General features: G+C 44.2%; 8 protein-coding genes across 14 annotated transcripts; 4 read left to right on the top strand and 4 right to left on the bottom strand.

The window, feature by feature from the left end:
- The first annotated feature begins 87,740 nt into the window (after nucleotides 1-87,740).
- LOC130872039 (60S ribosomal protein L37-like) lies at nucleotides 87,741-88,034 on the top strand. Its single transcript, XM_057765837.1, has one exon. It carries the CDS (start codon nucleotides 87,741-87,743, stop codon nucleotides 88,032-88,034), a length of 294 nt encoding a protein of 97 aa, XP_057621820.1.
- Nucleotides 88,035-90,478: 2,444 nt separating this feature from the next.
- Nucleotides 90,479-129,469, top strand: Eif2ak1 (eukaryotic translation initiation factor 2 alpha kinase 1). The gene is made up of 15 exons (XM_057763658.1): nucleotides 90,479-90,670; nucleotides 94,452-94,607; nucleotides 97,919-98,052; nucleotides 100,519-100,556; nucleotides 101,888-101,987; nucleotides 103,562-103,642; nucleotides 105,716-105,815; nucleotides 108,546-108,603; nucleotides 109,788-110,112; nucleotides 112,396-112,507; nucleotides 114,355-114,455; nucleotides 123,843-123,957; nucleotides 124,157-124,239; nucleotides 126,065-126,298; nucleotides 128,567-129,469. The coding sequence occupies exons 1-15, from the start codon at nucleotides 90,565-90,567 to the stop codon at nucleotides 128,669-128,671; spliced, it is 1,848 nt and encodes a 615-aa protein (XP_057619641.1). The 5' UTR covers nucleotides 90,479-90,564; the 3' UTR covers nucleotides 128,672-129,469.
- Ankrd61 (ankyrin repeat domain 61) lies at nucleotides 116,403-121,033 on the bottom strand. The gene is made up of 3 exons (XM_057763660.1): nucleotides 120,768-121,033; nucleotides 119,079-119,176; nucleotides 116,403-117,348 (listed from the first exon to the last, which is right to left on the bottom strand). The coding sequence occupies exons 1-3, from the start codon at nucleotides 120,981-120,983 to the stop codon at nucleotides 116,403-116,405; spliced, it is 1,260 nt and encodes a 419-aa protein (XP_057619643.1). The 5' UTR covers nucleotides 120,984-121,033.
- Nucleotides 129,470-129,478: 9 nt separating the features above from the next.
- On the bottom strand, nucleotides 129,479-138,751 carry Aimp2 (aminoacyl tRNA synthetase complex interacting multifunctional protein 2). Of its 2 annotated transcripts, none has more exons than XM_057763661.1 (4): nucleotides 138,509-138,751; nucleotides 133,100-133,306; nucleotides 131,118-131,349; nucleotides 129,479-129,983 (listed from the first exon to the last, which is right to left on the bottom strand). In XM_057763661.1, exons 1-4 carry the CDS (start codon nucleotides 138,641-138,643, stop codon nucleotides 129,595-129,597), a joined length of 963 nt encoding a protein of 320 aa, XP_057619644.1. In that variant the 5' UTR covers nucleotides 138,644-138,751; the 3' UTR covers nucleotides 129,479-129,594. The 2 variants fall into 2 exon arrangements, with proteins under 2 accessions (XP_057619644.1, XP_057619645.1); XM_057763662.1 differs by having other exon boundaries at nucleotides 138,629-138,744.
- A 126-nt stretch (nucleotides 138,752-138,877) lies between these two features.
- Nucleotides 138,878-163,609, top strand: Pms2 (PMS1 homolog 2, mismatch repair system component). 3 transcript variants are annotated; one of them, XM_057763655.1, is made up of 15 exons: nucleotides 138,880-139,010; nucleotides 140,914-141,053; nucleotides 142,340-142,426; nucleotides 142,582-142,684; nucleotides 143,618-143,801; nucleotides 146,142-146,309; nucleotides 147,144-147,241; nucleotides 148,649-148,748; nucleotides 151,183-151,267; nucleotides 152,731-152,886; nucleotides 154,354-155,194; nucleotides 156,615-156,782; nucleotides 157,498-157,598; nucleotides 157,755-157,924; nucleotides 162,005-163,609. In XM_057763655.1, exons 1-15 carry the CDS (start codon nucleotides 138,988-138,990, stop codon nucleotides 162,146-162,148), a joined length of 2,568 nt encoding a protein of 855 aa, XP_057619638.1. In that variant the 5' UTR covers nucleotides 138,880-138,987; the 3' UTR covers nucleotides 162,149-163,609. The 3 variants fall into 3 exon arrangements, with proteins under 3 accessions (XP_057619639.1, XP_057619638.1, XP_057619640.1); XM_057763656.1 differs by lacking the exons at nucleotides 157,755-157,924; nucleotides 162,005-163,609 and having other exon boundaries at nucleotides 138,878-139,010; nucleotides 157,453-157,552; XM_057763657.1 differs by lacking the exons at nucleotides 138,880-139,010; nucleotides 140,914-141,053; nucleotides 142,340-142,426; ... (3 more) ...; nucleotides 147,144-147,241; nucleotides 148,649-148,748 and adding an exon at nucleotides 150,251-150,384.
- On the top strand, nucleotides 162,008-214,354 carry Rsph10b (radial spoke head 10 homolog B). Of its 4 annotated transcripts, XM_057763652.1 has the most exons (21): nucleotides 162,008-162,062; nucleotides 168,482-168,826; nucleotides 170,982-171,057; nucleotides 176,439-176,507; nucleotides 178,949-179,122; nucleotides 181,465-181,550; nucleotides 183,364-183,484; nucleotides 184,270-184,446; nucleotides 185,198-185,372; nucleotides 186,481-186,602; nucleotides 187,496-187,685; nucleotides 188,353-188,467; nucleotides 190,389-190,468; nucleotides 190,672-190,820; nucleotides 192,827-192,934; nucleotides 193,474-193,617; nucleotides 199,842-199,961; nucleotides 202,736-202,832; nucleotides 206,322-206,520; nucleotides 209,511-209,690; nucleotides 214,103-214,354. In XM_057763652.1, the coding sequence occupies exons 2-20, from the start codon at nucleotides 168,579-168,581 to the stop codon at nucleotides 209,686-209,688; spliced, it is 2,628 nt and encodes an 875-aa protein (XP_057619635.1). In that variant the 5' UTR covers nucleotides 162,008-162,062; nucleotides 168,482-168,578; the 3' UTR covers nucleotides 209,689-209,690; nucleotides 214,103-214,354. The 4 variants fall into 4 exon arrangements, with proteins under 4 accessions (XP_057619635.1, XP_057619633.1, XP_057619634.1 ...); XM_057763650.1 differs by lacking the exon at nucleotides 214,103-214,354 and having other exon boundaries at nucleotides 209,511-209,985; XM_057763651.1 differs by lacking the exons at nucleotides 162,008-162,062; nucleotides 214,103-214,354 and adding an exon at nucleotides 162,105-162,158 and having other exon boundaries at nucleotides 209,511-209,985.
- Ccz1 (CCZ1 homolog, vacuolar protein trafficking and biogenesis associated) lies at nucleotides 211,743-235,015 on the bottom strand. The gene is made up of 15 exons (XM_057763659.1): nucleotides 234,845-235,015; nucleotides 233,807-233,904; nucleotides 233,612-233,705; nucleotides 232,183-232,260; nucleotides 231,769-231,816; nucleotides 230,512-230,595; nucleotides 227,717-227,892; nucleotides 225,744-225,825; nucleotides 222,537-222,598; nucleotides 222,155-222,266; nucleotides 216,102-216,135; nucleotides 215,357-215,474; nucleotides 214,140-214,298; nucleotides 213,671-213,798; nucleotides 211,743-212,071 (listed from the first exon to the last, which is right to left on the bottom strand). Exons 1-15 carry the CDS (start codon nucleotides 234,956-234,958, stop codon nucleotides 212,016-212,018), a joined length of 1,443 nt encoding a protein of 480 aa, XP_057619642.1. The 5' UTR covers nucleotides 234,959-235,015; the 3' UTR covers nucleotides 211,743-212,015.
- Nucleotides 235,016-241,230: 6,215 nt separating this feature from the next.
- On the bottom strand, nucleotides 241,231-246,838 carry LOC130872092 (oncomodulin). The gene is made up of 4 exons (XM_057765898.1): nucleotides 246,778-246,838; nucleotides 245,578-245,710; nucleotides 245,002-245,111; nucleotides 241,231-241,256 (listed from the first exon to the last, which is right to left on the bottom strand). The coding sequence occupies exons 1-4, from the start codon at nucleotides 246,836-246,838 to the stop codon at nucleotides 241,231-241,233; spliced, it is 330 nt and encodes a 109-aa protein (XP_057621881.1).
- Nucleotides 246,839-266,420: the final 19,582 nt, after the last annotated feature.

Below are 266,420 nucleotides of genomic sequence, written 5' to 3'. Positions count from 1 at the left end.
ATTGTTTTTAGAGGCAGGGTCTCATTCTGTAAACTGGACTTAAACTCAACAATTTCCTCCTCAACCTGCAAGTGCTGGGATTAAGGATTTAACTGAAGGGGAAAGGAGAGAAAAGGGCCCAAGAGTCTCAAGAGACATTCAACTCTAATTTCATTTTACATAAAGTTTGATACCCTTCATTCAGATCACTTTAACAATTTGAGCATAAACTTTTTCATGTATGTGGTGTGTGTGTGTGTGAGATTGTGTATACTCAATGTATGTGGAGACCAGGAGTCAACATATTTGTGTAGTGTGTGTATGCACCCAGATGTGTGTGAAACACTTTCAGGCGTGTGCACTACAGGACTCCAACTGTTGACTTCGGATGTCTTCCTCAGTAGCTCTGTATGTTGTGTATGTGCATGTCTGCATGCAGGCGGACTCCCCCATGTGTGTATATGTGGAGGACTGGTTAACCTGCTATCTTTATATACTGCACACTTCCTTTTTTGAGAAAGCTTTTACTGAACCAAGAGCTTGGCTAGATGGCATCCATCAAGCCCTTGAGAACCACGTCCTCTGTCAGCTGTGTTGTGCCCCCTCCCCACTCCCGGGCACTGTGAGGACATCCCAGCAGCTGTAGCGGATACACTGTTCCGGCTGTGGCACTTCGGGTTGCCTGCGCTGGTCTTGCACTGCAGTCCTAAAGCAAGACAGAGCTGAGTGAACTCTAGAAGCTCCTACCATCATTTTACCTAGCTAAGAGAACTGCTTCCTTGTCATTCTTGCCATATGCCTCATTCCTAGCTATATAAGTAGGCTATGTCCTGATCATTTCTCTTCTGAAGCAGACATTTTTTTGAAAAATGATATCATGTAGTTCTGATTGTCCCCAAACTGGCTATGTAGCTGACTTAGTACCGACCTCCTACAGCCACCTCAGGAGAACTGAGATTACTGGGATGTGCCATCCTGTCTGGCATCAGTGTATCTGTGTGTGGATGTGTTTGTTGGCACGTGTATATGATGAGGGCATGCACATGTGTATGTGTCTGCATGTACATTCCAGAGAACTTTAGATACCACTAGTCAGATGGCATTGACATTTTTTGAGACAGTGGCTTTCACTGGCCAGGAACATGCCAAGAAGATTAGACTGGCAGACCAGAAAGACACAGGGACCTGCCTGATTTTACCACCCCAGACCTAGGAAAACAAGTCCACGCCACCATGCCTGGCAGTTTCCCATGAATTCTGGCCATCTATCTTAGGTCTTTATGCTTGTAACAACTTTACTGAAGGATCCATGGGCATTCCAGTGAAATGGCTCTGTAGGAAAAGGTGCTTGCTGCCAAGCTTCAGTGCCTGAGATCAATTCCTGGGACTAACATAGTGGAAGGAGAAAACTAATTTCCTCAAGTTGTCCTGTAGTCTCCACCCTAAGCATGTGTGCAGCCCCCAACAGGAAATAAAGGTAAAAATATTTCAATAAAGGATTACATGCACTGATACGTTTGCTGGGTCAGGGTTTCATATTGTGGCCCAGGCTAGTCAAGAACTCAAATTCCTCCTACCCAGCCCCATGAGTGCTAGGTATGCAAGTATGAAGCACTTGACATAATTAACATTTTGTTTCTTATGATGTTTGACATTACCCAAAGCTTGCAGACTTGGGAAGACTCCCCTCCTACAGTAGTTGACTGTTGAAAGACAGTATATATATCAGGAGGACATCTTCCATTCACAAAGTAAGCTGGCTGAAACTCTAATCATACACTTCCTTACTTCCCATTTGCTCTCAAACATGTATGTTGCCTCCGCAAAGTCATGAAAAACAAGTAATAGGCAATAACTTCTAAAATCCCACCAAAATTACTATCACTTGCCACCAATGCTAACTTACCTAACTCTTTTTGGGTTGCATTTCATCAAAAATGCCAATAGAGATTCTTCCTCAGGCTCTCCCTTAATTCCACTTGTGTTATTGTAGTTGACAGTTCAGATTAGTCCTGGAGTACCCTTTGTTTCCCAGGCTCAATTCAAACCTGGGTACCCTGAGTATTGGGATTACAAGCCCACACTGCACACTGCTTTTTGTCATTCTGATCCAACCTGGGTTCTGCCTGAATCTGCCTGACCTGGATTACGGCCCTCCTTAGGTGGAGTTTCTGTTAAGTATATTCCTTCCAGATCTCCTTCAGATCGCCTCCTGGAGCTGTAATGTCTTCACCATCCCACCTCTGACACCTGCATTAGTGTGCTACAGGTGGCTAGAAAGGTGGCAGTGGAGGTATAGGACAGCAGAGAAACCAAGTGTCTAACTTACCTCAAGAATCAGAAGAAGGAAAGTAGAGGACTTGAGGAAATCTCAACTGTGCAGATTCAACTGGTGGGCCAGCGATAGATTTGACCCTGAGGGTCAGAGGTCTTGGGACCTGAAGGTGTTTAGACCTAAGGGCTGGCCTCACATATGAGTCTCCTAGAAGCAAAGATGTGGGCTTGTCATTAGGAAGGTAAGTGTCTTTGCCCCTAAGTCTGATGACCTGAATTCCACCCTTAGGAGCAACAGAGTGAGAGGAAAGAACTGCTTTAGGCTGTCCATTAGCCTCCAAGCATGTGGGTGTGCAAACACACACCGTAAATGTAATACCAACATTTGTAAAGAAAAGATACTAGGACTATGGAATAAGCTTAGAGGGTTGAGTGATTCCTTAGGATGCAGGAACCATAAGTCCCCCCTCAAAAAAACAAAGGGTCAAAGATAGCTCGGGAATATATAGCTGGCATTCCTGAAAGTAGAAAGCGCTACTTCTGGAGTTCAATGTCATTCTGAGCAACACAGTGAGTGCATGGCTATCCTACATGGTTGCATGAGAACACAACGCAGTGTTAAAGGTTCTGCCTCAGAGTCTCTGCTCATTCAATGTTTTTTTTTTTTCAAGACAGGGTTTTTCTGTGTAGTCCTGGCTGTTCTGTAACTTGCTCTGTAGACCAAGTTGGGCTTGAACTCACAGAGATCCACCTGTTTCTGCCTCCCAAGTACTGGGATTAAAGATGTGTAACACTATCATCTGATAGCTTGCCCATTCATTTTTAAGTATTTCCCCCTTCTGTGTTTTGTGTGTGTGTGTGTGTGTGTGTGTGTGTGTGTGTAGGGAATACATGCCATTGTATGCATGTGGAGGCCAATGAGCAACCCTGATATTGTCTGTCCCTTACCTTTCATCTTTAAAAAAAGCAGACTTAATTTTATGTGTATGTGTGTTCTGCCTGCATGTACATAAGTGTACTGTGTACATTCCTGATACCCATGAAGACCAGAAGACAGCACCAGATCACCTGGAACTGGAGTTCCAGATGGTTGTGAACTGCCTTGTAGGTGCTGAGAATTGAACCCAGGTCCTCTGGAAGAGCATTGCGTGGTTTTTTTTTTTTCCACTGAGTCATTCTAATGGCCTCACCTTTCACCTTTTTTGAGGCACAGTCTCTTCTCATCTACTGTACATGCTGAGCTAACTGCCCCACAAGCCTCCAGATTGTTCTCTGCCTGCCTTCTTACCACAGCCTGCTGTCATATTCTTCCACCTGAGCTTTGGCAAGAGTTCTTAGGAGTAAAACTCAGGTCCTCATGATTGTTGGGTATGGTTTTTTTACCCATAAATTCATCTTCCCAACTCTTCAAGTTCCCCATTTTTGATAGTTCAGGCTAATCTGGAACATCCTGTGTTTCCTAAGATGACCTCCAACAGTAAATATCCTGCCTGAGGCTGCTGAGTCTTGGAATTACAGACCCCTGATGCCACTTGCTGCTCTGGAGCGTCATTCTTGTCTATGCCACTTCAGCTAACCTGGGAACTCAGCTTGACCCTGCTCTTGGTATGGGGCAATGCCCTCTCTGGGTGGGATTGGTGACTGTATGAGCATATTCCTAACAAGTCTCCTTCCAGTGCCCTCCTGGGCTGTATGAATAAACCTAGATCATCTCCGACAATTACACCCTTAGTATTCAGCAGGTGTCTGGGAAAGGGAACATGGAAGCATGCAAGAGTAGATCAGTCAAATGTCAAACTTACCTCAAGAATTAGAAGTAATATGGCGACAAGGAATTCTCAACTGGGGAGGAGACTTGACCCCTAGGGTCAGAGGTCTTGGAACCTGGTGATCTTGGTCCCTATAGATTGACCGCACCAATAAGCCTTCTAGGAGCAAAGAGAGGATATTAAGAGTTGGCAAGATGGCTCAGAAATAAGAGTTTCCTGCTAGACTAGATTACTCAAGCTTGATCTGCAGGATCCAAGTGGGTCTTCCATAGTGAAAGGGGAAACAAATGTTCTCTGCCATCCTAAACTATATAGTACACACACACACACACACACACACACACAAGATAGATAGATAGATAGATAGATAGATAGATAGATAGATAGATAGATAGATAGATAGAGCAATAAAAACATTTTAACAAAAGTAATTGGGACTAGAGAGATGGTTCAACGGTTAAGAGCACTGGCTGCTCTTCCAGAGGACCCAGGTTCAATTCCCAGCACCCACATGGCAGCTCACAACTGCCTGTAGCTTTAGCTCCCTGTGAGCTGACACCTTTACACCAATGCACATAAAATAGAGTTAAAATAAATTATTAAAAAAGAAATGATTTTTGTATCGTCAAATAAATTCACTGAGCAGAATACTAGCATAGCATACAGGAAACCATGCGTTTCCTCCTCACCATCCACCTTTTTAGCTGCAGAGTTTCTTCTCCTCTGTCTGCACCAGGAACACTGTCTCCTGTGTCTGCCAGCTTTCTTGTTAGAGGATATCTCCCATCTATGGGCCATGTGTTCTTGGGACTCAAGTCAGGCCTTAGAACTCGTTTGACAACCACTATGCACTAGACCAACTCTACTGCTGCCCCTGTTTCTGATAGCCCAGCAAGCCTGAAAAACACTTTTTTCCACGTTGACCTCTAACTGGCTACTTGGGCCTCATGAGTGTGGGGCTTTCCTCCATAATCACCACATGCCGCTCTTGTTTTTGTCTTCTGCCACTTGATCTGAACTGGAAACCCTCATGTGCCTGTCTGGCGAATGGAAACCTCCTCTCTGGGTGGGATCAGTGCCTCTATAACCGCCTTCCTTCCAGGTCTCCTTTAGGTCACCTGCTGAGGCTATAGAGTCTTTATCACCCCAGCCCTAATGCTGCAAGTGTCTAAGAAAGGTGGTGGTGGGGGAACATAAGACAGAAGATAAGCCAAGTGTCTAACTCACCTCAAGAAGTAAGGAGTGTAACTTGGGAGACTTGGAGAATTCTGCACCTGCAGAGGAGCTCCAAAAGGTGGGGGATGGACAATGGACTTGACCCAGAGGGTCAGAGGTCCTGGGACCTGATAACCTTGGTTTCCTTGGTATAGATATACCAATGAATCTCCTAAGAGCAGAGGAGTGAATTTGTTATTAGGAAAGCTTATCAGTGGCTAGCAAGGTCTCACAGCAGACAAAGGCTTTTATCTGACCAATAAAGTTCAATCCCTGGGTCCGAAATGGTGGAGGGAAAGAACTGACTGCTCTAAGTCATACTCTAACCTCCATAGGTATGCCATGGAGGACTTCTAATAAATAAATGTAATTATTTTTTAAATAACAAGAAAAAAGACATTTAGACCTGGAAATAAAATCAGCTTGTTGAGGTAGCCAAGGGCAGAAGGAGGCATGAGTTCACTCATAGCACCCAATAAGTGATCTGTGGTACCTCTCTATGGCCACTTTCCTTCCAGGTCTCCTTTGGGTCACCTGCTGAGGCTATAGAGTCTTTATCATCCCAGCTCTAACTTCCACATCTACTAACACACTGCAGGTGTCTAGGAAAGGTGTGGGAGGAACATAAGGCAGAAGATAAGTGTCTAACTCACCTCAAGAAGTAAGGGATTTAACTTGGGAGACTTGGAGAATTCTGCACCTGCAGAGGAGCTCCAAAAGGTGGGGGATGGACAATGGACTTGACCCAGAGGGTCAGAGGTCCTGGGACCTGAGACCCTAGGTCTCTTTGTCCAGGCAGAACAGTGAGCCTCCTAGGAGTAAAGATGTGAGTTTGTCATTAAGAATGTCCATGAGTGGCTGGCAGGATATTGCAGCAGTTAAAGGTTTTTGCCCCAAGACTGATGATCAGAGTTCAATACCTGGGGCCCAAATGGTGGAGGGAACTGACTGCCTTAAATTCCCTAGATTTCCTTATGAACACCATGGAGAACTTGTGATGACAAACACAGTATATAAATGAATGACATGTGGACTTGGAGATAAGCAAGCATGGATCCAGCCATGAGTTCCATGCCCAGCATCAAATAAATGTCACATGGTGGCTCAGGCCTATAATACTAGCTTCCTAATTGTGGAGATACCTGTAGCACAAGTTTAAAGTCATCCTCAATGACATACTGAGTCATTGACTACATGGCTACATGAGACTAGAAAATGCCATCAAACACTCTCCATAACAATTAAGAAATACTATTAAAGGCCCTGCCTTAGAATATCAGGTAGTTTTCCTTCAAGTGTGTGTATATCCCACACACATAACACATATGAGTCAGGGTGATATGTGACATGGCACACATGTACAACACAGGTCATTCTTAGGTGGGTTTCTTCAGTGTCCACCTTTTTGAGGTAGGCTTTTAATCTCTGGCGCATAGGCCAATCTATCCGCCCCACCAAATTCTAGAGAGTTGGTCGTATCTACTGCCATCTTACCATAGGGATGCTACCCATTGGTCTTCTACATGTCCTGGGACTCAACCCCAGGTTCATGCTCACTAGCAAGCACATTATCTATTTAGCCATCTCTCCAGCATTCCCTCTTCTTTTCAGAGTCCTCTGTTGCCAGAGTTGACCTCAACCTCTTAAATCTCCCCATGTAAGCCCCTGAGTGTTGGTATTTGCTGTGGGACAATGGTCTTTCATCCTGTCACTTGTATTATTTTTAATAAAATGCTGGTTGGCCAGTAGCCAGGCAGGAAGTATAGCGGGGTGATGAGAATTCTTGGAAAAGGGAAGTTTCAGTCTGCAGTTGTGACCCAGATGCAGAGGAAGCAAGATGTGACTGCCTTGCCCAGTAAGGTACTGAGCCACATGGCTAACATAGACAAGAATAAAGCCCAATAAGGTACTGAGCCACATGGCTAACATAGACAGGAATAATGGGCTAATAAAAGTTATAAGAGTTGATAAGAAGCCTGAGATAATGGGCCAATCCGTTTAATTGTTAATTAATTAATAATTAATGTAGACCTCTGTGTGATTTCCTTGGGACTGAATGACTGCAGAACTGGGTGGGACAGAAACCTCGGTCAATAGTATTAGAGGCCCACACCATCACATGCTCTTTGGATACTTCTTGTCTTATGCCACTTGATCCAATCTGGAAATTCCCTGTGGTCCTGCCTAGCATGCAGCAAACCCACTTCCAGGTGGTACTGACTGTGTAACCATCTTCCTTCAAGACGACCTTCTTGTTACCTCCTGAGGCTGTCTGTTCTTCATGATACTTCCTTATACACCTGGATCCTTAATACACTACTGATGTCTAGGAAAGGTGCTGGGTGGGTATAGGATAGAGGATAATCTAAGAACATCTAACTCACCTCAAGAAATAGAGAAAGTAGTATGGGGGAGGCTTGGGAATTTTCCTGTAGGGAAGCTCCAGTGGGTTGGGGGCAGGAAGTGGACTTGACCTCAAGGGTCAGAGGTCCTGGGACCTGCTGACCTAGGTCCCTACTGGACAAACACACCAGTAAGCCTCCTAAGAGAAGAGAAGAAGTTTTTTCATTAAGAAAAGATCTTGGGTCCTACATGTTATTTTAGCAGATAAAAACTCTCAAGTTAAGCTTGGGTCCCCAGCTTAACTATATGAGTTTGATCTTCAAGATTTACACAGTAGAAGGTTGTCCTGTACCATGCCTGTGTACATAGTAGCATGTACACAGAGAATAAATTCAATAAAAAGGCTTTTAATTAAAGAAATGACATTAAGAGCGGGGGAAAAACTTAGGTGGTGGAACATTATCTTATGATGGAGGAAGGTCATTGGCTAATAAAGAAACTGCCTTGGCCCATCTGATAGGGCAGAATTTAGATAGGTGGAGTAAACAGAACAGAATGCTGGGAGGAAGAGGAAGTGAGCTCAGATGCAAGGCAGCTCCTCTGAGAGACAGACGCCATGCTCTCCTCTCCAGAGCAGATGCGATGAAGCTCTGACCCAGGATGGACGTAGGCTAGAATCTTCCCGGTAAGCGCACCTTGGGGTGCTACACACATGAACAGAAATGGGCCAAGCAGTGTTTAAATGAATAGAGTTTGTGTGTCGTTATTTTGGGGCATAAGCTAGCCAGGCAGCCATGAGCCGGGCTGTGGGAAGAGGCCCGCAGCTCCTACTACAATCTTAGAGTACAGGAAGCCATAAATCCTCACCCCAACATTAAATGAAGGGTACAAACTAGATTAAACCCATCACCCTAGCATTCCTAAAGGTGGAGGAACCTGGCTCTGGAATAAATGTCACTCTAGTGATATACTGAGACTCTGGCCATCCTACACGGCTACATGAGACTAGGAAAATCCATTAAATACTCTCCATAAGAATCTGAGGTGTGTGTGTGTGGTATGAGGGTGCTGTGCCATTGCACACGTGTAGGACACATCATCCTCGGGTGTTGGTCCTCACTATCCACCTTGTTGGAGGTACATGACTCTAGACAGTTTCCTATACTTCTGCCTGCCCTCTTACCACGGGGGAACTGGGAGGGCAGACGTGTGCTCTGCACAGGGCTTTCCCGTTTTCTTGGGACCCAAAGCCAGGTTCATGCTTAGTGGCAAGCACTTTGCCCATTAAGCCACTTGCCCAATGCTCCTTCTTCCTGGTTTTTGAGAATCCAGGTTACCATGGAACTTCCTGTTTTTTCCTAAGCTATCTTCAACCTAATAATTCTCCTGCCTGAGTGTTCAGGTGGAAGTTCACAGATTTCTCTTAGTTCTCATTTTTCTCTTCTGCCACTTCATCCCACCTGAGATTTCCTCTATCTCTGCCCTGTTTGAGTGAGATCTGTCATTGTGTAACCATCTTCCTTACAGGTGTCCTTTATGTCCACTCCTGTGACTGTAAATCTTTATTATCTCACGGCCGATATCTACATTCTTAATCCACCATTGGTTTCTAGGAAAGGAATTGAGAGGGTATGGGATAGAAGATAAGCAGTGTGTCTAACTTACCTCAGGAAATATGGAAGTAACTTGGGAGGCTTGATCTTCAAGATTCCTCCTCCTGCAGCAGATCTTCTCTTGGTGGTGGTGGTGGGGGGCTGGTAATGGACCTGACCTCAAGGGTCAGAAGTCCTGGGACCTGCTGACCTAGGTCCCTACTACTGGCTTGGCACACCAATGAGCCTCCTTGGGACAAAAATGTGAGATTATTATTGAGAAAGTTATCCCCAAATTATTGTATTTGAGATATAGTGAGATGGCTCAGAAGAGAGTCTTTTGCCACAGTGATCCACTTAGTGGATCACCCAGACCCTTGAGCCCTGGCTGGTGGTGGTGGGGAGAACTGACAACTAAAAATTGTTCTCAGATCTGCCCAGGTGAGTCATGGTGTGTGCCTGGGTACACATACATAGTATAATACAAAACTGTTTTTAAAGAAAGACAGACTATTAGGACTGGGGGATAAACTCAGTTGGTGCAGTGATAGCTTAGCCCAACACTGTACATAGTAGCTCAGGCCTGCAATCCTAGCATCCCAAAGGTGAAGGCAGCTGGAGATGGGGTTCAAGGGTCATCTATGGCCACAGAGTGGGTTCCTAACCACCCTACATGGCTAAGCAAGACTATAAAATGCCATTTATAGGCTTTCTCTCAGAACCTATGTTTATTCTTTTTAATCTTTGTGCTGGTGTTAAGTCAGGCGGGTGGACACCATGACATGAGTATGGAGCCCACAAGAACTCCCCATCCTGTTAGTAAATGCTAAGTCTCTTGTTTTCTACTGTGTTTACTGGACGAACTGGACTACAAGCTTCCAGAGAGTCTATTTCTGCCCGACACCCTGCCATGGAGGCTGGGAGTGGACTGCTCCTCAGCTTTCACACCACCTCTGGGGACTCAAACTCAGGCCCTCATGTTTGTTTAGCAAGTATTCTACCATCAAACCATCTCTTAAACCCTCCTGTCTCACATGTGTAAAGACTCAAAGAGCCTGGAATGTTCTTAATTTCCCAGGCTGACTTCTAACAGAAAATCTCTTCCCCTAGATCAGACTGTTTAGATTACAACCCCACACCAAGATATGTTGCTGTTTGCTTTGATTCTTGTCTTATGTGAACTCATGCAACCTGGGACTTCCCTGTGACATTGCAACCCCTCTCTGGGTGGTATCTGAAACTATAGAATAATGTTCCAAGCTTCCTCCAAGGCTCCTGCTGGAAGAACTTTATCACACCATCTCCAATACCTTTGTACATTTCAAAGTTTCTAGGAAAGGGGGCTGCAGGGATAGGAGATATGCCAAGTGTCTAACTCACCTCAAGAAATAGGGGGAATAGTGTGAGAAGCTGGGAGAAGTCTCCTGCTGTGGGGGAATGCCAATAGGTATGAGAGGGGTAATGGACCTGACCCAGAGGGTCAGAGGTCCTGAGACCTGAACACCGAAGTCCTTACTGACTTGTTACACCAATCAGCCTCCTAAGAAAAAGATGCAAGACTGTCATTAAGAAAGTATATTGGAGGAGGCTGGGGAGATAATTTGGGAATTGGGAGTACCAGTTTCAGTCTCAGCACCCAATACAGTGGATCACACCTGTTTGTAACACCATTTCCAAAGGATCTGATGCCCTATTCTGAATTGCACAGGGACCATGCATACATGTGGTGAAAAGACAGACATGCAGGCAAAACATTCATAAAATAACACATACACACAGAGATACACAAACACACACACATATATTATATATAAGATTATCACATTTTATATATATATATATAATTATATATGTATATATAATTTTTGGGTGTCATCTAGGTGCTCAGCCCACAGAGGACCTGGCCTACATCTCTAACAACTATTTCCATTCCGGAACCCACATGATGAAAGAAAATAAACATTTCTTTGATGGATGGAAAACTCATCTTACCCAGTTGTGTTAAGAAGGCATGATATACAATGAATGCATAAAAAATTAAGAAAACAGAGACCTTAGAACTAGAAAATGAACTCAGTTGACAGAGTGCTAACTTGGACCACAAGAAGTCATGAATTGGTAGTCAAAATGAGAAAATGGGAATACAATATTCAGACATACACACTTATCATTGAAGAAATGGCAGATTATTGTGCTTATGAGGTCACAATGTAAACATGTTGATTCTACATGACTACTTGAACAACGAAAGATCATGAAAGGATCTATACTGAAATATACATATAGTTTAATAATTTCTGAGGTTTGCAACCCACTATGAGCACTGATGGGGAAGCTGCAGAAACATGTAGATGTGGTTGTGTGTATGAAGTGAAAGAAACAGAAAGATAGACAGCACACAGAGACACAATAAGAAAGATATGAAAAAGAGATGGGCAATTTATGATGGACATGAAACTATGAAGCCCCGTTAAAGGCTCTCCTTCAGAAAGTCCTCCTGTTCTGCTCCATGTCATTCTCTGTACCTGCCTGTGTGTCTCCTGAAGAGTGGACATGCACACACTCGCCTGTGAGCAGGCGCACCATGTCTCATGCGTGCAATTGGAGGACACCAGGCATCATAGGATGTGGTCCCAGTCCTCCCCCTTTTTGATCCGGTGCCTTCTCTCCATTCTGCTTTCCCAGCCTGCTGCCCTATGAGCTTCCAGACTGCTTGTACCATCTCTGCAGCCCTGGTGGCCACAGACACACACATGCTACTCCCTCAATTTTGCCTGTGTTGCTGGGCCTCAATCTCAGATCCTCACTCTGCAGGGCCAATGCCTTCCCCAATAAGCCATCTCCTCAGCACTCCCTGTCTTCCACTGCCTAGGTTCCAGGTCAGCCTGGGACATCTTATGTTTCTCAGGCTAATATATTAACAATAAAACTCAGTGAGCCTCTTGAGTCTTGGCAATTCATGCCCCCACCGCTTCAATGCAAGATATTTTGGCCCTCATTCTTGTCCTCCACTCCTCATGATCCATCCACGTCATCTCCCCACTCTCTAGCACAGGAAGCAGTCCTTCTATGTGTGGGATCTGGGAATGTAGAGCCATCCTCCTGCCCGGTATGCCCGGGCAGGTCCTGGGTAGTAAGGTCTCTACCATGCTACCTACAAAATCAGCAACTGTGGTACCCTACAGGTCAAGACATGAGTCAGGGGTGGGAACCAGGCACAGGTGATAATTCAAGCGTCCCACTCACCTCAAGAAATAGGGGAATAACTTGGGAGGCTTGTAGAAGTCTCCTCCTGCAAGGGAGCTCCAGTGGGTGCGGGGCCGGTAATGGACCTGACCCAAAGGGTCAGGGGTCCTAGGACCTGACGGCCTAGGGTCCTTGCTGGCCAGGCACACCGATGAGCCTCCTAGGAGAAAGGTGCAGGATTGTCATCAAGAGAACATATCTGGCAAGTGACCGTCTGATTCATGGTATTAATCTAGCTGCACGATGTTTCTATTTGTATGTTCATTACAACAGAGAGGCAGAGTATGTTTCAGAAGCTATTGAGAGACAGCAAGAGGGCTTGGAGGATGAAGGTGTTGGCTGCCAAGCCTGAGGACGACGACTCAGATTGGGAGAAGGGAACTGAAACATACACCTTGTCTTCTGACCTGGCCAAGTGCCCCGTGTCGTGCCAATGAGGACGCGAGTGCACACATGCACACACATCCCGCCCATACATACACAAACACACACTCAAAAATAAAGTTAAAGCCGGGCGGTGGTGGCGCACGCCTTTAATCCCAGCTCTTGGGAGGCAGAGGCAGGCGGATCTCTGTGAGTTCGAGACCAGCCTGGTCTACAGAGCTAGTTCCAGGACAGGCTCCAAAGTCACAGAGAAACCCTGTCTTGAAAAACCAAAAAATAAATAAATAAATAAATAAATAAATAAATAAATAAAGTTAAGATTGGATTTTGCACCAAGCAATAGACTGGATCCGTTGAACACAGTCCTGGCATACATGAAGCCATGAAACCTCTGGGGTGCTTTCCTCTACCACACACACACACACACACACACACGAAAAAAAAAAGGCACAAGGTAGGTTAGGCCTCAAACCCCAGAGATTTCCAATGTCAGAGGCAGCTGGATCGGGGACCCTATAGATTCTTGGAGACATTGCGAGCACTTGGACTTCCTAACTGTCTACAGCCCATTGCAGGCACTTCTTTAGAATCGCTGCTCCTTCTCATTCATTTTAGCATTTTTGTGTGCCTTAATGAGAGAGAGATGAGATAGCGCGCGGGGGGTGGGGGTGCGACAGGGGGGGGTGTTGGGAAGGGAGTGAGGGAGAGAGAGAGGGAGTGAGGGAGAGACAGACAGACAGAGAGCGAGAGAGAGAGGAGAGATACAGAGACGCACTGTGTGCAGCACATTCTCCTGTCCTTTGCAGAGGCCACAGAACACGGAAGTGTTGGTCCTGGGGGCAGGATCTCAAGTCACCCTCAGCACAGGGCTGAGTACTAACTGGTCCAGGAACATCAAGGTTGTCGCCTATCTCTGCCTAACATCTCACCACGGGCATGACAGGATCCCGGTGTGTTTGCCTGCAGTTCTGACATGTGTTCTTGGGACCCAACACAGGTCCTCATGTTCCCTTTCACTGGGAAAGCATCCTGCCATCTCCTCTGAGCTCTCCCTATTGCTCTTTTGTTTGTGCAGGGTCCCCTGGACCATCCTATCTCTCCCAGGTGATTAGCAACTATGTAAGGTCTCCCATGGGTCTCCTGAGTACTGAGTTTACACACTCACTGAGTTTTTTTTTTTTTTTTTTTTTTTTGGTTTTTCGAGACAGGGTTTCTCTGTGGTTTTGGAGCCTGTCCTGGAACTAGCTCTTGTAGACCAGGCTGGTCTCGAACTCACAGAGATCCACCTGCCTCTGCCTCCCAAGTGCTGGGATTAAAGGCGTGCGCCACCACCGCCCGGCCACACTCACTGAGTTTACACTCACACTCAGGCTACTTTTTCTTCTTTTGCCACTTGATCCCACAAGAGGCCCCCATGTTCATCCCCTCTCTAGGTGGATACGGGAAAATATGAGCATCGTACATCCAAGGCTGCATCAGGTTCCCACCCTGGAACGTCAGGTCTTTAACTTTCCGCATCCTACACCTTCACCCTCAGCACCCTGCAGGTATCTCAGGCAGAGCCGAGAAGGCTGCAGGACAGAAGATAAGCCAAGACTCTAACTCACCTCAAGAAATAGGGGGAGTAACTTGGGACGCTTGGAGAATTCTCCGGCAGGGGAGCTCCAATGGGTGTGGGGAAGCCCGAAGTGGACCTGACCCAGAGGGTCAGCGGTCCTGGGACCTGATGTCCTAGGTCCCTACCGGTCCCGTAGACCAGTGGTCGTCGCAGGAGCAATGTTAAGTGGCTGCTAGCCAGGGAAGGGGTGTGCGTCCTATAAACAAAAATCAATGACTCTTGTCATAAATTGTTATTAGCGTTTTCCTAGGGTTTCTCTGGATAAATGCTTTTCCTGCCTTCCTAGGACTGGAATGAACAATTGGGAATCTTTGGACACTCTTCATAAGAGAGAACTGACAACCACAACTTGTCCTCAGTCCCACCCTCTTCTGTGATTGTATACAGTTCCTGGGTGCACAATTCACACAACCCATGTGATACAAATATGTTTAATAAAAGCATGTGTATGGTAAATAGGAAATAAATGTCGTTGGCCGAGTGCTAGCCTAGCATGTTAGGAAGCCATGATGAGTTCCATCCTTAGCACAAAAATCCAAATTCAGGCCTGTGGTCCTGGCACTCCCCAAGCTGGAGGTAGCAGACAGAGCAGTTTCAAGTCCTCCTGGGTGACACAGTGCTTCCCTGGCCATCCTACGTGTTTTTGTGACACCATGGAGTGCCTGCCGTTAAAGGCTCTCCTTCAGAAAGTCCTCCTGTTCTGCTCCATGTCATTCTCTGTACCTGCCTGTGTGTCTCCTGAAGAGTGGACACGCACACACTCGCCTGTGAGCAAGCGCACCATGTCTCATGCGTGCAATTGGAGGACACCAGGCATCATAGGATGTGGTCCCAGTCCTCCCCCTTTTTGATCCAGTGCCTTTTCTCCATTCTGCTCTCCCAGCCTGCTGCCCTATGAGCTTCCAGACTGCTTGTACCATCTCTGCAGCCCTGGTGGCCACAGAAACACACAGAGCCTGACCCATGCTACTCCCTCAATTTTGCCTGTGTTGTTGGGACTCAGTCTCAGATCCTCACTCTGCAGGGCCAATGCCTTCCCCAATAAGCCATCTCCTCAGCACTCCCTGTCTTCCACTGCCCAGGTTCCAGGTCAGCCTGGGACATTTTACACAAACAGCCAAATCATCACTCTCTTCGCCTTGGCATCTCATGCTCCCATCCCCTTCAGCACATGACATTTCCTCCTTCATTCTTGTTTTCCTCTTCTCTTGGTCCATCCCTTGTCTTCTTCCCCTTGTCTAGCACCTGATGCTGTTCCTCTATGTGTGGGATGCATAGAACCATCTTTCTTCCAGGTATCTTCTGAATCTTCCTGGGTCTGTGAGATCTCTACCATCCTTCTTCCAACAACTGTAACTGTGGTACCTTTGAGGTATTTAGTCATGATTCGGCGTGGGAGGACAGGGCACCAATGGCAATTCAAGTATCCTACTTACCGTTACGGATAGGAGGAATGACTTTGGAGGCTTGTGGATGTCTCCTCCTGCAAGGGATCTCCAATAGGTGGGTGGCCAGTAATGGACTTGGCCCAGAGGGCCAGAGGTCCTAGGACCTGATGGCCGAGGTCCTTACTGGCCATGCACACCGATGAGCCTCCTATGTGAAACATTCATGGTCATTGTCAATGAATTGAATTTACCAGAATAATGGATCAGTGGGTGTATTATTTTACTGTTCTTCTTTTCTCTTGGTTTTTATCATCTTGACCCTTATTATGCTATGTTGACACTTGTCCATTTTTGTGACTTTCCCAGCTCATTTGTTGTGTATTAGCATTCCTTTCCTGCCCTAGAGCACACACAATTATTGCAATATTGTTCCTCCTTCAGAACAGATGTCCCAAGTAGAATAAAGTCTGTGTATTTAGTGCTTGCTTACCACATTGGAAAACATTTATTCCTCTCTACTCATGCACATATGCGACATGTAGCCCAGGTGTTTAAGCCTATCACTTCCAAAGATGGAGACAGTTTGATCACTAATTCAATGTCATTTTGTTTGTGTCTTGAGTTTAGTAATTTGTCATGGGCGCAAGCGCCCATAAAATGCCATTCAATGTTGTCCATTGAAGTCTGAGGTCATTTTCATATACTTTTGTGAAGTTTTAATATGTCACAGTACCACTAACAGATGCCTCAGAACATCCACTGGTGTTGGTCCTCACTGATAAACTTTTCTGAATCAGGTCTCTTTTCTAGTTTTCACTTTAGGCTAGCTGCAGTCAGGGATTGCAGATTATCTCCCTTCCCTATGTTTCACCATACAAGTGCTAGTATACCGCACTCTCTCAGCTCTTACATGTGGTTTGGGGACTTAATTAAACTCTAGTGCTCAAGCTTGTTGTAAAAGGACTTTATATGCTTTAAGCCATCTCACCCATTTTCTCCATCCCCTCTGTTTGAAAATCCAGCCAAGCCTGGAACATTCTCTATTTTCCAGGCTGTCCTGAAATTTGTACAACTTCTGCCTGTAGCCATTGAGTGTCAAAATTCTAAACCCACATTACCACACACTACCTTTGTACCCTTTCAATTCAACCTTGGACTTCCCTGCCTTTCAGGTACCTTTTCTTTGGGTTGTTGAGTGACTCCATAACTGTCTCCCAAGTGTTCTTCACCTCCTCCCCTGCAGCTCTGAGGTCTTTCCTTCCCACTTCTTGACATGTACACGCTAAGCATACTTTCCAATGTCTACGAAAGATCATTAGGGCACCTAGGACACATGTTAAGCCCAGTGTGTAACTCACCTCGAGATGTAGATGATAGTGACTCAGGAAGCTCTGAAGAAAACCACTGCAGGGGAGAGTTTTTTGGTGTGGGTCCAGTAATGGACTTGACCACGAGGGTCAGAGGTCCTGGGACCTGATGTTATTGGTCCCTACTGTCCACACACAACAACAAGCCTCCTAGAGACAAATATTTGAAAATTTAATAAGTATCTTAAATCTGTCACATCACCCATTGTTTAAAAATTATAATTTTTGTGCATATGCATATCTATGTGTGCACACATGCCACAGTACATATCCAGAGGTCAGAAACAACTGGCAACAGTTGGTCCTCTCCTCTTACCACTTGGGGCTCGGGAATCAAATTCAGGCCATCAGGCTTTGCAGCACGAATCTGAGACACAGGTCTGCTCCTGCCACCCAGTTTGTGTAGTGTTTGCTTACTGTGGATGAACCCTTGGCTTCTTCTATCTCTTTCCTGTGTATGTTACATGTGTCCCTATGCATACACTCATTTTAATGCATAATGTGGCCAGAGTAGAACACTGCATGTCATCCTTTATTTCTCTATACCTTATTTTTTAAAGAGACCCTCTCACCAAATCTGAAGCTCACTATTTTGTTTATTCCTGATTTTGCTCCACTTTGCTTTATTTCCAGGCATGAGGACCCATGCCTGTCTTCTGCATGGGCACTGGAGATTTGCTCTCATGTCCTCTTTCTTATACTATAAATTCTTTCATTAAATGAACCATTTCCCCAGCCACCACCCTTGGTTTACTAGCATCGCATGAATATTTTGTGCATGGGCCCATTTCTTTCCAGCACTCTTGGCATTATTAACAGGTGTGTCTGATTTCCAAGCCTATTTTCAGCTCATGTGTTTTCTGCTTCCCCTTTAAGTTCTGTAATTCTTTAAGTCATATACTCCTTACAACAGGATTATGCTTTAGATGTCCTTGTGCTTTTCATTCTATGGCTTCTGGGTTAAGCTAGTTGATTACAGTATAACACTGAGCATCAGTCTCTGTGCCTGGGACCAAAAGATTTTCTCACTTGATGGAACTGCCTGTGTAAAAGTAGATGTAAGAATGTAGGGGGCCTCTGTTGGTAGCTTGTTTCAGGTGTCATTGGACAAAAATTACATATTAATGAAAATATATTTATAATTCTTTATGGGTTTTGCACACATGTAAATGGAGTTCTTGGGAGATGACATGAGAAGGTGAAGAGTTCAAGGCTGTTATCCCCTATAGGCCAGCCTGCACTACATGACACCCTATCTAGACAAAAACCAAATAGAGAATGGTATCTCTGTTGAATAGAGAGCTGCCAGTAAAGCAAGCCCTTACTGTTGACAAGATATACTGCCCTCATGGCAGTTCTGATCCTGTTAACACTACAGCCATTTTGAAGATACTCCAGCAGGTCCAGAAGACCACTACAGGCATCGCTAAAGACCTGTGATAGTTACAAACCATCTAAACAGCCTGCAAAGTCCTTAGAAAGCAGCACTCCCATACAAGACAGGTTGAAGTAAACTCTAGATGACCCCGAAGACATTTTTACCAGGGCTAGAGGAGGATGTCACTGTCCTCTCCATCTCCCAGGACTTTGATACAAACTCAATCCATCATTTGCATTACGGTCTATGTCACAATCACTACAATAGCCTTGCCAAACACACACTCTTAGATCTATAAAATAACCTGTTGGGCTAAGCTTTTTCAGATAGTGTTTCATGTAGCCCAGGATGGCCCTGATTGTGTAGTTGATGGCCTCCCCCTTCATCCATCTTTACCCCCCATGTGTTCAGATCACAAACACGAATACCTCACTAGGCTTGGCTAATGTTTAGAAGTAGGCTGCTACCATCCTTTCACTCCATAATTTTGCAACAGGCCCATAAATCTTTTGCAATCATTTAATTTTTATAATAAGTATGGCAGTCCCGAGGTGATAGTATGAAGACTATTAACTATGGGTTAGGGTCAGGGCCTAGAACCACAAGCTTATGACTCTCGAGACAGAGAGATAGCTCATAATAGTTTGAATTTGGGGATCCAGATCAACTAGCCAACAGCATACCAGTGGCCTGTCACCTACTTATCATTTCATTTTTTTCCCCTTTCCTCCTCTCTCCTTTCCTCTCTCCCTCTTTCTGAAAATGTAACCCAGGCTCTCATCAAATGGGCTATATATCTCAGAATATCTACAACTCTTGACTCAATTGCTTTCAATTCCTAATGACATGGGCCACGATACCAGACTCCCTACTCCTTATGTTGGACTAAGACAAAAGAATCAAACTCAGGTGGTTCTTAAATATATATTACATGGATGTGTAGTGTTCAGGAATATAAACTAGGAGGGCATTCTGGACACAGCGCTTACTTTTGGGCTGAGCAGAAAGACTAAAAAAAGGTGTCATAGTCAAAGGGAGTTGGGCTTTCTTAAAGAGTCTGCAAGGGCGGCAGGAGTATGGTCGCCAGATCTAATGCTACCCTTGGTTGCCGCCCAAAACGACACCACTAAAATATTCCAGGCAATTTTTTTGCCCATATGAGACCAAACCAGTCTTCCCTGCCGGAAGTGGAAGGGGCGGAGCCGGTGGAAGTTCTATTTCCACCAGACGCAATAGTCCAATGCGGAACTTCCGCCCTGGGAGGGGACACTTCCGGTTACCGTGCCCAGCCCCCATCCTACGGGTGCCGAGTTAGGGTGCGCAATCTCAGTGCGCCTGCGAGCCGTCCCTGCATCCCGCGCACACTGGGCGTTACTAACGGACAACTGCCTCTGGGAGCTCAGATACAGGGATGCTTCGGGAATTGTGGACCCTCTTGCCCGTTATTGACTAATCCCCTCGGACCCAGACCCTGGAGATGGTGAAGGGACCGGGATGTGAATCTAGGTAGCTGCAGCTGCGGTTCTAGCTAAGGAAGCGCGAAACGTGTTGGAGAATGTTTCCAGCTCACCTCAGTTTTTTTTAAAAAAACAAACCAAAACAAAAAAACCTATCCGGAACGGACGCACAGACAGATTCGCTGACTTGACAGCCGAGTAATATTGATCTAAAAGAAAAAAAAAAAAAGACAATTGGTGCACGTTAATTTGAACCAAATCTCCTAGGAGCCAAGACTAGAGGATCAGAGCTCACCAAAGGAGATCACAACACGGGGTACGAGTTCCTGAGAACCAGCTGTAAATACGCCAGCGTATTTAATGTCACTTGGAACCTGCAAGTTAGGTAACATCCAGATCTCCTTCCCAAATGAAGGATCGTGGCACAGGTTAAGTAAAACTTAATACTTATTCACCAACGTGTGCTTGTGTGTGTGCGTGAATAAAATAAACTTTTCTAAACCCTGACCCAAACTGACATTATTTGAGGACGCACTATTATAATGGTACTAAAAGTACAGGTTTTTTTTTTTTTACATCCCCCTCATTTATATCTGAGACAAGCTCCTGCTATGAACAGGCCCTACATTTGTGCTGCTCCCGGCTTTGCCTCACAACGCTGGAGTTACAGGGCTGTGACACCATGCTCAGCTTCCTTTGTGGTGGTGATGTCCTTTAGCCCAGCTAGCTTTAAACTTGTATGTAGCGGGAGTTGGCCTTGAAACCCCTAATCTTTCATCCTATTTAAGTGCTGGGAATGCTGGGAGTACAGAGTTGTGCTAACATGCCTGGCTAAGTTTTCATGTTTAAGCTTTGCTGGAAACTTTGTGTAGTTACATGAAAAAAAAAAAAGTTTAGGGTTTTTTTTTTCTTTTTTACAACAAGCTTGTAATAATATGACCTTCGTCCCTTGTACTGACATTAAGACCTCGAGCCTGAAAGGATACAAACTGGAAAAACCCACTCCTTCTGGCAGGTAACTGGGAATCACTATGTAAGATGTCTTAGATGACTCAAGGAATAGCAAGAGTCGGTTTCAGTGAGGATCTCTTAGTTATTCCCCTTTGGGAAAATGATGAAGGCAAGCCAGGTGTGGTACACTTGTGTAGTCCCAGCACATGGAAGACTGAGGCAGAATGAACACTGACTTAGGGTGGACTGCACTGTGTATTCTAGTCCAGTCTGGGCTATAGAGTAATACCTTGTGTCAGAAAATTGAAAGGAAGAAAAATATTTTTTAAAAAGCCACAGTAGGAGAGGTGGGGATGTAGCTCAATGGTACATTGGTTGCCTAGGTTAGGCAAAGGCCCTGGGCTGGACCCCCAGCATCACCAAATCAAAAGGAGAAGGAGAGAGTAAAAGTAGGTGTGCTCACCTGCCAAGTCAAGCTGAATCTGAGCTAACTGTCACTGTGAAGGTAAGGATCTACCTAGTGAGGGTTCTAATCCTGATGACATCAGTGTTGCTTGGTAGCAAGTAAACAAAATTTTTACTGGCCAATCCTCCTCATGCCCACATGATGCTTGAAATATAGTTTAACTTATTTTATTTTTCCTGTGCCATAAATTACCCCTACACAGTTATTTACCCAGAGTCTCTAAAAGTTTAAAAATCCGCGTGATCTCTTCCCTTAAAAGAGAGGAGAGGGACAAGATATCTACCACTGTGTCATTCGAACCCATCTTAAAGTCACATAGTAGTCATTCTGTGACAGGGATCACACAGACCAATCTGAACAGAGGGAGAGGGGACTTGGCAATGGTGTGACAGCCAGAAGTGATATTGGTAGGAACCATCTTGAAGGCTAGCTACCGCCATCCCCCACACTCTGATTTGAAAGCACACCCACACTCCTCTCATGCTTTTTGGCTATCTGTATCTTTGCAGAACTGGCCGATAATTTCATTAGCACTTTCATTGACTGGGTTGTTTGAATTAATTGTATATATCGTAAATATAAATCCCAAGTCAGTTGTGCAGCCAGCAAAGATTTTCTCCCATTCTGCAGGCTGTCTTGGTTCAGTTACTGTTTTTGGCATATAGAAGCTGTTTAGTTTTCTGCAATCATGTTAATTGTTAGCAGTATTTCTGAGTGACTGAAGTTCTTTTCAGAAAGACCTGCCCATGTCTTATGTGCATCCTACTTGATAGTTTCAGAATTAGTCTTGTATTAGGCTGTGTGGTTCACTCTGGGCAGGGAGATGAGATACAGATGTAGTCTCATTTGTCGACATGGGCAGAACCTGTTTCCCCAACACTGTTGAAAGAGGCTATCTTTTCCCCAGGGTATATTCAGGCATCTTGTTCAAAAATCACGTTACTGACTGTAGGTTTAAATGCAGGTCTCTATTCTAGTCCGTTACGCAGGCGTCTGTTTAATAATTGAAGGGCCAGCTAAAAAGAAGCCTCTTCAGTTGGGTTGCCCGCTGTGTTTGCACCTCTGCCTCTTTTTAATGGTATTTCTATAGACTAGTTAATTGTAGGCAGGGGGCATGGTGGTGGTATTATTTGAATACATAGTTCAGGGTGGCTAAACTTGAAATTCTAGCTTGATGCCATGCCTCAAGTCTGAAATCCCAGTACTTAGAAGGCTGAGGCAGAAGGAATTCATATAGCGTTGAGGCCACAGCCTATGGCTTACATAGTAACTTTTAGCCAGTCTGGGCTATGGCTATAAGACATTACCTTGATATAACAGATAAACAAAACAATAGAAAAATTAATGAACTCATGATTTTCTTGACTCAGCCTTCCACATGCTAGTATTACAGGCAGACACTAAACTACATACCCAACTAACTTTTTTTTTTGCTTTTCCCTCTTTATTTTTTTAATTAATTTATTTTTTTATTGAGCTATACATTTTTCTCTGCTCTCCTCTCTTCCTCTTCCCTCCCCTTCAACCCTCTCCCATGTTCCCCTTGCTCCCAATTTACTCAGGAGATCTTGTCTTTTTTTACTTCCCATGTAGATTAGATCCATGTATGTCTCTCTTAGTTGTCTAGGTTCTCTGGGATTGTGATTTGTAGGCTGGTTTTCTTTGCTTTATGTTTAAAACCCACTTATGAGTGAGTACATGTGATAATTGGGTCTGGGTTACCTCACTCAAAATGTTTTCTAGCTCCATCCATTTTCCTGCAAATTTTAAGACATTATTTTTTTCTGCTGTGTAGTACTCTATTGTGTAAATGTACCACATTTTTCTTATCCATTCTTCGGTCGAGGGGGCATTTAGGTTGTTTTCAGGTTCTGGCTATAACAAACAATGTTGCTATGAACATAGTTGAGCACAAGTCCTTGTGGTATGATTGAGCATCCTTTGGGTATATACCCCAAAGTGGTATTGCACCCAACTAACTTTTATTAACATCACTCCCTCTCCCCTCTTTTTTAGGTATCCTTGGATGGTCTGGAACTCATCGCATCGAACAGCCTGGCTTTGGACTCATTGGCAGTCATATTGCCTCAGTTTCCAGACTGCTGGGATTCTAGGCATGTGCCACCATGTACGGCTCTGTTCTGTATTTTGAGACAGGGGCTCACTTTCTAACCCAGCTGAGTTGCAGCAAGCCTACTGCCTGGCGTGGGTTTTCAGGTGGACAGAACCACACCCAACTTACTTTCTGAATCTTAGGATGTTTTGGCATCCCCCAAAGCTTGAAAGCTTTGGGGGAGACTTATGCTTTTAGGGTAGGTCATTGTTTGGGGCCACAAAAAAACAAAACAACAACAAAAAAAAACCCAAAAAACAAAAAAACCTCTCTCTACCAGGGGCGTAGCTATCCTGAACAAACCAACCAATCCTGAGGCTGTGCTCCCAACAACTTTCTGATTTAAGTCTCACACCCAAACCAATTTTTCTCTTCCCCTAACTCACCCAGGGTCAGGTGTCAGGCAACCAGATACCACTCCTGTACCCAAAGTCACTGAACTGTTCGTTTGCCAATGCTGAGCAATTTGTTGTGCCCAGTTGTGCCTTTTCCTCAGCAACGCCAGCAAAGACTTGACCTCGTACTTTCTCCACATTCTACTTTGTTGTTGTAAGAGCCCAGGTTATTCTGCACCTTTCTAGGTAGCCTACTGACCTTGAACTTGTGATTCTCCTGCGACAGGCTCCTGAGCACTTGAGAGCACTGTGTATTCTCCCCATTAACTTGTGCTCTACTATTTAGTACAAACTGAGTATTTCCCCTTGGCCCCACCTAGCCATGGGCCAATCCCTCTCTGGGTGGGATCTGTGACTGTTTTCTTCCAGGTTTCCTTCTATCCCCTCCTGGGGTTGTAAGATCTTTACTAACCCACCTTCAGCTTCTGCATCCTTCATAAGGACAGTTGTCTCAGAAAGGGGCTGTGGGCATAGGAAAGGTGATAAGCCAAAATGTCTTAACTCGCCTTGAGAAATAGAAACTCAGAGACTATTGGGTATTCTCCTCTTTCCGTGGAGATCCTCTTGGTGGGGGACGGGCAACATGACTACAAGAGTCAGAGGTCCTGGGACCTGATGACTTGGTCACTACCTGTCACACCAACACACCTCCTAGAGACAAAGATGAGGGTTATTAAGAAAGGGTACTAGGGGCCAGAAAGATGGCTCAGCAGGCAAACCCTGATAACCCAAGTTCTATCCCTAGGACCCACATGTTAGAACAAGCTGACTCCTCCATGTTGTCCTCTGATCTCCACATGTGCACTGAGGCCTGCATGCCTACATACCTTCAACATTTAAAGAAAGGTCATTAGGGCTGAGGAACAAACACAGTTGGCAGAGTGCTACCCTAATGTGCAGGACGCTGTGGTTTCCCTCTGCCAAACTACAGAAAGGGTGGCTGGGAGCTCAGTGCTGTACTCCTGCATGCCAGAAAACTGGGTAGCTGAATCAGGAGTTACTGTCTTCTCTGGGAGCATAGTGAATCCTCTGCCATCCTGTATAGCTACATGAGACCATGAAATGCCATTAGAGGCATCTTAGAATTTCTGCTCATTTTCATTCTTTTTAATCTCTGTGTATTGTGTATAAATGGGGGCAACACATGACATGGTGCATGAGTGCAGGACATAGGACCTCCCTGGGCATTAAATCTTGCCTTTTACCTTTGCCTGAGGCAGGGTCTCTTGTTCTCCTTTGCATATGCCAGGCTGTCTGCCCTCTTACCATAAAAGCTGGGAATACTGTTGTACACTATTCTATTTGCTGGGATTAGAGGCCCACATCACCATCTGCTGGGTTTGACCTTCATTATCTTCTGCTACTTTATCCAATCTTGGACTTCCCATTGACCTGCCTGTCATGAATTAACCCTTCTCTGTGTGGGGTCTGTGACTGTATAACCATCTCCCTTCCAAGTCGGCTTCAGGTCCTCTTGGGATTATGAAGTCTTTTACCATTCCACTCCAACACCTGCATCTTTAGTATACTCTGCAGGTGTAGAGGAAAAGGGCTGTTGGGGCACAGGACAGATAACAAGCCAGGTATCTAATACACTTCAAGAGATAGAGGGATGAGACTTGGGACTTCTCTCTGGAGGGAGATCTTAATGGTGAAAGGCAGTGAAGGGAAATGACCCAACACCTGTTTCCCAGCTCCTGGGGAGGCGGAGGCAGGAGGAGCAGGTCATCCTGTGCTACACTGCAAGGCTGAGGTCAGCCAGGGCTACCTGAGTCCCAGTCTCAGAAAAGTTTAAAGAAAAATCAACAAAACAGAGGGGATGGCAAAGGGGTGCTCAGGATGGTATCAGAACCCAGATCTTCTGGCTGCTGTCCCTCCCCGCAAGATCAGGCCACACCCCCAGCAGAAACCAGCTGTGACCTGACAGCTCACAGAGAGTTTGGTTCTCTCTGTCCCCATTGCAGCTAGAAGTGCAACCCCTCTGATGCCCAGACAACCTTACATGGAGGAGAATAATACCTCTTATCCCATTATTTTTTGCGTTGAACTGTCTGTTTCCCGTCAGGGTTCCCATCATGCTGTAGATGGTGGCTCTTTCCTATGCTCTCCCAATTCAATCCCCATCATGGCGGCTTCTGTCCATGAGCCTGTGGCTCGTCTAGTAAAGCTCTAAAGGTGAATCACTTCAGCTTCCTTTCCCGTGATCTTGTCTTTATCTGTTATTTACAGCAGGTAGCTTGTCTCTTAGGAGTTGCTAGAGGCAATTCATAGCTCTCTGAAAAAATACTTTTAGAGCCAGCCATAGTGGCCTTGCCTATCATATTAGCACTTAGGAGTTGGAGCCAGAAGGATCAAGACTTCAGGGTGATCCTCAGCTATAGGCCAGCCTGGGCCACATGATCCCTGAAGACAAAAGGTGGTCTTTTGAGTGGGGGACTGTTAGCCAAGCGACCCTTTCACAGTGACTGCACTGTCCGCATCACAATCCCGCTGTTTTATCCTTTCTAAACACTGCAAAGAGCCAGCAGTTTTGGAGGACCACCACAGCCATGGCTAAAGACTAGCACAGACAGCCTGCACTGACCTGGAAATCAGCACTCCTAAGCAAGAGAGCTGAGTAGAGGCTACATGACCCTCCCTGCAGCTACTTTTATCCCAGCCAGAAAGGGAGTAATTGATTCCAATAGCTAACCTTCTGAAGGCTTGTGATTGGTGTAACCACAATCCTTAATTTGAGTGACACATTGTGTCATTGATATCATACTGCTGCCATACACTATACCCTGTGTAAATAATTAGGCTGCAAGCTCAATTTTTTTTTAAGTTTTGAGACAAGGTCTGGACTCAAGCTGGTATGTAATCAGATATCTAGATATCTCTGTATAGTTATTTAATTACTTTTATGTGCATTGATGTTTCGCCTGCATATATGACTGTGCAAGGTATCAGATCCCCTGGAACTGGAGTTACAGACAGTTGTGAGATGCCATTTGGGTACTGGGTATTGAGCCCAGGTCCTCTGGAGGAGCATCCAGTACTCTTAACCACTGAGCCTTCTCTCCAATTCCTAGGGTTGTATTTTGAACTACTGATTGTCCTGCTTTAACCTCTAGACTGAGACTGGGTGAATGCCACCCTGTTTGCTTTTGGTTGGTTTATTTGAAATTTATTTATATTTCACTTTGTATCCCAGGCTGCCCTGGAACTCACACATAGGAGGGACTTAGAATGTGTATGTATACTGTCACCCTTGACTTTCTATATCTTAGGATGTTTCTACATCTTCCAAAGCTTTCAGGTTTGAATGGTGTCCCTACCCCTGTTAGGGTCACTGAGTCTTGGGAACAGGAACAGAAAGCTCTCTACTGGGAGCCTGGCTTTCAACTATAAACCAATTCAGAGGCTATAATGGAACAACTAACTTCCTATGTAACCTAAAACAGTGGGTTCACAACTTGGTGTATTCAGGGCTACTAAAGCCCTGCCAGCATAGGAATGAGGTTTAACAAATGTTAAATACTAGTCTTTCTACCAAATATTGTAAAATCTTTTTATATCCTCCACCTTTTAAAAGTTTTATGCAAATGTTTTAATCCCTCCATAACTAGGTAAAAACCTTTGTTACACAAAGTGACTTAAGTGGTAGACCTCTTCTAGTTTTCCCTCATTTCATTTGCTCTAATTCTTTTCATCAAGCCAATCAAAAAAAAAAAATCCTGTGATGTCAGATCCCAGCCAATGGGGAAAAGTTACAGGTCACCACCTACCTTAAAATAAAAGCCAAATGTACTTCCTGACCAATGTGCTTACATTTCTGAGCACACCCTTTTGATCAAGAGAGAAGTTTTGCCTTACAGAGATGCGTTGGCTTTTTTGGAGTCTTTCTTTGTTCAACCCTGAGAATATTTTTAATGATTTGGGGCTTGTTAGGCTTTCAAATCCATATAGGGGAGTGTTCAGATACCTTCCATTTGAAGGGATGTGTCCCCTGTCACATTGTGATGACAGCTGGGTTTGTTGATTGTTGATGTTCCTTCATAGAAAAAGAAAATAAGAGTGGTCACTGGACCCTCTCCTGAGTAGCCAGTCTCTCCTCCCAGCTAGCTATATGTAATTCTGTCCAAATCTTATGTTGCCTCGTGGTTTGGTCGGATGAACTAGAGTATATAGGCTAGGAAAAACTAGGGACACAGAGGCTCCACCTATGCATCTATAGTGAAGCTGTAATATATACTGGGTGAAAAATTCAAGGGGAATAAACGTTGCTTAGTGGCCCATGCCCCTAAAGGAAAATCTCACAACAAATGATAAATGTATTTGTTAATGTGATTATGTCTTATGGTATTAAGAAAGGAAACCGGTAAGAAAAAAATATAGAAGGATACAGAAATTAAAACATTTGGTTTAGAAAAGATTTGTGTGTGAACAATAAGATGGCTGAATGTTTCAAAATGTAAAAGAAAACTAGAAAGCATATTCACATTATGAGGCTCTGAGTAAGTTATTTAAAGTCTATAAAAGATGAGACATAGAGATGGTATGTATGATATTCAAGTCAGAGCCCAGTACACTAATGTTAAACCTCTGCTAAAATGAATGGAGCTATCAATCTGCTCTTGATAACAATTACAAGAACTGGTTAAAATGTTTCTCTGTCAAAGTTTATTTTGAAGTGTTTGGGTTTTGCCCAAATTTTATCTAAATACTTAACAGGAATTAAAAGTGCCAGACTGGTGTACCTGACCTCTGACTGTTAATGAAAATGGCCCCTATAGGGGCATAGGGATGGCACTATTTGGAGGTGTGGCCTTCTTGGAGGAAGGTGTATCACTAAGGGTGGGTTTTAAGGTTTCAGAAGCTCAAGCCAGGCCCAGCGTCTCACTCTCTTCTCCTGCTGCCTGCCGATCTGAACTTCGAACTCTCAGCTACCTCTTCAGCACCACATCTACATGCACACCACCATGTTTCCCGCCATGATGACAATGGACCAAATCTCTGAACTGTAAGCCAGCCCCAATTAAACGTTTTCCTTATTAAGAGCTGTTGTGGTTATAGTGTCTCTTCACAGCAATAGAAACCCTAAGACAGTGTTCGGTATCTGTACTTAGAGGCCTATGCTGAAGTGGCAAGAGGAATTTTTTTGTTCTGTTTTGTTTTGTTTTGTTTTGAGATATGGTTTCTCTGTATAACAGTTCTGGCTGTCCTGGAACTTGCTCTATAGACCAGGCTGGCCTTAAACTCAGAGATTCCCCTACCTCTGCCTCCTGAGTGCTAGGATTAAAGCTGTGCACCCTCACCTGGGGAGAGGAATTTAAAAGGAGAATATCTTCCCCGAGTCCTCCAAAGTCAGTTGGGTCCCAGGGGACTACTCAAATGTTCTATAACAGTGGGAAGTCACCAGTTGTCTTGTTCAGGAGGCCATGGAGACCCCACCTAGTTAAGCAAGACTTGCCTCTATCTATCTATCTATCTATCTATCTATCTATCTATCTATCTATCTATCTATCTATCTATTTATTGTCATGTAGGCCACAGGCAAAATGAAGGCTAGTGGAGCCAGAGATTGATTCCTCTCAAACCCAAGTGATCCTCAACTGGCCTTCACAATAAAACCAAACGATTAATTTTGGTCATCTATATGATTTTAAACACCCTGACCAAAAAAAAAAAAAAAAAAATACAACCTCAAACTAAGATGATCAGTATGTGGGTATTTTGTTGTTGTTGCTTGTTTTGTTTTTTGACAGTCCAAAGGATCACATTCCACAGACTCTGGACATAAATCCACAAGAGATCTTATTTAGATAACTATTTCTAACTAAGAATGTTCTTCTTGATAAGAAAACGCAACCCAGATGTAAGACTTTAGATCTTGCCTCAGTTCACAGCTGCAGTGCCTATCTGCAGCCAAGAGAGCAGGCCACTACTGTTTTAAGATAATAATCAAAGGGCGGCTAAGTTTCTCTGTTATTCCTAAGCGTTCTTGTGGATGGATTCTGATGTGGACATTTAAGATCCTGTGTTCCGACTTCCCCTAGTGCTTCACCTAAGACTTGAAAAGCAAATGATTCCCACCTTTCTGTCTTCATCATAACTCCCCTGGCACCAGGCAAGTACTTCTTTTCCTTTCCTTCTTTTCTTCCCTCCCCACACCTGGCTGTTATCCTGGGGTTACCTCTTGGAGGAAGAGGGGGATGATAAAAGCAGGAGGTAAGATTTGACTGGGCAGTTTACTGTGTGTGTGTGGAGGGGGGAAGGGATGACAAAGAAGAGTAACCAGTTTATCTTTTGGCTAAAAGCCAGAAAGTTTCTTGGAACTCTTGGCAGTCTCACCCTTGCCAGAGGCCAAAGATGCCAAAAATCTTATCTGGTTCATAAATGATTCTAGGATTACCTATGTGTGTGTTGGGGGGAGGGTGGTGTTAAAATTGGCAATGGAAGCCCGTTAAGAGAAAACTAACCCAGCACGGTGTAACTTTTTATACCATCACTTAGGGAGGCAGAAGCTGGTGCATCTCTGAATTTGAGGTCAGCCTGGTCTATATAGCAAATTCTAGGACAGTCAGGACTAGAAATCCTGCCTCAAAAAACCAAAATCAAACAAAACAACAACATAAATATAATAATGAAGAAAAAGAAAAAAAGGAAGAAACTCATTTTGGTGGAGAAGAGTTGGACCAGACCAATCTTCCGGACTAGGGAGCACCCCTAACAATATGGTGATATCTCATATGTACTCTAACAAATAAAGCTTGCCTGAAGATCAGAGGGTGGAGCTAGCCACTAGTTAACCACAGAGGTCTGGATATGTGTACAGACAGGAAGTGATATGGCTGGGTGGAGAGAAGAATATGAGGCTGGAGGAGACATGAGGTCTACCCTTTTTGGCTGAGGAGTTAGCAAGGTAAGAGTTGGCTGTGGCTTGCTCCTTTCTCTCTCTGATCTTTCAGCATTTGACCCAATATTTAGCTCTGAGTTTTTTTTTTTAATTAAAACCAATTAGAACTCATGCAAAAATAGTGCCCAACTTTATGGCATGAATTCACAAAAAAGCTGCTTGCCTGTGGCTTTGCAATCACTGGCACATGCCAGAGCCGCATGCAGGGGCTCCTGCAGGAGTCACTGTCCTGCCAGTTAGGTTTTCTTTTCTTTTTTCAAGTCTCCGAGCAAGTTTGGGGTTTTCCTGTTGTAGCTTCTCTACAACAATCTCCAACTGCACCCAAAATCGAAAAGTGCCTGTGCTTCTAATGCCACAGGACTTACCTGCCCTAGACTAGCTTGCTCTGTCTTCAGGCCACTCTTGCCTGTTATAATTATCTTCCACACAATCCCACATGCATTTTTCAGACAGACAGCTCCTTCTCACACATAGGTTGTGCGCGTCCCCTGAACCCCCCTCTCGAGCTGTTGCCCCAGTAGGTAGCTGCCTTGACACCTGTCTAAGGCTTCTGCTGTTGTTGCAGCTGCCATGGCTACACACTGCAGCTGCAGCTGTCCTCAGCCTGGCTGTGCACTGCCTGCATTCTCCGCAAAGCCTTGCTGTGTGGCAGCAGCCTCACACTCCACCATCGGCAGATTAGGTGAGACAATTGGGAATTGTTAAGGGGGGATTAGTTTAAAAAAGAGTGTTTTCCCCCACGTTAAAAAATGAGAAAGAGGCTGGGCGGTAGTGGTACACATCTTTAGTCCTAGCACTTGGGAGGCAGAGGCAGGTGGATCTCTGTGAGTTTGAAGCCAGCCTGGTCTACAAGAGCTAGTTCCAGGACAGGCACCAAAGCTATAGAGAAACCCTGTCTCGAAAAATTTTTTAAAAAAGGAAACACTGTTATGATGGAGAGAGTTATGTCTCTATATGATTCACAATGGATGGTTTAAAATTTGAAAAATTAAATAAAGGGATAATCAGTTTAACCAGGATTGACATAATGTTATCATTTTGATAATCTTTACTGTTGGTTTGATAATTCTTGTTTTATCTCTAAAAAAGTTGGTTGATATGAGTTCCAAGACACAGGCCTTAGAAAAACGTATTAAAACAGATCATAGAGATACTCAGATCCAGACAGAGGAATTTAATGGAGACACCTGTCTTATCCAAGCATCATCAGTAATTAGGACAGAATTGGAGAAGTAGAAAAGAAAATTTAGTCATTTACTAAAGTCATATAGGGCCCAAAGGAAACCTTCAAAGATTTCATAAAAAGATTGACATCAGCAGTAAATAGAATGATACCAATCAGAAGCTAGACAAATAATAATTGAATCTCTGACTTGAAAATACTAATGCACAATGTAAATGGGTAATTACAACGTTAAAGGCAAGATCAGCACCCTTGGAGGAATGGATCCGAGATACATTTAAAACTGAATCTCATGACCATGATGATGCTTGGATAGGACAGGTGATTTCCAGAGATTTGCAGAAAAACTGAAATCTCAACTGTTTCAATTTCAGTAAACACAGTCCCTAAAAAGAGATTGTAAACAGGGCATTCCTAGAAACAATGTTTTTTCTAACCATAATCCAAACAGGATGCCCCTCCCTTCTGGATTAAATAGAAGGTGTGGCAAAGGCAGGCATTGGACTAATGAATGCAGGTCAATAAGAGACTCAAGGTAACTCTTTGCTGTTGAGAAACTCCTTGAGAGGCCTCTCGTAGGCCCCCATGCCAAATTTGTTTGAGTTTCCTGTAACCATGGAGGAAACTCCTTCCCAGAGCAATTAAAGAACCGAGCGCCTGTTGTAAGAAACCACGCTGCTCTGGATGATAGAAAGCTACAGAAGAGAGGACAAAAAATTCAGGAGAAACCATAAAGCAAATATTTTGGCAAACTTCTATAAATGAACAAAGACTAAAATTAAAAATATGAATAAATGACATTGTCATTGAAGGTCTGGTAAACACAGGTGTGTATGTAACAATAATTACTCCAGAATCTTGGCATCCAATTTGGTCTCTTCAGGAGGTAAATGTTCAGCTTTTAGGGGTTGGAACTCTATCTCAGGTAAAACAGAGTGCAAGATGGGTGGAATGTATAGGGCCAGAGGACAAGGAGAAATATAAAAGCCATATGTGACTAACATAGCAATCCATTTGTGGGAATGTGATTTGTTAAGCAATGGAATACTCAGATTAACATCCCCTCACAAATTAATGTATGTCTCTGGAAAAATATTAGAAGGTATTATAAAGAACAGTTATCAACCATCCAGGTTGTTCAAGAACAGGGCACAAAAGCTGCTGATCTTTCAAAGGCACCAACAGCTTTACCTTTAAAATGGTTGACAGACAAATCTGTATGGGTTAAGCAATGGCCTTAAACAATATAGAAACTGCAGGTGTTAGAACAACTGGTACAGAAACAGCTAAATACTCAGCATATTGAGAATCAATCCTTGGAGTTCTTCTGTATTTGTTGCAAAAAAAAAAAAAAAAAAAAAACCAAAAAACAAAAAACCTGGAAAATGGAGAATGGTAACAGATCTAAGAACTGTTAATAAGATAATTCAGCCAACTGGGCTCCCTACAGTTTGGAATTCCTTTGCCTTCTTTATTACTTAAAGGATGACCTCTTATTTTACAATTTAAAAGATTGTTTCTTCACTATACCTTTACAAGAAAAAGACAGAGAAGAATTTGCCTTCACAGTGCCTACTTATAATAATTCTTAGCCTGCTAAGAGTTAGCAATGGAAGATTCTCCCACAGAGAATGTTAAATAGCCCCATCCTGTGCCAGTATTTTGTATGTCAGTCATTGGAAATGATATGTAAGCAATATCCTCAATCTATAGCTTACCATTACATGGGTGACCTCTTATTAGCTGATTCAAATGTAGATCCTTTAGAAAGACTGTTTGAAGAAGTAAAGAAAAATTTGCCATGTTGGGAAGTACAAATTTCTCTTGGGAAAAATACAAAGAGGAGATTCTTTTTGATTATTTAGGCTATAAAATAGGTTTACAAAAAAAATTAGACCTCAAAAATTGCAAATTAGGAGAGATTGATTGCAGACTCTTAGGACTTTCAAAGATTGCTAGGAGATATTTCCTATCTATGGCCCACTTGATGAACTGAGAAATTTGATCCAAACCTTAGATGGTGACAAAGACTTTAAAAGTCCCAAGAAATTATCAGCTGAACCTGAGAGATAATTGCCTTTTGTGGAAGAGAAATTACAGAATGCATATTTGGATGGATGGATCCAAAGCTTAACTGCATTCTGGTCATATTGCCATCTAAATATCTCCCTACAGGAATTTTAATGCAGAGGGAAGATATTATCTTATAAAGGATCTTTTTACCACATCAAAACTGACTAAAAAATTTAAACTTATGTGGAAAAGGTCTCTGGGTTAATTCTAAATTAAGACATCATCAATTAGAAAGAATAAATTCAGCAGAAATAGTACCTTTTAATAATGATGAAATTGATAGATTATAGCCAGAACATGAACCTTGGCAATGAGCTTGCAGTAATTTTGGGGGGAGAGATTAACAACATTAATATCCCAAAAGCAAGATAATTGAATTTATAAAGTGAACTAAATGAATCCTTCCTCACAATGTACAGGGAACACACCAATATCTGAAGCCCCTATATTCTATACTGATGCAAATAAATCAGGAAAGTCAGGTTACAAATCAGAAAATTTATGTAAAGTGTATTAGAGCCCTTATGATTCTGTCCAGAAGTCATAATTATATGCTATTCTCATAGTATTGATGGATTTTTATGGACCCTATTAACATAGTACTGATTTGAAATATGCAGAAAGAGTTGTTTTGCATATTGAGACTACTGAATTTATACTAGATGATATAGAATTAACTTTACTATTTATTCAGTTATGAGAAATAATCAGGAATAGGAATCATCCCATATACATAAACACACATCTAATCCCATATGGGTCTGCCAGGTCCTCTAGCACAAAGTAATGAAGAAATTAATCAACTATTGATTGGAAATGTGCTAGAGGCTTCAGAATTTCATTTAAAAAATCCTGTCAACAGCAAAGTTATAAAAAAACGACTTTTTCATCACATTGCAACAAGCCAAGGAAATTATCAGGAAATGTTCTTTATACAACCAAACACTACCACCTGCAAAAAGTAACCCAAAGGGTATTGAAAAGAATAAAATCTGGCAGATTGATGTGTTCCATTTTATAGAATTTGGAAAACTAAAGTATGTACACCACACCATTAATATCTATGCAGATTTTCAATGGGCAATCGCTTTGAGTTCATAAAAGGTTGATTTGGTAAATACTATCTGCTAGAAGTTATGGCCATCATGGGTGTACCTGTACAAATTAAGATTGACAATGCTCTAGCATATATCTCTAGTAAAATGAAACTCTTTTTTGCTTATTGCAATATAAATTATATTATAGGTATACCACACAATCCTAAAGGGCAAGCAGTTATATAAAGATCAAATCGAGCTCTAAAGGATATGCTAAATAAATAGATATGCTCAATAAACTGAACAGGGTAATAAAGACTCCCAGAAAGATACTGCATAATGCTTTATTAACTTCGAACTTTCTAAATGCTAATGAGAAAAAAAAAAAAACAGCTTCGGAGAGATGTTGAGTAATAGAAAACACAACAGAATTAAATCAGAAAATATATACTTTAAAGATGTGTTGACTTCAGAATGGAAACCAGGACATGCGATATGTTGGGAAAGGGTTTTGCATTTGTTTCCATAGGAGAAGAAAAGTTATGAATACCTTCAAAATTATTAAAGGTCTGATTTGAACAAGAGAAACCTATTGACTAGAAGAGATGATAGCTCATCAAGCAGATGACTGTTCAATCTAAAATAACTTTAAAAGTAACAAGTTCTTTTTTTTTTTCTTTTTTTGGTTTTTCGAGACAGGGTTTCTCTGTGGTTTTGGAGCCTGTCCTGGAACTAGCTCTGTAGACCAGGCTGGTCTCGAACTCACAGAGATCCGCCTGCCTCTGCCTCCGAAGTGCTGGGATTAAAGGCGTGCGCCACCACCGCCCAGCTCTAAAAGTAACAAGTTCTTTTTATTTGATTAGATATAACTTGCCTAAAGGGAACCTCCCCAAAAATAGGGTTGGAGAAGGGCTTTATTTTTTGTCTTTTCTGGAGAATAGAGGCATTCAGCTAAGGAATCTGAAGACTACTGGACAAATGAGACATCTGAAGAAAAAGGACAAATCATTCAGAAAAAAAATGTCTCAAGAAAAAGAGTAAATTGGCCTATTGGTATATTACATTTCCAACAGGATAAAATTTCATAAATCTTTCCAAATATTTGTTTCTTCTTTTCTCTGTAGACATATAATGCAAATGTTCTTTTTGTAGTCCCAGTCAAATTAAAAATTAAAGCTAGCTTTGGCATTGGAGTGTGACTCTCTTCTTCTCTAAACCCAAGGATGCTTATTAAAGTAAAATCCAAAATCTCTGTCTCATGTCAGAAGAACCACCTGATATGGGACAGAGAAAAAACAAATACTTAAGGACTACTTTATTGACACTAATTGCATAATCCTCTCATTTTATTTTGAGCCTTTACAGCTTTTCTTGTTCATTTGTTCCTGGCTGCCCTGACCCAAAATAACCACACAGAAATTGTATTATTTGTAATACTGTTTGGCCAATAGCTTAAGCATATTGCTACCTAGCTTTTATATCTTAAAACCCATTTCTTTTAATTTGTGTATTGACACGTGGCTGTGGCTTACTGGGCAAAGGTCTGGCATCTGTCTTCTCCTGCAGCTACATGGCCTCTCACTGACTCCGCCTTCTTTCTCCCAGAATTCAGTTTAGTTTTCACGCCTAGCTCACTCTGCCCTATCACAGGCCAAAACAGCTTCTTTATTCATTAAACAATATAAGCAACACATAAGGACTTCTCACATCATCGTGGGGTATAAATATTATCTCAAAATTTGTAAGATTAATATATAATTTTAAACTTTTTGTCATGATATTAATGGTCATATAGAATACTCATTGTAGAATAAGGCATCACCTAGCTTCCTATACATGATTCCAGGTTTGAGTCTCTATCAGGTAACTAGAAATTAGGTTTTTGTCCTCCGGACGTACATAGAAAATATTGATCCTTTAACCTCTTTGAGATCTGCTGAATATGACATTTAAAATGTTTAAGTTTTCTGCAGTAAACCAAGACCATACCTAATTTTGAGGTGGCTAGCTGAGTTGGTCCAGCCTCACAGACTACTCTAGACAGACTTGAGACAAGCCCTGCCCTTTCCCATTACACAGAGACTGGAAAACAAATGATACTGCTACCTCTCCCAGGATTTGAAAATTAAACCAAATTTTTCTTTTCAGAATCCCCTAAAGATGCTGTCACCCATAGACAGCAAGAAATAAATTTAAGAACATGATACCCACGTTCCTAAGAGGTGGGGTGGGTGGTTTTTGTCTTTCAATGGGTTATGGATATTTATCATTGTTTTGTAGGGTTGGTTACAAGTTGTTACTGGCAATGGTCAGGAAAAAACGAACAAAGAAGATTAGATTCAGAGTTCTTGTTTTGAAAAGGAAAAAGGGGGTATATAGATACAATAGGATATAAAGGTAGGTTTGAGTCTACTCTGAAAAGAAAAAGGAGGGATATAAAAATGGGGTTAAAAAGGTAGATTATTGAATCTACTTTTAAACAAAAGAAGCTCCTTGTTTTAAATATTTCATATAAATATAGATCTTTATATATTGATACAAATTTGAAATTAATTTGTTAGACTATACTGTACATACATTTCTAATCTTGTCCAAGGTATTGCACCTAGACAACTCTTTAACAATGTAATGCAAATTTCTTGTCCTTGAAAGTTTTTTTTGCTAAATAATTAGGATATAAAGGAATGCAAGTTAGTATTAGGCATTACAATCAAACTTGTAATCGTATTAGGTATTTTTCAAGGTCAAACATATATATATATATATACATATAGATCATCTTCAAACACTTCAGAGATCTATAGATTATGGCATTTAAGATGTTTTAATTACATAGGTTCTTTTTATGACAATGAGACAAATCTGATCCTGGCAGCATGAATCTACTTTGGAGAAGATGATGGGCATTGAAGAAACTCCACATGGAGTTTACTTTCTGTGTGGCAAAAGTAATCAACTGGGCAAGAAAGTGCCCTTGCCTTGACTGTTGACAGTATGTTGTCTTAATTGGACAAGCAGGACACCAAAGAAAGTGACTGCCAAACTTTGCCAAGACAAGGAGGGAAGCCCTTCAGAATATCCTGCTTCACAGAAAAGTCTTTCAGATATGCTAAGCATGTAGGCCAAAGATGAATGCCCCAATGTTGCAGAGGAACCTTGGGTGACAATCCAGGAAGCCCGCTGTTTCTGTCATTTCTCACATTTTGGGGAAGTTGCTTGCTTGCACTTCCTGCTTACTCAAGTAATACTATTTCCTTCTTGGGTCTCTGATGGAACTGAAGACTTTATAGTTTTTCTTTTTTTCCAGATGCAGAAAAGAAATTCACTAAAGAGGTGTAAAGTGTATGAGGTGGAGAGACATTAAAAGATAGTTTGGTAATGCAAGTTAGAATAGAAAGTGTAGTAGGTATATCCTTTTGGACCCATCAGGATAGGATAGATATGGAATATTTTCTCTGAATTTTACAATTGGTAATGAATTAGACATTGTTGATGTATTTACTGCCTGTATATATTATATGTAGTTTAGTTTTTCTTATAATCTTTTTTTTTAGACAAAGAAGGGGAAATGTGGTGATATCTTCTTTGTACTCTAACAAATAAAGCTTGTCTGAAAATCAGAAGGTGGAGCTAGCCACTAGTTAGCCATAGAGGTCTGGATGTCTGTACTGACAGACAGGAAGTGATACTGCTGGGCAAAGAGAGAAATATAAAGTGGGAAGAGACATGAGGGTAGCCCTTTTGGGCTGAGGCATTAGCAAGGTAAGAGCTGGCTGTGGCTTGTTCATTTATCTCTGATCTTTCAGCATTTGCCCCCATATCTAGTTCCAGTTTTTTTTTGATTGATTTTTATTGAGCTCTACATTTTTCTCTGCTCCCCTCCCTGCCTCTCTCCTCCCCCTTCAACCCCCCCAAGGTACCCATGCTCCCAATTTACTCAGGAGATCTTGCCTTTTTCTACTTTCTACTTCCCATGTAGATTAGATCCATGTATGTCTCTCTTAGTGTCCTCATTGTTGTCTAAATTCTCTGGGATTGTGGTTTGTAGGCTGGCTTTCTTTGCTTTATGTTTAAAAACCAGCTATGAGTGAGTACATGTGATAATTGTCTTTCTGTGTCTGGGTTACCTCACTCAAAATAATGTTTTCTAGCTCCATCCATTTTCCTGCAAAATTCAAGATGTCGGGTTTTTTTCTGCTGTGTAGTACTCCATTGTGTAAATGTACCACATTTTCCTTATCCAGTCTTCGATCGAGGGGCATTTAGGTTGTTTCCAGGTTCTGGCCCAACAAAGCTGCTATGAACATAGTTGAGTACATGTTCTTGTGGCACTATTGAGCATCCTTTGGATATATACCCAAAAGTGGTATTACTGGGTCTTGAAGAAAGTTGTTTCCTAACTATCTGAGAAATCACCACACTGACATCCAAAGGGGTTGTACCAGCTTGCATTCCCACCAGCAATGCAGAAGTGTTCCCTTTTCCCCACAACCAATCCAGCATAAGTTGCCATCAGTGTTTTTGATTTTGGCCATTCTTACAGGTATAAGATGGAATCTCAGAGTTGTTTTGATTTGCATTTCTCTGATGACTAAGGATGTTGAACATTTCCTTAAGTGTCTTTCAGCCATTTTAGATTCCTCTTTTGGGAGTTCTTTGTTTAGATCTGTACTCCATTTTTTATTGAATTATGTGTTCAAGGATGTTGAACATTTCCTTAAGTGTCTTTCAGCCATTTTAGATTCCTCTTTTGGGAGTTCTTTGTTTAGGTCTGTACTCCATTTTTTATTTAATTATGTGTTCTTTTGGTGTGAAATTTCTTGAGTTCTTTGTATATTTTGAACATCAGACCTCTCTGTCTAATGTGGGGTTAGTGAAGATCTTTTCCTATTCTGTAGGCCATCGTTTTGTCTTGTTGACCATGTCCTTTGCTTTACAGAAGCTGTTCAGTTTTAGGAAGTCCCATTTATTAATTGTTTCTCTCAGTGTCTGTGCTGCTGGGGTTCTATTTAGGAAGTGGTTCCCTGTGCCAATGTGATCAAGTGTACTTCCCACTTTCTCTTCTATAAGGTTCAGTGTGGCTGGCTTTATGTTGAGGTTTTTGATCCATTTGGACTTGAGTTTTGTGCATGATGATAGATACGAATCTATTTGCATTCTTCTACATGTTGATATCCAGTTATGCCAGTACCACTCGTTAAATATGCTTTCTTTTCTTTTTCATTTGATATTTTTTGCTTCTTTGTCAAAAATCAGGTTTTCAAAGATGTGTGGATTGATATCCAGGTCTTTAATTCAGTTCCATTGGTTCTCCTGTCTGTTCCTATGCCAATACCAAGCTGTTTTCGGTACCGTAGCTCTGTAGTAGAGTTTGAAGTCAGTGATTGTGATGCCTCCAGAAGTTCTTTTATTGTACAGGATTGTTTTGGCTATCCTGGGTTTTTTGTTTTTTCCATATGAAGTTGAGTACCATTCTTTCGAGGTCTTTGAAGAATTTTGCTGGGATTTTGATGGGCATTGCATTGAATCTGTAGATTGCCATTTTTACTATGTTAATTCTGCCTACCCAGGAGCATGGGAGATCTCTCCACTTTCTGGTGTCTTCTTCAAATTCTTCATTCAAAGATTTAAAGTTCTTGTCATACAAGTCTTCCACTTGTTTGGTTAGAGTTACTCTGAGATATTTTATGCTATTTGTGGTTATTGTGAAGGGTGTTGATTCTCTGATTTCTTCCCCAGCCCTTTTATCATATGTAAACAGGAGGGCTACTGATTTTTTGCATTAATCTTGTATCCTGCTATATTACTGAAAGTGTTTATGAGTTGTAGAAGTTCCTTGGTAGAATTTTTGGGATCGCTTATGTAAACTATCATATCATCAGCAAACAGTGAGAGTTTGACTTCTTCTTTTCCAATTTGTATCCCCTTGATCTGCTTTTGGTGTCTTCTTGCTCTAGCTAGGACCTCAAGAACTATATTGAATAGATATGGAGAGAGTGGACAACCTTGTCTTGTTCCTGATTTCAGTGGAATCACTGGGAGTTCTCTCCATTTAGTCTGATGTTGGCTGTTGGCTTGATGTATATTGCCTTAATTATATTTAGGTATGTTCCTTGTATCCCTGCTCTCTCCAAGACCTTTATCATGAAGGGATGTTGTATTTTGTGAAAAGCTTTTTCGGTATCTAATGAGATGATCATGTGGTTTTTATTTTTCAGCTTGTTTATATGGTGGATTAGGTTGGCAGATTTTCGTATGTTGAACCATCCCTGCATCTGTGGGATGAAGCCGACTTGATCATGGTGGATGATGGTTCTGATGTGTTCTTGGATTTGATTTGCCAGTATTTTATTTACTATTTTTGCATTAATGTTCATGAGTGAGATTGGTCTGTAATTCTCTTTCTTAGCAATGTCTTTCTGTGATCTGGGTATCAGGGTAATTGTAGCCTCATAAAAAGAGTCTGGCAATGTTCCTTCTGTTTCTATTGTGTGGAATAATTTGAGGAGTATTGGTATTAGTTCTTCTTTGAAAGTCTTGTAGAATTCTGAGCTGAAATAATCTGATCCTGGGCTTTTTTTTTTTTTTTTGGTTGGGAGACTTTTGATGACTGTTTCTATTTCTTCAGCAGTTATAGGTCTGTTTAATTTGCTTATATGGTCTTGATTTAATTTTGGTAAGTGATATTTATCCAGAAAGTTGTCCATTTCCTTTAAATTTTCCAAATTTGTGGAGTACAGATTTTTGAAATATGACCTGATGATTCTCTGTATTTCCTCTGTGTCTGTTGTTATGTCCCCCCTTTCATTTCTGATTTTGTTAATTTGGATATTCTCTCTCTGTCTTTTGGTTGGTTTGGATAAAGGTTTGTCTATTTTGTTGATTTTCTTGAAGAACCAACTCTTTGTCTCATTGATTCTTTATATTGTTCTCTTTATTTCTATTTTGTTTATTTCAGCTCTCACTTTGATAATTTCCAGCCGTCTAGTTCTCCTAGGTGAGTTTGCTTCTTTGCTCCAGATATTTATTATTAAAATCAATTAGAAATTGTGCCACAGAGAGGGGATGATAGAAACAGGAGGTGAGATTTGGCTAAGCAGTTTAGTGGGGAAAAACAAAAGTAACCAGTTTATCTTTTGGCTAAAAGTCAGAAAGTTTCTTGAAACTTTTGGCAGCTTCATCCTTGCCAGAGACCAAAGATGCCAAAAATCTTATCTGGTTTCTAAATGACTCTAGGATTACCTCTGTGAGTGTGTGTGTTTGTGTACTGGGGGGGTGATAGTGTTAAAATTGGCAATTAAGACCTGTTAAGAGAAAACTGGCCTGGCCTGTCACTTGGGGAGGCAGAAGCCAATGCATCTCTGAACTTGAGGCCAGCCTGTATAGCAAATTCTAGGACGGTCAGGACTACAAAGAAAAATGCTGCCTCAAAAACAAAACAAAACAAAAACAAGCAAAACAACAAAACCCCACAATAATAATGAAGAAAAAGGAAGAAACTCCTTCTGGTCAAGAGAAGAGTTGGGCCAGACCAATCTTCTGGACTAGGGTGCATCCCTACCAATGTGGGCTCACCTTTAACCACGCTAAATAATTCCTTGACTAGGGACCTAATTCTGAGGCTATTGAATCAGCTGCTACTAAACAGGCATTCCGCCTGAAGAGTTTCTCACTCCAAGACAGGATGAAAAGCAAGCCAACACCTTCGTAATGACTTTGAAGAATGAGTACAAACAAAAGGGCTTTGCAAGAAACAGTAAATACCAGACTCTTCTATCAAACACTGTAAAACTTGGGTTATGACAAAGAATTCAAATCTTTTTATCTCCCCCCACCGTGTAAGACGTTTATGGAAATATCTATTCCCCCCACACACCTGGTAAACCTTTGTAGTGGGACAGAGCCTTGCTATGGTCTCAGGACTTTGTTGAGCAAAGCTGCAGACCCCTTCCCCATTTCCCTCTTTCCTTTGCCCTGATCCTTCTAAAACAAGTCAATTGCAAAAGTGTTGGGTCAGACTGCAGCCAATGATGAAATGACACTGTCCCTTGCATTAGAATAAAAGCCAAGTGCCTGCACCCTCTGGTCTCCCACTTGCTGCTCTTCTGCATGCACCCTCTTGACCAAGAGTAAAGTTTTCCTTACTGAGCCTTGTGTGTCAATGGGAGTATTTCTAAACAGAGGAAAAGCTTTCTGTCTCTTGAAGGCAGCCGCACTCACAGTCTCTAAAATTAGTATACACTCTTCAGACAAAGGGTGAGAAATTTATATTTGTGAGGCCTATTTGGGGCAGGCACATTCCTGAGTATATTCAATTTGAGACACATTTCTGGTCATGCTCATTTAGGATCATAGTACAAAGCAAAAAGATGGCAGAAAGGAATGCCCCCAAATGCTGTAAGTGGAGGCCGATTATTCTCTGGGTTTATTTGGTCCACAGCAATTTGCTGGTTATGTCATCAGCCACCATCTGGTGGCTTGAAAGCAAAGCACAGGCCAGCCAGACTTCTGGAAGAGGTATCTAGGCCTCTTCCCCTCACAGACCCATCCTGACTCAGGGTCTCTCCCAGGTTTAAGGTTGTCTAGTGGTCTGCATCCATAGTGACAGCCAGATTTGTATTTTGAAGGCTCTTTTGTTTGCTGCCAACCTGCTCAAACTGTTCAGTGAAAACAACCCCACACAACACCCATTCTCAGGCTTTTATGGCCTAAAGGAAGAGCATCTTTGAAAAGAGAGAAAAAAAAAAGAAAAGTCTCCAGATCCCTATTTGGCTACTAACACATTTGCTATTGGAGATATTTTACTCCTCATTCTGAGAGGGTTTATGGGCAGAAATCATCCATGAACCTTTCAGGTTCCTACATGCCAGAGTATGTATGTCCTGGGATTACTGGAGACAGTATAACCACTTACTTGAGTTCCTTTCAGAGCTTTTCTGCTGCACTTCAAGGCACATGCAGTTAGGACATAAACCTTGAATAAAAGCGGTAATATAATGTCCTTAATTTTACTGTCCAGAAACTACAGATTTAATGCCCTGGGGAACTCAGGAGAGCATTCAAAATTATGTTCTCCTGGTACCTGGGTGGGTTTCAGCTTCAGCAGAATAATATAAACACAGGAGGTATCTGATGCAACTTGAACCAACCCCAGCTGGGACTGCTTTAGTGAAGGAATTTATTCCTCTGGTGGGCAGAAATGACCCATGAGGTTCCATTTTCTATTTGTTTAGGTTTTTTTTTAAAGCTTGTGTTCATGAACTCCTACCCCTGCCTAAGACAGAAGTGTTCCACCAAGACCGCCCAGAGAATGTCTTCCTGGTACTCATATCAATAGTCAGAGGGCTCTCTTTTAACTCTTGAGAAGAATTTTAGCTCTCTTGGTTCAATTTTTTGTTTCTTGAAGCTGGTAGAAAAGGTACAGCCAGGTTTTCTGGTAGACAAGTTCCCCTGATCTTTCATCCATCCAGGCAACCTGTGATGTGGGAGGTCCTTCTGTATATGTGTTGCTTTTATTGGTTGATGAATAAAGCCATTTTGGCCAATGGCTTAGAGTAAAGTCAGGCAGAAAATTCAAACAGATATAGAAAGTAGGCAGAATCAAGCAGACACCAGCCAGACATCAAGGAAACAAGACATGTAGAAAATGAGGTAATGCCATGGCCACGTGGCAATACATAGACTAATAAAAATGGGGTCATAAGATGTAAGAGCTAGCTAAAAATGTGCTTCAGCCAATGACCAAACAGTGTTATAATTAATATAGTTTCTGTGTGATTATTTGGGTCTGGGCAGCCAGGAAACTAAAGTACAGTCTATTTACAAACCTGGGCTCTCCCAGATCCTCACAAGCAAATATATCCTGCTTGAATACATATGATTCTTGACTATGTGGAAGTCTGAATTTTGAAGCAAAGATTTCTGGATTGGGTCAGACACTTGTCAATAAATGATAGAGTCTGAACTTGCAGTCAATGTTCTTCAAGGTCCACGGTTATTTTGCGAAACTTTAAAGATTCATAGTGGAGGGAATGTGAACCCTGTGCCCCAAAGATTAAGACTGCCATGAGCCAAACACAAGAGGAAGATAAAATTATTCATCTGACCAGCTTTATCCAAATAGTTCAGGGAGAACTGGAGAGATGGCTCAATGATTAAGAGCACTTGCTGCACTTGAGGAAGACCCAGGTGTGGTTCCAACCACGCACCACTACAGTTCCAAGGAAGCTGACCATCTCTTCTGGGTTCCATGAGCACCAGCTATATTCATGGTACACATACATCAGGCAAAACACATATAAAAATTTTTTAAAAAATGCTCCCAGGAGACAGGATGCTACTTTTCCTTTATACAGAATCCAGTTGAACTATTTTGTGATGGGGTCATATTTTAAACAGTCTATTATTCACGGTAACCTTAAGAGGGTCTGGACAATTTACCACAGTAGGAAATATAATAAAAGTAAGCTCTTCCATGGAGGTGGCCTCAAGAAGAGGCCAGGTATGGAATGTATGGGGTCTGGGTGAATCCCTCTTACTATGCGACCCCAGAGAGCTTATCTCTCACAGTATAGCACCAGAATGACCTTGAGTTGAGACAGACTGGAGATGTCATATCCAACAGTCTGTGGATGTCCTTCCACTGCCAGGGGCTGGAAATTTTTTACCACTGAGTGAGCTTTCCATGTAGACACAAAGGTATAGAAGAGCACGATGCAAAAGTGAATCATATTGCTCAGTCTCCAGGGAGAGACAAGTGCTATATGCTGTCTTGCCTTGCTTCCCATGGCATTCAAATCCCTTTGTATTATATGGATAGGTATGTCCCCAAGCTTCCATTGTAACATACAGTATATCAGCAGATAGGAAACGGAGATGATAAGGATGAAAAGACTAATGGAAAACTTCTCCTTTTTTGTTGTCTTTATATATATATAAATGCTCTAGCTGCATGTATGCCTTTATGAAGGGGGCACCAAAATAGGGCATCAGACCCCACTATAGAAGGTTGTAAGCGTGGTTGCTGGGACTTCTGGAAGCTCAGGACTCTCAGAAGAGCAGACAGTGCTTTTAACCCCTGAGCCATCTCTCTGGCCCAAAACTTCCCCCTTCTAAGGACAATTTACTGCCCGAAATAGGATCTCTTCCATGTTTAATTTCTTTACTGCCAGTATTGAGATCTCTCTTTCCAAATCACACTGAGACATGAATTACGAAGGCATATCTGGAGTCTCTATGCAACTGTCACTCTCCCCTTTTGTAACTCTGGGGCCTGAGTAAGTGTTGTTATTTGAGATTAAAGTTCAAGAAGTAGGGGTAGAAAGTGGCAGGGAGGAGAAGGGGGAGGGGCAAAAGGAGCGGGAAGAACAGGACAGAACCAGTTGGCCATGGATTATAGAACTGTTCACATCTATAAATCCCTCTCTCAGCATCTGGCAGGGGCTCCCTCGGAAGGGTTTTCTGCTTGAATATACCTGATCTATAAATTCTCAGTCACTGTGATTTAAGACTTTTGTGACACTGGTAACAGTAACTGGAATGAAAGGCTGACAGGGCTGTAGAGTCAGAGGGGGTGGGGGAAGATTCCCATCGGCTGAGTCTGGGACTGTAACATTCAGACACTTATTAACCAGTGCTGGCCCTTTGTTTTCAGAATGCTAGAGACTGGTATGGAGCTCAAACACAGAGGCTGCCCATAAGTTAGATTTAGTCTGTTTAATTATCAAGTTGCAGCAACTGCAGTCAAGTATGGCAGTAAGGCACCATATCCAACTGCTTAGAGAAATAAGCTACAGCTCCTCATAAGGCTCCAGCATGTGCATTAGTACACTTGTTGCAAGCACTTGCCTTTCACGGACTTAATGACTTAATCCAGAGATGCTCATCAGTAGCTTCCTTAGTGTTTTTAATGGCTTGATCACACTGTCCATCTCACTTAAGTAATTCTCCTGTCCTTACAGCTTGTTACATAGGACTTTGCAATTAATGAAAAGAAACTGGAGTCTAAATATAGCAGAAACCTGCCATGCCTACGAATCTCCACCTTTGCTTCTGGGCTCTCGGAGCTGCTAGCTGGCAAACAGCCAGGTTCTGGGGAGGGGCAACGCTGTCCTTGGGAGATTCTAAGACACAACTGCTGTTCTGTCTCTTTAGACAACTGGGCCTGTTCCTTGAAAATGTTACAACCCTTTTCAGCCAAGTTATTCAAAACATGGACTGGAGATATACTCAGTGGTAAAAAGTACTTCCTGCTCTTTATTCAGAGAACCCAGATTCTTCTGCACTGTACGTGTGTGTGTGTGTGTGTGTGTGTGTGTATGAGTCAAAATACCCATACACATAAAGTAAAAATAAATATCAAATTAAAAATCATTACCTTAAAAAAATCATTACCTTAAACCATTATCTGAAGCTTTCTTAGTTTCGCAATCACTAGATCATCAACATCCTGTAAGACAGTCCCATTCTCTAAACTTAATGCTAAATATTTTTCCAAAATTTGGGTGTTGGGAGGGTTCTTTTTTTTAAAGCACTTTTTAAAAAAAACTTTATTAACTTTATTTCATGCACATTGGTATAACGATGTCAGATTCTCTGGAACTGGAGTTACAGACAGCTGCAAGCTGCCATGTGGGTGCTGGGAATTGAACCTGGGTCCTCTGGAGGAACAGTCACTGCGCTTAACCACTGAGCCATCTCACCAGCCCGTTGGGAGGGTTCTTAAATCATGTGAATGTCCTGCTCCCCAAAATGTAAAACAAAAATCCTTTAAATCAGTGATTTTCAACATGGGTGGCAACCCATTTGGTGGCTGAATGATCCTTTCATGGGGTTGCATATCAGACACCCTGTACATCAGATATTTATATTATAATTCTTAACAGTAGCAAAATTAGAGTTAAGTAACAACAAATCTGGAAGTGATGACACCTGCCTTTAATCCCAGCACTCAAGAGACAGAGGTAGGCGGAGCTCTATGAGTTCAAGGCCAGCCTGGTCTACAGAGAGGGTTCCAGGACAGCTAGGGCTGTTACACAGGGAAACCTGTCTCGAAAAAAAACAAACAAAAGAAGTAACAACAAAAAATAGTTTTATGGTTGGGGATCACCATAACATAGGAAATACATTAAAGGATCGCAGCTTCTGAATAAAATTTCCTTGCATACATAAGTGTGTGTGTATGTGTGTGTTCCAGATTTTGGATTAAGATGTCAAAGACTTGGACTCAGCCAGTTTGGATAGTGACTCCTTTAACATCTGGCAACTCAGCCAGGAGGTAGGATTACAAATCCTCTCCTGTCTCACCACTTTCAGTCCCCCTCACTTTCTAGCTCTTTCCCGCCTGACTTTGATGGCTGAAATGGCTGGCTGAACTAATCCGTTGGATCTGTGAGCCATTAGGCCACAACCTCCCCACCAAGAACAGGGTGCAGCTGCAGCTGAACACCCTCTTCTAGTTGCTTCACCTGGGAGAATCGAAAGTGAGAACAAAAGCGGGTGCTGGTGGTAGCTGTCTCCCTAGCTGAGGCTTGGAAGAGACCCACAGCAAGCCAGATGAGCTCAGTGGTTTAAAGAAGAAGCCACATCACAAAGTAGGTTCCCCAGGGCTGGAGAGATAGCACAGTGGTTAAAGGCACTGGCTGGCCTTCCAGAGGTCCTGAGTTCAATTCCCAGCACCCACATGGTGGCTCACAGTCATCTGTAAGGCAATCTGATGCCTTCCTTTAATGTGCATGAGGATGAGCATTCATGTACATAAAATACATAAATAAAATTTAAAAAGCAAAATAGGTTCCCCAACATCTTTCTAGCACTGTTTCTGCTCTCCGGAATAGAACCAAACTTTGCTGAATTTCTAAAGTGTTTATTCTCTATTCTCCTTTTTGGTCTTGCTTTTTTTTTTGGGTCTCATGTATATTTAGGTTATCGAGTGTTATATTTCTGCCAGGGCTGACCAAGTTATGGAAAAGCCTTGACTTCATCTAGAGGGATAATCCCGCCATGTCCTGTTCTTCCTGGAGTTCAGGTACTAAGAGCATCATTGATTATTTCTGTTTGTTAGCTTTGTTTGACTTAGGATTACTCAAGGCCGGAGGAAAGAAACACAAAATGAGGGTGGCGATACTAGATTAGAGGGTGGCGTTTTTTACGCGATCCAGCCAGTGGGTAAGCCCTTCTCAATAGGCACCTTCTCTAAACCACATTTGCTTGGCTAATCCTTTCATCTTTAAAACTGTCTGTGCTATCAATAAACAGTCACAAGTTGGATAGTTAAAAGCCACCAGCATGTCTGACACTAAAAAGCACCCAAGACAGGATAATCAGGTCAAGGAACTAGGCAAATTAGGACTTTCTGGAGCAAGACAAATTCACACACCCATCAGGTCAGTGCATGGCCTCCAAGTAAGGGGTATGTGAGGAGCTTGGTAGGAGCCCCAGGCCTTTGAGGAACTACCTCCCTCTCTGACCCAGGAGAGGACTGGCAGGTCATCCTCCTCTGGAGGATTTCAAACACTGGGAAGGTGTTTCCTATTTTGATCAAAGGTTTAACTTCATTCCACTTAATCCACATTTCTGTTTGAGGCCCTCGTTCTATTTACTCTAAAGCATCATGCATAGGCAATGTCATCCAATTTTCTTCTCTCTTGCAAAATTTCTCTAAGTAGTTGTAATTTAGAGACCTATTTTCAGGACATTTATGGTATCCCAGATTGTACTGTGGCCATGGTGTGGTACATGGAACGACCATCTGGTTCCTACTCATTGGCAAGTATCTCTCACTGGTGAATGGGAGGGACAGTGAGTGGACTCTCCCCCAGCACAAAAACCCAATTTCTCATACTAGTTATAGCTGAAAGAGGCTGAGAAAGGAAGGAGGTGGGCAAGCAGAAAAGGGCTGGGGTACAAGTTCTACAATTTTTTACATAGGCAAACATTTTGAATGACTATGTGGAACACTGGAACTCTGAATCACATGCCTAGGTTTTCTGGAAAACACAAAAATGCATACACACATCAAATAAACAGACCTATGCCACATGCACACACCTTTCTTTTCATGTTACTGCAAATTTGCCTTGTGGGAACGCTCTCAATCTGTCATAAGTAGCTTGTTGGCAGCGAAGACAGAGGCTTTCTAGGTGCAGGCATTTCTGACCAGCCTCCAGTTGGAACTGAGATACCCTCAGTCTCCCAACCTCTCAGACTTCAGGGCCAAGATGCAATCTCGTGCCTGTGGCCACCGCTTTACATGCTTCTCCAATCCACCAGTCCTTCTCCACTGTGTCATGAAATCCAAGCAGCTGGTTCAAGGGTCCAGCATCACTCACCAGTCCAGGAAGATTTCTGAAGGAAGACTAGAGTGTTCACCACATTTCCCTTGGCCACTGTGGCTATGCAGTGGCCACAAGTCAAGTCCTCAATAAGGTGTTCCCTTTACCAGCTTGGATCTGATCTCTGTCATTCTATGTAGGGCGGTATTGGATTTAGGCAGGTGTCCCAAACTAGCATAAGGGTCCAAGACAGTGGGAGGATGGGATGAGAAATAAAGAAGACAAAAGCAATATCTGGGACTAGGAGGTCTTGCATAAGCTGATGACTATGTCAAGCAAGTATATTAAGAAGTACAGCATCATAAATAAATAAACCAAAAAAATAAAAAAAAGAAGAAGTACAGCATCATATATACTCTTTGCAGGGTGGGGGGAATGACCAAGGTCAGCAGAGAGCTAAGTCAGACAATGTTGACAAAGAGAACACAGGGTACCTAAGACATACCCGCCTGAGAACTAACACCCACAACCTACGGGGAAGAGTCAGGTCCCCAGAAGCCAGAAACCTTGACTCTGAGGCAATGGCTCTAGTCCTAGACCAACCTTGCCAAGTCAGCTCCTGGACAAAGACACAGAAGGAATATTCCCTTTATCCTTTCTTCAGAGCCTCTGAGGAAGTCTTGAGTTGGTCTGGCTCCCCACAGGCAGGCCCTTTTTGTTCACTGCATGTCTTACCGGAAGTTGAGAAACAACAGCTAGCAAAGGAAAGATCCCATCTGGGGGTCAATTTGTAACCAAGTACAGGGGGGTCATGACTCGGTGAGTGCAAAGCCAGCAAAGCACAGCGAACACACAAGATCGAGGAAGGGTGTTTATTGCCGGCAGGAGGACACAGGAGGAAGGCACATTTTTCAAGAATGGCACACTCTTGAGGCAAGATGAGGAGCTTAGGAAGCTTACACATATTCATGTGGAGAGGACACTTAGGGATGGGTACATTCCTGAGCATGCCCAGTGTTCACATGAAGTCAGTTCAAGAAGAAAAAAAAATCACAGAATGGGGGCTGGACAGATGGCTCAGAGGTTAAGAGCACTGGCTGCTCTTCCAGAGGTCCTGAGTTCAATTCCCAGCAACCACATGGTGGCTCACAACCATCTGTAATGAGATCTGGCGCCCTCTTCTGGCGTGCGGGCATACATGGAGGCAGAATGTTGTATACATAATAAATAAATCTTTAAAAAAAAAATCACAGAACGCCCCTAAAACATTACAATGATGTAAAAGCAGTAGGAAGGGCAATTTTTTGGATCTATTCATCTTGCCATGCCCTCCCCCCCCCATCTTAACAGGAGCAGGAACTTGCTGGTCACTCCTGGCTTACATCATCAGTTGGCAACAACTGCTGTTAGGAGAGAAAAAGCAATGCCCAATCCATGCAGACTTTCAAAAGAGGTCATTTGGAGGTTCTGGAAGAAAACTCCCTTTTCCTCAGGTTCCTCCCCCTCGGCTTTGTGGTCTCTTAGCAACCCGAGGCACTCTGGAGTGAATGCCAGATTTGCTTGCTTTTCAAGGCTGTCCTGTTTATTTCTAACCATGGAATTTAAAAACCAAACAACAAACAGCCCTGGAGCACTCTATGCAAGCGCTCTGAGGACTTGGAGCAGCCTGACTGCAGAGTCCTGCCTTCAGCAGCTACTAACCACCTTTCGCACTTGGAGCAGCCTGACTGCAGAGTCCTGCCTTCAGCAGCTACTAACAACCTTTCGCACTCGGGGCAGCCTGACTGCAGAGTCCCGCCTTCAGCAGCTACTAACCACCTTTCGCACTCGGGGCAGCCTGACTGCAGAGTCCCGCCTTCAGCAGCTACTAACCACCTTTCGCACTCGGGGCAGCACTTTCATCTCCCGACATCACCACAGTCGAGGAGGCAAACTCGACCAAATTATTCCTGTTGGCCAATGCTAGTCAGCATGCTCCACCCTTATAGCTTTTCCTCCATACGGCCATAAAAGCTCCACCTCAGTCTCCCCTCACATCTGACTTTGCTTTTCTTGGGAGCTCGGGCTACCATGGAATTTGACTATTTAGCCCAGAAAGACCTTAATCTCGTGATTATCTGACCTCAGCCTCCTGAATGCTGAGATTAAGGTGAATTCTTCCACAGCCAATTTTCTATCCTCATTCTTGTTTTCTGATACTTAATCCAAATCTAGTTCTTCCTCTTGGTGCTCTGTCTTGTATGCAGGGATCTCTACTCTGGGTGGGATCTGTGATTGTGTAACTGTCTTCTAATCAAGCCATATTCTGTGCCTGCAAGGTTGTTGCTATGCAACCTCCAACATCTGAATCCTTAGTACATGCAGCTATCAAAGAAAAGGGTAGAAAGAGAATAGGACAGAAGCTAAGCCAAGTGTCTCACTCTCCTCTGCAAAGTCTTGACGAGGAGAGAGAAAATTAAGCACTAGTGGAAAATCTTCCTGTTTAGGAAGAGCCTACTGGAGAAGGGCCAGGGATGGAGATGGCCACGAGAGTAGGAGGACCTCTGATGGCAATGACTCCAGTCACAACTGGCAGTCTAAGTGAGCCTCCTAAGAGTAAAGATGAGGGATTTTAGGATATTAGGATATTATCCCCAAAGGCTATTAGAGCCTGCGTGGTAACTCAGCCAGTGGAATATCATGCATGAAGCCCTGGGCTACCTGAAATGTATCAGACCTCCAAAAGATATGATAAAAATAAATGAGTAAAACAAGGACAAGAGCTCAGGAGTTCGGCAGGCAGCCAGTTTCTAACAACTATGAGAACAACCACAGCTCCCAGAAATGTCTGTCGAGAGTCAGTCACGGTATGGTTGGCTCAGCACATGTTTAGTAAAGGCGAAAGGATTGGACCTTCAAGGTAACCCTTTGCTATAGACCTTCCTGGGCTACATGAAACCAGTTATTCAGGCAAGAAAAGTAGGGGACTGTCACCCAAGCTGACTTTCCTGTGCTACAGATTCAAAGGCCCTGCTAGTGTGGACTCTGTTATAGTCACTGTGATTATAATCACTGTGAGGACACTCCAACAGCTGCAGAGGACCATGCCACCACATCTGAAGACCTGTTTCCTAAGTCAGATGGACCCAGAGAGCTCTAGATTACACTGTAGCCATTTCACACAGACCAGAGTGGCAGTGCAGCAAAAATCTTGTGATTCACACAAACATGGTCCTTCCTTCGCACCATGGATTCTGTAATGATAGGTACAATACTGTTGACTCACACTGAGTCCTGGGTAAAGAAGCAGGCTACCCAAAGGTACCCTGAGCTGCTGATCCTTCTGCCTCAACATCTAGAGTGCTAGGGCTATAGGTATGTGCCACCATGTCAGGCTTTGTTTGGTGTGAGACAGACCTCCCTCCGTAGCCTAGGCCGCTGGGAACTCAGAGCAATCTGTGTGCCTCTGCTTCCAAGTGCTGACATTACAGTCTGTATCTTGGGATATTCTGACACCATCCAAACCTCACAGTCTTGAAACAGATTCTCTACCTTGGACAGTTCATTCCTAGAGATGACAAGGAGCTCTCTACCAGGGACATGGCTTTTAGCCACAAACCAACCACTTCACTTGATTCTCATAGTCAGTCTAGTGTTTCTCTTCTCATAAGTAAGAAAAAGCCCATTGGCAGGTACCAGACAACTGAACACCATGTCTATAACAAAATCCCAAACCCACAGAATTATTCCAGTTGTCCAGTGTAAGCTGCCTATCCTGCTTTTCCCTTGAGAATGCCAATTAAGGCTCTGCCTCATGCTCTCACTCATTCAACTTTATTTTTGGAGACTAGGCTAGCTTGTAACTTACTATGTAGCCCAGAGTGACTTTGTCTCATGATTCTCATGCCTCAGCCTTCTGAAGCTGGAATTGCAGGCACACATCAGCATGCCTAGCTTGCTTCCCTTGTACTTGTCTTCATTCAGTTAATCTAAACCTGCTGCCTCCCATTATCCCTGCCTGACTGCCATTCTCTTCATCCCTGGGATGGCTCTGTAGATGGACTCCTCTCCCTTCAAAGTCTCATTCTGGTCCTCTCCATTGCTTGTAAAGTCTTTTCCATCCTACCTTCAACATCTGCATCCTTAGTACACTGCAGGTGTCTAGGATAGGGATTCAAAGAGCACAGGTCAGAACAGTCAAATGTCAAACTCACCTTATGAAGCCTTGGTGAGGACAGAAAATTAGCCACACAGAAGAAATCTCCTTGGTTGATGAGATCCTTACAGTGAAAGGCTGGAGGTAGAGGTCCTTTGCCATGAATGATCACTACAAATAAGCCTCCTGGGAACAAAGAAGAGAAATGGTCATCAGGAAAGGGTATCAGGGCTGGAGATGCAATTCAGTTGGTAGAGTACTTGCTGGGGATGCAGGAAGCAACTGAGTTAGATCCTCAACACCAAGGGTATTAAGTGACCCACATATATAATTGCACCCTTGAGAAGGTGGAAAAGGGAAGGTCAGGAGTTGAAGGTCATCTGTGTCACATTTCAAGTCCAAGGCCATCTAAGGCTACATGAGACAGCCTCAAAAACATAAACATAATCAACTTTAAAAGGGAAGGTGGAGAGAGTGCTGAGAGTAACCTGTCTCTAAATTATTAGAGACAAATCTGTGGTACTCATGGTGCCAGGAGCTGTCGTCCCAGAACTTGGTAGGTGGAGCCCTGAAGTTCAGGACTTTAAGGTGATCCTATGGGCCAGCCAAGTCTACATGACACCAAGTTTCAAAAAACGACCTTTAAAACAACTGTTAGCATAAGAAAATGTTAGTTGTGTTGAGCGAGGAGCTGTCAGACAAACTTTCCTTTCCTTTCCCTTTACTAGCAACAGGCTGCGCAGCTATTTGTGTACCGAAAACAGCTTGGTATTGACATAGGAACAGACAGGAGAACCAATGGAACTGAATTAAAGACCTGGATATCAATCCACACATCTTTGAAAACCTGATTTTTGACAAAGAAGCAAAAAATATCAAATGAAAAAAAAAAAGAAAGCATATTTAACGAGTGGTACTGGCATAACTGGATATCAACATGTAGAAGAATGCAAATAGATTCGTATCTATCATCATGCACAAAACTCAAGTCCAAATGGATCAAAAACCTCAACATAAAGCCAGCCACACTGAACCTTATAGAAGAGAAAGTGGGAAGTACACTTGATCACATTGGCACAGGGAACCACTTCCTAAATAGAACCCCAGCAGCACAGACACTGAGAGAAACAATTAATAAATGGGACTTCCTAAAACTGAACAGCTTCTGTAAAGCAAAGGACATGGTCAACAAGACAAAACGATGGCCTACAGAATAGGAAAAGATCTTCATTAACCCCACATCAGACAGAGAGGTCTGATGTTCAAAATATACAAAGAACTCAAGAAATTTCACACATAAAGAACACATAATTCAATAAAAAATGGAGTACAGACCTAAACAAAGAACTCCCAAAAGAGGAATCTAAAATGGCTGAAAGACACTTAAGGAAATGTTCAACATCCTTAGTCATCAGAGAAATGCAAATCAAAACAACTCTGAGATTCCATCTTATACCTGTAAGAATGGCCAAGATCAAAAACACTGATGACAACTTATGCTGGAGAGCTTGTGGGGGAAAGGGAACACTCCTGCATTGCTGGTGGGAATGCAAGCTGGTACAACCCCTTTTGATGTCAGTGTGGCGATTTCTCAGAAAATTAGGAAACAACCTTCCTCAAGACCCAGTAATACCACTTTTGGGTATATATCCAAAGGATGCTCAGTCGTGCCACAAGGACATGTGCTCAACTATGTTCATAGCAGCTTTGTTGGTCAAAGCCAGAACCTGGAAGCAACCTAAATGCCCCTCAATTGAAGACTGGATAAGGAAAATGTGGTACATTTACACAATGGAGTACTACACAGCAGAAAAAAATAACATCTTGAATTTTGCAGGAAAATGGATGGAGCTAGAAAACATTATTTTGAGTGAGGTAACCCAGACACAGAAAGACAATTATCACATGTACTCACTCATAGGTGGTTTTTAAACATAAAGCAAAGAAAGCCAGCCTACAAACCACAATCCCAGAGAATTTAGACAACAATGCGGACACTAAGAGAGACATACATGGATCTAATCTACATGGGAAGTAGAAAGTAGAAAAAGACAAGATCTCCTGCGTAAAATGGGAGCATGGGGACCTTGGGAGAGGGTTGAAGGGGGGAGGGGAGAGGCAGGGAGGGAAGCAGAGAAAAATGTAGAGCTCAATAAATATAAAAAAAAAGACAAAAAAAATTGCCAAACAAACCTTAACCCAAAGTAATCCTGTTGAGCTGGGAAGTGTCAGTCAACAACCCTTCACTGACCCCAGCCAGCTGCCCTCACTGGCCCTCACCCCAGCCCTGTCGTTTGGACACAGTCCTAGTTAGTTTTCATCAACTGACACAATCTAGAGCCATCTGGGAAGAGGGAACATAAACTGAAGAAGGATCTAGATCAAACTGGCCTGTGGCCACAGCTGAGACTGTCTGGATTGACAGTTGAGGTGGGAAGGCCCAGGCCATGTGGGCGGCATTGAACCTGGCAGGTGGGCCTGGCCAGGCTCTAGGTAAGAAAGCTAGCTGAGCAAGAACAAGCCAGTAAGCAGTTTTCCTGTGTGGTTTCTGCTTCAGCTCCTGCTGAGTTCCTGCCCCGACTTCCCTCTGGGGTGGACTGCAGTCTGCAAGTGTAAACCAAGTAAATGCTTCTCCCCGAGTTGCTTTTGGTCAGTGTTTCAACAGAGCAACAGCAAACCAGCTAGAACAGCAGGATGCTTTAGTCACCAGGAGGACACTCCAGCAGCTCCAGGGCAGCACTGCTCACCTTTAAGAAGCCCTGATTACTGACTAAAAACACAGAAGAAATCTTCCCGGCTGGGGAGACCCAATGAAAGGTGATGGAGGGAAATGACCATTAGGGTTGGAGGTCCTCTGACCTGAATGGCCTTGGTCAGCACTGCAAGCCTCCTAAGGGGAAAAGGATTGGAATTAAGAAAGGATGGCAGGAGGTTGAGGATGACTCAGTAGCTAATAGTACTGGCTGCTGTCCCTGAGGACCTAGGTTCAATCCCCAGCACCCAAATGGCACTTTACAACTCCTAGTAACTCTAGTTCCGGGAGATTTAACACCCTCTTCTGGCACTTGTAGACATCAGGCATGCACACGGTGTACAGACATGTATGTAGGCGAAACACTCGTTCACAAATAAAATTTTAAAGTACAAAACAATATATATACATGTGCATGTGTGCATATTATAGATTTACATGTATATTATAGACATATACATATATAAATTGCATAAACTGAACACCCCCTGTCCTTCCAATTAGTTCTGTCAAGTGAAGCAATCCCCTCACTGGCACGCTGTACTGCTCTCACCACAGCTAGGGACACTACATATACTGTTAGGTCCCTCCAGCAGCTGCAGAGGACCATAACCATGTCTGAAGACCTGTTTTCCTATGACTGCTCTAAGACAGGCTTCAGCGGCCTTGGAAAGCAGCTGTTCCTAAGCAAGACAGCACTGGTGTAGTCTGGGAGACCCTGCAGCCATCTCCCATCTTAAAGCCTGTGGTCGGCGCAAACACAAGCTTCCATCTGCATGAAGCACTTGTCATTACTGATGCAGTATACTTGTGCCACAAGCCCTCCTGGGTAAATGAGTAGACCCTGGGCTAACTGGGCTTATTTGTTGTTGTTGTTGTTTGGTTTTGACTTTTTGAGAGTGTCTTATGTAGGCAGGATGACCCCAAGCTGGGATAACCAAAATGCCCTTGGAATTCTGATCTCCTTCAGTGTTGGGATTAATGGCATGTGACATCATACCTGTAGCACGAGGTTAAAGCTGAAGATCAGAGAAGCAGAGGCAGAGCAGTAAGCCACTAGAGAGACCTTTTTTACCTCTACCATGTTCAGACCGAAGGGGTGAGCCTCAGACTGTCTAGATTGCTCTGTGTCTCCATCAAACCTCAGACTCCGCACTCCACTGAGCTCCTGTCTCTTCCCCTTTATACTCCTCTCTCCTCCCAGTCATATCACTTCTGTCTCCACCTCCCTAGTGCTGGGATTAAAGGCATGTGACTCCCAAACACTGGGATTAAAGGTGTGTGCCAACACTACCTGGCCTCCAGTGAGTTAGCTTTGCACTCTGATCTTCAGGCAAGCTTTATTTATTATAATAGCACTACACATGCCAGACTTTGTTTTATTTGAGACAGGATCTCACATTGCAGTCCAGGCTCATCTGGAACCCACACCAATTTGCCTGCCTGTGGTGCAGGGCTTCTGGGTGTGTATTACCACATCTGCCATGATCTCTGCTTTAGGTTATTTTGACATCATCTAAAAATTGAAGGCTTAGGACAGATGCCCCATTTCCACAATAGATGATTCATTAAGCCAACAAAGATCTCTATGAAGCACACACCTTTAATCCTAGCACTCAAAAGGTAGAGGCCAGTGGACCTCTATGAGTGTGAGACCAACCAGGTCTACAGAGCTAGTTCCAGGAGAGGCTCCAAAGCTACAGAGAAACCCCGTCTCAAAAACAAAACAAAACAAAACAAACAAACAAAAAAAGATCTCTATAAGGGGCATGGCTTTTATTTGCCAGAGGGAGATCTCTATGAGTTCGAGTCATTCTAGTCTACATGGTAAGTTCCAAGCCAGTCAGAGCTATATAGTGAGACCCTGTATCAAACATACACACACACACACACACACACACACACACACACACACACACACATTCCAAACAATTCAATGCTGATTTTATCCTCCCAACAACTTTATTTAAGCGTCACACTCAAGACAGTATTTATCATTTCCTACATCACCCATTGTATTTGTCAGGCAAGTAGATACCGTTCCTACAACCAAAACCCACCAAATTCTTCCAAGTGACTGATGCTAAGAAACACATTCTTCCCTGGCTTGCTTTTCCTTCAGAAATGTCAATTAAGACCTTGTTCTAGGCTCTTCTCTCATTCCACACTGCATTCTTTGAAAGCCCAAAGCTAGTTTGCAACACACTATTTGTTCTCATTCTGCTGACCTTCCCTGTTACCTGGTACCCTGTCCCTTTAAGAGACAAGATCTGCCCACTTCCAATCTTCCCCATCCCTCTTCCCAGGAGGCAAGCTGACCTCTCTACCTCCTCTCTCTGTCCATCTTTCTTCTGAAGAGGTAACTATGGCCTCTCCCTCCCCCCTCCTTCCCTCCCTCCCTCCCGCCTTCCCTCCCTCTTTCTCTTCCTTCCATAATCCCCTTACTCTTATACCCTTTCCAATACCCACTCTATAAACTCTATACCCAAGCTCTCTCCTGTGGCAGATCTGTGTCTCCCACCTGCCAGGGGACCTGCCAGGGTTGTGCTGCCACGAATCTTTCACTGTTTACCCAAGAATGACCTCAAACTCATGATTCTCCTGCCTCAGCCACCTGGGTAGCAAGATTACACATCTACACCAAGCTCTCTCCCCAGTTCTCTTCTTATCACTTGGTGAAAACCTCATGCTCCTACCTGGCATGTGGCCCCCTCTCTGGGTGAGATCTGTGACTGTATAACCATCTTCCTTCCAAGCCTCACTCTGGTCTCTCCTGTGTCTGGAAGGTCTTCTCCATCCCACCTCCATCATCTGCATCCTAGTATGCTGCAGGCATCTATGGGAGAGGCTGGGAGAGAGGAGACAGAAGATGAGCGTGTCTAACTCACTTAGGTGAAGAGCAGAAAGAGACGGAATGTTAAACATAAGGAAGGCTTCCTGATTCCTGATAAGGGTAGTGAAGAGGAAGGGCCTCTGACCTGAATGTAGAGCTCTCTCTATTGGCACTGCTATTAAAAAGCTACCTCCTAGCCTGGCGGTGGGGTTACACACCTTTAATCTCAGCACTCAAAAGGCAGAGGCAGATGGATTTCTGAGTTCAAGGACAGCCTGATCTTCAGAGGGAGTTCCAGACCAGGCAGGATTATGTAGTGAAACGGTCTTGAAAAAACAAAACAACACAATAACAACAAACAAAAAAGTTACCTCCTAGGAGCAAAGACTAGGGATTACCATTAAGAAAGGATATTAGGGGTGAGAATGTACCTCAGCTGGTTGTGTGCTTGTCTAGTATGCTCAAAACCCAGAATATTAATCCCTGTATCCAAGCATGGTGACACAGGCCTGTAATCCCAGCACTTGGGGAGGTGGCGGTAGAGGTGAGGTAATATACATAGGGAGAGTTTAGCCAAGGAAACTCGGACTGTGCCCACATCCCTTTCCAAATAATGCACCTGGTAGCTGGGCCTCTACCTTCTCAGGATGTATCTGTGTTTACTCTGTTGTTTGTTTGTTCGTTTGTTTTCTGAGACATGATTTCTCTATGTAGCTCTGGCTGTCCTGGAACTCACTCTGTAGACAAGGTTGACCTCTAATTCACAGAGATCCACCTGCTTTTGACTCCTGAATGCTGGGATTAAAGGTGTGTGCCATCACACTTGGCTGCTTTATTTTTTAAATATTTATTCACTTATGCATGTGAGTCGCTGTGTGTGTCACAGGGTGCATGCGGAAGTCAGAGGACATCTTGCAGTGTTTTGTTCTCTTCTTTTTATTCAGTGGATTCCAGGGATAAAACACAGGTTAGCAGGCTTTATTGCCAGCACTTTAGGCTGAGTTGTCTTAAGCCCGTATATCTGCTGATCTCAACAATGAAAATTACTCCTGTTAGCCACTCCCCTGTTTCTATTCAAACATGCTCAGGCAGAGATGTATCTGAGAAGGAGAAACAGGGGTGGACTGTTTTCCACCCAAGGCCTGGACTGGCTTAAGGTTCATATGCAGGAAGGAAAATTGTGTGTTCATGGTGAACGTTTAGGGTAAAACCCTATTTACCACCTTAAGCCTTGCGTGTCATGTGATTAAAGCAGAAGGGTCATGAGAAGTGTAAGGAGTAGAGTGACATCCTGAGTGGACGCGTACTGTTGACATGGACATGGCCTTTGCTGGGCGAGACTCAAAGGGACGGCATAGCTTTCCTCCAGAGTCTAAGTGCAAATGTTGACAGTGTGTGCAGACAATACCTACCATAGCTTCTTACCCAGATATCTGTGGCCTGAAGCTGCTCCTCTAGACACTGCCCCTATCCAGTTGTGTGCAGTAACCCAGCTCCTTGTTTATCTGAACATAAAAACCCCACCTCCCTGTTCAACCATATATAATGACTCTCACATCCTCTTCAACTATATATAGTAAACACTGAATTTCTGGGGTGCTGTGGTTTCTCCATTAGAGAGCCCAGTCCACCTAAATCCAGCTTTTCTGTGTGTCTGTGTATCTGGTGGCCCCAATCAGGCCCATCCCTGGAGCTGTACCGGACATGGCAAAAGGAGCATACCCAATATATAAAAGATTATATAACTTCAAACTGCCAATCAAAATAGGAGACCCACAGCCAGGCACAGTGGCTCATGCCTTTAATTCCAGCACTTAAGAGGCAGACAGAGATAGGCTGATCTCTGTGAGTTCAAGGCCTATGCACACAGCACAGTGTGGTCTCCCTAGCAAGTTTTAGGCCAGTGAGACTCTGTCTTAGAGAAAAGGAGGGAGGGAGGCAAGGAGGGAGGAAGGGAGGGAAAGAGGGGGAGAGAGAAGAAGGAGGAGGAGGAGGACAACCACCTTTGCCATGTCCCTAGTAACGAGCCCTTTTTTTCCCCTACTTTTTTCTAAAGTTCATAAAAAGAGCAACCAGTGGCCTTGAGTACTCTAAATCAAGGAGCTCTCTGCCTGACTTCCTATCTTTACTACCACTGTGCCTCTAAATAAAGTTACCTCGTCATCTTGCAGTCAGGAGGTCAGTGTGCACGTCTGTAATTCTTTGACTAGGACGCCAACACCACAAACAATACATGGTCCAGACAATGGCTCTGAGGCATGTGGCCCCTCTCTGGGTGAGATCTGTGACTGTATAACCATCTTCCTTCCAAGCCTCACTCTGGTCCCTCCTTCTTCCAGAATGTCTTCTCTATCCCGCCTCCATCACCTACATCCTTAGTGCACTGCAGGTATTAGGAAAGAGACTGAGAAAGAAGAGGACACAAGACAAGCCCTTGGCAATGCCGTTTCTATACAAACATGTCTGGAGATGTATCCAGACAGAGGCAAGCCCAGCCAGGGCTGGTTTGGGGTACATGCACAGTAACACAAACTGAGTCCACTGGGTGAACGTTAAAGAGAAAACTATGTATTACCTATGCATAATAGAGTATACATATGATTAAAATCATGCGTTGTGGACAAGGGCAGGCACAATAAATTAAAAATTTATATAACCAAAATCTGCCAATCAAAATAGAGAACCACCTTGCTCTCTGGCAACCATCTCTCCTCCTAAAGCCCATAAAAGGAAGTGCCAAAGAACAGCTGGTGCCTTTGGGTACTCTAACCCACTTCTCTCTTGCACCATGTTGAATATGTACTGTTACTTTGCTTCCAAATAGTCTCTTAGTCAATTCACAGTCTGCACTTTTTCACTTCTCTGAACAAGAAACCAAGAGCCTGGATGCACCTGGTTCCGATACTGACCTCCTCATAGAAACAGAAGAATGAGGAGTATATGCTCATTCTGGTCTAAGTCGAGGTTACTCAGGGCAAATGAGACATATATGAAAATCAAACAAAGTGTAGGAATGAGTGAAGAAGTACCCAGTGGGTAGTTTGTCTCTGTTATTAGTGAAGATCCAGTTCCCTCAAAAATGTCTGTTTAGAGCCGTCATGGTGTAGTATGGCTGTCACCCCAGCACTTGGAGGTGGAGGATCAGAACTCCAAGGCAACCTCGGCTACAGGCCAGCCAGGCAATATAACACCCTATCTCAAGAAACTAACCCCCAAATGAACAGCACCAGAAGAGACCATTCTACAGAGTGTGGAACTCAGTCAACAATCCTTTACTGGCAACCAGCTGCAATCCCTCATGGCAGCCCCACCCTTAGGGACCCTGTAATCACTGGGGAACATGACAGCAGGCAGGCACAGTGGGCCACTACAACATGGCTAAAGATGACCTGTGACAGCTGTGACCATGCCAGGCTGCCTTCACTGGCCATGGAAAGCAGTGCTTCTAAGGAGGACAGGGCCAAGTGAACTCTGATCACTGCGGACCTGTTTCTGCCAAGACCAGGGCTAGCACTTGCCCTGGCAACTAAGCAGCTCTTGTGGTTGGTACAAACACAGCCTTTTGTAAATGAAAGCCCATTCCTTATGAAACACATCCTCCTGGCTAAGGAAGCGGCTGCTTTGCTTTTTTTTTTTTTTTTAGCTTTTTGAGTTCCTGTCTCCTTGGACCCGGCTGGTATCTTACTGATGATGTAGCTGAGGTAACACTGTAGTCCTGAGTGCTCATCTCCAGCTTCCCAAATGCAGGGTTTTCTTGAACGTGCCACAATGCCAAGCTTTGTTTTGTATTTTTTTTTCCCAAAAGGGTGTCTTGATTTGTAGCACAGGCTAGCCCAAACATCACAATTTTCTTGCCTCCACTTTCTAACTGCTGGGATTGCAGGACTGCAATCACACACAACTTACAATGTCTTAGGATACTATTGACATATTCTAAAGTATTCTGGCTTGGGAGAAACTCCTCAACTCTAGACTAGCCAATTTTGGGGGAAACAGAGTTTTCTAGCAGGAGTATGGCTTTCATCTACAAGCAAACCAATCCTGTTTATACTCCCAACAACTCCTTACCTAGCTCTCACATGCGAGGTGGTACTCTCTCCACCCGCACTACCCAGGGTCCGGCACTGGACAGTTAGAATCACACCTACACTCAACCCAGCCGGATCACTCCAGTCCCCAGTGCTAAGGAACTTACACTTTCCTGGTTTGCTTTTCCAATTAAGTCTCTGTCTCGGGCTCTCCCCCAATTATACCCCTCTATTTGAGAGCTCAGGTTAGACTAGAACTTCCTATAGAGCCAGGGTGACTGGGAACTCTTGATTCTCCTGTCTCAGCCTCCTGTGTGCTGGGACTACAGGTGTGCATTTCCACTCAAGATTGCTTCATTCTTCTCTTCTCCTGTTTGAGCCAAAGCTGGGACTTTCCCTTGGTCATGCCTGGCATTCAGAAACTTCCATGCTGGATGGAATACAAGTCTTCCTTCCAAGCCTCAACCTGGCACCCTCCAGACACTTTAAGGGCTAATAACAATTAATACTGACGGCCAATGTCTTGGAGACACGTTCTAGGCATGCTTATGAGGAATTATTAGATTAGCATAACAGAAGTGACTCCTCTGACATGTGGTGACACCATTCCATGGAATGAGGTCCTAAAGTAAATAAGGAACAACCCGCACTGAGCATGAGCATTCATTAGTGTTTCCTGACTGCAGACACAATGTGACTAGCTGTCTCAAACCCTTGTTACTATGATTTCCCCACCATGATGGACTTCCCTTGAGTTATGAGCCAAAATAAGCCCTCCCTCATTTAAGGTACTTCTTGTCACCTATTTTTTTTTCCAGAGCAATGAGGCTGAAACTAATACAAAAAATTGTACCAGGAGTGGGGATGCTGCTGTAATAAACCTGACCATGTGGTTCAACTGGTTTGTGGAAAGGACCTGGGACAGTTTGTATCTGTGGGCCACAGAGGCATGGACTACAGCAAGCATTCTGGTGGCAGCCTATAAAGCAAAAACGCTAACAGAAACACAGACAAGGGGGAGGAGAAGGACTCTACAGGAGCTGGGCTGAGGGGAATTTGTGTGGTGTTGTGGTAAAGAATCTGTGTGCAATCTGCTCTTGTCCTGAGAACTTCTATGAGGCCAAATTTGAAGATGGATTAATTTGTTTGGCAGAAGAAATCTCAAGACAGGCTAGCATTCAGGCGACAGTATGGCCACTGTTAGCTACTCTCATCCAGGTCTTCAGTGAAAAGTGAAGAAGCAAGATATTAAAAATGTGCTGTTTGGAAAGGAAAAGAGTGTGAGAAAACCTAACCTCCTGGACAAGGTATGGCTAAAAGGGACTGTGACTGACTGTTATGGAGATTATACCATTAAAGAGAGACCAAGTGAACCTGGTTTACAGAGTGAGTTCCAGGACAGCCAAGGGTACACAGACAAACCCTGTCTCAAAAAAATAAGACAGAGATAGAATGAGAGAGAGAGAGAGAGAGAGAGAGAGAGAGAGAGAGAGAGAGAGAGAGAGAGAGAACAAGTTCTTTGTACTAGGAAAACCAAAGCACTGTCCTGAGGCTAGAAAGCAACAGTTGGAGGTTCCCTTGTGAAATTGCAATCCATCTGAGAGAAGAGCGCCCAAGCTGAAGCGCACACTGTGATCAGCCAGGTCCCCTACTCCTAAAAAGCAGATACCTGGGGAAGTGTTTCCCCAAGGTCAAACTGCAGAAGCTGATGCTAGTGCCATCCTAGAGGACAAAGCTCCATCATGAGCTTGCAGAAGTTGATAGCATCATTCATGTGTTACTGGTTTTACAGGCATGAAATATGCAAAACTGAAGGACACATTAGGTTTTGTATCAGTTCTAGAGAGTCACTGAAGCCAGGCAATGTATGGCAGGATAGGATTCCTTTAAGGTAGTGGTTCTCAGATTTCCTGATGCTTTGACCCTTTAATATAGTTAAATACTGTATTAAAGTATTTATGTAACCCCCACCATAAAATTATTATTGTTGTTGCATCATAAATATCATAACTGTAATTTTGCTACTGTTATGAAGAACCATAATGTAAATATCTGTATTTTCTGATGGTCTGATGGAGGAAGGTCATTGGTTAAATAATAAAGAAACTGCTTGGCCCTCATAGGTTAGAACATAGGTGGGTGGAGTAAACAGAACAGAATGCTGGGAGGAAGAGGAAGTGAGCTCAGATGCAGGGCAGCTCCTCTCAGAGGCAGACGCCATGCAGCCAGCCGCCAGGTCAGACATGCTGAATCTTTTCCGGTAAGACTGGTGCTACACAGATTATTCGAGATGGGTTGATCGGGATATGAGAATTAGCCAGTAAGGGCTAGAGCTAATGGGCCAAGCAGTGTTTATATGAATACAGTTTGTGTGCTGTTATTTCGGGGCATGAGCTAGCCAGGCGGCCAGGAGCAGGGCTGTGGGAAGAGGCCCGCAGCTCCCACACAATGGTCTTAGGTGACCTCTGTGAAAGGTTTGTTAGACCTCTAAATGGGTCAGGACCCACAGGCTGAGAGCCACTGCCTTAAAAGACCTTTAGAAGTCATTGTGTGGGAGGGAGAGATGGCCCAGTGGTTAAGAGCACTGGCTTGCCTTCTAGGGCACCCACATGGCCGCTCACAACTGTCTGTAACTCCAGGTCCAGGACCCAGCACCCTCACACAGACACACGTGCAGGCAAAACGCACATGAAAGAAAGAAATAACGGAAGAGAGAAAGAAAGAGAGAGAGAGAGAGAGAGAGAGAGAGAGAGAGAGAGAGAGAGAGAGAGGCAGGCAGGCAGACCATTGTGTGGCACTGTGAAGCCAGAACATGAGAGAGGGTTTGATGCTGGAGGAAGAGCTTGAGGGAGTGGGGCTGCCTCAGTCTTTTGGAACTCAGATGATTCCGTCACAGTCCTGAGGCCAGACACAGAGCTAGAGGGGTTGGAGTTTCTCCTCCTATGTTTTCATCTTTCTTTGGTTGATCATTCATTGCTACATCCTGATTCTTCACTTAAAAAGGGAATGTCACTCTTTACCTTTATAGAACTGAACTAACTTTTGTTTTCTTGTGTGTGTGTGTATGTTGTTGGGGGAATATTTTCAGGTGTGTGACTTTTGTTTACACTGCCTTTGTTTAATTCTGTGAAGCTGTGTTTCTGTGCCTTTCTAAAACACCTGAGGGTCCTAATAAAGAGATGAATTGTCAATAGTGAGGCAGGAGCAAGGGTAGGCAGGGCTGATAGGCAGAGAGTATAAATAGAAGAACTCTGAGCAGAGGAGAATGAAGAGCAAGAGAACAAGGAGAGGAGGACATCAGGGGCCAGCCCAGCCAGGCACAGAGTAAGAAGTAAAGAAAGGTATACAAACTCAGGATCTCAGCATGCATGGCCAGCACTTTACTCAAAAAGTTGCTGCCAGACCCCAGCGTTTGTTTTATGCCATAGGCACACATATTTGGTCCTGACTTGGTCCCCAGTGGGTTGTGCTGTTTGGGAGAGGTTATAGAACTTCCTAGGGGAAGTGTGTAACTGGGGGAGAGCTTTGAGAGTCTGGCCATTTGTCACAGTGTCCCTCCCATTCTGGACTCTCCCTTTGTAACCATAAGCCCCAAACACTCTTTCCTCCATAAGTTGCTTTTGGTCATGCATGGTATCACTGCAATGTAAAAGTTTTTTTGTGCTTTTGAGGCACGGTTTCTCTGCAGCTTTGGAGCCTGTCCTGGAACTAGATCTTGTAGACCAGGCTGGCTTGAACTTACAGAGATCCACCTCCTCTGCCTCCCAAGTGCCAGGATCAAAGGTGTGCTCCACAACCGCTTGACTTTGCAACAGAAAAGTAATTTACTGCAAGATGTTGAGTTGACAAGGAACTGAGTTGTGATGGTCAAGACCGTCAGATTGACAGTATCTACAATCATTTCGGAGACAAGCCATTCAGCTTGCGTGGGAGGGATTATCTAGATCAGGTTAACCACTCTAAAGGGGGGAGACTGACCTTAGCTGTGGGTGGCACCATTCAATGGACTGGGGTCCTCGGGTGAATAGAAATGAGAAAGTGAACTGAGCGTCACCATTCACCTCCCCTTCCTCACGGTGGACGAAATGTACCAGCTGTCTCAAGCTCCTGACATCATAAACTGCCCGCCACAGCAAACTGCATCCTGGAACTGTGGTTCAAAACAAACCACTGTTGTGTCAAGTTGGTTCTTGTTGGTATTTTGTCATGGAAATGAGAAAATTAACCAATATGGCATCCTACCTCCAACATGGGCGTTCTTCATATACTTTGGGTATCTAGGAAAGGGGCTGGTTGAATATGTGACGGAAGATAAGCCAAATGTCTGACTCACCTTGATGAAGAGTGGAAGACAGAAAATTAAATCCTCTCACCACTGAGCATTTCTTCCTGTTTGGGGAGACTCTTCTGGTGTGAGGCTAATGAATGGACATGACCACTAGGGTTGAAGGTCTTGGTCAGCATTGCCCGGGCAAAACAGCCACCTAAGAGCAAAGATGAGGCGCTGTCACTATGAAAGAGTACTGATGGCAGAAACCAGAGAGCAGTTAGCACGTTGCAAGCCAGTCCTCCACATGATTAAGCTATTTTAAGTCGACTATATGCACGTCGATACTAGGGAGTAGGTGTGAATTGGTTAGCTTTATGTCAGCTTGACACAGGCCAGAGATATTTGGGAACAAAGACTCTCCATTGAGAAAATGCTTCTATAAGATTTGCCTGTAGCAAGTCTATGGTGCATTTTCTTAAGTAAATGATTGATGCGGGGGTGGGGGACACCTAACTGGGCAGGTGGTCTTGTGTCGTGTCAGAAAGCAGGCTGACAAGCCATGGAAAGCCAGCCCATAAGCAGTCATTCTTCCATGGCTTCTACTTCAGTCTTGCCCTGCTTGACTTCCTGTCCTGACTTCTCTCAGTAATGGACTATTACCTGGAACCATAAGATGAAATAAATCTTTTCCTCTGCTTTTGGTCATGGTATTTTACTGCAGCAACAGAAAGCCTTAACTTAGACATGGTGCAGTTAGAACGGCAGATTTAGAGTGTACTGGTTAAGTACATTGTTACATTGGTGTCAGAGTACATGCTCATCAAGGTCGTACGGCTGGAGGGTTTCTCTAAGCAGACTGAAAAGCATGTGGAAAAGCAAGTTCAAAAGCGAAGAAGTGAGCTAGGGATACAGCTGAATTGGTTGCCTATAATGCATGAGTTCCGGGTTCAATCTTGTGCTGGCTAGCTTTATGTCAACTTGGCATGGCTAGAGTCGTCTGAGAGGAAGGAAGCTCATTTGAGAAAATGCCTTCTTAAGATTGAGCTGAAGACAAGCCTGTAGGGCATTTTCTTAATTAGTGGTTGATGGATGGGAGCCAAATCCATTGTGAGTGGTGCCACTTCTGGGCTGGTGATCTGGGTGCTACAAGAAAGCAGGTTGAGTAAGCCGTGAAGGCAAGTCAGTAAGCAGCACCCCTCCATGGCCTCGGCATCAACCCCTGCCTCTAGGTTTCTGCCCTGCTTGAGTTCCTTCCCTGACATACTTTGATTATGGACTGTGATGTGAAACTACAAGCTGAAAAAAATCCTATCTTCTCTAACTTGCTTTTGATCATGGTGTTTTATAATAGCAATAGAAACCCTAAAATGAATCCCCAGGCCAAAAATTCTAAATGTAGTGGCCTATGCCTGTAATCCCACCACTTGAGGAGATGAGGCAGAAGAATTGGGAGTTTTGAGTGCAAAGTTACATAAAGACCTGTCTTGAAATAAAAATAAAAATTAGGGCACTGGAGAAATGGCTCAGTGGTTAAGAGCACTGACTGCTCTTCCAGAGTACCCAAGTTCAATTCTCAGCACCCACATGGCAGCTCACAACCATCTGTAACTCCAGTTTTAGGGATTTCAACAGCTGCACCAGGCATACTCATGATGCACAGATTTACATGCAGGCAAAACAAAGTGCATTAAATAAATAAATATTAAAAACAAATAAGTTGGGCGGTGGTGGCACATGCCTTTAATCCTAGCAGTCAGGAGGCAGAGGCAGGCAGATCTCTGAGCTCAAGGCCATCCTAGTCTACAGAGTGAGTTCCAAGATAGCCAGAGATACACAGAGAAACCCTGTCTTGAACAACCCAAATAAATAAATAAATGAATAAAAAATAAATCACCATGTTAAGCATTTATAAAAACATCCATAGACTGATTTTCTTATTTAAAAATAAATAAAAATTTAGGGAAATGTGAAGATGGGCTTAAAGAGTAAACAGAAAAATTTATATTGCTCTGAAAACTACTTGTTTAGGGTTAGTCTTAAAATCACATGCCTGTATCCCTAACCACTGAGAGGTGGAGGCAGGAGAACCAGGACTTGAAGGTCATCTTTGGCTACAAGTCAGCTTTAGCTCTATGAAACTATGTGTCAAAATCAACCATAAAATATGATAAAAATAAAAAAACAAAAAGCAAACAACAAGCATTCACTACTAAAAGTTCTCTCTGTGGAGAGTCAAGCGGTCCTTTTACTGCCACCAGTCTACACTGTCCTCATCATAGTCCTGCTGTTCTGGACATGTACAAACACAGAGAGGACACTAGCAAATGCCAAGGACCACAGCCAGAGTTACAGACCTGTTCCCATGCTGACCACTTCAGCCGGGATGCACTGGCCGAGGACCATAGCCAGAGTTACAGACCTGTTCCCATGCTGACCACTTCAGCCGGGATGTACTGGCCGAGGACCACAACCATGGTTACAGACCTGTTCCCATGCTGACCATCGGCCTTGGAAAGCATCTCCCCTAAACAAGACAGGACTGGTGAGATCTAGATGACTCTTCAGCCATTCTCACCTAGGCCAAAGCAGGAGGGAAGCCTTGGACTGGTACAAACACAATGACATATTTGCGTGCAGATTTATGTTATGATTTGTGTAACATTCTTGGGACACTACACATTCTTCTACAGTCTAAATAATAAAGCCAGGTGATGGTGGCACACGCCTTGATCCCAGCACTCAGGAGGCAGAGGCAGAAGGATCTCTGTGAGTTCAAGATCAGCCTGGTTACATATCGAGTTTCAGGACAACCAGGGCTCTGTTGCACAGAAACTCTGTCTTGAAAAACCAAACCAAAAATAAATAAATAAATAAATAAATAAATAAATAAGTAAATAAATAAGTAAATAAATAAATGAGAGCAGTTGGCATTTGGGGGAATTGAGCCTCATATTATCCTGGTTGAACCCCCAGAAATCTCCTCCTGTCCAGGTGCTGGGATTACATGTATGTGCTAACATGATCAGATTTAGTTTTCTGGAGACAAAGCCCAAGCTGCCTAGAAATTCATAGCAATCCTTCTGCACGGGACCACAGAATACTAGCCTTAAAGACATACACCACTACATTTGACATTCTATTTGTATCTTCAGTTGTATGGCATGTTCTAAAGCTTGCAGGCCTGGGAGATACTCTCCCTCCTAAGGGAGGTGTCTTTGGGGGCTAGTAAAGAGCTCTCTTCCAAGGAAATGCTTCTTATCTAACCAACCCATCCTGAAAACACATACCCCCAAACTACCTCATTTTATTCTATTTTATTATTTTTTTTACATTTTTTATTGATATTTATTGAGCTCTACATTTTTCTCTGCTCCCCTCCCTGCCTCTCTCCTCCTCCTTTCAATCCTCCCCCAAGGTCCCCATGCTCCCATTTTACTCAGGAGATCTTGTCTTTTTCTACTTTCTACTTCCCATGTAGATTAGATCTACATGAGTCTCTCTTAGAGTCCTCACTGTTGTCTAAGTTCTCTGGGATTGTGGTTTGTAGGCTGGCTTTCTTTGCTTTATGTTTAAGAACCACCTATGAGTGAGTACATGTGATAACTGTCTTTCTGTGTCTGGGTTACCTCACTCAAAATACCTCATTTTATTCTTACATTTGAACCAGTATTTTTCTTCCCCCAAACTATCCAGTACCAAATGCCAAACAATTAGACATGTCTCCTACAACAGAACCCAACCTCAATTATTTCAATTTTCCAAGGCTATGCAGCTTATCTACCCTCAGAAATGACAATAAAGGTTCTGCCTCAGAACTCCCCATCACCCCACTTCTTGTGAGAGCCTAGGTTAACTTGAAATTTATACAACCCAGGCTGAACTTCACTTAAGATTCTCTCGCCTCCTCCTCCTGGGCAAAGGGCCCCACACCACCCCACGTAGCCCTTATTTTACTTTTGACACCAATATGCATCGATTTCCTTCCAATTGAAATATTTTATACCAGAAAGAAGCTGCTTAAATCTCAGGAAGTTCTAAACGGAGGTTACAGCTCAGGAAGTAACTTGTGAGTCTCAGAAAGTCCCCGAAACTGAACAGACGCACAGCTGCCACCACTGTCTCCCCACCCCATCCCCAAGGTCATATAAGCAGTATGACTGCTGAGGGGACTCCCACCAGATGAGGGCTCAGGAAGAGGCTCTTTGACTTTGCAGAGAGTTCCAGAGTTCCAGCTTTCCTGAGTCAACTATGTAAGAATGGGCTTTTGATAATACAGCTTGTCTTTGAGTTATCCCTGCTCCTGTAAGTAATCCCTCACCTATACTCCTATAAGTAACCCCAATAAACTCATTGGTTCACCAAGTTGGACTTAGATGATATTATTACTTTGTTATTTATTAGACTTATAGTTCCCTATTAGATGAAGGGATGTTTATGTAGAATTAAGTAACACCCCCTTTATCCAACCTTGGCCTTACTCTTTGTCCTGCCTGACATGTAACACCCTCTTCTCTGGGTGGAATTTTGGACATTGTAGCCATTTTCATTCCAAATCTCGTTCTGTTACTCTCCCGTGGATATAAATTCTCTACCATTCACATCTTTAGTGATCTGAGGGTTATCAAGGAAATGAGCTGGGAAGGACTCAGATGATGAAAAAAAAGCCAGGTGTTTTAACTCCCATCAAGAAGCATGACAAAAACTCAAAGGCCATGGGGTCTTTTCTCTGAAGGAAGATCCTAAGAGTGAAAGGTAATGAGGGGAAATGACCCCTAAGGTCAGAGGTCCTCTGACAAGAACAACCTCAGTCAGCACAGGTAGCACAGCTCAGCCTCCTAAAAGCAAAGCTGTATAACTGTCCTTAGAAAAGATGTGAGGGGGACCCGGAGATGACTCAGAGGTGGAGTGCTTGCTGCTCTTCCAGAAGGTACCAAGTTTACTTCCCACCATCAAAATTAGAAGGTTTACAATTCCTGCTGCAGAGGACCAGTGTCCTCTTCTGGCCTCTGCAAGCATCCACACATACAGGGCAAACACAAAGATATGCATGCACATGTATGTTCATGTGCATACGCACATTTTTAAAAAAAAGACATGAAGGCCAGGGGTATAACTCAGGGCACAGTACTCATCTAGTCTGTCTAAAGCCATGGGTTTGATACTTTAAATCAACCAAATAAACTAAGTATGGTAGCTCATGCCTGTTTCCCAGCTCCTGGGGAGGCGGAGGCAGGAGGAGCAGGGTCATCCTGTGCTACACTGCAAGGCTGAGGTCAGCCAGGGCTACCTGAGTCCCAGTCTCAGAAAAGTTTAAAGAAAAATCAACAAAACAGAGGGGATGGCAAAGGGGTGCTCAGGATGGTATCAGAACCCAGATCTTCTGGCTGCTGTCCCTCCCCGCAAGATCAGGCCACGCCCCCAGCAGAGACCAGCTGTGACCTGACAGCTCACAGAGAGTTTGGTTCTCTCTGTCTCCATTGCAGCTAGAAGCCTAACCCCTCTGATGACCAGACAGCCTTGAATTATAATTTTACTTTTATCTAGTACCTTCCTGTCTTACGACTCATGCCACATAGACTAGGTCACACGATGTGGAATTTATCACACATACACCCTCCCCGAAAACCTGTAAGACTCCACATTAATCTCTGGAACTGAACTGTCTGTCTTTCGCCCTTCAGGGTCCCCATCATGCTATACACGGTGGCTCCCCTTATGCTCTTGCATCTTAGGGTGCCATCATAGCTGCCTCTGTCGATGATCCAGTAAATCTCTATGAAGGGTGATTCACTTTGGCTTCCATCTCCTGTGACACTGTCTTTATCTGTTATTATTTACAACAGGTAGCTGTGTCTAAGAGTTACTAGAGGCAATTCACAGCTCTCTGAAAAATGCTATTCTAATTTGGCAATGCCTAATTCATTCTGCCCTGGTTTGCTTTTGCTCAGTATTCTTTTCTTTTCTTTCATCTTTTAAGAATCTAGATTAACCTGGAATTTATGGTATTCTCCAGGCTGAACTGGATTCATGATTCTCCTCACTCCAAGCTCCTAAGTGTTGGGATTAGAGGCTCTCACTGCCACAAGCAGCTTTCTCATCTTTCTTTGTCTCGTTCCTGTTTTCTGCCACTTAATCCAACCCTCCGGTGCTCTTTTGGCTCTGCCTGACAAACAACAACTGTCTCTCTGGTTCTGTGTCCATATAACCATCTTTTTTGCGAGATGCAGTCTGGTGTCCAGCTGGGCCTGTGAAGTCTTTATCATCTCATCTCCAACGTCTACACTCTGAAAACACTGCAGGAATCAAGGAAAGGGAAGGGAAGCTAGTAAGACAGAAGATAACCCCTGTGTCTAACCTACCTTACTGAAGACTTAATGAGTAGAGAAAAGTAAACACTCCCAAGAAATCTCCTTGGTAGGGGAGATCCTAAAGGTGATCAGCTTCCATTCGCCAATGCTAATGAAGGGGTGTGGCCACGAGGGTTGCAGGTCCTCTTATCCAAGTGACCTAGTTCGGTATAGCCAACAAAGCATAAACCTAGGAGCAAAGAGGAGGGATTGTAACTGAGAAAGGTCATTAATGATGGGTGACATTTAACAGGTATGTCACAAGCCATCTCCTGATATTTTAAATTAAGCATTTATAAGATTAAGATATTTTAAATTAAGTATTTATAAGCCTGAGGAGTGGCTATTAGGCTTTCTGATTATTCCTTACAGGTCAAGTCCATTGCTCACAATGAGTGAGGGATCACACGTTCGTTAGAGGTCTGTGGCTGGTGGGATTTTCTATGTGGATTGAAAAGGGCTGAGAAAGACAGATGTAAAATGGAATTAGTGGGTTAGTGATGTACTTGAGTTTAGAGTGGTTATCTAGAAAGGTCCAATTCCTGGATTCTATCCTTAATACCACATAAGTTGGGCATAGTAGTGCACTCCGCACTGGGGAGACAAAGGCAGGAAGACCAGAAGGTCGAGCTTATTCTTGGCACATAGAGCATTGATGGTCAGTTACTGGAGACGCTGGAAAACATTTTAAATGAGGCTCCTCAGAGAGCATCTTGTCTCTGTTGTTAGAAGCCATGGCTACCTGAAAAAGTCTCTAGCCATTCATGTGTCAAACGTCTGTAATTCCAGCATTTCTGAGATGGAATGAAGAGAATCAGGAGTGCAATGTCGTCCTAAGTTATGGGCCTGCCTGGGTTACATGCATGAGACCCTACAACAAAAGATAAGCCAACCAAAATTAATTTCTTAATAAAGTGTATTTGAGTGCAAGCTGCCCTCATGGCAAGCCTATATTTTCATAGTTTACAATGACGGAGTGGACATTCCAGCATCTGCAGAGGACCACAGGACCTTGCTGAAGATCTATCCAGACAGCCCGCACCGTGGGGAAAGCAGGCCCGGGAAAGCAGCACTGCTAAGACAAAGAAGATGATGACATGTAGCCATTTTCATCCAGGCCAGAAGGGAGCCGTTCATCCAGCTAACCCTGCTGGAGATTTGTGACTGACAGTCGCGAGACTTCATTCCCATGGAGAACTTTGTAACAACAGTTGCAATGCCCTTGGCTCACCTCCACCCATTCCATCAGTGTCCTCTCCCCGCTTAAGTTTTTGAGACAGGCTGCAGTTTAGCACAAGCTGGTCCCAAACAGACTGTGTAAAATCACCAGAAACTCCTAATCCTTCTGTTTTTATCCACAAGTGCCATGACGACGGTGTGAGCCGGCACCCCAGGCTTGGAACACTTTTGGAGCCCCTGGTCTACTACTTGGTGTTGCAAAATTGGGCCCACAAAAAAACTTCTCCCAAATAATTTTTTTTTTTTTGCTTGTTTGTTTGCCTGTTCTTTCTTTTTATAAGTAGAGCAGGCTTAGCTTATAAATCAAAGAAGAGCTAGCACGGTTACGGCCTGGAGCAACAAGACCTTAGTTCTCTACACTTTGAGGTACAAGCCTTTGACACATGAGTGTTGATTTCAGTCCCCACTAGAAGAGCCATTCCCTACCCTACCTCACCCCACCCCCGCTCACGATTTTTTTCTCTTCCCTTGCCTCCTCCTCTTCTTCCTTTTCTCAAAAAAAAAAAAAAAAAAAAAAAAAGGCTTTTTGAGAAAAGACATGTCATAGACTCCAGGCAGGCACTAAAGTGTCGTCCAAGGTGGCCTTGAGCTCCTCCTTTCTTTATTGTAAGTATTGGGCCCGCGCCACCCTTTTGGGCTCCTTACTTACGATTTCTGAGTAGGGCAAAAGGATCACAAACGGTTAATTATTATTAAATATATACTACATAAACATGTATGGATTGGACAAAACCTAGTAGATAACGCTTACTTCTGGGGTATGGCAGAAGGCCAAGATGGAAGTCATGGTCAAAAAAGGAGGCTAGACTTTCTTGAGGACAGCCTGGAAGGGCTGCAGGAGCTGAGGCCCGACTCCATCGTTGCTTGGGGCCACCCCAAGAAAACCCTACTAGAAAGCTGGCCCCTAAATTTGGGCCAATACCGCTCTACCTAACCTCCCCCCATGCTGAGCCTGCAGCAAAACTGCCACGTGGGGGGAGGAGCGCGTGTGGCTGTTAGGGGATTTCCACGCGGCAAGAGACACTTCCGGTTATGACGTCCATCTGGGGAGTACGGGTGCCGAGTAGGGCTTTGTTGCCCAGGCCCGGACACTACATTAGATTTAGGAAATCAAAGAGAATGGTGAAGTCCTGACCTCGTTCCCAGACTCCCTATGTTCCTAAATCCTGAGAAACCTGTTGGCGAATGTATGCCCAGACCCCACCCCTTCTTCCTACTCTTTGAACAGAAAATCCGTATCTGACAGAAGAGGCTTTCACATGGCAGAGTAAAGGAAGCTAGAAGGGAAGATGCTGAAAGATGACATCAGTGCTTATCAGCTAACAACCAAGCTGCTTAAAGCCAAGATAAACAAAGTATCAGAGCTCGGGCCAAGGAAAGATGTGCGTTCAGTAACTCGAGGGAAAGCTGGAGATAGATATATCATTTACTTAATATAACTTGAATCTTGTAATTTAGGTAACATCAGAATCTTCTTTATAAATTAAGGAGATATTATATATGATATATAATAAAACATTAGGAAATTACTAAACCAACATCATTTGAGGACACACTGTTATAAACTGTACTTCAATGATTACACAAATAAAATTCATCTATAAAGGGGGAATATTTGGGGATTATGGGAATGTGAGCATAAAAGTAAAGCTTTCCCAGGAAATCCAGCCTTGAATTTGCAAAATATCTGAGGATGACTTTGAACTTTTGATTCTTTTGCCTCTATTTCAGAAGTTTCAAGTTCACAGGCAGATACCTCTACATCAAGTTTATGTGTTCTCGAGGGGCTGGGAATTGAACCTAGGACTTCTTGCATGCAACTGGGCTACATCCCCCAGTCCCTCAGTTACATTTTAATTAGCAGTCTTCTGATTGCCAATGGTGTTGAACAGTTTTCCCTGTTTGCTCGTCATTTGTACTTCATAGTTTGAGCACCAGATGCAGTCCTGTTTGTCAGTTGTTGGCATAATGAATGGATAGGGCCCTTTTGGAAAGTCCTAGGCAAATGCCTGGATTTTGAGGTCTCCCCTACAATATTAACCTCCTCTTATAATAGTTTCAGGGTTTAAGCCATACATAGGTTTTTTTCCCCCTTTTTTAAAAAAGTCCATTTTGAGTTGCTTTTCATACAGGTGAGAGATAGGGATCTGCTTTCGTTTTTCTACTTCTACCAGTTTTCTCGACACCGTTTGTTGAAAGAGGTAGAGCTAGGAGGCTCAAGACTTCAAGGTTGTCTTTGGCTGCCTAGAAAACTTGTGGCTAACTTGGAGTACCTAAGACTGTCTAAAAAATAAGTATCATAAGGTAAATAAAATCAAGACAAAACAATAAAGTCCAATCACATAATACTAAGACTATGGAGAATATTGAAAACAAAGACCATACCAGTATTTCCGCACCCCAAGTCAACCGCTGATGTTGGATGTTACTGGTGGTTCTACTACGAGTTATGTAGTGAATAACACACTACCACAGGCTGAGCACACCTTAACAAAAAGAAATTTATTTTAGTTCACAGTTGAAGTTTAAGTTACAGGAACAACATTTGGGGCCTTTGTGCTGGCAGAGTTCCAAGGCTCCACAGCCATCATAATGGTGAGAGTCAGGAACAGGAGCAAGACAGCGGAACTGTCTTTTGAAGCAATCTCCTGAAAAAAAAAAATCAAAAACTGCATTAGTCCATTAATTGCATAAGTGGTTTAATCCATTCACAAGGGTAGATAATTAATCTCCTCTTAAAGATTTCACCAAGTCTCATCTTATAATCTCATAACAAGGATTAAATTTCAGCATGCATTTCATAAGGGGAAAACCATACCAATTACTTTTATTATAGAACTGACGATCACAGATGGAGCTGGATTCCAGCTGGATGCAAGCCTTTTAGAAATCACTCTCCTTACACCCTCTCGAGAGATAATTACTGTGAAGTCTGGGACTGTAGCTCAGTGTGCAGAGGGCTTGCTTAGCACGCATGAAACCCTGAGTTCAGTCTTTGGCACTACATGAAATTGAGCTTGTTGGTACAGTCCTGTCATCTCGGCACTTGGGAAGTGAAGGCAGGAATATCAGAAGTTCAAAGGTCATCTTCAGCTATGTACTGAGATCTAGGGCACCCTGGGATACACTGGATCATAGACTGTCTCCGCAGGGGGGAAAAAAAAAGATAATCACTCTTATCGTGTGTGTATATATGTGTGCTCCGGTGTGAATGTGTGTGTATAGGACGGAGAACACCTGTGGGTGTTGCTTCTCAGGCACTGTTCACCTTAGTAGATTAAATTACGCTTTGCTTGTTTGTTTGTTTGTGTGCACATGTGCATGATATGGCGCACGTGTGGAGTTCACAGGACAACTCGCTGACGTCACTTCTTTCTTCCCACTGTGTGGGTCCCAGGGATTGAACACAGGATATCAGGCTTGGAAGCAAGTACTTTGACCTGCTAAACCAGCCACACTTCGCTTTATGAGTCCCTCATTGGCCTGGAACTCACCAAGTAGGCTATTCTCATTGTGAAATAAGCCCCAGGAATCCCTTTCACCACAATGCTGAGGTTTTAAGTATGTTCTACCATGTCCAGCTTTTAAAAATGGGTTCTGTGACATGCAAACACAGATCCTTGGGTACTGAACTCAGGTCTTTGTACATGGAAGGCAGGAACTTCTCCAATTGAGTTATCTACCTAGCGCGGGAAATCACTCTTTTAAAGTCAGGAGCTGGGCATGTTGGTACTCCCTTGTAATTCCAGCACTCAGAATTCTGAGGTCTGAGGATTGAAATTTCAAGACCAGTCTGGGTTACATACTGAGTTTTGGGCCAATGTGGAATATATTAAAATCATTTCTCGATGATGATGATGACGACAATGATGATGATGATGATAATGGTGGTGGTGGTGGCGGTGCAAGTGGGGCAGAGCTCAGTGGTAGAGTTCATGGAACTCTGGGCTTAGTCCTTAGCATTGTGAAAAATAAAGTGAGAAGCTGGGCATAACAGCGGTGCATTCCTGTAATCCTAGTACTTGAGAGGTGAAGGCAGGAGGATCAGGAGTTCAAGGCCAGCCTGGGCTACGTTGGGAATTCAAGACTTGCTGCAGTTACAAAAGATTTTTGTCTCAAAAAACCAAAATAATAATAGTAGTAGTAGTAATAATAATGTCAGTAACATTTCCATGTTATTTTAACATTTTAATAAGACTATATGTGCATAAATAACACAATTTTGGCATATGTAAAAATTTGCATATGTGACACCATGCTGTTCTTTCTAAAGCTAAATTTGGAGTCAAACTGCTTGGATTTCAATTAAGTCTGCTAAGGATCTGTCTCTTTGCAGGGTGATGAAAATGTCTAAAATTATCCATGTTAGTTTCACATTTCTCTGAATATACTAAATTCATTTTACAAGAGCGAATCATATAATATACATTTAATAACAAATTATATAATATATATTATAACATACATATGTAATATATTGTAAAATACACAAATTATATATATCATATAATATATAAATTATACCTTAACAAAACTATTATCAAATAGATGCAAGTTTTTAGATCCCCAGAACCCACATAAATGTTGGGTGTGCATGGTGGGCCAGATGTAATTTCTGTCCCAGAAGGCAGAGATGCTATTCTCAGCATGCTAGCTAGTTTGACTTTCCATATCAGGGAGCTTCAGGTTTGATTGAGAGCCCTGCTTCAGTGAATAAGAGGAAGGGAAATCAAGGATGATTCCTACAACAACCTCAGGGCTTTACAAACATGTGCACACATGTGCACGCTCCTCCCCAAATAGGCATACATGCAAATAAACACACACACACACACCACAAAAAAGGGAAAAATGGAAAATCCTAGTTGTACAATGTAGAAGTCATAAGTCCTTGGGCTGAGTATTTGGCCCTATGTTCTTTTTTTTTTTTTTTTTTTTTTTGGATTTTTGAGACAGGGTTTCTCTGTAGCCTTTTGGTTCCTGTCCTGGAACTAGCTCTTCTAGACCAGGCTGGCCTCGAACTCACAGAGATCCACCTGCCTCTGCCTCCCAAGTGCTGGGATTAAAGGCGTTCACCACCACCGCCCGGCTTGGCCCTATGTTCTTGACTATAAAATAAGATAATCACACTATCTCTATAGCATGTTTGTTATGAGGAATCAATGAGTAAAAACACTTAGGGCAAGACGAGGGAGTGGGTTGACATCACAGTGCTCAATAAACATGAACAATGAACATAGTTCCTGTCTTAATGTTTGTATTGCTGTAAGAGACACCATGACCACAGCAACTCTTTATTTTTTTATTGATTATATACATTTTTCTCTGCTTTCCCCTTCCTTTCTCCTCCCCTTCTACCCTCTCCCATGGTCCCCATGCTCCCAATTTACTCAGGAGATCTTGTCTTTTTCTACTTCCCGTGTAGATTAGATTCATGTGTGTCTCTCTTAGGGTCCTCATTGTTGTCTAGGTTCTCTGGGATTGTGAGTTGTAGGCTGGATTTTCTTTGCTTTATGTCTAAAAGCTACTTATGAGTGATTACATATTATAATTGTCTTTCTGGATCTGGGTTACCTCACTCAATATGATATTTTTTAGATCCATCCATTTATTATTTTTTCCTGCTGTGTAGTACTCCTTTGTGTAAGTACCACATTTGCCTTATCCATTCTTCAGTCAAGGGGCATTTAGGTTGTTTCCAGGTTCTGGCTATGGCAAACAATGCTGCTATGAACATAGTTGAGCACATGCCCTTGTGGTACGATTGAGTATTCTTTGGGTATATACCCAAAAGTGGTATTGCTGGGTCTTGAGGAAGGTTGTTTCCTAATTTTCTGAGAAATTTCCATACTGACATCCAAAGGGGTTGTACCAATTTGCACTCCCACCAGCAATGCAGAGTATTCCCTTTACCCCACAATCTCTTCAGCCTAAGTTGTCATCAGTGTTTTTGATCTTGGCCATTCTTACAGGTGTAAGATGGAATCTCAGAGTTGTTTTGATTTGCATTTCTCTGATGACTAAGGATGTTGAGTATTTCCTTAAGTGTCTTTCAGCCATTTTAGATTCCTCTGTTGAGAGTTCTCTGTTTAGGTCTGTACTCCATTTTTTTATTGGATTATTTGTTCTACTGATGAGCAATTATTTGAGTTCATTGTGTATTTTGGAAATCAGACCTCTGTTTGATGTGGGGTTGGTGAAGATCTTTTCCCATTCTGTAGGCTGTTGTTTTGTCTTGTTGACTGTATCCTTTGCTTTACAGAAGCTTTTCAGTCTCAGGAGGTCCCATTTATTAATATTTCTCTCAGTGTCTGTGCTGCTGGGGTTATACTTAGGAAGTGGTCTCCTGTGCCAATGTGTTCAAGTGTACTTCCCACTTTCTCTTCTATAAGATTCAGTGTGGGCTGGGCGATGGTGGCGCGCGGCTTTAATCTCAGCACTCGGGAGGCAGAGGCAGGCGGATCTCTGAGTTCGGGCCAACCTGGTGTAGACAGTGAGTTCCATGACAGCCAGGGTTACTCAGAGAAACCCTGTCTCGAGCCCCTACACACACACACACACACACACACACACACACACACACGGAGGGAGGGAAGGAGGGAGGGGGAGGGAAGGGGAGGGGAAGGGAGGGGGAATTAAAACCTTGTTAAAGAAGCAAGTAGCTAGCCGGGCGATGGTGGCGCACGCCTTTAATCCCAGCACTCGGGAGGCAGAGGCAGGCGGATCTCTGTGAGTTCGAGACCAGCCTGGTCTACAGAGCTAGTTCCAGGACAGGCTCCAAAGCCACAGAGAAACCCTGTCTTGAAAAACCAAAAAAAAAAAAAAAAGATTCAGTGTGGCTGGCTTTATGTTGAGGTCTTTGATCCATTTGGACTTGAGTTTTGTGCATAGTGATTGATACACTCTATTTTCATTCTTCTACATGTTGATATCCAGTTATGCCAGCACCATTTGTTAAATATGCTTTCTTTTTTCATTTTATATTTTTGCCTCTTTGTCAAAAATAGGGTGTTCATAGGTGTGTGGATCAATATTCGGGTCTTCGATTCGGTTCCATTGGTCCTCCTGTCTGTTCTTATGCCAATTCCAGGCTGTTTTTGTTACTGCAGCTCTGTAGTAGAGTTTGAAGTCAGGGATTGTGGTGCCTCCAGAAGTTATTTTATTGTATAGGATTGTTTTGGCTATCCTGGGTTTTTTGCTTTTCCATATGAAACTGAGTACCATTCTTTCAAGGTCTGTGAAAAATTTTCCACAGCAACTCTTATAGAGGAAACCATTTAATTGGGTGGCTTACAGTTTCAAAAGTTCAGTCCATTATCGTCATGGTGGGACATAGCTGTATACATGCGGACATGGTACTAGAGAAGGAGCTGAGAGTCCTACATCTTGATCCACAGGCAACAGGAAGTGAATTGAGTGTCACATTGAGAAAAGCTTGAGCAAAGGAGACCTCAAAGCCCACCCCTACAGTGATACACTTCTTCCAACAAGACCACACCTACTCCAACAAAGCCACACCTAATAATGCCACTCCCTATCAGCTTATGTGGTCAGTTATATTCAAACCACATTTGCATTGTGTTTAGGGTTTTCCCTGTACTGATTCAACATCCCTGATGATATATCCGGACTCGATACCTCTAATTGCTCAGTAATATTCATTTACATTCATGGTCTTTGTCCCTTCTGTGATGGACATTGTCTTGGTTTCTTTTTCTGCTGTGATAAAATACTCTCAACGAAAGCAACTTAAATGTGAAAGAATTTTTTTTTTCTGGCTCACAGTTTTGAGGTAGAGTCCATCATGGCAGTGACATCATAACAGCAGGAGTTTGAGATCGTTTGGCCACCTGCATCCACAGCCAAAAAGCAAAGATCAGGTTCAGTGAGATGGCTCAGTGTAAAAGAGTGGCTGGTAGGCAAACCTCACAGCCTGAGTTCAAGTCCCAGCATTCACACGGTAAAAGGGAGAACCAACTCAGAGAGAACTGACTCCCACAAACTGTCCTCAGACATGCTCTCTGGGGTCTATGCTCACATGTATATAGGCATGCGAACACACACATGAGACCCCAGTTTCGATCCTTGGCACTGAGAACAATAAAAGAATGTGTTGCAGCAGAGAGCAATGAACACCTGCACTCAGCTCACTTTCTTCTTGTCGTATAGTCCAGCAATCCAGCCCAGAGAAAATGGTGCCACTCACAGACTCACGACACGACTAATCTAGATAATCCCTTAAGGACAGTCTCAGAGGCTAACTTTAATCCAGACAATCCCTTGCATGTGTACCTGGAGGTATAACTCTGAGATGATTCTAGATCCCATCAAGTTGACAACATTAATCATTACAGATATTGGCCCTTAAAATTTTTTATTATAATACCAACAATAAATATTGTTACTAAACACAATTAACTGCATACCCTTGGGTACCTGTATTTTCTTTTCTTTTCTCTTTCTTTCTTTCCTTCTTTTTTTGTTTTTGGAGACAGGATTTCTCTGCAGCTTTGGAGCCTGTCCTGGAACTCACTCTGCTCACTCTGTAGGCCAGGCTGGCCTTGAACTCTCACAGAGGTCCACCTGCCTCTGCCTCCTGAGTGCTGGTATTTTAGACATGTGCCACCACCACCTGGCGTGGGCACCTGTATTTGTGGGGTACGTTCTGAGACAAGCTCTCTTGTAGCTGACTATGACCTGCCTCCATCTCTGATGTGTTGGGATGATGGGCATGTGCCACCATGACTGGGGTGATATCGTAATGTATCACCTAAGTAAATTTGGAGGCAGACAACATGAGTCCTATGAAATTTATATATCTGGAGACAAAGATTCAATAATGGACACAGAGATGGAGGAATCAGTAAAATAGAAAACCCCCCAGAGGAATGTGTTGTCATGGAAACAAAGAGAGAAACATGCCTTATCAATTTTGCGGTGGCCTCATGGAGGCTCAATTACACTGATGTGCTGTGACTGCTCTTCTGTTTTTCCTTCGTTGCTTGTATATTAAAAACTACACTTTGGAGACAAGTGAGATCACTCAGCCAATAATGGCTCTTCTGAACAAACCTAACAAGATGAGTTTGATTTCAAGAATCATGGTGGGAAGAGAAACTAGACTAAACAAAATCATTTTCCTCCGCATGTGTGCTGCGGCACTCCCCCCTTCCCCCCACGTACATCATGCACGGTCACAAAAATAATAAGAAAATAGATTGGAGCTGGAGGGATGGCTCAGTGGTTAAAAACGCTGACTACTCTTCCAGAGGACCTGAGTTTGGTTCTTGGCATCCACATGGCAGCTCATAACCATCTGTAACTCCAGTCCCAGGAGGACGCAGTGCTTTCTTCTGACCTCTGTAAGAACCTGGCATGCAAACGGTGCATGCATAGACATACATGCAAGCGAAACACTCATACACATAATAAAAATTGAAAAAGAATTATACTTTGATGAATTTCTTCACAGATCTATCTTAGTCTGCCAGTATGATGTTCTCCTGTGGCTAGACCCCTGTGAACAGGTGAAATGGAAACTCTGAGGAGCATGTAGTGTGAGCTGCATCTTCTAGAGACTCTGCTTCGGTTTGCATGCTCGCTTGAAAGAGTTAACCTTTTACTAATGCTGGACATGTCTACTGATGGTGAAGAGGTAGCATGGGCCAGATATTGCGCACCACACCAACATTTTCAAATTTGAAAAGGAGGGGCAAGTTTTCCTCAGTCCTGGGGATGGAGCACAGTGCTTTGTACATGCTAGACAAGGGCTCTACTGCTGAGATCTACAAGCCTGCCTCATGTCCATAACAATGTGTGTGTGTTTGACATGTACACACATGCTCATCCATCCATGGAGTTGCTTATAGAGGTTAGAAGCTGATGTTGGAATGTCTTCCTTAATCAAACTCCATCTTATTCTTTGAGCCAGGGTTTCTCACTGAATCTCAAGCTTGCCTTTTCAGCTAGATTGGCAGGCCAGCGATTCCCCAGGATCTATCTTCCTGTCTCCTTCTCATCCCCACAGCATTGGGGTTAGAGTCCCTGTCATAACTAACTTCATCTGTAAACCTGAACAAACTTAGAGTCACCTGGGAAGAGGGACCACAACTGAAACATTTCTTAGAGTAGACCACTCTCTGGCCACATCTGTAAGGAATATATATATATATTCCTTACAGATATATATTTTATATGATATAAAAATGGTAGCTGAAGCCGGGCGGTGGTGGCGCATGCCTTTAATCCCAGCACTCGGGAGGCAGAGGCAGGCGGATCTCTGTGAGTTCGAAGCCAGCCTGGTCTACAAGAGCTAGTTCCAGGACAGGCTCCAAACCCACAGAGAAACCTTGTCTCGAAAAACCAAAACAAACAAACAAACAAAAAAAAACAGCAAAAAAAAAAAAAAGGTAGCTGAAGCTGTCCATGGCGGCACATCCTTTATCACTACTCCAGAGGCAGAAGCAGGTACATCTCTATGATTTCAAGATCAGCCTGGTCTGCAAAGTGAGTTCCAGAACAGCCCAGACTACAGAATGAGACAAAAATAAAAATATATAAAAATTAAAGAATACTATCTGAGTAAATCAGAGGGAGCATGCTGGATATTTTTGTGTTAACTTGGCACAAGCTAAAGTCATCTCAGAGAAGGGAACCTCAGTTAAGAAAATGCCTCCACCGAGCACACGCCTTTAATCCCAGCACTCGGGAGGCAGAGACAGGCAGATCTCTTTGAGTTCGAGGCCAGCCTGGTCTACAGAAGCTAGTTCCATGACAGGCTCTAAAGCTACAGAGAAACCCTGTCTCAAAAAACAAAACAACAACAACAACAAAAAATCAGGATTTGATTTTCTAATAAGAAAATGCCCTGCAGGCTTTTCTTATTAGTGGTTTATGGGGAGAGTCCAGTCCATTGTTGGTGGTGCCATCTCTAGGCTGCTGCTCCTGGGTTCTATAAGAAAGCAAGCTGGGTGGTAGTGGTGCGCGCCTTTAATCCCAGCACTCAGGAGAGAGAGGCAGGCAGATTTCTGTGAGTTCAAGGCCAGCCTGGTCTACAGAGTAAGTTCCAAGGCAGCTATGACTGTTACACAGAGAAACACTGTCTCAAAAATCAAAAAAAAAAAAAAAAAAAAAAAAGGAAAGAAAAGAAAAAAAAGGAAAGAAAAAGCAGATTGAGTAAGCCATGAGGAACAAGCCAATAAACAGCATGACCTCTGTGTCAGCTTCCACCTCCACGTTCCTTTTCTGTGTGAGTTTTTGTCCTGACTTCCTTCAGTGATGAACAGTGATATGGAAGTGTAAGCCACATAAACCCTGTCCTCCCCTCCTTGCTAAGACATGAGGCAAACCAGCAAGCAGCTTTTCTTTATGGTTTCTGATCAAGTTCCTGCCTAGGCTTCCCTTCATGATGGACTGAAACCAGTAAGAAAATTAACCCTTTCCTCTCCAAGTTGCTTTTAGTCACTGTGTTTATCACAGAGAAGTGACCAGCATGCCTGGCTGGTGCTGGTACGGTGCTGAGGATCTGAACTTGGGTCTTCAAGCTTGCACACAAGCACGTTATTCCCTGGGCCATCTCACCAGACTCTATACCAATGTTGGTGGTTTTTTTTTCCCTACAGACCATATCACTGTATGGATATTCATAATTTAGTCATCCAAATATACTGTCCTATTGGCTTTTAAATAAAAAACAATTGAGCTCTTCCGGTCTCTTTGGCCTTGGCGGCAGAAGCAAGATGACGAAAGGAACGTCATCCTTTGGAAAGCGTCGCAACAAGACGCACACGTTGTGCCGCCGTTGTGGCTCTAAGGCCTACCACCTTCAGAAGTCTACCTGTGGCAAATGTGGCTACCCGGCCAAGCGCAAGAGAAAGTATAACTGGAGTGCCAAGGCTAAGAGGTGTAACACTACCGGGACTGGGCGGATGCGGCACCTAAAAATTGTCTACCGAAGATTCAGACATGGATTCCATGAAGGGACAACCCCTAAACCCAAGAGGGCAGCTGTTGCAGCATCCAGTTCATCGTGAGGATTTCAATCTGTCATAAAATAAATGTTCTGGTTTTCAAAAAAAAAAAAAAAAAAACCAATTGAGACAGTGTTGTGTAGGCCTGCTTGCTCTCTAAACTTACTACGTAGCCCAGGATGGCCTTGAACTCCTTATCTTCCTGGTTCCCCTCTCAGGTCCTGAGGTCACAGGCCTGTAACACCATAATAGCTTAACCTTTTACTTGGGAAACATTCCTGAAAGGGGAATTGCTGAGTTATAAGTAGAAAACAAAACAAAACAAAACAAAACAAAACAAAACAAAACAAAACGCTGTGGCTACATTTAGCTAAATTACCCTCCAGGAAGGCTGTTCTTTTCCCACTCCTGGGAGAGGCTGTCTGTATAGCACACACAGTATGACTCTGTATAGAACATACGTTAAAAGAAAAATGTCAACTCTCCCACTTTTTCACACCACACTAAAGTTGAGGTCCAAAATGAGATAATAATGCCAGCTGAAGTATCTACCTTGGGAGCTCCTGCGAGGTATCTTCAACAGCACTGCATTGGCCACCAAAGCAGGGATATTACCAGACGACAAAGATGGTACACCTTAAAACTGTTTGTATGTTTGTACGTGGTATATTCATGTGTGCATGTTCACGAACATGAAGGTCATAGGTTGCCATCAGTTCTCCTATAGTACTCACCACCTTATTGTCTCCTTAAATTTATATGTGCCCACAGAGGCCCACAGGGTTTCGATCCCCTGGAGCTGGAGTTACAGGTGGTGTGAGCTGCTAGACATGGATGCTGGAAACCAAACTCAGGATCTCTGGAAGAACAAGTGCTCCCAATCACTGAGCCTTCTTCATCTTAGTTTTTTGAGACAGGGTCTCTCACTGAACCTGGAGCTTCTGATTAGTCTAGAATAGCTGGTCAGCAATCCCCTAGGCTACACCTGTCTCTGCCCTTGACAAGTTCTGGTGTAACAAGCACGGCTGTTCCCAGTGGCTTCTGTGGGGGGCCGGGGTCTGAACTCAGGTCTTTGTGCTTGAGTGACAAGCAATCTTACCTCCTAAGACCCAGGGCAGATTTCTGAATCTGAACTTCAAACCATGAGTCATCTAGGGTGGTTGTGGTGGGGGTTCACAAGGAATAAAAAACAACTCTGGTTTGATAACAATTGTAAAGTTGTCTCAAAAGCCAGAGGAATTTCCTTGAGATTAGATTCTCTTTGGAATCTGGCCAGCATTTCCCATTTTGCTATGGTCTGCAATGGATCAAAGTAAATTCAGCTCTAGTTGAGCCAGGTCATGTAGATGAGTTTATTTTCATTATTTAGTTCAGCCTGGCCTCAAACTCACTACCTACTAGACTTGCACTCTTGATCCTCTTGCCTCCACCTCTCCTCTCAAGTGTTCAAATGTAGGAATTCAAAGGATAAACCATTATGGTGGGTGTTATTCTTTTTTTAGATTATAAGTCATTGAATATACAATAGATTATCACTTCTAAAATTAGATTCTTTTTTTTTTTTTTTTTTGGTTTTTCGAGACAGGGTTTCTCTGTGGCTTTGGAGCCTGTCCTGGAACTAGCTCTTGTAGACCGGACCAGGCTGGTCTCGAACTCACAGAGATTCACCTGCCTCTGCCTCCCAAGTGCTGGGATTAAAGGCGTGCGCCACCACCGCCCGGCTAAAATTAGATTCTTTTAGGTGGCTGATTTCTCAAAATTAACCTACAAAGGTAGATGCTGGAGATATGGTTTAGCAACTAAGAGCTCCTGCAGAGGACTTCGGTTCAATGTACAGCACAACATAGCAGATACCAACCCTCTGCAACTCCAGTCCCAGGGAATCCGATGTCCTCTTCTGGCCTCCACAGGCACCAGGCACACACGAAGACAAAGTGACAAAGTTAGTTTAGTAGACCAAAATCGATTTTTTTTTTTTAAAAAAATACTGCTTCTTCCTCACCATTTTCCCAGTCTCTTCTGCCGCCCCCACCCACCCCCCGGTTTCTTTCCTCTGTCCGTTTACCCTGCTCTTTTCTCAACAACTCTTTTTACCCTCTCTTGGTCCCCTTTAGCCACACTTACTCCCATTATGTCCATTACAGACTAGGAGGATCTGCACCTGAGTGAAAAATATGCGGTCTTTGTTTTTCCGAGTTTGGATCACATCGCTTACTACACTTTCTAGATCAAAGCTGCAGGCGCGATTTTGGGGAGCTTACGGAAGTCTACAGAATAACTTGGGAGGGTCAGAGGAGGACAAAGAACTGTCCACCTGAGTCAGGCAGTAAAGGCTTCCTGTACCGGTGCCGCGCCTCGCAAGCCCACCCCTGCTTGTCACGCCCACTCGGGGCGCGCCCGCACTGCATCAGCCAATCATGTCATTTCCGTAAACTGGGGGCGGGGTAAGGATAACCCTCCCCTAACAGAGGTTCGCCGGTCTCGAGACAGGACTTCCGTCTGTTCTAGGGTTACTTCCGGCTCGGGGGAGGTAATCGCGGCGGACAGCGTCAGCGGAGAAGCAGAGGGCGGCTGCTGTCCGCTGGCGGCGGCGATGGCGGGGGGTGGCGAGAGCGACGCAGACGAAGACGCGGCGGGGACGGTGGGCGCGCCCCCTGCCATCGACTTCCCCGCGGAGGTCTCGGACCCCAAGTATGATGGTGAGACGGGGATGGCTCGCGCAGTTCCAGGGCTCGCTGTCCGCCTGGGTTCCCCCGCGCTAGTGGTCCCCGAGAGCCACCTGAGGCCCCAGGCCGCCTCGGTGTTCAAACTCGGGCCCAGACCTGGAGGGCACCGGGAGGCTGCGGACGGGCTGTCAAGGGTTAGGTCAATATTTATTCCAAGAGCGACTACGATCTGCCCGCTTGTGGGCATTTATAGTCCTTGGCCTCCGTTCTGCGCCACTGTCCAGAGGCCGCTTTTCACTTCCACGCCTTGACTTGTTTTTTTCGCCGCTGACTGTAATCTTTGTTCACTGCTAGTGGGAGACTGCTTCGCGGAAAGCTAATGATTTCTCCTAGCGAGGCAGTGTGGAAACACTTAAATTTTCTTGAGACTTTTAACACACGTAAATTATGTAACCTAAAGTAAGCGGTGTTAAAAACATCCACGTAGGTCAAAGTTCTAGTATTCTACGAAGAGTGCAGAGGGTTGCTACCAGTTGCTTTGGCAGTGTTAAAAAGTTGTGCTCTCGATAGTGGATACAGTGAGTAGTGTGCATACTTGCAGTTCAAACACTTAGAAGGTGAGGAAGGTAAGGCTGGAGGATCAGGAGTTGAAGGCCAGCCTGAGCTTCATGTTGAGTTCCAGGCCACACTGAGTCTTTAACAAAAAAGAATGATTGCAGTGGAGCAGGGACTGTTGCTCAGTGACAGAGGGGTGTTTTAGGAGGAGTGAGATTCTGGGTTCATCTTCCAGCATTCGAGGAGGTTTTAACTGTATACTATCTCATAGAATAATTGCAAAGATTTACATATTCGGCTGAAGCTTGAAATAAATATGTTGTAGTGGAGTTAAAGGTGTAAACCAAATGCAGGTTTCCCCATTTTCATTCTTAAATACTTCCTGTAATTGACCACAATGAGAAACGAAAACAGTGCTGGTGACTCGGGTAGGCTTTATAGAGGACAGTTTGTAAGGTAACTTTTTAAATGGATATGCAGATTTTTCCCACACACCAAGTGGTATTTATTGTAACTCAGCAAAGAAAGCATATGTCATGGGACAGGTCCCAGCCATAAACATGCAAGTCTGTCTTTTCTGTGACATGGTGATAAGGGTTTCTGCAAACCAGAGATTATTCTGGAAGGGAGTGATCTTGGACATGCTTTAGAACTTTTTTTTCTTTCTTCTGTTAATAATATTGTGCTGCTTACATATTGTCATTTTTTTCTAAAGAGGCTTAGAGTGCCCAGACACAGTTAATTTTTTAAAAATATGTAAAGGTCTGTGGAACATGCAGTATCACCTTGAATAGGTGTAAGGCCAGTAGTTAAATGGCATTTCACAGGTAGGTAGTCTGGACGATTTGAAGAGGTCACACTGCTGGTTAATGGGAGAGTCAGAAAATTCAAAACCTCAATGTATCTTTGGCAGTTCATTGTAGGAATTCTTTTTTTTTTTTTTTTTTTTTTTTTTTTTTGGTTTTTCGAGACAGGGTTTCTCTGTGGTTTTGGAGCCTGTCCTGGAACTAGCTCTTGTAGACCAGGCTGGTCTCGAACTCACAGAGATCCGCCTGCCTCTGCCTCCCGAGTGCTGGGATTAAAGGCGTGCGCCACCACCGCCCGGCTCATTGTAGGAATTCTAGAGCCAACAACAGTCTTGGACCTAGTTACTTTAGGTGCTGTGTATGGGGCAGAAGTGTTAATGAGACTGTTTTCCAAGTCGTTTTCTTTCAGGCGTCACCAGTTTTTCAAAAGTATTCTCTTGGATTAATCTTTCAAGCTGGTTTACCCACGTGCTTGTGCGCGCGCACGCACGCACGCGCGCGCACACACACACACTTTTTTTAACTGGGGATTGAATGTAGGGTCTTGAACAAGCCAGTCAAGTGCTCTGCCACTGAGTTACCCTCCCAGCCAGCCCTCTGTCATTAAGTTGCCTATTGAATTCACTGCTGCCCGGTCTGGTTTTGAACTTGCCTTAGCCTCCCAAGAAGCTGGCCTTAAAGGACTGTACCACCGGGCTTGGCCCTGTGTGGAGCATGTTTTCCTGAGATTGAATCTGATTATCTCTTTCTTGTATGTTTACCGACATCCTGTTGGCAAATGTCTGGAACTCTTAATTCAGCTGCACCTGCATCTGACTTCCTGTTACTTTTGAGAACTTGGAGTCATTTTCTGTTTTAGTTGTTTGCTCTTCTACTTGGGACTGAGACCAGGAAGTTGGAACTTTTTTTTTAAGTTGGAACTTTTTGGCCTTTTTCCCCCCCACTAAGTCTATCTGTTGTTTATTGGCCTTTTAAAAATTATTTTTAACGGCGTATATGCGTGTGAATCTGTGCGGGTATGTGCATGTGCGTGCAGGTGCCTGCAGAGGCCAGAGGCATGGACTCCTTCTGGAGCCGGACTGACAAGCAGTTCCAAGTCTCCTGATGTGCGTGCTGGCAACCAAATCCTGTTTTCTTTTTAACTGCCAAGTCATCATATTAGCCTATATAGGCCTTTTAAAAGTTGTCATTTTCTTAAATTATTTTATAGTATTTTACTAGCATTAGAGTTTAATGTATCCTAAGCTGGCCTCTAACTTGCTAGGCAGCCAAAGATAACCTTAAACTTTATGCGCCTCTTGCCTCGACCTCCCCATTGCTGGAATCACAGGTACATAAGTGTGATTGTGTTTAGTTTTATGTAGTGCTGGGGGCTGAACCCAGGGCTTCGTGTATGCTAGGCGAGCACTCTATCAACTAAGCCAGAACCTCAGCCATTTCTTAAGTTCTTTGTGTATGATGTATGTATTTTTGGTTTTGTTTTTTAGTTTTTCAAGACCGGGTTTCTCTGTGTGGATCTGGCAGTCCTGGAACTCACTCTGTAGATCAGGTTGGCCTTGAACTCACAGAGATTCGCCTGCCTCTTCCTCCCAAGTGCTAGATTAAAGACATACGCCACCACTGCCAGGCCTCTTAAGTTCTTAAAAATTGACTTGGTTATTTTTTTTTTTCATATTCAAAAGCAGAATTTTTATCTAGGCTGGTTGTGTAGCTCAAGCAGTAAGAGCACTTCATATCATGTTTTCAGCCCGAGAGCTAATCAGTCATTCTTATCCCCAAAAATAGACCTGACAAATTAGACTTTCTCATTGCAGAAAAGAGGAAATAATAAGTACAAAGAAACCCGAAGGTCATGGTGGCACTAACTAATCCAGCACTGGAGACAGAGACAGGAGGACTGCTCTAAGTTTGAGGCTACTCTGATCCTCCAGCTTTCAGCGTCAACTCAAATTCACCTCCAGAAAAATCTTACGTCTTTTTGTTGTTGTTTAAGTATCTATATGTATGTGGTGTGTGCATTTGTGTGCATCCTTGTTCAGTTGTGTGTGGACGCAAGTGTCTCCCTCTTCGCTTTCCATGCTTCACTGAAGTGTGTGCTCCCTCACTGAACCTGGAACTTGCACATTTGGCTAGTCTAGCTAGCTGGGTTTCCTCAGGGGACCCCTGTGTCCTATCTGAGGCACTGGGATTGCAGGGGGGGTTGCTGTACCTGCTTGACTTAATGTGGGTGCTGGGGACCCAAACTCCGGACCTGACACTTACACAGTAGGCACATTATCCACTAAGCCATCTCCCCAGCCCCAGGAAACCTTTCCTAACCTGACTCACCGCAATTACGCTTTGACTCTGTTATCTCCCTTGGGTTACTTCATTCTGTTGTCTTAATTAAAGCATGCTATTTGTCATTATGAGACACACTTACCAGTAATGTTTCCCCCTTCTTTTATTTTTAGAATCTGATGTCCCAGCAGAACTCCAAGTGTTAAAAGAACCCCTCCAGCCCACGTTCCCTTTCGTAGTGGCAAACCAGCTACTGCTCGTCTCCTTGCTGGAACACTTGAGCCACGTTCATGAGCCAAACCCGCTTCATTCACAACAGGTGTTTAAATGTGAGTAAGACTACATGGGTGTTGTTAAGTAAAGCTTGTAAAAACTGCCTTTAGCTGTGTTTCTGAGAAGCAGCTGATATATAAATAGTGGGTGCAAAATAAGTGTGAATGATTCCCCATTCCTTAAATTCATTTTAACTTTCCTTTGCGTAATTCCTTGTAAATATAAAATTGCATGTGATCCAATACATTAAAAAATGGTTTTGCAGCAATAATATGATATTCATCTCATTCTTTAGCCTCAGATGCTAACAGAGTATCAGAGGCTGACCTTGAACTCCTCCTCCCTCCACCTCCCAAGTACTGGAGTACCAACAGTGTGCTACCACACCTAATTTATATGATTCAACCCAGGGCTTCTTGTATACAGGCAGAGAATCTACCACCAACCCCAGACACTGCCTCAGTCCCTGACTAGGAAACTGGAGGAGTTCCATACCACATTCTTGAAAATGTTGAATTTTGTTTTTCCTGTTTAGGATATTTGTATTTTAGAAATGTGAGCTCCAAAGTTTGCAGAATTATATGTTATGGTCCGGTTTTGTGTTATTGATCAAGACCAGCTTCTTTATCCTCAGCTGTAGATTCAGGTTCCTTCCTACTGAGAAATCCTTCCCAAGTTTTAGACGTCCTCACTAAAGATAGATGTCTTCGAAAGTGGCGCACGCCTTTAATCCCATTACTCGGGAGGCAGAGGCAGGCAGATCTCTGAGTTTGAGACCAGCGTGGTCTACAAGAGCTAGTTCAGGACAGACTCCAAAACTACAGAGAAACCCTGTCTTGAAAAACCAGAAAAAAAATGTTTTAGTAGTTAAGGATATAATGTCATTTAAATAAAGAAATGGACATGAAGAATGAGTAAAATATTTGCTAACAAATCTTTCTTGATGTGTTTGATTATGAGGTTTGTATGTGAGTGCGGGTACATGTGTGTTACTGATTTCATGTGGAGGTCAGGGTGGCTTTCAGCAGTCGGTTCTTTCCTTCCACTGGGGATCAAGCCGAGTTTGACAGGTGTGCATGGGCAGAGCCCTCATGGCAGTATCTTCTATCTTGAATAAAGAGATCTCATACTGGGGCTTGTAAGCAGCTTTGTGTGTGGAGGATGAGGCTTACAAAGGGATGCTCCTAGCTCCAAAGTACTGCACTGCTGTGTTAGGTTCATGGCTTTGAAAAGTTAGAAATTTACTATGAGAATCTTAACTTATAAAAAGTAAATCTGTGTAGCATGAATAATAAAAACCCAGAGACAGATATTGGGGTTCAACCTAAAGATCAGAGAAGCAAAGCAGACGAGCCACTAGAGAGCTCTTACTGCTGTGAAATCATCGGGCTGAAAGAGAAGCCAGTTCCTGTCTCAGCTATCCTTACATTCCTCTCTAGTGTTGGGATTAAAGGTGTGCACTACCACCGCCTGGCCTCTGGCTAACTAGAGTGACTGCTAGGATTAAAGGTGTGTGCAACCGCTGCCTGGCCTATGCGGCTGACTAGTGTGGCTAGCTTTGCACTGACCTTCAGGCAAGCTTTATTTATTAAAATACAAATTAAATATCACTACAAATTTGTGTGCACAGAATTTTTGTTGCTGTTTTTCTTCTCTACACAAGGATCTTACTCAGGGTATTGTGCATTCAAAGCTGGTGCGATACCACTTAACTACACCCCCAGCCTGATGTTAGTGTAGTTTTGAATGCCATCTATTGAGCCTTTTTAGGTGACTGAAATTTGAAACATGTATATTTTAGCTAGGTGTGGTAGTACATACCTGTAATCTGAGCATTTGGGAGGTAGAAGAGGGAGGGTTATGAGTTCAAGGGTCAAGACTCTCCTTTATTACATAACACGTTTGAGGTAAGACTGAGCTATATGAGACACTCTCTCACTGGGGAGAGGTGCTATTTAATTTTTTCTTTAAAAAAGACCCTAGTGTAATTTAGTAGTATATTTGTTAGTTTGCAAAATTTTCCAAGAAAATGTTTTTGATGAGGGTTCATTGCCAGGAAGATCCTCTACAGTTACCTGTATTCCTTTCTGGTTTGTTTTCTTCTGATGGTGTTGGGCATCAAACCTAAGGCTTCATAATGGTTAGCTTTTACTACTGAGGTACATCCTCAACCCTATCTGTTTCTCTTTTTATCTCCTCTTCCTCTTCCTTACTCCTTTCTTCTCCTCCCTCCCTCTTCTCTCTATCTTCTGTCTGCTGCTTCTCTTTTCCCTCTCTCCTCCCTTTCTCCTCTCTTTCCTCTCCTTCTGTTCCCTCTTCTTTTCTCTCGCCTTTCTCCCTGTCCCTTCCTCCCTCTTTTTTCTTTCCTTTTAAAAATAAAATTATTTTAATAAGTTTAGGGTTTTGCCTACATATGTGTCTGTGCGACATGTGGGTGCCTAGTGCCTGCCTGCAGAGGCCAGAGGATGTGCTGGAATCGAACTGAAGTCCTATGGAAAAGCAACCAGCACTCTGAACCACTGAGCCATCTCTAGTCCTCTTTCTCCTCCTCCTCTTCTTCCTTCTTTTCTTTCCTTCTCCTTCTCGTCAATTCCTTCTCCTCCTTTTTCTTTTCTTTTTTTAATTTTTTTTTTTTTTTTTTTTTTTTTTTGGTTTGTCCAAACAGAGTCTCTCTTTGGCTGCTGTCCTAGAACTTGCTCTGTAGACCAGGCTGGCCTTGAACTCACAGAGATCAGTCTGCTTCTGCTTCCCAAATGCTGGGGTTAAAGGCATGCTTTTTTTATATATATATATAGTCTCATTGTGTATCCTTGGCTGGCCTGGAACTCACTGTGCAGATATGTAGACCAGGATGGCTTCATACCTCATACTCACAGAGATCCACCTTCCTCTGCCTCTTGATTGATAGGGTCAAAGATGTTCGCCAGCACACCCTTCCTACCCTTTCTTCTTTGTGCCTCTCCCTGGCTTCTCCCCATTTTTCTTGTTCTCTCCCTCTTCCCCTGTTCCCTCTCCATCTTGACTTCTTTTTTTCCCCTCTCCCTCCTGTTCCATTTCTGGTGTGGTGTGAGACACCACACTTGGTCCTGTCTGTATTTATGTACAAATTAAGGACATCTCTAGAGAAGCAACTTTTTTCTAAGGTACCTGGTGCACAGTCTGTATATCTATCTGCAATGTCCCCGTTCCCCTTTGAAACAGGGTCTCGTTTAGCCCAGGCTAGCCTCAGACTTTCTGGGTACTGATAGGTGACTGTGGGCTGCAGATCCTCCTTTCTTACCAACCTGCATGCTAGAGTCATAGGTTTGTCCACCTTGCCCTGCCTGCTGTCAGTTTTTCTAATAAGAACTTATCATTTTTTTTATAGTACTCTGCCAGACTTTTATCAAGATGGGGCTGCTGTCTTCATTTACCTGCAGTGATGAGTTTAGCTCTCTGAGATTACACCACAATCAAGCCATCACTCATTTAATGAGGTCTGCCAAAGAGAGAGTCCGGCAGGTAAGCCCTCCCACATGTGCTTTGTGTGTGACAAGTCAACTTGAGTCTTCGAAGAACCATATGTGGGGGCTGATGAGATGGCTCAGCTGTTAAGAACACTTGCACACGGGGCTGGAGAGATGGCTCAGTGGTTAAGAGCATTGCCTGCTCTTCCAAAGATTCTGAGTTCATTTCCCAGCAACCACATGGTGGCTCACAACCATCTGTAATGAGGTCTGGTGTCCTCTTCTGGCCTGCAGACATACACACAGACAGAATATTGTATACATAATAAATAAATAAACATAAAAAAAAAAAGAACACTTGCACAGGACCCAGGTTTGGTTTTTAGCATCTCCATGGTTCACTACCACTGGTAACTCTGTGGAGTGACCACCATGGGCACCAGGCACCAAATAAGGCAAGTACATGTAGGCAAAAACACTCATATGCGTAAAACACATTAGAGAAGGAAGGAATGAAAGAAGGAAAGAAAGAACACTGTGCTTTGTAGGGTGTGTGGCTCAGTGGCAGGGCATTTGCCTATTGTGCCTAGTGCTGTGTTGTATTTCCAGGGCTAAAAACAAAACAAAACAAAAAGCAGTAGAGAAAGAGAACTATATGTGAGATATATAGTTATAGTTATATATATATTGGGGGGGGGTTCAAGACAGGGTTTCCTGTATAGTCTTGGCTGTCCTGGAACTCGCTCTGTAGACCAGGCTGGCCTCAAATTCACAGAGATCCACCTGCCTCTGCCTCCTGAGTGCTGGAATTAAAGGTGTGCGCCACCACTACCCAGTTAGAACTGTATTTTTTAAAGCATTGCTTAATTTTAATTATATGAGTTGGTTCTTAAAAATAGAAACTTGGGCCGGGCGGTGGTGGCGCACGCCTTTAATCCCAGCACTCAGGAGGCAGAGGCAGGCGGATCTCTGTGAGTTCGAGGCCAGCCTGGTCTAGAAGAGCTAGTTCCAGGACAGGAACCAAAAAGCTACGGAGAAACCCTGTCTCGGAAAAAAAAAAAAAAAAAAAAAAAAATTAAAAAAATAGAAACTTGGTCACGTTGACAGTATTAGTTCTTATTACTAATATTTACTATGCTAAACCGTTTTATGGGCGCTGGGGGGGAAATGGAAGAAAACAGCCAAAACCTAAAACCTCATGAAGTATATGTTCTGATGCAGGGGGCAGTAACAATAGGCAAAATCAAAACAAATGTGGATGGCACATAGGTAGTGAAGACGATCAGGGAGTGCTGAATCATGTGACTGCCAGGTACAACAGCCATGGCAGTCCTGCCTGGGAAAGTGGTCAAGCCCAGAGCTGAGAGACAGTTACCTGCAGGCGGGAGGAGGAGGCTTTCAGACAGAGGCACATGTTAGCAAGTACCCTTGCTGGGTGTGTGCTGGGGGTAGTATGCTGCTCGGTTCTGCAAGGCCTCCTTGCATCTAGGTGGAGCAGGTAAAGGGAGGAGTGGAAGAGGCATGGGGAGGGACTGTGGGGGTGTGGGATTGTTCCCTCCCCTCTCTTTCCTCACTGAATCCACTACAAGGGGCAACAGGCGGGGCAGTAGCAGCAGTACTATTGCCTGCTACTGTTTCCTTCTTTACTGTTGGACAGAATCTCACCCTGTAGCCCAGACAGTTTTAGAACTCTGTGTAGCCCATGCTGGCCTCAAACTCTCCACACTTCTGCTCGAAGCCTCCTAAGTGATGGGATTACAAATATGAGTCATCATGGCCAGCTTGGAGTAGGATCTCGAGACCATTTGAATGGACAGAGGAGTGGACACCGGAAACATTGCAGGATTTTAAGCAGAAGAACATTTCAACATGTTCACACCTGCTACTATGATGAAGTAGATGGAGAGGCTCAAGGGCAGGGAGGCAGGCGCAAGGATATGGGCAAAAAGATGGGGTGGCTGCAAATGGGGTGGTAGCTGTGGGGATGAGAATAGTAAATTTCTATATAGATTTTTGAAGTGAGTCGGTTTTTACTCATGGAGCTCCTTACAAAAAAGTTCTCAGCTCTGAAATATTTTTAACCATAAACTGTTAAGTAATACTAAAATGTTTTCAAGCTGGACATGTGGCTCAGTCCTGTAATCCCAGGACTCAGGCAGAGGCAAGAGGATTGCTGCAAGTTTAAGACTAGCTTGGTTTACATGGTGACTTCTAGGCTAGCCACGACTACCTCAGTACCCTGTATCAGAAACAACAAAAAAGCAATGAAAGGTTATTCTTATCCTGATGGCTCTCACTTGTAATTCAAGCACCCAACAGATTGTGGTGAGAAGATTCAGTCCAAGGCCACGTTTTGCTGTATAGTAAACCAGTTTCACAAAAAAACGTAGTAAATAAGTAAAATGTTAGACCATGGTCTTGTTTGAGGTATGTGAGCATTTGGATTATTGTGATGTTGAATTTGATTCCTTGCTTGTCAGATGTTTCAAATGGTTCTTAGAGATCATTGTTTTGGTTTTAGGATCCTTGTGAAGATAAATCTTACATGAAGAAAATCAGGTATGTATCCAATACTTTCCCACAAAATAAACTAAATTAAAAGAAATCAAAATATTTTATAAATATTATTTCTTGCTGGGCGCTGCACACACCTTTAATCCCAGCACTCAGGAGGCCGAGGCACGAGGCTCTCTGAGCTCACAGGCAGCCTGATCAGCCAGGGTAAATTCTAGGACAGTTATGACCACACAGAGAAACCCTGTCTACAAAAACAATAGAAAACAAACAAAATACTTATTTATTCTTTCTTTTTTGAGACATATTCTTGCTGTATAGTCTAATTTGGCCTGGAAGTTAACACACATCCCCCTGCTGCTCTGTCCAGAGCACACTGGACTTCAGGCGTGTCCATCCACCGTGCCTGTCTGCTCTAGGAGCCCTGTTTCTTCCTCCCCATTGCTGAAATTGCAGGTGGGCCGCCATGCCCTGTAGGTGTCTGTTTGGGTGCTGGGGTCTGCACTGAAGTCTTCATGCTTGCAGGAAGCAGATGCTTTTCCCATGGAGACATTACCACACCCCAGTTCTTTTTGAGACATAGTCTCTTTGCACCCCAAGCTGTCTGCATACTCAGGTCCTCCTGCTGGGATTATAGGCAGATCTGGGCCAGCCATGTCCAGCAAACCCCACTGTTAATTAGACTACTGATACTTCTTTTAGGAGGACACCATTGGCCTTTTACTTTATTAATGAAATTTTAAAAATCTGTAAGGAGCCTGTATCGTTTAAGAATCTAAGATTGGGAGTTGTGTGGCGGCGTACAACCGTAATCCCAGCACATGGCAAACAGAAGTGGGAGGCTTGCCATGTGTTGAAGGCCAGCCTTGAACAACATAGTGAGTTCCAGGAAGTCGGACTCCAGAGTAAGACTTTGTCTCCAGTTCCCAGCAACCCCAAAAAACGTGCAAACAAGAAATTTAAGTAAAACTATCTGGTAACGGCTGTAGCCTCGGCACTTCAAGGGTAAAGGTCGCAGGTTCAGAAACCTAAGGGGCAGCTTTGGCCACTGAAGACCCTGCCTCTCAACAAGAAAGAAAATGCTCACTAATTACTCACAGCGATCGCTTCTGTCCTGTTTCTGCTGTGTCTAAAGCCTTGCTGCCGATTGCTGCTGGGATGCTGATTACTAAACGCAGTGAGCCCTCTTGCTGTTCTTATTACACCCTTAATTCACCTAGCCATTTTCTTCCCATGGGAAATTAGAAATGTCCTTTTAGCTGCTTCTGTCTACCTTGCAGTTTACTGATCAATGAGTCCCAGCAGGTTGGCAAAACAGTGTGCACGGTTGATGAACACATCTTCATATTGATGCTCTGTTTGTACTTACCTTTTAGATCCAGGGAGATAGCTTTTGAAGCACAGACCTCACGCTACTTAAACGAATTTGAAGAGCTTGCCATCTTAGGAAAAGGAGGATATGGAAGAGTGTACAAGGTTTGTTTTATTTTGGTTTTTTTGCTGTTAGCTCATTTTAACCTATTATGCAGTAAGTTGTGTATTTTGAGAAGTTATTTTCAATATTATGATTAGAAGTTCACATAGATTCCTAAACCCATGTGTTATCATTTCCGTTTATCATTTATCATTTGCCGGCAGTTAATAGGGACACTGAAAACCAACCCATCTGGAGCCATCCTCACCGCAGGAGATCTGTCCCAGCCGTTGTCTGTCGTCTGGGCACACTCTCCCCTGTCTTAGCTGGGGTTTCTGTGGCTGCAACGAAACACCACGGCCAAAGAGCAAGTTGGGGAGGGAAGGGCTGATTTATTTGGCTCACACTTCAGCACTGCTGTTCATCACCGAAGGAGGCAGGCCTGATGCAGAGGCCGTGGAGGGAGCTGCTTGCTGGCTTGCTTCCCATGGCTTGCTCAGCCCACCTTGTAGAACTCAGGACCAGCAGCCCAGGGATGGCACCACCCACAATGGTCTGGGCCCTCCCGCATTGATCACTAAAAGAGAAAATACCTTACTATTGGATCTCATTGGGCATTTCCTCAGCTGAGATTCCTTCCTCTCTGATGACTCTAGCTTGTGTCAAGTTAACACACAAAACCACCCAATACATATAACAACATCAAAGAACAAACTTAATAAAAATATATTTTAAGAATATTTTTAATTTAGTGTTTTCAACCCATAGGTTAAAGATTATTCAGCAGAATGATAAGGAATTGGCTTTACTCAAATTAGAAGTTGAAACTTGAAAACAATGTGCTGAGCCTGGTGGTGGTGGCACACACCTTTAATCTCAGCTCTTGTGAGGAAGAGGCAGGCAGATCTCTGTGAGTTCGAGGCCAGCCTGCTCCATAGAGCGAGTTCCAGGACAGTCAGAGCTAAAAAAACAAAAACCAGCCGGGCGATGGTGGCGCACGCCTTTAATCCCAGCAGTCGGGAGGCAGAGGCAGGCGGATCTCTGTGAGTTCGAGACCAGCCTGGTCTACAGAGCTAGTTCCACGACAGGCTCCAAAGCCACAGAGAAACCCTGTCTCGAAGAACCAAAAAAAAAAAAAAAAAAAAAGAAGCTGTGCTACCGCAGACACACCACAGTTGGTAGCGCTCTTGCCTGGTATGCTCAAATCCCTGGGCCTGACCACCAGCACCACACAAACCCACAGTGTTGTATGCCAGGACACGCAACAGGAGGATCAGAAGTTCAGAGTCATCCTTGGCTACATATGAGCTTGAGGCCAGCCTGGGCTACCTGAGACCTGGGCTCAGAAAGAATGAAAAAGTTTGCGTTACTGAAAACATGCTACTCTTCCATCTGGGACTGTGCGTACAGCTGTGCTAGTGTTCCACATCTTAGGCAGCAGCCTGGGCTTGGACAGTTTAGTTTGCCAAGGTCCTGCTCCAGAAGACTAGGGCTGATTCCCCCTTGTGGGAAGAATGGCTTAAGCCTTGTTTGATCTTTGGTGGTTTGGGTTATCAAAGTTCACATGATGTAAATTCCTTTATTCGCTTGGATTTGTGATGGAATTTAATACTTTTTCTTTCTTCTGGCTCTTTAGGTCCGGAACAAACTAGATGGTCAGCATTATGCAATTAAGAAAATCCTGATTAACAGTGCAACAAAAACAGACTGTATGAAGGTGCGATTTTGGACGAGTGTGTGCAGGTTCACATGCAGTTTGTGTGTGAGGGTGCCAGTGCCATGCGTGCTTGTGAGTGATGGTCCTTAGGCAATTTCCAGACAAGGTCTCCCACTATACTGCAGCTGCTCACTTAAGTGAGCAGGATTGGTGGGCCAGTGAACCCAGGGATCCTCATCTCAACCTCCTCAGGGTTGGGATTACAGGCATGGGACGTGCCCAGTTCTTTATTTTATTATTATTTATGTAAATTCTGACCATCAAACTCAAGTCTTCCTCCTCGGCATATTGAGCACTTTACTGGCCAAGCTATCTCCCCAACCCTGAAAGTGGAGTTTCAGAAAATGATTTGAGCTGACCCAGGCATGGTGGTGCTAAGCAGAGGTAGGAGGATCGCTTCAAGGTCTGCCTGTGTTATGAAACAAGTTACAGGCTAGACTGGATGTCTCAGATCCAATCATAAAACCCATCAAAGAATAATATGATTTGAGCTGGACTTTCTACATGAACCAGAAGTCTAAACTCTACTGGGAAGGTGAGATGTAATGACCACTTGAGACTAGCCAGGACTATATAATAAAACCACATTGTTAAAAAAAAAAAAAAATGCGTGAGGATGCCTGGCAAGTCGGTATGTAATCCCACTTCTCAGGGTGAAGCTGGAGAATGGAAAATTCCAGGTCTACCAGGGCTTCAGAGTGAACTCACGTCTAGGTACCTTAGTAAGACCTTTTCTCAAAAAGTAGCAGGAAGGCTGGGGATAGAGCATGGAGCAGGAGTACTTGCCTCCGTGTAAAAGGCTCTCGTTCTGCTATAGTAAGAGAGAAGACAGCCCAGGAGGGAGTTAGGAGGGACACAATAGTTGTGTGGTTTGTTTTGAAAGAGTTAGATCTGCACTTATACATATTTATTTGCTAAATAGTAGGTTTTATCAGTAAACATGAAAACTAAATTTTTATTTGATGTAATTTTAAAAGTTTTATATTTTTCTATTTTATTTCATGTGTTTGTTTTATTTTTGAGATTATGTCTCACTACGTAGACCAGGCTTGCCTCAAACTCAGCCTGCCTCTGTCTCCCAAATGCTAAGAATAAAGTCATGTGACAGACTGTACATGACTGTACATGAATGTGTGCCCACAGTGCTTGTGTGGGGTCAGAGAACAACTCATGGGAGTTGGTTCTCTTCCTTCGACCATGTGGATCCCAGGCACCGGATTCAGGTTATCAGGTTTGGCAGCACAGTTCCTTTGTCTTCTGAACTGTTTCACTGGTGAGAAATTAATTTTCTAAGTACTTGGTTACCATACTGTGCAGCTTTTTCCTTGAAAGAATAGGTCTCGTACAGGACCATCTCTTAGAGACATGCTGTGTGGTCCTGGATAAATTTCCTTCTCTTCCACCTCACGGTGTCTCTATTTAAATAACAGTGACAACCCCATCATGGCACAGCTGTCACCCCAGTGCTCAGAATCCTGAGCAGGAGGAGCCGCCAGGCTGTGCGGCATTGTGAGTCACTATCAAAACAAACATAGAAGCAAACAAAACCACTTCCCAGAGGCTGGGGTGAAGTTCAGTGGAGAGAGATTACATAGCATGCTCAAGGCTCTTAGATTCTCAGCAGCATTTTAGAAAAGGAAAATAGATGAAGATAAGAAAATCGGAGGAAGACTGGTGGTCTTGCTTGGTTACAGTGGGGAGGGATGCAGGAATCAAATGAAGTATCAGGACATGACGTAGATGTGGAGTTGCTGGAACAATTGCTGTTTGGCTAGGCATGATGGTGCCTGCCTTTAAGAAGCAGGATTCAGCCCATGAGAAGCAGATGCAAGACGATCTCTGAGAGTTTGAAGCCAGCCTGGGTTACACAGTGAGGTCCAGGACAGCCAGTACTATATAGAGAGATCCTGTCTCAAAAATAACAACAAAGAATTACTGTTTGTCTTACACAGGATTGTTCCTATTATTTCTATGTAGTTCATTTCCTTTTCTAGAAGAGTTACTATTTTTCTTCCAGGGCAAGTTGTACTGGGTAACCAATAGCCAATAAAAAGCAATTCTAATTTTGTTTAGGTGCTCCGAGAAGTAAAGGTTCTGGCAGGTCTCCAGCACCCCAACATTGTTGGCTATCACACTGCGTGGATAGAGCACGTTCATGTGGTTCGGCCACAAGGTAAGTTGCTTTTGATTTCATTTATGTATTTTTTTTTTCTTGGAGAGGGGTTTTTTGAGACAGGGTTTCTCTGTATAGCCCTAGCTGTTCTAGAACTCCCTATGTAGAACAGACTGGTCTTGAACTCACAGAGCTCTACCTGCCTCTGCTTCCTGAGTGCTGGGACTAAAAAGATTGTGCCACTTTACCCAGCTTTTTTAAAAAGACTCGTTTTTGTTGTTTTGTTTTAGATGGGATTCTCTATGTAAATGTCCTGGATGTCCTGGAACTCACTTTGTAGACCAGGCTGGCCTCAAACTTACAGAAATCCACCTGCCTCTGCCTCCCAAGTGCTGAGATTAAAGGTGTATGCCACCACTGCCTGGCTAACAGACTTTCTAAGTTTTACTTTACTTTTTTGAGACAGAATCAGTGTAGCCCTGGCTAACCTTGAACTCATGGAGACCTACCTGCCTCTACCTCCCAAGTGTGGGGGTTAAAGGCACGTGCCACCACATATACTGCCTAGCTTATTTACTTTTAATTGTGTGTATAAGTATGTTTCTTTATGGAGGAATGTACACACATGCTTATTGGTGCCCTTAGAGTCCAGAAGAGGGTATTGGATCCCTGGATCTGGAATCAGTAAGTTGTCAGCCACCTGATGTGGGTGCCAGGAACAGAAGTTCAATTGTCCTTTGCAAAAGCAATATATGCTTTTAACTGCTGAGCCATCTCTGCAGCCCCTGGGTTGGTTTTTTGAGACAGGGTTTTACTATGTAGTCCTAAGTAGCCTGGTATTCTCTCCATGCTGGCCTCAAACTTCCCGTAGTTCTTCTGCCTATGCTCCTAGAGTGCTAGGGTTGCCAACATGCCCTCATGCTTGGCTAAGGGAAGTAATGTTTTTTGATACAGATCAACCATCCCTAGCCTAAAACTTGAAAATCTGAAAAGTTTCCAAATCTGAAACTTTTAGAACCTCATAAAAGTTTTGATGAAAGTTTCTGTCCCACCAGGTCTCACAGCCATTCAGTCCTAAATAAACACTCAGAGGCTTATATTAATTATAAACTGTTTGGCCTATTGCTCAGGCTTATTACTTATTGGCTGTTACTACTTAAATTAACCCACAACTTTGATCTATGTTTAGCCATGTGGCTTGGTAACTTTTCTTAGGCATTCTCATCTTGCTTCCTCTGCATCTGGCTTGCAACTGCATCTCTGCCTTTTCTCTTCTCAGAGAAGACCTAGTCTGGTCACCTGCCTGTACTTCCTGCCTGGCTACTGGCCAGTCAGCATTTTATTAAACTGATATGAGTGACAAATCTTTACAGTGTACAAGAACATTATCCCACAGCATAAAAGCACACTTTTTTTTTTTTTAAGTTTTAGGATGTGAAAGCCCTCTGGTATTCTGTACATACATTCTACTCCTACTACTATGTGTACTCAATCTGTGCATGAATATCTAGTGAGCTTCTGTTCTTGAGCCACATCTGCCCTGTCCTTGCATACACAGGTGGAGAATGGTTTTGTTTTTATTTACTTTAAATTTTTTTTTGAGACAAGGTCTATACTGTTAACAGGCCCAAATTAGTCTCAAAATTAATTAGCTCAAGTTGGCCTTTAAATCAAGATCTTATCTCAGCCTCCTGAGGACTGAGATTACAAGCATATGCTTGTACACACACAGCATTAATTTCTTCTTAGTTTTGGTTTTGCTTTTTTGTTGGTGCTGAGGATTAAAGATGCTAGGCAAGCAGTCTCCTATTGAGCTATGTCCCCAGCCCCAGGTTTTTCACTTTTAAATCATCAGAAGGAGGGGCTTGGAGATGGTTCAGTTGGTAAAAATGCCTGCCATGTAAGCAGGAGGACCTGAGTTTGGATCCCCAGCAATCATGCAAAAATACTGCAGTGTGCATCCCCAGTCCTAGCACTGGGGGTCCCTGGAGACCGTCGGCCGGCCAGCCTCTCCAAGTTGATGAGCTCCAGATTCAATGAGAGACTTTGAATCAAAAAAAAGGTAAAGAATGAAAGACAATAAGACGTTGATCTCTGTTCTCCATAGGCAAGTACAGCACACATGCACACTAACACCCACATGCACAGGTGCATACACTCACATAAAGCCACGTGTCACCATACAGACACAACACACGAATGCAAGGAGCTAGCAGAAGAATATTTTATGGAAAAAGTATGAAATTCAAATTATAGTTTAATCAAATTTATTAGAACATGAACTTATTTTAAAGATTTATTTTGTGTGTATGTATGTGTTTGAGTATATGTATGTTTATCATGTGTATGCAGTACCCATGGAAGCCCAAAGAGGACTTCAGATGTCCTGAAACTGGATGGAGTGACAGGTGTTTGTAAGCTGCCTGATGTGGGCGCTGGGAACTGAATTCAAGTCCTCAATGGGAGCAGCAAGTGCCCTTCATTGCTGAGCCATCGCACTGGCCCCAGCTTACTCACCTCTGCTTTTCACCACAGCAGAACTACGTCTGAGTCCATGAGTCCTTCAACCTACTGTTTACTGTCAGATCTTTAGAACCGTGGTGATCTCAGTTACTGGGACTGTCTCTGCAGTTACTGCGGTGTCTCCATTTCTTAGACTCACTATGCTCCTTTTGACTTGCAGCTTCATGTGTGTTGTCTGTCTGTTTTAGCTCTGAATTTGACTGTACATTGAATATCATGGCTGCTTACAGATGCGTACAGCTGTTTGTGTTTATTTCTGTTTGGCAGGCAGAGCGCCCATTCAGCTGCCCTCTCTTGAAGTGCTAGCGGAGCACGAAGGGGACAGGTATGTGGATTGATGTTACTTGTGCACATAAACCATTGTTTTCTGTCACCTGCAATGACTTGCTTTGTCACTGCTACTAGGCACTTGGGAGGAGTGTTGACTTACTTTCTGCTTATTTTCTTTTTGCTTTCTTTTTTTTGGGGGGGGGGTAGGGTGGGAGGGTTGTTTTGTTTTGTTTTTGTTTTTCGAGACAGGGTTTCTCTGTAGCTTTGGCTTGTCCTGGAACTAGTTCCTGTAGACCAGGCTGGCCTTGAACTCACAGAGACCCACCTGCCTCTGCCTCCCAAGTACTGGAATTAAAGGCGTGCTCTGCCGCCACCACCTGGTTTTCTTTTCTTTTTTTTAATCCTTTCGTAATTGTGTTTATTTTCCCTACTAAATTACTTTCTCCTGTGACAGTTGTATTGACTTGACTTGACTTATTTGGTACAGGGTCTTGCTGTGCAGCTCAGACTGCTCGTTACTCTGTAGCCCAGGCTAGCTTCAAATCCTCCTTCCTCAGCTTCCTGGGTCTTGGGATTATAGGTGTGGACCACCATTTCTGACCCTCCATTAATACTTTAAATCATAGTTAATGCTAGACATATTTGATACTCTTTTTTAAAATTTAAGACAGAGTTTTATATAGCCCAAGCTTGCCCAGAACTTGCTACGTGGCTGAGGATGACCTTGAACTACTGATCTCCTTCCTTCAGTTCCCAGTGCTTTGATGCTGGGAACTGAGATTACAGGCTTATGCCAAAAATACCTGCCTGGTGCTATTTATTTAGACATTTGAACGGTTCATCCTGCTTAAAAGAATGGTTTAAATGGTCTGAAACCTGGCCGAGAGGATGGGAGCGCTGCCCGCGGAGCGAGAGGTCGCTGGTTCAAGTCCCAGCGGCTGTGTCTATGTGTGTTGTGTGTGCTTGTGACTGACGTCAGCTTGCATAATTAATCGAAAAAAAATTAAAAAGTTTAAGCCGGGCAGTGGTGGCGCATGCCTTTAATCCCAGCACTCGGGAGGCAGAGGCAGGTGGATCTCTGTGAGTTCGAGACCAGCCTGGTCTACAAGAGCTAGTTCCAGGACAGGCTCCAAAACCACAGAGAAACCCTGTCTCGAAAAACCAAAAAAAAAAAAAAGAATGGTTTAGATACTCTCGCCATTTACGTTCACTTTTGTATTATTGTATTTTTACTTCTAGAGATCAAGGTGGTGTCAAAGATAATGAAAGCAGCTCATCCATTATCTTTGCTGAACTCACTTCAGAAAAAGAAAAACCTCTTGGCAAATCTGACATTAAAAATGAGAATAACAACCTGGTGAGCTACACTGCCGATTTAGTGATCAGGAACAGCAGTGAATTCGAGTCGTCCGATGAGCTCCAAGATAATGGCTTGACCGATTTGTCTATCGGACCAATTGTCAAGCGTCATCTGCCGCCGGGGCATAACTCGGACTTGGAAGGGAATTCTACGTCCACAGATGAGTCTTCCGAAGGCCATTTGAGCCTACTGGAGCAGACAGAGGTAGCGTGCTTTCCCAGATCCTGCTGGGGTGTTCACTCACCCCTGTGTCAGGGGTTTGCCTATGTGTAGCCTCCTTCCTCGGCTGACTTCCGGTGGTGCGCCAGCTTTCCATGTGGTTTTCTTCTGTTTATCTCATGGACTTACTGTGCTCCTGTTAGCTGTATGGTATTTCTCAGGTTTGCGTCCCCCATCTCCTCCTGCACACAGGGTTTCAAGTAGCCCAGTCTGACTTGGAATGAGCTGTGTAGTCACAGACGACCTTGAACTTCTGATCCTCCTGCCCCCACCTCTAGAATGCTGGAATTCCAGGTGTTAATGCAGATCTGAGAATCAAGCCCAGGGCTTTGTGCTTGCTGGCAAGCACCCTACTAACCCATTCCGGCCCTGCTGTAGCCTTAGCCTTAGTAGTTAGCTTTCCTCATTCACTTAGCTGCTAGTAACCTTTTACTCATCTTCCCTTTGATCAGTGCATCCCTGTATATTCTCAATGGTGTGCCCTGCCTGAAGTTGGAAGCTTCATTTACCATCTCTTTCTAGTACCTGCTAGCATTATACCGTAAATATATACATATATTCATGCAGAACAATTTTATATTTTTGGAGTGTGACTTTTGGTGACTCATGTAAGATTACTAGGTCAGTTGTCAGCAAACTTTTTCTGTGGTAAGTTTGCTAATATGCGTGTCAGACTCTCATCAGTATTGTTAGTATTTAGAGAACCAGAACATTAGGAGCTAGAGGGATAGCTCAGTTGTAAAATGCTTGCCATATAAGCCTGACCTGAGTTTGATCCCCAGAACTTATATAAAAGTTTGGGTGTGGTGGTGCATACTTGTAATCCCATACTTGTAATGCCAGCGCTGGGGAGGTGAAGAGAGGTGGATCCCTGGCCAGCTAGTCTGTCCTAACTGGTAAACCCTGCCACCCTGGTGAGAGACCCTGTCTCTAAAAACAAGATGGACAGCTCCCAAGGAACAACACCTGAGGTTGAATTCTGGCCTTCACATAGAAATGCATCTTGTATACACACATGAACATCCACAGACCCCCATGCGTGCACACACAAAACTTGAACATTAATGGAGTCTACATGACAGATTACAATCTGTCAGAGTAGGACTGAAAATCTGTATGTGTGTGTGTGCACGCGTGTGCATGTGAGTGCGCGCGCACGAGCGCGTACTTTTTTCTTAATGGAACATTTTCCTTAATGCTTAATCCAGTCGTCTGCCATCAGCTTAATGTTCTCTCTTTAGCCAGACACTGTGCTCAGCTTGACCTTAGCTTAGGCTTGTCCCACTAGCTCTTGAAACTTAAATATCTATTTATTTTAATCTATGTTCTTGTTACCTCATCTCTCCATACGGCTCACGCTGCTTCCTCCACTCTGGCTTGTGACTCTGCCTTCTTCCCAGAGTTTTCTCTCTGTCCAGAAGCTATTGGCTGTTTAGCTTTTTATTATATCAATCACAGTACATTTTCACACAGTGTACAAATATCTAGCAACAAGACACAATGTAAAGAGGCCAGCTGTCTTAGTTACTTTTTTATTGCTGTGATAAGACACCCTGACCAAGACAACTCACAGAAGAAAAAGTTATTTGGGGCAAACAGTTTTATGGGGTTGGAGTCCAGGACCTTCATGGCAGGCAGGCAGGCAGGCAGGCAGGCAGGCAGGCAGGCAGGCAGGCAGGCAGGCAGGGTGTTGGAGCAGTACCAGGGAGCTCAGCTTTTTTTTTTTTAAATAAATTTTTTTATACACTATATTCTGATTACCATTTCCCCTGTGCCAACTCCACACCCACCCATATGCATACCCTTTCTCTTTCTCTCTCTCAGAATACAAACAGGCATCTAAAAAAATAATAATAGGCCGGGTGGTGGTGGCACACACCTTTAATCCCAACACTCTGGAGGCAGAGGCAGGCGGATCTTTGTGAGTTCGAGGCCAGCTTGGTCTACAGGAGCTAGTGCAGGATAGGCACTAAAGCTACAGAGAAACCCTGTCTCGAAAAACCAAATAATAATAATAATAATAATAACAATAATAATAATGTAACAAAATGAAAATAAGCAAACTAGAATAGGTTACTTAGGTTTCCTGTGTGCAAAGCAAGCACTTTACCCACTGAGCAGCATCTCCAGCCTCAGGCTACACTGTGACTCCTGTAGGAGACTCTAGGCAGCAGTTAGTCATGGTGTTTGACCTAGAGTGGACCAGTATTTGTTGACAAATGAAGATGGTGCGACTTGGCAGATGGGCGCATGCTGTGTATCCTCCAGGTTCGGTACCACCTGATGCTGCACATCCAGATGCAGCTGTGTGAGCTCTCCCTGTGGGACTGGATAGCCAAGAGGAACAAGCGGAGCCGGGAGTATGTGGATGAAGCTGCCTGTAAGTACCATTTGTAAATCTGTTTCTTTCCGTATTTTTCAAAACCACCTGTGAGTTTGACAATTATCTGTGATAAAGTGTTGGTTTGTATTGATGATGGTTGATGTTAGTTGTCGGCTTGACAGGGTTTAGAATCACCTGGATTTGTCCTGCTGCACCCATGAGGGCCTAGATAGGTTAGGTTAGCCTCTGGGGGTGCCTGGAGGGGCTTATCTTGATTAGGCAGCAGGGTGGGAAGACCTGCCCACTGTAGGTGGCACCTTTCCCTGGATTGTGGCCCTGGCCTTTGGGGCAGAGAGAAAGTGAGCTGCATAACAGTCATTCATTGCTTTCTCGACTTCGACTTCTGACTGTGGGACAGCGGCCTCAAGCTCCTGCCAAATGAAGGGGGCTGTGACCTTGAGCTGGGAGCTGAAATAAGTTTTCTCCCTGGAGTTGCTTCTCTCAGGGTACTTTATGATGGCAGCAGGAAAAGAAACAAAGACCATATTTAAATAGTAATATAGAGTTTAGGTCAATGATTTTTGGATAGACTATTTTTGGTATTTTATGTGCTAAAATGCACGTATTTGTGCGGGTGCATGCACATTTGCATGTTGTGGAGATCAGAGGTTGATTTTAAGTGTCTTCCTCAGTCATCCCCCACCTTATTTTTGGGACTGTGTCTTCACTAACCCCACAGCTCACTGATTTGTCTGGGTTAGCTGGCCAATGAGCTCCAAAGCTCTGCCTGTTTCAGAAAAGTAACCGATAGGTCTTTCCAAAACAGTAGTGTCCTTAGAGATGAGAAAAAACTGAATAGTTGTGTCCAGCCAGAGGAATTATGGGAATGACAGTTGGGATTGCAGACATAAACCAGCCATGCCTGCCCTTGCTTTGAGCTCTTACTGTAGCCGTTGTGGTTGGGGGCTCATACCTTCCAGCCCAGGACTCGGGTTGAAATCAAAGGCTGTCCTGAGTTCCAGGCTACAGTATGAGACTCAACAGTAACAGAAAAAGGGTTGGTGAGGAGGCTCAGTGGTAAGTGGGCTTCTCCTCTAAGCCTGACAATCTGAGGTGGATCCCTTGGAGAAAACTGACTGCACAAGTTGTCTCTGATCTTCACACCTGCTTTTGGCACATGGATGCATGTGGCACATGTATATAATTCATACACATAATTTAATATATATGTGTGTGTGTGTTTATATGTGTGTGTGCACATAAACCCCTCCTCCTATTAACATGTTACTGAACTTGTTAGAGAACGTTTAGACTATATTCTTCATTATCCAGTCATTTTTAGCAGATCTGACAAGTGATGGATAGAAACTTCTGCCTTGAACAGAATTTATCTTCCCCCACTTCCTTTTTGAGACAGGGTCTCACTGTGTAGCTCAGGTGGTCCTCTTGTTACAACCTCCAGGTGTTACAGGATTATAAACCTGAGCTGCTGTGCCTCGGTAATTTGTGTTTTCTTACTCCAGTGTTTGTAATAATGTCTTAATCCAGTGTGGACTAGGACAGTAAATTAGCCTTTGACACCAGCATGTTAAGAGCCAAAGAAGACTGAAGCTGTAATTTGGTCACTCAATGCCTGGTAATTGTTTAGAAAGTCGCTAACAGTTCCTGGCTGAGCTTAGTACCTTTGGAAACATGGAGTCAGCATTGACTGTCAGTCTGTGATGTTTTTTCTTTGATAGCAAAGAATCCTTCTTCCTTAATTCTATGTTTTAGACCATTTTGGAGTGTTTGAATGTTGAAGTGTCTAAAATTAATTTGTTGAGAACATTTAATATTTAAATGTTAATGTCATTTAATGAGTTCAGAGAAATAGGGATAAGAAACCATTTGTTCTTAAATTCCAGGTCCCTATGTTATGGCCAGTGTTGCAACAAAAATTTTTCAAGAATTGGTGGAAGGTGTCTTTTACATACATAACATGGGCATTGTCCACAGAGATCTGAAGGTAAGCCAGACGACCACACCTGTGAGCACAGCAATGGTATCTCACAGGGGCGACTTGATGTGAGTTCATGGAGTAAAATGAGGTGATGTACCCTCATCCTTCTGTTTAGGAGGTTTGTCATTGCTTTGCTGTCTTGTAAATTGTTATTCCAGAGGCTCAGAACTCTTGACTGGGAAGATGACTCAGTCAATAAAGTGTTTATTGGGTAAGCATGAGGACCTGCCTTTGTATCTCCAGGATCTGTGTAGAAAGCCGCGTGCAGCAGCCTGTGCCCGTAACCTCAGTGCTGGGAAAGCAGAGACAGACACAAGGACTCCTGGGTTTCTCTGGCCAGCTAGTCCGGGGGATTAGTTAAGAAAGATGTCCAATGTTAACTTTTGCCTCTGAATGCATAAGCACACTTGTGTGTACACACACCATTCCAAAACAGTCCCCCCATGCTTAAAAAGAAATCCTAAACTGAATTTGAGAGCAGTAATTTGGTGTCATTTGAACCTTGACTTTGAAGTATGAACACAGTAAGGCGTAGGGATACTGATTACTAATATAATTGGTGATGGTAAATACACTCAGGGTCAGTAGAAGTGCAGCCTTAGAAATTAAAGTCTGTTTCAGGAAATGGTTTGTTTTGGGTTTTGTTGTTGTTGTTGTTGTTTGGTTTTTCGAGACAAGGTTTCTCTGTGGCTTGGAACTAGCTCTTATAGACCAGGCTGGCCTCTAACTCACAGAGATCCACCTGCCTGTCTTTTGAGTGCTGGGATTAAAGGTGTGTGCCACTACTGCCCAGCTCTTTTTTTTTTTCAGTATCTTAAGAAAAAAAAAAAAAGCTGCTGCTGGTGGTTGTGGTAGTGCACACACCTTGAAGCCTAGTGCTTGGGAGGCAGAGGCAGGTGGATCTCTGAGTTTCAGGCCGGTCTGGTCTACAGAGCAAGTTCCTGGACAGCTGGAGCTACACAAAGAAAAACCCTTTCTCAAATAAAAACAAAAATAACAACAACAATTTTTTTAGCACATACCTTTTATTCCAGCACAGGAGGCTTAGGCAAGTCTAGAGCTTTTCAGGGCTCTGTATTGAGTCATGTCTCAAGGACCCAAGCTAAAATCAAAACCCCAGGTCCTTCAAACCAAACCACAGTGAAAATACAACTCTAGCGACAAGAGGATCAGTTAGCTTGAGGTTAGCCTGGACTACTACCTTGTTGGAGCGGGCGGGCCCACTTGTTTGTCCTGGCTACCTGGTTAGCTTAGCCCCAAAATAACCACACAGAAACTGTATTAATTAAATCACTGCTTGGCCTGTTAGCTCTAGTTTTTATTGACTAATTCTTACATCTTAATTTAACCTATTCCTATTAATCTGTATATCGCCACATGACAGTAGCTTACTGGGAAAGATTCAGCATGTCTGTCTCTGGCAGCTCCATGGTGTCTTTCTCACTCTGCCTTCTTCCTCCCAGCATTCCGTTTAATTTTCCCCACCTACCTAAGTTCTGCCCTATGAAGGGCCCAAAGCAGTTTCTTTATTAACCAATGAAAGCAACACAATGACAAAAGGACCTCCTACACCACTACCTCATCTCATAAAACCAAAAATAAACCACCCCACAAAAAAAAAAAAGAGAAAGCCCCATAGGAACTATTTTAGTTTTATTTCATAAAAGACTATCAAGAAAAGACAAAATATACTTTCTTTTTTGGCTGATAAATCTTAAAGCAATTAGCCCACTTTTCAAGCCAAAATTAAATCATGGGAAAGGCATCTAAATGAAATTTTAGAAGACAATGAGAGTTAACATGCTGGTCACTTTAATTTTTTGGAAAGGGATTTAGGACCAGTAGTTTGTACATTGCAATGTAAAGTTAAGTTGGAGTGTTTTCTGGTCCACATCCAGCCAGAAAACACAGTTTGAGTTGCTGAGGCTCTCTGGCACTGAGGGTGTGGAGTTCTCACTTCAACAGGTAGTCAAAGTCATAAAAGACATATACGGATTTCCATAGCTTCTCAGGGAGATGCTGCTTCAGGTAGAACTTGTACTTCTCACCATAAATATTTCTGATATTTCTCTTACAGATGGCCTCTAGGGATAAAGGTTTTTTCATTAGTTTTATTAGAGTTTTCCTTAAGAGGTGGAATTCTGGTTGCATGATTCCTGCAGGTAGAAGCCCTTGTTTATTTCTCAGTCTTAAAGGGTAAGAGTAATAAAGTAGCCTAGCCAGAAGTGATGCATCTCTGATATTGGAACTGCGCTGAAGGTACATATATATTGCAGACTCCCCATTTCTTGTTAAGATGTTCACGTCTGCTTCAAATTCCAGCAAGAGATTGATTATTACCTCTCTGCCTCCAAAACATGCCTTGTGCAGAGCTGTTTGGCCTTTGTGGTCTTGGGCATTGACCTGGGCTCCATGATTTAGCAGCAGACGGATGCAGCCCACCCCCGCTGCCAGTAGCTGGCCAGCTTTGCTTGATGCGGTGCGCACAGCTAGCTTCAGAGCTGTGTTTCCAGTATTTGAGGTGGCGCAGTTCACATTGGCCCCGCAGGCAATGAGTGTCTCTATCATGTTTTTGTCCAGTATTTCTGCAGCCATGTGGAGGGGCGTCATGCTGGCTCTGTTCATAGCATTGACACGGGCACCATTTTGGACCAAAAGGGCAAGAACTGGATAGGTCCCATGCTTTATGGCCAGGTGGAGGGGTGAATGTTTGTCGTCCTTGTCTGCCTGGGCATTCACTTGAACTCCGTGTTCACACAAAATGCGTAGACATGTGACAGCGTTGTTCTGAATGTCTGCCAGGAGCTTTTGGATCAGAGTGTTTGTTTTAGACCACGTGGTCAAAGTGACTGGCCAGTTTAGCAGCAGCTGGTGAAGAGTGTTGAAGCCTTGAGCATCTCTGAAAGGAATTTATCACAGGTTAAGCCAGTTCCATTCCACAAAGGGACTCTTCCCCATGAAGAATTAATGCTCAGGAAGGCAACACTGACTGCAAGTAACCCCTTCTAATTCATCCCCCCCTGTGAGGATGCTGTAGATATAAGTTGATGTGTGTGTGTGTACATGCTCAGATACATATGAACTCATTTACATGTGGAGGTCAGAGGTCAATAATAAGTGTATTTCTTGATTGTTCTCCACCTTATTTTTTTGAGACAGGGTCTCTTTGACTGAATCTGGAACTCACTGACTCTGCTAGACTGGCTAGCAAGTGAGCTCTGGCGATCCATGTGTTCCCTCCCCCACACTCCCGCCCGGTACACGTGCACTCGGCTTTTATAGCAGTGCTGGGGAGTGAATCAGGTACTTTACTGACTCAGGTGTCTCCCTAAGCCTGTTAGTTAGTTTAAAGAAGTGGTGGCAGTCTGTGTTGCTGGATGCCTTAAGGCTCTTTTTAGTCCCTGCTGAGTGGGTCTTAGGTTCTTAGAGAAGCCTATTTAAGCTTGGTTGCTCCATCTGGAACTGTGGTTCCTTTAAGGCTGTCCCTTGGTTGTTTCTCCTATATTCTCAGAATCATGCATGGCTCTGGGCTGGTTCCCTGGGTATTTAGTAAAAATGTGTGGACTTAGGTATGAGCTATGACTGTCCCAACAATGAACACTAACGGGCCAGAACTTCCATTCCCTCAGTTTTCTGCTTTTTGTCTGTCCTCTCCCTGACACATTCACTCACAAGTGGAAGAGAGTCAGTGGCAGGACTTGAATCTGGACACCTGCATTTTTCTGAAGCCAATGAAGCCACACATCCTGCTCCAACCCAGGTGGAATGAGTGGGCCCTCATCTCAGGATTGCCTGCAAAATGTCTATGTTGTGGCAGTGAAAAGGGAAGGTTTATCCTGAGAACTAGACTGCTTCCCTGACATTCACCCAGACTTATCTGTGAGAAGGCGTGAGACTGCGGTTTGGGGAAACAGCAGGGCATCTCGGCCTCCTGAGGGCATGCGTAGTCTGGCATGGAAAGCTGGCAGGCTAACTGAATGGTGCATGTGGGCAAGGTTCTGGATAGGTGCAGAACCTCATGAGGGGGTCCTAGGGCAGGAACGTGCCTTTGAGGAGCCCCTGAAGAGACAGGATGAGATGGTGACTTAGGCCGAGACGGGCCAGCCATGGAGCAGCTTTGCCAAGCTGGAGCTGGTGGTGCCAGAAGAGGGTGCAAACACAAGATCTACTGGGCGGATTTTTTGAGCAGGATGAGGATTGTACCCTGAGTTTTATTATTTTTATATCGTATATATAATTGTTTGATTTATCCAAATGTATCCATTGGGCCATAATGTTCAAGAATCAGATAAGAGGTGAGCAAGGTGACCTCTCTTGGCTGAAGCGAAGGTCACTGGAGGGTCATGTGCAGGCAGCCCATCGCCTGTTGTTTGTTTGCCCCTTCTGACTTTTCTTCTTGTCCAGTGTCCTGAGTGCTGTAGTCCAGACTTCATTTTCTACAGCTGAGCCCCCACTTCCTACGTGTTCATTTACCTGACTGGTTAGTATGCCTGTGCTTCACCCAGCTTTTCAGTCTCTCGCCCTGTCAGTAAAGTACGATCCATGCTAACATAGTCTGTACCCAGCGTGGGACACATATCTGAATCACACACGTGTACACCCTCACTTAGGCACGTTAAGTTAACTTACCTTACTTCTGGGTTAGCCCCATGTTGTAACAAGCAAAGCAAACTTTGTGGCTTGTGGTATTCGGCAGCCAGATGGATAGGGAAGATATCATGAGCGTGCTGTTGGGAAACCACAACAAACATGGCTTACATACATAGTGCCACTCAGCTCGGCTAAGTACTAAGCATTTGATTGGCATTTCTTCAGTTTGTGCATTGTGATTTTTGCTTTTCTTTTCTTTTTTGGGGAGTGGGGGTAGTCTCTCTATGTAGACCAACCTAGCCTGGATCTCACAGAGAAATCCACCTGTCTCTGCCTCTCAAGTGCTGAGACTAAAGCCACCATTCCTGGCTAAAGATTTTCCTTTTTTGTTGCCTTTTTTTGTTTCTTTTTAAAAATATAGTTTTTAATTTATTTATTTGTATTGTATGTACATAGGTGGTTTCCCTACATGTGTGTTTGTGTGAGAGTGTCAAATGCTCTGGAACTGGAGTCACAGACTGTTGTGCTGCCATATGGGTGCTGGGAATTGAACCCAGGTCCTCTGAAAGAGCATCCAGTTCTCTGAACCACTGAGCCATCTCTCCATCCACCTGTTGCTTATTTTAAATGACCCATAGCTGGTGAATTTTAAATTACAAAATTTGTGTTTTAGTGCTAGGCGTGTTGGCACACACCTATAAATAACCCCGTAGCACCTAGAAGGTGGAGGAGGGTCAGGAATGCAAGGCCATCCATCTTCGTAGTAGACTCTGTATCCTGCCCGCCCCCTCCGTGAATTCTCAAGGCAGTTGAAATAAAGCTTTGAAAATGAATTCCTATAAAGAACTCTTGGTGTAAAGCAAATTGCTTTGAAGTAATTTTGCCCTTAAATTAACCCACAAGTTGATTAACAAGAACATGTTATATTTTTATGCGTCTTGCCAAAGCCATTATCAGCTGTGAAACTTGCATTTCCAAGGTTTTCAGATAAGGCAGTGTGTGTTCTTACTGTGATTAGCTCAGCTGCTTATACTAGGTCTTAAAATACATATGGAAGCTTTATGAGAGAGAGACCACGAGTGAAAAGGGAAGGGCTGGCTTATTTTGGGGGTGGGGGAGAAAAAAGGAACACTAATTACAGAAGCAGTAATCAAGCAGCAACCTTGGCGGCTCATCCCTGCAATTCCAGCACGTGGGAGGCAGAGATCAAAGGATTGTTATGTGCTTTAGGCCAGCTTTGGGAAGTTGGTGGTTCTAGGCCAGCCTGGACTATCGAGTAAAACCCTGCCTAAAACAAGACAAAACATGTAAGAAAGTGTGTTTGCATCAGAAGGGAAAACCCAGTCTACGTGACGTAATCGCTGTGGGCGTATTTGGAGAGGGTGGTGTGTTTTTCCCATCTGTTTGTGTGGGGAGAGTGGAAAGGCCAGTTACAGACTGGGGTATATTGGACCTGGGTGCTGACCTATGTGTTGTGAAGCCATGAAGGGCTCAGGGAGTCCCCAGGGCACTGGGGGTAGTTCTTCCCAAAACTTCTGACTGGTTTTGGCAGTTTTTTTGCTCGTTTGCTTTGTTTTGTTCTTTGCTCAAGCAAACCTAGAATTTACTATGTATTCCACGCTAGCCTTGAACTTGAGGCCGTCCTCTTGCCTCAGCCACCGAAGTGCTGGGATTAGAAGGGTTACCCACTTCCAGCTCTGTTGTTTTAAAATGCCTGAGAGGGAGTACCTGGTTCAGAAGTAGTCTGCAGCTGGTGGGGTTGACCAGGATGTTCAAGGGCTGGTTGACAGGGTGGGTCCTGAGGAGTTTCTTGATTGTGTTACAGTCTTCCTTGATTATAGCCCCATAGAGTCTAGAGTGCAGTGTGGTGACCGAGGTGTCATCCTGCGGTATGGCAGCATCAGCCACGAGCTCTTTGCTTCCCTTCTTGGTTATGTTCCCCATGAGGATGTCTCTAGAACAGAGGTTTACAAGGTGAGCGGATACTGCTATGGAATTGGTCACTTTCTGTCTCTTATGATAATGACCCCCTCAGCTGAGTTCTAGAACTCTGTTAGAATTGTGTATGTCAACAGACTCCCTTTCTATCCTGGAGCCAGCCCTCATGAGACTTGGTTCCCAGTGCTAAGTGCAAGCACAGTTTCTCCGCTTTTCTACTCAGTTATTAGCAAACAAAACAGAAACCCCCAAACTGGCATCTTATAGCTAAAATCATTTCCCCTTTTTTTGCATCAGCTGTAATTAAATCTAATAGGACCAGTGAGCTAGCTAGGGGTCATATGTCTAGCACAAAGCATGACAACCTGAGCTCTGTCCTGGGGATACCATGGTAAGAGTGCTGCAACTTGTCCTCTGACCCCCATTCTTATGCCTTGGTGTGCCTGCACACACACAGATTTTTTTTTTGATATTTATTGAACTCTACATTTTTTTTTTGCTCCCCTCTCTGCCTCTTCCCTCCCTCCTTCAACCTTCCCCCAAGGTCCCCATGCTCCCATTTTACTCAGGAGATCTTGTCTTTTTCTACTTTCTACTTCCCATGTAGATTAGATCTATGTAAGTCTCTCTTAGTGTCTGCATTGTTGTCTAAATTCTCTGGGATTATGGTATGTAGGCTGGCTTTCTTTGCTTTATGTTTTAAAGCCACCTATGAATGAGTACATGTGATAATTGTCTTTCTGTGTCTGGGTTATCTCACTCAAAATAATGTTTTCTAGCTCCATCCATTTTCCTGCAAAATTCAAGCTGTCGTTATTTTTTTCTTCTGTGTAGTACTCCATTGTGTAAATTTTCCTTATCTATTTTCCTTATCCATTCTTTGGCTGAGTGTAGAAGGAGCTGCGGGCAGGCCTGCTTTTCATCCCACCCGGCTCCCGGCCGCCAGCTAGCTTTACCCAAAATAATTACACGGAAACTGTATTCATTTAAACACTGCCTGGCCCGTTAGTTCTAGCCTCTTCTTGGCTAACTCTCATATCTTGCTTAACCCATTTCTAATAATCTGTGTAGCACCACAAGATGGTGTCTTACCGGGAAAGATTTAGCATGTCCGACCTGGCTCCATCGTGTCTGTCCAGAGAGGAGAGGCATGGCATCTGGCTCACTTCCCTTCTTCCCAGCATTCTGTTCTGTCCACTCCACCTACCTAATTTTCTGACCTATCAGGCCAAGCAGTTTTCTTTATTGATTAACCAATGAAACAACAGATTGACAAGTGACCGTCCCACATCAGCCGAGGGGCAATTAGGTTGTTTCCAGGTTCTGGCTATGACAAACAATGCTACTATGAACATAGTTGAGCACATGTCCTTGTGGCACAATTGAGCATCCTTTGGATATATACCCAAAAGTGTTATTACTGGGTCTTGAGGAAGGTTGTTTCCTAATTTTCTGAGAAATCGCCACACTGACATCCAAAGGGGTGTACCAGCTTGCATTCCCACCAGCAATGCAGAAGTGTTCCCTTTTCCCCAAATCCTCTCCAGCATGAGTTGTCATCAGTGTTTTTGATCTTGGCTATTCTTACAGGTGTAAGATGGAATCTCAGAGTTGTTTTGATTTGCATTTCTCTGATGACTAGGGATGTTGAACATTTACTTTAGATTCTTCTGCTGAGAGTTCTCTGTTTAGGTCTGTACTCCATTTTTTTTTTTTATTGGATTATGTGTTCTTTTGGTGTCCAATTTCTTGAGGGTTTTTTTTTGTTTTGTTTTTGTTTTTCATATTTTGGAGATCAGACCTCTGTCTGATGGGTTAGTGGAGATCTTTTCCCATTCTGTAGGCTCTCGTTTTGTCTTTTTGACCGTGTCCTTTGCTTTACAAAAGCTTTTCAGTTTCAGGAGGTCCCATTTATTAATTGTTTCTCTCAGTGCCTAATACACACAGTTTTTTAAAGAAGCAGAACTCTTAGCAGGACCAAAACACAGCGGGTCATTTATTAACAAAAGTAAATTATACTTAGTGGAAGATTGCAACAGTGAAAGATTCTGTATTCATTTTAGTAAACTTTTTTCTCCCAGTTAGATGGTAATAATGCTGATGCTGCTGTTATTTGAAGCAGGTAGCTCTGGCTTGCTTCAAACTGGCTAGGTAACTGAGGATAACCTTGAACTTGCGATCTTGCCACCACCTCTCTAGTGCTGGATTGCAAACTTTATGCATTGCTGGAGTTAGAACACAGTGCTTTGTTTATTCAGGCAAGCACTCTGCCAGCCGAACTACATCCCCTGCCTCTTCTTAGTTTTAATTTTTTAAATTAAAACTTGTTCCTGAGTGGCCATCTTCTTCAGTTTGGGGTGTGTGTGTGTGTGTGTGTGTATGTATATATGTGGTGTGCTCAGCGTGTATGTACCAAAGAGGATTTTGGGTATCCTGCTTCATCACTCTCTACTTTATTCCCTTGGTACAGTGTCTCTCGCTGAACCTGGAGCTAAGTGGCTGACAGCCGACAAGAGCCATTGCTCCTCTTGTATAATGCTGGGGTTAGGCACTCTTGCAGTCACACTCAACTTTTTACTTTAGTGCTGGGGACTTGAACTCAGCTCCTCTTGCTTGCACAGCCAACACTACTCAATGAGCCACATACTTACCTAGCAACTTTTTGTTTGAGAGAGAGTTTTGTATGGTCCTTGATGACTTACTCACAATGTAAACCCGATTGGTATTATATTCACATTTGGTCCTCCTGCCTCTGCCTCCCAGGTTCTTACATTCCAGGTATGAACCTGCATGCCTGGCAGGTCTTAACACAAGTTTCCATGTTTGTTTTAAGAACACTGAGTTGACTTTTCCTGTTTATTATAGCCTAGAAATATTTTCCTTCACGGTCCTGATCAGCAAGTAAAAATAGGAGACTTTGGTCTGGCCTGTGCAGACATCATACACAAGAGCTCAGATTGGACCGACCGAAATGGAAAGGGTAAGGATTTATTTGTTCACTTATGTTGTTTCTTTTTGCACTTAAAAATAAATATAGAGAGACATCGTTGAACATGGCCTTACGTACAACAAATCAGAACTGTCATAGCAAAGCTCAGCTGAGGCCAAGAGGCAGCTGTTCTCCCAGGAGCCGCAGTGCTCTGGTCACAGCCATGGCTTAATGACCTTTTCCATCGCAGGAACAGCAGCACACACATCCAGAGTGGGGACTTGTCTGTACGCGTCACCTGAACAGTTGGAGGGGTCCGAATATGATGCCAAGGTATTGTTTGTTTCCCCGTTTCCTCAGCTTGTCAAGTAGAGCAGTGAGTGCAGTTCTGTGGGAGAGGTGCTCCAGGCGGGGATCTGTCACGTCAGACACACACACACACACAACTAAATAATGAAATCAAAAAAAGAGATTCCCTATTCAGCTAACTGCATGCGTGTTGCCTTTAGGCTACTTGACATCAAAATCCATGGATGTCACTAAATGTTGAAGTCAGCCTTCCATTTAAAATGTCACCATTCGCCTTCCGAGGCTAGATTTCATGGAGGTCCCTTCAGCCTTTCGTTCCTCAGCTTTCCAGCTTAGGTAAACAAATGGTATTGGGCAGTGTGCCACCTAACTGTCCTTGAAAGGGGATAGACACTGTAAACTTTTAACTCTTTGTTCCTTGAAAAGTGTTAAATGCCTTTTCAGTTTTAATTTTTAAAACATTCTATACTTTGCTCTGGTACTTTACTGGTTTTAGTTTTCATGGTGTTGAGGACTGAAACCAGGGCCTTACATTCCTAGCCACGTGAGCTATATTCCAAGGTCCTTTTTAATTTTTTCTTTTTTTTAAGGGTTTTTCTGTGTAGCCCTAGCTGTCCTGGAACTTAGAACATGCTGGAACTCACAGAGATCCACCTACCTCTGCCTCCCGAGTGCTAGGATTAAAGGAGTATGCCACCTCCTCCGGCTCCTTTTTACTTTTTTTTTTTGTTTTTTTTTTTTTTTTTTTGTTTTTCGAGACAGGGTTTTTTCTCTGTGGTTTTGGAGCCTGTCCTGGAACTAGCTCTTTTAGACCAGGCTGGTCTCGAACTCACAGAGATTCACCTGCCTCTGCCTCCCGAGTGCTGGGATTAAAGGCGTGCGCCACCGTCGCCTGGCTCCTTTTTACTTTTTAAAGAAGGGGTCTGTATGGCCCAGGCTGACTTCCACCTCATGATCTTCCCACCCCAGCCTCCTAAATGCTGGCATTATTACAGGTGTGACTGCCATTTCTGGTTCTTAAAATAAATCCGTTTTCAGTGTAGCCGCCTAGTCAATGATCCTTTTAATGCGTCAGTGACTGGAAGAGTTTCCGGGAAAATCCATTGCTATCCTTAAGATCCTGACTTCCAAATGAACTGCTTTAGGTGAAACAGAAGAGATTTTTATGCAGTTTATAAATATTGACAAGAGTGCTTAGACACTGGAGAGCTGACTCAGTGGCTAAGAGTTTTTGCTAATCTTTCAGAAACAAAGTTTGGTTCCCAGCACCCACATCAGGCTGCACAGTTGTATGGATTCCACTTCCAAGGAATCTCACGCCCTATTCTGGTCTCTGTGGCACCCTCACATATGTAGCACTCACATTAAAAAAAAAAAAAAAAGGTTCTTGAAAAAGAAAAATGCTCAATTATGAATAGAGGCAGAGGCTAGCCTTACTAGGACCTGGTGATGACAATCTCCTGTTGCTAATAGTAGGAGTTGTGAGTGAGTTTAATCATTTTGCCTGGGTCACTTTATCAGGTCTGGATTATGGTGGGCTGGTGGGAAGATGTCCCTATTGTAGAGTAATGACTGCTGTGTCTGTTGGGAAATATCCCTGCCCTTTAGCTAGCTATTGTCCTCCAGGTTCATGGATGCCCTCTCTGGGTATAAAAGGATGAACTTAGGAAAGCCCCAGATGTGTCGTACCTGAGGCAGATATCTGCTGTTGAGGCAGGAGACTTCCTGCTGTGTTGTTCTGTGCTCATCCTGTAAAGCCTCACTCTTGGGCATCCTTGGGAGGTTCTGCTGTCAGAAGTGCTCCCCTAACTTTGTTACAAACCTTTCATGCCCATTTCCTCCTCTGCAGTCTGATATGTATAGCTTGGGTGTGATCCTGCTCGAGCTCTTTCAGCCTTTCGGGACAGAAATGGAGCGAGTAGCAGTCTTGACAGGCTTAAGGACTGGTCGGATACCTGAATCCCTTAGTAAAAGGTGTCCGGTGCAAGCCAAGTATATCCAGCTCCTAACGGGAAAGAATGCATCGCAGAGGCCATCTGCTCTTCAGCTGCTACAGAGTGAGCTTTTCCAGACAGCTGGAAATGTACGTAACTTTTTTTTTAATATTACTAATTTAATATTACTTTTTTAATATTACTAATATTATTTTTATAATGTTACTGAACATTCACTTTGGGTTGGGTATGGTCCTAAGAGCTTGCTTATATATTTATTTATCGATAGGGTCTCACACTGTAGCCCAGTCTGACCTTGAACTTACAGCAGTCCTTTCGCAGGCTCTTGAGTGCTAGGATTGCAGGTGTGAGTTGTCAACTCCAAGAGCTTTAGATAAGCTTGTCTTTCAGGGGGCTCACAGCTGAGGCTGACACTGCTAATCTCCCTTTCACAGATGAGGAAGACTTAAGAAAGTAATTTGTCACATAAACAGTGACAGATATTACCAAGTGCAGTATACTCGTTATTTAGAAACCTAGCTGTCCATCTTGAATCCTGTATACCCTTAGCTTCCCGGCTGTTCTGTATGTTGGAAATTCCTTGACAGAAGCCTTGCTCCGCAGGTAAAGGCAAGTCTGACACCCCAAGTTGGATTCCCTAGAACCCATAGAAACACAGAGCACCCCCACAGAGTTGTTCTCTGACACTGCCCCCCATATATGGTTCATGGCATGAGCACCTCCTTCCAACCATAAACACACACCTAACAATAAATAAAAATAAAAGTCTGTCCTGTACTGGGGCAGATTATTTTACACCACAGAAGTACAGATCTTCAAACCAACATCTTTGTTTTATGGTAGCCAGTGAAATCTAACATTTCTTTTTTTCATGCTGAAGAAAATATGAAACTCAAAATAGAATTTGTTTCAGTTGTGAATTCCACGTCACAAATATTTGAGTTTTAGGGTTTATGGCAACAGAATAGTTAAGTCTATACTCATAGTTCCCTAAGAGTTCAGGTACTGACTTTATACAAATAACAAAGGCATATCCATAGCCCAGGTATGCAAGGGCAAACTGCCAAGCAGCTGTTCTAATTGTAGCCTAGGCTATAGCTTCTTTTCTGTCCTCATCTTGCTAAGTCAGGAGTAGGTTCTAGTTTTTCCTTCCTAACCTGGGATTTTTAAACAATTGTAATAAAAAGGGCAGTGGTTCTAAGCAGAAATGGACAGTAGTGGTAGGGATGCCCTCTGCATGTCTTTTAGCATGCCACCATCTGAAACTGGTTTTCTCCTGCCATATGGCTATGGTGCCAAGATAGTGTTTCCTCTACATGTGGAAGCAATAGGTGATTCATCCTTCTCTTGGTCTAGAAACCTAAGGCTTCATTAAAGGTTGATTCAAGATATATTATTTAGCGAGCCTGGCCAGCTTTGACATTGCCACAGAAGTTCATGTACGAAGTTTACACTTGAGAACCATGGAACCAAGTGACATATATGTGTGATTGTATATATATACACATACACTCAAATCAGGTTATAGTTCTGTGTTGAGCCACCTCCACCTCATGTAATCAGTCACATGTGGCCTGTGGGCCCTAGGTTGGTCCTGGATGCCTAGTGCTACTCAGAGTATGACCTCTAAATCAGCAGCCAGTCTACCAGGAGTCAGAATCTGCATTGGAGCAGGATTTCCAGGTTATGCTCAGTGTTTGAACAGCACAAGTGTCAAGACTTTCCAGGTGTAGCCCCCAGGCCAGAACGCAGTGAGAGTATGACAGCATTCTCTGGCCTTTTCTTCTCCACTCCCCAACCTACTAACAAATTCTGGGAAGACGAGTGGAGGTCTGCACTTTATGGATCCCAGAAGTGATTCTGATTGGCACTAGCTAGGAGGCTAGGAAAGTGGTTCATTAAGAAAGGTGCTTGCCTCAAAAACATCAAAGTTGGCAAAACAGGTCAGTGGGTATGGGCACTTACGGCCAAGTCTGGTAGTCATTTCAATCCTTGGAACGCTCATAGTGGAACTTTTGACCACCACACGTGCATCATGGTACATGTGCACACCCCCACACATAAATAAATGTTAAGATCTAATTTCTAAATATAACACAAACCAGCTGTTTTGGCCTGGGTGGCAAATGAAGTCCCAAGTTAATGCCTTATAAACTAGCAGATAGATGTCCCACCATCACGGACTGACAGACTTTGAAGGAAGACACCTGCATCTGTTAATGGAGCATTTGCAGGCTAGAAGTATCACATAATTATAGTCAGTACGGTGGCAACTTCACCCTTGCAGGGGTGACTAGTGATGACTGGGCTGTGATAGCTGTTCAGGTACAGCCAGGATATATCAACACCTCAAAGGCCAGGCCATTTTGATGTAGCTTAAAATGTTTTCTTTCTAGGTTAATCTCACATTGCAGATGAAGATAATAGAGCAAGAGAAGGAAATTGAAGAACTAAAGAGGCAACTAAGCCTCCTTTCCCAGGACAAAGGACTGCAGCGATGAGGGAGATGAATTATGCTGTTCACCCGAGAGTGGAATGACACTCTTAAAGAGTCAACAGGAATGTAATCTTCAACCTTTAGCTGGGGACAGATGGTGTTATTCTCAATTGTACTTAGCAAACTTGTGGAAAGATATAAAAGGACTCCCAGCTTCCTTTTCTTCAAGGAACCCTTTCATGACCCCAGGAAACTGACCTGTTCCTCCTATCCTCTCCACGTTTTGAATCCTGAATTTCCTACTTAAATATTAAACTTAAGGTAAGGCACCATTCCCTTACTTTCTTTGACCATCCTGTCTTCCAGAAGGTTCTACTACAGAAATCAGTGCTCCTTCCCCCACAGCTGCTTGTCTTCAGGCTGTATGCCAGCTGCAAGTCTTCCCTGGACCTTTCATACTGCTGCTCAGGCCAGTTACCAGACAGACACTTAATCACTCCTTGGCTCAAAACTGGGCTATGCATTACCTGGAAGGTCAGAGTTGAGCGTCTTTGCACAGGGCACCATCCCCAACCTTTCTGTTCCATCTTTCAGCATGGCATCACCCTCAGCTTGCTCCTCTCAAGCTTTGAACTCCTTGCCCTCAAGTGACCTAAGTAGCTGAGAATCTCATGTTTTCTGCCTTTATCTGACACTGTGTCCCATAATCCATTTCCTTTTTAAAGTCCTCATCTCCCCAACCACCTGAGCATTCTTCAGACAGCAGTCTCTGATGCCATAAAGTGCCTGCCCCTGGCTGGTGATCATCTCAGTGCATTGTACTTGGTTTTACTGATTTAAATAAAATAAAATCCACAAATTATATGTTTATTGACTCTGGACAAATGGCTTAGTGAAAAGACTGATTCTAGTGCAAGTCCTCTCCCGACAATCAGTCTGAAGCCGTATCATTCTTTTATTGAACTCTGCAAGACAAGCTGCTAGAATTTACTTAAGGAGCTGGAGGGCAGTGCTGAAGGGGCCCAGGTTCCCACACGACTTCAGCCACCGCTGCACATTGGCAGGTGCTGCCCCGCTGCCACCCCCAGTCTGCTGGAGCACTGACCACAGCACCACATCTGCCACGGTGACCTCATTCCCAACAAGCCACGGGCTCTTCCCCAGAGCAGAGTTCATAGAGCGGAAAACGGCTGCCTTCTCTTTACTGCTCCCTTCTTTCAGCTGAAACATGGCAATGTCCACCCAGCTGTCGATGAGGGTTGAGGTGACAGCATTATGCTTCTGGCCGAACAGAGAGAACAAGAAACGTGCAATGTTCCCTTCTCCTTCGATGGGGCACATTGTCTGTATGCTGAACTTCATCTGTGTCTTGGGCACTGGAAAGGAGAAAAAAAAAAAAAAAACCACTATGTAGAGTCAAAGTGACAGCCTTGTGCTATGTGAAAGGGAGAATTCATTCATGAATTGATGGCAAGACAATTTTCAAGAACCTTTAGCTTTTAGTTAATTTTTGTTGTTTTTGAGATAGGGTCTCAACTGTGTATCCTTGGCTGCCCTGGAGCTTGTTAGGTAGATCACGCTAGCCTGGACTTAGAGACCCACCTGCCTCTGCCTCAAGTGCTGAAATTAAAGGTGTACTCAACCACACTAGGCTTTCAAGAGTCTTTAAATGCAACTACTTCCTTAAAAAAGTGAGGGCTAGTGAGATGACCCAGTGGGTAAAGGCATCTGCCCCCATGTCCAGCACTTATCACAGCCCCCAGTACTTACAGCAGAAGGTATAACTTCTACAGGTCAACTTCTGCACTTGTCCCTGACCTCTACAAGCATGTTCCCCTGCAACCACACGCACACACAAGTATGTTTTAAGAGAATTTAGAAGTAACCAAGTAGCCCTTTCCTTTTTGCTATTTTGTTTATAATGATCATCAAGCTATTAAACCATCTATTCCAACCCCTTGACATTAAACTTGGAGGCTTCCGACCAGGAACCAGATGTTCCATTGTCCAGGCAAGGATGGCCAGGCATAGTGGCACGTGTCCGTAATTCTTTCTCTTTGGAAGATGAGACAAGAAAACCAAAGACTAGATTTGAAGCTAGCTTAGGCTACTTTCTCAACAGGTATCACTGGATGGATGGCATTAATGTGTCTCGGATGATGAATAAATGATCCCCTGCTGCCTCGCAGACCAAACAAAGATACTGTTAGTGTTCCCTGAATGAGTTTTTAAGAGTGTCATGACCAGTGGGGATAGCCACTACTCTCTTGCTTTGCCAGGCTGCACAGGAGAACCCCTTCCTCCAAGGCTCAGTTCCCCTGGAATTACCTCACTGAGAAACCACAACCTCTCCAGAGGGTTGGCACTCTGGTGCCAATTCTTACCTCCTTCTTAAATTGCCCGCTAAACTTGGAGAGGATTTCACTCAACAACAAACAGCTGTAGCCAGTGCTGTGGACTGTCCCACCCCTTTGCAGCACAAGTAAGTTCAACCCAGGCCCACTATTTACCATTCTTCCAAATCAGAGTGAAGCCCAGCTGATATTCATGGCGGGGCTGTTTTCTAGCCTGCTCCCCGAAGCACTTGAGAAGATTCTCGGGTACATTCTTGACTGACGAATGCGTGTGCACAGTGGACAGGACCCTGTATCGCTCACAGAGCAGCCTGTGCAGCACAAGCAGGGAGAGGGGTGGGGAGGCTGGGTTTGCATTGATCACGATGTCTTTCAGTGCCCCGTAATCCTAAGGGAGAGACAAAAACACTGAAGCAAACAAGCCATCCAGCCCGGTATGGTGGCACACACCTTTAATCCTAGCACTTTGGAGGTGGAGGCCGGTGGATGAGGCCAGCCTGGTCTACATACAGCTCTAGAACAGCCAGGGTATACAGAAAAACCTAGCTTGAAACAAAAGTGCCCTCTGTGTGCACAAATGGACCAGGTGCTCCCCCAAGAACTTTCCTGGGTCTAATTGATTCAACTCCCACTTAAAGATGTTGCTGTGACCCCTCTTACAGCTGGAAAAACTTTGAGTCCTGGGGAGGCAAGCAGGTTATCCAAAGCCACTGAGCTCAGTAGGAAATACAGCTGGACACAAGCCTGTAATTCACTTTCTAAGGGGTAAGAGGATCAGGAATTTGAAACATTCGGCTATAAAGGGTCTGGGGCCAGCCTGAGCTACATGAGAACCTATCTCAAAAAAAGAAAAAAAAACCAACCTCAAAAACAAGAAATGGGAAGATAGCTCAGTCTGTAAACTGCTTGCCTTAAAACACAAGGACTTGAGTTCAGTCTTCAAAACCCAGGTGTGAAGTGTGCTTTAGTCCCAGAATTGGCTCCAGGCTATTTGGTGAGCCCTGGGTCAGTGAGATCCTGTCTCAAACAAAAGAGCACTGCCTGAGAAAATATTTCAGCTTGTTCTCTGGCCTTCACATGCACTTACACATGGTGCACATGAACCTGCACATACACACAAAGGCACCAGAAAGTGTGGGACGTAGGCTACCTGTTCAGAGGCATGACTTCATCCTGAGCACCGTGTGTGCTGAAAAACCTTCCAGCACATTAAGAAGTTGGCACCCTGGTTGTGTTTCCTGACTCACCTTGGATACTCTAGCTCTTTGGGGGCCTGGTCAGATCTCAGTTGCTTCCTCAGTGAATGAAAGTAAGCAGGACATGAGAGCTAAGGCAGGGGCTCCACGGTTACCAAAGCCCATGACCAAAGTTACGTGATACTTAGGCTTTTTAGGTCTTTCCACTGAGATTACTAGTGCAGGATCCCGGACGACTCCACTGCATCTTCAAGTAGCACCACCATTTATAAACAAACGGGACAGCCGTGCACATGGGCTGATCCCCCAGCTAAGTGGGGATCATTTATTTTTTGTAGAAGTAACACAGCCAATGCTGCCCCATCTCTCCGGCCCCCACAGCTTACTCTTAACACAGCAAACTCACACGACTTACATTTGAAGCGCAAGACTGGAGCTGGCTTGCAGCAAAGAATTTTGACAGTGGCGAGGTTTCTATCTGTGTGGCCAGGGCATTTTCTCAGCAAGAGTCGAGGAGACCTCTGCTCCACCAAGTGGCATTTAGAATTAGCTGGGATGCCCTCCCCTTCCAGGGCTGAGAGGTTGCTGACACAGTTGGGACTACAGGAAACTGGGGCTCCCATCTCCCTTCCCCACCCTCTCCTGTCCACCCCTCACCATAAGAAGAGGCTTTGGAGCTTACTTCACTCTTCACTCTGTAAATCTGACCTTTGATCCAGATATAATCGTTCGTTTTATTTATTTTTTTGAAACAGGGTTCCCTGTAGTCTGTAATTCGTGACCCTCTTAGCCCAGCCCCCAAGTGCTGGGATCACAGGAGTGAGCCACTATCCAGCTCTAGATGCAGTCATTCAGAGGAAGAATAAAGGAAACAAACTCTTTGCATCACCTCTGAAAACTAGAACCCCAAGCTACTGGAACCATAGACATGTGGTTTCTTACCTTTCCAAGCACCAAATTCAAGTCCAGTGCATTTGTGGTTAAAGGCGTAGGCTCATCAGCTTGCAGGATGTTGGTTACATCCAAGTCCGCATCCGGAGTGTGAATCATCTTTGAAAGGCCATCAACTGCTGCCTTCAACTCATACAGGCGCTTTAAAATATCATCTTGGCGGGATTCAAGGGCTTGCAAAGATGGCTCAGATGTTTCCTAAAGAAGCCAACATCTCAGCGGTCACTTCCTCTCACATTATAGAGCTCACCTTAAATTAGATCACTTAGCTTTTACTTTGCCAATCAAACTTCCACCTTCTAAAAACACGCCATGGGACCAGTGACATATCAGGAATAGGCTTTATCCTATGTACATAACACACATCCGATCCATATGGCTCTAGCACAAGGTAATGCAGAAATTGATCAATTATTGATTAGAAGCGTATTGCAGGCCTCTGAATTTCATAAAAAACATCATATCAATAGCAAAGGTTTAAAGAAAGTTTTCTATTATATGGCAACAAGCTAAAGAGATTATAAAGAGATGCCCTACTTGCTCTTTCTATAACCAAACACCGCTACCTGCTTTGGAAAAAAAAAACACCGGGCGGTGGTGGCGCACATCTTTAATCCCAGCACTTGGGAGGCAGAGGCAGGCGGATCTCTGGGAGTTCGAGTCCAGCCTGGTCTACAAGAGCTAGTTCCAGGACAGGAACCAAAAGCTACGGAGAAACCCTGTCTCGAAAATCAAAAAAAAAAAAAAAAAAAAAAACCAACAAAGTTAGATTATATTGAATATTGTATGCATGTATGCTTCTATCTCTGTTTAAAACATTGTTTATGTATTGATATATATATTTACCATATTGCAGTGTACATTTCTACCTCCGATCAAGATACTTATACATTGTTTACATTTGGAGGTCATTGTCCTCATTTATTGCACAATTGTTTATTATTGTCTTAGTCTTTAAGTTAGATAGGTATTAGGAATTGCAGATCAATAGTCATCTACGCTTATCATATTTATAGTTAGACTAATCAAGTTCTTTAGATACATAGAGATTATATTCTGTATAGATAGATAATCTTCAACCTCTTCAAAGAGCTGTAGAAAATAGCATTTAATTTAACTTAGAGTTCTGTGGTGGTGAGACACAATCGCTCCTGGCAGCACCTATCCCGAGAGAATGTTGAGCACCAAAGACAACTCCACTGGGAGCTTGTTTTCTTCTTGGCAGAACTGGCCTTTGGGCAAAGAAATGCCCATACCTCAACCACTGACAGAGATATAGAGTATCCGTAAATGGATAAAACAGGACTGTCATATCCTGCCAAGACAGGGTAAGATAGTTTTGAAAAGTTTCTTGCCTTTGAAAATGGTATGTCAGTTATGTTAGGCCCTAGCCAAAGTTGGTTGCTTCAACATTGCAAATGAGACTTTGGGTGATTGCCCAGGTAGCCAGTTGTCTCTGTCATTTGTTGCACATTTTGGAAGTTTCTCGATTGCACTTCCTGTTTACTCAAGTAATATTGTTTCCCTTCTCAGATCTTCGATGGGGTTGAAGATTAGATAGTTGTGGCTACTTTCCTCATAATTTAGCCAAGCTTAATTTCAAGGTAAGATTTACACTCCTTGAAATAGAATGTTTGGTAAAACTTTTGTTATGCATTCCTTGCTTAATATTGTATATTGTTTGTAATTTTATATTTGCTATCTGTTCCTATTGTATATAGTTGTATTAGGTTTGGATCGATCTTGTTTAGACAAAAGGGGGAGATGATAGAGAAGCTCTGTTAATCAATCACACCCAGTTAAGGCATGGCTACCTGAAACCCAGGAAGAAAAACAGAGGGACCAGGTGTGCGCTCTCGCTGGGCTCCAGACAGAGGAAGTCGGGTTTCCCATTCTTGTGGCTTGAGTTTTCCCATTATAACAATTAAAAATATAATTGTTATCCTTAAGCTGGCGTGGTTACTTCCCATATTGAGCTAATTTGCAACAGACCAGTAGGATGGCTCAGTATATAAGGTGCTGGCTGGCAATCCTGAAATTTGAGTTCTATCTCCCAGACCCACATGGTAGAAAGAGAACCAGTTGTCCAGTGACCTCCACATGGATGCCATAGTAGGCACACTCCTCCCCACCAAAATAAATGGATTTAAATAATAAAAATTAAGACTCTCTGAAAGAACAAAACCAATTCCTTTCCTCCAGGCCAAAGGGTCCTGCACAGTGCTCTATAACAATGAAGAAACATGACTGACCACGACTAAAATGGTCCTATTTGGGGGCTGGAAAGATGTCTCACCAGTTAGGAGTACTTGTTGCTCTTCCAAAGGGTTGTTTGGTTCCCAGCACCTACATGAGGAAGCTCATCACTGACTGTTAGTACTCCAGGTCTAAGAGATCTGGCACCCTCTTCTGGCTTCTGCAGGCACTATACACATAGCATTCACTCATTCAGACATACACACATGCACATAAATAAGAATAAAATTAATCTTAAAGAAATAGTTGATTTCCCATTTCAGTTATTTAGGTAAGAAAATGAAAACAAAACATTATTCCTCCCCAGTTCTTTTTTTTTTTTTTCTTTTTCACTTTAAGACAGGGTTTCCAGACTGAACTGGCCTGGAATTCACAATCCTGTTTCAGTTTCCAGTGCACTAGGATTACAGGTGTGCACCACCATGCTAAAAGAAACAACAACAACAAAAACCAAACAAACAACTTTTTTAAAATAGAAGGGTTTTTGCTCTATGTTGTCCAGGATGGCCTTGAACTTCTGGGCTCACGTGAGCTTCGTAGCTGCACTTTTCATTGTAGTCAGAATCCTTTATTCTTAATAACAGGCTAATTAAAAATACTTTGCTTAAGCCATAGTGATGCACACCTGTAATTTCAACATCTGGGAGGTTGTGGCAGAAAGATGAGGAGTTTAAGGACAGCCTTAACTGTTACAAAACAAGTTTAAGGCTAGCATGGACTATATGTAAATCTGTCTCAACCACATATTCCCAGAATACCCCCAAAGACCATGCCTGAATGAACAAAGAAATGATATGCAACAAAACAGAAAATAATTTATACAAATTAAAGGGAGAAAGGAACTCACTTTTTAAGATTTATTATTTTTATGAGTATGGGTGTTGTGCTTGCATGTATTTCTGTGCATATACACATACACACACACACACATATACATGGAGAGAGAGTGCTAGAGAGTGACAGAGAGAAAGAACCACAATGACCTTAAACACAATCTCCCAAATGTTGGGTAGTGGTGCCAGCCCCATGCTCAGCACTCAAATCTCCTTTAACAGCTTGTAGCTGTGTGTGTGTGTGTGCCCGCGCGCAGTCTTACTTATTTTTATCAATAGCAATAGGAATTATCCCACCAGGGCCAAATTAGCAGCTACTAGGTCCAAAATTGAATCAGCACTCACTGAAGACTGAGGAAGAAACTGTGAATCTAATGGGACTGTGATTTCTGAATTCCAGTCCTGCTTGATCTAGGTTCTCCTGAGTAACACCGAAATACTCAGGATCTGCTTTACACCTTATTACTACCTCCAATGCTGGCCTGTTGTCCCCTTGCTGAGAGCAATTGTGATCTAGTATCCACTGGCTTCATTTTATGCAAAGCAGTCAATTCTTTGTGCGGTTCTGATTTCTAATGTCCATTCATGTTGTTCTCCTCTGCTGGAGGAGTCGGCCATCTAAATCACAGATCAGAGTCATCTTGCAGTCAGATGGGCCCCGTACCCCATGGTATCCTCATAAGATTGGGTTCACTAGCATGGAAGGAGCAGAAGGCTTGTGAGGCTGAGCAGGAACAGCCTCCCCTGAAGATATACAAGCAGTTAATATTTCTATAGTGGTGTGGCTGCTTGTACTGCCCATACTCGGGTAAATAACTGTGATTAAACTCAGGACTCACCAAGCTAGACTTCTGGTGGAACTCTTTTAGTCTGTTTTTCACTTCTGCCCTGAGGCAAATAGGTGTTTGTTCTGAGCTTCCCAGGAAAGACACTTGTCAAAGTTTAAAGGGAGTAAGGCAGACTTAGACTAGGCAGTACTCACTTATCATAGGCAAGGGCCTGGATTCTATTTCCGGCACAGACAGACCCAGGTGGCTGAATGACGTGACAACCCTACCCTGGGTTCTTTGTCGTTCCTTGGGAATACACGGCCGGAGGTGTATTTGAGCACGCCTCTATGACAGTCTAGTTGAAGGGCCGCTGAACCATATCTGCTGTTGTTTTCATAGCTCTGTGTTAGACAGCTGCTAAGATCACTAGGTTTGGGGTTAACCGCTTCTCTTCCAGGCTAGCTAAAATAAAGGACGACAGTAACAAGAAAGTGGACCACAACAGCACACATCTGTCCAGAATGCCAGAATTTCTGCCTGCTGGAAATTTGGGCTGTGTGTCATCATCAAGAGTAGAGAATTTGAATAAGTCTTTAGAAAAGAGATCAAACAGTAGTGATAAAATAAACATGGTAAGATCATCACTTTGAATTAGGCAAAGAGGCACATCCTTCTAATCTCAGCACTTGGGAGGTGGAGGCCAAAGAAGGAGCTGAAGGTCATCTCTTTGGCTACAGGAGTTCAGACAGCCCTGTTCAAAGGCCTGTTTCTGCCCCAACCCCCCCCCCCACACACACACCAGGAAACATGAAAAAGGACCTCAACTTACTTAGAAATTGGAGAAACCCAAATTAAAACTACATTAGGATGCCTACATTATCCTGCTAGTGACAGCATAAACCGGTATAACCACTTTAGAAAACCATTTATCCAGGTAAAGTGGAAGAAAGTCCTGCCCACTAGACCAGGAATTCCTCTACCGCCTATTTATACCAGTCTATAAATACCAGTGCCCATGGGTGGGGGCAGGGTAGATAAACAGGTGGAGTGCGGCCAGGCAGCGTAAAGAAACACTATCACTTTCGTTGTTGCAACAAAAAAGACTGAAACTCTTGTACAGCATGCCAGACAAGAGAACACATGCGATCTGCTTCCAGTGCATCAAGATTACAGAGCTTGGGCATACATACTCGACAACCTAATCGCGAAAACCAACACCCAACTACAGCAAATGTCAGGACCTCTGAGGGAAAAGTTGCAGTGGGAAGGATGGGTCATTAAAATTGTCACACTGAGTTATGGTGTCCCTGGGATCGCTCTGTCAATTCCTCCGAAGGATCATTTTGGTATTGCTCGCTTTTCAGTGCGGCTGGCGATCGCGACAGGAACCCACAGTAGCACTACCCCGGGTGGGTTTGTCGGACCCAGACTAAGAAGGGACCCACAGAACCGCAGCGCCGGCGCACTAGGCTGGACAAGGACTGGGACAGGGCGCGGCGCGCTGAGCGCCTGCGCACTAGGCCGGGGCCGCACGCTCCTACCTGCACGTGGCCCGCGTCGGTGGCCGGGCTGGCGGTCTTGCTGTGCACGTTGGGGAGCCGGTACATGCAGGTTGGAAGCTCTACACGCAGAGGTGCGCTGCCTCCATGATAGGACTTTACCTGGTACATCGGCATGGTGGGAACCAAAGGAAGGAAGGTAGCGGGCGAGGGACACAAACGCTCAGAGGCCGCCCAAGGCCACCTCAGACAGTAGCCACCTTCTTTCTGTCCCTGCTGCTGGCGCTCCGGAAAAATGAAGTCCGTGAGCCTCGATTGGCCGGGAGTTATGACGTCACCGACTCGACCTTTGAAGTAACCAATCGATGGTAAGGAGATCTTGGCACGCCTTCGCCAGCCCTCCAGGAAGGGGCGGGGCTATGTGTCAAAAGCAGCCAATGGGTGTCCCAGAAGGTGCGTCTCCGCGAGAGCCGCGGCGCGAGCTCTCCCGCGGTGCCTGAGGCTGGAAGAGTGCTAAGTCCATGGAACCAAGCGAGGGCGCGAGGTGAGCCGGGCTTGCGGTCTCCCCACGGGGCGCAGTCCCTGGAGTTCCCGGTATTCGGCCTTCGTGAAAGGACCGGAAGTGGCTGAGGCGCGGGCCAAGTTCGCGGACCCTGAGCGGCGTTCTGCTCGCGTTGGGCCTGCTGCCCTATCGGGAAGCTGAAAGCCACAGGCCGCGAACTTGAAACCGAGCGTGGAAATCCATTCTTGTCGACAGAATTCGGCTCTAGGCGGTTTCTCTTTTCTTTTTTTGACTTTTTATAATTGAGGACTTGGAGAGTGAGACAGAGGCTAATTTTGTAGTCAATAGTGTTTTATTTTGTTTTTAGATTTTACTAAGTTGCCGTGCTTCTGTGTATTTGATATCTTGTTCACTTTTGCCATCAAAGTCAGTGAAGCATATCTTCGAAAACCAGCACAGTTACATTAGTGACAGATTTGTAGATGCAAATTTGCTGTCTGTATTTAAATATTGTCATTTCCCCACACTCTAAGTTCCAGAAATAGACCTGTTGCAGAATAAACGAATTTTAGGTAGTTTGAATTTCATGTGAGATCCTCGGCAGTTAGATGTTATGGACAAGTGAAATGTTTTGTTTTGTTTTGTTTTGGTGAGGTAGGGCTTTGAACTCAGGCTCCTCCCTCAGACACCCCAGTGCTGTGATTAAACCATCCATCCCCAGGCCCAAACAAGTGAGATTGCAAGGTAGAATGAAAAGAATTGTTTATTTCATCCGGCTTTTTGGAAATCTAGTATGTGTCAGACCCTAAGATCTGACAGATACCCAAAGATCTCTCCCCTCAAGGAAGAACCTCTGTTCCATTATACTTTACTGGAGCTTTTCATAGCCAGGAAGCCATTCTTTCCTGTGACTAAACCATAAGAGAATTAATGATGGTAAATTGGAACCTAGGCATGACTAGACTTTCATATGATAGACAATGGGCACCACTAAGAATTTAAGCTTAAAGATTGTTTGGCTGGATTTGCGATTACAAAAATAATTGATGGGAACCAAGCACACTGGTCCACACCTGTAATTCTAGCGCTGGTGGGGTAGAAACGGGAGGATCAGGAGTTCCTAGTTACACTTGACTACGTAGGGAGTTTGAGGCATCAAAAGAAAAGAAAGCGAACCAAAAGGGGTGGTAACAAGGATAAACTGGAGACAGGTCAGTATAAACAGTAAGAACCTGGAACAGGTCCGGAATCCTATCATCCCGGAGGCCGAGATGAGGAGCTTGAACTTTAGGCCAGTCTGGGCTATGTAGAGAGCCCTTATCTCAAACATGACCTTTGAGGACTTTCCTAGCAACAGTGAAGGCAGCTTGGATTTGAATTAAATTTTCAAAAGCAACTGTAACTCTTTACAAATTGTATAAAAAGAAAAAAAAGTCGCTTTTCAAGAATGAAAATTTTCATTGTAAAAGCTTATTGACTATAACTTAAGGGATACATGTCTCCTCCAGGTAGATGCATGTATTATTAGAATTTCAATATAAGATAGTTTTAAATATTGGTTAGCAGATTTTTAAAGATTGTAGAACATTCATATCTGCAAGTGTAATGAGTGTGTTCATATAAAGAATGAATGGGGACGGCCAAGCAGTGGTGGCATATGTATTTAATCCCGGCATTTAGGAGGAAGAAGCAGGTGAACTCTGTGAGTTCTAGGCCAAAATGCTCTACAAAGCCAGTTCCAGGACAGCCAGGGTTACAGAGAAACACTGTTTCAAAGAAAGAAAGGAAGAGGAGGGGAGGGAAGGGAGGAAGGGAAGGAAGAGAAGGAAGGAAGGTGAATGAATGGGTTAGGCTAACTAGTAACAGATAAATCATTTACCATAGTGAAAATAAATCTGCTTTGTCTAAATATTTGCTTTGTGTTTTGTATGACTTTTTTTTTCAGTACAGAACTTGCTAAGGCCATCAAGCCCATTGATGGGAAGTCAGTCCATCAAATTTGCTCTGGGCAAGTGGTCCTCAGTTTAAGCACTGCTGTGAAGGAGTTGATAGAAAATAGCGTGGATGCTGGTGCTACCAGTATTGGTAAGTTTAGAAAAGTTTTAAGAAACATCCCTGGACTATTAGAAAGCAATCAAATACTGCCATACCAGTAATTGTTATTTTGAAGGTAGTACCTATTTATTGTGTGAGAGAATTCTCCTGGGGAAATGCAACACACACAGGTCCACTCACCATTGTTAGGGAACTCTGGCACACCAAAGCAATAGGTGTGCGGCATTCCAACTTGGTGAATCAATGAGTTTTTTATTGATGTTCCTAACAAATATGGAGGGGCGGTTATTTACAGGATCAGAATGATTCAAAAGCAGCTTTTATTTCTAAAACACCTGCCCCAGCTTGAGGGTGATCCCTGAAGGCTGCATCCTAGGAACTCTGCCAGCCTTGGAGTTTCAGCTTTCCCAGACTTGTGACATTTATTGACCTCTGGAATCTCATGAGCCTCCTCCATCCTGGAGGGACTCTTTCAAACCAGAGAAAACCATTGTTCAACAATTCCGTGCCCAATATTTATCTATGGAATAAGAATTAAATTACACTGTGTGTAGGCATTGTGCTAAGAATTATAGTCTTATTTAGTATATAGACTATTATGATTTGGGAGTTACTATCTCTGTTATAGAGATGAGGAAAATTAAGTACCAGGAATTTGGTTTTATTGAGGCTATAAAGCTCATAAAATATGATCTAGGAACTCTCATTGCAGAGCCTGTTATATTTTTTCAGTTGTGAGCCTAGCCTTGCTGAGCCATCCCTCCAATCTGAGCCTATTCATTGTGACTATATTAAAAAGAACTCCTTTTGAAATAATACTATAAACCAACTTTTTAATCTGGGCTTACAAATAATCCAGAAGGACTTTCAAAAGTAAAACATGCTGGGTGGTGGTGGCACAGCCTTTAATCCCAGCACTAGGGAGGCAGAGGCAGGTGGATCTCTGTGAGTTCGAGGCTAACCTGATCTACAAGAGCTAGTTCCAGGACAGGCTCCAAAACCTACAGAGAAACTCTGTCTCAAAAAATAAATAAATAAATAATAAAAATAAACAATAAATAAATAAATAAATAAATCATGCATAGCTAGGGTTGTGGCTCCATGGTAGAGTGCTTGCCTAGCATTTATAGCTTCCTAGGCTTGATCCTCAGTGCTACGTACACACATGTACACACATCCCTCAGAATGATAGCAATATCTTTAAGTAAAAGTGTAGACATAATTGCTAAGTTTGCATTCTGTGTTATGAGTATTGTCAACATAAAAGCTTTTAGCATGGATTAATTATTGAGAAGTAAATATGTTGATTTTTTTAGATCTAAGGCTTAAAGACTATGGGGTGGACCTCATTGAAGTTTCAGACAATGGATGTGGGGTAGAAGAAGAAAACTTTGAAGGTCTAGGTAAGATGAATGTTCCAAATAATAAAGTAATCATTTCCATGTGTCTCAGAAGTTTGAGTAACACTGTTTTAAACCACATATTGTGATAGATACTGTATATGTCCTTTGGTCTATCACTTAAGACATTTTTAGTCTTCCTTTCCATTCTCTTTCAGCTCTGAAACATCACACTTCTAAGATCCAAGAATTTGCTGACCTGATTCATGTTGAAACTTTTGGCTTTCGGGGGGAAGCTCTGAGCTCACTCTGTGCACTGAGGTGATGTTTATTATACTCATCAATTTGATGCTCTATGTAAAAGCTTCTGAAAATTTATAAGCATGGTTAGAATCATTGTGGTTTTCACTTTACTATTGGAATATCAAGTTATCTTGACACTAACTTCTGAATGCTGTTTTATCTGACTACCAATCTAAGTAATAATATTTCTGAAATGTAAGAAATAAAGGAATTAAATAAAGAAAATAGTATTGTAAAAAAAAAAAGCCACTGCCTGTCTTAAAACAGTTATTAAAGTACCACAGAACCTGGGGGTGTGGCTTAGCAGCAGCCTACTTGCCTATGAATCATGCTGCCTGGGGTCAACCAGCAGCACTGCAAAAATAAAAATAAAAAAAAAAATGAAAGGTGACAAATTGTGAGTACCATTAGTTTTAGTTTTTCAGTTTTTAGGAAAAGATCCAATGAAAGCCCTACTTAATTACAGTGAAGTTATAAATTTTTATAATTATGTATTTGAATTATGTCTTTTGGATTCTTTGTGAAAGTTTTGTTAGTAACTAAGTTGAGAAAGAAAGTTTTGGGAGTAGAACTGGAGATACTTCGTTGTTTTGCAACTCAGCCTAAAAACTGAAATCTTTCACAAGAACAAAGCGTTTATAAAACTGTCTCACCATCCTTTGGGGCCCCAACTTTAGATGATATGGTAGATGCCTTACTTATTGAAGTTGTAAATTGTCTCAGAAGAATCACCTGCTCAAGAAAGTTCTGAGAGAAAGGAAAGTGGGAGAAGGTTTTCCGTATCTAACCCCTGTGAGTTCCTTAGGTTTCTCCACATGCAGACCCCTTGCAGTGCTAGGGACTGAACTCCGAGTTCAAAACAAGTGCTAGGCAAGTGTTCTGCTCCGAGTTTCATCCCCACAGCCCTGTGCATCTCTAACTGGACATGCCGTCCCTGGCATTCTCTTTCAGTGATGTCACTATATCTACCTGCCACGTGTCTGCAAGCATTGGCACTCGACTGGTGTTGGACCACAATGGGAAAATCACCCAGAGAATTCCCTACCCCCGACCCAAAGGCACAACAGTCAGCGTGCAGCACTTATTTTATACACTACCAGTGCGTCACAAAGAATTTCAAAGGAATATTAAAAAGGTATTGGTAAATTCATAATCCCAGCCTTCAGGAGTTTTTCTAATATAGTATATGAGTAAGAAATTAATCGAAGATGTTTTTCAGTTGATTTTCTTTCTTTAATTTAAAAATGTAAAAAAAATAATTTTTTGAGACTGGTCTCAATGTGTATGTTCTGGCCTTTACTTGTCAATTCCTACCTCTGTCTCCTGAGTGGCAGATTACAGGTGTGTGCCATCATGCCCAGCTATGGTTTATTGAAACATTTAGGATCATGCCATATACACTGTTGCATAACTACTTTTCACATATTGTAATTATCTTTTTTTTTCCTTTAGTAACTTTATACTACCTTTTCATCATTCTTCCATGATATAAATATACTCAATTAGCTCCTTGCTAATAATTGCTTAAATTGTTCCCAAGGGTTTATTTGCTTTAGTTTTTTTTTTGTTTTATGTGTATGAATATTTTACCTGCATATATGTCTGTGCACCACATATATGGCTGATGACCTCTGAGGTCAGAAGGAAGCGTTGGGTCTCCTGGGACTGAAGTTATAAAAGTTGTGAGAAGCCATGTGGGTCTCAACAAATGCTCTTAACTGAGCCAACTCTTCAAGCCCTGTTTCTAAGTCTTGAAAGTTACTTATTATTTCAACAAATACTACTTTTTTGACTTTATATTTAGTTAACCTCTTTTTGGTTTGGTTTTGGTTTTTTGGTTTTTTCAAGTTTGAAACAGTATAGGCTGACCTGAAACTCACTCTATAGCCCAGACTGTCCTCAAACTCAAGATGGTCCCCTGACTCAGCTTCCTAAAGGCTAGGATTACAGATGTGGGCTACTGTCTTAGTTAAGCTCTCTGTTGCTGAGATAGAACACTATGATCAAAAGCAACTTGGGGAGGAAAGGGTTTTTTTCAGCCTGTATGTCCTGATTAAGTCCATTATGAAGGGAAGCCAGCTCAGAAACTCAAGGAAGGAACCTGAAAGCAGAAACTAAAGCAAAGACCATGGAGGAATACTACTTCCTGGCTTGGTCCCCATAGCTCGATCAGCCTGCTTTCTCATACCACCCAGTGCCACCTGCCTAGAGGTGGCACCATCCCCAGGGAGATGGGCCCTCACATCAATTATTAACCAAGAAAATGCTCCCACAGGCCAGTATATTGGGAGCATTTCTCAGTTGGAGTTACCTCTTCCCAAATGCTTCTAGACTGTGTCAAGTCGACAGAGACCTTACAGAACATAAGTCGTTAGTATCCATGATAGCTAGCATGCCCAACCAGTGAATAATTTTTTAATGTCTTTATTTATACTAGCCTTTATAAAAGAATAAAATTTCTTATAAAACAAGTTGAAAAAAGGAACCAGGATGGTGGCACATGATTCAAGAGATGTGGAGAGCCGGGCGGTGGTGGCGCACGCCTTTAATCCCAGCACTCGGGAGGCAGAGACAGGCGGATCTCTGTGAGTTCGAGACCAGCCTGGTCTACAAGAGCTAGTTCCAGAACAGGCTCCAAAACCACAGAGAAACCCTGTCTCAAAAAACCAAAAAAAAAAAAAGAGATGTGGAGAAAATTGAAGGCTATCTTGAATTACATAGGGAATGCATGTCTTAAAAAGCAAGAATAAATTTCTTTCTTTTTTTTTTTTTTTTTGGTTTTTCGAGACAGAGTTTCTCTGTGGCAAGAATAAATTTCTAAATGAAGCATTCTAAGTTCAGAGGACATGCACTTGTTTTGTTTTAGTTTCTAAGAGAGGGTTCTACTTCATTGTCCAGGTTGACCTGGACCACATGCTCTTCCTACTTAACACTCATGAATTTCTAAGATTATAGTCATGCACCCACCACACCTGGCTCAAAAATGTGTTTTGTATGTACATGTTTATGTGCATATGGAGGCCAGAGGTCAGCATCTTGTGTCTTCTGTCATGTTCTATCTCATGTTTGTAGTCTAAGTCTTCCTAGCCCTGGAGCTCACAAGTTTTACTAGACTTGTTGGCCAGAGATCCTCCCTTCCCCCACCTTGCCAGTGCTGCAATTACAGGTGTGTGCCACCACACTGAGCTGTTTTACATGAGTTTGGGATTGTACCCAGGTACACATGCTTGCCTAGCAAGCAATTTACCGAGTTAGCTCCCCAGCCCCTAGAATGTACTTCTTGATGGTGATTCACCAACACAAATGAGAGGCCAGTGGCTAGAGGCCTCTGTTTCATTTCACAGCATAGGTAGGGAGGATTCTTCCACCTTGTTTTGTTTTCAAGGCTATGTAGAACCTTTAGTTGTATGTTTTTAAGAATACCATGCAATTCCTGTAGGATCAAAGTAATCTTGTATTTGTGTTTCTCAAACAGGAGTATGCCAAAATGGTCCAGGTCTTACAGGCATACTGTATCATTTCAACAGGCATCCGTGTAAGTTGCACTAACCAGCTTGGACAAGGAAAACGGCAACTTGTGGTGTGCACAAGCGGAAGTTCCAGCGTGAAGGAAAATATCAGCTCTGTGTTTGGCCAGAAGCAGGTAGGACCTGGCCAGCTGCTGAAAAGTGTTTTGGTTTTTAGATTTATTGCTTTAATTATGTATATGTGTGTTGGGAGTGGGTATGCACACTGCTGGTGCCTGCCAGAGGTATAGAATCCTCCTGGAGCTGGAGTTACAGGTGGTTGTGAGCCACCTGACATGGGTGCTGGGAACTGAACCCAGGACTGCTGTGCTCTTAACCCCTGAGCCCTTGAGAAATGTTCTTTTGCTCTAGTGATTGCAGCAGGTTTTATTGTCATTCACAGAGACTAAAACTCAAAACGAGATATTTCAGTACCCTATAGCTAAAGTTAATGTCTGGGAGCTGAAGATTTTTTAAATTTTATTCTTTTTCCTTTTTTTTTTTTTTTTTTTTTTTTTGGTTTTTCAAGACAGGGTTTCTTTGTAGCTTTGGAGCCTGTCCTGGAACTAGCTCTTGTAGACCAGGCTCGTCTTGAACCCATAGAGATCTGCCTGCCTTTGCCTTCCGAGTGCTGGGATTAAAGGCGTACGCCACCACTGCCTGGCTTAAATTTTATTCTTAGAGAATGAAATACTGAATCCTTTAATATGCCTTGTCTCTCTTTCTGAAAAACATGTCATAAAATAGGAGCTCAGGTGATTTCTTTTTCTGGTAAACAAATTGCAATCATTACAGCACTACAAAGTAGCTGTCAACATTCTTTGTTTCTTTTGTTTGTTTTGCTTTGGGGTTTTGTTGTTGTTTTGTGCTCTTAATGAGGCATGGCTTGACCTGGAAAGAAAATATCCTCTATTTTCCCTGAAGTTTGGCGCCTCTGTCTTAGGAAATACCCTTACTCTTGTCTCTTTCAGTTGCAGAGCCTCATTCCTTTTGTTCAGCTGCCCCCTAGTGACTCTGTTTGTGAAGAGTATGGCCTGAGCTGTTCTAACAAGCCACATAATCTTTTCCGGTAAGTACACTAATTGCTGCCAGTAAAACTACAACCAGTTTCCCTGAGGTCATGATGTTTGTGTTTATTTGTTTGTTTGAATAGTGATTGTAAGGTATAAAGTGATTGTGTGCTACTAAGAAGAATGCATAAAAAAGACAGACAGACAGTGGCTTAATTTAATTCAAACAGCAGCTGGGTAACTGAGACCTTTAAGAGGGTTTTCTGTTAAATTATTCTACTTTAGTTAAAATAGTTTCTTAATTATTCTATGTCTAGTGTTTGACCTTTGGGAACCTATTAAAGTTGCCCAGCTGTGTTGTCTTTAGTGTATGAAATATAGAACTTCTGTAAGGAGGATTGCCCCATGAAGATCTGTATTGTTTATTTCTACACTTGTTTTTTGGCTTATCATGAAATTGCTAGATGGTGTTCTAGTTTGCTTTCTGTTGCTGTGATAAACAGCCTGGCCAAAAACAGCCTGGAGAGGAAAGAACCTGTTTCCCCTTACAGCTTACGGTTATCCAGGGAAGCCAAGGCAGAAACTGAAGTGGAGACCACAGAGGAATGCTGCTTACTGGCTCCCTTCCCAAGGTTCAGTCAGTTCCCTTTACAACCCAGACCTACCTGCCTGGAGTGGCATTAACCATAGTGGGCTGAGCCCTCCCACGTCAATCAAGAAGTGCCCCACAGACTTGCCCACAAGCCAATCTGATGGAAGCAGGTTCTCAACTGAGATTCCCTCTTTTCAATTGATACGAGTTTGTGTCAAATTGAGAAGAACTCCCTAGCACAGATGGACATACCTATATGTGAAGGTGTTCACAATCCTGGGATGGGACTCATGCTGAACAAGAAACTTACCAACACCTTAAGTGCTTACATAAAAGTTCATGTGGAGGACAAAGATCCAACTCTATTCATTGTTCATGTACCATCCACCTAGTTTTTGAGATAGGAGCTCTCTCGGTGGCCTGGAATTCCTCAAGTAGGCTAGGCTGACTAGACAGTGAGCCCCATATATATGCCTGTCTCTACCTCCCCTGCACTGGAATTTCAAGTGTGTACCACAGTACTTGGATTTTATTTTAAATGTGGATTCTGGGATCTAATCAGGTCTCAGTGCTTACGGAAAGCACTTTACCAACCGAGCTGTCCTCCTTGCCCTGAGGATGATTTTTACAAAGACAGGATGTGTGGCTGGTTATCATGTGGAGTCACCACCAGCTGCTCTGTTCTGACTTGTTTTTAAGAGAGTGCCCTGTGATAAGATGGGCACCATGGCATACGTGCAGTCCTGGCAATCAGGACTGAGGCAAGAGGATCATGAGATCATGAGACTCTGCCTCAAAAAGGAAGAAGAAAGTGTCCTGTGCTGTTAGAAACTTTTTCATGCCAGAACTGTCATTCCTGTATTCCTCTTGACAGCATTTCAGGCTTCATTTCACACTGTACACATGGTAGTGGGAGGAGCTCAACAGACAGACAGTTTTTCTTCATCAATCAGCGTCCTTGTGACCCAGCAAAGGTATTTTTTCATTGTTTCCTTGTTTGCTTACTTGTTTTGAGACTCATGTAACCCTATATGACCTCAAACTTCACTGTGTAGCCAGACTGGCCTTGAACATCCGGTTATCCTCTACCTCCACCTTCTGGGTGCTGGGATTACAGGTTTGGATCATCATGCCTGGTTTATTTATGTGGTACTAGTATTTGAACCCTGTTGACAGAGGTTCCTGTCCCACCCGGTCCCGCAGTCATTCAGTCCCAAAGAAATACACAGAGATCTACATTAATTATAAGCTGGTTGGCCTATTAGCTCAGGCTTCTTATTAACTAATTCTTATATCTTACATTAACCCATTATTCTTGTCTGTGTTAGCCATGTGGCTTGGTACCTTTGTCAGCGAGGGATTCTCATCTTGTTTCCTCTGTGTCTGGGTCATGACTGTAGACTGCGTCTTTCCTCTTCCCAGAATTCTGTTCTCGTTGCCCTGCCTCTACTTCCTGCCTGGTCACCCTGCCTATACTTCCTGCCTGGCTACTGGCCAATCAGCACTTTATTAAAATACAGTTGACAGGGTACAGACCATTGTTCCATAGCAGAACTCAGGGCTTCATGCATACAAGACAAACATTATACTGACTGAGCTGTCTCCCTAAACCGTCATGACTAGCTGATACAGGCAGTTTACATGAAACTTGGAGCTGACTCAGAAACATGCCTTTAAAATGATCTTACTTGAGGACTGGAGAGATGACTCAGTGGTTAAGAGCAGCCAGGGTTCAATTCCTAGGTTCATTTGCCCAAACCTACATAGAGGCCCAAAACTGTCTGTAACTTCAATCTCCAAGGATCTGATGCCCTCTTCTGGCCTCTTCAGACAATAGGCATATATGTGATACATAGACATAATGCAGCCAAAACATCCATACACATGAAAATGAATAATAGCTTTTTCAAATTACCTTATCTTACGAATTTAGGAAAACCTACAGTTATTTAAATTTCATGTGTGTATAAAAGTATTTATTAATATAGTTACTATCATAAAAACTGTCTGTTACACAGAGAAACACTGCCTTGAAAAACCAGAAAGAAAAAAATTACTATCACTTCTGGAAGAAAGTAGACATTCTAAGACATTTATCTAAACTTTTTATTGTAGACTGACAACATGCATTTGTTTGTGTGTTTTCTCTTCATTTTGTCAATTTTACAGGAAAATAAGAGCCCAGGTTTAGCTGTGCCTTAGACTGAACCAATTATCCAATGTCCTTATGAGGCTTTAATGACTCGGCTCTGACTTTGCATCCTCAACAGCAGGCAGCAGTGACCTTGGTGATGTTTTGTTTCCTAGTGATCACATGACTGTGCACCTGAGTACATTTGAGCATGCTTTACACACAATGAACCGTGCTTTCCTTCTGTCTGTCCATCCGTCTCACCTACCTACTACCTACCTCTCAGTCTTCCTGCCTCAACCTCTAAAGTACTGGAGTTCTAAGTGTCCACCACCAAACCTGGCAGAAATTTCCTGAAGAACATCTTTGGATTGGAAAGATTCAGTTCTCAGAGTTTATTCATCTAGTCTCTTTACGTACTGAGCCGTTTAGCAAGATGTGTGTGTATTGCCTGAAATTCTAGTATGGGGAAGATTGAGGTAAGAAGATCAAGAGTTTGAGAACAGCTTGGGCTACATAGCAATCCCCTATACAAATAAATCCCTTTGAAGATGAGGAAACTTTTCCAATAGTGCACATATTTGTTGTTTTGATTGTAGAATACCTTCACAAGTGTGCATATGTATGAATGTCTATATTTGCATGTGTGTTAAGATATCAAATTGCAAAATTTTTTGTTGTTGTATCAGTGCTGAATATTGAACCCAGAGTCTCCCAATTCCAGGCAGGTGTTGTGTCACTGAGCCATTTCCCCACCCCTCTTTTTCCATTTTTTGTTTTTTCTGTGAAACTAGACAAGGTCTCGTTAAATTATTCTTGTTGACATTGAACTCACTCTGTAACCCATGCTAGTCTTGAACTTTCCATCTTCCAACTCAGCCTCTTGTTTTGGGGTCTGTATGTTAAGTCTAGCTAAATTTTATAGTAAAGAATATGCAGCTTATTGCATACCATTCATACATTAATAAAGTTGTATAAAGAGTTGGGTTTATATCTCAGTTTATAGAGTGCTTGCCTACCTGCACAAAGCCCTGGTTCTGTCTCTAGCCCTGCTTTAAACTAGGAGTGGTGGGGTATGACTATAATCCCAGCACTTACGGTGAGGGCAGGAGGATCAAAGTTCAGAGGTCTCCTTAGGTAGGCAACATGAAACCCTCTGTGGGAAAAAAGTGCTTTAATGCTGTGTGAGTTTAATAAAGCTTAATAGAAATAGGTTGCTTCACTGATAGAATAGCATGTTGTTAGAACATTTATTCTTTTCTTTGTTTCTTGTACAGGTCTCTAAACTTGTAAATGAGGTTTATCACGTGTATAATCGGCATCAGTATCCGTGTGTTGTTCTTAACATTTCTGTTGATTCAGGTAAGTTCTATTGAGGTTTCAATAAAAATTTTGGACTGTTTCTAATAAAATGAAATTATAAAGCTCTGATATGACTAAATAGAAAACAACTGATAATCCTGTAATTTTACTTTCTATAATGACCATCCTGCATTCTGTTTGAAACAGTGTTATTGTATTATTAGGAAATGTAGCTTTAAACTTGAACAAAGGGAGAAAGTATAAGTAGACTTACAGGTTCTCCTTGATTTTGAAAAATTTATTTCATATGTATTATTTTCTTTTTTACTGTCAAATTTTTACTTACTTAGATCCACATTTTCTAGATACTTTTATATATGTATAAGCCTTTCTTGAAATAGACATGTCCATACACACATGTGCAAACATGCACTCATACACATTAGTATTTGTGAAAGGAAATAATTTTTATTTGTAGATGTGAACATTTTATTTTCCATGTCATTAAAAAGTATCTCAAAAACAAAACAAAACAAAAACCACCATAGTTTGTAGGACCGGAGAAATGGCTCAGTGGGTAGGAGCTTTTGATGCTCTTGTAGAGCACTGGAGATTGGGTTCACCACTGACATCAGTCAGCTCATAACTGTCTGTAACTTCAGCTCCAGGAAATCTAGCACCCTCTTCTGCCCCAATGGGCACATGTTTACACTTGCATGTGCACACACATGATGCAGTTACCTGCAGAGGTCAGAGGTGTTAGGTCTTGATGGAGCTCAAATTACAGGTGTCTTTGAGTCACCTGATGTGGGTTCTGGAAGAGTAGTACATGCTCTAACCTCTAAGCTTTCTCTTCAGCTTGAGGTAGTCTCTCATTTCTGCTGCTGCACTTCATACTCCAGATAGCTATCCCATAATCCTTAGCTACATAGTGGGTTCAAGGTCAGCCTGGGCTACCTGAGACTATCTAAACATGATGATGATATATTAATAAAACTTTTAAAAATAAAGATAAAATTATTATTATTTTCCACATTTATTTAAAAAGGTAACTTTATAGACTGAGGAGATGGCTCAGTAGGTGAAGTTCTTCATGGGCAAGTGTGAGGGCTATAGTTCAGTTCCCCAGTTCACATGTAAAGAGCTGAGTACAGCAGCACATGCCTGTAATCCCAGTGCTGGGAGGCAACAGGAGGAGGATATCCGGGGGAGTGTAGCCAAAATTGGTGAGCCCCAGGTTCAGGCAGATCCCCTTCCTGTCTTGAAAATCAGGTGGAGAAGTAATTGATGTCAACCTCTGGCCTCCGTACACACACATGTATGTCTAGCCACATATTTGTGCACACACACATACACATGCATAGTCTCAAAAAAGTAATTTTATAATTTATGAATACTAATCTGGACACCATTATTTTGATCTTGACTGGTTTTAATTAATAGTACAAATGAATGAAATGGTTAATAGCTAAAATCTTATTGCTAAAGGCGAGCTCAAGCATGTGTGTTATTCTTTGCTTTAGAATGTGTTGATATTAATGTGACTCCAGATAAAAGACAGATTTTACTGCAGGAGGAGAAGCTTTTGCTGGCAATTTTAAAGACCTCCTTGATAGGAATGTTCGACAACGACGCAACCAAGCTTACTGTCAGCCAGCAGCCACTGCTGGACATTGAAGGTAAGGAAAGCGCAGTGATGTAACCTGAAAGTTTTAGTTGTTGTGATGCCGACTTCTTTTCCCTCACGGTGACTTTTGACATGAAGTGGAATCTTTCTGGTAAGAGAAAATGTCACAGTAGAAAATTAGAGGCTGTGAATGGTGACGTACAATTTTAATCCCAGCACTCAGGAGAAAGAGACAGGCAGATCTCTGTGGGTTCAAGGCCAGCCTGGTCTTCATAGCAAGTTCCACACCAACCAGGGAAACATAGGCCCAGTCTTAAAAGTCTTTAGCCATGCGGTGGTGGCGCACGCCTTTAATCTTAGCACTCGGGAGGCAGAGGCAGGTGGATCTCTCTAAGTTAGAGGCCACCCTGGTCTACAAGAGCTAGTTCCAGGACAGCTAGGACTGTTACACAGAGAAACCCTGTCTTGAAAAACCAAACAATAAATGAATAAATGAAAGTCTCAAGGTAGAAGGTGAGGATTGTCACTTGAGGTTGTTCTAACCTCCTTACTCATCGCATATGCACACACATACTGTCACACAAACTTTTTTTTTAAGCTTATGAAGACCAGGTGTAGAGACACATGCCTGTAATCCCAGCATTTGTGAAACTGAAGCAGGAAGATCTCCCACAGTTGCCTGGTCTACACAGTAAGTTCCATCTTAGCTATGGCTCCATATCGAGAGGAAGGAAGAGAGACAAACTGAGACTGGGAGACATGAAGTCATCCAGTCTGTACTGTCCTGTGATTACTGTATAGGGTCCATCAAAGTCATATGTGGCCATTCTTTCAATCATTCATTCTCATTGATATACAGTATTCCACTCAAGTCAAATATTAACAATTATTGTGGGGGGGGGGGAGTTTCAAATTGCTTCCAGTGTGGGGCTGTGGTAAAGAGTTGTCATGAGCATCCTCGGACATCTTCCTGTTGGTTTTTATTTTTTTTTAAGATTAAAAAAAAATTATCTGTGTGCATGTGTGTGTGCCATGTTTGTGCAGATACTCAGAGAGTCCAGTGGAGTCTTCAGAGCTAGAATTACAGATAGTTGTGAGATGCCCTCACAGTTGCTGGGAACTGAATTCAAATCCTCTAGAAAGTCAGCAAGCACTCTAACTATTGAACCATCTCTCTATCTTCTGAATTTGTTTCTCTGAGACAGGGTCTCTCTATGTTCCCACACAGACTAGGCTGGAATTCCCTGTCTTCTTACCAGAGCTGCCTCAGTGCAGGGATCATAGATATGGGGTATCATGCTTAGCGTGGGTAGGCATTTCTGATGGAGGAGCAGAGCTGGGTCACAGATGTGCACACATTTAGGTTTCTTTATATCCCCCTTAATATGGGTTCTAGCCAGTGTTGCTATATTTTGTTTGTAGTTTGGCCTCTTTGTGAAATGCCTGTTCACATAAGAATAATCCTTTTGTTCCTCTTCGGTACCCTCGCTGATATTCTTCTTTGTTCCCATCTGCTTAGGTAACTTAGTAAAGATGCGTACAGCAGAAATAGAAAAGCCTGTGTCGGGAAAGCAAGACAATTCACCTTCACTGAAGATCACAGCACATGAGAAAAGGGTAGCATCCATTTCCAGACTGAGAGAGGCCTTTTCTCTTCATCCTACCACAGAGGTCAAGTCTTGGGGCCCAGAGACCCCTGAACTGAGGCAGAATTATCCAAGTCAGAAAAGGGGTGTATCATCTTCTTGTCCTTCGAATCTCATCTCTCCTAGAGGTCTGTGTGGCTCCCAGGACAAAGTGGTGAGCCCCAAGGAAAGCCCCGATGACTGTATGGACAGAGTGAAACTAGAAAAAGACTCGGGGCTCAGCAACACCTCAGCCAGCTCTGAGGACGGGCTTAGCACCCCAGAAGTGGCCAGTAGCTTTAGCAGTGACTATGCAGTGAGCTCTCCAGAAAACAGATCTTCACAGGAAAACATGGACTGCCCTTCTTCAGGTACAGGACACCATCTGAAGCAAGAAGAGAGCAGGTACAAATGTACAGTTCTACCTCCACCAAGTCCTCTCTCTTCCTCAAACGCTAAGCGTGTCAAGACAGAAGAAAGACCTTCAAATACTGGCGTTCCTCCAAAGTTGCTTGATGCTCAGAACACCTCAGCAGCTCAGGTTGATGTGGCTGTGAAGATTCATAAGAAAATCGTGCCCCTTGACTTTTCTATGAGTTCTTTAGCTAACCGGGTGAGGCGGTTACAGCAACAGAAGCAGCGGAATAAAATTGAGCAGAGCTACAGGAAATTTAGAGCCAAGATTTGCCCTGGAGAAAACCAAGCAGCAGAAGATGAACTCAGAAAAGAGATTAGGTACTGTTTGTTCTTAATGATGTTTCAGTGAGGCTTGTGGTTGGTTATTTTGACTGAGCTGGTGACTGATTTTATAGAGTCAGTGTTGGCTCCTGAAGTATCTTGGATGTCTTGTTCCTTGCATGAGTAGATGTATCGTCCTTTTCTTTTTGGGGGAGGGGGGACTGATTATTCTATTTTATTTATTTATTTTTAATTAGTTTGTTTATTATGTATACAGTGTTCTTTCTGCACGCCAGAAGAGGGAACCAGATCGAATTACAGACGGTTGTGAGCCACCATGTGGGTGCTGAGAATTGAACTCAGGACCTCTGGAAGAGCAGCCATTGCTCTTAACCTCTGAGCCATCTCTCCAGCCCGATATCATCCTTTCTTGCACCAGGATCTGGCTTGAGATTCCTGCGGAGACAGTCCAACAACTTGGGCTTCTCCACAATCACAGGCCCCCCATAGATTGATCAGTGTTTCATTCTCTCTCTGCCTCCCTCCCTCCTCATTGCTCCCTTCCTCCAATTCTGATATTGAATTTGGGATTGATTTTGACCTCACAGATTTTTCTGTTCACTAACTTCTCCTTACCTTTCACATACTTAATGTCAGTTTTCCTGCTTTTTGTGTTTTGAGACAGGGTCTCATATAATCTAGGCTGGCCCAAAACTCACTGTGTAGCTAAAGATGACCTTGAACTCCTGATTGTCTTGCCTTTGCCTCCCAAGTGCTGGGATTACAGGTGTGTGCTGTAAATTTTCTTTCTTGATTTGTTTTTCTTTTTTTTTTTTGTTCCCCATGGCATCTTGCTGGTCATTTGTTGATCAAGTGTTGATGCCACGTGACTATCCTCACTGTGGTTTGCTCTGAAAGCTGGACCATATGAGCATTTCTCCTGGGTTTTGTTGTCGCCTTGTATGTATTATGAGATTAGAAACAATTAAATATCTTTCAGGAGAGAATTTATAAGATGAACTATTGTACACACATACTGAACTCCAGCACAGTCATTGAGAATGAAGGACTGTAAAGCAGGACTATGACACTGCGATCAGGATGAGTAACAGATGTAGATGTGAAGTTGGGGGTTGTTGGCATGTACCTGTAATTTCAGCTACTTGGCAGGCTGAAGAAGAAGACGAAACCTATGATGTATTAAGTGATAACAGTAGAGTGGAATGAAGATGCATATTTCTATTTTCATTTTTAAAAATGAAATTCATGTACGAGCAAGGATGTAGAGGCACACATGTCAGATTATTAATAGATGTCACTAAGGCCATCTCTGGAACACTGAACGTATGATACTGATGTGATGTTTATAAAGAAAGTACAATTGTCACCTTTTCTATTTTATGCTTTTGTAGCACTTTTTTAGTTAAGTTGTTTTGTTTTATAATCAGAAATAATCTTCAAAGTTGTCTTATTGCAGTAAATCGATGTTTGCTGAGATGGAGATCCTGGGCCAGTTTAACCTGGGATTTATAATAACCAAACTGAAGGAGGACCTCTTCCTGGTGGACCAGCATGCTGCAGATGAGAAGTACAACTTTGAGATGCTGCAGCAGCACACTGTGCTCCAGATGCAGAGGCTCATCACGTGAGTTCACAGAGGCTTCGGGCTTTCCAGTGCTGTTTCTCACATCCCTCCTGCCCTTTGAGATGAAATAGCTTTATACCATTATCTGTATGCATGTATGTATAAATGTGGGGTTTCTGCTATAATCTGTGCAACGCATTTTTATGCTTTTCACATAGAAATAGTCATAGCTCCCATTTATTGAGTACCTATTACGTAGTAAACTGTGTTGAAGCAATTTATTCATTTAAGCCAAGCAAATGTACAAGGGAGCTGTAGCTGCCATCACTAGCTCATCATAATAAGATGACACACACCCAGAGATGTTAATCAACTTGCCTGAGCTCTCTCACACCTCAAATTTCTCTAGGTCTTAGCTCTTTTTAGCTTTATTAAATGGTGTTCACTGAGTGGCCAGAAAATCCTGTTGGTGAAGGGTAACTGAACTTAGTTGGTCTGCTATAGAGTAGTGCACACTTATGAAGCCTTATATGTGTGGGCCTTTTTGTTTTACTGAGACAGAGTCTCACTCACTATGTAGCCTTGACTGGCCTCAGACTCACAAAAATTTACTGGCCTCTGCCTCCTGAATGCTGGGATTAAATGCACCCTGTCTTGTCCATGTGGGCCTTTCTAAGGGGCAGTTTATAAACCAACAATAGTGCTTTTTGATTTCCTTTCTGCTCTGTAGGTAAATGTTTGCCTTGGATTATAGTTTGAGTCTCCTGTATTTCAGGCCCCAGACTCTGAACTTAACTGCTGTCAATGAAGCTGTGCTGATAGAAAATCTGGAAATATTCAGAAAGAATGGCTTTGATTTCATTATTGATGAGGAGGGTAAGTTAACCATTAGGACTGTCGGACTGTATAGTTTAACTTGGAAGTATTTGTGCTTTCCCCTTACTTTGAGTGTGTGGGTCTTCATTATAAGTAGCCATGAACTAAAATGTTTTTCTCCAATAATGGATTTTCCTCGATTCTTTCTTCTTTTAGCTCCAGTCACTGAAAGGGCTAAATTGATTTCCTTGCCAACTAGTAAAAACTGGACCTTTGGACCCCAAGATATAGATGAACTGATCTTCATGCTAAGTGACAGCCCTGGGGTCATGTGCCGGCCCTCAAGAGTCAGGCAGATGTTTGCTTCCCGAGCCTGTCGGAAGTCTGTAAGTAAAATAAGCTCCTCTCCTGGGGTCTGGAGGGCCCAAGGGAGTTCTCAGTTCACCCTTGGTTTGGTTATGTTGTTAAGTACCTTTATGATGGCTGTAAAATATAGAGGGCCTCTTGTCTGTTGGTATAACAAGACTGCCAGGTCTGCATGAGTCAGGCTTGCTCTTCATTCTCACAGATGCTACACAGTGTTTTAGCTCAGACTTTTCCTGAGCCTGGCAGTTAGCTTTGTTACCTGCTTCATCCCTGGGCCTTACAGGTAATGCCAACCTGCACTGAGAAAGGTTTCCTTCCTCCAGGCTGACACAACACTGTCAAAACTCCAGTAGAGCCATTTAGTCACAAGTGTCCCCCAGAGACTGTTTGCTGTCTCTCTGTATCGGAAATGGTAGTGATGGCTAGGTATTAGCCCAGTGTCTAAATAAAGTAAGAAACCCTGTCATCTGGCCACATTCCTATATTATCCAGCAATTCCTTGAGCCCATGTAGTAGAACCTGTCCTGTTCGTTCCATGTATGAGAATACAGAAGTAAAGTGGATTAGAGAAATAGACATAAACAAAGAAATAACCGTTTTGATGCCAGTAAGTGCAGAAATTCAAACAGCATGTGACCACAGAAAAACGTGATGGCAAGGATATGGGTGCCATCTGAGCTCCCTTAATGGGTGAGATAAAGCCTCCATGGGTAAGAATGCTCCTGATAGAAGAAATAGTAACCACACAAACCTGAAGAACAGAACAGCACCCAGAGGACAGCCCATAGTCGTACTGCTTTATAGTGAAAGAGTGCAGACCTGGGTGCAGAATGGCATTGTGGGGGGGCAGTTCTGGGGAGCTAACAGGGTTAGGAGTTATGCTGTAGACTTGCTGTATGTGAGGCCCATTGTTCAGTGAGCAGAGTGTTGAAAAGCAGCACGTGACCGGGCTTCAGGAGATGTCTGGGCTAAAGTGTATTTGCTAGACTTCTAATGTCAGCTTGAGACAAGCTAACGTCATCTGAGAGAGAAATTAAGGAAATGCCTCCATAATATCAGGCTGTAGGCAAGTCTGTGGGCATTTTTCAAATTAGTGATTGATGGGGGAGGTCCCAGTCTATTAGGGGTGGTGCTATCCCTGGGCTAGTGGTCCTGGGTTTATAAGAAAGCAGGCTGAGCAGGCCATGATGAGCAAACCAGTAAGCAACACTCCTCCATGGCCTATGCATCAGCTTCTGCCTCCCGATTCCTGCCTTGTTTGATTTCCTGCCCTCACTGCTTCTGATGATGAGCTGTTATATGGAACTGTGAGTGAAATGAACCCTTTCTTCCCCAAGTTGCTTTTGATCATGGTGCTTCATCACATCAGTGATAACCCCTGACTAGGACAGTGTGAAATCACTCCAAGGACAAGTTTTGTTTTGTTACAGTGTAGAACTGGGAGGAGGAGTGTGTGTATGCCTTAGAGCTTCTATGGGGGCAGAGGACAATATTATGGAGAGTTGGTTCTTCCTTTATGTGAGTTCTGAGGGTCAAACTCAGGTTGACAGGCTTGCACAGCAAGCCCTTTACCCTCTGAGCCATTTAGCCAGCCCTCAGAAGAGTTTTGTTTGTGGACTGCTGGTGTGGCTTTAGTTGTAGAGCACTTGCCTAGTATGTAAGCAGAAGCACGCACATGTGTACACACACACACTCATAGACTCACACAAACACAGCACAAGTGAGTGCTCAGGATCTTGTTGGCTCTGATTTCTAGTCACAAATACTTGGTTGATGAAAACAATCCTATCTTGTAGCGAAAGTGTCAGAGCAGGTGTGCCACAAGTCATGCCGGCCTCTTTACCCTTCTGTGTACCTGTGATGGGGAGGCCTGAGGAGCCATAGAGTGCAGACACACTGTTATAGCTCCCCTGTCTCTAGCACTGACTGACCTTCACTGGATCTTCTGTCTCCTGCTGTCCATGTAATATATTCCAGTCCCTACTTGCCTTTCCAGTCCCTTTTCCTTCACTTTGCTCCAGCCACAGTCAAATGGTTGTACTCACCATCTCCTGTCACCTCAGGCCTTTCTACCTGCCATTCCCCACCTGGATCCACCCTCACTGCTCTTTGCATGCCTGACTCCCTCCAGTCTGCAATCACCTCATAAGTGACATTTGCTAACTTGCTTATTGTCTTTCTGCCCCCGGGCGACAGAGTTCTGCTTTGTCCCTAGCTGTAGGACTATGCTGACACCTAGTGGACACTTCATGTGCTACAATCGGAAGAAAGATTACAATAGAGGGGTTTAGGCCTCTCTGCATCCCCATCTCTACCTATTTCTCAGAATCTCAGAATATTGGGTAGGCTATAGCATCTACTTGTCACATACATGTCACCAAGCTCTTCATGCTCTAGAGAGCGTGCTGTTTCACTGAGAGTACGCAGGACATTTGAGCAGGAGCCGGAAGGAGGGAGCACTTGCGATAAAGATACGGGGAAAGCAAGTCCCAAGCACAGGGACAGCTAGTTCTCTGATTCTGAAACTTGGTTTGTGCATGTGCACATGGGGATGGTGTGCCGGTGTGGCAGAGAAGATGGTTGCAAACAAGGATGTTACCTTAGTTATTATTGTATTGCTGTGACGAGACACAATGGTCAAGGCAACTTATAAGAGAAAGTATTTAATTGGGGGCTTGTTTGCAGTTTGAGAGGATGAGTCTATGATCATCATGGTGGGAAAATGGCATTGGAGCAGTAGCTAACAGCTTACATACAGATCTATAGGCCACAGAGAAAAGGTAGGGAGAGAGGAAAGAGGAGAGACTGGACCTGGCATGGGGAAAACTCAAAGCCCACCTCCAGAGACACACCTCCAATAACACCACACCTCCTAGTCCTTTCTGAACACCAACTGGGAACCAACCCTTCAAACATATGAGCCTACAAGAGCCATTCTCATTCAAACCACCACAGATATGCTGGCACATTGGGCAAGGACCTAGGCTTTTACTTGGGTGAAGGAAGAGCTGGAAAGAGTACTGTGACCTGACAGACTTTTTAAAAGAACTGTTGTTCTGGCATGGTGACTCAAATCTATAACTCTTGGACTCAGGAGGCAGAGGCCAAGAGGTTCATTGCAAAGGCTGGCCTGGTCCATAGTGAGTTCCAGGCCAACCAGGGTTAACTCTAGTGAGACCCTGTCTTCAAGGGAAAGTAAAAAATTACGGATTGGAATGATGGCTCTGCACGTAAAGTACTTTCTATATAAGCATGAGGGCCTGAATACAAATCTCCAGCACTCAAATTAAAAAGCAAGTTGTGAGCCGGGCGGTGGTGGCGCACGCCTTTAATCCCAGCACTCGGGAGGCAGAGGCAGGCGGATCTCTGTGAGTTCGAGGCCAGCCTGATCTACAAGAGCTAGTTCCAGGACAGGAACCAAAAGCTATGGAGAAACCCTGTCTCGAAAAATCAAAAAAAAAAAAAAAAAAAAAAAAGCAAGTTGTGGTGCATATTTGTAATCCCTGCTCTGGGGAAGTGGAGACACCCATGAATCCCGGGGGCTCCCTGGCTGGCTAGTCTAGCCAAAATAATGAGATACGGGTTCGATGAGAGAATCCTGTCTCAAAAACTAAGGTAGACCATGATAGACATCAGTGTGTACTTTTGGCTTCCATGAACTCCTACAGGAGCAAGCATGCACATGCATGCACACATATATGCTCACATGCAGTGTGCGTGCACACACACATACACACACGAACACATGCATACACATGCGCATCAAAAAGTAAAATAAACAAGTAATAAAATTCCTTGCTCCCTGCTGAGTGGAGAGAGGCACTCTGGACCACTCTGGTTGCCAGTGTGAGAGGAGAGAATTAAGGTCATGTGGAACTGTTGAGAGAAGGGGGTGCTGATCCACTTCTTGAGAGGTCAAGCCTGAGCCATGAAGGCTGGAAGATCAACAGAAATGTGGAGCACCGTGAGAAGGGACTCTGGGGGAAGATTCTTCAGGAAATGTTTTAAGCTGTGATCTTGTCTGCTCTCATCCCAGCGCTGTGCTTCTGAAGACTGTTGTAACAAAGTCTAGTTAAACTCCACTGTTGTCTCGTACTCAGGTGATGATTGGAACCGCTCTCAACATAAGCGAGATGAAGAAGCTCATCACTCACATGGGTGAGATGGACCACCCCTGGAACTGTCCCCATGGAAGGCCAACCATGAGGCACATTGCAAATCTGGACATCATTTCCCAGAAATGATGCTTGTAGGGTAGAGTTTACTGCATATTATTCTCTGCTATTTTAATGCATCAGATCCACTTAAAAACAGTGTTAAGCCAGGCATAGTGGCATGTGTGCCGCTAGCCCAGCTACTTGGGAGGCCCAGGTGGGAGGCTCACTTGAGGCCAGGAGTTTGAGACCACCCTGAGCTACATTAATCAGACTCCATTCCAAAGAGAAAAAAAAAATTAAGCCTTTTCATCATGTCTACTGTTATTGCCTTGAAATTTAAGTATGCATGTGGTGTATGTGTGTGGTATGTATGTGTTTGGAAGTGGTGTGCAAAGATATGCCTTAGAAAAACAAGGAGAGCTGTTGTTAATTTTTTTTTTATTCTAGCCCTATGTTGGAATGCCAAAACGTTGTTGGTTGTTTTATTCTTTTGGGGGGGGGGCCGTCATCCAGCTCCCAAATAAATCACACACGTTGTCTTATTGTTATTTATAAAAACCCAACTTAAGCTTGGCTTGTTTCTTGCCAGCTTTTCTTAAATTATCCCCAGCTACCTTTTGCCTCTGAGCTTTTTCCTTTTCTTCTGTGTATCTTACTCTCACTATTACTCTGTGGCTGGCTGGGTGGCTGCCCCTGATGTCCTCCTCTCCTTGTTCTATCTTGCTCCTTCTTCCTCTCCTCCCAGATTTCTCCTATTTGTTCTCTTTGCCTGCCAACCCCACCTATCCTTTCTCCTCCCTCGCTCTTGGCTGTTCAGCGCTTCATTAGCCCATCAGGTATTTTAGACAAAGAATCACAGCTTCACAGAGTTAAACAAACGTAACATAAAAGAATGCAGCACATCTTTGCATCATTAAAACAAATGCTCCACAGCATAAACAAATGTAATACATCTTAAAATAATATTCCACAACAAAGAGCCCTTTGGAAGTTAGCAGTCTTTCCCCTGACTGGGAGTATTATAGTCTGCAGCTTTCAGCCATCAATGACAGTTGAATTCATGTTGTTTACTTTCTTGTTCTCTCCCACTCCTACCCCCTGTATTTTGAGACAGTTTTATGAAACTCAGACTTGTCTTAAACTTGTTTTGTAGCAAAGGCTGTCCTTAAACTGATCTTGCCTCCACGTCCGAAGTGCTAGGATTACATGTACGTCACACACCCAAATAAAAAATTATGGTCTTTTAAAATTAGTATTTCTTAATCCTGACTCATGTTAAATGAAGAAAAGTGTGTTGGGGGGATTCTTTACCTGGTTGGAAAGAATACTGAATAGTACTGGGGTCACTTTTGCAGGGTGGGAATGGGAAGGAATGAGCCCTGGCTGACCTGGACCTTGCTATATAGAGCAGGCTAGCCTTGAACTTACAGAGATTCTCCTGCCTCTGCCTCTTGAGTTCTGGGATTAAAGACATGCACCACCACCCTTACTGGGGTCACTATTTGGAAATGTTCCTTAGTGCAAGGAGAGTGGAAAGCAGAGGCTGGGGCAGGGAGTGAAAGAAAAACATTTGAGTTTCTATCGCTCAGTGCTATAATTTGGTTTACTTGGGGTGTGAACTCTGGGTTTTGTTTTTGTTTCCATGGAATCTCGGCCACTTGGGCTGTGCTAAAACTAAAAACGCCTCGTTAGAGCCTAGCTGGTAGTTAGGGCACGGTGATGCCAGGTGTGGGCCTCCTGGAAAAGAGGTTTGCCATGGCTCAGGTGCAGTGAGGTGGTGGAGGCACAGCTCTTCACCTTCAGTTGCTGGGCGAGGTAGCAAAGCAGAGGCAGGCTGATCTCTAAGTTTAAGGTCAGCCTGAGCTGATACATGGTTCCAGGCCAGCCAGGGCTACATCTCCAAACAGACTGCTGCTGCAGGTCTGCAAGGTCTCTTTTTTTTTTTTTTTTTTTTTTTGTTTGTTTTTTCGAGGCAGGGTTTCTCTGTGGTTTTGGAGCCTGTCCTGGAACTAGCTCTTGTAGACCAGGCTGGTCTCGAACTCACAGAGATCCGCCTGCCTCTGCCTCCCGAGTGCTGGGATTAAAGGCGTGCGCCACCACCGCCCGGCTGAAAGATATATTTTTTTTTTCCTTTGGTTTTTTCGAGACAGGGTTTCTCTGTGGTTTTGGAGCCTGTCCTGGAACTAGCTCTTGTAGACCAGGCTGGTCTCGAACTCACAGAGATCCGCCTGCCTCTGCCTCCCAAGTGCTGGGATTAAAGGCGTGCGCCACCACCGCCCGGCAATGCAAGGTCTCATTTAAGGTTTGGACCAGTGCAAGTTGGGAGTTGTAGGAGGTACAGTAATGGCCCCTCAACAATGTCTGTTTCCAGTCACCAGAACCTGTGCTTCACCTCGTACAGGACAAGGGGGACTCCAGAAGGGATAACAGATCCTAGTGATGCGGAGATTGTCTTCTGAGGTATGGTGGGCTCTGTCACATAAGTTCTTCAAAGTGGAGCACAAGTATGCAGACTCCTTGGAGGCCTCCAAGCCAGACCTGCAACTTAACAGCTGTTAAGATTTTGTGACTTCAAACCATTGTTTGGGTTAAGGCAGTGGTGGAAAACAAAAGCCTGCATTATTCTGTTTTATTGTGAGGAAACCTGTTGAGAGGGGTCACACGCTTTGCAGTTAGAACTGGAGAAATCCAGGCCAAGTATATCCAGCTCAAGTGCCCAGTTCCTCTTGAGACTAAGCATGGTAAAACTGCTCTACAGCTTTGTATTTGCGTCGCGGCCCCTTTAAGACCTCAGGAGGCGGGGCTTATGGCAGTTGCTTGGAAACCACCTAGCTCTCCGGACGCAAGGTCTTCAATCTGCAGGCCTGACCAGAACAAGTGGGTGAGCACCCTAAGGTAGTCCTGTGTGTGCAGCAACAACTTAAAGGCTTGGACGAGTTCCTTTCTTAGTCTTCCAAGACTTGAGCTGGTGCTTGATTGATGAGATGCAGGGGATCCTGCAGCTGGGTGGAGAGGTGCTGGGACCCATGCCCAGAGAAAAAGAGGGTTTGCAGTTTACTTGTGCAATAATATGGTGATTTTGTAAGAATGGGGGTCGGGATATCACTATAAGAAGCAAGTTAGTTTTAGCTGTAGTTTGAATTTCACTAGTAGAGGACCAAAAAAAAAAAAAAAAAAAAAAAGATAAGTAATTGCCTGTTCAAGTTGAGAGTGGAGGTGGAGGGCAGCTGATAGGCATCGGGTGCTTGGACAAGTTGGGGGACCGCGGTGTTGGAGAAAGAAACTCTGAGGTGGGAAGAGGCTGGCATGGAGTGCCACTCGGTCCACCCCTAGGTGGACCAGACTTCTTTGCTCCCCAAGATTCTTTATGTCTTGCTTGGCTAACATAGTAGTGCACAATGAATGAGATCAATATCAGAGTGGCGTAAAAATCGTGGCTTTGGAGCTTTGCTCTCAGCACTGCAACTCACCATCTCCCCTCTGACCCCCTTGGGGATGAGCGCCACTCAGCCATGAATCTTTACAACAGGGTTACTTGCACATTTCCCACTCCACCCCTTTCTGCCCAAGAAATTTTTTGCATGACTCAGGTTTTAGTATATAAAATAGGTGTGCACAACAAATATTTACTAATTGTAAATAATACTTTATTTCAAAACAATTTTGGGATACAGTTAAATTACCATTTGTTAAATAAAGCAATTTTGTGTTTTTAAGATTTATTTATGTGTGTGTATATATATAAATACTCATGGAGGCCAAAGGCGGTGTTGGATCCCCTAGAGATGAAGTTACAAGTGGCTGTGAGCCATCCAACATAAATGCTGGGACCTGAACTCAGATCCTTTACAAGAGCAGCAAATGCTCTTAGTGCTTCACTTTTACCCATTTTATTTATCTAATGGGGTGGGGTTATGGCTAGTGTGTCACTTGCACAAATGGAGGTCAGAGAACGGCTTGCAGAAATCGATTCTCTTCCATCCTATGGATTCGAGGAGTTGAACTCAGGTCTTCAGGCTTGTGGGCAAGTGCCTTTTCCTGTGAAGTCATCTTGCTAGCCTGCTTGTTTATATTCAGATAAAATTAAGTCTTGGGCTTTAGAGCTGGCTCAGCAGTTGAATGCCTGCTACGTGATCATGATGACTCTCGTGGACACACAAAATTAAAAATTGTAAACATTCTAACAATTCATACAAAGATATACACACTGAGGAATGACAATAGGAAAACATTGCCTTTCTCTGTAATTAAATCATAGTTTTGTAAAAGTAGGAAACTGTACAGTGAAAACCCTACAATTCATGTAATAGTCATTTCTGAGCTGAGGTGTTTCAAGTAGCATTGCATGGCGTGATGGCATACACGGTACAAAGTGCACAGGTTGAGTGTTAAGAACCAAGATGGAGCTGGAGCAAAGGTTCCCGAGTTCAGTTCCCAACACACGTGTCAAGTAGCTATAGACACCTCTATCTCCAGATTCTGAGGATCCTCTTCTGAGGGCATCTGCGCTCACATGCATATACCCCCCACAAACATAAATACACATAATTTTAAAACAAACCAAGAAACCTTAAAGGGCAAAGAACCAAGACAGTGGAGTTATCTGATACAACCCAGGAAAGTTATGCCAGAAATATGTTGGATTCATTATGCATTTGATTTTGAATTAATTTTTGGTAGTACATTCAGAAACCTTTTCCTGTTGTCAGATTTTCAAGACCAGAGTTCAATTCCCAACATCCAGATGGCAGCCCACGACTGTCTTTAACTCCAATTCAGAAGGATCTGATGGAGGCAGAGGCAGGCGGATCTCTGTGAGTTCGAGACCAGCCTGGTCTACAGAGCTAGTTCCAGGACAGGCTCCAAAGCCACAGAGAAACCCTGTCTCGAAAAACCAAAAAAAAAAAGAAGGATCTGATGCCTCTTCTGGTCTTCCTGGGTACTGCATGCATATGTTGCCCAGACATACATGCAGACAAAACACCCATAAACACAAAAATAGTGAAATGTTGGTACTGCATGCATGTGTTTCCCAGACATACATGTAGGCAAAACACCCATAAACACAGAAATAATGAAATGTTCAAAAATATTTTAAAATATTTTTTAATGCAGACACTGTGACATGCACTGATAATCCTAGTACTTAAGAAGCAAGCACAGGAGCCTCCCTGGGGCTCCCTGACTAGCTAGCTTTACCTGACTGGTAGCCTCAAAGTTCAGTGAGAAACCCTGACTCAAAAAAATAAGACGCACTGAGACAAAGGAAGACCCAGTGCTGAGCTCAGCCCTCCACATACACATACCCTCACACACAAACACGTATGCACCACATGTACAACAGGAAGTAGCCATTGTGCTCTAGAGCCTACGCAGTCAGTGATTTCAAATTCAAAAGCATGAAGTCACTCTGTATCTATTGATCTGCACTGCATACTTCAGGATTTTTTTCTGTCACCCAAATCTTGACATAAGATACTATTTCTGTTTGATATCTGAGGCAGAAAGCAGTTTGCTTCAGGATACAACATTGCTGACATGCAATAGCCTTTATGTTCTTATGGACGTGATGGTTTCATTTGTATTTTATTTTTAATTTATTTTTCTGTGTGATGTATGTGTTGTTATTATTTTTATTGTGTGTGATGTGTGTGTGTGTGCAACTGCCATGGCGCACTGGTGGAGGTCAGAGGTCAACTTGCAGGAGTCAGTGCTCTCCTTCCTCCATGCAGGTTCAAAAGATTGAGCCCAAGTTGTCAGGCTTGTAGCAAGAACCTTTGCCACAGAGTCCTCTCTCCCACGCCAACCTTATTTTCTCAGACATGGTCTGCCACTGAACCTGGAGCTCCTGAGTGATCTAAACTGTGAGTGAGCGGTAGGAATCCTCCTGTCTCCACCTCCCCGCTGCTGGTGTTACAGATGCATGCCATTGCATTAGCTTTGTACATGGGCCATGGTGATCTGAACTCGGGCCTACCTGCTTTACCGACTGAGGATTACCATTCCTAACTACAGCACTGTCTGAAAAGACAATGTTACATTGGCTGGCAAAAGTGGCTCAGTGGTTAAAGGTGCTTGCTGCCAAGCCAGACAAGCTGAGTTTGATCCCCAGGACACTCATTATGGCAGGAGAGAAGCCCGCAGAAAACTGTGGTTTATCTTCCACACACGTGCCATGGCACACAGGTACCCCCACAATACCCATATGCAAAAATTAACAGATAAATAAATGCAATAAAATTGTAAATGAAATAATGTTTTATAATGGTTCTAATATTAAACATGTTTAAACAGTCATGCAACATTGAAATTGAATTATTTACATAAATGAATGATATTTGTTGTTACTCAGGCTTTAGTAGAATGATAATAATTTTTTATGATTGAAACAACCAAGTATTTATAAACATAATTTTTCAGGTAAAACCCATCCATGCTTTGAAACAACACTTCAGCCTACCGAAGGAATCGTTGGCTAACTCTGTATCTAAGGTAAACTCTACCTCTTCCAAAGGCCATGGTGAAAGAAAAGAAAAAAGCAGACAAGAAAGGCGATAAGTCGGCCCGCTCTCCGTCCTCCAATTCGGAAAACCCAGAGGCTTTCAAAGATGGCGCTGGGAAGCAGGAAGTACCGACTGGTGCCCTCCCAGTATTGGAAATGCCACTCAAGCAGTTGGCACCCAAAAGAGACTCTGCAAATATGTATCAGAATGAAGATGAAACCCAGTATGAAGAGCCCATCCTGACCAAACTCATTGTGGAAAGGTAACTTTCTTGGGGCTGACAGGGCCAGTCTCTGTTAGCCAAATGTCACATGGAAGTGTGCTTTATTGTTGTTTTGGTGGTGGTGGTTTTGTCTGAGAAAGGGTTTCTCTATATAGCCCTGGTCATCCTGGAACTCACTCTGTAGACCAGACTGGCCTTGAACTCAGAGATTCGCCTGCCTCTGCCTCCCGAGTGCTGGGGTTAAAGGCATGTGCCTCTACCATCATCACCACCTGGCTCATACAGTTTTATGATCCTGCAATTCTCTACCTCCAAAAACTCTTTTGTGTGTGAGTGTGGAACTCACTGATTTGGTTGGATGGTCTGGCCAGCAAACTCCAGAGATCCTTGTCTCTGTCTCCCCAGCACTGGGATGCTGGAATTACAAAGGTGTACCACAATGCCTAGCTTTTCCTTCCTTTCTTTCTTTTTTTTAAATTTTTGTAATATGGGTGTTGGTCTCTGAACTCGGTCGTCATATTTTCGTGGTGTATGTTTACTGACTGATGTGTGCTACTACACCTGCCTTGAAGTGGGCACAGGGGATCTGAACTCAGGTCCTTAGGTTTATGTGTCAGGTATTTTATCAACTGAGTCTTCCCAGCTCCCTAAAAACCTTTTAAAAACAGTTTTTAAAGATGTGTTTCTAGCTGGGCACACGCCTTTAATCCCAGCACTCGGGAGGCAGAGGCAGGTGGATCTCTGTGAGTTCGAGACCAGTCTGGTCTACAGAGCTAGTTACAGGACAGGCTCCAAAGCCACAGAGAAACCCTGTCTCGAAAAACTAAATAAATAAATAAATAAATAAATAAATAAATAAATAAATAAATAAGTGTTTCTTTCTAATCTTTATGTATATGAGTGTTTGCTTGCATGTCTGTCTGTGCACATGTGTGCAGTACCCACAGAAGCCAGAAGAGGGCATCAGATCCCCTAGAACTGGAGTTACAGGTGGTTGTGGAATCCAACCCAGGTTCTCTGCAAGAGCAACCACTGAACCATCACTCCAGTCCTTCAAGAATGTTTTTATCGCCGGGCGGTGGTGGCGCACGCCTTTAATCCCAGCACTCGGGAGGCAGAGGCAGGCGGATCTCTGTGAGTTCGACAGGCTCCAAAACCACAGAGAAACCCTGTCTCGAAAAACCAAAAAACAAAACAAAACAAAACAAAACAAAAGAATGTTTTTATCATGGTAAAATGTAGAAAAATCTTTTTGTATATCCGTGAAAACGTATCTTTGCCAAGGCACCTTCTGCTAGGTTTAATAAAGATCTGAATGGCCAATAGCTAGGCAGGAAGAGGTTAGGTGGGAGAGAGAGAGAGAGAGAGAGAGAGAGAGAGAGAGAGAGAGAGAGAGAGAGAGAGAGAGAGAGAGAGGAATCTAAGCAGCAAGAGAGATGCCAGCGGACACAGAGAAGAAACAGGAGGTGCAAGATGAAATAGAGGTAAAAAGCCACAAATGAAAATGTAGATAAATACAAATGGGTTAGTTTAAGTTATAAGGGCTAATGGGACACGATTAAGCTATAGACTGAGCTTTTCATAATTAGTACATCTCCATGTCATTTTTTTGTGAGCTAGCAGCCCAAAGAACAATTTGTTTTCAGTAAAAATACATAAAATTTGCTATTTTAACCATTTAAAATGTATAATTCAGGAACTAATAAGATGGTCCAGTAGCTGAATTGCTGATCATACAAACCTAAGGACCAAAGTCAGATCCTAGAAACTTAGGTGAACGTGTGGTCCACCAGTCTATAATCAGGCTTTGGAAGATAGAGACAGCGAATCCCTAGAGCAAACTGGCTAGGAAGACTAGCCATACTGACAAGCTCAGTATGATTTGCTTGAGAGACCCCGCCTCAGTGGGTGAGGTGGAAGAGCAGTAACACTTTCATGTGCACACAGAAACCATCTCTCCGTAAAAACAGAGTTTTTTTTAAAAATGGAAATAAATAAAATGTATAGTTTGGTGTATTAAATGCACTCACAGTGTTTTAAAGCTAGCATTGGGTTCTGTCTCCAGATTATCCTGTCCCTCTTCCCAGACAGAATCCATGTACCACACTGACAACTGTGTGACCCTGATGTCCCATGTGCTTTAACCCACTGTCCACCCACACCACTTATGAGTTTGAACTCTATTTCTTTGTAGTTATGAAGGAGAGAAAATCCGAGGACTGTATGAGGGAGAAGGCTTTGCTGTCTTTCAAGGTGGAAACACCTACCATGTAAGTCATAATTACTGGAGCCAAGAGGGCTGGGGGAAGAGGGAGCTGAAAGTCTTAGATTTTCAGGGCTTGAGTGAATTCCTCTGATTCCTCTAAAACCATCAGAACTACCACAGATTGTTTTTATGCTTAACTCCTGCCTGAGGTATGACTGGGTATAACTGATTTACTTTAGGGTGTTTTCCCTGATTTTTAACTATTGACAAGGCACAGACACGTCACTAGGTTAAAAACTATCATCCATAGGCTCAATGCCAAAATTGGATGCTTAAGTTCCCCACACAAAATGCTATCATGTTTGCATAGACCCTGCACATACCACTGGGGCTAGAGAGGTGGCTCAACAGTTAAGAATATTTGTTGCTCTTGTAGAAGAGGACCAGTGTTTGGTTCCCGGCAACAGAATGACAGCTCACAACTGCCTGTAACCTCCAAATCCAGGGGATGTGATACTCCCTTCTGGCCTCTGGAAGCACTGTGCTTTCTGTGTGCCACACATGCACAGGTAAAAATAAATCTTTTTTAAAAAGAACCTATGGGGGCTGGAGAGATGGCTCAGCGGTTAAGAGCATTGCCTGCTCTTCCAAAGGTCCTGAGTTCAATTCCCAGCAACCACATGGTGGCTCACAACCATCTGTAATGAGGTCTGGTGCCCTCTTCTGGCCTGCAGGCATACACACAGATAGAACATTGTATACATAATAAATAAATAAATATTTTTTAAAAAAGAACCTATGCATATCCTCCCAAGTATTTTGTTGTCGCTTGTCCTTGTGGTGTACTGAGGGTGGAATCCAGGGCCTAGAGTGACCTGGAGTGTGCTACCCAAGTGACCTGCCACCAACCTGCACCCACTGCCCTCATATATTCCTTGTCAATGTCTACACAATTTACAATACTGAATATAATCCAGATTCTATGGAAATAGTTGTTAGACTGTACCTTTTAGGGGAGATGATCTTTAAAAAAAAGTACATGTCTAGTACAGATGCAGTTGTTGTAGTCCTAACTTACATAGTACAATCTAACTTCTTCCCCCCAAATGTCTTCTATCTGTATTTGGTTCGGTCTACAGATTTAACACAGAGGTTGCTCTAGTTTTAATTGTTAACTTGACATAGCCTAGAGTCACCTAAGAAGGGAGTCTCAGATCAATTTGGCTTATAGGCATGTATGTGGGGGATTGTGTTGATCGTTGATTGATATAGGAGGGACCATATATTTGATATATTAGGTGGTGTTATCCCCTAGGCAGGTGGTCCTGGGTGGTATAAGAAAGCTAAATAAGCCGGCGGTGGTGGCACACGCCTTTAATACCAGCACTCAGGAGGCAGAGGCAGGCGGAACTCTGTGAGTTCAAGGCCAGCCTGGTCTACAGGCGAGTTCTAGGCAGGCTCCAAAGCTACAGAGAAACCCTGTCTCATAAACAAAAAAAAAAAAAAAAAAAAAAAAAGGAAAAAAAAACAGAAAATAAAAGGAAACTAGATAAGTAAAAGCCGGCAGCATTCCTTCGTGGTTTCTTTTTTTTTTTTTTTTTTTTATTCTTTTTTAATTAAAATTTCCAACTGCTCCCCGTTTCCCATTTCCCTCCCCCTCCTCCCACATATTGCCCCCTCCCCCGTGGTTTCTTTTTTATTTATTTAACATTTCCACCTCCTCCCATCCTCCCTTTTCCCTCCCACTCCCCCTTTCCCCACTTCCCCCCCTCCCCCTCCCCCTCGCTCTCCAGTCCTAAGAGAAGTCAAGGTTCCCTGCCTTGTGGGAAGTCCAAGGCCCCCCCTCCATCCAGGTCTAGGAAGGTGTGCATCCAAACATACTAGGCTCCAAAAAAGTCAGTACATGCAGTAGGATCAAAACCCAATGCCATTGTCCTTGGCTTCTCAGTCAGCCCTCATTATCAGCCACATTCAGAAAGTCCGGTTGGATCACATGCTCATTCAGACCCAGTCCAGCTGGCCTTGGTGAGCTCCCATTAGATCAGTCCCACTGCCTCCGTGGGTGGACACACCCCTTGTGGTCCTGACTTCCTTGCTCATGTTCTCCCTCCTTCTGCTCTTCATCTGGGCTTTGGGAGTTCAGTCCAGTGCTCCAGTGTGGGTCTCTGTCTCTATCTCCATCCCTCGCCAGGTGAAGATTCTATGGTGATATGCAAGATATTCATCAGTATGTCTATGGGAGAAGGCCAGTTCAGGCACTCTCTCCTCTGCTGCCCACGGACCTAGTTGGGGAAATCCCCTTGGACATCTGGGAACCCCTCTAGAGCCAAGACTCTAGCCAACCCTAAAATGGCTCCCTTGGTTAGGATAACTTCTTCTCTGCTCCCATATCCACCCTTCTTTCATCTCAATTATCCCATTCCCCCAAGCTCTCCCCAATCTTCCCCTTCTCCCTTCTCTCTTCCCATCTCCCCTTCCCCCCAACCCATCCCCACCCACCCTGCTCCCAACTTTTGTCCAGCGATCTTGTCAACTTCCAATATCCAGGAGGATAACTATATGTTTTTCTTTGGGTTCACCTTCTTATTTAGCTTCTCTAGGATCACGAACTATAGGCTCAATGTCCTTTGTTTATGGCTAGAATCCGCTTATGAGTGAGCACATACCATATTTCTCATTTGGGGTCTGGGTTATCTCAGGATAGTGTTTTCTGTTTCCATCCATTTGCATGCAAAATTCAAGATGTCATTGTTTTTTAACCGCTGAGTAGAACTCTAAAGTGTATATGTGCCACACCTTCTTTATCCATTTTTCTTTTGAGGGGCACCTAGGTTGTTTCCACGTTCTGGCTATTACAAATAGTGCTGCTATGAACATAGTAGCACAGACAACAATAGCAATAATGAATAAATGGGACCTCCTGAAACTGAGAAGCTTCTGTAATGCAAAGGACACTGTCATTAAGACAAAAAGGCATCCTACTGAATGGGAGAAGATCTTCACCAACCCGGCATCAGACAAAGGTCTGATCTCCAAAATATATGAAGAACTCAAGAAGCTATACATTAAAACTCTAATTAGCCCAATTAAAAAATGGGGTACTGAACTGAACAGAGAATTCTCAACAGAAGAAGTTCAAATGGCCAAAAGACACTTAAGGTCATGCCCAACCTCCTTAGTGATCAGGGAAATGCAAATCAAAACAACTTTGAGATACCATCTTACACCTGTCAGAGTGGCTAAAATCAAAAACACCAATGATAGCCTATGCTGGAAAGATTCTCGAGTAAGGGGAACACTCATCCATTGCTGGTGGGAATGCAAACTTGTGCAACCACTTTGGAAATCAGTGTGGTGGTTTCTCAGGAAACTGGGAGTCAACCTACCTCAGGACCCAGCAATTCCACTCTTGGGAATATACCCAAGAGATGCCCTATCATACTACAAAAGCGTTTGTTCAACTATGTTCCTTTGTGGTTTCTTCTGCTTCAAGTTCCCACTCGAGTTCCTGTCCTGACTCAGTGGATTGTGAGCTGGAAGTGTGAGCCAAATCAATCCTTTCTCTAAGTTGTCCTGACTCAGTGGACTGTGAGCTGGAAATGTAAGCCAAATCAATCCTCTCTCTAAGTTGCTTTATCACAGCAACAGAGATGGAACTCAGGCCTCCTGCGATGAGCAGAGCCTCAGGCCTGGGGGTACGGTAGCACAGTGGTAGAGCACTTGCCGAACATGCACAAATCCCTGGCTCCATGCCTGGCACTGCGAAAATAAAAACCGATGAACCCTAAAGAGCACCCTCAGTCTCGCTGTCATTTTGCTATAAACACACTCAGTTAGCATGGTTTCTTCTGTTCTTTGAACAGGTACATCGATTTTTACATGCTAACCACACAATGATAGAGTACAGTTGGAACTGCTTTCACTTATAAATTTTTATGTAATACTATATGACTTTCATCATTGTAGGACCCACACCAAAATACAAGACAAATTTTTAAAAAACTTGAAGCATACCAAACATTTGTTATTTTAACCCTTTTAATTAGACAGTCTAGTGGCCTTGAACATATCCACATTATTGTGCTGTCATCACCCTGACAACCAGAACTTTCTGATTATCCTACACTATTGCTTGGTGCCCAGGACGTGGTAACTCCCTGGTTCATCTGATTTTTCGTTGTGATACTACAAAAAGCTCAAAATCGCTAAATACAACCATTCCATAATTATTGCATTTTTTAAGGTTCCTTCCATTTTTTTACTTTTATTTATAGGACACAATTAACATATTCATTTATTCATTCATTCAGAGTATCAGAGATATGTGTTTATTATAGTAGAATACTTCTTAAAGATTTTTATTTTTTTTATTTATGTTTTTTATTTTTATTTATTTATTTATTTATTTGCTTTTTTGAGACAGGGTTTCTCTGTGGTTTTGGAGCCTGTCCTGGAACTAGCTCTTGTAGACCAGGCTGATCTCGAACTCACAGAGATCTGCCTGCCTCTGCCTCCCAAGTGCTGGGATTAAAGGCGTGCGCCACCACCGCCCGGCTCTTAAAGATTTTTAAATCTTATGTGTATGTCTTGTTCTGTGTGTGAGCAGATGCCCATGGAGGCCAAAAGAGAGCACTGGATCCCCTTGAGCCTAAGTTATACACACATACATACATAGCCATACATGTATGTGTCTGTCAGTACACAGTCATGTGCACATGAACACTGATCATTTCCAGTAAGAGAAAACAAAGTATGAAACTTACAAATGTGATGTGTCTGGTAGCTGAATGATAGTTTTAATTGGCTATACCTAGTGTAGGTAATTTATATATATATATATATATATATATTTTTTTTTTTTCGAGACAGGGTTTCTCTGTGGTTTTGGAGCCTGTCCTGGAACTAGCTCTTGTAGACCAGGCTGGTCTCGAACTCACAGAGATCCGCCTGCCTCTGCCTCCCGAGTGCTGGGATTAAAGGCGTGCGCCACCACCGCCCGGCTTATATATTTTTTTTTATAATATATATATATATATATATGGCTTTGGTTTGGTTTTATTTTGCAATGTAGGGGATAGGGCCCAGGGCCTTGAACATGCTAGTCAGTCATTCAACCACTGAACTTCATCCTCAGCCCCAAATCCTGAAAGATCAAGGTGCAAAATCAAAGGTATTTGGATTCTTTTGGGCCACAGTTCAGATATTTTCCAGGCACTTATTTAGGAGAAAATGGCTCTGGTGATCAGATCTGAGTTTTAAGGGCATTTTAAATGCCTCCTGGGATCCTTCCTGGCTGGGCTGGATCACCGCGGTGTATGCTCAGAGCAGGCACCCTGCTGCTGTCCTATGCAGCCAGCACATTCCCGTGGGTAAAGGGATGGACAGGATTCCAGTCTCCGATGAGCCGCAGCTCCCGTCTAAGGTCCACTGTTGTTTCTTTCTTAGGGTATGTTTTCAGAAGGACTGATGCATGGACAAGGGACTTATATCTGGGCTGACGGACTGAAATACGAGGTAAAGCAGTATCATTGGTTAGAGTTAACTGTAGAGTTTAATGGTCAATGCACAACACTATTTTTAAAAAATTCATTTTTATTTTCTAAATTGTGTGTGTGTCTCTGTGTGTGTGTGTGTGTGTGTGTGTGAGAGAGAGAGAGAGAGAGAGAGAGAGAGAGAGAGAGAGAGAGAGAGAGAGAGAGAATGCTTGTCTGCATGTTGCTATGTCCAGTGAGTTCAAGTCCTCTCAGAGGCCAGAAGAGGGTACTGAATCCTCTGGAGGTAGAGTCACATGCAATGGGGATGATATGATATGGTAGCTGCACTCATGTTCTCTATAAGAGCAATACATGCTCTTAACTGTTGAACTATCTCTCTAGCCATCTAGATAATACTATTTTTACAAAAGTAAGTTAGGCCAGACAGTGGTGGTGCATGCCTTTAATCCCAACACTCAGGAGACAGAGGCAGGTAGATCTCTGTAAGTTCAAGGCCAGCCTGGTCTACAGAGTGAGTTCCAGGACATCTAAGGCTACACAGGGAAACCCTGTCTCAAAAAACAAAACAAACAAAAAGTAAGTTAGGTTAGGCATGTTGGTGCACACCTTTAATTCCTGTGCTTGGAAGGCAGGCAGATATCTGTGGGTTTGAGGTCAGCCTGGTCTACATAGTGAGTTCCAGGACAGCTAGAACTATGTAATGAGACCCTGTCACAAAAAAGCCAACAAACAAAACAAGTAAGTTAGCACAGACAGAACTGGTGTCATGTAATTCCAACACTTGGGAAGTTGAGGCAGGAGATTTTGAATTCCATGCCATCCCGAGTCTGCACTGTAAGACCCTATTTCAGAAAAAGAAAAACAAATGAGAAGGCTAGGGTTAACCCAGAACCGAAAGTGCAGAGCACAGAAGGGTACAGAGACTAACTTGGGTGTTCAGTGTAGTGACTTAATGACTGCATCAGGTGTCTGAAAATCACTGTAGCTGGTTATTTGTTGTTCTAGAGGTGTCCTGTGTGCAACACACATGGATGGAGTTTGGTGGTAATCTATATGTTCTCCGCGTGCATAGCACACAGATGTATGTTTAATCCCTCATGCTTTGTATAAGCACAGTTTATATAGTCTCTTTTATTCCTTTATTCTTTCCTAAGTAAGCCATATCCATCCATAAAGATCTAACTCTTTATACTGACTACACGTATTCCATTATGGGGGTTTCACAAAGACCATCTGGGTTGCTGGGCTGAGGGGAAGTGGGTATTTTTAAACTGACTGTGAGAAATGAGAACAGATTTGCCCTCCAAGAGACAGTGCCAGTTTCAGCTCCCACCCACAAAGCCTGTGAGTGCCTGAAGTGCTGTTCTAGAAATGTCTACCGCAGAGTTACTAATGTCATAGTGTTCATAAATGGTAGCAGAGACATTTAAGGCACATGCATATAGCACATGCATTCAAATGACAGCTGGGCAGTAGGACAGGAGCTGCAGAGGAATGGACACAGCGAGGGCAGGAGAGCCTGGCGATCCAGCCCCAGCAGTGTGTTAAAGCCAGGCTTTCTGAGAGAACTCCCTTTCCATGCCACACCCACCTAGCCTGCAACCAGCACTCAAGGTTTCTGAGCCCTGAGTGGTGGTTTTGCCAGGCAGGTCCTTCTGCTTCACTGTCTCTGGAAGTTCTCTGGAGGTTGAGGGTTCTCCTTTGCAAGCACAGAACCCTCCACGATCAGCCCAGCAAAGGGAGTTCATGGGTGAGATGGTGGCTCTTGAGACATTCTCAGACTTGTTGAGCTAGGAAGCACCAATATGCTATTTGGTCAATGGCCAACGCCAATGGCTGTGTCCTCTGGTGACTGATGATTATCTAGTGAATTCCTAGTCTTAGAGTTGTGGCAGAGCACCAGCTTAGCACGTGGGGAGCCCACATTCATTCTCCAACACCACTACCAACATTACCAACAGAACCGCTCTGGGAGAGAACCTGCCATCTTTGGGCCATGATACATCACCACGAGCTGCTCACAATGAGGCACCCTCCACCAGCACACAGTGAGGTCTTCAGAAGGTGCCCGTAAGATGGGCCCTTGACAAACACATCTGCAGGATGTTTTGGTGAACCATGATGAGACAGAGGTTTTCCACGGGTGATCAATACCTGGATGGTCATCCAGACCTCTCCAAGGTGGATCCTGACAGTCTAAAGTTAAGGTCAGGATTGGCAGCCACCACATTACCAGGTCACCTGCTTGCTTCCAGAGCTTTCTTCTTCCTGGACTTCCATGCACTGAAAGAACAAGGTGAGAGAGGATGGGGAACACGGAGAAGAGGATATGAGGGCCACACCTAACCACTTCCACAGAAGAGCCAGGGGCAGTCAGTGGTCAGGAGACTCTCAAACAGCCCCTGGGTGTGGAGTCCCTTCATTGCCCTCTCTGTCACTCTGGTAGCCATTTTGCTTTAGGGGGACTTTGTGAAGAATATCCCCATGAACCATGGCGTGTATACATGGCCAGATGGCAGCACGTATGAAGGAGAAGTGATCAACGGCATGAGGAATGGATTTGGTATGTTCAAATGTGGCACACAGCCCGTGTCCTACATCGGCCACTGGTGTCATGGCAAGAGACATGGGAAGGTAGGTGAGGTGTACCCATGAAAGAATCCCGTCCATGTGAATGTCTACGTGATGTAAACTTAACCATTCATAACATTGTACAACCATCATCACTAAAAACGTTTTCAGCACCACAAAATGAAACGTATACGTTAGGAAGTTAGCCCTCATCCCTCCCACTCCACACCCCAAGCAATTGCCTACCAATCTACTTTCTATATGTATGGGTTTATCTCTTAGGCATTGTGTCAGTCAGATGTTTTGGCACTGTGACACAAACCCTTGACAGGCATGGTGGCATACATCTTTAATCCCAGCATTTGTGAGGCAGAGGCAGGTGGATCTCTGTGAGTTTGAGGCCAGCCTGATCTACAGAGCGAGTTCCAGGCCAGCCAAGGGACATAGGGAGACCTTGTCTCAAACGAAAACAAAACAACCCACCACCACTACCAACAATAACAACTTATCAGAATCAACTGAAGAAGGAAAAGATAGCTTTTGGCTCACAGTTTCAAAGGGTTCAGTCCATGGCCCTCAGTGCTGTTCCTGGCCTATTATATCAGAGTATGACAGTGGTGGAAGCATGTGGAGACTGCTACCTCGTGGTAGACAGGAGGAAGAGAGATGAGGCCAGCACAAGATACAACAGCCCCCAAGAATGCACCCCTCAGTGACCTACTTCCTCCCCATAGGCCCCAATCTTCTAAAGTTTCCAGAACCTTCCAAAATAACACTGGCACTGGAAACTAAGTATTAAGAGCATGAACTTGTCGGGGACATTTTATATCCAAACTATAACAGTCATTTCTGTATAAATGGAATCAAATAATACGTGACCTTTTGTGCCTAGCTGCTTCACTAAGCATAATATTTTCAAGATTCATCTAAGTTGTGACATTTGTTGGTACTCTATCTTTTTAATAGTTGATTGAAAATATGTACTATAATTTGTCTATTCATCTGTTAATGGAAATTTGAGCTATTTTCATCTTTTTATTACACTTAATTATATGTGTGTATGTACATGTGCAAGTATACACACACACACACACACACACATGCACGCACTCCATGATGTGCATGTAGAGGTCAGAAGACAGTTTATAGAAGTTGATTCTCTCTACCATGTGGGTCTAAGGTCACAGGACTAGGAGGCAAACACCTTTTCCCTGATGAGTCACCTTTATTTGTTTTGAAACAGGCTCTTACTCTGTATCCCAGGCTGGTCTCCAACTTGGGGTAATCTTTCTGCCTCACTGCCTAAGTTTGGGGATTATAGGTATGAGCCACCATGCCTAACTGAAGATGGGATTCTCTATTTGATCCATGCCTTCTTAGGACATTTTATTATTCAGGCATGTATTAGTGTGACTAGGAAATGTTCCTCATAAGCCCATGTGTGAGGAACTTGGCCTCTGGCTGATGGTCCTAATTGGGAGTTTCTGGAAAACAGGCATGGTCAACGTGTGAACCTTGGGCCCTATTTATCCCCAGATACCATGAATAAGACCCAACATACTTATAGATAGCAATATCAATTCTCAACGTCAAAGGGTTGGATGGCCCTGAGAGGAGGTGAGACCTAGCTTGAGAAAGCAGGTACTGGGAGCTGGCCATCTGGGAACTAGCTTGTCGCTGGTCCCTTCCTGCTCCTCTGTACTTCCTGTCTGTCACAGGTGAGCAGATCTGCCAATGATTACTGCCATGATGCTCTGCCTCTCCACTGGCCTCTGACTAACAGAACTGAGGCGGATGGACTGAAATCTCTGAATCCACAAACCAAAATAAGTAATCTCTCCATTAAGTTGTTTCTGCAAGGTGTTTCCACCCTAAAAAATATGTCTGACTCGCACAAGAAATGGCTGACTTGTGATGTTAGTGTACACACTTTATGTATGTGATGTTCGTGTACATACTTTGCCCTTTTCTTTATGTGTGTTCACATGCTTATTCATGGTGTGCATGTGAAGGTCAGAGGACAACCTCAGGTGCATGTCCTCCTCTTTCACCTTGTTTGCAGCAGGTCTCTTGTTATTCACGGCTGTGTACAGAGTGCTAGCTGGGGCCCTGTGCTCCCGTTTCCTAGCAGGCGTACTGGGATGGCAGTTGTTTACACTGGATGTCCAGCTTTTTTTTGTGGATTCTGGAATCTGAACTCAGATCCTCCTGCTTGCATAGGAAGCACTTTTACCCACATTTCCATAGCCCACTTGCTCTGCAAAACCAAAGCATCATGGGTTATGTGTCATTGTGACATTGACTTCTGCATAGTTTATAGTTCTTAGATTTGCATGTCTGATCTTTATGTTTCCAAGAGGATTTGCATCATGAGGCTTGATTTCTCCTAATATTGTTTGTTTTAGGGCTCCATCTATTACAATCAAGAGGGAACCTCTTGGTATGAGGGAGACTGGGTATACAACATCAAAAAGGGCTGGGGAATAAGATGGTAGGTGCAACCTTTCCCTCCACATTTGGGTTGTGGTGAAAAAGCTTTTAGAGGCTCACTTCATTCTCACCCAGGCTAAAGATAAGGTGCAGAAACGACAGAGAACACATTTTCCGTCCAAGTACAGTGGAGTTTTCAATTACTCTAGGTAGACTCTCCATAATAATGAAAACGTTCTGTGGGAAACTCACAAAAACATACTAAGCGTCTGATGGTACGTTTCACTTAGTTATGAGTAGAAACTGCCTTCCTCTGTCCTCTGCATTCATCACAGACCACATTCCTGAATGTTCTCTGAGGAACAGCAATATTTTTTGCTTGGTTTTAGAGTGAGCTGATAGTTATTTGTTGTTGTTATTTTAGTTTTAGCAGTGCTAGGGTTTGAACACAAGACCTGGACATGCTGAGCAAGCCCCCTACCACTGAGCTACATACAGCCCCTGTCCCATTGGCTCTTTATGTACAAGTTCATGCTGACCGTGAACTCCAGAGTCTCCTTTTTCTGCCTCCCAAGGGCTGTAATTACAAACCTGTATTTCATGCCCAGCAGGGTTATATGTTTTTTTAAGATTTTTTTATTTATGTGTATGTGTGTGTGCACATATATGTTGGCACCTTTGAATCCAGAGGGGTGTGTCAGATCTCCTCAAGCTGGAATTACAGGTGGTTGTGAATTGTCCAACATGGATGCTGGGAAATGGAACGCTGGTCCTGTGGAAGAGCAGCAAGTGCTCTTAACTACTGGGCTAGGGAGGTGCATCAGTTGGTAATGGTCCTGTCAGGAAAGCATGGGGGTCTAACAAATCCCTAGCACTCACATAAGATGCTGGGAATAGCTAGGCAGTGATGACACACGCCTTTAATCCAAGCACTCGGGAGGCAGAGGCAGGTGCATCTCTGAGCTCGAGGCCAGCTTGGTCTACAGAGTGAGTTTGAGGCTAGCCAGGGCTACACAGTGAAAACCTGTCTCAAAAGAAAGTGGGAGAGGGGGAGGGAGAGAATAACTCAGCAGTCAAGAGCACTGGCTGCTCTTCCAGGGGTCCTGAGTTCAATTTCCAGCACCCACATGATGGCTCATAACCATCCATAGTGGGATCTGATGTCCTCTTCTGGCATAAAGTCATACATGGAGACAGAGCATTCATATACATGAATAAATAAATAAATCTTTAAAAAAATAAAAGCTGGGTATAGCAGCATGTGCCTGTAACCTCAGCACAGGGGAGCAGAGGAGGATCCTTAAAACTTATTAAAGACTCTGTGAGTTCGAGACCAGCCTGGTCTACAAGAGCTAGTTCCAGGACAGGCTCCAAAACCACAGAGAAACCCTGTCTCGAAAAACCAAAAAAAAAAAAAAAAAAAAAAAAACTTATTAAAGACACCCTATCCCACCAAATTGGTGAGCTTCAGGTTCAGCGAGAGACCCTGTCTCAAAGAATAAAGATGAAAAACAACAGAGGAAATACACCTGGTGTCAGCCTTGGGTCTCCACTCGCACACGTGCACATACCACATACGTGCCCAAAATTTATAGTATTTAATGATGAAATGTAAAGTAATCATAACACAATAGGAGTTGTTTCTAAAACATGTAAAACCTCACTCTTTAATAAAGGGAAGCATTTCACTCCCTAATAGTAATATTTTTGCTAACCAGGTGCTGCCAGTTGTCTGTACTGGGAACAGTGTCCTGGGTCCTGGGTTCTGGGTTGGATTTTCTGAGAAGTATTTCAGGGGTGAGTTAAAGGGCATAAAGGCAAATGTTGTCTGTGTGAGCTAACCAGTTGTTCATCATTGGCTTCTTTGGTCCCAGCTACAAGTCAGGAAACATATATGAAGGCCAGTGGGAAAACAATATGCGCCATGGGGAAGGCAGAATGAGGTGGCTGACCACAAATGAGGAGTACACTGGCCACTGGGAGAAGGGGATCCAGGTAGGCACCTGTCCATCGCCTGGGTCCCAGCCTGAGGTGGGCGGGGCTGACCGGAGTCATACCGTGTGGCAGCTGACATTTAAACACGGCTACTCTAAGAAACTCGTAATGGGGTAGCGTTAACTGCCGGCTGGCAGGATCTAGAGTCACCTGTGAGATGGGCCTCTGGGAGAGCCTGGGATACGCTATTTTGATACTTTCTTTCATTGATGTGGGAACACCCATCTTAATTGTGGTGTGGAAGGGATCGTTCCCTGGCCAAGGATCTGCACTCTATTAACTGGAGAAAGCTAGCTGCGCATGCATCCGTTGTGCTCTGCCTTGACTATGGATGCAGTGTGACCAGCTGTCTCAAGCTTCTGCCACTGTAGCCTCCCTGAAGTGACATCGTCTGTCCTTCCTCCTCCCCTAGGTTGGTTTTGTCGGGGTGTTTTATCTCAGCAACAGAGGAGAAGCTAGAACAAAACCCAAAGTTGTGATTTACTGCCCTCAGCCACACTTGGTAGTCGCTGTTCTACTATTTCGTCTTCTGTAATGGTCTCGCACAGCTTTGATCCAGCCTACGAGATAGATGCTATTCCCGTTTTACAATTTTATAAAGGGCTCAAACCATTTGCCATAGGTCTAAAGACAGCTAGTAATTGGCTGAGCTGAAGCTGAGCCCACACAGTTCTAGGTCCGTGTGCTCTACTCCTTCATATTATCAGCGTCTTTGCCATAATCTGAATGTAGGTAAAGGGGGAGCATTCTGAGGATTGTATGCTGACAAGGTGTTTCCTTTTCAGAACGGCTTTGGAACATACACATGGTTTCTAAAGAGAATCCCCAACTCTCAGTATCCTTTGAGAAACGAATACATAGGAGCATTTGTAAATGGATTCCGTCACGGACATGGGAAGTTTTACTATGCCAGTGGAGCAATGTATGAGGGAGAATGGGTTTCGAACAAAAAGCATGGCAGGGTGAGTATAGCTGGTGAAATATGGTAAGGGGTGTATCTGGTAAGCTGCATTTCATTTTGTAAAGATAACTATTTTAGTTAGGTGATGACATGCATTTAGAGCTATTTATAACATTATCTACTTCCTGGGTATCAGAAATGAATTAATCAGTTTTTGTTATATGTGTATACAAATAAATGAGGGTACTGGTTGCAAGTTACAGTCTAGCTTAAATTTTCATATATAATGTCAAGGTGGGCTTTGGGGCTGGCTTGCATTATTAACTCAGTGACGTCAGCATTTCTTTCCTATCTACCCACGTGACAACTTTACCCTTGTGTTGCCCCTCTCCCATGATTCCAGGCTTCACATTGCACACCCCACTAAGAAAAGGAAAAACAACTCATTTCCCAGAGCTCTCTACAAACTCTCATTTCCCAGAGCTGAACTGGGTCGTCTGTCCTCCTCAGTCAGTGCTTACCATCCTGGGGTTGACAGATAGCAGGGAAGTTGGTACCTACTGAGATGGGCCCTCTGCTGGCCATTCAGAAAGTTTAATAAGTTCATTCTATGGCCTGGAGGTGATTAAACTTGGGGAGAGATGGAAAAAGAGGAAGAGGAGGAGAGAAGGAGGAGCCCTGATGTGAAACCCAATGGAGGATGATTCTTTGTGGTCTAAGTACATATCTTCAAAACATCCAAACCCTTGAAAACTCCCCTGATGAACACTGAATAATACCTCTCCTGTACCATCTGACACTGTGTTCCATAGGGCAGGATAACTTTCAAGAACGGACGAGTGTATGAAGGTCTGTTTTCCAATGACCACATTGCACAGTACCTTGAAACTGAAATCGATTACACACGCACCCTAGACCGTCGGTCAGATGTCTCCCAAAGGAGCCGGCCGCCTCGGGGATCTTCTGCCAGTGCTGATAGGGAGCCTGGTAGGTGAAAGTAAACTAATATCTTTTATTTATGTATTTGTTTGTTTGCTTTTTGAGACAGAGTTTCTCTGTGTAACAGTCCTGGCTGTCCTGGAAGTCACTTTTGTAGTTCAGGCTGGCCTTGAACTCACAGAGATCCACCTGCCTCTACCTCAGTGCTGAGATTGAAGGCGTGCACCACCACACCTGGCCCTGCAAATTAATATCTTTTATATAGTTTTCATTGATAAAAATATACCTGCTGCTTCAGAAAATGGAAGTTTCCTTCAACATTGTGCTTGTTTGTTTAGGCAGGCTGGCCTTGAACTCACTGACTAGCCAAGAATGACCTTGAACTCCTGACCCTCCATCCTCCACCTCCCAAGTGCTAGGATGGCAGGAGTGCACCACTGTGCCCAGTTTATGTGGTGCTGGAGATGGCACCAGGGCTTTGTGTGTGAGCCAAGCCCTCTGCCCACTGAGCTGCATTACTGTGGGAACTGCTAGTAGTGCTCGGCCACTGTTGTTCCCACGCCCTCCTTTTGAACTTTCAATTTAAAAATGTCTCTATTTGTTGTTTGTGTGCATGCATGTGGTCGTCAGAGGACAACTTGGGGAGGCCCATTTGTCCTTTCACCCCGTAGGTTCCAGGGATCAAACACAGGTCTTTCACTTTGGCAGCAAACACCTTTCCTTACTGAGCCATCACAGTGACCCTTAGTTTTTAATTTTGAAAAGGAGTATAAGTTGTCCAGGCTGTCCTTAAAGTCTCTCTGTAGCACAGGCTGGTCTTGAACATAGAATCCTCCTGCCTCAGCTTCCTCAGTGGCTGGTGCATAGCCTGTGCCACAATGCCTGGTTGTTGAGCACTCTTCGATCACATTTTGATAAACAACCATTCTGATGTGACATCGAAAGGATTTCTTTGAAAGATTTATTTATATTTATGTACATGTCCATGTCTGTGGGTGCTCTCAGAGACCAGAAGAAAGTGCTGGACCCCTAGAGCTGGAGCTACAGACAGTTCTGAGTTGCCCCGAAGAGCAGCCAGCTCCTTGAGCTGCCTTCTTTCCAGCCCACATTATCATTGCTTTTCACAGTCATCCCCCATATTTGCTTCATTCATTAGAGACCCTGCGAAAGTTGGACGGCAGCGAAAGCCATTCTGTGTTAGGATCCAGTATTGAACTAGACTTAAATTTGTTGCTGGACATGTACCCTGAGGAAACCCAAGAAGAAGAAAAGAAGCAGGTAAAATCCCCTTTACCATTATACATTTACATTTTAGGCACTGTTTTTGTCTACTGTGTTCCTGGGGGATGCTCTATCTAAACCATCTCAATCTGCACGGGAACCCTGTAGTGAGCAGGTTTTGTGAGAGGGAAGCACTCAATGGCATTGCCTAGGGCCTCAGAGCCAACTGAAGCCCAAGGCTGTGATCGCCTCCCATTCGTGGAAGGTGGGGTCAGAGGGGTTGCTGGGGTCAGAAAATCCTGATATCCCTAGAAATCAAGAAACCAACCCATTGTGGGACTGGAGAGATGGCTCTGTTAAGAGTATTTGTTGCTTTTGGAAGGAACCTGGCTTTGGTTCCTAGCACTAACATGGTGGCTCATAACCATCTGTAACTCAGTTCCAGGGGATCCTGTGCCTTTGCATTAGTCACACACATGGTACACATAGGTACATGCAGGCAAAACACTTAATACATGGAAAATAGAATAAATAAATCTAAAAATAATAAAAGAGGCAGGAGAAAGAAGCCTACTATGTTGGATATGAGAGATAGCCCAGTGGTTAAGAGCTGCTCTTCCAGAAGCCCCAGGTTCAATTCCCAGCACCCACACAGTTGCTAACAAGCATCTGTAACTCCAGTTACGGGGGCTCCAATACCTTCTAGCTCCACTGGTGCTGTGTGCTTATGGTGCACTGACATATGTTCAGGAAAACATCTATACACGTAAACATTTAAAGATCAAAAAAAGAAAAGAGACCCACTGTGCATGATGGCAAATATCTGTAATCCCAGCCAGTGTGGGTGCTAGGAACTGAGCTCAGGCCCCCTTACCCTCTGAGCCATCTCTCCAGCTTTAGTGTTGTTCTAATGAGGCACAGTTGGGTCCCACGTGCGGCTTTCATTTCAGGTGGAATACGCAGTCCTGAGGAACATTTCGGAGTTAAGGAGAATCTACTGCTTCTACAGTGGCCTCGGGTGTGACCACTCTCTGGATAACACCTTTCTCATGACAAAGCTTCACTTCTGGAGATTTCTGAAAGACTGTAGGTTTCACCACCACAATATCACCCTTGCAGATATGGACAGGGTGCTAAGTGGTGAGTATCCCAGGTTCTCGTCCTCCCTCAGTTACTGCTACCTGGAAACAAGCCAAGAAGTGGCGAGAGAGAATGTGGGGAGATGGCTCAGTGTGAGGAACAAACGCGTCTGCCCAGTGAAAAGGTATTTGCCAGGCATGAAAGGGCCACTGCACATACAAACTCACAGCACCTGCGACCGCATGACAAGACCTGCATAAGGTCAAGCCAGCCCAGATTCCAACACAGATGGGGAGGGGGTCATGAAATCCCACCCCTAGCTGAAGAGCCATTAGCAATTGATGCTGCTGGGGGAGGGAGAGTCAGTTTGCTTCAGGGATGTGGTCCTTGACCAGCTAACCATAGTCAAGTAGATGGTATTATTCCCACTCACATAGAGGCAGCATTAAGGGGACTCGGTGGGTTTTAAAAAGAAGCACATGAAGTTGGTGATGGGGATGATAGGAGAGGAATTGGAGGGCAGGAAAGGGGGTAGGTGTTTGATCAAGCACATTATATACATGTATGAAATTATCTTTTGGGGGAGTGGGTTCAAAACAGGGTTTCTCTGTGTAACAGCCCTGTCTGGCCTGGAACTCCCCGAGATCCACCTGCCTCTTGTAAATGTCTCATAATGTAACTGGAGCTCTTCTGTGCAGTAGCAATCTCACCAACATTTTTCTTTCAGTCTATAATGGCATACCAATCGAAGAAATCCATTCTCCGTTCAGAACTATACTCTTAAGAACATTCCTGAATTACCTCCTGCAGTTGGCTCACCACATCCATCACAAAGAGTTCCAGTAAGTGCCACGTCTGTGTCTCTGCATACCCCTGCATGGGCACCCACTGGACCCTCTTTTTAACAGTAGCCATGGCCATTTTCACAAAGCTTTTCTACAGAGTTCAACCACAATGCTTGGGTCCTGGATGGAAAGTTGGGAACCCCCATCTGAGTTGTTTTAGTTCTGAAAATGTAGTGCAAATAGTAAAAACCACAGGCAGATATTTGGTTTCAACCTAAAGATCAGAAAAACAAAACAGTAGCCACTGGCTCTTACCTCTACCTCAGACAAAAGTAGGCAAGATCCTGTCTCCAGGAATCCTGAGGACTCCACACTCAGTTCCTGTCTCTTCCCCTTTATACTTCTCTCTCTGCCCAGCCATATCACTCCTGTCACCACCTCCCTAGTGCTGAGATTATAAAGGCATGTGACTCCCAAACACTGGGATTAAAGGTGTGAGCCACTGTCCCCCCATGGCAGCTCACAACTGTCTGTAACTCCAGTTCCAGGGAATCAAAAATCCTCACACAGGCGTACCTTTAGGCAAAACACCAATCACTGCTCATATAAATAAATTATTATTTTTTTTTATTTTTTTAAGACAAGGTTTCTCTGTAGCTTTGGAGCCTGTCCTTGAACTAGCTCTTGTAGACCAGGCTGGCCTCAAACTCAGAGATCCACCCATCTCTGTCTCCCGAATGCTGGGATTAAAGGCGTGCAACACCACTGCCCAGCAAAATAAATTATTTTTTAAAAAAAGAAATTAAGATCATCCTTAATGAGTTCAAGGCCAGCCTGAGCTACATAAGACCTTATCTCTCTTTCTTGGTCTTTCTATGTGTTTGTATGTATAAATTTAATATATGTGTATATATATTAACATAGCCTTATAACTACATAACTAGATTTTCAGAAGCGTTGGCATTAAGTACGTTGAATTCCTATGTATCCTGTACCCGTGTTTCCCTAGCACCAACCTCTTACCATAGTTGATGCATCCAGAGCAAGGACCTAGTACTGCACAGTGTCATTGAACTCCTCTCAAACATGATGAAAGGTGTGGACTGAAACCTGAGACCACGCATGCTAGGCAGAATTCTACAACTGGGCTGCATCCCCAGCCAAAAGTTGCTCTTTTCCATGGTCCCTTTTCTGTCCCAGGAGTTCACGCTACATTTTGCCTCCAAAGTATCTCTGTATATCAGTCTATGACAGTTACACAGTCTCTGTCTTTCACAACCTCCCAATCTTTAAAAAAAAAAAAAATGTTCATTGGTTATTTTGTGAAGTGTCTCACAGTTTGGGTTTGCACTCTGATGTTTTCCACAATTACACTGAGGTGAGGTGAGAGATTTGGGGCAGAATACTAGGTTTAAACTTTTTATATCTTTTGTTCATGTTTATGGCATGTGTGTAATGTGTGTGTGTGTGTGTGTGTGTGTGTATGTGCAGGCATGAGTGTGCCAAGATGTGCATGTGACAGTCAGGGGACCATCTCAGGTATCAGTCCATACTTTCCACCTTGTTTGACACAGATCCCTTTGTCATTGCCAGTGTGTACACACGCTAGCTGGCCTGCAAGCTTCCGGGGATCCTCCTGTTACTGTCCCCCATCTGTAGAGCTCTGGAATTTCAGACGCATGCTCTTACATCAGCTCTGTACATTCCAGGTCCTTGGGCTTGCACAGCAAGTGCTTTTCCAACCGAGCCATCTCCTCACAAAACGGTATTGGCAGCACCTAACTTCACTACGGCTTATGACTAGTGCTCACAGAGTGAAGTGTTGCCAGTAGACTTCTCTGCTATAAACTTACTCTATTTCCCTTTCTTAATTCTATTTGTTAGAAGCCAGTTTTGTCACATCTAGCCCACTCTTCAGAAGAGGGAAGGTAAGCTCCATCTCCTGGAATAATTAATTATGGTATCTTTTTCATCATAGAAACAGAAGCCCATCACTCTTTTTGTGTTTTACAAAACTGATGACTGAGAACATTCATCCACATGCCTGCCAGGTAAAAGGTAAATACAAAAATAATAGGATTATATTTATCCTAATCCAGCTAGCCAGCTTGCCCGGGAATCCCATCTGCCTCTAGGGTTATAGGCAGGCTTCTATGTCATATGCTTTTTGGGTACTAGGGTCCTCATGTTTGCACAACAGAGTTTTTTCCGCTGAGCCATCTCCCCAGCCCTGTAATCACTTCTGAATGTTGTATTTTTAGGTCATTTATTCAGTGAGCAACAGCGGACGCTCTACTCAATGAATTATATCGATAAGTGCTGGGAGATTTACACGACCTACTGCAGACAAAACGAAGCCCCGCCCTATGAGCTAACAATGAAGATGAGGTATTTCCTCTGGATGCTGAAAGTAAGCTTAATAACTCTTAGGATTGACATTGCCTTTATGTTGATAGGTATTTTGATTTTAATTAAAATAAATCAATGCTGCGTAATTAAGGAGGTGAAGATCTGGGGTGACTGTTCAGGGCCACCAAATGCTTACAAGTCTCCTTTCACCGAAGGAGACAGATAGGAAAGGTAAGGGCACGGGGATGTGTGCCTGGCATGCTTCCAGAACAGGGGAGAGGAAGCCCTGAGCACATGTGGCCGTGCAGAGGAAGAGACAAAAAGCATCGTATCTACTATTGATTCAGGGTGTGTGTGTGTGTGTGTGTGTTAGCAAGCACATTTACCACTCAGGCATCTTGTCAGCCCTAAATGTCACTAAAGAGACAACACTAGGGCTGTAGATATAGCTCAGTTGTTGCCCACTGGTTGCTTCTGCAGAGGGGCCTGAGTTCAGTTCTCAGCACCCACACAGCAGCTCACAATCATCTGTAGCTCCAGTTCCATGGGATCTGATGCCTTCTCTTGACCTCCTCTCTGGGCATCAGGTGTGACTATGGTGCAATACATTCATGCAGACAAAACACTCATATACAGAAAATAAAATAAATATAAAAATTTTAGCTGGTCAGAACTGGAATGTACCTTGTCGTATTTGCCTATGGCAAAACAGTTCCCAGCACTGCAAAACAAAAATTGTTGCTCATCAAACAGTAGTTTTAAAATGTATTACTTTGGAAGCCAAGTATGGTGCTAAATTCCTATAATCTCAGCACTTGGGAGGCCGAGGCAGGAAGATCAGGAGTTCAAGATCAGTCTATACTACCTAGTAAGATCCTGTGTCAAAACAACAAAAAACAGTCATTAGTTTGAAAAACAATTGACATGTTTTGTATACATGTTCTCAAAATGACTGCTGCTAGCTTCGTTCCAAAATATTTTAAATTTGTACTTGTGGGAATACAAATAATGAGTTGGGAATAAATAAATATTAGTGAGTATTTAGGAACTTAACATAAATACATATATATTCATATATATATATATGAAAAGTGCCAAAATCCTATTGTCTAAATTTAGGGAAATGTGTTTAAAATATATGTTTTGGGGTAAAATATTATACTGCTGTTTGTTCCCTTCTTTCCTGTGTTTATTTATTTCTGAAGAAGCAGTCATTCGTCCCTGCAGAGGTGGGCACGCTGGCTTGATGACTGCGTCCTCACAGTCAGCTTCAGCATCTTCTTTTCCCCACAAGTCCACGAAAGTGGCAGCTAGAAACAGAGAGTTGATTAGGTTCAGATGTTTTGTGTTCTGCAAAGCCACAGGAGTTACTAGTCTTTTCCATTATGTTTCCTGTTAGTGCTGGGGGATTCATCAGTGGCTCATGCGGCACCAGCCTGATCCTTTGTTTTCCATAAACCTTTACTGGTGGCTTTAGCAGCCCCCGTGGTCATACCTCACTGGCTAAATAATGTCCACTGTTTCACTAGAGACAGTACAATGATAACTTTCTGTATCATTTCTTTTACATTGGTTAAGAATTTTTTAGATTTAGGTACATATGTGTGTACCTGTGTGTGAGTATATGACATTGCATGCATGTGCCCTTGAAGGCCAAAAGACTGGAGCTGGAGTCACAAGTGATTAAGCCATGTAATATGGGTGCTGGCCAGCAAGCCCCAGGGATCTACCCTCCTCCACGTCCCTCGCACTGGGATTATATGCCATTGTGTGCTGGCTTTCTACATGGATGGTAGGGATGGAACTCAGGTCCTCATGCTTGCACAGCAAGCATGTTACTGACAGAGCCATCTCCCCAGCCTCCCAATGATTCTTATCTAAAGAAGAGTCTTTCTGTGTACCCCAGGCTGGCCTCAAATCCTCCTACCTCAACCTCCAAAAGAATCAGTTTTTAAGCTACTGACTTCTGATACATTTTTCTCAAGGTGTTATGTTGCTGTCATGGACATTAAAATCTATACCCACGTGCACTTATAGGCATCTGTGTTTGGTGCCATCTTTTCACAGGACTTTAGGATGATAAATAAGGACTTAACCGCGACCAAATTTATGACTGTGATAGCAGAGGACAACCCTTTTGTGTATGATGGAACTGACAGCAACTTTGAACTTGAGGTTTGTAAACCATTGCTACAAATGGTGCAGATCCAGTTTAAGCTGCATGTTTCTTACGCTTTATGTATATAAAAAAGTAGGATATGTGTATATACAGTTACCTTTTCAAAAACCAGAGACTAATATTAGAAAGGGCCTGGGGAGATGGCTGCATTGGTGACATGCTTGCCGTGCAAGTGTGAGGACCTGAGTTCAGATCATGTCTCCAGCGCCCACATAAAAAGGCAAGGTGTGGTGGTGCATGCTTGTGATACTAGTGCTGGGGCGGGGGAGACAGGAGGATCCCTAGCGCTTGCTGGTCAGCCAGCCTAACTGAATCAGCGAGCCAGTGAAAGACCCCATTTCAAAGAGAAACATGGGGAGCAGTAAAGAAAGACACCCAGTGTCATCCTCTGGCCTTCCCATTCATCTATGTGTTGTTGTACACATGTGTAGCACATATGCAGAAGGAATAACAAATAAGAAGTCACCAATCAATCCCTGGTGCACTCTGGAGTGTCAGAGTCAATGAGACCTCCCTATGCTTCCTATCGTTGCAGCTGGTTTTCCTGGAATTCTTTGAAGCTCTCTTATGCTTCTCACTCTGCTGCATTTTTGACCGGATGACTAGATCCTATTTAAAAGTTCCATATGATGATGCTACTGGAAACCGATACGGCAGCATTCACACAATACTCAACCAGGTGACAGACAATATGGTAGAGTTTATAAAGTGGGGGATAACTTCAACCTGGAGCAGCTAGACTCTCACCAAAACTGTCTCAAGCTTCTAATATATATACTTCCAAGAGATAACTGAGGACTGGGGAACATGTACATTGTCTTTCACTATTGGAAGGAGTGCGTGGTTTTGTTGTCTGTTAAGTTAGCAGAAATATATTTCCTGGTGTTAGCCACAGCAGTGGAAATAGCACAGTGAAGGTCAGTATGAAAAGCAGCTAGACAGCTGAGAAAATCTGAGATAAGATACTAGGAGATGCTTTGCTTAGTGTGCAGAGGGGAAATCCTACCTGACAGCAAAGATGCCAAGAAACAGGTCCTAGGTATGAGTATAACACTGAGCAACCCCCTGAGCATGAGGACATCCATGGTACTGTGAGCCCCCAGCAGAGACAGGACCATGATTTATAAGGAAATTGAGATATAACATATATTTCTTTTTTTTCTTTTATTTCTTTCTTTTTTTTTTTTTCAGTTTTTCAAGACAGGGTTTCTATGTAGCTTTGAAGCCTGTCCTGGAACTCATTCTATAGAGCAGGTTAGCCTTGAACTCACAGAGATCCACCTGCCTCTGCCTCCTGAGTGGTGGGATTTAAGGTATGCGCCACCACAGCCCAGCAATATAACATATTTTTAGTGGAGGTTTCATGTTAGTGGACTTGAAGGGTTTCTGACATTTGAGACATTCACTTAGAGCCACAAGAGACAGTCTAGTGGTTCCCTGCGCCCAACAGCTAGGAGAGTCTTTTGTTTATTTATTTTGAGACGGTTTCATTATGTATCCTGGCTGACTTGACCTCACAGAACACCCCCTGCTCTGCCTCCCCAGTGGTGGGATTAAAGATATTCACCACCACACCCAGCTTGGAAGAGAGAATCTCAAGCACTGAAGATATAGTAGAGGAAATAGACTCATCGGTCAAAGAAAACTTTAAATCTAACAAAAGCTTAACACAAAATCTCCAGGAAATATGGAACACTATGAAAATACAAAACCTAAGAATAATAGGGATAGAAGAAGGAGAAGTCCAACTCAAAAGCACAGAAAATATATTTAACAAAATCATAGAAGAAAACTTTCTCAAACTAAAGAAAGAAATGCATATGAAGATACAAGAAGCTTACAGAACACCAAATAGACTGGATCAAAAAAGTCCCCTTGCCACATAATAATCAAAACACAGAATAAAGAAAGAATATTAAGAGCTGCAAAGGAAAAAGGCCAAGTAACATATAAAGGCAGACCTATCAGAATTACACCTGACTTCTCAATGGAAACAGTCAAAGCCAGAAGGTCATGGTCAGGCGTTATGCAGACATTAAGAGACCAGGGCTGCCAGCCCAGGTGACTATACCCAGCAAAACTTTTAATCACCATAGACAGACAAAACAAAATATTCTGTGACAGAACCAGATTTAGCCAATACCTAGCCACTAACCTAGCCCTACACAAAGTACTAGAAGAAAAACTCCAACCCAAGGAAGTTGACTACATCCACAAAAACACAAACAACAGATGATCTGATCTCACAGCAGCAAATCCCAAAGAAAAGAAAAACACACACAATAACATCACCAACAATGAAAATTAAAATAACAGGAAGTAACAATAACTTGTCATTAATATCCCCTAACATAAATTGACTCAACTCACCTATTAAAAGACACAGGCTAACAGATTGGATATGAAAACAGAATCCATCCTTCTGCTGCATACCAGAAACATACCTTAACCTCAAAGACAGGTATCACCTCAGAGTAAAGGGTTGGAGAAAAAAATTCCAATCAAATGAACCTAAGAAACAAGCTGATGTAGCTATCCTAATATTTAACAAAATAGACTTCAAACTAAAATAAATCAAAAGAGACAAAGAAGGTCATTTCATATTAGTCAGAGGAAAAATCCACCAAGAGGAAATCTCGATACTGATCATCTATGCCCCAAATACAAAGGCACCCTCATATGTAAAAGAAACACTTCTAAAGCTTAAATCACACATTAAACCCCACACACTAATAGTGGGAGACTTCAACACTCCCCTCTCACCACTGGACAGGTCAGGCAGACAGAAAAATTAACAGAGGAATAAGGGAAATAACATATGTTATGACTCAGACTTAACAGACATTTATAGAACATTCCATCCAAACATAAAAGAATATACTCTTTTTTTTTTTTTTGAGACAGGGTTTCTCTGTAGCTTTGGAGCCTGTCCTGGAACTCCCTTTGTAGACCAGGCTGGCCTCGAACTCACAGAGATCCGCCTGCCTCTGCCTCCCAAGTGCTGGGATTAAAGGCGTGCGCCACCACCACCACCCGGCAAGAATATACCTTCTTCTCAGCACCTCATGGAACCTTCTCAAAAATTGACCACATACTAGGTAACAAAACAAACCTCAACAGATACAAAACAATTGGAATAACCCGTGTGTCCTATCAGATCACCATGGCTTAAAATTAAAATTCAACAGCAACACTGATTCCAGAAAGCCCAGAAACACATGGAAATTAAACAGTGCTCACCTGAATCATCAATGGATCAAGGAAGAAATAAAGGAAGAAATCAAAGACTTCCTAAAACCAATAAAAATGACCACAAAACATACCTAAGTTTATGGAACACAATGAAAGCAGTATTAAGCGGAAAATTCATAGTACTAAATGCCTACATAAAGACGATGGAAAAAAATCCCACACTAGTGAGTTAACAGAACACCTGAAAACTCTAGAACAAAAAGAAGCAAACTCACCCAGAAGGACTAGACGGCAGGAAATACAAATTGAGAGCTGAAATCAACAAAACAGAAACAAAGAAACAATACAAGGAATGAATGAGACAAAGAGTTGATTCTTCGAGAAAATCAACAAAATAGACAAACCTGTGACCAACGTAACCAAAAGGCAGAGAGAGACTATTAACAAAATCAGGAATGAAAAGGGGACATAACAACAGACATGAAGGAAATCCAGAGAATCATCAGGTCATACTTCCAAAACCTGTACTCCGCAAAATTGGAAAACTTAAAGGAAATGGACAACTTTCTGGATAAATATCACTTCTGAAAATTAAATCAAGACCAGATAAGCAAATTAAATAAACGTATAACTGCTAAAGAAATAGAAACAGTCATCAAAAATCTCCCCCCAAAAAACAAAGCCCAGGATGAGATGGTTTCAGTGAAGAATTCTATAAGATTTTCAAAAAGAACTAATACCAATATTCCCCAAATTGTTCCACACAATAGAAACAGAAGGAAAATTGCCCAACTCTTTTTTTTTTTTTTTTTTTTTTTTTTTTTTGGTTTTTTGAGACAGGGTTTCTCTGTGGCTTTGGAGCCTGTCCTGGAACTAGCTCTGTAGACCAGGCTGGTCTCGAACTCACAGAGATCCGCCTGCCTCTGCCTCCCGAGTGCTGGGATTAAAGGCGTGCGCCACCACCGCCCGGCTTTGCCCAACTCTTTTTACGAGGCTACAATTACCCTGATACCCAAACCACATAACAACATTACTAAGAAAGAGAATTACAGTCCAATATCTGTAACATTGATGAAAAAATACTCAATAAAATACTGGCAAACTGAATCCAAGAACACATCAAAAAAATCATTTACCATAACCAAGTAGGCTTCATCCCAGAGATGGAAGGATGGTTCAACATCCAAAAACCTGTCAATGTAATCCACCACATAAACAAACTGAAACACACACACACACACACATGATCAAATATTAGATGCTAAAAAAGCTTTCAACAAAGTACAACATTTCTTCATGATAAAGGTCTTGGAGATAGCAGGGATACAAGAAACATGCCTAAACATAATAAAGACAATATACAGCAAGCCAACAGTCAACATCAAACTAAACAGAGAGAAATTCAAAGTGACCCCACTAAAATCAGGAACAAGACAAGGTTGCCCACTCTCTCCATACCTATTCAATATAATTCTTGAGGTCCTAGCTAGAGCAATAAGACACCAAAGGGAGATCAAGGGGATACAAATTGGAAAAGAAGAACTCTCACTGTTTGCTGATGATATGATAGTTTACATAAGCCATCCCAAAAATTCTACCAAGGAACTTCTACAACTCATAAACACTTTCAGCAATGTAGCAGGATACAAAATTAATTCAGAAAAAAATCAGTAGCCCTCCTTTACACAGATGATAAATGGGCTGAAAAAGAAATCAGAGAAACATAACCCTTCACAATAGCCACAAATAACATAAAATATCTTGGAGTAACTAACCAAACAAGAGGAAGACCTGTATGACAAGAACTTTAAATCTTTGAAGAAAGAAATTGAAGAAGACACCAGAAAATGGAAAGATCTCCTATGCTCTTGGGTAGGTAGAATTAACATAGTAAAAATGGCAATCTTGTCAAAGGCAATCTACAGATTCAATGCAATACCCATCAAAATCCCAGCAAACTTCTTCACAGACCTCGAAAGAACAGTACTTAACTTCATATGGAAAAGCCATGTCGTAAAGAACTGTGGATTCCTCTGTTTCCAAACATCTCTTCAGAGGATAATTGACAGTCCAAAGCAACAGTTACATAATCATGAGAAAGATGAGCACAGCCTGAGGGTTGGAAAAGAGGAACTGGGAATAGAATATTAAAGTTCTAGCACAGGCCCGCTGAGATGGCTCAGCAGTTAAAGGCACTTGCCACCAAGCCTAATGACCTGAGGTCTTTGATCCTTAGAACCCATACGTATCACCCTAATAACAGCGACCTGTAATTAAAACCAGAAGGGTATGGGGCTGGAGAGATGGCTCCATGGGCAAGAGCACTAGCTGCTCTTCCAGAAGACCCGAGTTCAATTCCCAGCAACCATGTTGCAACTCATACCTGTCTGTAACCCCAGTTCCAGGGCTTCTGACACCCTCACACAGACATACCTACAGGCAAAACACCAATGAAGGTAAAGTAAAAATAAGGGAGATAAAGCAGGTTTTTTTTTTTTTTTTTTTTTTTGGTTTTTTGAGACAGGGTTTCTCTGTGGTTTTGGAGCCTGTCCTGGAACTAGCTCTTGTAGACCAGGCTGGTCTCGAACTCACAGAGATCCGCCTGCCTCTGCCTCCCGAGTGCTAGGATTAAAGGTGTGCACCACCACCACTCGGCTCTGTGCCACTACCGGCCGGTTCAAAGCAGTTTTTTTTAAAAAAAAATAATAAAATAAAAAAAGGCCAGGGGTTAAAGAGATGACCCAGAGGTTAAGAATATTTGCTGCTCTTGCAGGGAACCTAGGTTCTCAGACCCATGACAGGCAGCTCACAGCCACCTGTAACTCCAGTTCCAGGGGATCCCACTCCTTCTTCTGGTTTCATAGACACAGCACATACAAACACAGACACGTACACACATGCTTGAAAATAAATCTTCTAAAAAATGCTTCATCTAAAAAGATGGGGGGCTGGAGAGATGGCTTAGCAGTTGGGTGCACTGGCTGTTCTTCCAGAGGACCCAGGTTCAATTCCCAGCACCCACATGACAGCTAACAACTGTAACTCCAGTTTCTGGGGATCTGGATACCTTCATGACAATCCACATAAAATAAAGTTAAATAAATTATAAAAAAAAATGATGGCAAGAAAAGAAAATGAAAATCAAGACCAGAACAAACAGCAGAATGTAGTTAATCACCACAAATGCCTATGAGCTACATCCCAGACAGAGGCACGCACCAGCCTTGTCAAATGCTGCAGCGAGCCAGCCATAAATATTAAGATGTGGATAGGTGAAAGGGGAAGCAGGGGGCTTGGTGTCCCATGCTGACAGCACTTTATATTATCAGACATGGTGGAGCATGACTATTCTCAACATTCAGGAGAATCAGAACTTCAGGGTTCTCCTCTGCTATATATTGAGTCCAAGATCAGTCTGGGCTACATGAGATCCTGCCTCAAAAGGAAGGGCGTGCATAACGTATGATCACATTTATATAAAAGTAGAGAGTGCCAAGTGTCATGCGATGGATTGAGGAGTGAGGTCCGGGAAGTTGGATGTGGTGAGTGTTCACTATCTTGTCTGAGGTGATGTTTCACAGATGTGGATACATGCTCAGAGTGAGCTTATCGTGCATCAGTGACACCTCACTAAAGGATCACACGTGTATGTGTACACTCGTGTGCACGCGTCCAGGGAGACCATAAGCTCACACGCTTCTCCTCCCTCAGAGCAACCACAGGAGCCCAAGTGCAATCACGAGCCATGATTCCGAAGTCCATTTCAGCAGCACCAAGTCGTCTTCTGACAAGACAGGAGTTTTGCCTGACAGTAAAATCAGGAAGTCAGAGGTGAGTATTTACAGTTTACCATGTCCTGACCACATGGCCATTATGTGACGAGCACCCTTCTGTGTTTTGAGGACAACCCTGGACAGGAATTCCATCTCCCGCTGACCTCACAGGCTGCTTTTGAGTAGAGGAAGTAAATAGCAGCAACCCTCATTTTCAGGGCCCTGCCAGCTGCCCAACACTTCCAACACTTCAGCTCACTTAGAAGCCTCAGATGAACCTCCGGACTTGTTACTTCTAGGAATGAAAAAGGTTACATCATTGCCTGTGGTCGCAGCCCCAGCAAGCTGTGGAGCTGGGGCTTGTGCCTCGGCGGTTTGATTCTAGAATCTGTATCTGTCATTATGAACCAGATGGCTCCCACTCAGGAGTATGTAAAGGTCTGGCTAGGTCAGGGTGAGATGGATGGGAAGCCATCGGAGGAGCACAGCCTTTAGCAGACTCTTCGGCTTCCCCGTTGACACACCAGTTGGGAAGCTCTCAGAAGCATCATGGTAAAGGATGGGAGGAGGGCTCGGGACCAAGGAGGGAAAGGGAAGGTGAGGGTGAGCTGTGAGCTTTGGCTTGCACGCCTAGGAGAATAAAGTTACGCTTTAGTATAATGTTGAAGACCAGACTCTTCAGAACTGAGATTGAAGGGGGAAGTTACAGCTTGATTATGGCCATGCTTCAAGTGCCTGGTAAAACACGCAAGCGACCACAGCAGCAAGCGAGGGGCAGGGGTGAGTTCTAGATGGAGACAGAAGCATGTGTGCTCCCACACGTGTGTGACCGCTAACACTCTGGAGAGGGGGTGTTCAGCAGGGACAGTGCTGCAGCCAAGCCTGAGCTGCCCACAAGTCCCACATGGTGGGAGGAGGCAAGATTCCTACCAGGCGTCTTCTGGTCTCCACCCACGTGCACACAACTTTCCAGTAGGTGCTGGAACTGAGCTTGTTCCTTCAAAGATACAAATTGAGCTGTTGTTTGGTTGGTTGGTGTGGTTGTCTTAAACACTTCACTTTACCTAATTATTTGTTGATGCTTTTTATATTCATTTTGTGGTGCTGGCACTTGAACTCAGGCCTAGTCCATGCTAGCAAGCACTCTGCCACTGAGCTATATTATATAGGGGTGGGTGTAACATGAATTCTAATTGGCCTTAATAAATAAAACCAGAGTCAGATATTAGGTGGTGAAAGCTGAAGGATCAGAAAAGGGTGCGGCCAGCCACTAGAAAGACCTTTTACCTCTACCAGTGCTCATACCGAAGGGGCAATCCTGTCCTCAGACTGCACTGAGCTCTTGTCGCGTCCCGCCTATACTCCTCCCTCCACCCAACCATGTCACTCCTGTCTCCCTGGTGCTGGGGTTAAAGGTGTGTGTCACCATCACCTGGCCTCTAGTGGTTTAACTCTGCACTCTGATCTTCATGCAAGCTTTATTTGTTAAAATACAAACAAAACATCACTACAGGTGAGTATGTGTGTTTGGTTTTCTCAAGAAGGTCTGTCTCAGGGTGGCCTCAAGTTCCCTATGTGAGAAAGGATGGCTGTGAACTCATGGTCTTTCTGCCTCTACCTCCCAAATGCTTAGAGTCCAGGCATGTACCACCACACCTGCCCAAACTGAAATTTTTAAATTTATTTTTATGTGTATGAGTATTTCATCTGCATGTGTGTTTGTATGTGCTTGGTGCCTACACAAGCCAGAAGAGGGAACTGGAGTCCTAGGTCTGGAGTTATAGATGTTTTTTTTTTTTTTTTTTTTTTTTTTTTTTTTTGATTTTTCGAGACAGGGTTTCTCTGTGGTTTTGGAGCCTGTCCTGGAACTAGCTCTTGTAGACCAGGCTGGTCTCGAACTCACAGAGATCCGCCTGCCTCTGCCTCCCGAGTGCTGGGATTAAAGGCGTGCGCCACCAACGCCCAGCTGGAGTTATAGATGTTATGAGTACCAAGTGTGTGCTCAGTCCTTTGAAAGAATCACAAGTGCTGTTCTATCTCTCCAACCCCCACCCCAAAATGCACTATTTTAAAATTATGTACGTGTGTGCACCTGTGAGTGTGGGTGTCCAGGATGTCCTGTAGCTAATATGATGCTCAGAACTAAATTCAGGTCCTCCACAAGAGCCGCAAGTGCTCCTGACCTTTGGGCCAGCTCTCTGACTCCAAACCACAATATTTTATTCAGTGAAAAAACAGTCAAATTAGCTCCTTGTCCCTCACCATGTGATGCCCAGGCCATCTTAAGACTCTGTCAAAAAGCAGACTATTGCCAGGTTGAACCTTGACCTTGGTATAGAGCCCATGCCCAAATAAGATAGTTTATAATTTCAGAAACAAAAGATGAAGCAGGTGTGGTGATATGCACCTTTAACTCCAGTACCTGGAAGGCAGAGAGGAATGGTCTGCACAGAGATTTCAAGGCCAGCCGGGGCTACACACTGAGATTTTGCCTCAAAAAATAAAAGTTAAGTTAGCTCAACACAGAAACAAGAATAGCCTCACCCTAGCGTGGGCTGTCGTATTGAGTTGGAGAAAGCAAACAAATGCGACTAAAACTCTACAGCTGGGCGAGTTGGTACCTACCTGTAAGCCCAGCTCTCTGCGAGCTGTGGCAGGAGGATTGCAAGTCTAGGGCTAGTCTGGAACGCCTCTAAACACAGCAGAAGCAAAAGAGGAAGAGCCTCTCAACAATCCCCTGAATATGTACAACATAGAAGACTGGTTTTAGTGTATAATGCTGCAGAATAACTTTTTCCTGGTTTTTCTTTTCTTTTCTTTTCTTTTTTAAAGCCCAAGCTCAAGAAGTCCCTAAGTGAGGACAAAGACAAAGACTCCAAAATGAACCTCAAGAATCAAGGAAGAGGGCTGGTGTTTTTGTCCCCTCACGGTGAGTGCTGCAACCGAGCACATTGTGCTCACTACCCATCACTCCTGGTTGCACCATTATGGCATCTTCTGGTTCTGGGGGACAGGGAACAATACTCAGGATTGAACCTTGAGCTTCACGTGAACTGGACACATACTCTAACACAAGCTACAGTGCCAGCTCTATGGTTCTGGTTCAGCTCCCTCCCGGTCTCCTCAGGCCTGAGAAGCTCCCTCTTAGCCCAGGCTGCACTGCTGGCTACACCACAGCCGTCAGCTTGTCTCCCTAGACACAGTCTCATCCCATTCCCTCTCTGAGACAGAGTTCAACTGTGCAACCCAGACTGGCCTCAGACTCACAGAGAGCCACCTGCTTCTGCCTCCTGAGTGCTCTGATTAAGGGTGTGCGCCCCCACAGCCTCCTGCACCCTCTTTAAAATGTACTTATTGAGAATCGGTTTTGTGTACCCCAGGCTGGTCTCTAACTTTATAGCTAGCTAAGGATGACTTTGAATTTCTGACCCTTCTGCCTCCATCTCTCAATTCCTAGGCTAAGAGGCATATGCCACTACACCTGTTTTATGTGACGCTGAGGATCAAACTCAGGGCTTCGTGCATGCTGGACAAGCACTCTTGGGGGCAGCCTCCTCCTCCCTAGCTCTGCTGTGTGGACACAGCTCTGAGGATTTTCTTCCACTGTGTCCTTGAGCCACTCAGCTGCCTCTAGCCTAGGTCCCATCACACCGCAGGCCCAGCGATCCCTCCCTTCCTGACTGTACTGTGTAGCAGACTGCACACTGCATGGAACTCTCTTACGGCTCTGTCCTCTTGGTATATGGCTTTGCATACGTGGAGGTCAGGCTGTCACTTCCTTCATCAATGACTCATTCCCAGCCGTGTGCACACACGCATCTCCCCTGCTACAAGTCACACGTGTGCTCTCTTTTGTCCAGTAAGTGTTTCCCCCAGACTCAGGTGCTGCCTCTGTGTTTGCTGATGCAAGGCTGCCGCGTCTCCTTCCGTGCTCTCCCTTAGGTCATGGCTGCTCAACCGCTGCTGGCCCACATGGTGACTGTTCTGTGCCTCCATCAAGCCTGTGTTCGGGTCAGAGCAGCCTCCAGAAATCTGCCCTCTGGGCATCACCCCTTCTTTGTTTCCTTTGTCTTTGGGATGAACCAGAAAGGCTAGCAAACGTTTCTCCTATGGTGGTCACCATCCTCTCTGAGGACTATACCTAGCGAGAACCTTTCCCAGACCAAGACAAACAATTCCAGAACAGAAAGTTCTAAAGGGAAACCTAATTAATGCCTTTTTAAAAATTTTGTCTTGTGTCTATCTTGTGCATGTAGGCCTGAGTGTTTCACAGTGTGTGTGGAGGTCAGGATGACTTATCTCTCTCCTTCCGTGTAGGTTCCAGGGATTAAACAGAAGTTGTCTGGCTAGGTGGAAAGCATCTTTGCCCTCGTCATATCTACTTTGGTTTTTCATCTTTGAAACAGTGTTTCTGCTCTGTACTGCTATAGTACTTGTTGGCAACTGGTCTTCAGCTCTAGCTGTGTCTTGGTTTGCCCTGCACCTCTGCCCACTGTGTGACAGCTCCTGTATGGCTCCTGGTTTGCTGTCAAAGCAGTCTCTTGGCTCACATAATCCCACTTCATCTGATGACCTCATTTGCATGTTTGTGACTAATGTTTGCGAGCTGGCTTCTCCGTTGAGTGGGAATATAAGAAGCAATAATTCTTCATTTTCAGACTTGTTTTGACTTTAGTAATTGGAGTCTTGGGTTGCACATAATTCCATTCTCTGCATTATCTTTTAGTTTTTGCAACTCTTGGGATGGGATCAAGCTGTCACGTGAGCTAGCAAATGCCTGTTATTGCACTGAGCCATAAGCCCAGCACCAACTCTTTAAATTTTAAAATTTGCCAACTGACAAGTTAGGATTGTTTCAAAGCTACAAAAGTGACCAGGTATGGCGGGGCACACCTGTGGTCTCGGCACTCGGTAGGTGTGGGCAGGAGAACCAGGACTTCACAGTCCTTGGCAGCACCACGCTGAGTTTGCAACCAGCCTGGCCTACACAACCATCTCAACCCCACACTAAAACGACCAGAAAAATTATGATGATCGGAAAGAATCAGATATTATTTTAGAAAGAAAGGGAAGAAAGATGTCTGGTCCTGGGAAGCGTTTGGATTTGAAGTTCTCTAGAAGCCAGAGTTCACTTGGAAACAAAGCTATTCTTATCTTAGTGGCACTCAGGCTCTGAATAAGCAGGAAACAGATGGTATCGTGAACTTGTCCCAGGTATCTAAATGCCAGTCTGGCTGAGAATGGAGGTGCCACCAGAGAGCCTCTCGCAGTTCTGCCCGTCCAGCCCGCTCACTTCCTGAGGGCTGAGGAGTACTGTTTGGGGATCTGATTTCTCCTCACATGTCTTACATGTCTGAGGAAATCATAAGATAATGCTAACTTGATAGGTCTTCATTTCAATAGATGATATAAAAAATGGCATTTATGTTGGCAAAAGAATGCATTGTTATTCTTGAGTAACACAATAATTTCATAAATATGAAACTTACTAAGTTGTAACCTGAAGTATGCATTTGCATTTGGTGCAAACTCAGGTCTGGAAAGTTTTTGGAAAGTCTCAAAAGTGAATGTAAAAAATGATGCCTGCCACATGTTGATGAAGACATTCTTACCAAAGAGCAGGGGAGCAGCAGAAAGAGCTCCTGGGTTAAAAGCACACATCTCAGGATTGGAGAGATGGCTCAATGGTGAAGAACACTTGTTGCAATTACAGAGGATCCGAGTTCAATTCCCAGCATCCACATGGTGGTTCACAGTCACCTGTAACTCCAGCCCCAGGGACGCAAAGCCCTCTTCAGACCTCTGTGGACACCACGCACTCATGTGGTGCACATACGTTCAGATAAAACACTTACACATAAAACAAATAAATCTAATAGGAATTAAATCTTCTAAAAAAAAAGTTTTAAAGCATAAATTGCTCTGCCAGAGGACCAGAGTAGAGTTCCACAAACAGCTGCCTGTAACTCCAGCTCCAGGGACTGTTACACCCTATCCTGTACGCTACAGGCCCCTCACATGTGCACACACCCCTCCCCCGTGTAGATTGTGTGTGTGTGTGTGTGTTTGGCATGGTGATACATACCTTTAATACCACAGCACTTAGGAGGCAGAGGCAGGCAGATCCCTGTGAGTTTAAGGCCAGCCTGGTCTACAGAGTGAGTTCCAGACCAGCCAGCGCTACACAGTAAAACCCGACCTCAAACAAAACAAAATAAACAACAACAACACATTTCTGCTGTTCAAGAAAAAGAAAGATGTGGGAGGTTGCAGAAAAGCAGGACTGACAGTCGCCCTGGGCTGCTGTGCACTTGACTTGCTCCTCCCAGCTATTGCGGATGCGTTCTGCAGTTTCCTCGGTGCCGAGGGCCTGCATCGCCGCACATTCTAATGTCTATATTAACTCACTCCATTGCAGAGAAATATGAAAAACCCAAAGATGAGCAGAAAGAGAAACTCAACATATGGGTGAACAACCTCTATGTCTTCTTTGTGAGCGTGCTTTTCAGCGCCTACAAACGTGAGGAGATGCTCAAGGGGAAGATAAAGGAGAACCGGCTGGAGCAAGCAGCACTGGCTCAGCAGAGGCAGATAGAGGATGAAGAGCTGGAAGCCAGGTAGGACATGGTCCCACCTGTCCTCCATGGGGCGTGCTCGGGTTTCTTTCAAGTCTCAGGAGCTACCCAAGGCAGTACCACAGGCTTACAGTGAGATACAGTATCCTAGGACCACGGGCTTACAGTGAGACACAGTATCCTAGGACCACAGACTTACAGTGAGACACAGTATCCTAGGACCACAGACTTACAGTGAGACACAGTATCCTAAGACCACAGACTTACAGTGAGACACAGTATCCTAGGACCACAGGCTTACAGTAAAACACAGTATCCTAGGACCACAGACTTACAGTGAGACACAGTATCCTAGGACCATGGGCTTACAGTAAAGCACACTATCCTTGGACCACAGACTTACAGTGAGACACAGTATCCTAAGACCACGGGCTTACAGTGAGACACAGTATCCTAGGACCATGGGCTTACAGTAAAACACAGTATCCTAGGACCACAGACTTACAGTGAGACACAGTATCCTAGGACCACAGGCTTACAGTAAAACACAGTATCCTAGGACCACAGACTTACAGTGAGACACAGTATCCTAGGACCACAGGCTTACAGTAAAACACAGTATCCTAGGACCACAGACTTACAGTGAGACACAGTATCCTAAGACCACGGGCTTACAGTGAGACACAGTATCCTAGGACCATGGGCTTACAGTAAAGCACAGTATCCTAGGACCACAGACTTACAGTGAGACACAGTATCCTAAGACCACGGGCTTACAGTGAGACACAGTATCCTAGGACCATGGGCTTACAGTAAAGCACACTATCCTTGGACCACAGGCTTATAGTATCCTTGGACCACAGGTTGACTGTGAAACTTACAATTCCCCAGTCTCCAAGGCACAAAAGGGAAAGACCTGGGGGCTGGAGATGTAGCTCAGTGGTAGATGCTTGCCTAATACGTGAGGTTTGAGTTTGGTCCCTAGCACTGGGAAAATATTTTTAAAAAAGACTTCTGCTCTTCCCAGAGCTTTGAAAACTTTTGTGTATTGTGCAGCTGAGTATGATGAAGCCTACAAGCTCAGCACTCAGGTGGGACAGGAGATATCATGACCTCATCAACATGCTGCTTTCTAGCTGCTCAGCTATCACAGCCAGAAGAACAGCTTCCAGGCTGCGGACAGGGCTGAGGGAAAGTCCACAGCACAGCCCAAACTGAGACTTTTTTATCTGAAGGGATTATGGGGAAAGATACTCACACACTTTCCTGATGGATTCCTTCTTTATTCTCTCAAGTTGTTCTCACGATGTTCCATCTTTCTCCGTTCTTTGCAGCTTAAAATACCCAACAAAAGCTTCCAGGCAGTATAGGAGTCACATTTTAAGGCAACATTTCATTTCTTAAGTAAATGATAATAATAATAATAATAATAATAAAAATAGAGTTCCCTGACAACTCACATGCAATAAGTCTAAGTAACTTGTCTCAGAACAAGGAACGAATACTTTTTCTCAGTCAGTTGCACAGAAAGAATCAGTCATTTTGTTATCTATCTAGAGAGGACGTCTATAAAGGGTTCAAAGGAGCTATAAAACTAAACCAGCAAGGCGTCTAATAAAAATAAGGAAATTGTGTATTGTGTCCTATACGCCTGAGGCTTCCCCTGAGCAATTTCAGGACCCAACATAAACGGCTGAGCACTGCGTCTTCAGGTTACATATCTGTATCATAGAACCGAGGTTAGGAATTTGTGCAGAGAATTAATCACTGTCCCAGGTTATTGGCCAGACCTAGCAAGAGAGGCTGGTACAGCAGTTAGGCTGCTTTGCACCTTTAGCCTTAGTTCAACAAATCCAACAGCTGGCTATTATGTCCCTGTGAGCTGGGAATAATTTATCTTCAAAACCATTAGCAAGGTACCTGGTCTAATCTAAAGCTACTTTGAAGATAGGGCACAGCTGTCCTGGCAGTGGGATTATGTAGCATTGCTTTGTATTCATTTTTATTAAATATTAAAACTATAGAAGGTAAGATTCTTGATATCAATTAGACAGTACAGCTTAAGAAGGAGTCACCTTCTAGACAATCCACAAATGCCCAGTAGATCGGGATGTATCCATGAGATAAACACACTACAACACAGGCAGAGGGGAACTCCCCATAGCCACTAAGGGAAATCTGCATAGCAAACGTGAAGTTACAGACCGAAGCAAAAGATATTCCAGAGTCTATAGTTTCATTGCCTTTCCTTAGCAAGGTTTCCAATCAGAGAGTTTTCCTCCCGGTGGGCTGACACCTTAAATATTAATTGTCATCTGCTGTTCCTATGACATGGCTTCCGACATTTAGCTGCAGAGAAAAGCAACCCCGGTCACATGATCATCATGAAAGTATTACCTGGAGCACTCTCAATACAATAGACCATTTTATTACAAGCACTGCTGAAACAGCAGGAAAACTGGCTTTAGAGCTAGCTAGATAGTTCAGGGGATAAAGGTGTGTACTGCTCTAACAGAAGACCTGAGTTCAATGCCTAGCACCCCTGTCAGGTGGCTCACAACCACCTGCAATTTGTGGACTCCAAAGGCGCCTGCACATGTGTGCACATAACCTCCTACGCCATGCACACGAGTAAACATAATTTTGCTTGTTTCTTGAGACAGAGTCTCACTGTATAGCTCTCTGGCTGGTTTGGGACTCACTATATAGACCAGGCTGGCCTTGAACTCAGAAGGATACACCTGCCACTGTTCCCAAGTGCTGGGATTAAAGGTGTGCACCAACACATCCAGCTATCACATAATTTTTTTAAAAAGTAAAAAAATAAATAACTAAAACTGGTTTCAGCCAGGCAGTGGTGGTGCACACCTTTAATTCCAGCACTTAGGAGGCAGAGGTGGGTGGATCTCTGTGAGTTCGAAGCCAGCCTGGTCTACAGAGCTAGTTCCAGGACAGCAAACTGTTGCACAGAGAAACCCTGTCTCACAAGTTTCACAGAAAAAAAATAGCTAAGTTCCCATTTTGATTTTTAGGCTGAACATCCTACGGGAAGAAGAGGCCAAAAGACAAGACTTCGATATTGACATCACTGTGTTAAAGGAGCCATTGGAAGCTCCATCTTCACTGCCACTCACACCCAGCCCTCCTAAAGAGGACTTAGTTTCCACCCAGACCAGCAAGACCAGCCCTGGCAAGAAGAAGAAGAAGTGAAGGTACTGGGAGTCATGGCTGAACTACAAGGACAGCAGACATATTGAGCTCTGTGATGAGTGTCCCATAAAATAAAGGGTTTGAGCTTAGCTTCTGATAGAGTTTCTAAGGTGCTCTACTTAGGTCCACATGTGAAGTTTCTTGTATGGCTACATTTGCAAAAACTAAACTAAATGACTATGCAGACATGCATATATTAGTAAATGTGTATTAAATATATTTTTGTAAATCAACGTTAGCTGAACCAAGAGGTCTATCCCAGCACTCGGGAGATACAGGCAGGAGACTGCTGCAAGATCAAGTCAGCCAGACGACATGGCGAGACCCTATCTCAAAAATCAAAAATAGGGGTTAGAGAGCTCACTCGGTGCTTCAAAGCACGTGCTGCTTTTGCAGAGGACCCAAGTTTGGTTCCCAGCACTCACAATGGGGCAGCTTACAATAGTCTGTAACTGCAACTCCAAGGGATCTGGAACCATCTTCTGGAATTTGTGGATACGAGAAACATGTACACACAAAAATAAATAAATGAATAAATAAAAACAAGGTAGTGAGTGATAGAAGACATCCAAGATCTATCCCTGGCTTCCATGTGAGCATACACAGGTAAGCACACCCATCCACATGTACACACATGCATACCACACACATGTGCACAGACATACACCCAAGCATCATAAGCACACACACAAGGATGGAGAGCAATATAGAAAGATAGCAATGTTGACCTCTGACCTTTATACTCATACACTCGTATGTGCTTTGCACACCTGCACACACATTTGAATAAACATAAATACATACCCATGATTATAATCCACCCCCACACACACAAATTAAGACAATGGCAAAGGAGTCAAGACCCAAAGGAAGTATTCCATATTTGAATCTACATATTAGCCCTGCAAAACTGACAAGAGTTCCAGGGAAGATTACCATCTTGACCAGAGAAACAAAAGACCTAAAATTAGCAAAATAACAAAACAACTCAACTAGAAGTCCGAATTAATACACAGATTCTGGAGCCAGAATGCAACAGAGAATAAATGCTGACTGAAACAAACGTGTGCAACTTGAAATAACACGTCACAGACAACCACGATCTAATTGAGATGCAACCGCAATCTCTTCAGGGACACTCAGGAAAGCCCAGTGTGGTGGGGAACTAAAACCCACAGTCTCAGGCTGTGCATGGGCAGAGAAAAGCAGTCATAACGGCAACTGTGAATTATTCTGAACCGAGGAACAATGAGGCCAGTACAAACTGACGAAGCTGCTTCCTCACTCCAAACACAGTAAGTTCATGGAGGTTATAAGCTGATTGCAGAGTTGCTTTGGGGCTGGAAAGATTGTATTTCAGACCACTCAAATTCAGCCATATTCCACCCCAGCTGTGCAGAGATGCAGGGTGTCATGGCTTTTAGGGGGGCTCATGACAAAGAGGAACAGTTTCTGGCTAGACCACTCTGGGGTGATCAGTACCTACCTCACTGTTCTGCTCTCATGAACAGGCAGACCCCAATGCTGAGCATCCCACACTGTCAGAATACTGATTGTTTCTGTTAAGACTTTTGTTTTTAACTGTATATGTGCACATTTGTACATGTGAGTTCAGGTACCCCAGGAGACCAAAAGAGGGCATGAGATCCCCTAGGACAGTGGTTCTCAATCTGTGGGTTGAATGACACAGGGGTCACACATCAGATATCCTGCATATAAATATTTACATTATGATTCATAACAACAGCACAATTATAGTGAGGGAGTAGCTGAGAATAATCTTATGGTTGGGGTCACCACAACATGAAGAGTTGTACTAAAGGACAGTGGCATTAGGACGGCTGGGAACCATTGTGCTAGAGCTTGAGTTACAGGAGGTTGGGAGCCACCCAATATCGGTGATGAGAGTCAGACCAAAGTGCTCCACCAGAGTAGCCAGTGCTCCTAACAGCCGAGCTGTGGCTCTGGCCCCTGACCGTGGCCATGAGCACCACTGGCCAATGCAGTCAGACAACCAGCAACAGAAGACTCAACAGGAAATAAGAATTTTTAAAAACTTTAACAATTTATTAGTCTTAATTCCCAGTAAAATATCCACATAATGTCAGAAGAATGGAATGATATTCAGCTGACTACCTTTAATTAATTCCACATAAATATTCAGCATCTAAAAACCTCAGGGAATCATCAGACCAAGTAGAAATTGATTTTTCAAAGCAGGTATTGCTTTACTCTCGTCACTACTCCAGTCAGTGTCATGACCAGTAAGTTGTAACGGTAAACAAAAGGTTTGCCGAGGCTTTTAAAGAGGTCGGGGGCCAGTGGGGTCAGTCCAAGAAGAAGATGTTGTTGAACTGTGTGGCGCAGAGTTTCTTCACCTCTTCTGCAGAAAGAACAGAAAACGGTGTATCAAGGAACACAGCTTCTCTCCTTAAAGGTTAGATGTTTAGTCAGGACATTCAGTTCTTTGGGGATATAGTTAGGAAATAAGTAAGTCTGCACTAATGTTGACTTTAAATTCCAGAAGCCTAAGCAATAACAAAATTAACCAGCTAACAAACTCCTGAGCACACTAGAAATACCACTTCTCGGGGTCAGGAAGAAGCGGTGTGGAGTGCCTGAGACACCCACACTCGGGGCATTAGAAGGATGGCGCTCTATAGAAGCGGATAAGGTGCACACAAACTCTGGCTACAGTCTTGAGATGTACAGCAAGTGCTTCACAGAGATCATGACCTTGACTCTACTGCACTCCCACTTCACTTTGAGCCCAGAGCCTTGAGTATGCCAGGCAAATTCTGGACCAGAGCTACATGCCCACTCCTCTAAATTCCTGTTTTTATTTCAGGCCTGCACTAACTGATGCTTTTCATGCACACAAATATTAACACAAATGCAGATATAACATGTCTTAAGGCTGGGCATGGTGAGGCTGCCTGTAATCACATTCTTTAGGAGAAAGGCCGGAGGACGGTTTTTCAGTTCAAGATCAGACTGGTCTACATAGTAACTTTCAGGCCAGACAGACAGGAGATCTTGTCTCAAAAAAATAAAACCCCCAAACAAATAGGCAAAAGTAAAGATGTAAGCCCCCCGGTTTCCTTTACAGTGTGCTTAATGGGCTACGTCCCCGACCCGTGCTGCTGCTAGTGCCATTCTACAACTGAGCACCGGAGAGGCCCAGAGCCACCCTTGCTTCAGGACAACATTCATTAAGACCACAAAGCATCTGCTGGATGCACCGTGCAAACAGCCAGACCCAGCCCATGTGCAGAGGGTGACAGCTGGAGGTCAATCTGGCAGCCTGTTTAGAGAGACGTGTTCGCATCCCAGACATATGAAAGGACATCTGTACACAGTGTGTACAGCTGTGGGTGTTGATTTATTTTTTCTTTTTTTTCTTTTTTTTGGTTTTTCGAAACAGGGTTTCTCTGTGTAGCCCTGGCTCCCATTCTATAGACCAGAGTGGCCTTGAATCCAGAGATCCACCTGCCTCTGCCTCCCAAGTGCTGGGATTAAAGGCGTGCACCACACTGTACGGCAAAAACAATTTTCTTTTAAGGCATTATTAAGTTAAGTTTAGGACTTCATATTTATTTGTGTGTGTGCATGCGAGTACGTGAACATGGCCATGTATGTGTGCGCCATGGCACACGTGTGGAGGTCAGAGGACTACTTGTGTGTCTTGGGGATCAATCTCATGTCGTCAAGCTTGGCAGCATGTTCCTGCACCCACTAAGCCATTTCACAGGCCCTATTTACTTTTTTGAGTCAGGGTCACCCGTTGCCCAGGCAGACCTCAAACTCACTATGTATCTGAAGATGATATTGAACTCCTGATCCTCCTGCCTCATCCTCCTGAGAGCTGGAACTGCAAGTGTGAACCACCATGTGCAGGTTCTATATTTCTCAATATAGGGAGAAGATCATTTTGAAATATCAGTGGCATTAAAATTCTATTGAAATATCAAATCTTAGTTACCATTGACTTCAATCAGGTTTGCGTTTTTTTGATTCAGAATTACATACAGCTCCCGCTGGTCAGATTTCTTCCCAACAACCCAGTAATCGCTCATGGCTTTCACAATGATTTCTTCATCTTCATCCGCTCTGTAAGAAAATTTCAGATGGGATAGTTTTACATACCCAGCTCAACTGTAGGGAAAAAAAGAACTCAAGACAAGAAATGGCACTAAGCTGTCATCACAAACAGTCAAGAGTTATGTGTGAATGAAGGCAACTTCGTGTGATGTGGGAATAACATCCATGAGTGGGTTGAGCCTGAGCTCTTTCCAGGGGATCTGTGTCACTGGGAAGGCTGAGGCAGGGGGATCTTGAGTACTACCTAGGCTACAGAGTGAAATTGTGTAAACAAACAAAAAATAAATACAATTCCTTTATAATCTATTCTCAGAAAGACAGCACCCACTTTGAGAAGCGGCTAGAATTACCTGGTAAAGTCACTGTTGATGTCACCTAGAATCTTCATCAGATCTGGATGGACAGACGTGAGTGACACACTGGGCGTTTTCCTCATGTGAATTGTACTTTTCTCTGCTAAATTCATGTGGTTGAAGTAGATGAACTTAAACTGGGGTTCTTTCTCAGACCTGTCCAAACATGACACTGAGATGTAACAATCTGAAAGAATAATTACCCAACTGCACAGCCACAGTGTGAAACTTTCAAAGTGTCATGTGGCCTTGTCTCAGTAAACAAACAAAACCCAAAAGAATTTTGAACACAAAATTCGTGAACTAAAACTGTATGGCCGGGCTGGCACGATGACCCAGAAAGGAAAAGCATTCGCCACCAAGACGACCTGAGTTGGAAGCCAGGATGCACGTGATGGAAGAGGAGAACCGACTCCTGAAGACCGCCCTCTGACCTAGACACACTGTATAAAGGTCTTGCGTTTTCAATGGCTGGGTGTTCAAGTCAAGGATCTCAGTGAGGGGGGTCTGGAAAGATGTTCAGCAGTTAAGAGGTCCTGAGTTTAATTCCCAGCAACCATATAGTGGCTCACACCCATCTATAATGGGATCTGATGCTCTCTTCTGGCCTACATGTATACATGGAGATAGAGCACTATGTACATAAAATAAATAAACCTTTAACACAAATTTAAAAATAATCTCAGCTGTAACCAATGCTTCATCCAATAATAATAGCATATGATATCTAATATGATAAAAATTTTCCAGAGAGCTGGTCTACTTTAACAAAAATATTTTCCCTGCTATGTGATTTTTTCTAATGAAAGTATATTATCCATGAAGTCTGACTTACTACCTGTTCTGTCAGAGAGAACTGATCTCTGCTGGCCCTGACTTAGGAGACTAACATTTCATTTATCTCCAGTGCTGGGAATGAATGTGTTCCATGTGAAGCAGTCATGGGACTGCAGCTCACTATGTAACTTTCCACTATCCCAGTGAGAGCTGTGTCAAGCTGCATCAGCCTCTTCTACTGAAGGAAGATGAAACCCAAATGGGGAAATACCTTCTCTTTTCCTCGGGACATCACAGATAGGACGGAACAGCAGACACTGCTTCCTAGACTCTAGGACACGCTGCAGCGTTAACACTGCCCACACCCTTCAGTGAAAGCCACTGCCACTTGACCTAAGCACTTAGTGTATGAGCGTGAACATGACACAGATACAAACCCGGATATTCTCTTGTTGATATTAAACTGCTCACAGATGTCAGATGCCAGCACTGTAAGCTGGGGCCCAACAATGCTGTCCAATCTTCGGCAAAACTCTAGTGTCAGCTGCGTGGAGGCTGGCGGGAGTTTGAGAAACAGCAGTCAGTGCTACAGTACTTTGTGTCCGACAGTTCCTACTCATTCAACAGTTCAATACTTGACAGTCTCCAGTGAAAAATCTACTGACCAACTAAATGAGATAAAGACAACTAGGGAACAAAACAATCAGATGCCCCTTCCTCCCAAACTGAACAGAAATAGAAAGTTAGAGTTGGTTATAGCTAACATGAAAAGGGGAGCCTCTTCACCACGAGGGAGGCTTTATATACCTTAAGTAGTGGCAAATGCGCTGCCCACTCCAGAAATACCCAAGGTTAAGTACTATTTAACACACAGGACACAGCACTCGGAGTCACCGGCTGTTTGATTCATCTCAAACACACCTCATTTAATCCTGAGTCCTTAGAGGGCAGGCACCACTGCCACCCACCACAGTCAGTGAGCACAGAAAGGCACTGGTCCTACTGCTGGACTTTAAATGTAATAGGGATCAGTGAAGGTGGCAGAATTTCCAAATGGGGAGCAGTGATTAAAACAGCCTCTCCATGGCTTGTGACAACATATTGATCATTTAAGGACAGAACCCAGCAAACTGCAGAGATCTGACCCAGGCAGGCTGCAAGCAGACCCACGAGGACACCTACCATCAATCATAAAGCACACAGCTGCGCTCATGGCCTGTGGGGAGACAAACCAGAGGTTACAACTGGTACAGAGAGGCGGAATAAGGGCTGTAAGCAAATGTGGTGAGCTTGTCTTGATTTCAACAAACCAACTATAGGAAGATAGTGCTCTGCCAACCAGACAGTACGGAGGCTCATATGAAGGGGCTGGCTTGTTTGGTATGGTATGGTACTTATGCTATGGTGTGTGGCCTCATCAGTCAGGGACACAAAGGATTTAAAAATGGAGTGGCATAATTTACAATGCTCTCAAAACAAAACAGTACAATGGACAGACAAAAGGCTGGCATCTGAAGCTGAGCATGGTGGTGCAAGCTTTAATCCTGGCACTCGGGAGTCAGGAGCAGCTGAATCTCTGAGTTCGAAGCCAACCTGGTCTATAGCGAGGGCTCCAGGACAACCAGGACTCACAGAGAAACCCTACCTTAAAAATAAGACTTGGCGTCTTATTAATTCAATTTTGATGGATACCTCGGATTTCATTGTTCTAGTCTCTCTGTGTACACTTGACAATTTCCATTAAAAAAAATCAACTTAAAAGAGACTACATGTTGCTAAAATCTTGCCAAATAATTGCAGTTATGACATCAGCAAGTAACAGCAACCAAGACCATAGATAAAACTAAAATTGCCAAGTGTAGTGGTACACACTTGTAATACTAGTACTCAGGAGATAAAGAGGAAAGAGGATCAGGAGTTCAAGGGCAGTCTCAGTTACACAGCAAATTCAAGACCAGCCTCAGCTACCTGAGACCTGTCTCAAAAAAAAAAAAAACAAAAAACCAAACAGGACCTGTAGAGATGGCTCACAGTGAGGAGCATGCACGCCCTTGCACAGGACCTGAGCTTAGTTCCTAGCACCCAGGTTGGGCAGTTCACAAAACTCCAGACACAGGGGAATCTGGCAGCTCTGGCCTCTAAAGGCAGCTGTACTCACGTGCACACACCACACACACACAGTGTTACACGGATAGTCTTTATAACTACAAATAAATTAAAATGAAGAGCTAAAACTGATGGCCTAAGGTCCCATCTGAAGATACTGGAAAAAAAGGGCACACTGAACCTGAAGCCAACAGAAGGAAGGAGTCGCAATAATCAAAGCAGAAATGACCCCAACAGGGAACAAGAGAGAAAATGCACAAAGCCAGCACTGGCTTCCGGGGAAAAAGACAACACAAGACTGTAAACCCTCTTCTCATACTGGAATAAAAAAACGACAGAGAAGAACTCCAGGTACCACAATCAGCAATCAAAAGGAGACATCACCATGGCCTCTACAGGAAGAGGAGGAAAAAGCAACACATAAGTACTGTGAAAATGTGTATGCCAACAAGCTAACTAGCTTACTGGAATTCATAAATGGCTGAGGAAGACAGAAACTACTGAAACTGCCTCGAGAAGAAATGGAACAAGATAAGCTGACAACAAGAAATTCATAATTCAAAAGCTTACACGAAGTCAGGTGCGGTGGCGCACACTTTTAATCCCAGCACTTGGGAGACAGAGGCAGGTGGATATCTGTGAGTTCAAGGCCATTCCGGTCTATAGAGTGAGTTCCAGGACAGCTAGGACTACATAGTAAGACCCTGTCCCAAAAAACTAAAATTAAAAAAAAAAAAATACTCACACAGAAACACCCATGTACAGAGAGTTCTACTGGGAATTCCAGCAAACATTTAAAGAGCACCAATCTCTAAAGTCTTTCAAAAGTAGAACACTTCTCAAATCATCCCATGATAGCATTACCCTCACACCTATACCAGACACAACAAAAAAAGCACCCTCTGGAATCAGCCTGACAGATGCAGGACTGGGGAGAAGGTCAACCATGACCAATCCCTGATAAAGTTTTGGGCATGGTGGCCAGACAACTTCCCTAGAGGGCATCACTGCACACATTTCCCTCATTACTGCAGAAATCGGGGCTGTGTTCTCTGAAGTGTGCCAGTCTGGTGATTCTTGATTGTGTGTACTGTGTATGTATGTGTGTGTGTACATGTGTGTGTGTGTGTGTGTGTGTGTGTGTATGTGTGTGCACCTGCATGGAGACCAGGGGAAGGCATCCATCATCTCTGCCCTGTTCCTTTGAAGCAGGGTCTTCTCCTAAACCTGGAGTTCATGGGGTTTTGTTGTCTCTCAACTAAACTGGCAGCTAGCAAGCCCCAGCAATCCTCCTTTCTCAGAACGCCCCACTGCACTACTCTCCCCAGAGCTAGAGACACAGGTGCACGTGAGACCATGCTTGTGGTGGTACTGAGGTCAGCATTCAGGTCCTCACTCCTGTGCAGCAAGCGCTCTTAACCACTTCAGTCCTGGACTGACTTCCACCTCTGCTCCGTCACTGTTACAAGGTAACCTATGAACATAAAGGCCTTCCAGGGTTCTGTTTTTCACATGAACTAATGACTTTAAATGTCACCTCAAAAAGCAGTTGATGTCCAAAGTGAAGATAGTCCTGGGAGCTCCTGAACTCCTGGGGCCACTGAACTGACCCTTGACTACACTAATGGATACATTACATCCCCAAAAGGCTATTTAAAAAGATAAGGGCTCTACAGAACACAAGTTAACATCGCACCTTAAACTGTATCTATAGACAGAGTCTAGAGGTGGAAAGCCAGTTAGCGTCAGCGCAGTGAGCGAACCCTTGTCCGTGAACACACCACGATTCTAGCCTGGCAGACGACAGACTTTCCCTACTCCAATTGCTGCCTTAAAGTAGGCCTCAGCACAGCTCTGGGTCAGACCCGCTGGGGTGGGTTCCAGGGTGTTCTCGCAGTTTACCCTCCTCAGGCCACTGCTACACAGCTACGCAGTACACCGAGAGGATGTCAGGGTGCAGCAAGACTCTACTAAGTTTGTCTGTTTTCTGTTTCATTGTTGATCTACAGTGGGGCTGGGGTGCTGCTCAGTGGTCAGGTCCTTGTCTAACGTACACGAGACCCTGGGTTTGCGACCTGGTACCAAAAAACCAAACATTATCATTGTCATCATCATCAACATCAATGCCTACACCAAAACCACTCCCTCTCACAACTTCAGACTGCTGGGGAGACACTGCATTGAAGCCAGGTGCCACACACGCCACACATGTGCTCTACTGAGCTATGCCCCTCTTCTCTCAGAACCCTGCTAGTCTCTCTCCCACTGTTGCACAGCACCTGGAGCTGGGGCGGAGCCTTTTACAGGCGGAAACCCTTCAGGACCGTCCTATCTGAGACTGCGCCTCCAGAGGACTGACCTGGGAAGTCGTGAGAAGCAAGCGAATAAGCGGCCTCAATCAGCTCCTGCCCTGACTTCCCTGGAAGATGAACTGGGATATAGACTTGTAAGCTAAAATAACCCTTCGTCCCCAATTTACTTCTGGTCATAGTGTTTTATGACAGCAATAAAAACCCTAACTAAGACACAAGGGCTTTGTGCATGCTACTTCCTCCCATAAGCGTATCTCTTGGGAGATACCCAGGATGGGGCAACTTACCTTGACCCTTCTAATGAATTTCATCTTTTAAAAGCTATATTTTCAGTGGGTCTGGAGAGATGGCTCAGCAATTAAAAGTATTAGCTACTCTTGCAGAGCATTGGAATTCAGTTCCCAACACCCTTGGGTGGCCCACAGCTGCCTCTAACTCCAGCTCTAGGGGTTCTGGTGTCCTACTATGGCCTCCACAGGTACCCTTGCATGTATACACACACACACACACACACACACACACACACACACACACACACACACATATAAATAAGAAACTTTTTAAAATTAAAACCCTTTTAAAAATTGTATATTAGGGATGGAGAAATGGAGAGTTACTGTATAAAGGACAAAGAGTTCTTGAAAGAGATGCTGTTAACAGTGCATATTTTATCATAATAAAACAATATTTTTGAGACAGTCATACTGTGTAGCTCCGGCTAGCTTGGAACTCATTATGAAGACCAGGCTGACCTCAAACTCAGAGATTCACCTGCCTCTGCCTTACTAGTGCTGGGATCAAAGGCGTGCACCACCACACTCAGCCACAATAAAAAAAAAAAATTAAGTGATAGTTTTAATTAAATTGTGTTTACTATAATGTGGTTTTTTGTTTTGTTTTGCTTTTCGTCAGGGGGACAATACTCCCACTCTAAATGCTAAGATGACCTTGAACTTATGACCTTTCTGCCTCGGCCTCCTGAATGCTCTAGTTATAGTCATGAGTCATTCCACTGGGCTGCCTGGACCCTTTCATATCATCCTGCTTCACCTTAATGCACACAACTTCTCTAATCAATGCATACTGCCACTTTTATTTTACTGTGCCTGCACGTATGTCTGTGCACCACACGTGTACCTGGTGCCACAGAGTCAGAGGACGTCAGCCTCCCTGGAGCTGGAGCTGCACACAGCTGTGAGATGCTGTATAACCTGGGTGCTGGGAGCCAAACTCAGGTCCTCTGCCAGAGTATCCAGGGCTCAAAGCCGCTGAGTCGCCTCTTCAGCTTTGTGTATACTAATTTCTTAAAGTCCTCATCTATCCCCAGAATCAGTTTTCCCCTTCTGGGGCTTGTAAGGTCTTCGGGGGGTTTGGATTTTTGTCATACTTAAGCATAAGAGGACCCAAAGCTGCTGAGGGATGGCAGCTTTCTGTGTGGTACAGGACGAGAGAGGCGGCCATGCCATGGGATGGACTCCAGGGTGAGCCCGGCTCCTTGGCACACATGCTCACCTAGCCACTCCTGTCTCTCCTTCAGTACTGTCTTTAAACAGACTCTGTCTCAGCCTGCTGCAGGTTCAGCTACAGGCTTGGCTGTGAGCAAGGACAGGAAGGAGAGGACCTACTAACAAAGATAACAGCCTTACTTCTCTCTTTCCAAGCCCACTTCCCACACCTGGCTTATGCAGGCCACTGCTGAGCTGGGGGTTCTGTGTGCTCCGAAAACAGTGCTCACCTGCACCAGCCCCATCTCCTTACAGCCCAGACTGGAGCCTTCTCTCCTCTCAGAATTCTCTCAGGCATTCTGGTTGTTGCTGTTGTTTGTTTTTGTTTTTAAACAAAACCGGGTTCTCTCTGTAGTCCTGGCTGTTCTGAAACTCCTTCTGTAGACCAGGCTGGCCCCAAACTCACAGAGATCCACTTGCCTCTGCCTCCTGAGTGCTGGGATTTAAGGCACACACTACCACCTGGCTCAGACATTGTTTTTAATCTTTCTATTATCCAGACAATGGCAGGAGTCCCTCAAACTGGTCATCCTTTCTCCCGTTTTCCTGTGACATAATTTTTAAGCCTTTGAATGAAAATGTATCTGTAGTTTCAGGTATGAAAGAAGATAGACCTGTGACCAGTTTTCTTTCTTGTACCACAACTGACTAGAGAGAGGGGATAGAGGGGGATGGAGGAAGAGAGAGGGGATGGAAGGGGAAGGGAGGGAGGGAGAGAGAGAGGGAGAAAGGAGGCAGGGAGAAGCACTAACCAGGTGTGGCATACACCAGCAGTTCCAGTTACCAAGAGGCAGAAAGAAGTAAAGACTGCTTGAGTCGAGATGAAGACCAGACTGGGCAAACAATAAAGCCTCATTCCAAAGTGAAAAGAAAACTCAACCTAACATACATACATATTCTCACAAGGAAGTATCATAAAACAAAATACTGTCCTTACAATCAGTCAGCCTAAAGCTTTAGAGTTCCAAGCAAAAGCAGAATTCACGGAGCACGGCCATAGCGAACAGATGGGAGGCATTTGTGCTCCGTGGGCACCACCTCTCACAGCCTTTGGTCTGTGGGCATTCGGGACTTTGGAAACTTGAATATCCCGCCTTAGCCAGTAATTCTTTCACTAGTAGCAAAATCGTCTAAAAGGACTAAAAGCAAACTTCCTACTGCAGAAGAGCACCCGTTTTGAGTTTTACAGAAATCAGAGTTTGCAACCCCTTTTCCAAGAAACATTTAAGAGGTGTGACGTGGTGCTGGTCTACACATGCAAAGGAGGTTTGCTTTAGTAACACTGTAACACTGGAGGCAAAACAGTTGTTACCTTATAAACAATTAAATGGAGCTCTTCATAAGTGTCATCTGTATTTACAAAAATTTTGGGGAATCTGCATTTTGCTTCTGGATCATTAAGGTTCAAGGGTCCAGTAAGAAATCTTAAAAGTAAACACAGAGATGACTCAACTCAATGAGGTAAATTGTAAACACAACATAAATAGAACACATTCCTAGTCAAAGGCTATCAATGTTCTGTTGATGCTAGATGCCATTTGGTAAACACCAAACCAGAATACAATAAAGGAACAGTTTCATGTCACTGGAGACAATAGAATTTCCTTTTTGTGTTATTGCTGGTAGGGCAATTCAATGCTCATGACTTTATCTTTACCAGAAGAGATAATGAAACCAAACAATGAAAGTCCTACCTTCCGTAGTGTTGAAGATTTCCTGGCATTTCTGGCCTTATTGGGGAATCCCTTCCTGCCAACTGCAAACACAAATGTTGAGAACAATTAGACTGTTAGCCTTTCACAGTGTGACAACAGTGATCCTACTCGCTAGCTGTCTCATGCCATTCTGCTGTATCATTTTCCTGTATTCCTCTCCATCCAGAAAAAAAAAGGAAAGTACATTCTAAAATTGATGTGTGCACCCACAGAACTGTGCTGCTCTCAACCTTGGCCAGAGGTCTGTTTGTTTTTCAGTGATAATGGCTAATGCAGGGCCTTGATAACTAACTAGTCAAAGCTGGGTTTAAGTGACTGAACGGTCAGTGGCAGAACAGGTCATCTATACCAGCCTTCCGCCACCTCCATCGAAGGCTCTCAGCCCTGAGAAGGGAGGGTGAAGAATGTGAGAGCTGGAAAACAGCAAGGAGGTCAGTAACATAAATAATGAAGAACACGAAGCCAGGAGGAAATGGTTTGGGGGTTCTGGGTGGAGCTGAAAAAGAAGCACTGGTGATGGATATGATTAACATACAGACTGTATGTATACAACATGCATGAAATATATAGTACAAATACTACAAAAATACATGAAGAACTAAGTTTAACCAGGACAGTGATAATGTCCATCTAAGCCTAAATCCCACAAACAAATCCAGTTCTTTTACTAACTGAAATGTCCATGTGGCGAAAGGTTCTTATCTTTTCACGCTACCCCATGGAGACTGCCTTCTTTCCATTCCTGCACGTGGGAATTCAAAGTTACAGAAGTACAGGCTTGTCTGCAGTCAAAGTATCTGTCTCCATCCATGGCACCAAGTTTCCTCAAAAATCTGTACTTATCATGCTTTGATTTTGCTAAAAAACCACTGTTTTGGGAGCTGGAGAGATGGCTCAGCAGTTAAGAGCACTGACTGTGCTTCCAGAGGACCTGGGTTTGAGTCTCAGCAGCCACATGGCAGCTCAGCCATCTGTAACTCCAGTCCCAGAGGACCCAATGTCCTCTTCTGGTCTCTTTAGGCACTGTAAGCACATGATATACAAACATATATGCCAGCAAAATTCCCATACATATAAAACTAAACAAATTTTTAAAAACATTTGGTGCAGCCGGGCGATGGTGGCGCACGCCTTTAATCCCAGCACTCGGGAGGCAGAGGCAGGCGGATCTCTGTGAGTTCGAGACCAGCCTGGTCTACAGAGCTAGTTCCAGGACAGGCTCCAAAGCCACAGAGAAACCCTGTCTCGAAAAACCAAAAAAAAAAAAAAAAAAAAAAAAAAACATTTGGTGCTCTTCTGGTTTTAACAGTATGTAGTAGCTTAAATGTAAATGGCCCCCATAAGCTCATAGGGAGTGGCATTATTAGGAGGTGTAGTTTTGTTGGAGTTAAGTATGGCCTTGTTGGAGGAAGTGTGTTACTGTGGTGGTAGGCTTTGAGGTCTCATATGCTCAAGCTACACCCAGTGTCTCAGTTCACTTCCTGTTAGCTGAGGATCAAAGACTAGAATTCTCAGCTCCTTCTCCAGCACTGTACCTGCCTGCATGCCGCCATGTCTCACCGTGATAATGGACTGAACCTCTGAACCTGTAAGCCACCCATGCTTTCCTTTACAAGACTTGCCATGGTCATGGTATCCTTAACTAAGACAACATATCACCTCAGAATATCCCCGATGCATAGTATACCCAGTGGTGAAAATGTGTAGCCCAATACTAATCTGAGAGAAGCTCTCATAGTATAAGTTCATACTGCCGTGCTGCATTGTAGCCTTCCACATTACACACGTTCTTCATCATGTAATCACGGACTGGATAGAGTCTTCTGTTGTGACACCATGCTATCAGAAGTTGGCAAGCATCAGAAGTAGTTCCTTGGAGGATGTGCTTACAAGCAAGGCTTTGATATCTGGCAGAGTAGTCCTGGCTCTGTCACATCCTTGTTGGACAACTGTGGTTTGAATCTAGGATGTCCCTCAATGATTGTGTGTTAAGGGACTGTTCCCCAGCTGGTAGTGCTACTGGCAGGTGACTGGACCTTGTGGATACCAAGCTCACTGATGGCAAAATCCATTGATGAATTCAAAGTTGAATGGACTATTTGAGATGGGTTCTTGTTGAAGGAAGTAGGTCAGCAGGCATACCCAAGATATATACCCAAGATATATCTATCCTTGGTTGTTCTCTCCCTGCTTCCCACCCTGAAGCAGGCAGCCTCTGCCACATGCAAGCGGCCAACCTTTGAAACCCGAGACTGTGACAAATCAAGCTTTCCCCCTCTGAGCTGTTTTCCTCAGGTATCCTGACAGTGATGAGACGCTAACACATCTACCAGAGTGCTGATGTCCCCTAAGCCTGAGCAACCTCCTGTTAGAATAACCAACTCTTGAGATAGCTCTGGAGGCTCATGAGGGCAGTTAGATGTATGTGTTGGACACCGGAAGCATCACTAGGGCACAGTGAGTACCCAACAACTGACGGAAAGGAGCTGAATTCTGGATAAGGCTCTCCTCAAATCTCTTCCAGTGTTTCCTTGAAGTGCTAAGGCTGTAACCCAGGGCCTTGTGTATGCAGGCAAGTACTCTGCTAGTGAGCCACATGCCTCCCCTTGAGTTGATCAGAGGGGTTTTCCCATCGTTTCAAATCAAGGCCTTAAACACTGGAGAAAGATGGTGGATGAGGGTGAGAAAAGAGCTTGCAAACAAACAGAACAAGCAAAAATAACGACGTTATAGGTGGTAAACACTTCACTTCCAGCCTAAGAAACTATAAAAGAAGACTTTGGGGAGAACTCCAGCACTTAATGTTCCCTATGAAACACTGGCAATGAAGTACCACAGTGGCAAAGCAAGCCAGGCAGTTAGTCATCTATTCACAATGTAGATAAGACGCTGCAGACTCAGCCAGGGCTCTCACACATCCCTGGCACTTCAGAGTTCTTTAACCCTATCCAAGACCCAGCTTTCTCTCTGTCCCATGAATTGCTCCACCTCCTGCCTTTGAATACAAGAGACCATAGAAAAGGTGACACGCATGGTTTCATATGTGACCGTGACCAACCAGTGCACAGCTAAATATTGCTGAGTTTCACATACCAACATAAAGCAGAGTCCTGTTGCCCATCTTGGCACCCATCTCCACCTCCCGTCTACCATGTGCATGTCTTCATCCATAGAATGCAATCATACCTCAGGTTCAATGTGCCTGGGGAACAGTGAGGTGGTGAGATATTTGTACAAAATCCTCATGTCGTCTTGTTCTAATCCACTCCTGAAACATCGGGAAAACACTGGGTTACAGTTTGGAATTGGTCTTCTGACTTCCCTGCCCTACAGGAAAGCTCGTTTTTGTCTTTACATAATAGGAAGATGCTGAGCCAGGGATGGAGTTAAGACAGGAGAGGAACTGCCTAGCATGCATGAAGCTCTGGGATCCATCCCTAGCACTGCACGGGCATGCTGGTGCACATCTGTAATCCCAGCATCAGGAAGTTAAGGCAGAAGGATCAAAGGTCATCCTTTGCTACTTAGAGTTCAAGGCCAGGCCAACATTACACACTGCAGGAGACAAATAGACCCCTCTCCTCTGACCAGTAAGTTCAGGAAGGGGACACAAGCCAAGGGCTGGCACGGCACCCATGCTGACGCACCACCAGTCGCTGCTCCACAGCCTGTATTTTAGATGAGACTAGAAACAACAAAAGCCTTTAGTCCCAGCACTCAGAGAGGCAAAGGCAGGAGGATCTCTGTAAGTTTGAGATGTACGTGGTCTACAGAGTGAGTTCTAGGACACTCAGAGATACACAGAGAAACCCTGTCTCAAAAAACAAAAAAACAAAAGAGCACCCATGTAAAAAGCTAAGTGTGACAGTACATTCCTGCAATCCAAGTGCTGGGGAGGTGGAGACAGGAGCATCCCAGGGTCACTGGCTGTCCAGCCTAATTTAATCAGGCAAAATGTCAATACACATAAATAAAATAAAGATAAATGTTTAAAAATGAAAGTAAATACTCTAGGGTCCCTACAGCATAGATAGGAAGAGTGGTTCAAAACCTTTGGAGCTCGCATGGCAGCACCGACCCTAAGCAGTCTGGTAGGTGGTGAAATTTCCAAACCAAACACATGGATGGTTCTAAGAGTTATCTTTTGCAGAAGTAACTGAGATGATAAAGAGGAAAGACAAAGTAAAACCAAAATCGAGATACAACGTTCCTTCTGATATATACGTAAACATTGGGTTGAGGGCTGAGGCAGGAGGATCACAAGTTACACACTTGCTATGTAAGCCCGATGACCCAAGTTTGAGCCCCCAGGCCCACCTAGGACTGGAAGGAGACCGGTTCCATAGGCTGTCCTCTGATGTCCACATGCCTGTGCCCACACATGCATCACACAGCAATAGTGAAATCCAGCAACATTGTTTCCCTCACTTAAATCCCAGCAACTCATTTGTACAGATGGCATTTATACTCTATTAAACTGGTTTCTGTTTAATTGTATGCAGCTTTCTGCTATCTTTACTTCAATGCTAAGTGGCCTTTCATCTGTCACCCCAACTGTCTCTGGGGGAGACACTGATTTATTTGAGAATAGCTCCCTTCTCCCCAACCTCCCCCTTTTTCCTTCCCTCTGCCTTTCTCCTTTGCTTCCGCCTTTTCCCCACTTCTCATGTATGTTCGTGTATGACTCTATGTGTACGCAGGTGCACATGTGTAAGTGTGCACTGAGTGTATGCACCGACATAAGGACATCCACGGTTAATACCAGGAGTCATCCTCAATGGCTCGTCTACTTTATTCACTGAGCTGGGCTCTCCCCTCAAACCGAGAGCTCACTAACATGGCTAAATTAGCTAGCTATCCGCATTTCTGCCACTCCACCCCCCTGGCATTTATGTGGTTCTGAGGATCTGAACTCTGATCCTCATCCTTGCACAGCAAGGGCTGAACACTGAGACATCTCCTCAGTTCTGGCTCTAGTTCTGGCTCCTCTGCTTGGTAATTGTAATTGTTTATTACCCTAGCTTTGTTCTAAATAATCCTTCTGATCTGACAATTCCTACCAAGACCTGTCCAGCTGTGACAGACAACCGCACCAATTGCTGCTGAGTTTATTTCTCTGACCACGTCTCTTACGGGCCAAGCCACAGGGCGTCACCTACCAGATGAGCTGGTCGTTGTAGAGGAATGCAGTATATTTGACTATACTTAGGCTTTCTTCCATTCTATTGATAAAGGACTGGATTTTCAAGTACGTCATTTTATCCAATGGAAAGAAGCTGATTCCTCCAAAAATATCAAGCAGGTCACATGACTGCAAATGCAGAGTCTGCAAATACTGTGGGGAAAATAAGACACAAGCTTAACAGCATACTCACATACTCAACACAGCGCTCCTCCCTGGAAAGAATCTCACGTTAGGCTGCCATGTACGGCAGTCACACTCTGATGAACAGCACAAGGACAAGTCCAACAAGTACTAAGTCAAGAGTAACTGGATTTAAAATCAACAGAAAAGCTGAAAGCCCACTGTTTACTTGGTATGTTTCATCTCTTAGGATTCAGCCCCTTAAGGATCCACACGACGGACCATGGCCAGACACAGTGCCATTCTGAAGAATATTAGTCAGGACAACAGTTAACTCATAACAGGGCAGTGATGATGACGAGAACAGGGATTGAGACAGATGGCACCAGAGTGACTTAGTAAATTATCATTAGAGTGAGAAACACTTCAAGATGGCTCAGAGAATAAAACGCTTGCCACATAAGCATGAGAGCTGGTGTTCAGACCCCAGCATCCACAGAAAAAGTTAGGTGTGCATGATGGCTCCATGCAGCCCCAGCTGAGGGGACAGAGACAGGGGACCCTGGAGCAAGCTGGCCAGTTAGACTTGCTGAAATAGTGACCTCTGGGAGAGACCTTGACTCAATGCATAAGCTGGAAGGCAGCTGAAAAAGATACCCAAGTCAACCCCAGGTTGCATGCACACAGTCATAGTAAGTTAAATAGACAATACAAAAATAGGTGAGATGTGGGGTGAGTGAGAGGCCCCTCCATAGGCTCAGATATGTGAATGCTAGGTCCTTAGTCGATGGGGCAATTCCGAGAAGGGCATCTGGGTCAAGTCCAGCCACTCTTTCTCTCTGCCTGCTGCTCATATAAACAGATGTAAGCTCTCATCTACTGCTCCAGCCCCATGCCTGCCTGCCTGTTGCCATGCTTCCTGAAGTGATGGTCATGGGCTCACCCTCAGTTAGAGACCTTCTTCTATAAACTGCCTTGGTCATGGTGTCTCTTCACAGCAATGGAACAGTAACTAAAACAAGAGGTATTTTAGGGAAAAAATAAGTTGAGAATTATTACTTGAACATAAACTGAATTTGACAGAGGTTGGGGCAAGTGAAGCAAAACCCAATGCACAATGAAAGAGACTGGTAACTATTCAGAGATGTCATCACTCGGGACATTCACATTCATGTGACTGAATCTGTGTCACAGCTGTGCCCGGCAGTGTTCTACTGCTGTGAAGAGATACCATGACCACGGCAAGGAAAACGCTTAACTGGGGCTGGCTTACAGGTTCAGAGGTTAGTCTACTGTCATCCTGGCGGGAGCATGGCAGCACACAGGTAGACATGGTGCTGGAGAAGGAGCTCACAGTTTCTATATCTGGATCCACAGGCAGAAGGAACAGAGAGTCCCTTGGACTGGCTTGGGCTTTTGAAACCCCAGGGCCCTCCCCAGAAACACACTTTCTCCAACAAGACCACACCTCCTAATCCCTTCAAATAGCGCCACTCCCTGATGAGTAAGCATTTGATCTATAGCCTAGGATGGCCACTCTCATCCAGATGACCACACAGCTAAAGCCCCTTTTCCTGAGTTAGTCCACATGAGGTCTGTGAGGACAGCAGAACCAACGGAGCTGGGTGTGACAGCTCATGTTTCTAATCCCAGCACTTTGGGATGCTAAGACAGGAGGATTACTGTACTGCAACTCTGAGGTCAGTATAAGATAACCAGTAAAATCCTGCCTCAAAAAATAGATAAATAAGTAAAAAGAAAGAAGTGTGTGTGTGTGCGCATGTGTATGTTCATGAAATAAAGTAAAAATGCACTCCAGTAACCGTTCTAATTTTTCTAGTCAGCTAGCCCACCCACACAGTAAGATAGCTTTTGAAGTAAGCCTTCCCCACCACACGCACTACAGATGCAGGCAGAACCAGATTAAGCTGAGACATGTCTGGGAGCTGCCCCGGGAGGCCTGGATGGAGACAGGGTGCTCTGTCCCAACAGCCTAGGTTACAGGCTGATGAGCTCTCACTGCCCTGGGTTCCTTGCCACATTCAAGGTCTGGGTTTGTATCTAAAGAAAACAAAGCTGGAGAGAGCTCCAAGGTTAAGAGCTCATACTTTTTCTGCAGAGGAGCAGAGTTCAGCTCCCAGCACTCTGGCGGGGACAGCTCTCAACTGTGTAACTCCAGCTACAAGGAATTGGACATCCTCCTTTGGCCTCTATGAGCACTGCACTCACGTGCACATACCCACACATAGACACACACATACATACATTTTAAGATAGGAACAATAAATTGGGGCTGGAAAGAGGCTCAGTGGTTAAGAGTATTAGTGACTCTTCCTGAGGACCCAGGTTCAATTCCCAGCACCCACACGGCAGCTCACACCTTCCTATAACTCCAGATCCAGGGGATGTCACACAGACATACATGCAGGCAAAACACTAATACACTATCTATGTCCTTAAAAATAAATTAAAAAACAAACGTGTCAGCCTCTATATTGTTCCATAAGCTCCCTGGTGTTGGGGATTAGCCACGGTTCTTATCCAGACGAGCTAAGTGCTCAGCCACTGACTCACATACCAGCTGCACTGATGTCTCTCAGAACTTGTCTGCATATTATTAAAGTTATAAACAAAATTCAGGACACTTACCCGATGGAAAAACTTCTCTAATCTTTCTTTTAGAAGCTTGACACCTCCATCTTCCATGGCTTTCTGAAACGTCCCATTAAAAAGCTAATGGTGGAGAACAGTGTGGAAAATAAAGTCAATGACCTGTGCTACTCGATCTCTCTGACCCCATAAATAAATTAAAGACTACAACAAAAACAATCAAACATTTTTAAAGATGGGAATGTAGCTAAATGGTAGCGCGCATTTGCGTGAGTTCAATCCTCAGTACTCCAAAAAAAACAACTATTTTTAGAGCCAGACATAGCAGCATGCACCGGTAATCCCGGCACTCAGAATGCTGAGGCAAGATGACTGTGAGTTTGAGGTTGGTCTGGACTATGGAGAGAAAACTTGACTCAGCAAGCAAAGTATAACAGAACTGTTTGTAAACATTTCCCAAGATTATCTTCAACACAGTGGACAGACCCTGATTTGAAAGAGAATGCCGGCCCAGTCAGAGCCTGCGTGTCCTTTACCACCGCCTAGCCAGATGAGTGCAGATCTCATCCTCGTCAAAGAAACATCTCCCCGCAACAGAGACCACTACAAAAACCACGACTCATCAAAATGCAGAAAAGAAGCTCTCGTGTGGCGCCCAGATCCAAGTGAACAACTACAACACAATCCTGCACCTAAGGCTCAGAGACCACAGAAGAACAGGAAGCAGAAATGCGCATGAGCCAGAGGGCCAGGAAGACTGTTGTGAGGTTGCATCTCCTAGAAATGTCAGAGAAGCTACACCCATGAAATCTTATCAACTTGGCTGCCCAAACAAGACCTGAACAAGGATGACACCAACAGCCACCCTAACACAGAAGGGAGAAACTTTATGGAAGGGACTTAACCTAGACTAAAAACTAACAACTAAGGAATGTTGAGAGCAGGGAAAACAGTCTTCCCCCACCAAAGGGCTATCCGATAGCCAAGTGGTCAGCTCTGAAACATATACAAACAAGTAACATTACATGGACCGAGCAGGTTTTATGTGTGTGTGTATTTAGGTTATATATGTATGTAGTACACATATATACAAACATACAAACATATGATTAAGACAAAGAGACCATGAGCAAATGGAGTGGGGGTTATGTGGAAGGGGCTGGAGGGAGGAAAGGAAAGGAGAAAATATTGTGATGATATTCTCATTTCAAAACAGTAAAATAAAGAATTATTTTAGAACAGTATATTTATTTGTTCTTTCGCAGAGGGCAGTGCAGATGTGGAAGCCACACCTACCTTGTACATGCCGTAGCACTGCCGTAGCACTGAGCTGTACACCTTGTCCTACAAACAAGAAAACAGCATCTCACTGGATCCGGGCACAGCAACAGAACAACTCTTGGCAAATCACATGATTATTAGAACTTGGTTCTACGGTAGTTGTATGCTGAAATAACAGGCATTCAAGTGCAAGTTTACAAACCAAGAAGCTGCTGTTTGAAGGGCTTCACACACAGATGATCAGTGGAAGGGATTAAGAAGACAGGGCACTTAAGTATTTTTAGAAGATTATGTTAAAGTAAGCAATAAACATAAAACTTTCCTATGACTCCCAAGAAGACTCTTAGAAGCTACCAAGTTTAAAGGAAGTCACTTGACACATCTGGGAATAACCTTCCTAAAGGCACGGGGACAGAGACTGCACATTACCAACAGCTCCTCCTCTTGGTACTCCACAACGGGCTTGCCGTCTTTACTCTGCTTCTCGATGATAGGATTCCGAACAACCTATGAAGTTTGATAAGCAGAAATTATATAATGATACGATTGTATGTCTTAAACCTCCTCTTAATTTTAAAAGTCTGGGGCTGGGCAGTAGCTCAGTGGTAGAATGTTTGCCCAGCATATACTTGGGGTCCAGCTCCAACAATGGAGTATAGACAACCAAGGGCCAGCAAGGTGGCTCAGCAGTTAAAGGCACTTGTCTACAAGGCTGGGGAAAGAGAGAGCAAACCCTCTCAAGTTGCCTTCTAACACATGTACTAGGGCACACCTCCCCCGACAAAGTAAATAAGTAAGTACAATAAAAACATCCAGATAAAGAAAATAATTGTGAGAGCTGGGGAGAATGGCACAAGGCTCGAGTTTGATCCCCAGCACCATGGAAAAGCAGAGCATTCTTAGCACTCAAGAGGCAGAGGCAGGTGGATCTCTATGAGTTAGAGGCTAGCTAGTCTACAAAGAAAGTTTCAAACCAGCCAGGGCTATACAGTGAGATCCTGCCTCTAAATAAATAAACAAATGAATAAATTGTTAAGGAGTGGGATATGGTGGCACAATCCTAGCATTAGGGAGGCAGAGACAGATGGATTCCTGGAGCCTGCCAGCCAACTAGATTAGCATAGTTGGCAAGCCTCCAAGCTTTGTAAGAGACCTTGCTCAGAAAAGCAGGTAGACTCCCAAGGAATAGCACCCAAGATTGATTATGCACCCATACATACACACATGCTCACTGGGCAGCAGTGGTGCATGCCTTTAATCCCAGCACTTGGGAGGCAGAGGCAGGCAGCTTTCTGTGAGTTCAAGGTCAGCCTGATCTATAAGAGTTCCAGGACAGCCAGGACCATTAAAAAGAGAAACCCTGTCTCACCCCTCCCCCACAAAAATGAATAAACACACATATGCTCACCACCACTCTACAAATACACAAAAATTATTGAACATGTTAGACCACTAAACACAAAATTACTTTGGTTTGTTGGTGGTGTCTATTCCAGAGCCTGGCAGGAACCTATGCCCGCTAGGCAAGTCCCTACTAAAGAGTACCATCTGTAGACAGAAAGTTTCTCATTATTATTATTATTATTATTATTATTATTATTATTATTATTATTATTATTATTATTATTTCATTACTATTAGAGACAGGGTTTCTCTGTGTAACCCTGCCTGTCCTGAAACTCACTCTAGACCAGGTTGGCCTCCAACTCAGAGTTCTGTGGGCCTCTGTCTCCCGAGTGCTGGGATTAAACAGTCAGAATCTGAATAGAAATATTGATTTTTAAATTGCAACCGATTTTCCTGTGATTCCTAAGGGCGCAAATCCCCAGAACTTCACTATTACTGGATATGTAAATACCATGACCATCCAGAAATTTTCTTCTGGTTCATTGAAGAACTGTCTATTCTTCTGTGTGTGTAAAGATTTTGCAGGTTTCGATGGGCTGAAAGTCCTAGGGGAAAAAAGTTTTCAAAACATGGTTGGAACAGCTAGAGTAAGTTGAAAGAATTCGTCAATCTCTACAAACAACAAACAAATCATGTAAAGCAGTACCTCGTAAACTGTACAATTGCTTCACATAATCCAACATTTCTAATTTTTTCATTCTTTTCTACTTCATTTGGATGATAAAACAAAATTTTATTTTCTTCCTAAGGCAGGAAGAAACAGAACACAGCATTAATGTCAGCATTTATTCATCTTAACTCTTAAAGTGCTGAGTTTAACATCCACTTTTCCCATCATTGAGGCTAAAGACAAAACCTAAAAATGACTTTAGAAAACCCAGAATTCCTTTATCATGGTTTTGTAAATACTGTCATTCACCAGTCTCACAACTGTGGTATTCACCAAGTCACATTTCATCAGTAGTACAAGAAGAGGTTAATGAAAATCCCGGCTTTCTTTCCGCGAGTCACCAAGCCTCTTGAGGAAGGTGCATGTATGCACGTGCGCAGAAATACAGATCGGCAAATTAAACCAAGTCGGCTCAAGAGCACTGGGACTGAAAGCCTCTAAATAGTCTGTGATTTATTTGCAACAAAACACAGCTTAGGACATTCTTTGAGGAAGTCACCACCCTCACCTCGGAGCAAACAAAATCTCTTACTAATTTTTTGGGGGCGGGGGGGGGGTAGATTAACTTTCTGAGGCTCCTCCAAGTTTGTTTAGTTGGTTTGGATTCTTTTTTGTTTTTGTGTGTTTTTGTCCGTCTGTGTCCCCCCCCCCCCCACACACACACCACCACCACTTTGGAAGCTACGATCCACCAATCTGGTTCCACCTTAGCAATCGAAGACTTTCAAGAGAGAAGACAAGTTCAATTTCGATTGCCCAGAGTTGACTCAAAGGGAAAGACAGTCAAGCCGGGCGGAAGGATTAACCTGACGGACCTTCACTGACAGGACCGGCCCGCGATGTCAAGTGCCCGGCACGTCCCACCCGGAGCCACAGCAGGCGCGGAGCAATCTCGGTCTGGACCGAGGCGACCAGAAGGAGCAGCCTCCCGGCCGCGCCCTGCAGCTCCCGAGCACTGACAGCGGCCGCCGGTGCCCCGGCCCCTCCTCGCGCCCCGCAGCCCGGTCAGCGTACCTCTCCCTCGCGCGGCCCGAAGCGAGGGTTGTAGATGAAGAAGCTCAACAGCGCCGGCGGGAACTGCTTTTCCTGGGCCGCCCAAGTCCCCGTCCCGGCCGCCGCCGCAGCCATCCCCACCCGGCCCCCACTTCGGGAGCCTCCCCTCCGCCCGCTCAGAGACAGCAGCCTCAGGGAACGCCGCACTTCCGCCTCCCTAGCGGTCGACCCGGAAGAGATCGCTACTGACCCAGAAAAAGAACCTGCAGCGCCCGGTCCTTTTCTGGTACGTCCGGGTAGACCCGCTTCCCGTGTATTTCATGGGCTGTGGTGTGTTTTATTTTATTGGCTCTTGGATAGCGCTCATATCAAAAAGGCGAAGACCATGAATTTCAAGAGGAATGCAACAATGAATGGTTTGGATTGTTTTGTTTGGTTGTTTTTCTAGACAGGGTTTCACTGTGTAGCCATGACTGACCTGGAACTCACTATGTAGACCAGGCTGGCCTCGAACTCACAGAGTTCCTCCTGCCTCTGCCTCCTGAGTGCTGGCATTAAAAGGTGTACACCACGGATACGGTATTTTTGAAGTGTGAAGAAGGGTTTAGCGGGACACCTGCATGTATCTTAAAGCTTGACCCATTAACATCTGTTATTTATTTATTTATTTATTTTGACATCTATTTTTACTACAGGGAGAACAACTTGTTGAAGTCGCTTCTCCCTTTCAGCACCTAAACTGGGTGTGGTAGTGCGTGCCGTAATTCCAGCACTGGTGAGGTGGAGGTAGGATCAGAAGTTCAAGGTCATCCTCAAATATATAGAACCTCTACTTATATTGTAGAACTTTAAGACAATTTTGAAGCCATTTCTGACAACTCTCAGTACTTCCCCACCTCCCCTGGGAACCAAGGACATAACAGCTATGCATGCACTTACTGAGGTGTTGGGAACTTTCCATCTCCCTGAATAGGGGCAAAATAACCCTTAGGTGTTGACTCAGTTACTGATGTTTTGACTTAGTCCTTGGGAAAGGGCAAAGTGACCCTCAGAAGTTTCCCTTTACCTCATCTGATCTGGCAACCGCTCTCCAGCCAATTATTGGTAATAGCCTTTTTGAATAAGCCAATCATAATAGTTAAAGAACAACCCCCAGACACCCTTCCTTCTGTGGTTTTTCCCTTTAAAAATAGCCTGTACCAGCCATTCAGGGTCTTCTAGCCTCCCAACTGCTGGAAGACGCTGTCATGACAGAATTAATAAAATCCTCATGCTTTTACATCAGCTGTGATATGAGAGAGATGGTCTCTTGGGGCGACTCCTCCTCCTCGGTGATTGGACTCTAGGGTACAACAATATTAGTTGTACACAGTGGACTATAAACAAAGGCAAAAATGTCAAAATCCACCTCACCATGGATCTGGAGAGAAGGCTCAACAGTTAGAGCACCTGCTGCTTTTAGAGGACCTGGGTTCTATTCCAAGCACCCCCATTGGGCAGCTCCTAACTGCCTGTAACTCCAGGTCCAGTCGATCTGATGCTTTCTTCTGGCCTCCGTGGGTACCAGTATGGTACACATATACATATAAAATAAATAAATCCTTTTCCTACCACCGACAAAATAAAGCTGGGTAGGTTTTTTTTTTTTTTTTTTTTTTTTTTTTTTTGGAACAAGTGAAAACATGTAAATCTATAGTCTTCTTGGTGAATAAATGAACAGGCCAAGTGGAAACTATCCTGTCGATTCCGATTTCATCTGTCTTCTTAAGTGTTTGTGAAGTAACCCCATACCCTAACAGTTGCAGAAGTGATCCGGGATAGGTTTTTGCTTGAAATTGGATTCGTGAGCACCCATTCACACAACATTAAACTGTAGTTGCTACACAGAACTATATAAGCAAGCAAATCGACAAGTATGTCCCATCTTTGCTTCATTTTCATGCAGAAAGAACTAATTTGAAAATCTATAGGTTAGCTAAGCTTGATGGCACAGGCCAACCCACTTGCATTTAGGGTGTAGAAACTGTAGGCTAGCCTAGGCTACACCATGAGACCCTGATTCCAAAAAGAAGGTGTTGTTCCTTTCAATACTCAAAGTAGGGTCTCGAATAGCCCAGTCTGGCCTCAGAGTCACGATGTAGTCAAGAATGGCCTTGAATTCCTGATCCTTCTATTTTTCACCTTCCAAATTCTGGGATTGCCTGTGCACCACCAGGCTCAGTAATTCTGAGTCTCAACTGTTAAGCCATTCACAAAGCTGGCTTTGATGTCACACCCAGTAAATCCCAAACTACCTCACCATGATACAAGCCAAGATTGTAGTTAGATTTTTAAAAAATAGTTCAAATTAAAACCACTGTTGCAGCCGGGCGGTGGTGGCGCACGCCTTTAATCCCAGCACTTGGGAGGCAGAGGCAGGTGAATCTCTGTGAGTTCGAGACCAGCCTGGTCTACAAGAGCTAGTTCCAGGACAGGCTCCAAAGCCACAGAGAAACCCTGTCTCGAAAAATCAAAAAAAAAAAAAAAAAAAAACCACTGTTGCAGTCTTATTTTATAAACAAAAAGAAAAAATAACAAGACACTTAGTTTTTCAGCTCTGGAAAAACATATTGCAATCTAGAGCTTCATTTTAAAGTCAAAATACTCAACTCTGCTGAGAGCATATTTTGTTGGTCATCTGCAGATTAGGTGAAAATAGCAAAGGCAAGTATGAAAATAAACTGTCTGTTCGCTTGGTTAGCCCTTTCTGGACCGAATAGACTTTGCTAGTTTTCCTGTTTTGATTTGGCCCTGGTGTCATAATTAAAAGTTTTCTCTCAGTATGTAAAACTGTATGTAAGTCAAAACTGAGTAGAAATGTCAGAAACAGAAATTTATGCTGGACATGCAAGTGTGTGTGTGTTGTGTGTAGGTATGTGTGTGTAGTATGTGTGTGTGTATGGTGTGGGTGTATGCAGTGTTTATGTGGTGTGTGTGTGTATGTATGTATGTATGTGTGTGTGTGGTGGGTGTGTGGTGTGCATGTGTGTGTACATATTTGTGTGTGTCAGTGAGGGTGGGTTCCTGCCACAGTAAGTGTATGGAGGTCAGAGGGGCGGCTTCCATCCATCTTGTCTGAGGCAGGTCTCTGTTGTTTCACTGATGCACATAGCAGGCTAGACGGTGCAAGGCTCCCGGGGATTCTTCTGGTCTAACTGCACAGCAGACGCACTTATCTGATCAGCCATCTTCTTGGGCCCTCATTGTTTTTTTCTTTTTTTATAGCTCCTTCTCCTTAATAAAGACTGTAAAATGAAGTTCCTAAAACCAAGTTTGAAGATTATATATGTAGAATATTTGGGGTTGGTTTGTTTGTTATAGCTTTGGTGTATTTTATTTGTGTCAGGGTCTCAACTGTAGCCCTGAGTGGCCTGGAACTCTGTAGACCAGGCTGACCTTAAACTCAGGGAGACTTACTGCCTCTGCCTCCCCAGTACTGGGATGAAGGAGGTTTAAATACTCCAGGTGTCTTTTTAGCATGTGGGAGGCAGCATGGGAGGGCCTAGAAGATGGTAAGTGTGGACACTGGGTTACAAGTAGGAGATGCTGGGGTTGGAGAGTTGACTCCGTAGATAAAGTGAGGAGCTGAGTTCTGATCCCCAGCACCCAAGCAAAATGTTGAGCATAGCATTGTGTGCTATAATCTTAGCACTGAGGAGCCAGAGACAGACGGATGGGCTTGCTGGTCAGCCTCACCTTATCAGCCCCAATCCAAATGAGACAAGTCTCAGAAAATAAGGTGGAGAGAGATTGCATAAGACATCTGACATTGATCCCTGACTTACACACACATGTGCATGTGCACTCTTATGTATACATTCATACACCATGCACACACCACACACAAACACCGCACACCTGCACATATACATCACACACCACACACACCCACATATGCCACACACATAGACACGCATACATACCACACACACTCCACATACACACCACACCATACACCCACACACAAATACCACACATCCTACATACACACACACACACATACACCACACACAGACCACACATACACACACCCCATACACACACCACACACACCGCATACACACACCCCCAACACACCCACAGTATGAGTTAGACAAGTCCCTAGGAAAATGCTCCAGGACTCACGAGTGTCCTCAGCTTTCAGAGTCACCCATAGAACAGTTTTAAGTGCCAATTGGAAAGCAGCCTAAGGAGAAATTCCTGGCTTGAGACTCCCCAACCCTGTAACAGGGCCCTTGAGGCTAGCCTCACACGGTGTTGTCTCTTATGAGCCAGGAAAATGATGGCTGAGAAGGGGGTAGGGGTGGGTTGAGGAGGGGTTCATGCTAGAATAAACCAGTCTGAACGCTTGTTTCTCTGGGAGGAAAAAGCCAAACCAACTTCCAAATACTGTGTTGAGCTGTAACGGCAAGCACTCTAACTAAGCTTTATACCCCAGTCCAGCTGTTCTGCCTTCTCTCGCTTGCTTGTGTTTAAATCTCTCTTATAGCAATCTCTGTAGCACGAATAATAAAAACCCAGAGACAGATATTAGGATTCAAGCTGAAGATCAGAAAACAAAGCAACCAGCCATGGGCTCTTACCTCTACCTCAGACTGAAATGGGCGATCCTGCCTCCAGGAATCCTCAGGCTGAGCCTGAGACCTCTCATCTTCTTTCCTCTCTAGTGCTGGGATTAAAGGGGTGCACCACCACCACGGCCTGTGTGGCTGACTAGTATGGCTGCTTTGCATTCTGATCTTCAGGCAACTTTATTTATTAAAACGCAAATAGTGTACCACCATAAACCCTATACCTACCAGCAGATAACAAATGCATAAGAGTGGTTTTTAAATTAACATTTATTTATTGCTGGGGAGGGGCCCTGTGCAGAGGTCAGAGGAGAACTCTCAGGGGTCCTCTTTCTCCTTGCACCGTGTGTGTCCTGCAGATTGAACTCGGGTCATCAGGCTCTTAGCAAGTGTCTTTACCGGCTGAGAAAAGAAGTAGCCCTAGCTGGTCTCCGACTCCATATACAGCCAGTGCTGGTCTTGAACTTCTGACCCTACTGGTTCCATCTCCTGAGCACTGGGATTACAGATGCGGCCCACTGTGTCTGGCTCCCATAAGAGTGTGGCTTTATGCCGGCTAAAATGTCTCTGGAAAATACTAACTTCAGAGTTGGCTGGATGGCTGAGAAAAAATCAGGACAGGGATATTTATTTGCAACACTTCTACATTTTTTGAAACCAAATTCCAGGGCTGGGCGGTGGTGCACACTTTTAATCCCAGCAGAGACAGGTGGATCTCTTGAGTTCAAGGCCAGATCTCTGAGCTGGTTCCAGGACAGCCAGGGCTACACAAAGAAACACAGTCTCAAAACAACCAAAAAAAAAAAAAAAAAAAAAACTTATTCTAAAAACCAAACCAAACAAACAAAACCAACAAAACCAATTCGCCTGTCTCCTCATGTACAATGCAGAGTTTGAGGGCACCTGAAATCTTTGGAAAAACCCTTGGTCCCTGCTTGCTTTTGTCCCACTACCTTTCTGGAGGAAAAAAGGGAAAACAAGAGCAAAACCACTCATTGTACCTGGGTGTGGTGGTGCACATCTTTAATCCCTTTTACCTCTGAGGAAGTAGAGGCAGGTGGATCTTTGTGAGTTAAGGCCAGCATGGTCTCTCATAGGGAGCTCCAGGCCAGCCAGGGCTACATTTTGAAATCCTATCTCAAAGTGAAACAAAACAGAAACCTCTCGTGATTAGTATTTTCAGCTTGGCAGGATCTAGGATCACCAAGGAAACAAACCTCTGGGCACATCTGTGAGGAATTATCTAGGTTAGGTTAATTAAAGTGAGATGATCCACCATAAATGTGGGTGGTCCCATTCCCTGAACTGGGGTCCCAGACCAAAGGAAAAGCAAGCTGGGCACCAGCGTTCATTCCTTCCTGCTTCTGGACCAAAGAGGCCATGCGACCAGCTGCCTCCTTGTCCTGCCACCATGATGGACTGTCCCTTCCAACTGCGAGCCACAGTCCGTCCTTCCTGGAGTCACGTTTGTCAGACATTTCGTCACAGCACAGAGACAAGCGACTATACACCCACACATCAGCCAATGACGAGAACTGATTTTATTGGGTGAATTTTTAAAAGGCATTGCCTGCCAGGGGAGCTTACAGAGGTCATCAGGGCCTACCCACCACCAGCAAAGAATAAAGAGCCACAGACCATTGCATTTCCTCAAGCAAGGAGCACATTGCAGAAGCGCTTGGGGGAGGGGGACTCAGGACATTAGTTCAGGATAGGTTGGGGAGCTTCCTGGTCCCGGGGCTTTAGAGACCTTCTGGCAGAATGCCCCTTCCACTCTTTCTTCCACAGACTTGGGCTTTAAGAATGCACCATTTCCTGGAATTCTAGAATGGAAGAGGAGAGAACAGATTCAATGTTTGGCAGGGGTGCTGTCCCCTGGAGAGTTCTGAAGAGAGAAAAAAAGATGAAACAAATTCTCGGAGAAGCACGGTCAAATTCAGGACAAGCCTGGAAGACACCATGAGCACCAGTGAGAATGGGGGTCTGCAACACCCCATCCCGCCTTCTGCGTTCTTTTTTAGGTAGCGTCTCCCTGGGCAGCTCCAGCTGGTCTCAAATTGCCTCAGTCTCTGAAGTGCTGATGTTGTCGGTGCTTGCTGAATATCTAGTTTGCTGCACATAATTTTTTGAGACAGTGTCTAATGTAGACTACTGAGCTCAAGCTTTCGGTAGAGCCAAGGATAATCTTGAACCACATATCTACTTATCCCTTGGCTTCCACATTGCGGCTGTGGGGTTGCAAGCCTGTGCAGCAATATGCACGGTTTTCTCGGCATAGTCTATGTGTGTGCATGTATGCAAATATGTGCCAGTGTGTGGGATGTGTGTGTGTGCATGTGTGGGTGCACATGTATAGAATGGGTGGAAGCCAACTGCTGACATCAGGAGCCCACCTCAATTCCTCAATTGCTTCCCACCATATGTATTGAGGTAGGGCCTCTCACTTGAACCCAGAACTTACTGATCCATCTAATCTAGCTTGCCAAGGACCCAGGGATCCCCTGTCCCCCCACTTCTCAAGTGAGGCCTGAGGTTTTACATGGGTCCTGGGAATCCGAACTTTGGTCCTTATACTTGCAAGGTGGATGCTTTAGTCCTGCTGACCCAGTACCCCAGCCCCGTGCATAATTGTATTTAACAAATATCGTCACATCTACGGCCCCTTGGGTTAGAGCTCAACTCAGCCATCTTTCTTCAGCAATGAAGGAATGTGTAGTGACATTTCACTTGTATTTTAATAAATAAACCTTTCCTGAGGATCAGAAGAGCAGAACAGCCAGCCACTGGCTTTTACCTCGACCTCAGTCCGAAATGGTGATCCTGCCTCCAGGAATCTCAGAATGAGACTGAGATTGAGAGCTGTCTCCTCCTGTTTTATATTCCTCTCTAGTTCTGGGATTAAAGGCGTGCATCACTACCCCCTGGTTTCTATGGCAAGCTAGTGTGGCTACTGGGATCAAAAGTGTGTGTCAACACTGCCTGGTTTGTAAGGCTGATCAGTGCAGCTGGTTTACTTTTCTGATCCTCAGGCAAGCTTTAGTTATTAAAATACAAATGAAATATCACTACATTTAGGAATTTGGTATAGTCGTTCACTGTAAACATGTGGTGTGTTGTCTGATTCATCTCAGATAAACCCGGGAGGTAGCCATAGTACTCAACAGAGTAGAACTTTAAACAGATTTACCTCCACTCAGCCCTAACCTTAGGCTTCCTCCAAAGTTTATATTACTAAAAGATGATTTGATCATCTTTTCTGTGAGAGATAATGGTATGTGTCTGTGTGTGTCTGTCTGTACATCTGTCTGTGTGTGTCTCTGTGTGTGTGTCTGTCTGTGTCTGTGTGTGTACGTCTGTCTGTGTCTGTGTGTGTGTCTGTGTCTGTATGTCTGTCTCTGTGTGTGTGTGTACATCTGTCTGTGTCTGTCTGTGTGTCTGTATAGCTGTGAGCCCACAGAGGCCATAGGAGGGTGGCAGGTGTTCTGCACTATCTCTATCCTCCTACTTCCCTTGGGACAGTGTCTCTCACTGAGCCTGAAGTGAGACTCAAAGACAGCAAGCTGCAGTGGTCCCCCTGTCTCCACTGCAGACAGCACTAGGGTTACAGGTCGGTCTGTGGCCATGCCTAGCTTTTTACATGGGCGTTGAGATCCGATCTCAGGTCCTCATGCCTGTGCAGGAGTCCTTCTTACCCACCTGGCATCTCTCAAGCCCTGACACTAATATACTGTGGCTGGTGCACAGTGAAATTGAAACTGTCATCTGCTCAGAATCTTTCAGGGTTGTGGCTTTTTGGAAATTAGCATTTTAAATTTGAGAAAAGGTCTTACTTCCCTAACCAAGGCTAGCCCAGGATTCATGATCTAGCCTGGCCTCGCACTCCACAGCTTGCCAAACGCTGCTATTGTGCAATGTGCCACCAAGCCGGGCTTCCTGGTGCTGTCTGAATGCATCAAGCTTCCTTTGTCTGAGCTGTTTTATCAAGGACCCACAAAAGCTGTGTGAACTCGTGTGGTGAATTATGATAATGTATTTCAATAAGGATCAAGGGCAGGCGTGTCACATATGCCTATGAAGTACAGAACCAGGGAGGTGGTGGGAGGAGAATTGGGAATTCAAAGTCGGCTCCAGCTACAGACGAAGTTCAAGGCCAGCTAGGGCTGTACACGAGACCCTGCCCCAGACAGACAAACAAACGTACGTCAGCGTTTTCAGTGTTGCTAATAAGTGCCACAGCCAGGATGCCCCTGACCCTCCTCTGACTCATCACCTAAACAATGTAAGCAGCTTGATAAAATCAAGCAGAAACAATCTTATGACATTTGAATCTAGGCTCTGCATGTAGATGATGTCATGAATAATAGTTGGCTTATTTGTCCTTTATTGTCTCTGGTGGTGCTGGTGCTGATGGTGCTGGTGCTGGTGGTGTTGGTCATGGTGGTGGTATGTACGTGGGGAGGGGGTGAGGGTGTGTGGGTGTGAAGTGCCCATGCATATGTGTATACATGTAGAAGATAGAAGTTAACATCATCATTGCCCTCAACGGCACTTCCCCCATATTTTTCGAGACAGGGTCTCTCACAGAGAACTAAGCTGACTAATTTGGGTGGGCTGGGTGGTGAGTAGGCCCCCAGGATCTGCCTGTCTCCATGCTTCCCCCTCCACCAGGTGCTGTTATCACAGGTGCATGCCATCGTGCCCAGCTTTCAACACGGCTGATGATGGGGATCTGAACTCGGATCCTAGCCCTGTGCAGCTAACACTGTTGACTGCACCTCCTCCCAGTCCCTGTCCTCTGTTTAATACATTCGCTGGTAGTCAGTGAACTGCCTTTGTTTAAACCCTGGCAGGCATCTCTTGCATTATTTTCAGGCTGGGCTAAAGCACCTTGCAAAATAGTTTGGAAGGCCAGTGGTCAGCTAGCCTCTTCATTAGGGGAACCATTTTCTCTAAGTTCAAGTGGCTATTATAATTCATAGTTTATGTTTTATCATGTAACACAGAAGTGTGTGTGTGTGTGTGTGTGTGTGTGTGTTGAAACAGAGTTGTACTCTGTAACCCTGGCTGGCCTTGAGCTCCTTATGTAGCCCAGGCTGGCTTCAAACTCACTGAAATCCTCCTACCTCAGCCTCTACAGTGCCGGGATTACTGATGTCAGCGCTTGCCTTCCAGAATTATGTGTGCACATGTGGGGGTCAGAAGACAACTTTTGGAAGCTGGTTCTCTCCTCCCACCATGTAGGTGCCAGGGATTGAATTCGGGTCGCCAGACTTGGCAGCAAGAGACCTTTTTCACTGAGCCATCTCAACATCCCTATCCCAGAATCTGTGCACTGGGGTGAGGGCAGTGCTGGGAACCAAATTCAGACATGCTAAGCACGTGCCAAACCCGTGAACTATATCCCCAGTGATACCACAAGTTTATGAACAGTTGGCATGCTTGCTCGATCCCATTCTGCAGACAAGAAGACTAAATTCATCAGAAGTCAGGAAAGGGGTTTATCCCAGAAGCCCCCTTGGGTACCCCCTCTGCCGACGTGTCTCACACTGCACGCAGGTGCAGACCTACCGTCGGCCCCAATTTTCCCATCTCCGTCATTGTCCGCTGCAGCCATCAAGGACTTGGTCTCTGACTCAGTCAGCTCTCTAGCGTCACTCTGGAACTTCTGGAGGAAAAACCTACAGCACACCCCCCCAAAAGGCTGGTGGTGAGTTCCTGAAAGACTGGTGCTCTCTGCTCCTCCCTCCCTCCCTCCCTTTTCCCTCTTCTCCCTTTCCTCTCTGTCCCCTTCCCCTTCCTTTGCCCTCTCTTCCTTCCTTCGAGTCCGTGTGTCTGACAGCCACAAACATCAGTCAAAGCCTGGGTGGCAGAGTATTTTCCTTTGCCATAGAAACCAATGCCAGCTGTCTATTTTTAAGAGCTTTGCTGAGTTCCATTTGCCATAGGAAATCCCTTGAACTAATCACCCTTTGTATCTCGTCTCCAGTACCACATTTAGTGCCCCATGTGGGTAAAAGCGTGACCAATTTACACTCTTTATGAAATGCAGATGAATATCCAATGCCAGCGCTGGCCATGGAGGAAGTGGTGAGACACAGGGAGTACCTTGCACCCGAGCCCCATCCAGCCATGTACCCAGCTTACTTGAGCTCATCTTCGTCCAAGTAGCCACTCTGGTCATTGTCTATGAACCGGAAGACATCCTTCACTTGGCTGGCAGACATCTTAGAGAGGCCTGATGTCTGGAAGAACTTTTGTGGTTCGAAAGTGTCTGGATCTAAAGAACAGAGAGGTTATCCCGACTCTAGGTGGCTCCCATTCTGTATTTGTGTCTGGGAGGCAGAAGCACAGGCTATTAAAGTACTTTCCTGTCATCCCTCGAGCTACATGGATGCTTGACTTTCCCTAGACTCAGAGAGCCAACACTAGGTGGTCTGTGATATCACCTTGTCCCCCCTGCCCTAGGTTGCCCTCTCCACATGGTTTTACCCACCTCTCCTGACTCTGCTCTGTGCCTTCCCTTATCTTTCCTCACCCAGCAAACTGCACACAAGTCCACCGTACACGGCTGTGGTTGGTGGAAAACGGTGGATTCAAACAGGCTCAAGGGAATAAGTACATTGACTTGCTCTTGTTTGATTGTGGCTAGCCTGGAACCCACTATATAGCTCAGTCTGACCCTAGTATTGAGCTACAACCCCATCCTTTCTACTGAGGTTTTTTTTCAGTACTGAAAATTGAACTCAGGGCCTTGTGATTGCAAGGCAAGCGCTCTACCACTGAGCTGCATTCCCGTTCCCCGCTGACTTTTCTCCCCCTCCTTTAGTAAATGCCTCTCCTCTTACGTAAACATAGCCACATGCTCAGGTCTCAGTTCCTATCCTGTTAGTGGTCTAACCTGCAACAGTTCCACTGATGGATTCAGCGACTCTCTCAACAAAGGTCACATTTTAATCCTTGCTGCTTCTCTGGAGGTGGGAATCCATGCCTGCCTCATGTCTCCCTTCAACTCTATTATGGCTTTTGTTTGTTTGACTGTTTTTGAGGCACGGATTCATGTAGTCCAGGCTGTGTAGCCAGGAATGATCTCGAACTCCTGATCCTTCTGCTCCATTTCCCTAGTGTGAGGAAGGCGGGTGTGTATCACCCGTCTTTGCATGCTGGGAATGGAACCCAGGCCTCTGTACACGCCAGGCGGGCAGCCTAGCCGCTGAGCCACAGCCACAGCCCAGTGTGTTTACTCTGGGACGAGCTGTCACCCGTAGTCCAGGCTCCCCCAGAATTTGTTATCCTGCTTTGGCCCCCAGAGTGCCTCCATGCCCTGCTCCTCCAGTCCCCCTTCACCTTGGCATTCCTGCAGGGCCGCCGCAATGTCGTCAGCACTGAGCACATCCGTGATGCTCATGTTCCACCTGGCCACACAGAACAAATGAGATGTGAGCAGTGGTGACGGAGAGACGGGCAGGGGAAGAATGCACATTCTCAGTGTCTCGCCCAACACTGTGTTTCCAGAATCTTAAATGTGATAAGCACCTGTCAAGTGATGGGACAGAATACCAAGCCAAACCCAGACACAGAAAATACCCCGGTGCTCTTATCTCCATGGTTTCTCCTGAATTCACTCCAAAACTGAAGTGTGAGGGGAATCAAAAGACCAAGCTGGGCTTGGTGTGCACGCCTGTTACCACAGTACTCAGGAGGCAGGAGGATCAAGAGTTCAAGGGCATCCTTGGCTACGTAATGATCTCCAACCCAGTCTGAGCTGTACGGCCCAGGCTTTAAAGAATCTAAAACCAAATAAAAGTTATTTTCTTAAAACCCAATCTTCTCGTAAAGATTATGCTCACCTCATCAGCCAGCATAGGCAGCTACGAGACATTTAAACAGTTCACCATGTCATAAACACAACAGCTTGGTCACACATCAGCCAGAGAATTGCAACACTGCAGACCCCGTGAAAGACTATCCCACGCCGCAGATAGGCCTCCCGTGTGACAGGCAAGTTTCTGAGTGGAAAATCTACACGTCTAATACAGCACATGTAGGGAAGGAGACCGGGGTCTGGTAGGCCCACCAGCTACTCACCAATTTAGATTTAAAGTCAAGAGGGGGAAGAGTTGTAGAACAAGCGACAAACAAACCCAGTGGGTCTCCTCTGCCTTTTATAGGATTGAAACTGTGATCGTGACAACCTCTTAGATTTCATGTTCAAGGATCAAGTGTGTGTAGCTCGAGTGTCTTTACCTTAGTAATGAAACCGTGCTCACTCCCTCTCTCTCTTTTCTATTTATAGAAAGGTGGGGAGGAACAGCCAATTCAAAGAAAAAAACTCAACAAGCATTAACTAAGGTTTCGGTCCTGCAAACGAAGCTAGCTGGTGAAGTGTGGATAAAGATACCGGAGACCTGCCGGGGTGGGCGCTCTGTGGACTGAAGACTCCCCAGATGTTAGCAGCTGCTGTTTGGGAATGTCTGTCTTCAGTGGATGTGTGCAGATGTGTGAGGTTGACAGGATTGCTCTGTGTAGCCCTGGCTGTCCTGGAACAGACCAGGCTGGCCTCGTCACCATGATCCACCCACCTCTGCCTTCTGAGTTCTGGGATTACAAGTGTGCGCCACCACTGTCTGGCACATAATTTTCCCAACATCATCTTGATTTGGACATTGTCCTGCTGAATCTGCAACCACACATGACACAAAATGTGCCTGTTTTAACTTTTGTTGTGTGACACAGTCATCTGTTCCAGGCTGATCACACACTCACACGCACCTAAGAATGACGTTGAACTTCTGACTCTCTTGCCTCCACCTCCAGAGCGGAGGCTGGGATTCTAGTGTATCTCACCATGCAGTGCTGAGGATGGATCTCGGGCCTCCTGCCTGCTAGGCAATGCTCCACCAGCTGAAGCCCGATCCAGACCCAACAGTTTTCCTTTTTGAAATGATATTTTCTGTGTTGTCCCAGGAAGGTTGGCAATCCTGCGGATCATGGCTTCAGTTTTTTAACTCTGTGTGTGTGTGTGTGTCTGAGGGGGAGGAGAAAATATACGTGTGTTTACATGTTTGATGTTTGTGTGTGCACACACGTGTGTGCAGACAGACGTCAATGTCCAGTATCTGTCTCAATTGCCCTCCACTTCATTTTTTGGTAGTCTCTCGGTGAACCTAGCACCCTAGGACAACTCCCAGGAATCCTTGTGACCCCACCTCCCCAGTGGGGGGCGGGGCTTATAAGTGTGCCACCACACCCAGCTTTTGATGTAGGTTCTTGTCCTCATAGGTGGGTCCTCACGCTTGTGCAGCAGGGGCGTCACCCCCGAACCATCTCCCCAAGCCTCCTCACTTCTTTGAAGTGTGCACACAGGACAGTAGAGCCAGCTGTGTGCGCTGTGCGCTAAAACTGAATAACTTGCATTCCGAAAAAGTGAAGTTCTATATTTCTTGAACTTTAAGCCCTCCTGCCTCAGCCTTCTGAGTAGCTGCAATTACAGGCTTGCGCCACCAAACCCGCCTCAACGTTTCCTTCTTCTTAAATGCTGGATTCAAATGGACTTGTCTGTCTTAATATATTTATTTATTTTTATTGTGTGCATACGGGCATTTGCCTGCATGTGTAATGGTGCCCCGGAAGAGAGCATTGAATTCCCCAGAACTGAAGTTATAGACAGTCAAGGACCACCATGTGGGTACTGGGAACAGAACCCAGTTCCTCTACAAAAGTAACCAGTGCTCTTAACCACTAAGCCATCTCTCCAGGTCTCCTTTTGGATTTTTGCCTGTAATCTTAGCACAGGGGCTGGTACCACCAAACCCTGCTAAAGGTGTGGCCCAGGCTGGCCCCTTCAGCGTCTGACTACCACTGTGTGCTGCCAGGGTCAGCACATTTCCTGACAGAAAATGAAGATAATGACTGGATAGTGTGGTGCATACCTGTGATCCTAAATGAGTGTGCATTGTCTGACGGGCATGGCCATGGCAAGGACCAGTACCTCATCCCATGGGAGTGGCAGAGCCTTCCCCAGGTGAGGCTCAGGGATGGCAGAGCCTTCCTCTGGTCTGAGTGCAAATGTTGACAGTGTGTGCAGACAATGCCCGGCACATCTTTCTCCCCTGGAAAATGCCCCACAGTGCTTCCTCCCCTGGGATATTTATGGACTGGAGACTGCTCCCCTACAGAGGTGGTTCCTACCCGATTAGCTAAGCCTGCCCCCTTGTTCAGCTGTAAACAATAACCCGGCCTCCCTGTTTATCTGTATGTAATAATCCTACCTCCCTGTTTATCTGTTCTAATAACCCCGCCTCCCTATTTATCTGTTTTAATAATCCTGCCTCCCTATTTATCTGTATGTAATAACCCCACCTCCCTTCTCCCAGCACTCTGGTCGGGGATCCAGGACCCAAGCTATGCAAAGATGAGGCTCATTGCGGCAAAAGTTAGGGAAACTATCAGTGACCAATCAAGTCCTGTCTGTTTGGGTCTGACTGTTACAAAGCTTCCTGTTTACGGTCCCAAACTGTTTGCTAGAAATAGAAACAGTGCTGGGAGAAGGGATGGGGACAGGTGGATGCTGGGGGATTTCTGGCCAGTCAATGTAGCTAAACAGGCAAAATTTGGGTTCACCAAGGCCTCTGAATTGCCTGGCCTCTGCATGCACAGACAAGGATACACACACACACACACACACACACGTGTGCGCGCATGCACAGTCATGCATTCATACATAGGGAGAAGGAGAGAGCGATGCATTTTTGTAATCCCAGGACTAGGGAAGTAGGACAGGAAGATCCCAGGCTCATTGGCCAATCAGTGAGTTCCAAAGTGAGAGTACTATAAAGTGAAAAGTGATTGAGGTGGGGTGCAGTGGGGCAGGGCTTTAATCCCAGCATTTGGGGGCAGAGGAACAATGGTCTCAGTGAGTCCCAGGCCAGCCAGAGATACAAAGTGGGACCATGTCTCATCTCAAGGGGGAAAAGTGATTGAGGCAGACACACACACAGAGAGACACACATACACACACACATCGTCGATTCAGCTTGACAAAGTTAGTCCATAACAACCAACTCATTCCTAGCAACATGTTTCTTAGTTTCTTTTCCCGTTGCTATGAAAAGATACCCTAGCATATTGCTCACACAAGAGAAGTTGTTTAGCTCAGAGTTCGAGGTCATGATTGTGGCCACTATTAAACATATTCATCATGCCTAAAAAAGCCTCTGTTCAGGTGGCAATGTTTGCGTTCTCCTTGTCTTATTTGTCAGGGTATCTTTTGTCCTCTGTGTGTGTGGGGTGCGGGGTGGTTTATTTTTTGACTTGGTTTTGGTTTTTTGGGACAGGGTTTCTCTGTGTAGCCCTGGCTCCTCTGGAACTCACTGTATAGACCTGGCTGGCCTAAAGTTCAGAGATTCTCCTGCCTGTGCATCCCAAGTGCTGGGATTAAAAATGTGCGCACCCCCCGCCAAGCATGTGTTTTGTGTTGAGAGCAATTGTGTGTCATCTCTAAGAAACAAAAACATCTCAGTTTAAAAAAAAAAAAACCCTGCTTTTTAGTGGCTTTTCTAGTTAGCAGCAGCAAAGCCGACTCCTGCTACTTAATAATTGAGGCTTTTGGGTGAAGTTCTCGTTAGAATAGGTCGAAAGCATGAATGATTCACAGGTCGTGAACCATGCTGCCCAGCTGTGCAGACACTGGCTGAGAAGCATCTTCTGCACTTACAGAGAGGCTCAAGGCGTCTGGATCAGGTGGCTGGGTCAAAGCGAAACCAAATCTGGTTCCGGGGAGTCCCAGGTCATGGTCAATGGTATCAAACAACACCGCCTGTTACAGTTTGCAGGTCTCTTCGGGCTGAAAGATGCAATCCCCAATTCCCTCAAATTAGGGGAAATCAGACCCTAAGCTCTGTGTCCTTTCTCCCACATGGTCACCCGGTCACCAAGTCTTTCCTGCCCTGCCTAATCATATTCTAGCACCTTCTCCTTGATCAGATGAGGAGTATTTTAAATTTGCTTTATTTATGTGATCAGTGCTGTGTGTGTGTGTATGTGAGAGAGAGAGAGAGAGACAGACAGACAGACAGACAGACAGACAGACAGAAGGTGTGCCTGGTGGCCACCGAGTCAGAAGAGAATATCACACACACACACTTACACACACACACACGCGCGCGGCTGGTTTATGCATTGTTGTGAGACACCATGTGGGTGACCTGGGGAACTAAACCCAGGTCCTTTACAAGAACAGCCAGTGCTCTTAACTGCTCAGCCATCTCTTCACACTGTTGATGGTTTATCTTGATTATTGAATTGATTGGTTTAAGAGGCACCTTGGAAATCCATGGAGCATCCCTCTGGGTGTGCCTGTGAGGGGGTTTCCAAAGACAACTGGATCATCAGAGCCTTAAGAGTCTTGTCCTAATAGATTGGTGGTGGTGGTGGTGGGGAGTGTTTGTTTCTGAGACAGGGTTTCTCTGTGTAGCCATGGCTGTCCTAGAACTCACTCTGTAGACCAGGCTGGCCTCAAACTCACAGAGATCCACCTGCTTCTGTCTCCAGAGTGCTAGGATTAAAGGTGTGCACCACCACACCTAACAGAATCAGCCATTTTTATCCCTCCCTAAATCCAGCTCCTCTGAGTCTACACTGGGTCCTTTTTTACTCAAGAGCGTTCTCTCCATTTTCCCTCCACTCTTTTTCTTACATGGTATTTTTGCCCCCAATAGATTATGCTGTAGATGGCAAATGAGCAAATGAGAAGATACTTAGCATTATCAGTCATTAAGAGAGATACAAAATAAACCACAATGAGACACCACTACACATCAAAAGTAAAAAAAAGGTGGTGAGGTGAAAAAGACCAATGTCAAGTGTGAGAGCACGGAAAGACTGAAACTCTTTCTTCTGAGTGGACAAGAGTGTGTTACCTAAGCGACAGACTCCCTTCCATTCCTTGACAAGCACCTCCTCATCCTCCTCCTCTCCTCATTTTTGTGCAGTGCCTAGGGCCTCACTAAGCTAGGCAAATGCTCGACCGCTGAGCCACACCCCAGCCCCTCACTGGGGGATTCTAGGCAGGGGCTCTACCACTGAGCCACACCCCAGCCCCTCACTGGGGGATTCTAGGCAGGTGCTCTACCACTGAGTCACACCCCAGCCCCTCACTGGGGGATTCTAGGCAGGGGCTCTACCACTGAGCCACACCCCAGCCCCTCACTGAGATTCTAGGAAGGGGCTCTACCACTGAGCCACATCCCCAGACCTTTCGATTTTGAGGCAGGGTCTCACTAAGTTGCCTTGTATTCATGATTCTTCTGTCTCAGCACCCCGAGTGCTGGAAAGACAAGCTTGCACTACCCAGGTTCAGCTTAACGCATTTTACTTCTTGAAATGAAATTTTCTTTAGAAAACAAATTGGCAGCATCTTGAAATGTTCAAGACACAGCTATCATGTGATCCAGCTGTACCCTTCTGGCATCTTCCTTAAGGACTGAGATTCCCACAGCTTGCACTCCTCTCATCCTGTTAAAGATTGTGCAGATGATAATATCCCGTTTGCCATCAGTGATGACATTTGCAGGCTTCTTGCTAAGAATTCCTCAAGCAATTTCAACTAAAACCTTATCCTTGCAGCTTTCCTCCATCTCGCCCACTCGGGCTCTTTATTCAGTGTATGGATTTTTGACCAAGGGCAGAAAGTATCAGAAGATCCCAAAGCTGCTTAGATAAGTAGGAAATGCTATCGGACAAGAGAAACCAGACGCTGTAGAAGGTTGATTTTTTCATGAACAAGAAACATGAGCCTCCTTGTCTCAGTTTCCAGATGGGCTGGAGGCCGTATTTGACAGAGACGCACCTGAGTTAATTAAGGAGAAACTGCCACCAAACTGAATATCAGGAGAGAGGCTGCATCTATGGCTGCCAGGTACTCTTTTAATATCTGTTCTCTATGACACAGATGCCCCGGGGATCTCCTGGGGGCAGATATGGCCCCAAGACTCAGACCTGAGAAAAAAACATCCCATGTGGCACTTTTCAAGCAATGAAGATTGGCATCAAAATTTCCAAAGAGGGCCAGCAAGATGGCTGAATGGATAAAGACCTTTGCTGCCAACACTGCTGACTTGAGTTCAACTCCTGGGGCCCGTGTGGCAGAAATAAAGAATCTCCAGGTGCTGTGGTGGCACACACCTTGCACTTGGGAGGCAAAGGCAGGCAGATCTCAGGGTTCAGGCCAGCCTGGTCTACATGATGAGTTCCAGGACAGCCAGGGCTACACAGAGAAACCTTGCTCAAAAAAAAAAAAAAAACAAAACAAAAAAAAAAAAAACAGAACAACAAAAACCAGCTCCCATGGATTGTTTTTGAAGCATTGTGGCATATAAAAGAAATATTTTAAATTTTAATTTTTAGAGATGGGACTGTGGCAACGGCCCAGTGGATAGCAGTGTTTGCGCTATACCTACGAGAACAGTGGGCCTGAGAACAGTGAGCTAAGAAAGCCCAGTTATGCCTCCAGATTCAGGAAGAGACCCTTTCTGAAAGCAAGTAGGTGGAGAATGGTAGGAGAACTCACAAGTCCTCTTCTGGCTTCTGAGAGCACACAGGCACATGTGCACACCCACACATACATGTACACACGTCCTCACACCTCACACACACGGCAGATAAATGGTAAAGAGGATGACGGGGGACCAGAGAGATGGTTCATTGGTTAAGAATGCTTGTTGCTCTTGCAGAGGACCCAGGTATGGTTCCCAGCACCCACAATGCTGTCTCACAACCACCTGTAATTCCACTTCCCAGAAAGGGGTGGTGGTGGTGGGAGAAGAAAACCAACAAAATAAAATAAAATGGAGATAGTGTCTCACTCTGTAGGCCTGGCTAACCCAGAACTTGCTACTTCTGACTCAACATCTTTCTTTTCTTTCCTTTTTTTTTTTAGAAATCAAACAAGAAGCCAGATATTATGGCTCAAACCTGCAATCTCAGTCTTAAGAGGACGAGAATTTCTTGAGACCAGAAGTTTGAATCCAGCCTGGGCAATAAAGCGGGCCCCTGTATCAGAAAAACAAAAATGTTAACACGCAGGGATGCTTTTTACCTGTACGGTTGGTTTTGCCATCAAATCCCAAAGAAAGGGCGCATCCCTCACCGGGTCCACCAGGGAGCGCCATTGCCACGGTGCTGAGTCTTGACTAATGGGTCCCGCGCCTTTGCTCGGCAGTACCTGGTTTCCCCTTTTCTTCCGGAGGCTCCAGCCTTCTCCTCTGACCCAGTTTTTACCCAGTGATCTCAAGCCCCTCTGTCACTACTTCACCCAAGAACAATAAGCTCCTGTCCAGGCCGGATCGTCTTGTGGAATTTTTTGTGCCCATCTCTCCAAGAGTTAAATTCCTTTTGCTGGTGTTTTGGCCCATCAGGTTGACATAATTACGTGACCTAAATGATTTCCTGCTGTCGCTAATACCATGTCCTAGTTCCCTCTGGAGAGCTCTTATGAGGGTCAGGTGGGATCATATGTGGAAAGTGTCTTATACACCCAAGCTGGGGGCTGGCGTGCTCAGCCGCTAAGCACTGGCTATTCCTGCAGAGGACGGAGTTTGTTTTCCAACACCCACATCTGGTAGCTCACGACCACCTGCGACACCAGTTCCCATGGATCCAATGTCCTTAAACACCCTGTACTCCCAGCACTCTGGAGGTGGAGATGGGGATCCCCAGACGAGCCGAATAGCTAGACAAGGCTACCCGGCAAGTTCTAGGTTCAGATGTCTCGGTACTAAAGATGGAGAGTGACCCGCAAAGATACCTGATGTCGGCCACTGGTCTCCATGCAGGGCCACAACATCACACACACACACATGCCCATAAACACACGTATACACCATACCCACAGCACACACATGTGTACCCATAAACATACGTATACACCATACCCGCCACACACACACATACACATACACACACACACACGTACCCATAAACATACATATACACCATACCCATCACACACACACCATACACCCAACACACACATGCAAATGTCCTTTTCAGTCAGAGCACACTTCGTGAGTCAGTTTTCCGGCAGAGGTCATGCATGTATAGGGCCTGAGCTGATAAACCTCCTGGGCATAGGGCCCCGAAGTCCCTGTGGTAGCCGCTCATGAAACTCCATTCATGGATGTTTGCCCAGCCTGAATGTGGGTTTTGTGCCACCAAATATTCCAGTTTTGCTGGAGAATCTGGACATGTGGATTTTTTTTTCTCTTCATAGAAATCTCCAGATGCTTCGGCATTGGCAGCTTGTTTCAGATTTTTCTAGCTCTGTGCACACAACCAGTCTACACTCTACACCGATAGCCACAGGAGGGCTCCCCTTTGAACCTCTGGTGGCGTCTCAAAGGCTAACAGGACATCTATCATGAGAATGGCCTCTTTGTGTGTGTGTGTGTGTACATGTCCATGTACATATGTGTCACATGTCAATGTCTAGTGTCTTCCTCTACCATGGACCCCTTTATTTTGTGGACAGGGTCTCTGGCTGAACCCGGGGTTCACCAGTTCAGTGACACTGGCTGGCCTGCGGAGCCCCATGCATGCCCTTGTCTGCACCTTCTCCACACCGAGGTCACAAGTGTGTGCTACCAGGCTCATTCTTTTTTAAAAAAATGTGTCTATCTGTGCGTGTCTGTGTGAGTGCATACGGTGTGTGCACGGGTACCCAGGGAGGCCAGAAGAGGGTGTTGGATTCCCTGAAGCTGGAGTCGCAGGCGGTTGTGAGCTCCCTGTGGGAGCTGAGAACAAACCCAAGACCTCTGCGAGCACAGGAAGTGGTCTTGACTGCTGCGCCGTGTCTCCAGCCACATGCTCCGCTGTTTTACCTGGACACCAGAGCCCAAACTCAGAGTCCCATGCTTACAACTCGGCGATCTCCTCAGCTCCTCCTGGAAGATCATGAAAAATGGTTAAAGTTCATTTGTGTATGGTGGGGGACACACATGTCATGGCACCCCTGGGAGGGTGAAAGGACAAAGGTCCCTTGGAACTCACATGGTGGGAGTCGGTTCTCTCATATTATGTGGGTTCTGGGGCTTGGACGTGGGTCGTCAGGCCTGGTGGCAAACTCTTTCACCTCCTTTGCCATCTCATCTGCCCATGGCCTTACCAAAGCAGTAGAAGCATCAATACCGTCCACAAGAGCCCCCACAGTAGGCTCTCACAGGAGCATCCTGGCATTCCTCCTTCTGTCTCCATGCCGGCACTGGGAATTCAGACAGAGTACTCAGGAGATACCAGCTCATTACACCCCACCCATCCAGACATCACTGTCCTGTGCCCGGCGGCCTGGCCCCTCGGTCTCGGGAGCGGGCTGGTTCTTGCAGCTCAGTTAACAAGAGCCCTGGATGCTGGCGCTAGGTGGGGTTTGAAAGTCGCAGAGGCTCAGCTCTTCACACCCACCCAGTGAGTGTGATCGCGGCTGCAGGAGCTAAAATAGATGTGCTTGGCAGGGGCCCACCTAAGGTGACGAAATGGGACTTCACATGCCCGGCTGAGGTGTATGTGCAAAAGGAAGCTAGGCATTGCATACCCCTCCCCCATGCAGATACAGCAGAGAGGGCTTGGCTTGTCGTTATTAGTTACATCTTATTTAGTTCTTGATTGTGTATGTCTAGGTCAGAATGCCTCTTGCAGGACTTGGTTTGCTCTTTTTACCATGTGGACCCGTGGGATCAAACTTAGTTTGTCAGGTTTGGCACCAAGTGCCTTTACCAGGTGGGACATCTTGCCAGATCTGCTACTGATGATGATGATGATGCAGGTGCATGGCATATGTGTTTGCATGTATGTTGCATGCACATGCATGTTCATGTGTGTGCGCATATATGTGTGGGGGCCAGTGGCACTGACATCAGGTGTCTTCCTTGATCACACTTCCCCTAAATATTCAGGCAGAGTCTCTCCCTTGAATCCAGAGATTGGCAATTTGACAAGTCTAGTTAGGAGGTTTCCATCCCTGCCTGGCATTTACCTGGGTACTGGAGATCTGAACTCAGGTCCTCTCACTTATGTGGCAAGAGCTTTTGCCACTGAGCCATCTCTCCAGCCCCAGATGGAACTTCTTATAAAGGTCCTATTTGTTTACTTATTTATTTATTATTTAATTTTCGAGACAGGTTTTCTCTGTAGCTTTGGGGCCTGTCCTGGAACTCACTCTTGTAGACCAGGTTGACCTCGAACTCACAGAGATTCACCTGCCTCTGCCTCCTGAGTGCTGGAATTAAAGGCGTGCACCACCACCGCCCTGCTATGTTTACTCATTTATTTGATGTGTTGGTGTGCACGGTTGCATGTGCACACGTGTGTGTGTGCATGTGGAGGGCAGAGGAAAACCTCAGATGTCACTCTCAAGAACTCTCTTCGCTTTATTTTTTAGGCAGAGTCTCTTACTGGTTTAGGACTCATCTACCTCCTGCTCTATCTCTCAAGTGCTAGGGTTGCAGGTGTGCACCACCATACCCAGTGTAAGGGTCCTGGGACACAAACCCAGGGTCTCGTGTATACTGCCCAAGCACTCTGCCATCTGAGCTCCATTCCTGGACTCTCAGGAGAACACCTTTGGTTTTTGTAAACAAAACAAGGTAGGTGGCCAAATCTGGGAAAGCACTGAGTGAGATCAAATAGGATGGAAGCCGCGAATTTAAACTTTGGGCGCTCAGAGCAAAAGGCGGCTAAATGTTAGGCTGGGTCTCAGAAGGCAGAATGAGCCAAAGTGACAAATGGGCCATCACTAGGGGAAGCAGAGAGCTGCTTCTAAGTGCTAATGTGTCCCTGCTGTGTGAGACAGCACTCGGGGAGGAGGCTTGTCTGGCCAGCTTTGTAGGAAAGGAATCCTGGAACATGCAGCGTATGCGTCTCGGGATAAATGTGCAAGAAGGGCAGATTGCCAGGGTTCTGCAGAGGAAAGAACCAATCGGATTAGCTAAGTATGCTCCCGAATACATGAGGAGGTGTGTGTGTACATGTGCGCATGTGTGTGCATCTGGCCAAAGGTTGACATCCGGTGTCCTCCCACCCCCACACCGTCTGCAACCTGCTCCCAATTGTCCCTCAGATTGTCGGCCTTCCGGATTTGGACTGATCCATACCACCGCGCACCCTGGCTACCCAGCTTTCAGACGGCATACATGCGTGCATGACTTTTCTCAGCCTCCATAATCTTGAGTTTCTTAGGAATCTTGGTTCTGGGGAGATGGCTGCGTTGGCAAAGTGCTTGCTGTGCAAGCGTGAAGACCTGAGTTCAGATCCCATCTGCAGCACCCACATTAGAAGTGGGTGTGGCCGTATATGCCCATAACCCCAGCATTGAGGAGGTACAGCCAGAGAGACCCATGGAGCTCATTTGCCAGTCTATGAGCTCTAGGTTCAGTTGGGGGAGTGTGAAAGCAAGGCTTAGCAGATCACTGGCCTCGAATCCCCAACCCTGATCCTCAGAGACAGATTACAGCATGCACCACCATGGCAGGCTTTTCACGTAGGCGCCGGGGATCCAAACTCGGGTCCTCACGCTTGTGTGGCAAGCGCTTTACTGATTGAGCCATAGCTCCAGCATGTGATATAAATTTATTATATTTTATGTATTTGTTTATGTTGTTTGTGTGCTTCCGTGTGCATGTGTGGACACAGGTTTTCTCCTCCCATCACCTGGGTCCTAGGAATCAACCTCCAGGCAGCAGGTACCTTTAGTTTCTGAACCGTCTCACGAGGCCCCACCTGCAAGTCATTTTTTAAAACCTGTTTACTTAGAAGCCACTGAGACTTTCTGGCTTTCCCCACAGTCCTTGACTGTGCACGCCATCTCATTCCTCTGCCAAGAGACTGCCTTTGGCTTATGCTGGGAGCTGATGTTTTTAGAAAGATGGGCAGATTCTCCACCAGGGAACGATCCACCAGCACCCCACCCGACAATACCACCGCAGATTCTGAACTCCCCCTTAACTGCTAGATCTGTGTGTCCTCCAGAGATCCTGGGGGAAATGGCTCATTTGGGTTCTTCTTCCTCATTCTGGCACTAAGTCAAATTTTGACTGTAGACAGAAATCTATTTCGAGTCGCCTTTTTTTTTTTTTTTAAAGCTGTTGCTTCGAACGTGTCTGTGTCGGACTCCTGTGGGCTTTACATCTGAGATGCCTCCCTCCCTCCCAGACTCACCGAGACAGGAGACAGCCAGGCAGGGAAAGCTGCTTTCAGGCACAGATGGTCACTGTGGGGGAGAGGAGGCTGCTGTGGGTCTCTTCCACCTGTGTCTGAGGAAGAAAGCCAGCTTCTTGGTCATCAGAATACACCGACTGCTGGGGTGTGATTATACTTCTAATCCTGGCACCCCAGAGCCTGAGGTAGAAGGATGGAAAAATCGAAGCTAATCTGAGCTACTTAATGAGTTCCAGGATAGCTTGGGCTATGTATAGCAAGAGATTCTTGTTGAAAAAAAAAAAGGTTGGGCTGTGGTGGTGCATGCCTTTAAGCTTAGCACTTGGCAAAGGGAGGTGGATCTCTGTGAGTTCGAGATCAGCCTGGTCTACAGAGTGAGTTCCAGGATAACCAGAATTGTTACACAGAGAAACCTTGTCTCAACACCCTCCCATAATAAAATAGATGGTAGATAGATAGACATCTAGATAGATAGATAAATAGATAGATAAATTGATAAATTCAAGGTCATCCTTACTTATAGAGCAAGTTGGAGGCCAGCCTAAACGCAACATGAGACCCTGTCCCAAATAAATAAGTAGTGTTGTCTTGTTTGAGTTGACCACAATTGCATGCAACAGCCCCTTTACTCACGCCTGAACGAAGCTTATCCAATGTGTATTTTAATTTTCCTTTGATAGCCAAGATACACAGCATTCCCCTGACTTCGCTTAGCTGCACCTTCACTTTCTGTGGTCTCAGCTATTTGTGATCAAGCCTAGTCCAAAACTATGAGATGGAAAAGTCCAGGGCCAGAGAGACAGCTTTGTGGGTGAAGGCACCTGCTGCCAAGCCTCATGGCTTGAACTCATTGCCCAGGCCCCTCTGATGGAAGAGGAGAAACTCCTCCCCGGGTTATCCTCAGACGCCCACATGTGCACGGTAGCAAAGCAAGCCTACACATACACATGCACATGACGCAAGTAAATAATAACACATTATAGTTTTAAAAGTGGCATTGGTAGCTTACAGAGTTTTATTTGGGGACCTGTTTTTTATTAATTCTTTTTTTTTTGTTTTGTTTTGTTTTGTTTTTCGAGACAGGGTTTCGAGACAGGGTTTCTCTGTGGTTTTGGAGCCTGTCCTGGAACTAGCTCTTGTAGACCAGGCTGGTCTCGAACTCAGAAGAGATCCGCCTGCCTCTGCCTCCCGAGTGCTGAGATTAAAGGCGTTCGCCACCACCGCCCGGCTATTAATTCAATTTTTTTTTTTTTTTTTTTTTTTTTTTTTTTTGGTTTTTCGAGACAGGGTTTCTCTGTGGCTTTGGAGCCTGTCCTGGAACTAGCTCTGTAGACCAGGCTGGTCTCGAACTCACAGAGATCCGCCTGCCTCTGCCTCCCCAGTGCTGGGATTAAAGGCGTGCGCCACCATCGCCCGGCTCTATTAATTCAATTTTATGAGTATTGATTTTTGTTTGTTTGGTTGGTTGGTTTGGTTTTTAGAGACAGGATTTCTTTGTGTAACAGCCCCAGCTGTCCTGAAACTCGCTTTGTAGATCAGGCTTCCTTTGAACTCAAAGAGATCCATCTACCTCTGCCTCCTGAGTGCCGGGATTAAAGGTGTGCACCACCACTGCCCACTTAATGCATTGGTGGTTTGCCTGCTTGTGTGTCTATATGAGGAGTTTGGATCCTCTGGAACTGAAGTTACAGACAGTTATGAGCTGCCCTGTGGATGCTGGGGTGTGGCTCAGTGGTAGAGCCCCTACTTAAAATCCCCCAGTGAGGGGCTGGGGTGTGGCTCCGTGGTAGAACTTTTGCTTAGTATGTGTGAAGCCCAGGGCTCCATCTCTAGTACAAAAAATAAATATAAGGGAAGAAAGGAGGGTGGAAGAAACAATAGAGAGGAAAAGAAAAGGAAGGAAGGATACAGCCTAGTGAGATGGCTCAGCAGGTACAAGTGTTGCCACACAGTCCTGATGACCTGAGTCCAATCCCTAGAACCCACACAAAAGTGGAAGGAGAGAACCAACTCCACACAACTCTCCTCTGACCTCCACATGTTGCTCCCTTGACCCCATCATTCCCGCACACGGTAATAATAAATCTTCCATTTTTTTTTAAGGGAAGGGAAGAAGAAAGAGAAGAAAAGAGGCCAAAAAGTAGAAGGCTGGTGAACTCCATTACAGTGGATCACCCAGATGGAATGGTACCCAGCTCTTAAAAATAACAGTCATGAAGGCTGCGGCAGTATATATGTCCGTGACATAATCGTAAGTAAAACAAGCTCAACCCACGGTAGTCTCTGCCTAGAACTGGATAAAAATACACCTTTGTATCAACAGAGGCCGGAAGGGACACCAAAAGCACAGATTGGCAGGATTTTTTTTTTTTTTTTTTTTTTTTGGTTTTATTCTTTGCTATGGCCATGCCATGAACACAAGCTGAGAGGCCACAGTGGGGAGGGAGCAGGAGGGCACCTCGTGCCTCTGGGCTGAAGGGTTTGTCACCGGGAATACCTATGCTTTGCTTGCAGCTCTGGGCGCAAAGTGTTGGGCTCTTTAGGTGACTCCATGCCAACGTGTCCTCAGGACCTCACCTACTCAAGGACCTTACATTTCCTAGTGTGAAATACAACCTCCCTGATTTCCAGACAAGTGGTGTGCGTGTAGGTCAGAGGACAACCTCAGACACTGTCTACCATATTTTTCTTTTTAAATATTCATTTTATTTTACCATTGTGTGCGGAGGGGCTGAGTATATGTCTGTGCACCATGTGCATGCAGGTGTACCCAGAGGCCAGAAGAGGGCGTCAGATCTTCTGGAGCAAAAAGTTATAGTCCCAAATGGGTGCTGGAAACCAAATGCAGGGCCCCTATAAGAGCAGGAAGTATTGGCCCCACTGAGCCATCTTTCTAGTCCCTCCTTTTTTTTTTTTCTTTGCTTTTTGTTTGTTTGTTTGTTTATTGCTTTTCAAGACAGGGTCTCTCTGAATATCCCTGACTGTCATGGAACTCACTCTGTAGACCAGACTAGCTTTGAACTCACAGAGATCCTCCTGCTTCTGCTTCCAGAGCTGGGACTAAAGGCGTGAGCCACCACCGCCCCTCCTTTTTCTTAAGATAGTCTCTCACTGGCTTGAAACTCATTAAGTAGGCTAGATGGTCCTGTCTCTGCCTCCCCAGCACCGCAATTAAACCTCACCCAGCTTTTCAAGTTTCTCAATGTGGGTTCTAGCGATGGAATTCAGGTCCTTATGTCTGTAAAGCTCCAGAATTGCAAGGCAACACATGTTTGTTAATTAATCAAGGTCTCAGGTAATCCTAAACTGGCCTTGAACTCATTCTGCAGCCCAGGACGGTCTAGGATGCCTGGTCCTCCTGTCTCGGTCTCTAACATTTTGGGATTACAGGTCTACACTACCACACCTTGTTCATGTGTAGCCGGGGATGGCCCTCGAGGTCTTGTTCAAGCTAGGCAAGTGCTCTACCAACCAAGCCGCATCCCTAGTCCACATGTCTGCTCTTTTTCTTTTGTTTGAGGGTTTTGTTTGTTTGGTTGGTTGGTTGGTTTTGTTTTTTTGAGACAAGTTTTTTTTTTGTGTGTGTGTGTATATATCCCTGGCTGCTGTGGAACTCACTCTGTAGATCACACTGGTCTCGACCTCACAGAGATCCACCTGTCTCTGTCTCTGAGATTTAGGGTGTGTGCCACCACCACCACCACCACACTCACAAGTCTGTTACTCCATTTGTGGTAACACTGCTCCAATACTATGGACTACATGATGCCTCCTCCATGTAGACACTTCGGAACTTCAGAATGTGACTATATTTGGTGATAGGGCCTTTAAAAGGGTCATGAAGTTAAAATGAGGTTGTAGAATCAGCAAGATGATCCAGTGGATGTTCACTCCCTAGAACCTACATGGTGGAAGAGGAGAATGGACTCCTGCAAGTTGTCCTCACACCTCTGCACACGTGCGCACACGCATATAAATATATATTAAAAATAAGATTGTGTCTATGGGTCCTATCCAATTTTATGGGTGTCCTCCTAACAAGAGAGACTTGGGGCAGGGAAGATGGCTCAGTGGTTTAGAATATTGGCTGCTCTTCCAGAGGACCCAGGTTTGATTCCCAGCACCGGTATGGCAGCCTACAAACGTGTGTAACTCCAGCTCCCGGGGATCAGAGTCTGTCTTCTGGATCACGTGGATACCATGTACACACATGACACATGTGATGCACACACATGTACATAGGCAAAACATAAACTTATCAGATAATTTAAAATTTAAAAAGAGCCAGGCGGCGGTGATGCACACGACTTTAATCCCAGCACTTGGGAAACAAACAGTCTACAGAATGAGCTACAGGACAGCCAGGACTGCAAAGAGAATCCCTGTCTCGAAAAACAAAAATAAATGAATAAATAAATAGAAAATTAATTTTAAAAGAATTAAAAGGAACACACAGAGACAGCAGAGATTGCGTGAGGCCAGAGGAAAGGCCATGTGAAGACAGAGTGACCACAAGGTGCCCACAAGCCACAGAGAGTGGTCCCAGGAAAAAGCAGCCTATCAGTGCTGTGTCATGGTTTTCCCAAGTTCCAGAACCAAGAGACATTAGAGTGCTGTTGTTGAACACACTCAGTCTCTGGTTGTGTGTGTGTGTATGTATGTTACTGTGTTACTGAGGATTGAACCTAGGGTTTTGTGCATGCTAGGCAAGTACTCTACCCCTAAACTATGCCTTCTGTCCCCTGCTGAGGGTTCCCCACCAAGAATTCTAATATTGAGCCACACACCCCCACAACTCCCGATCCTAGGCAGGAGCTTTACCACTGAGCTCCAAACCCAACCCTTTTAGTCACTTTTCATTTTGAGTTGGGGGTCTCCAGAAATCACTCATCTTGGTCTTGAGCTCCCTCTCTATCAGGCTAGATTTAGTTTCTCAGCCTATCCCCAGATGTTGTCCCCACCACGGTCACTTTCTTTTTATGTATGTAAGTGTCTTGTTTGCATATATGTCTGTTTCCACCTCCGAATCCCAAGCCAGAGTGACAGACATACACCAGGCTTGGTGCTGGGGATCTGAACACAAGTCTCCATGCTTACATGGCAAGCATTTTACCAGCTGAGTCACTATCCTGCCTCTGCAGAGGGAAATTATTAAGATATCAGAAGTATATAAAGCAAAAGATATTCAAATATAATCATTGTGGGGATACTCAGTATTTATCACATTCTCTATAGTTTTTTGTGTTTGAGTAGTTTCAGTGTTGTTGATGATAATAAGAACCAGAGCCAGAAGCCTAGTTATAGTTTCCAGCCCGCTCCTCCTCGTTAAGGACGGGAAAACTGAAGCCTGTGGGCTGGGGCAAGAGAACCAATGGCAATCAGATCAAAGATGAGACCAGCTCCTCACTTCCAAGATTCAAAATCGGTTCCTCTTCTGCCCAGTTGTATCCATGGAAACCAGGTCAGTTTGCTTGGCTGGACCAGCAGCTGAACCCAGCTTCTGTGGAGGCTCAGTTCACGAGAGGTCCCTAGATGTGAACCTCACCACCAGTCTCCTTGGAGATGACAAGCAGTGTGGTCCTGTCACACTGGAGTCCCTGCAGCTTCATGCTTAGGATGCTGACAAACTTGGTTGTATTAACGTTGTTTGGCAGCCGTAGATGGAGAATTTGCTGAGCACCTCCTGATATCTTTCGATGCTCCGGTGTTTATTATGGGCATGTGCTGCTAAAGGAGCTCCCAGAGTTGGCATGATGGCTCACACCCTGCCAGTGTGGACTTCAGCATACACCCCCTTTCAATGTTTTCTTTATTTTTTGTTTTACTTTAAATTATGTGTAGATGTGTGTGTGGGTATGTGGGTATATGTACATGTAAGTACAGGGGTCCACAGACTACAGAACAAGGGTATCAGATCCCTGGAACTAGAATTACAGGAGGTTGTGAGTCACCTAGTGTGGGCACTGGAAACTGAGCTCTGGTCCCCTGCAAAGAGCTCTTAAATACTGAGCCATCTCTCCAGCATTCCCTCATTTTAAACTTGGAGGCATTTTGCTAGTTATCCCAGGCTGATTTTGAACTTGTGACCCTCCTGCTTCTAACCCCCAGGTGCTGTGCCTCCATACCTGGCTAATGCATGTTCTATTATAAAATTTCATCCACCCACACATGAGCAGAGCTAGTATTTAGGTCTTTATTCTCACCAGTAGCTCCTTTCAGCTTGCATTTTGGAGTTGGTTTCTTGCAAAATCGGAAATTCACAGCCTCGGAGCGACTTTCAGCCATAGTGGTCAGGACCGAGCTCCTTCGCTTAGCAGACACCTTGGGCAGATGGGTGATTTGTCTATGCCAGTCTCCAGCCTTTTGACAGGGATAGTGATGGTTTGCCTCATGAGTCTATGAGTAGTTCCCAGCTGTACCAGGCACAATGAACCACAGTCAGTGCTACAAATTACAACAGCAAAATAGAACAGGACATGATTGTCTATTTGTTTCTCTGTGAGTTCAAGGCCAGCCTGGTCCACAGGGGGCGTTTCAGGATAGGCTCCAAAGCTACAGAGAAACCCTGTCTCAAAGAAACAAAATAAAACCAAAAAAACAAAAGATAAGATTTCTCATAGTCCAGGCTGGCTTTTTGTTGTTGCTGTTGTTGTTGTTGTTGAGGGTTTTTTTTTTTTTTAGACAGGGTTTCTTTGTGAAGCCTTGGCTATCCTACAACTTGCTCTGTAGACCAGGCTAGCCTCGAACTCACAGAGATCCACCTGCCTCTGGCGCCTGAGTTCTGG

The sequence above is a fragment of the Chionomys nivalis genome, chromosome 3, assembly GCF_950005125.1.
Source record: "Chionomys nivalis chromosome 3, mChiNiv1.1, whole genome shotgun sequence".
NCBI lineage: Eukaryota > Metazoa > Chordata > Mammalia > Rodentia > Cricetidae > Chionomys > Chionomys nivalis.
The sequence above is the reverse complement of the archived record's forward strand: the minus strand, read 5'-3'. Positions and strand labels throughout refer to the sequence as shown.

Coding starts and splice junctions, on each gene's coding strand:
- LOC130872039 (XM_057765837.1), top strand. CDS start 87,741: ATGACGAAAGGAACGTCATCCTTTGGAAAGCGTCGCAACAAGACGCAC.
- Eif2ak1 (XM_057763658.1), top strand. CDS start 90,565: ATGGCGGGGGGTGGCGAGAGCGACGCAGACGAAGACGCGGCGGGGACG. Junction 100,557..101,887: donor TCTTACATGAAGAAAATCAG/GTATGTATCCAA, acceptor CTTACCTTTTAG/ATCCAGGGAGATAGCTTTTG. Junction 108,604..109,787: donor GCGGAGCACGAAGGGGACAG/GTATGTGGATTG, acceptor TTTTACTTCTAG/AGATCAAGGTGGTGTCAAAG.
- Ankrd61 (XM_057763660.1), bottom strand. CDS start 120,983: ATGGGGAACATAACCAAGAAGGGAAGCAAAGAGCTCGTGGCTGATGCT. Junction 119,177..120,767: donor GCAGACTACTTCTGAACCAG/GTACTCCCTCTC, acceptor GTTTCCCAACAG/CACGCTCATGATATCTTCCC. Junction 117,349..119,078: donor GGGGCTAACCCAGAAGTAAG/GTAAGTTAACTT, acceptor AATTCCTTTCAG/AGATGCTCAAGGCTTCAACA.
- Aimp2 (XM_057763661.1), bottom strand. CDS start 138,643: ATGCCGATGTACCAGGTAAAGTCCTATCATGGAGGCAGCGCACCTCTG. Junction 133,307..138,508: donor CCGACGCGGGCCACGTGCAG/GTAGGAGCGTGC, acceptor TGGCTTCTTTAG/GAAACATCTGAGCCATCTTT. Junction 131,350..133,099: donor TGAATTTGGTGCTTGGAAAG/GTAAGAAACCAC, acceptor TCTCTCCCTTAG/GATTACGGGGCACTGAAAGA.
- Pms2 (XM_057763655.1), top strand. CDS start 138,988: ATGGAACCAAGCGAGGGCGCGAG. Junction 146,310..147,143: donor CTGTGTTTGGCCAGAAGCAG/GTAGGACCTGGC, acceptor TGTCTCTTTCAG/TTGCAGAGCCTCATTCCTTT. Junction 151,268..152,730: donor TAACATTTCTGTTGATTCAG/GTAAGTTCTATT, acceptor TCTTTGCTTTAG/AATGTGTTGATATTAATGTG.
- Rsph10b (XM_057763652.1), top strand. CDS start 168,579: ATGGTGAAAGAAAAGAAAAAAGCAGACAAGAAAGGCGATAAGTCGGCC. Junction 186,603..187,495: donor AAGAAGAAGAAAAGAAGCAG/GTAAAATCCCCT, acceptor CTTTCATTTCAG/GTGGAATACGCAGTCCTGAG. Junction 188,468..190,388: donor ATCCATCACAAAGAGTTCCA/GTAAGTGCCACG, acceptor TTTTCATCATAG/AAACAGAAGCCCATCACTCT.
- Ccz1 (XM_057763659.1), bottom strand. CDS start 234,958: ATGGCTGCGGCGGCGGCCGGGACGGGGACTTGGGCGGCCCAGGAAAAG. Junction 231,817..232,182: donor ACCAAGAGGAGGAGCTGTTG/GTAATGTGCAGT, acceptor TCTTGTTTGTAG/GACAAGGTGTACAGCTCAGT. Junction 225,826..227,716: donor TACAACGACCAGCTCATCTG/GTAGGTGACGCC, acceptor CCGATGTTTCAG/GAGTGGATTAGAACAAGACG.
- LOC130872092 (XM_057765898.1), bottom strand. CDS start 246,838: ATGAGCATCACGGATGTGCTCAGTGCTGACGACATTGCGGCGGCCCTG. Junction 245,711..246,777: donor GGCCCTGCAGGAATGCCAAG/GTGAAGGGGGAC, acceptor TCTGTTCTTTAG/ATCCAGACACTTTCGAACCA. Junction 245,112..245,577: donor TTGGACGAAGATGAGCTCAA/GTAAGCTGGGTA, acceptor GGTGTGCTGTAG/GTTTTTCCTCCAGAAGTTCC.